At 39.3% G+C, this 288,358-nt stretch overlaps 13 protein-coding genes, 3 long non-coding RNA genes and 1 pseudogene across 19 annotated transcripts; 9 read left to right on the plus strand and 8 right to left on the minus strand.

Moving 5' to 3' along the window:
• Positions 1–4,366: 4,366 nt before the first annotated feature.
• Positions 4,367–96,590, minus strand: LOC124863160 (BAH and coiled-coil domain-containing protein 1-like). 2 transcript variants are annotated; one of them, XM_047357424.1, is made up of 29 exons: positions 96,332–96,590; positions 93,351–93,678; positions 54,768–54,950; positions 42,579–42,701; positions 40,203–42,479; positions 38,984–39,095; positions 38,683–38,882; positions 38,381–38,542; positions 35,906–36,159; positions 35,476–35,821; positions 32,849–33,787; positions 29,238–29,407; positions 28,751–28,887; positions 28,452–28,565; positions 25,139–25,253; positions 24,624–24,843; positions 24,320–24,511; positions 22,507–22,680; positions 21,454–21,734; positions 21,119–21,199; positions 20,796–20,925; positions 20,286–20,400; positions 19,808–19,883; positions 16,605–16,713; positions 16,413–16,526; positions 14,893–15,054; positions 6,463–7,706; positions 6,119–6,355; positions 4,367–6,009 (listed from the first exon to the last, which is right to left on the minus strand). In XM_047357424.1, exons 2-29 carry the CDS (start codon positions 93,520–93,522, stop codon positions 5,800–5,802), a joined length of 8,649 nt encoding a protein of 2,882 aa, XP_047213380.1. In that variant the 5' UTR covers positions 93,523–93,678; positions 96,332–96,590; the 3' UTR covers positions 4,367–5,799. The 2 variants fall into 2 exon arrangements, with proteins under 2 accessions (XP_047213380.1, XP_047213379.1); XM_047357423.1 differs by having other exon boundaries at positions 24,624–24,846.
• Positions 96,591–99,295: 2,705 nt separating this feature from the next.
• LOC124862552 lies at positions 99,296–126,180 on the plus strand. 2 transcript variants are annotated; one of them, XR_007036942.1, is made up of 4 exons: positions 99,296–99,628; positions 111,182–111,266; positions 116,767–116,910; positions 125,778–126,180. It is a non-coding gene; the product is annotated as an uncharacterized LOC124862552 (long non-coding RNA). The 2 variants fall into 2 exon arrangements; XR_007036943.1 differs by having other exon boundaries at positions 116,767–116,823.
• Positions 126,181–138,135: 11,955 nt separating this feature from the next.
• Positions 138,136–143,039, minus strand: LOC124862985 (protein FAM104A-like). Its single transcript, XM_047357209.1, has 3 exons — positions 142,497–143,039; positions 139,354–139,471; positions 138,136–139,227 (listed from the first exon to the last, which is right to left on the minus strand). Exons 1-3 carry the CDS (start codon positions 142,511–142,513, stop codon positions 139,012–139,014), a joined length of 351 nt encoding a protein of 116 aa, XP_047213165.1. The 5' UTR covers positions 142,514–143,039; the 3' UTR covers positions 138,136–139,011.
• A 1,613-nt stretch (positions 143,040–144,652) lies between these two features.
• On the plus strand, positions 144,653–162,519 carry LOC124862376 (protein HID1-like). Its single transcript, XM_047356250.1, has 19 exons — positions 144,653–144,823; positions 145,404–145,553; positions 146,043–146,213; positions 147,971–148,087; positions 148,724–148,830; positions 148,943–149,059; positions 154,676–154,883; positions 154,974–155,030; positions 155,109–155,249; positions 155,334–155,424; positions 157,276–157,427; positions 157,503–157,581; positions 157,718–157,882; positions 157,961–158,188; positions 159,446–159,597; positions 159,676–159,762; positions 159,859–159,950; positions 160,046–160,204; positions 161,844–162,519. The coding sequence occupies exons 1-19, from the start codon at positions 144,758–144,760 to the stop codon at positions 161,905–161,907; spliced, it is 2,403 nt and encodes an 800-aa protein (XP_047212206.1). The 5' UTR covers positions 144,653–144,757; the 3' UTR covers positions 161,908–162,519.
• Positions 162,520–166,595: 4,076 nt separating this feature from the next.
• Positions 166,596–171,059, minus strand: LOC124863383. Its single transcript, XR_007037122.1, has 3 exons — positions 170,974–171,059; positions 168,837–168,961; positions 166,596–168,757 (listed from the first exon to the last, which is right to left on the minus strand). It is a non-coding gene; the product is annotated as an uncharacterized LOC124863383 (long non-coding RNA).
• Positions 171,060–174,302: 3,243 nt separating this feature from the next.
• LOC124863244 (protein amnionless-like) lies at positions 174,303–175,904 on the plus strand. The gene has a single exon (XM_047357548.1). It carries the CDS (start codon positions 174,341–174,343, stop codon positions 175,745–175,747), a length of 1,407 nt encoding a protein of 468 aa, XP_047213504.1. The 5' UTR covers positions 174,303–174,340; the 3' UTR covers positions 175,748–175,904.
• Positions 175,905–176,037: 133 nt separating this feature from the next.
• LOC124863135 lies at positions 176,038–182,526 on the minus strand (annotated as a pseudogene).
• A 5,430-nt stretch (positions 182,527–187,956) lies between these two features.
• On the minus strand, positions 187,957–199,329 carry LOC124863323 (Usher syndrome type-1G protein homolog). Of its 2 annotated transcripts, XM_047357659.1 has the most exons (4): positions 199,069–199,329; positions 192,911–193,364; positions 192,017–192,804; positions 187,957–190,447 (listed from the first exon to the last, which is right to left on the minus strand). In XM_047357659.1, exons 1-4 carry the CDS (start codon positions 199,230–199,232, stop codon positions 190,444–190,446), a joined length of 1,410 nt encoding a protein of 469 aa, XP_047213615.1. In that variant the 5' UTR covers positions 199,233–199,329; the 3' UTR covers positions 187,957–190,443. The 2 variants fall into 2 exon arrangements, with proteins under 2 accessions (XP_047213615.1, XP_047213616.1); XM_047357660.1 differs by lacking the exon at positions 187,957–190,447 and having other exon boundaries at positions 192,013–192,804.
• A 2,187-nt stretch (positions 199,330–201,516) lies between these two features.
• On the plus strand, positions 201,517–204,862 carry LOC124863317 (proton channel OTOP2-like). Its single transcript, XM_047357651.1, has 6 exons — positions 201,517–202,003; positions 202,106–202,242; positions 202,321–202,379; positions 203,285–203,427; positions 203,513–204,354; positions 204,438–204,862. Exons 1-6 carry the CDS (start codon positions 201,568–201,570, stop codon positions 204,606–204,608), a joined length of 1,788 nt encoding a protein of 595 aa, XP_047213607.1. The 5' UTR covers positions 201,517–201,567; the 3' UTR covers positions 204,609–204,862.
• A 3,342-nt stretch (positions 204,863–208,204) lies between these two features.
• Positions 208,205–212,061, plus strand: LOC124863429 (proton channel OTOP2-like; the record flags this gene model as incomplete). The annotated part of the gene is made up of 6 exons (XM_047357796.1): positions 208,205–208,589; positions 208,671–208,807; positions 208,886–208,944; positions 210,458–210,600; positions 210,693–211,537; positions 211,621–212,061. Coding segments are annotated over 6 exons (1,740 nt in total), but the record flags the coding sequence as incomplete, so codon positions are not given.
• A 9,047-nt stretch (positions 212,062–221,108) lies between these two features.
• On the plus strand, positions 221,109–223,918 carry LOC124862148 (Golgi apparatus membrane protein TVP23 homolog B-like). The gene is made up of 7 exons (XM_047355969.1): positions 221,109–221,198; positions 221,375–221,442; positions 221,534–221,678; positions 221,846–221,935; positions 223,112–223,237; positions 223,346–223,474; positions 223,558–223,918. The coding sequence occupies exons 1-7, from the start codon at positions 221,187–221,189 to the stop codon at positions 223,582–223,584; spliced, it is 597 nt and encodes a 198-aa protein (XP_047211925.1). The 5' UTR covers positions 221,109–221,186; the 3' UTR covers positions 223,585–223,918.
• On the minus strand, positions 223,707–230,760 carry LOC124862149 (5-hydroxytryptamine receptor 3A-like). The gene is made up of 9 exons (XM_047355970.1): positions 230,679–230,760; positions 230,447–230,592; positions 230,278–230,322; positions 230,086–230,192; positions 229,822–229,988; positions 228,409–228,524; positions 227,334–227,544; positions 227,056–227,214; positions 223,707–226,972 (listed from the first exon to the last, which is right to left on the minus strand). The coding sequence occupies exons 1-9, from the start codon at positions 230,716–230,718 to the stop codon at positions 226,719–226,721; spliced, it is 1,245 nt and encodes a 414-aa protein (XP_047211926.1). The 5' UTR covers positions 230,719–230,760; the 3' UTR covers positions 223,707–226,718.
• On the plus strand, positions 227,538–229,842 carry LOC124862151. The gene is made up of 3 exons (XR_007036869.1): positions 227,538–229,039; positions 229,124–229,201; positions 229,303–229,842. It is a non-coding gene; the product is annotated as an uncharacterized LOC124862151 (long non-coding RNA).
• A 2,594-nt stretch (positions 230,761–233,354) lies between the features above and the next one.
• On the plus strand, positions 233,355–237,616 carry LOC124863417 (inward rectifier potassium channel 16-like). Its single transcript, XM_047357779.1, has 2 exons — positions 233,355–233,425; positions 236,289–237,616. The coding sequence occupies exon 2, from the start codon at positions 236,314–236,316 to the stop codon at positions 237,454–237,456; it is 1,143 nt and encodes a 380-aa protein (XP_047213735.1). The 5' UTR covers positions 233,355–233,425; positions 236,289–236,313; the 3' UTR covers positions 237,457–237,616.
• Positions 237,617–239,131: 1,515 nt separating this feature from the next.
• Positions 239,132–242,586, plus strand: LOC124863225 (inward rectifier potassium channel 2-like). Its single transcript, XM_047357522.1, has 2 exons — positions 239,132–239,267; positions 240,876–242,586. The coding sequence occupies exon 2, from the start codon at positions 241,110–241,112 to the stop codon at positions 242,418–242,420; it is 1,311 nt and encodes a 436-aa protein (XP_047213478.1). The 5' UTR covers positions 239,132–239,267; positions 240,876–241,109; the 3' UTR covers positions 242,421–242,586.
• Positions 242,587–266,949: 24,363 nt separating this feature from the next.
• Positions 266,950–285,778, minus strand: LOC124862863 (dual specificity mitogen-activated protein kinase kinase 6-like). The gene is made up of 13 exons (XM_047357043.1): positions 285,641–285,778; positions 281,805–282,222; positions 273,288–273,357; positions 272,065–272,113; positions 271,862–271,975; positions 271,585–271,704; positions 271,384–271,500; positions 271,235–271,286; positions 271,017–271,144; positions 270,766–270,843; positions 269,256–269,395; positions 268,979–269,024; positions 266,950–268,757 (listed from the first exon to the last, which is right to left on the minus strand). The coding sequence occupies exons 2-13, from the start codon at positions 281,821–281,823 to the stop codon at positions 268,680–268,682; spliced, it is 1,011 nt and encodes a 336-aa protein (XP_047212999.1). The 5' UTR covers positions 281,824–282,222; positions 285,641–285,778; the 3' UTR covers positions 266,950–268,679.
• Positions 282,743–286,788, minus strand: LOC124862862 (BTB/POZ domain-containing protein 17-like). Its single transcript, XM_047357042.1, has 3 exons — positions 286,506–286,788; positions 285,641–285,926; positions 282,743–284,488 (listed from the first exon to the last, which is right to left on the minus strand). The coding sequence occupies exons 1-3, from the start codon at positions 286,594–286,596 to the stop codon at positions 283,414–283,416; spliced, it is 1,452 nt and encodes a 483-aa protein (XP_047212998.1). The 5' UTR covers positions 286,597–286,788; the 3' UTR covers positions 282,743–283,413.
• Positions 286,789–288,358: the final 1,570 nt, after the last annotated feature.

Genomic DNA, 288,358 nt, shown 5'->3' on the forward strand with positions numbered 1-288,358 from the left:
CAGACTCTGGCACCTTGATTTCCGAATGACATGCAGAATTTGCTTTCATCCAAAAAAAGTACTTTGGACCACTGAGCAACAGTCCAGTGCTGCTTCTCTGTAGCCCAGGTCAGGCGCTTCTGCCGCTGTTTCTGGTTCAAAAGTGGCTTGACCTGGGGAATGCGGCACCTGTAGCCCATTTCCTGCACACGCCTGTGCACGGTGGCTCTGGATGTTTCTACTCCAGACTCAGTCCACTGCTTCCGCAGGTCCCCCAAGGTCTGGAATCGGCCCTTCTCCACAATCTTCCTCAGGGTCCGGTCACCTCTTCTCGTTGTGCAGCGTTTTCTGCCACACTTTTTCCTTCCCACAGACTTCCCACTGAGGTGCCTTGATACAGCACTCTGGGAACAGCCTATTCGTTCAGAAATTTCTTTCTGTGTCTTACCCTCTTGCTTGAGGGTGTCAATAGTGGCCTTCTGGACAGCAGTCAGGTCGGCAGTCTTACCCATGATTGGGGTTTTGAGTGATGAACCAGGCTGGGAGTTTTAAAGGCCTCAGGAATCTTTTGCAGGTGTTTAGAGTTAACTCGTTGATTCAGATGATTAGGTTCATAGCTCGTTTAGAGACCCTTTTAATGATATGCTAATTTTGTGAGATAGGAATTTTGGGTTTTCATGAGCTGTATGCCAAAATCATCCGTATTAAGACAATAAAAGACCTGAAATATTTCAGTTAGTGTGCAATGAATCTAAAATATATGAATGTTAAATTTTCATCATGACATTATGGAAAATAATGAACTTTATCACAATATGCTAATATTTTGAGAAGGACCTGTAGACACTAAAGTTGTTGGCCATTTTTCTTGGCAAAGTAGATCAAGCTTAGTCATCTGTCAGCAGCTGTTGCCACAGATTCTCAATTAAGATTTAGGTCTCGACTTTGACTGGACCATTTTAACTTCCTACTAATTTCCAATGTCCATATTCCTGTATGTTTAGGTTAATTCTCCTGCTGGAGGCCTTTGGTCTTTTGCATCTGCTTGCAGGTTTTCCTAAAGAACAGCCCTGTTTTTAGCCCTTGTTATCTTATTGCCAACTCTTAACTCTTTGCACAGTGCAGCTATATGTCTATGCATTGTAAGTAGATGCTATAGTGGTGCATCATTCATTTCCCCTTATAAATTGTACATTTGCTCATTTCAACTCTTATTGTCCCTTGCAACTAAAAGAGCATATCAAAGACACTTCCCACAATAAGACTGCACTTAACATCACACAAAAATACCTTGAAATACCTGCTTCATTTAAATATACATTATGAGTGGAGTGTTTCTACAGCAACACATATGCTTAAAATAAATAAGATCATGAGTGGCCTTTAAAAAGAGGCAGTGTGTCCCTTAGCAATCTGTTTGCTCTGCTTGCCTCTCCCAGCACCTTGTTAAGACCCAAGACCTCACCTCAACCCTTCTGCTTCTCACTCGCAGACTCACAGACCCAACTCTCTTACACACACACACACACACACACTGGGCTGTCAGTCCCCTCCTCAACCCACTCACATTTAGAGGCCAGAGAGGGTCAAGCAAAGGGTGAGACATTTATGAGGTGTAGCTATTTGTGCAGGAAAGCATTCCTCCTGTTGACACCGAGGAACAATCTGGAGGCTGAACAAGCTAAACCAGGTGGCCAGCAGACATCTCTGTCGAGTGATACATAATGGCCCTTGCATTAGATATTTTCTAAAAGTTCCTTCAAATGAGTAAAGTCTAAACGTAATCAATTGGTGACCTTCTCCTTCTTAATGTTTGTATTATGGGCCAGAATTAAATGAGTAGATTCCTGATGAATATTTTGCTTAACATGTAAAGGTTCATGAACTAGAACTATTTCAAAACACTTTAACCTCAACATACAGACACTTTAACCTTTTCCACAACTCAAACACTGTGGAGAGTGCCTCTTACTCTTATGCTGCTGATGCAGGAAGGGTCGCGACTCAGACACAGGGCAGCGGCCACAGTCAACACAAAAGGTTGTGGTGGTAAACAGAACTGTTTGTGTTCACTGTGCCGCTGCTGGAGATGACTGATGTGCCCATTAGCCCCTGCTTGGGCATGTGGGGGATGGGTGGTGATGGCGCTCTGGCTGCATGCAGGACAAAAAAAGACCCCTGGGTTTGGAGAGAAAGGTCAGTGACCCATATTGTCTCCTCGCCTCCAGGCATAGCCAGTGGTTATTTTACTGATTCAGGTTACGGACGTTGGCTTTGTCAAAGCTGATGAGCATGTATGCAAACGGACAGATGCTTTGGGTTATGGCCGGTGTGGGTGGATAGAGGAATATACCTGCAGCTCCAGGCTGTGAAAAGAGAAGGGCACATGTTGCTGAAGGCATTTTGTGCTCCAATAAAAAAAAACATTCAAGTAGGCAAAATATTTTTATTTTATTTCCGGTTATGCAGCATGCTTTATTTTCCACTAGAGAGCACCCTATTTTACCTTTAGCAATTTCCATTTACCAATAAATTCTCCATTTAAATTCTATTATCTGATTGAATGAAAATTTGGTTTAAAAAAAGATTTTGCTGTATTATTTATATCTTATCAGAAAAAAAAAACTGTTCTTATATTTCTTGCTATTGCTCTAAACATGCAGCACATATTTATAATTTAGACATTTGCAAGTCTAAAAACCTTTAAATTACTAATTGTAATCTCGTTCTTAATATGGCAAATTAACACTTGAATTTTTTCAGGCCTCCTGCATGGAATTCTTTCACCTCCACTAATATATCACTTAGAAAGAAATTACTTTATTTTAGAAAATAAGATCTATTTATTGTGAATCACTCATCCATCTTTGAATCAATCACTCTCATATTTATGAAGTGCAGCACGAAAGCCCGAGAGGCTTTATGCGATGCTGCAGCAAACCTGTCTCTATTTACAGCGGACTATAAAAACTTACATAGAGTGCCTTGTGAAAATGTTTATACTTCTTACACTTTTTCACAATTTTTCCTGTTATAAAGACAAACTTAAATGTATTTTTTTGGGATTTTATGTCAAAAATGTGCTATCAAAATGTTTTACAAATAATCTGAAAAGTGTGGCATGTGTTTGTGTTCCCTTCACACCAATAAACCTAAATAAATTCAGTTATAACTAGTTGCTTTTAGAAGCCACAGTAGTAATAAATTTAAATACATTTTTATGCAGCCATATCTGCAGAAAAATGCACTTTTATTGACTCGGAATATAAAAAATCTGCTACACTTTTTAGACATAATAAAATTTAAAATAAAATCAATTCTTCCACTTCAAAACTATTTACTACTTTGTGTGGGTCTAAATTAAATATTAAAGTTTGTGGTTGTGTCCAGGAGTATGAATACTTTTGTAAGGCCATGATAATATACTGATTGAGTTACACTTAAATAAAAGCATCAGAATCAACAAGTGAAACAATTTGGCGTAAAGTAAGCTTTGTGTAAAATAAAGTTTACCATTTGAATTACAGCCATTTATAATGGTCTTCTTAACTTGTATTAAATGAACCACTTACCTTTTATGTTCATGGTGTTTTAATCATGGTTTTTTTTTTTTTACCTTTTAATAAATAATCAATATTGTGAAGCTTTACTAAGATTATCTTTGGCATCCCAATAATATCCAAATCTGCATTAATCACAAATAACTTTTTCTGTTCAATTACCTTTATCACACACCAAACTCTGAAATAAATATTTTCTTTTTTTCAATTTATATTCTGTGTTAATTTGTCTTTAATCACTTAAGCAATGTTTTAAAAACAGCAAACGTTGCGGAACAAAATTGGATTTAACCACAATGTGGTGATATGAGGTGACAATAGCAAGATATGAGAATTCCTACAAGACAAAGCAAAATAAAGAGAAAGGAAAAAAAAAGCATCTGCAATTAGTACAGACCGTTTTGCGGATTAGAAGAATCCAGTGTTGCTTTATTTCTTTTCACTAGATGGCCTCTATAGGACCAGAATGGAAATGCGACAGCACACCACAAAATAAAAATAAAATAAAAAAAAACATTACATTTTCATAAAGCTCTCTTGGCATGAACAAACAGCAAAATTGACAATAAATAAAATGTTGGCAAACAAAATAAAACTTTCAACAAAAACAAGAAATACTCAAGCTTGCATATCAGACAAAACAAAAATAGAAAAAAGTACTTGGCACAAATTAAATAAACTTTTCAGATTGAGTGAACCTACTTTGTCCATTGCTTTGTGAACCTGATTGTCCTTCACAGTTAGCACTGAGATAGTGTATGGACTGTACAAAATAGACACAGATTGCAAATGAAAGTAAAATAATCAATTTCAAACAAACGTCCAACATGTACCATTGCCAGTATTTTGACCTTCATTGTCACATCCCTAGAGGTCGCATTTTTTGTGCATATTTTTGCACTAAACAAACCTGCAGGTACATTTGCAACAAACCATTGTCACGATGCAGAGCCAATATATATGCACACAGTGGAGGACAAGCATTCTTAAATGTTACCAGTGATTTCTGATCTGAATTTCAGTAACCCAGGTGTTTCAATAAGAATTTAAATAAAGGAAATAAAATTTCTAAAGACACTTTGGTATTTTGTAGGCCATAATGTGCTAAACTATGCTCTGATGAGTGCAACACCCAATAAACAGATATTCATTGAAAGACCTAGGTTTTATTTATTTATTTGTGTGGACATGATTATAGTGATGCCAGAACACTTATCGCACACAAATATTTTCTCATAATGGTACACTAATTTTTGACCCGTGACGGCAGTCCAGTGGGATCTGCATTGTGATGATGATGCATGAATTAAATAAGAAACAAAAGAAAGATTTTTATGAAAACATAGTAACACTTAAAAAGAAAACACTTTTTTTAACAGGACGATTACTTTCTTTGAGAAAGTGAGTCTTCTCCCGTTACAGATTAAATCCTTCTGTCTCCGTCTGTGCTCTCTCTTTCTCGGTCTGTCTCAGCAGGGCATATGCAGTGCAACACTAATCTCTCCAATCCCAACTTTCCAAAGCAAAGGGAAAGTAACAACACAATGCAATGTAGTCTACACCCATATAAAAATAAATCAATTGCAAACATGGAAAGATACATCTCATATATACAATAAACTCCTATATAAAATAGCTTTTATGTACATATAGACAAGAGACAATACAATAACTGAACTGTACAATGTACACCTGAACAGTTAAGACAGGTGAGAGGTACTGAAGTGTATGGCTTGATTGGGGAAGATTTCAAAATATGTACATTTTCAACTTCACGCTTTTTTACCTTTACATCTTTTCAGCTTCCCTGGAATGAAATGGCATGAAGACGCCGCACATGCCTTACGTTTTCCTTCCATTCACTCAGACAAGGCCAGCCTTTTGAAACACAGTCAACAGTGACAATTTGGGCCTTGTGTTAATTTGCACAATCCAGTGCGATCACAACTCTCTTTCTGTAACAATAGATAAGAGCCAAAAGTAGAAGTCTTAAAGTTTTCAGTTGAGAGAGAGAGAAAGAGAGAGATCTTTTTTTAAAAATAGATTCATTATGGAATTGAAACACCACTTTTTCAAGTTTGTGATCCCCAGGAAGACCCGGACTTTTGTAGATGCCAGCATACTCCAGTGTGTAATCGCAGACGATCCGGATTTGGCGACTGACATTCAGTTAGTGGACCCTTCAAACACACCCATGGAATCGTTTTCTATTCACAAGCCTTCTTTCTAAGATGTCCTTCAGTAGTGTCCCTATGGCGGTTCAGCACATGATAGAAACCCCTTCTACAGTGACTAGCTGACCCGTGGTGGGATCGTACGTCCCAGCCAGGTAGTAGAGGTCTGGATAAGTAGTGTTCGGCTTCTGATTGCGCGTCAGACACTCGTATTCCTCCCTGCTCACCACCCGGCACTTGTGAGAAATTGTCTGGACATCGTTCTCATCCTCATGACAGGACTGGTAAAGGGCATACTATGTAGAAAACACACAGACAGCATGGTAATATTAATCAATAATACAGAGAATATCATTCTATACATTTCTTTTTTATGAATTTTAAGCTTGTAGCATAGCAATATACCTTGCCATCGCGATGCCTCTTGCCTAGTTTGGTCTCCTCGGGGTGGTAAAACCATTTGACTTTGACAACCATTCTTGAGGTCCAGGATTCCCAGAAATTCTCAATTTGACCCACATATGGGAGGTTAGGACGTCCAGCTGAGAGGAAAACGGCACAATCACCAACTCTCACGATATCTCTTCCTCGCACAATGGCCTTGTAGAAAAGCTTTCGGGCCTTGCCCTTTAATCCTCGTCTCTGTGGAAAATCGGAAAAATGATTGATGGTATATGCTTTTTAACCTCACATATTTGCTATGAAACAAGCTTGGTGAATGCAGTAAAAATGTGGATAACTGTTATCACCTGTGTAGGATTTCCAGACCACCTCCACATCTGCCGGCCAGCGAGGAATGCAGATACCTTGGGCCTTGGAATAAATGAAGTGTCATCTGGAAGCATCCGGGGTTTCTTCATGCATTCCTTTGTTGGTTTAGAGACTGCAGTCATGCATTCTTTCCTCTTCAAGGACTTGCTGTTGGACAACTGTTCAGAGGGGCTACCTTTGGCACTGGAAACAGTGACCGCCTTGGCGACAAAGGAGTGCTGCCGTGGCCTTGTAGAAGTGGAGGGTTCAGATGATGATGGCAGCAGCCCCTGGTGAGACGACAGGCAAGTCTGCAGCATCAGGGTTGAACTATCCTCATCGTCTGAGCTGTAGGATGAATCGTTGTCAGATGAACACAAGCTGGAACTGGAGAGGGAGCCTGAAGAGGAAGAACTTGAAGAACCAGAAGAGGAGGAGGAGACAGAGAGACGAGAAAGAAAACGGCCAGGCATCCTGAGTCTTCCTGTGGCTACAGCCAGTGCAGCCCGCCTCCTCTGTTCCTCTTCCTCTTCGTCATCCAGGTCAGAGTAGGAAGGGTGACACTCTCTATGAGAACTAAACCCCAGATCGCCATATTTTTCCTGCCGCAGAGAAGGAGAGGGCTTTCTTTGTGGAACAGTTCCTTTTAGGAGGAGTTCCACTCTGGAGGCACCACCTTTCTTGTTGTCTTTAACCAACAGGACTGGGTGAGAGTACGCCTCAGTTTTAGGCATACCACTCACACTGGAATATTCGCTTCGCAACAGCAGTGCCTTGCTGTTCTTTGTCTTGGGAGATGTCACTCCTTCATGGTCCAATTTAATAAGAAACTCCTGTCCAGACTTTCTGCTCCTTGGTGGAACCATTTCATCTTGCCTACGCTTCTCATTGTACATTCCACTCCTGGGCACCAGAGATAAACCAGGGCCTGCCCCTGCAGACTGAGTACAGAAGGAGGAATAGCCATTTGCAATGCTTCTAAAAGAATCCACCTCGAAGGAACTGCTGCTGAAAAGGCCTTTGGTTGGTTGGGAGGCCAGGGGCTGCGTCTGAGGCGAAGAAAACAAGGCGTCCTCCTTTCCTCTTAAAACCTTCCTGGGTGCCCCATTGAACTGAAACAGACTGTCAACTGGTCTCTTCCGAGTGTTAGCCAGCGAACCCCAACCCAAGAAAGCTGGAGGATTTTTGTTGGCATTTTCTGCCTGCTGCTGCTTTTGTTTCTTCCCTGATCCCTTAGGTCGTCCTAGAATAAACAATGAAAGGTTACAATTATTACATTTAATAAATATTTTACAAATTATCACACTGCTGTATTCACGTCTTGTGGTGTCTAAAGAATAATAACTTAATTAGCTCAGCAGAAATCCTACACAGGCTGCAGTAGCATTGTAGCCTGCCATAGACAACAAAGCTAATTAAAATGTTGCTAGCAGTTAAATGCTGTTCAAGAAAACTGAAAAAAATAACCCTGTTGAAATTAGATTTGTACGTATTGTTTCTGCTAGCATCAGCTAGCAGCATTAGCACTGCAGCAGAGCTAGCTGTTACAGGAAGTTGGAAAAGTAGCAGTTCTATTTCATCCCTACTGACTGCCAGAGGGCGGTGCTAAAAGCACTGAATGCTCCCTTCGCGCATGCGCAGTTCGAGTAATTATACCAACAGAGTCACACCGGATGACCACAGAGGCTATATATGCCTACGTCATCCGAGGCTCTGTTCCTCATTTCTTCTCATGTGCTGTTCGTATGAGCTTTGCTTCCCCGTTGCCTGGACGCCCTGTCGCTTGCTGGCTGGAGTTGTGGTTTTTTCGCCCTCCTAGGGCTGCAACGGGTTGATCTTCGTGGGGGATTTCTGCAGGTAAGTTTGCCGTTTGTTGGTGGTGGCAGCGTTTGCGCCCCCTCTCCCAGCTCACGGCTTTTTGTTACTCTGTCTGTGGTGTTATTGCAGCTTCGCTGCTGTTAATTTGGCTCTATACCTGGTGACGGCAGCGGTGTTCGCCCCCTCTCCCAGTGTAATCGATCGTGTGGTCTGTTCAGCTTACGGTGTTAAGCTGTTTTTAGTTTTGTTAGTTTCTTTTTATACCTGGTGACGGCAGCGGTGTTCACCCCTCTCCTAGTGTGACCGACTGTGGCCTGTTCGGCTTACCATCTTAAGCTGCTTTTAGTTTTGTTCTTTATACCTGGTGACGGCAGCGATGTTCGCCCCCTCTCCCAGTGTAACCGACAGTGCGGTGTCGGCTTTTCTTAGTTGTGCCTGGCCTCTTTTCGTTTGCCTGCTCTGCTTTAATTGGTGATGGCAGCATTAGCGCCCCTCTCCCGATTTTAGCATATTTATTTTCCCATCTGAATTGGGGTGAGTCTTGTTTTCAATCTTGGACATGGATGGCTCCCACTGCTGCATGGATTGTGGGGCTGTGCTTCAGGCAGGCGATGGCCATGACCTGTGCCCTACCTGCCTTGGACGTGATCACCTGGTGGGGGCGCTGTCTGAGAACCCCTGCATGAATTGTAGTTTCATGCCCCGTGCGTCGAGGGTGGCTCGGTAAGCCCAGTTGTGCCCTGAGGATGACGCTGAACTCCCGCCCTCTGAGCAGGTCGCTCCCCTCAGGCGTTCAAAGCCCTGTGGTGAGACCACAGTATCTGTGCCCCCCTCTAGGAGGAAGCGAGCAAGGTCTGACCAGGGCCTGGCCACAAGGGTTGAGCAGTTGTCGTCCAAGTTGGCAGAGATGAAGTCGTTGTTGCAAACGCGTCATTCTGATGCCTCACTTCCAACCGCTGGGCTCTCTTCCCCACCCATGCCTGATTTGTCTGTGGAGGAGGATGTTTTGTCGCTGGCCACATCGGCCTCTCAATTCAGAGATGAGGAGGAGGCGTAGTCCTCCCAAGCCTCTGAGACTGGCTCATTTTCTTCACAAAGTGCAGTTGGTGAGCCTAGTGACGGCTCTATGCGGGAGGTCATGTGTATGGCCTTAAGGCAGCTGCAACTGGAACTCCCACTAGGAGAGGAGTCTGCTTCCGGAATTGCCTTTTTCAGGCATGGATGGGCTCCTACTCCCTTTTCTGTCCCTCCGTCAAAAGAGTGCCTGAGGGAGTTGCACGCCTGTTGGCGAGACCCAAGAGCATTGTCACATCTCTCCACAGATGGCCAAGTGATGGCTGCCATGCTTTAGTCAGTCAAGGCAGGCCTGGACCGTAGGCCAGCAGATGAGCCTGCTGTTGCTTCTCTGATCGTGTCACCATATGAAGCCCTGCGTCCTGATGTCCGATGCCCATGTACTCAATGTCGGGTTACGGATGATCTCCTGTGTAAAGCATACAATGCAGGAGCGCGTGCTGGCCGCCCTGGCAATTCCATGGCACATCTCATGTTTGCCCTCTCTGCATACCTTCAGGACACTGGTGCTGCAACTGCGGCAGTCGGATTTAGCGACGCAGCATTGCAGGCCTTTGCGCTGATGGGGTGTCCCAGTGGTGCCGGGGGAGTTGTTTGGATCAGCAGCTGTGGAGGCCCTGGAGCGAACTGTTCAGGCGCACCAGACTAGCCAGCAGTTTTCTGCTGTATGCCCCCTCCTCCTCCTCAGCACTCGAGCCGTCCTTCCGTTAGTCCGAGTGCTCGGCCGCCACCTCAGCATGGTGATAGATCTGGGGATTTCTATCCCCGAGAGGTGCGGCAGAGACCCGGCAGGGACTTTCGTCAGCCAGTCCGCCGCCCAGTTAGACAGACCCGGAATCCTGGTTTCCAACCCGGTGAAATCCCAAGCACTGGACCAGGAGCTTTCTGTCCTCCTGGCCAAGGGTGCAATCGAAGCTGTATACCTTCTGCGGCAAACCAGGGACTACTATTCGATGTACTTTGTCGTGCCAAAGAAAACAGGCGGTTTTCGCCCCATTTTAGATCTGAGGGACTCAATCAGTTCCCGAGGGTGCCTCCCTTCCACATGCTTACGATGTCAGAAGTTCTTCAGGCTGTTGTGAAGGGAGACTGGTTTACGTCAATAGATCTGACGGACACCTACTTACATGTGCCTATTGCGGCAGAACATCGCCGTTTTCTCAGGTTTATTGGGGTCGCCATTGGCAATTCTGGTGCTCCCTTTCGGCCTCTCCCTTTCCCCAAGGGTGTTTACTCGGTGCGTGAAAGCGGCCCTCTCTCCTCTGCAGGCCTCCGGTGTCAAGATTCTTCCATACCTGGACGACTAGCTCCTTTGCGCCTCCTCTCGGGCAGGTGCCTCCCAAGATAAATGCCGCTTTCTTGCTCATGTGTCCAGTTGGGCCTCAAGGTCAACTTGGCGAAGAGTTGCCTGGTTCCGGCCCAGGTGACCACTTTTCTTGGGATGCTTTTGGACTCGACTACTATGAGTGCTCGTCCATCTGTTCTCAGGTTGGCCGACATACTCCAGTTGGTCAGTCAATTCAGGCTGGGCAAGCAGTTTCCCTACATCACCTTCCTGCAGCTGCTAGGCAAACTGACTTCAGTCACTCGTGTTGTGCCCTGGGCTTTGCTCCTTCTGCGTCCTTTGCAGAGGTGGCTCAACAGCTTTCGCATGGACGCCAAGCTTCACAGGCGTCGCAGGCTCACGGTGATGTGGACTTACCTTTGTGCCCTAGCTCCATGGCGAGGCAAGACTTATTTGTCCAAGGGGTTAGTGGTGTGTCACAGGGAGGTGGTCACAACAGATGCCAGCCCCATGGGCTGGGTCGCTGTGTGGCAACAGAGAGCGGTCCAGGGTTTCTGGTATCATCGGGGGCGCTCCGAACACATAAACGTGCTGGAGCTGCGGGCTGTACACATGGCCCTCAGGCGCTTTCTGCCCCACCTAGAGGGACAGCATGTGCTAGTTCAAACAGACAACACCTCTGTCGTTTATCACATCAACCATCAGGGAGGCACCTGATCGGCACACCTTCTAGAGGTGTCCAGGGATCTTCTGGAGTGGGCCTCTCTTCATCTATCCACCCTACGGGCGATGTATTTACCTGGGGATCGCAATCAGGTCGCAGCTCTCTCTCTCGCCAGGCCCCTGCTCTGGGAGAGTGGTCCCTTCACTGCGATGTGGTGCGCATGATCTGGAGCCGCTTTGGTCAGGCGGAGGTTGATCTGTTTGCCACGGAGGAGTCACCTCATTGCCCCCTGTGGTATTCCCTAATAGGGGCATCAGGCACACTGGGCCAGGACGCGGTAGCTCATCCCTGGCCTCGGGTTCTCCTGTATGCTTTTCCCCCCCTCTCGCTGATTTGGCCTACTCTACGGAGGGTTTTCAGAGGGCCACAGGTTGTTGCTTGTGGGCTCTGTAATAGCCAGTGCGGTCGTGGTTCCCGCTGCTTCGGAGTCTGTGTCATGGCACCCTATGGTGTCTTCCAACCAGGAGGGATCTGCTGTCCCAGTTGGGGGGACAGATATGGCACCCCGACCCTCAACGTCTCCAGCTGTGGGCATGGCCACTGGGAGGCTGACTGGGTGTTCGGACCCTGTCAGGCGCACTATATTGAGTCCTAGGGCACCCTCTACTTTTCAGCAGTATGTCAACAGATGGCGTTTTTTTTCTCAGTGGTGTTCTGCCCGCAATGAAAATCCGGTTTCTTGTCCGGTGACCACTATTCTGGAGTTTCTCCAGTCTCTGCTTGATAAGGGCCACTCTCCTTCAACCCTCAAGGTATATGTCCCAGCAATTTCATGTCATCATGCATCTGTTGACGACCGAATGGTGGGAAGCCATGATATGGTCTCTCTTTTTGCGCGCAGTGCGCATAGGTTGCACCCGCTGCTGGTTCGGAGAGTGCCCAATTGGGATCTGCCATTGGTTCTCGAAGCTTTGTGCTGCTCCCCTTTCGAGCCTTTGGTGCAGGCGGACCTCAAGTGGCTCTCATATAAGACTGCCTTTTTGTTAGCTATTGTTTCAGCTAAGAGGGTTGGCGAGCTACATGCTCTTTCTGTCAGTCCCTCATGTCTCCGATGGGGTCCAGATGATTCTGGTGTTGCCTTGTGGCCTAACACTGCGTTTGTGCCTAAGGTGTTGTCCAGTTCGCACCGTAACCAGCAATTGAGATTAGCTCGGTTTCGGCCTCGGTCAGGTGCAACGGTGGATGGGTCTGAGTTATTGTGCCCAGTACGGGTGCTGGAGGCATACATGGCGGCCACTGAAGCTGTTAGACGCTCAGACCAGCTTTTCCTGTGCTATGGCGGTCCTAGGTTATGAGGGGGGTTCTGCTGGAGGCCATATGTGGTGTTGCATCATGGGCTTCCCCAAGCACGTTTGCCAGGTTCAACAATGTTAATGTGGCCGCCCCTCATCCCATGGGCCAGGTTCTTTTGCGAGGCTCTGCTGGGCCCTCTCAGAGAGGTATGTGCTCAGGATTCCTTGTGACATGGTTGGTATTAGTCATTCAGTGCTCTCAGCACCGCCCTCTGGCGGTCAGTAGGGATGAAATAGAACGAAAGTTACGTGTGTAACTACGGTTTTATGAATCCCGGATGACCGCCAGAGATTCTCTGTCACTCAGAATCCTTGCTTCTGCAACAAGATTCTGTAGGAACAGAGCCTCGGATGACGTAGGCATATGTAGCTTCTGTGGTCATCCAGTGTGTCACAGGTGTGACTCTGTTGGTATAATTACTCGAACTGCGCATGCGTGAAAGGAACATTCAGTACTTTCAGCACCGCCCTCTGGCGGTCATCCGGGATTCAAAGAACCGTAGTTACATACGTAACTTTCGTTTTAAAATAAGCCACTGCGTGAACAGTAAATTACTGCTGGGATTGTTTTTAAACCTTTTATTGGTTTTTACCAAGCATCCATCTAGGCAGATAATTGTGCTTATAAACATGTTCCATAGTTTTCCATTTTGTTATTGCTGACCACAATGCTTTAGTTCTGGTGATTAATAAGCCAAAATAGCAACAATTGCAATGTTAATGCTGACAGTATGTGTAAGGGCAAGTTTCTGATAAGCCAAAGCAATACCACAATGTTACCACTATGTGCATATAAGATATTTTCAGATAGTAGCTATTTATGGGGTAAGAACGCTGTCAAAAACAATGTGTATGTAAAGACGGAAATGTGTGCATATTAGTCAATAGTTGTGCATAAGTAAAATCCAAAAGAGGTATTGTATATTTTCTCTATAAGAATACAAAATAAAATGTTACAGCTTCAAGAAATTACAAACACAAAGTTCAAGTTTACACTTGTGGTTTATTCTTTATGAATACAATATGCTAAGAGAGTTTGTGAATGCGATTTACTTTCTTTGAGAATACGAATTTACATCAGTGATTTGGTGTCACGTGATCTCAGGCTCAGAATATAGTGGGTGGACTTATACAATGATGTACAGTAGGTGGCAGTATGCAGCTCTGAATTTGTTGCGAACCGCCAGCAGAAGAAGAGAAGAAGAAGCAGCAGCACTAGCGCCAAATAAACAGACCAAGAAACTACAGTACAAAGCCAGGTAATGTTAAAAAGTTTATATATGTCTTAATGTCGTTAATATATACTCTTGGTCCGTCACCTTGGCGCTAGTGCTGCTGCTTCTTCTTCTTCTTCTCTTCTTCTGCTGGCGGTTCGCAACAAATTCAGAGGTGCATACCGCCACCTACTCTACATCATTGTATAACTCCACCCACTATATTCTATGTTTTAGTTTTGTATTTCATAAAAATAAGAACAATGCTTTATTTATAATACTCTTGATTTCCTCCCTATCTCCCCTCTGTTCCTAATATTCCTTTTAGACTGAATTACCTCCCATTCGTTTACTGGCGCTGAGGAGTGTGACAGCGCATGCGCAATGCGAATCGACTAATTATGCTCCACTAACCAGCCTGAGATCACGTGACACCAAGTCGCTGATGTAAATTCGTATTCTCAAAGAAAAGAAATCGTTTTCACAAACTGTTATAGCATGTTGTATTCATAAAGAATAAACCACAACTGTAAACCTGAACTTTGTGTTTGTAATTTCTTGAAGCTGTAACATTTTATTTTGTATTCTTATAGAGAAAATATACAATACCTCTTTTGGATTTTACTTATGCACAACTATTGAATAATATGCACACATTTCCATCTTTACATACACATTGTTTTTGACAGCGTTCTTACTCCATAGCTATTTAATTATAATCACAGTTGTGCAGAATTTGCCAGCAGTCCTGGCAAGGAGACATTGTCTTCCTGCATGGCTGGTTTAATGTGACTCATTTTACTTACTACTGCTCAATTTTTGTTGATACTGTGTCACTTGTGGTTAATCATCTCTAAAGTACTTTTAAACCACAATTTACACATACTGCATGTTGCTAAAATGAGTCACTGAATAAAAGATAAATACAACATGATTTTTCTGTCCATCAATAATAAGAGGGATTTCAGCTTTACCTTACAGCAGTTGAATAATATAATTTTCTTTTTAGCATTAAATCTTACCAGGTCTTCTTTTAATAACAGTTAGGCTTTGGGTGTTCGGTATGGAATTGGTGGAGCTGAGTATGTCAGGTGGCCTGTCACTGATCGGGGCCTGCTCCAGACTGGAACTTCTCTTGGTTGACGTTCCGCTTGGTACCAGCAGGGCAGGAGATGACTCCCCACCTTAAAAGGGATTGTAAAGCATTATTAGCTTTTGTTCAAAAATAGAGATAATTATATGTACATATTACAGGTATAATATTGTAAAACAAAAATTCTTGTGTTTACATATTACATCTAAAAGCTGCAGGACAGTAGTCTCAAAGACTGAACGTACAGACCCCTGGTATATATAGTACATAGTTTTGGGGTGAGATTCATTAATTATTATTATTATTATTTTTTTTTTGTGGCAGCACTATTGGCCTTTATTTTTGTTTTCCTTTAATTAGGCAGACAGGAATTAGGTGAAGAGAGGGGGAAGACCTGCAGTACAGGTCGCTGTGGTCGGGACTTGAACCAGAAACAGCGGCGTCGAGAACTGAAGCCTCCATATATGGGTCTTGCGCTCTACCATTACGACATGCACGGCAATAATTTCCATTTTGGCATTATCTTCAACAGAAAATGACAAAGTGGAACCCATAGTGTGTGGTTTTCTACACTTGAGGTTTGAATTCTGTGGTCTCATATACAAAGGGTGCATATGCAAACCTTCAGATGTATAGATAGTAAAATAACCACAAAAGGTATTTAAAATAAAATATGAGCTGCACACACACTGCTAAAAATACCATCAAAGGATGAATTTGTTCATGTTAACAACATTATTTGTTATGCTGTTGAGGTGGACATGCATGATTATTTATTCTAATGAACAGTATGGTTGGAACAGATAATTTTATTACTGCAAATAAATATTATTGCTCCTGATGTACATCAAGCTTAAACATCATTGCTAGTTACAAGTTCTAGTGAGTGACCCACTGTTTTTTGCTAGTTAAAATACAGTTTCAGAGCGTTCTTCCTCTGTGTTTATCATAACTATGTCAATACAAGCATATGTAGTCTGGCATGCTTCAGCCTCGCCTTTTTGTTGGGACACACTGAGACTCAGATTTTGCATAAATATAAACTCTTGTCAAGTCTGTTTCTATGCACCTAACTCATTTAAGAGCATCTTAAACTTACATTCTATGAAGATCCTTTTCTTTCTGCAAGTGACAAATTTTAATCGCGGAGAGAAGAATCCCAAGTATATTTGTTTGTCAAGGCAGATGTCCATTCCCTTCTTCTTTTCCACGTTGATTTGGATTTTGCAGAGGAAATGTGCATGGACTTATATGCACTTTCTATTTTATACGTCTCAATTTATTTGTGTGTATTTCTCAATTTGAGCCATGTTTCAGTAGAAAATCCACACAAGTCTTTGTCAATCATTCCCCGATCATTTTCTTTGTTGAAATACTAGAATTGTCAAAGGGTGTATTTTCTTTTTATAATGATTATAGGAGATTTAATTACAAACGGCGGCCACCTACATTGAATCTGATACCCTGGAGGAAGAAGTCGGATGTTTGGGAGAGAAATCTTCCCTCGATCTCCATCATCAAACTCAACCATTACTCCTGGTTTCCCCTCACCAACTGAACCACCTGTAAAACACAAAAATGCTATATTACTGCTAAATAGTAACTATGTGAATGCAGTTAAATGTGTATTTGATGTTTTACCTCTGCGAACGTAGCCTGGGTACAGGCACCGTGAGCGTTCGCTCCAATAAGCACACACTCTGGTTCCGTCAGTGAGCACCGCCTCGGACTCTGGACGTATATCCAAGACCTGGAAACCAAACAAAAAGCATAATTAAGATTCATTACAGATTGCAGACAACATACTCTAACAAAGATGTGAATGCATACACACACACACACATACAAACAGTGTGAGAGCAATGGAGCATTGTGAATGGACAGCCACTGTGCCACGTTTCCAAGCAGTCCTTATCTCATGCCAACGTGCCAGTTAGAGCTGAAAGGAGCGGAAGCCATGATGCAGTAAATCCTGACTTGCTGAGTAATACTAAAGAGGGTCTGAATAGAAGGCTTGTGATTGCAGGTTGCCAGATCCTCCCTCCAACAATGCAGCCAGTCTCAGCATCCGCTGCTCACTGGGGGCCCTTTCAGGTTGCTTTCATTTACTGTTGCCATGGCGAGAGACCTTTTGACTGATGAGGTGTGGATGTTAGAGTGTGTATAGGGGGATGGGGTGGTGGTGGGAATCAGTGAAAATTGCGGTATTGGTGTCAGAGTCAAATAAATGGGTTTTGGACACATTTAAAGTGGAAGTATGGCGTAATTAGAAGCAGCTTCTGTGTGCTGAGTGTTTAGATAAGAGAACCATTGTCAGAAATGCTTGGTGCTAAAATGGCAGGAGAGTTAAAAGCGAAAGGAAAACAATACTTTGATCATGCAAGCAAGATGAGCTTGGTGAGGAAATTAAAGGTGAAACTAAAAGTGAATTATTGTCCAGTTGGGAGGCGATATTGTCTGTTAAATTTGAAAATTCTGATCTTGCAACCATAAAAAGAATTGCTAAAAAAGAAGAACATTTAAAGCCAAAAATTAAAAAATATTTAAAATGTAAATTATAACTAGAATGTTATAATTTATACATTTATTGACATAACAAAAAAAAAATACTATGAACAGAATAGATAAAAATAAAACTGAGCAGCAGTTTATTTTATTTTATTTTTTTATTAATTACAAGAACATGAGTATATGCTGTTTTAAGAAAAGCCCTTTTAAATGGGTACTGCTGTTGGCAGAGTCGCACTCTCGAGAGACTATGAGCAAATATTCCAAAAATCTAAATATCCCATCGTGGAATTAAAGATAATCCAAGGAATGATTTATCTTAGAGTCTCTGGGAAAATCTCTATCTACATAGGACAAGAGTAAAACTATTTCTAAATGACTGCTTTCAAAAAACACAGAAGTGCACTTCTAATTAAATCATCTGTGCATCCACAAACGCAAGAAAAATGTATATAATGCAAAGAAGATCAGTGATAAATGAATAACTTCCAAGAAACATTGCTGTGTTCTTTGTTCCTGATGCCATTTTAAGTCTAATTTGAAGTGGAACTTGTTCTCTGGTCTGAATATTTAAAATTGAAAGTATTTTTGAAAATAATGAGCGAAGAGGTAGAGAACCCATCTGGCTATCTTGGTTAAAACCAACATTAATGATGGTACATTAGTGCACATGGACCTTGGACAACCTAAACAGACTACCATCTGGCTATTAAAAAGTTCACGTGAAGTATTTGCTTATCTCAGCAGGCAGTTCAAAGAAAGTACACAATTAGCAAAGAAAAAAAAAAATCAACTTGAGTACTTTATATAAAAAAAAAAAGGTGCTTCGTTTAAGTTATGTAACCACATATTAAACACAGAAGTTGACACATGATTGACCCTCATAATAAACTACTGACAAATTGGTTTTAGTTATCCTTTTAACTTTTAAATGCATATTATATTAAAGATGAGAAGAAAAAACAATGTCCTTGACCAATTTATCTTATATATCTTAAAATATATTGAAGTGTTTTACAAACCTCTACTTTACAATACTGTGTATAAATTATTGGAAAACATCAAAGAATCTATCTTCAAACAAAAATCAAACTACAAACAAATTATGAATCAAGCACAGGGGAAAAACAGCACTGTAAAGAAATGTGAAGTTCATAAAGATGAAGTAAGAAGGAACAAAGGGGAAGATGCAATTGTCTTAATGATAGTGAATACACCAAAGATAGCCATAAAACTAGTAAGAAAAGAGTATTAAAGCTAATACCATAATGAAAAGGAGGATAAGAAATAAAGCAAATAAAAATTTTAAACATTCTGAATTTCATTCAATGGTTACAATGGTTCAGCAATCACAGCAAAATAATAAAATAAATAAGAATATAAAATGTATTATTATTATTATAATCATTATTAGTAATATTAATAATAATAATCACACACAAGGTTAACCAAAGATAAGGTTAAATTAGTGCTCTAATAAAATATGTAATATAAAATAATAAGAAAAATAATCTTGATCACTGAAGGTCAGCTGAAATCCTAATTTTAGTTTGCTTTAAAAACATTAAAAAACAGGGTGAGTTTTAACTTGAACATTAAAAAGATAACATGAATACATCAGATACAATGATAAACTCGAGGAAATATTTTTCTTTTTAATAATTTCTAGCAGTGAACTATCTGTGTCTGATTATTTCACTGGACGCACCTTTAAAAAACACTCATGATCACCCCTGCACAGCCAGAGTGACCTTTAGGCAGTTTCTTCTATTCAGATTACAGCAGCAACAAGTGACTAAAGTGATAGCAAGCAGTTTAAACTCTGCCCTACACTTCTAGGTTCATTCTTGTTTGGATACTCTATTGTAGACGAGCCTAATGCCCCTTGTCCCGTTTGGCAATGCTGAAAATGTATCCTCAGTAAGAGATGTGGGCATTGCTGTTGTTGACCAAGTGCAAAGAGTCCACCATTGTTTCAGTCAAGATAAGCTTCTGCTGCATTTTGAGAAAAACTGGTGAGAAAGGGAAGCTCTTGTATTTAAAGAAGTGCAATGTTTACACCATCTCTCATTTTAGCTTGAAAAAAAGGATATATCCAGGTGTTGTGGAGGATTATCCTACCCACAGCTTGGTTTAACGGACATTCACATTCACTCACACACATAAAACTACAAATCCTAGCCATCTGTCCATTTATATGTTTATACTGCTTCAGTGACTCACAGAGAGAGAAGCAGGATAAGCAAAGAGACTAGTAGTGCTGTAAAAAGGCTAGAATGTGTTAAGAGAATCAGGAGTTGCTTTTTTGTGGGTTTTGAGCAGTGAGGTAAACTTACAGCTTCCTTCAGCAGCTGCTCCAATGAATAGATTCTGGGTCGGTTTCCCCTTTCACCATGGATAACAATGCTAAAGCTACATGAAAAACAGCACAGCAGAGAGAGAAAAATAGGTATCGTTATTTTCAGAGGCTTGTATTATGTTTGCCTGGCTCCCATGTCATATGTAACTCCTACTCCGCTGTTGTTATAGCATCTCTTTGCTCCCTGAGCCAAAGGAGTGATATTGATATTTAGGGCTTGGTATGAAATAAATGTTTTTTGTAAGAAGGAAAAAGACACAGATGGGGATAAAAACTACTGCAAGTGCTCTGAAACAAAATTTCAGTTTTTTTGACTAGACTCAAGAAAGAGGATGCACTAGCCTAGTAAGTATAACTAGATTTTTGCTGAAACTTCTACGTAAACGTCTTCACAGTTATTAAAAAATCTGGTACATGATTGTGTTTTTGGAAGAAAACCCTGGCTTTCTACTTACATGTCTGGGATCTCCAGAGTGTGGACCCTGGCAGCGTATAGAAGCTCATCCTCCTTGGAGATCAGCACCTTTAGTCCATCACATAAGTGTTCTTTGGTCAGGAAGCAGTTAGGAACTGTACAGGTAAGAGCAAATTTTAAAATTCATTCTTAAACATCCCCAAAACAGTCAACTTCTAAAGGTCTGCCTTCAAGATACAACTGAAACCAGATATTTACTTGTGTGGTATGAAAAATCACATAACTTTAAAATTTCTGCTTCTATTTATACCTTGAATTAAACCAGATGAATATTTCCAAATTTGCTCCTATTTGGTAAATGCCAGAATAATAACCTCTACAAGTCTGGTCCATCCTGGGGTACAGTTTCATCCTAACTAAACTAAGACAGAAACCGTTTGTCCTGATTTAAGGTGAGTGAGGGAGAAAAAAAAAGCTATATGTCTTTTTCTACAGTGTATGCAAATATCTGGTTTCAACTGTATTCAGTTTTATCAATAAATCTTCTAACTTTTCAAATTTCTCTTGTTTGAAGGACTGCGGTCCTCCTCCTCCTCCTCTGAGAAGCTGCTGCCATCTATCTGAAAGCCCTCGTCAGCCACAAAGCTCTCCAGGAGGCGACTCACAGCTCGTCCCTTTGACTGGAAAAATAAAACAGAAAAATCCAATAATCATTAATGAAAATTAAGATGGAAGAAGTGGTAGAAGAATAGAATAAATGCTAAAAAGATAAAACTCCCTAAATGTTAAGACTTAGGACACACTATATAAAAACAGTTCAAATAAAGTTGGAATGCTGGTGCTTCTATTTAGTGGATTAAAAATGAATGTTACCTGTTGGTCCATGCTTTTCTGTCCTCTGCTTCTATCGTCGTTCTGCATAGATGATGCTCCGACTGACCAGCAGCTTCTCCTCTGATAAAATCAATAGAACAGACATAAACATGTTTTCCACGATGCCTGGCATCTTTTTCCTAAGCTGAAGACTATCTTGTTTGTTTTGTATAGTGGAGATAACTTAAGGGGCTTACTAAAACACTTTGGCAGGAAGTAGCTACTTCAGGGTGGTTAAACGTAAGTTGTGCAGAAGTTTGCCGTTTTCGATCTATGTTATTGCTATTGAATGGCAATAACATGGATGGAAAATAAAATAATAATAGCTTTAATACCTTACTGATTGTTCCCCTCAACATTGTGTTTTTGCGTGTTGCCCTCTTCAGCCTCTCACTGGTTGTTGGGAAGGTAGCCATTCCAAAGGTCTTCCTGTAGCGGTGGACTCTCGTCCCGAGGTTCCCCCACCTGGATTCCTTTGACCTGGGTCCACATGTTCGCCTACCTCCCTCAGGCCGCAGGTGTTGGTGGTTTTTCACAGCAGGGACAATCCCCAGTCTATTATTGGGTTTCTTCTTCACTTTGACTTCACTCTCTGCTACTGAGAGAATCTGGGAGCCTATGTGGTTCAATGAGAGACTCATATTCAGACCAAACTTAACAGAAATTTAAAAAAGCATTCAATAGACGCTCCAATGAAAATCTGGGGCAAATGTGTTGACTTAGTGCCTTGCAAAACTACTCATAACCCTTGAACTGTTTTATATTTTGTAAATTACATCCACCAACTTCAATGTATTTTACTGAATTTCATGTAATAGACTAGTATATTTATTGCCATTTGACAGATGGACAATCTCTGCCTTAGTCTCAAGTCTTTTCCAGGATTGCCTTGTATTTAGCTCCATCCATCTTCCCTGCTTCCCCTGCTAAAGAAAAAGGCTCCTCACATCATGGAGCGGTCACAACTGTGTTTCAGAATGGGGATGATGTGTTCAGATTGATACTCAGCAGTTTTGCTAGACATAGCACTTTGCATGCAAGTCAAAATGTTTAATTTTGCCTTATGTGACCAAAGTACCATCTTTCACATGCTTGTTGTATTCCTCTGTAACGCTTATGACAAATTGCAAGTCTGACTTGTCATTGCTTTCTTTAATTATGGCTTTTTTTAACCCCTCATCCACAAAGGCCAGAAATTTGGAGTTCGCAACTAATAGTTGTCCTTTTAACAAATTCTCCCAACTGAGGTATAGATTTCTGCAGTTCCTCCAGAGAAACCATGCATCTTTTTGCTACCACTCCAATTTGGTGGTTGACAAAAATGTGGGAAAGATCAACGGATGTGAAGACTTTTGTAAGGTGTTGTTATATTCACAAGAAAAACTCACCATACAGCTCCTGCCTCTGTTTTTTGTTTCTGGCCTTCTGGTTGGCCTCCAGTTTCACAATAGATGAAGGACTGGGGCCCATCATGGAGGAGCATGAAGTGATGTCTCGTGGAGGTTGGGTTCTGTAATCTTGACCTTCATCTGTCTCATAACTTCCCTCCTCCTCTTCGTTTTCTAATTATTAAAGCATAGATTGTGTAAGTTTTGTTTACACCTACAAGTTCATGAATTCATCATATGCATTTGTACCAACAAATACTGTCTACTGTACAGTCCGTCATTTCACAAACACTCCAATGGTAATTTCGTACAAAGCTTAACAGGTTTTAGAGATGATTTATGAAGTGTTTTGCTCCAGTGGTATTTCCTGGTGTGAATCAAAACATTTGGGTTTGTGTGTTTGTTTGTGTGTGTGTGTGTGCTTTTGTCAGGACAGCTCTTTGACCAAGTCTGCGAGTCTCCAGGGCTGTCAAAGTCTCTCACAGCCAAGTGTCCACAGCTGCAGCAGCACATCTAACCAAGAACAGCCAACAAGGCCAATCACAGAGGCGTTAGATATCCATGAACATTCCAGCCTGTTGCGACATTTATCAACACCTTTTCTTACACTTCCCCTGATTAGTTTTAAAGTGATTTACAAACAGAGGAAATAAGTTTGGGGTTTTGAGATCCATTGAACAGAGAGTACACTAAACACTCCCACTAGCAGACATAAGCTGTTGTTTTTCTTTGTTCTTTTGAAAGAAAAAATGTATAATGCTCTTCATGCACTGCAGCATTTAATCTTTAATGATCTGGCACATCATATCACAAAATTATCAACAACCAAAGAGTTCTTACTAGACGGCTGTTCTACCATAGAGGTTACACATTAGAGCTAGTTAATCTCTAACTTAAATTTGTAAAACTGTATATCCAGATACCAGTAGGAATATACAGAAATTTGTTAAATAAGTGATGTCAGGGCATTTTGTTTACATCCTTGATGGGAAAAGCTACAGTAAAAGTAAAAACATCGAAGTAAATGGTTAACCATAACAATAAAACTGTTGCCAGTTTCATTACCTGCCATTTTAGAAAGGTATCTGATAAAAGATATTATCCCAATTAAGGTATTTTTAAATAATCAGTATTAGCATCCCTGACAAAACTCAGCTCCCTATTGTTGGTCTACCACAGTTGTGTCACCGGTGATCCATTCAGCCACATTTTCCGTGACCAGTTTTTTTTTATCTTTGCCTATTTACATAAGTTTTGTAAAACTGTATCATAGTCCATAGACATCACTTTGTTGATTTAACAAATCTGGATTTTCCTACTACCATGAGTTATTTTCAGCCTTTTACTAATCATACATGATTACATGGAACCACACCAAAATATGTTACAAGCTGTATTATCAACAGGTTCAATCTAAACAGAGTGTAAACATGTTTAAGTTAGCAGAGCTCCTCTGCAAATTACATGCAAACATTGTTAACAGAAGATTTGGCATTTAGGGTTAAGGTTGTGCTACACAATCCTATTACTAGTGTAGACCGTTCAATACTACTGAAATGTAAAATTGTGTTTTAGGGCACGTTAAAGCTGCCAAACTTTCAAGCATGTTCATAGCATTATTTTTTTTATTTTTGGTGTCATTAGTGGCCTTTATTTTAAGTTGACCTACAGGAAACAGGGTAAAGAGAGAGAGCGAAAGACATGCAGCAAATGTCAACGGGCCTATTCTTAAATTTATCCGGGAGCTCAAATTCTGATTAGGACATGCCTCGATTTAATCATCTTGTCCAAATTATACCACACATTTTCTCACCTTGGTCAGAGGAGTCACTCTCTGCTGAGGAGCTGTCTTCCTCCTTTGCGGCTTCCTGTCTATGACCACGTGGAACCTTTGATCGAGTCTGGTTAAAGTAGGAGGAACCTTGTGCCTGCGTGGACCCTTTCTTACTTCCATGGCGCACCTGTCCTGACCAGCTTTCTTGCGTAGTACTGTCACCACTGGCTGCTGTGTAGTTTGCAAAACCCAACCCAAAAAGAATGTTGATATTGTAGGCAAAACAACAATGTGCCAGCTAGTAAAAGGGCCATACTTAGGTACAATAAATTGAAGAAAGTACCTGTATCACTTTGTCCTCCTGACTCTCGCCTGGATTCACCTTTGATTCTACCCTGACGTCTTTGTGCATGCTTGAGGTTTGAGCTGTCCTTGTCCCTGGAGCCTGTTGCTGAGAGATTCCTTTTAGCTGGGGCCTTCTGTTTGAGATGAGTCACATCACCAGCCAGCTTGGAGCTGAGCACGCTGTGAACACTGCTTTTTCTGTACCCCTGTGCTTTTATCTGCTACAACAGAGAGACAGAGAAAGCCAGTTACACTCCCGGTTACAGCACCCACAAAAGCTCTGAATGTCAGACCTTTCATTTGCAAATACACTGAGAAGAAAACAAAATAGCAAACGCCTCAATGAAATGGACATTAATATTGAGAGCATTGGATTTGACTCCTATGTGTAGTACCTAATTAGAAATACTGTGCAACAAAGGAATATATCACATGTAAAGTAACCAAGACAGTGGCCTTTTTGATTTCTGGCTGCACACAGGACAAAAGGCAACAGGACAAGAGGACCCTGACCTGTGCACTGCTGAGTCGCTCAAAGCCTTGACCAGACAGCCTCTTCTTCCTTCTCTGAGTCTCTCCAAACCCTCCTAGGTCCTCAGGTGGTGAGCTGAGCCCCACCCCCGCCGACCTGCCAGTCAAAACATGTGAGGGAGACATTTATCAGAGGAGAATGGTGTTGGTTTGAAAGAAAAAGAGGATGGTAGGAGATTACAGATAAAAACACAGTTTGAGTCACCATTCTGTGGGATCTAATAACAGTCCTTTCAGTGTCTGGTTTACAGAATAACAAAAAAGGACAAGGAGGGCTCAGTGTCTGAGACACACTTGAAAAACTAGGCTCTAATAAGGATTGTTGGAGGGCAGCATGGTATAGGACGCATTAATGCTTATCAAGAGAAAGCATGTTGGACTTTTAAACACAGCATCTCTCTGAAGGCTGCAGGGAATATTCTTTCAGTAATAAGTATTCAGCTGTACGGTTTTCTTTCCAACTAGACTTTTTATAGCACTGAGAGATAACAAGCAGCATCACAGGTAAACCTTTACAAACCACAAATGGGCTGGTTACCAGTATCGCGGTATTTTAGGTGTTTTTAAAAAGTAATCACTTTAAAACCGCAAAAATGTTTTCAAAACCACAAAAAATATTTGCCACATTTTTTCTAAAGTGCTTCAGATGAGATTCCAGACAAAGCACCAGTTTTCCCCTCCCATTATATTGCTACACACTTTTGGTCAACAACCCTGAAAGTTCTTAAAAGGAGTCAATTCTGCCATAGAGAATTAAGAATTAGAGCTAGCCAGGTTTTGACAATTCATTGAACAAGGCAACAGAGGAAGACACTGGTCAGTTTAATTTCCTGAAGTTTAAAGAAGCGATATTCCAAAACAATCCCAGAAATCGTCTTAAGAGGATGCCCTGACTAAACAACTTCTGATGCCTGTTGTTATACACTAAGCACATTGTTTTATTGATCTAACAAGTCCAAATTTTGCCTAACAATCCAAGTGTACCCCTTTACAATGAAGTTGACAGTTAAAGGGAGACTGTATTGACAATAGCAGCTCCTAGTCTATCTGTGTCATGTATCTATACTCTACCCTGCTCAGATATCCTTAGACAGCTGTTGCTGTGTGTGTGTGTGTTATTCAAGACATTCAAGCCACCTTTTATAAAGCTGGAGAGAAACATTTTCTGACCAGACACAATTTCCTGAAAGTGCATTGAGATCTTATGAGCTAAATTATCAATGAGTAATATCAAAACATAAAGGAAACATGCTAATATAAGCCTAGTATCTAAGCAAACTGCATGAAAACATCATCAACAGGCTGAAAGGAGGCTAATAATCTTTTCCATTGCTTACAAGACAGGGAAATATGCCTCTTTCCAAGTTTACAGTTACAATTTACAGTTGTCAAGCACACAAGAATCACAACTTTAACACTAAAAGAGGCCAACCTATAAATTTTATTAAGGTAACACTGGGGTACAACTACAACTGAGAGTGTTTGTCTGTTAAGCTGCTAACTATAAATATATATATATATATATATATATATATATATATATATATATTTATATATATATAAATATATATATATATATATATATATATATATATATATATATATATTTATATATATATAAATATATATATATATATATTTATAGTTAGCAGCTTATATAACTGTATATTGGTGAAATACAATATCAAATTCTATTTGCATATTGTTCCACATAAAATACACATTAAAATGTGCGGTTAAGCATTTTCTGCACAAATCGTGTGTGTGTGTGTGTGTGTGTGTGTGTTTTGCAGAAGTGGGTAGTCTGGCAGTTGGACTGTCTTCTCTTCCTTCTGACAAACTGAGTGACATTAGTACCAGTGATGTGCGAGCTGTCCCTGTGAGGCAGATCCCACTGCGCCTTGCTCGCTGCCGCTGACAAACACAACATGACACAATGACTCCCATCCATGGGGAGGCTTCAGGGGCTGAGCATGCAGTGGCTAATTAAACGAATTGATTAGTGGGGTTTGCCAGCAAGCGGTAACACAGCCCCCCCCAAAAAAAAATAATAAATAAAGCAAAAAATATCAAAGCTTAACTACAAAGCACCCCGTGCTCAAATGAATAGAGAATGCATGAATAAAAACAAACAATTCTTGTCTAAATCCCGACACAGCTGCATCTATGTATAGTTGCACAGATTTGTATTTAGCAGGAGAGATGCTTGAATATAGCACACAAAAGTGAACACATCCTTCCGGGTTGCATTGAAAAAAAACTACAGTTTTGTACATGTGAGGGACATTGAGAGATTTACTATACTCTGACCTGTACAAATAAGAGTCCTGTCTTCTGTACTTCCCTGCAGGGACTTGGCCCGTTACCTTTTCATCTTGGTGTCATTGTCACCCATCATCAGTGTCCCCTATCTGATTACTGCTTGCATGGTGAGGGGGCAAAGGTGCACAGGTGGATGCAAAATGGAAGTGACATTGTAGAGGGTCAGTTGGGAACACTGTGGACTGTTGCCCAGAAACCAAAGAAAAAAAGTAGGAGGTAGAAGATGGAGAAAAAGAAATGCCATAAGGTGGCATGTTGTGTCTTAATTCCATGCAAACCCTAATGACAAGGCTCATTAAGGCCTGTTTAAAAATCTTGAGTTCTTTCAGCATCATGGTTTATCAGTCCCCTGGTGATCGCTACCAAACACCTTTCTTATACAGTACAAAAAATTCTCAGAGAGTATTTCTATTTATTTTTCTGACATTCCCAAGTTTTTTTATTTAACCTTTTGTTGCCATGATGAAAATGCTGTGTCCCAGTCCATTTGGGGGCCTGGGACACAGTGCTGCTACCTTCAAGTTCATACTAATACAAGTTAAAAGAAGTTCACAAAATCCAGTAGGATGGTACTGACATGTGATGACCCATTTTTAGTTCTATTACAGATAGTCCTCCATACTGAACAATGTATATAGGGTGCTTCTACATATATATTTATCATTCGTCACACCAAAACCCCTGGAGTGTTTGTTAGTATCATTTGACCAAAGCACACAATTTTAATTAAAGTCCCAGGAGTGTTTAGCAAATTCCATGTTTATGTTTGTTATAAAGGACAGAAAGGGTTAAATATAACTGACATTGCATAAAACTGACTAGCTTATAGTGCCAGTGTTTATTAGATTAAAAGGAGTTCAAGTAAGGATTCCTAAAGTCTCCCTTATCCTGTTTATGCCAGTGAGGTTTGCTGGTGATTTCATTAAAGCTTTGATTACAGTCTGCCAGTAGAGATGGACTGATTTACACTTACTTGACTTTCCTTTGGCCCTCATTTGAGGACACAGGACCCGTGGTTAGGGAGGGTTTCCTCTTCCTTGGACGTCCAGGCCCTCGTCTTGCAGGGCTACGAGGTGTTTCCTCCTTCCTGAATACACAAGAAGATATAAACATACAAGAGACAGAATAACTTGAATGCATTTAAACCTTAAGATGTTAGCTTTGAAGCATTAAAGAGAATCCTCTGTAAAACTGGAAGGATGCTAGTTTAAGTTTGAGTAATTTTGGATGCTTTTGCTTGAAAAGCTGTGAAGCTTTAGGGAAAGAACTCACTGATGATCGTGCTTCCTCTGAAGTTTGGCCAGCTCCTTTTGTTTCTCTTTGTAGCGGCGCTGTATCCCAGCCAATTTTACACGCAATGCAAGCTCAGAGCCATCCATTGTTTCCATGCTAACCTTAGCTGGGCATACCTTAAGTACATACAGTGAAAAAGCAAATATTAATGGTAAAGCTTAGTATTGACTTCATAGCTGATTTATTAATGGATAGACATCAATGAAAACATTTAGGACATAGTCAGTTGTGACTCCATGCAATTTGTTGGGTTTCCTTAGACAGAAAACCTTTTATCCAATTAGAATAATGAACTGGACTTGGCTGCACTGCTTGATAATTAGGATCAAATTGTAATGCATTTAAATCTATCTGTATGATTGGATTACATTTTGTTTCTCTGGTAAGTGCCTTGAGATTACATGTATTTTGAACTGGTGCTATATAGATAACCTGAATTGTCTCCCTCCGTTGATTTAAGCCTTACCGGCTCATTGCGAGGCGCCAAGCTGAACTTTCTTCGTAAATTGAAGATCCTACGACCTGTAAAGTTTTGTTCTGGACCAGTTTTACTGCTTTCCTGGGATCCCACCTCCAATGCACGGGCAGTGGCCAGGGTGGCAAGGCTTTGGAGATCAAACATGAGCAGATCCTCCTCTGTCAGGAAACAAAAGAAAAATTATTCAGTGTATTAGATTAGCCGTCATACTTGTATGGACCCACCAGATAATGCTGTATCATAGTTGATCAAGTTTCCTGCATACCAAACATGCCTTTGATATTGCCAGTAATGTTGTAAGCTACAGTCTAAAAAGCAGACAAGTGGTCATTAGGTGAGAGGCAGAGTACACCCTGGACAGGTCGCCAGTCTACCACAATGCAACAAAGAGACACACTGGACAAACAACCAGGCACACACACACTCCCAAGGGTAATTTAGAGAGACCAATTAAACCAACAGTCATGTTTTTGGACCACGAGAGGAGGCCAGAATAGCACAAAGAGATAGGCATGCACTGGGAGAATATACAAACTCCATAAAGCCATTCCCCGAGGCCAGAATTCGAGCCCTGGACCTTCTTACAGTAAGGTTACAGTCCTAACAATGGTGCCACTTTGCAGCCTGCCTTAGATCCTTAAATTAATGAATACAAAACACAGATTGTTTTTGCTTTTCATACCTTTTTTGTGGTAAAGTCTATTTTTGTGTCTCTGAACTGACTTGAGCTGTCAACAGTGTTGCATCATGACGATGATGTTCCTTATCATCGAATCATATTATATCTTTTTACAGCCCTCATGAGGGAGCAGTTAAATGTGGATGCTGTGGTAAATACAAAATATTCTTTTGCATGAATAAAAAAAAACACATGGTGCTTTGAACACTTTTAAAGGAGCTTCAAACAATAGGCTCTAATTAGCGAGGCAATGCTCAGGGGCTTAAAAACATGTACTGCCTTTGTGATTGCAAACCGACTCTCGATAACATGTTGGATCTAGGAGGAATGGAAACAAACCGATGTGCCTCCTTTTTGATTTTGCTTTGTGTGCACGTGTGGATTAAACAGCTGCCGGTTGACGAGACAGTGAGATAGCTCTCTAGATTGGACATGAGAGAGAAGCAGCAAGAAAGCAGGTATACACCCTTTCCTGAGGGTTCGGCAGTGCACTACTTCTTCTCCTTCCTCTCTTGAGGCTTCTGCATCTTTAAAAGTAGCTTTTAGGAAATAAAAAGTGCCTTTAACATGCAACAGAGCAACACCAGGCAAGCATGAAAGGAGTCTCTCTGGGGACATGTTAAAGTCCACCAAATGCTCCTGAGACCAGAATGAAGAGATGATTATCTAGGAGGGAACTTGCAGGACAGGGAGTCTCTCTCAGTGGAAAGAGAAAAAGGAGGAAGGGTGAGGAGTATGTTGTTCTGTGTACATCAGTACCTGTTAATATAGTGCCTTGAACTTTTTCACATTCTCTCATGTTTCAACCACAAATCTCCATATATTCTGCTAGAGTTTAATGTGATAGATCAACAAACGGTAGCATATAATTGTGAAGTGGTAGGAAATGATAGACTACATGGTTTATAAATAAAGTTTTGGTAAGCATTTATGTTCAATTTCCCCCTGGGTCCATACTATGTACAACCAACTTTTATGTACAGGTCCTTCTCAAAATATTAGCATATTGTGATAAAGTTCATTATTTTCCATGATGTCATGATGAAAATTTAACATTCATATATTTTAGATTCATTGCACACTAACTGAAATATTTCAGGTCTTTTATTGTCTTAATATGGATGATTTTGGCATACAGCTCATGAAAACCCAAAATTCCTATCTCACAAAATTAGCATATCATTAAAAGGGTCTCTAAACGAGCTATGAACCTAATCATCTGAATCAACGAGTTAACTCTAAACACCTGCAAAAGATTCCTGAGGCCTTTAAAACTCCCAGCCTGGTTCATCACTCAAAACCCCAATCATGGGTAAGACTGCCGACCTGACTGCTGTCCAGAAGGCCACTATTGACACCCTCAAGCAAGAGGGTAAGACACAGAAAGAAATTTCTGAACGAATAGGCTGTTCCCAGAGTGCTGTATCAAGGCACCTCAGTGGGAAGTCTGTGGGAAGGAAAAAGTGTGGCAGAAAACGCTGCACAACGAGAAGAGGTGACCGGACCCTGAGGAAGATTGTGGAGAAGGGCCGATTCCAGACCTTGGGGGACCTGCGGAAGCAGTGGACTGAGTCTGGAGTAGAAACATCCAGAGCCACCGTGCACAGGCGTGTGCAGGAAATGGGCTACAGGTGCCGCATTCCCCAGACCTGGGCTACAGAGAAGCAGCACTGGACTGTTGCTCAGTGGTCCAAAGTACTTTTTTCGGTTGAAAGCAAATTCTGCATGTCATTCGGAAATCAAGGTGCCAGAGTCTGGAGGAAGACTGGGGAGAAGGAAATGCCAAAATGCCAGAGGTCCAGTATCAAGTACCCACAGTCAGTGATGGTCTGGGGTGCCGTGTCAGCTGCTGGTGTTGGTCCACTGTGTTTTATCAAGGGCAGGGTCAATGCAGCTAGCTATCAGGAGATTTTGGAGCACTTCATGCTTCCATCTGCTGAAAAGCTTTATGGAGATGAAGATTTCATTTTTCAGCACGACCTGGTACCTGCTCACAGTGCCAAAACCACTGGTAAATGGTTTACTGACCATGGTATCACTGTGCTCAATTGGCCTGCCAACTCTCCTGACCTGAACCCCATAGAGAATCTGTGGGATATTGTGAAGAGAACGTTGAGAGACTCAAGACCCAACACTCTGGATGAGCTAAAGGCCGCTATCGAAGCATCCTGGGCCTCCATAAGACCTCAGCAGTGCCACAGGCTGATTGCCTCCATGCCACGCCGCATTGAAGCAGTCATTTCTGCAAAAGGATTCCCGACCAAGTATTGAGTGCATAACTGTACATGATTATTTGAAGGTTGACGTTTTTTGTATTAAAAACACTTTTCTTTTATTGGTCGGATGAAATATGCTAATTTTGTGAGATAGGAATTTTGGGTTTTCATGAGCTGTATGCCACAATCATCCGTATTAAGACAATAAAAGACCTGAAATATTTCAGTTAGTGTGCAATTAATCTAAAATATATGAAAGTTAAATTTTCATCATGACATTATGGAAAATAATGAACTTTATCACAATATGCTAATATTTTGAGAAGGACCAGTATTTTTCAGTGTGTCTCTACCAGCATTGCGCATTAAAAGACAAATTGGCACAAACAGCTCTGGTTCACTCAGATTGGACTGAAAGCATCTTTGTACCTTAGTTTTAAGGTCTTGCCACAAATTTACAATTGGATTTCAGTCTGGGCTTTCACTGGACCATTCCAATACATGAATGCTTTGACCATTCCACTGTAGCTCTGGCTGTATGTTATATGTAAGAAAATCTGAAAACAATGCCTTTCACTGAAAATCCTAATCAAATACATTAAAGTTTGTGTTCTAGCATAATTAAAATAGAAGTCCTTCAAGAAGAATGAGTACTTTTGCAAGACAGTGTAGGTGTGAGTTAAGCAAGACCCACTGCCACTCACCTGGGGTTTTCCCACAGATGTGCTTCATCTGCTGCAGCTCCAGATCTGCCAGCTCACTTAGAAGCTCCATACCCTGGTTGGGGGTGCACTGTGATGGCACAGTTGATGGCGTGCTATGGGCAAACAAGGGAAATGGGGGTACATCTGTGCAAAAAGCAGCAGCAATCAGCAGCTCCAGACTCCAGTAGCAGGGCACGTAAGGTTTGTAGTGCACAGCAACTGTTTCTTCGCTAGGGCGGCAGGAAGAAGATGAGGCAGGTGAAGGACACAGAAATTCTACTGAGGCATCTTCTGGGGTCATCTTGTTCTCATGCTCACTCTCCCTTGCTACCTCTGGCTGCGGGCATGGCAACTCATAAGCAGCAGGGGAAGCAGGGTCAAGCTCTATGATGGCAGGCAGTTCTGGTTCCAGCTCTGCATGCAGGTTGACCTTTTGATCTCGTATCACCTGACTCTCCTCACCACCTGCCTTATCATCATCTTCTAAAGTAATGACAGCCTCCAGCCCACTAGTCTGCTCTGTCATGAGGGGAACTGGACAGGAAGCCGTCTCACACACTGAACTCACAGCAGGGGGGCAAGCCAGCACATCTGCCTCAGCTGAACCCTGTTCATCTGCCCCCTCCTCTTCAGACACATAGTTGGCTGCTATTACCGCCGTGACCTCCACCTCCTCCCTTAGTTCTAGAGCTCTCTCATTCACACTTTCCTCCTCTTCTGGCTCCACTTCCTTGAGTGGGAGTGGTTCTGCAAGGGGTATGACTGAGACTTGGCAGTCTAACTCCTCCCCTATACTAGTAAGAGACTGGGGAGCATGCTCAGTAGGTTCCGCTTGCACCGCTTCTAGGTCGGCCGGCTCAGCCAGGCGAACATTCTGCGGGGATGTTCCATTTCTGTAGCCCAGGGCAATAGCTGGGTACGTATATCCAGGTGGCAAATCTGCAAGTAGAAAGAATTATGAATAATAGGTGCTAAAGAAAATTATTGCAGGCCTTACTGTTTTGTACAGATATTTTAAGTGAAAAACAACTTAATAAAGATGCTCTTGGCTTTATCTGTCAGTAGCAGAAGGGGGGCAGAGGGCTCAAAGAAATCTATATGTGTTCCATTTGAAGATGGCCAGACCTTTGGTTTATCAGGTACACTAACAATTCCTCTGGTATCCAGGACACACGAGCCAGACATTATGATGATGAAAAGACATTAGCGGTCTAGTTAGGTGGGGGGACATAGCTGAGGTGTTTCTTGGTGGTCACGAAGGGAACGGTGCTCTAAAGTAGCTGGCACAGCTAGCAGCCATTTTCCTCAGCTTTGAGTTGTTTAGTCTTTTGGGGGCTTTCCAGAAGAGCCACCCACACATTTTAGCTAAACACCATCTGAAATACTCAAGAACATTGATTACCATTCAGTGTATTTTCAAAGCAGTGCAGTATCATTGAGATTTTTTCATTTGTTAGCAAATTGTTTGACTTATTTACTTAAGATGCATATATGCATCCAAATAAATTATATTGTCTAAAAATGATTTAATTCGGTAATTTAATTCAAAAAGACAAACTCATAAATAAGATGAGATGGATTTACTACACTGTGATATTTCAAATGTTTACTTGATGACAATGCCCATTAATGGCTTGTCAAAGTGGCATGGCATGGAGGCACACTGTTGAGGTCGATTTACTAGTCAGGTTATTTCTATGGTTGGGTCTAGACAATACCGCAAAAAATCAGACCGGATAGCTGGCCAGTCAAGAAAAGTGATACCATGGTCGTTAAAGTAGGTACTGGTACTTTTGGCAGTGTGGGCAGGTGCTAGACTAACACCAGTAGATGATGTGGCTCTTAAAATCATCACTAAGTGTGGAAACTTTACACTTGACCTCAAACAACTTGGATTCTGTGCCCCTGCTCTCTTACTCCAGATTCAGGGACACTGAATTTCACATACATTGCAAAATGTACTTGTTTCTGAAAATTGGACTCTGCACCAATGTGCAACAGTCCAGTCCTTTCTCTCCTCAGCTCAGGTAAGACTCTTTGGATATTGTCTCTGGTTTAGCAGTGGCTTAACATAAGCAAAGCGACAGTTGTAGCAAAGCGACAGTTGTTGATAAATATATGCGTGTGTGGTGGCTCTGGAAGCACTCACTCCAGCTTCAGTCCACACCATATGAATCTCCCCCAAACTCAATAGGCTTTGTCCACAATCTTGTGAAGTCTGTGTTTATTCCCTTTCTTGTACACATCTTTCTACCACATCTTTTTTTCCACTCAATATGCTTGGATTCGGCACTGCTTTAGCAAAGAACCTTTGTAGCACCTAACTTTCTTGTAGAGTCACATCATCAGTCTTCCCTGTGATTATTTAGACCATGAAAAATGTGTTTCTGACCAATACAAAATCTATATTGGTCTTTTTCAGTATTTGTATTTTCTAGTAAACTGAATTTTATGCTATTACTTGCCATAATCATCTGTATTAACAGAAGTGGATGACATATATCACTATGTGTAATGACCTGTGTAAAGTAATTTAAATTAATTTGTTGAAATAAACTAATGTTCTCATTTATTGAGATGCACCTGTATCCAAAAAGCATTATAATACTTAGTTTCTTATTGCTTACCAGGCTCCAGAGAATCTGGGTAATCTTGAGGGGCCTGTCCCTCGCTTCTCTTTTCTTGGGATTCAGGATCCTTGAGCATCTGAGGCGGTGCAGGACTGATTACAGGAGAGTGAGGGGTGGCCGCCATCGGGCTGGGAGCTGGGCAGGGTGTAGAAGGGGTGCTTCTGGGATGTTGGGGCAGTGAGGGGGACTGGTAACAAGGGGACAAGTGAGTGGCACAGGCCCCTGGGGGTGAAGTGCTTCTCTGTGGGGGGTTATAAGAGTAGCTCTTTGTAGGCTTAGACGATCGTGGCTCTGTAATCAGTTCTTCTAGTTCATCTGGTGGCTCGTCAGGTCTCTTGTTTATCTAACATATTGAAAGGTTTAGTTTATACACATATCATACATGTCTTATTTAAATAAGAGAAAGACACTTAGACTTAATACCCACCTGTTCATTGTGCGTGGCTTGATGCTGCATGTTGTGTGCAGCTCTGTGCTGCTGCTGAGGCTGAGACGGTAGCTGCAGCTGCTGCGACTGGTGACTCTGGTGCTGATGCTGGAGCTGCTGGTGCTGCTGGAAGGCATACAGCTCCTGTTGCCGTAGAAACTGAGATCGAGAGTACACAGCAGGATGTTGCATATGGGAGGGTGGTCCCCGCGCGCCATACACAGGGGGCCACAGCCCTTGCTGCTCGATCACATCTAATGAGAAAAAGGAAGAAGGAATGCGATGAGGGGAGTCTATGCTACAACAAAAGCCCATGCATGTACACCAATTCACATGTTTTTTTTGCATATCACTGTGTATAACACAAGTGCCGTGCAAGTGGCAAGTGCAATTTGTTTCTCCTTGTCTATCATTATGTACCTGTCAGACAACAATTGTAAAACAGCAATAATGAATAGATATAATTTTAAAAACATTGTATTCACATTTTTATAGCAACATCGATCCTTTAAGAAAAGGATTTTTTGACATCACTGAATAACATCTCCTCAGGCACCAAAAATCCCACACTTTCCCTCCTTTGTTCAAAACAGAAAGTACTTTCTTACATTCTGCTCTGAGAATTTTGGAATGTAGGAGGAATGTTTTGACAATGTTGAAATGAGACCAGAGAATTGTTGTTTTAGGTTGATTAGAGGTCAAACTCTAGGCTGAAAATAGAAAAATATCCCTTTGGAGCATGCAGAGATGTGCCACCTGTTCAGCGAAACCTCAATAAAAGGAGGATTTCAGAAATACAAGTTCCCATGTTTCAGGGTGTGCTTCCTCTCTCACAGCAGATGTTATGCCTAAGTAGCTCCACAACAAGCTCATTTTCCTTTTTCCTCTCTGTGTGACTTTATCATGTGTTCCTCATTAACAGGTTCATCTACTTTTTCCTAATCCCGTCTTTTGTCATATCCCAACAATTAGAGGCAAACCTGAATATGCCAATGTTTTCCCATAGGGTGGTTTCTAACTATTTCTTTCTCAGTAGCTAGTCCGGTTGAGTGAAGACTGAAATGAAGTTTCTAAGGCTACGCACGGGCAGATTAAAATGTACTGCCTGTTAACTAAATATGTACATACTGTACTTATGACAAGCATTCATTCTGTTCTGTTTGTTCTATGCAGTTAAAATTAAATGTAGTGCAAATACAGTGCAAAAGTATTCAAACTACTTGACATTTTGCCATGAAACAAGCTTTAACGTACCTTCTTAGGATTTTATGCAATAGACCAGCACTTAGAAGTGTATCATTGTGAAGTGGACAAAAAAAAGAGTAAAGACTTTCAATTAAACAAATAAAAAACTGAAAGTGGGGCAATGATTTGAATACAGCCCCCCTTGAGTAAATACTTTATTGAATGTCTTTTGGGGTTTGTTTACCAACTTTAGTTCCTTAAATTTTGTACCATTCCTATTTGCAAATTAGCTCTTAGAGCCTTGATGGGACCATTCTAACATACGAATATTCCTTGTTCTTAACAGTTTAGTTGTAGCTCTGACTGTATTTTCGGGATTGTTGTTCTGTTGGAAGGTAAATCTCAAACCTCAGTCTAAATTTTTTTGTTACCTCTAATAGGTTTCCTTATAGAATTGCTGAGTGTATAACTCTATCCATCATTTCTTCAACACTGAACAGTTTCCCTGTCCGTACGGAAGAAAAGCAGCCCCACAGCATGATACTGCCAGCACCATGTTTCATGATGGGGATGGTGTGTTTTGGGTGATGTGCAGTATTAGTTTTTCATCACACGCATTTTGGAGGTATACTTTACAGCTTAACTTGGTGTCATCTGAGCTAAACAGTTTCATCCACATTTTTGCTTCCCTACAAGGCTTTAGGAACAAGTGCAAATAACCTCTCTCATGACTTTCTGCTTGCTACTCTTAAAAAGCCCGTGCATGTACAACCTTGTGTTTGCTTATCACATAAAATCCCAGTAAAATACACTGAAGGTCTTAGTTTTAATTGGACAACATAATAAAATAATATTCAAGGGACATTTTGCAAGGCATTGAATAGAAGTGGTACTGGCAACCTGTTCAGTGTTTACCCTGCTTCTTGCCCAATGACAGCTGAAGATAGGCACGAATGCTACCCCTTACGGATAAGTGGGTATAGACAGGGTTATGATACACAGATGCATGTATAATAGCTTTGTATGAGTATGCTAATAGCTTAGGAGATACTGAATTGTAGGGGGTGGATCTGTGAGCAAACATATAAATGGAATATTCGTCTGCAACCTTAACCAAATCATTTTAATTACTTCTAATTCCTTTAATTTTCCATGATCAAACAAACATTGAAATACATTGAAGTTATCTTTAAAATGTCAGGTTGAATTGTGTTACCAGCAGGGTTGATATATTTATAACATCTTAATAAAACACTTATTTACATTAAACACAGTAAAGTTATCTCATACCCAGGTGATGAGGTGCCGGATGGGCAGGAGGCTCAGAGGGCAGGACCACTAACTGGCCCGAAGGGTCCTGTGGCAGAGGAAGGACTGGCTGCAGTGGGCCTGGCATGGCTGAAGAAAAACCTGGAGGCAGGTTCTGATGCAAGGGTGTATGACCTATACCTGCTGTACAGAAATTATTATAACTGATATTACAAACCCTTTATATAATACTTGTATGTAATTATCTATATCAAAGTAAACTTGAAGGAGAAAAAAATTGAAAATTCTTAATTAGAAACAAACTGTTAGAAACAGTTTTTTACCATAGGAGTGTCCTGTCATCCAGAGGGATGGACTTCCTGTTCTTGGAATCCAATGATGGTGAGCAGAATGTGCAGCAGGGTCTCCTAACTGGCTAGACTGGAGGGGAGTCCCGCCAGGGACCATGAGATGAGAGGTCAGGTCTCCATGGCAGCTGGAGGATGGGTGGATCCTTGCAAATTCCACACGTTCTTTATTATCCCTATCATTATAAAATAGAAGAGATTTACAACTGAGCAATGGAATACATACATTTATTACAAAGCAAATTTGAGTGTGGTTTTGAGATTTATATTTACATACCTGATGTATGCATCTCTCTCTCTATCCAGGCAAGTGAGACCCATTTGTTCTTCACTTATCCTTTTCCTTTCCTGCTCATTGTGATCCGAGGGATAGATGGAGCGGGGCAGTCCTGTGGGACAAACACCAAATAAAAAAGATATACTTCTAAATGTCTTCTTGTTATAAATCTATGCATTAAACATATCAATTGATGTTACTGCAAGTGAAATGTTTCTTCAAAGTTATACAATTTTGACATGGTTAAAGTTAAATAATCAGCTTTGAATCTAATGATATAATATACTGATGCAAGTCATTTTGAACAATGTTTTGTGTTTGATTTTAGAAATAATGCAATGTAACATTTGAGGACATAAAAAAACTTATTTCGTCTAAATGTAAAGTCATACTGTGGTCAAAATCAGATGCTGTTTGATACTTTTCAAAGTATATGTATCAATAAAGCCACAGACAAATGAGAATAGTGATCAATACAGTTGATTTTCAACAGGAAGGAAAAGTTCTAAAATTTGAGATTTTTGCATGACAGTGTTGATATCTGCATATTATCAGCCAGATTAAACTCAGGAGATATAGTGGTATCTCCACTTTAATGACACCATTTACTGACTTTCCAGTTATTCTTTCTCTTAACAGCTTTAGAAAATATTAATAAAAAATTAGATGTTACATTAGCATTGCTCCTTATGGCCAGCTCAAACAATCTTCACACCTAAAGTTTGCCTGTTATGAAAATTTAAAATATGCTTTGTGAAAGTTTTTTAAGAACTTCCAATGTTAAAAAAAGAAAAAAACAATACAATTAATATCTGTTGGGGATGCAAATAAAAAGCCTTTCTGTTTTTTTGTAAAACCAAAATTTTGACATTGGATAAAATGATAGTATAAAATGATAGTATTTCAGTGAATATTCACAATGTAATTCAACAGTTCTTTGTAATGTCCATCTAAATTTCGGTTCAATTTGTGTTTAAAAAGGATGCTGACTAAGTGGACCAATCATCGCTAAATAACAGAACTAAATAAAGTTTAGTTTTACAGATCACAACAAATTATATTTTTTAGGTATTTAAAATTCTGATGACTATATCATTTAAGACTAAATGCTCTTGCAATACATTAAGTTTAATTGGTGCAAAAAATATTAAGTAATGCAAATATTTGTTCGGACTGTTTGTTTCAACTAATTTTGTGCATTGTACTATCCTGTGCTCACCTTTCACAGAGTTATGTACTCGTCCCTGCCGGCTGTTGGGGTTACCATCTCCTGAACGGCATGGTGGCTCCCTTTGTCGGGCTACTGCCACTGCAATTCCCACCGGTGGCTGCCGCACCTCGTTTTCCCCATGAGCTGCCTCCCCCATTTCTCGGCTCCGTCCACTATAATCGGAGCGCTCGCCATCAGTCGGGCCCTTCCTGGAAGGGAGAGTCTGCTTGTTGCCCTGCAGGGCACAGCTGCCCCCCGATGGGCCCGATTTGAGACTTCCCAGCCCCCCAAATGGACTCTTCTGAGAGAGAAGCAATGGCTGTTGCTGGTTGCTGTACTTCAGCAGGCTCTTCATAGCACTGCTCTCAACCTGAGTTAGACCTTGGGGGTCTGGTTGCTGCTGCAGCTGTTGCTGACCAAGAGTGGGTGCAGTTGGGGGCTGGGACGTGGAGAGGCCTATTCCTTGCTGTTGTTGCTGTTGCTGTCGTTGTGGGTGTTGCCCAGTAGAGCCTCCTAACTCCATGTAGGACCTCCTCTGCTCCTCCTCAGGTTGTGAGATGTGATGGGAAGGCCTCATACCCCAGGGAGGTACTGGAGGTTGCTGGTGATGGTGTTGCCCACTGCTGTTGTTATAACCATAAGGAGACATGTCTATTTTTCTTTTAAGCTCCTGATTGTTATTCTGGTTAAGCTCAGCTGGAGAAGGAGTGTCTGGGCCAGGTCTGCTATGCTGCTGGTGACGAATCCTAGCTACCTTTTGGCCTTCTCTCTGTAAGGAGCAGCTACCTCCAGAAGCATTCGCTGCTCCAGCACTTGCATGTTGCGCCATGTTTTTGTTTCCAAGTGGGGAAGAATTAGGTGGAGGTCCCAGATGGGAACAGTCTCTGTAAGGAGAAGAGTTAACAGAATGAGGGACAGAATGCCCTGCCTTTGGTCCCTGGGAAAGTGAAGGTCTGAACACATCCATATCCACTGAACTGTTGATGCACTCTGCGCTCCTTGATCGTACAACTTGGTGCTGTTGTTGAGAATGGGGCGGTTTTTGTTGTTGTTGAGGTTGCGGAGGAAGCTGTGAGAGCTGAACATGTTGATGGTGGGACTGCATCCAGTCTAGAGACTTCTCTGTCTTTCTGTATGGATGTTGCTGTTGTTGTTTTCTCTGCCAGTTACTATGGTGCCCACTGCCACTCTTTTCTATTGCTTTGTCCTTGGAACTGCTACCTCCTCCATTTCCCACACCATGGCAATCAGGGTTACCAAGCTGGAAAGGTCCATTCGATTTGTCCCCTAGATCTACCACAGATGGTATAAATGTTGGCCCTGTAACTTTAGGCTCCCGTCCTACATTGATTGTTCCCCTTTCTTGTGAGGCAGGGTTGGCCAAAGGAGCGGGTGGGGGTGGACAGAAAAAATCTGGATGGTGGTGTGTATGGTGGGAATGATGCGGGTGGTGTGGATGGCTAGGGTGGAGCTGAAGGCAATGAAAGCCCCCTGGGTGAGGATGTGAATGGGGGTGAGCATGAGGATGGGGATGACTATGTGCGCCTCCGGCAGCAGAGCCCATGTGTAAGGGTGGGGGTACTGAGTAGGGCAGAGAGTGGTGAAGTGGTGCCTGACCCCTTTCCAGACAATCAGAAGGCTGTTCACTTATCCTCATCTCACCACTTACCCCTTCTTTGGTGCAGCGACCATTGTTATTGGACCCTATATGTCTGCCCTGGCTGCTACCCCCATCCCCCATAGATCGAAGGGCTGTACCTTCTCCACCACAGCTTGGCAAGGAGACTTTCGACCCTGTTGCAGTTCCTGGATCTCCATTTGGCATTTTGCCATTATGTAAGCATGCACTAAGGGGCTTGCTCATATTCTGATGGTGATCTTTAGTGTACTCCATCGTGAGTGAAGCTTTGTGTCTCTCCAGGGGTCGACTATTGACCTCTTCTAGAGGCAGGGGGTGATGTGGATAGTGAGGCTGATGTTGATGGGTGTGAGAATGGTGGTGGTGTGTGGTCTGGGATGTCTGGTGGTTCTGGTGCTGCTGTTGTTGACGCTGTTCTTTAGCATCTTGTTTGCCACTGGATCTTTCTTTGTCCTTGACAGGTACCACTCCTCTCTCCACAGTTCCATCCTTAAGACCTTTATGTATACTTGTCCCTATACCTTGATCTCTGTCCCTGTTGCAGGACCCCTGAGAGTGTCCTGGACCTGTCCTAGACATTGATGGGAGGCTGTGATTGGCTGAGATGAGCGACGGCTGGGATGGGAGACCCCGCAGATAAAAGTTTTCTAGAGGAGTATAAAAGCCATATCAGCAAAGAAAATTACATTTGAAGAATAAATGTGTTCTTAACCATCTTTGTATTCACATTCTGTTTTATGTCTTACCTTTTTGTGTGTCATAGAAACGGTGCTGTCCATACAGAACACCACTATTGGCATGGTGATCTAAGTGACTCATTGGAAGGAAAGTGTGGGCCAGACTCCCTGAAAATCGAGGATATCCTGGACCTAAGAGAGACAGGAAAAGAGATGGTTGATCACACAAGACAACAGCTACTGTGATGGAGTTATATGCAGTAATCCTTGAGGCCTGGTGCAGCTGCTGATGTTCATACGCAAATAAGTACTGGCTATGCTTCTAATGTTTGCTTTTCTTGCCTGAGTTTAGCATTTAGATAATGAAAGAAAAGCTCTGGGATTGGTGTAATATGACATTTTTCTTTAAAGGCATATGGCTTAGTCTTTATCGCACCGTGAGAACCAACAGCAGCACCTATACCCATTTGAGTCTAGTGATGAGGATGGATTTTAGGCTTGTGTGAACAGAGAATAGCTTCTCTATAACTCGTAGTAACCTAGTTTAGAAGTAAAAGGGTGTTTGGATTTTAGGCCTATAAGCCAGTACACCTGGACTCTTTAAATCAAGTCCATCTGGGGGACGTTTACAACAATACCACAGAAAAACATAATCATTTTGAAATAGGACACTGGAGAGCACAAAGAACTTTGAGGGTGGAGAAGAGAGAGAGAGAGAATGGACTGAGATGAAAGCCCCATCGCAATATTAAGACAGGCATCACTATGACAACACCACTGCGACTGGGTAACTATGGCCTCCAAACACATTAATGCAAATTAAATTACCCTATTTACATGACTGTATAAATAAGGATACAAAAATAGGTTTAGATATAAAATCTATGGACTGCTACAACAATTATGTGGAGTATGTATTTGTTTTTTTACATTTGAGGTTTGATTTGAATAATAAAAAACCCTACAATTAACAGAGCATAGCCACTTTTTTGAAAATCACTGTACAGTGCCAGTTAGTGAAACAAACATACATCATTGGCATGAATGTCAAAGAATTTGGAGGCCTTTAATGCTGCATTTAATCCATTCTTCTTCATGTTGCAAGCAACAAGCAACTTGAATCGAGTTTTCAAACAAGAACAGGTTTGTAAGTATATGGATTTTCGATAATCTCATAAGCTTAATGTTAGCTTGCTTTAACTATGCTTTAACTTTCCTTAACATTTGCACTAGGGCAAGAAACCACTGCCACTAGCACTCCAAACGTAGATGGTTAAAACTTGGATATAAATGGGTGTTCTAACAGGACAATGGTGCTAAACTTACATCAGAACTGGTTTTGGTATTGATAAAACAGAGTAACATTAAGTTTCCCGAATGGCCCCACTTTCTACCCTATGGAAATGCATGGACTGTGCACATTAAAACTGAATCCATGTTAGGAAACCAACCAATTTTAACAAACTTTACCAATTTTGATAAAAAGCATGGTCAAATATCTAGCCAGAGTATACCAGAAGCTTCTTAGGGGCTGCAAAAAGCAGCTGGTTGCAGTCCAACTTGTTGTAGGACATTTAGCCAAATATTAGTGTGTGCATACATTTGAGTCTGCAGGTATACTTTTAACTCTGCTTAGCATCCAATTATTGATTTATAGACTGACTGAATTTGCTAATATGACCACAATGAAAAAACAGTGTATATAAACATCTGAACAGTTTTTGTTTTCTATGAAAGATTCAGAGGTAATCTAGAGAACAGAAGAGGCCCACATAAGGCAAATCAATCATTCCAGTCTCACTTTCCAACTGACATAGTGAATGAGCAATAACAGAAGGGAACAGAATACAATCTTTGTAAGCTAAATCAAGGACAAACTTTTTTTTTTCTTGACAACCATGTGATCTCATTCAGGAAAGCAGTAATGCAGTCCACGTGGCCTTGTCGCTTTCTGGGCGGAACCTTATTTTCTTTTTAAATTCAGGCTTGGGTGTTGAATCTCTTCCTTTTGAAATAGGAACAATGCAGCTGGAGCTGAGAACTGGCTCAGGAGAGGGAGGAGTGTTGTGGTGGGCTTAATGACCTTGCCTCATTGCAGCCCCTGCTTCTTCCAATCTTAATTAATGAAATGCACAGAGAGGGCAAACAGCACAGCAATAACACAGGAGGTGCGGCTTTCCGTAAAGGATAACAGGGCGATAATTGCATACTTTTATTTTCTTTCATTTTTCCTCACTTTCATTGTTTTTTCTACCTCATATGCTCATTTCCCATCCCCCCTTGTCTTTTTTTGCTGTCATGATTAATAAACATCCACATTTATGCCAATTCATCAACTAGTGTGGGGGGAGAGAAATCCTTTGTTTAAGCAAGACATTTTCTCTGATTTTCAGAAGAAAAGCAAAGAGCTGTTTGCCAGTCTTTATCCAAGCTGGGAGAGCGCCTATTCCTCCAGCAGCATGTTGTTTGTGAGTGTGAGAATTGACAACGTAATCCCTTTTCACAGTGTGGTCTGGCTGTGCCCGATAATGCCAGCCTGCTCAGTTTCAACGTACTCTCCAATGGTACGGCAAGGGGGAGACTGCTGGGCACGGCAAAGCCCATTCAGCCATTAATCTCCTCAGGACAAGAGGAGCTGCCGCTGCTGCTGCAGGTGACTTGAAAAGGGTCTTAGTGCAGTCTGCTGACTGCACGGCAGCCGTGCTGTCTCCACGCACACATGCACGCACAGAAACATGTCTGCATCAGCAAGTAAATGACAGAGGGGAGTTAACAGTGCATGTCTTTTATTCTGTGGGAGGAGCAGTGGCAAGAGACAGATCAAACAGAGCTGAATTCCTTTTTCTGAATATCTAAAAGGTAATTCTTAAACCATGGTGGATTACAGCAGAAAGTTAAAAGACAAGATGGAAAACAAAAGAAAGAGTTAGTTCATCTCAGCCAAGTCAATTACTTGTGAAGTTTATCTAAAAATAAAAATAAGTGAAAAAGATATTAGAGGAAGTGTAGAGGTGTCAGTATACAATGTTTTACGGCAAAGTTGCAAGCGCAGTTTTCATATGTAAAAACAGCTTTATCAAGTACAATCGAAATGTAATACTTTGCAATTCTGGATCAATGGACATGTCTGTGTGTTTGCTTTTATTTTATTTTGCATAACATTAGTTGTGTTGATGCAAAGGGCATAACATTTGTCCAAATTGTATTTTTGGGGTGATTCTTCATTTCTCATTATCTTTTTTATTTTTTCAAGTACTTTCAACTGCCCTTTAAAGAAAACGGAGCAATCTTTGACCCCTCAACCTCATTTGGGCTCCCACTTGACTTAAAACAACAGACAAAAAAAGAGAGATGAGACAACTAAAGCCTACAATTTACTTAATGGATTTTTTTTCAAAGGGAAATTGGAAAAAAAAGTACATTAATATATATATATATATATATATATATATATAAAACACAAACAAAATGTTTACAATAAATGTTGATCTTGCTTCTGTCAAGCATCTTATTATGGGTAGGTGTTTGCAGTGGTACCTGGCTAATGTTAGCTTGCTTCCTCTGTTATGATGTGGCTTGTTGATTGGCTGGCTTTAAGTTTTCTAGCACCTGAAAGTTAATTGATTGTGGGTTTACTTACAGAAAGAATTGTTCTCCTGCTTCATTATTTTAGCGCTTTGCTTTGAGGCTACAATTCCACTGTGCTCAGGACAATGCGTGTGGAAGGGAGATTAGCCCTGGCTAAGCAACTCACATAAAAGACAGAGAAAGCTGCTGCAACCAATAAAGGGAAAATGCAAAAAGTACAAAACTGCCAGACTGTACGAGTTTTACATGTACTTGGATTCCACTTTCTTTGTAAAATTATTACTTTTTGACAATCTCTCAATCCTCAAAGATCTTCAACATATTTCAAACCATCACTATCTTATATCATGATATTGCCCACCAAAAAGCAAATTGCTGCAAAAATTCATAGTCAGTGAAATTGACGGACAGAGTGGGACAAATGAAGACCTAAAGAAAAGGATGAGCAGCCTGAGTTGCCTGTCAGGGCCGCTAAATGAGAAAAAAATGACAGAACCATCAAGACACAGAAAAGGAGGAGAGGAGGCGAGAGATACCTGGTGGAGGAGGGGCACATGATGTATCTCTTCAGGTTTGACTAATTGAAAGGAAGGCATGCAGGCTGGCAAAAGAGACAGAAAGAATGAAAGAAGCAGACGTGGAGTAAAGAGAGATGGGTGGTGGGTGTGTGTTGGGGTGGTCGGAAGGTGGATGGTCCGGCCTAAATCCTTCAAGAGAAAAACCAACAGGTAGTGCTCACAGAAGGAAAAGATTGACAACTGAAGATAGGCTTGGAAAGGCATGTCAAAAAGGAGTTGATTAAACAGGCAGTGTGCAGGCAATCGATGCATTTGTGTATGTGTATATGTGTAGACTGAGTTATGAGAGGGATTCTTTTTGGCACAAGGTAAGTCATTTGAACTACAGCCAGCTGGCTTTGGGCCTGCAGCAGGTTTTGGAAAAACGCTTTTTATTTTTTCCACTCAACTATTTTGAAGGCTGAGTGGAAAAAAGTGACACGCAAGAGTGACTTTTCACACATAGGCCTCTTTGACAAAAAAAAAATAAAGTACTTATTATAATAGTCTCTATAGGGTATATACATTGCACTGCCTCCCCGAGCATTATTACAAACACATGAACACAAACGCATTTTGAGTCAGTAAATGAATAACAAATTTGTGTCTTACATTCAGTGGTTTTAACTATTTGTAATCAGAGTGACAATCTAAGAGATCACAAATCATATGCCCACTACCCACACACAAAACATATCTTTTAAAGTTATGTGAAAACATTAAGACTGTTTTTATAACATATTTTTCTAACAAAAAAAAACAAAAAAAATCAAGTAACATAACTAACTTTCAACCTTTAATGCAGTTGTGAAAGGAGGATATCTTCATTCTCCCAAAAAACATGAAGGCCAGACTAAGGTTTGACATAGGAAAGTCAACAACAAGGACTACTGGAATAATGTTCTTTTGAATCTTAAATTCAAACTTTTCAATATCATATCTGGTTTAAACCAAAGTCAGCATTCCAGAAAATGAGTCACATTCCAATTTTGAAGGATGGAGGTAGAACTGTCATGATTTGCAGATCCTTTGCTGTAGCAAGACATGGCCAGCTCCCTATCATATTATCCAACATGGATTCTATCATGTATAGGAGGATGTTTGAGGAAAATGTGACTCAAGCTATAAAAAAAAGTAAAGCAGCAAAACTGGACCCTGCAAAGTGATAATGAGCCAAACTACACCAGTAAATCCACCAAAGACTTGCTCAGAATTACGAAATGGAAAGTCCCGGGCAGAGTCAACATCCAGATATTGATCCTTTTGAGATTCTTTGTGATGATTTGTATCTGAAAGAAACTCCACAAACATCTAACAGCTGAAAGCAAAGAGTGGGGCAAATGTCTAAAATAAGTTTCACACTGAAGTTCTTTCAAGCTAATGGTGTTTACATTCACTATTAAGAGGATAGGATGTCCTAACTCAGCTCATCTGTTAATTGTAATGAGCTTATATTTACATTAGCTTACATTTTAAAATCTCTAGATATCCAGAGATTATTAAAACCATTAGTATTCTTGCTGACACACCATAACAAAATGTAGTTCCCCATTCTGAAAAACAATTTCAAAAATGTTCATATTTGCCACCAGTAAAGGATCAGCAGAATATCTTAATTTTACAAAATACCCATGTTAGTTTGGACAGGGCTCTATATTTTTGATTGCTATAATCTGCACTGTCCTTACAGTATATAGAGCACTGGCATCAAGATGATGTCCTTTATTAGGTTCAAGACAGTTAAAGAGAAGCAGGTGCAGGTAAACAACAGTATGTATGGCATCCTCTGTGCAGTACTACATGCACATTTTTGAAAAGCATTTAAACTAAATTTGCTTTCATTGCTGATCCAAAGCAAACAGAGGGAGATGTTTAAATTAATACGGGACATGCAAAATGTTAACCTAGTGAAATAAAACATTGTTTTCACACCCAAAGCAGTCCTTCAAAAATAGGAATTCAATCCTGGTGTCAAATTTTATTAAATCAAAGAATTAATGCTAAAGAGCCCCATGTGTATTTCAGAGATAATATCAGCTTTGACATGGGAGTGGGTACATGTTTATCTTAGTGTATGTTTTGATTACTGTGGGTTTTGTATATCTAATTCGATTTTACATTTTTTTCTTTATCTATTAACAAAATAAAACTTGGAGTAATGTTTTGGCAGATGATGCATTGACAGATTCCATATTGCTTAATGATGAAGCTTTTTTATTTCACTTTCAAATACATCAGATGCCCATTAGAAAAGAAGAAAGACAGAGCAGGGCTTCAAACCAGCAACCCACCAGTTACAGGATGAACCCCTACCATCTGAGCCACCGTTGCATCATCATCTATTGAACTTTAGATTAAAACAGTTCTCAGGGGAATGTAGGAAAGCAAGAATGTAAGAAAGAACATTCTGCCCAATTACAGTTACAGTTAAATCCAGATGTTTACATACAGTGTATAAGAAATACAGATAACCCATTTCCCTCAGGTTCTGACATTAAATAAGGACTAATCATTTCCTATATTAGGTCAGATAGGATTATCACATATTTTTGTATTTGCAAAATGTCAAAATAAAGAGACTTTTCAGTGATGTATTTTTATGACCTTCAAATTCAGAAGTTTATATACACTCAGTTCATAACTCAATAAAGTATTTGGGAAAGCCAAAATGAATGGAGGCAACACCTAAAACATAGGACATCCATGTGTGAGATCATGGGCAAAAGGAATAGCATTCTGGATCTGCAAAAGTCTTTTTTATCCATTGGTTTAATTTCAGGATGCCTGAAGGTGCCATGTTCACCCCTTCAACAATGCATCTTATACCCAAGTAGCATGGGAATGTTCAGCCTTAGGTTGTTTATGAAGATGTGTTCTGTGTCCCAAAGATGAGCATGTTCTGGTACAAACTATGCATTTCAACACTAGAACAAAATCAAAAGACATTGTGCTGGCTGAAGATGGTAAGAGAGTGTCAGTATGCACAAACAAAAGAGTCCTGCACAGATATGAAAGGTCACTCAGGAAAGAGGAAGGATGAAGGCACATTTACTACAAAAATAACATAAAAAACTAGATAACAGTTTGCAAACACAATCAGGGACAAATACTTTAATTATTGGAAAAAATGTCTTATTTGGATGAAAAGGTGGGAACCTTGTAAGTTTTCGAACACCAAAATAACTGTGAAGTATGGGGGTATCTTGCTGCAGGAGGGAAGCAAAACCTCAACACATCAGCCAGGATGTTAAAGATTGGACACAAATGGGTCTTCCAAATGGACAATGACCCTAAGTATACTGCCAAATCAGTTACAAAATAGCTTAAAGACAGCAATGTCAATCTTTTGGAGTGGTCATCACAAAGCCTTGACCTCTGTCCTGTTAAAAATGTGTGAGCAAAGCTTAAAAGGTGTGTGTGAGCAAGGCAGCCTACAACTTACACATTTTATCAGGATGACAGGGTCAGTTTGTGGAAGGATACCTAAAATGTCTGATCCAAATCATAGAGTTTAATCAAATTCAGAATCAGAAAAAAACTTTATTGCCAAGTAATGTTTCACATGTTTGAGACAAACATACATCTGACATAAATAAATGTGGAAATATGTAGTTAAAAACAAAAACAAGTTGTGTAGGAATGTTAATAGAAAAATAGAGCACCGTGGCTAGTGGTTAGAGAGCAGGGCATTTGTGTCCTGGAGAGGTCACAAGTACCCTGGTTTGAATCCCACAGCCAGCCACTCTGGGTCCCTGAGCAAGACTCTTAGCCCCTAAATGCTCTCCGGGTTCTGCACAGTTGCAGCCCACTGCTCCATGCGGGTCAAATGCAGAGGACAATTTCTCCATTATGGGATCAATACAATTTTTTTATTTTATTTATTTGCAAGGGGAAAGTGTCCATGGGGTCCAGGGCCTTGTTAATGAGGCTAGCTGCAGACGGGAACAAAATTACATTGTAACTACCTGGTTTTAGATGTCTATGCCTAAAACACATTTTTTCTGGACTAGCCGCCAACTTTAAATTTTACCTGCAACATTTGAATTAGCATGTAAGCAACCTGTTTAAAAAGACACTCGGAGACAAGAAAAAAAATATCCCTGGCATATCTACGAGCATACAAGTGAAACACTAATGCGGCAATACATGCAGAAGTCAGAGCTTGCTCTGCTGCCGGCGGGGGGCTGCTGACACCCAGAGAGAGGAGACGAGAGTCTGGGTAATTGTGCCGCTCATTTTGATGACTTGGTTTTTATGCAAAACAGGAAAAAGACAATGTGCAATTATGTTGAGGAGAGAACAGCTGAATGTGGTTGATGAACAGTCTGGATTCAATCATGCTCTTAGTGCGTTATATGCAATTAAACTGCAATAGAGATAATGGCCTCCATTGCCAACTGAGTAATAATCCCAGTCATAATCACCTCCATTACTTTTATTAGCCTTGGCATTGCCATCATCATTCCTAATATTATTTTTCTTTTCCACAAAAGAAAGTGCTTGACGATGAAACCTTAAAAGCGTAAGGTAAGACAAACAGTGATGCTTAAAAAATGAGCCTGTAGGGAGAATGATTCTTAGTGAGCTGATGTTGAAGTTGATATCTCAGTTGAGATATTCTCTGTGAATTGTAGCAACTGTGAACTGACTCAACCAATGATGCCTTGGATGGAAGAAGCATAGACAGTTCAACAAACTCATAAAAGCTTAGGAACATGAACAGTGACGGTGGGTGTAAGATGCCTCAGTCTGAAGCTTTAAATGTAGCATAGCCTTTTGTAGTAATAATTTAAGAATTTTATTGATGGCCGTGCACCAGTTTAAAGAGTTCTTGTAGGATGTTGATCTACCTCTTTTTTAAATATTTTTAGTGTCTTTATTAAACAGCAATTTGACAGGAATGAGGATGGAGAGAGAAGAGGAAAACATGCAGCAAATGGACAGAGGTCAGGAACTGAATCCAGGACAACCGTGTGGCAACAGCGTAGCCTCTGCACATGGTGCACCTGCTCAACCAACTAAGCCACCCAGCGCCCCTGCTTTTGTTGATTTACTCCTAAAACACTTTTATATCTTTGAAGACTTTTTGCTTGAAACATCTGCTGATACAGCTCTTGTTTGTCAGGGGGATTACTCAGACGTTTTTTGCTTGTTTAAGCTGTAAGGCAAAAAGAACGTCCATCTCATCACCAGAAGTACATAGCCAGGCATACAGATATTCTCTTTAAAAAAATTATTAACCTGAATTTTACTCCTACCTTCAATCTGATTATAAATTTGCATATAACCATCCACTGTTTGAACAGCGGTTAAAAAGGGAAATGAAAAAAAGGGAAAATGTGGCAGTTACTAGGAGTTAAAGGAGAAAAAATGAAATCGGTTTTGCTTGGTGTACTCATTTCTGGGATCCTAAGCAGAACAAAAACTGTTCTGACTTATCTGTACTTGCAATCTGAGCACTTATATACCACCCTACTTATGAGATAGATAAAACATACCAATGTAAGTGAAGATAAGTAGCCTAGATAATTATTTTTTTACTATATCTCTAACCTTCATCTTAGATCTATCTTTTAAATATAGCTTTTTTTTTGTGTTCACTAGGAGTTTATCATTTTCTAATTATGTCTACTTTTTTCTTTATCTAATGATACAGTTCCTTGAAGACGTGTTCACAATTCTTAAACTTTGTCCATATATTGCCACTTAACCTCAAACGACTATGCATTTTATTGGATTTTATGTTATAGACCAACACAAAGAAACACATATTTGTAAAGTTAGAGGGAAATTACAAATAAAGGCATCTGAAAGGTTTAGAATCCATTCGTTTTCATCTCCTTTTATTGTGAAACCTTAAAAAAATTGAACTTTTTATATATGATTGGTGGAAAACTGGTGGCGGCATTATGCTGTGGGGATGCTTTTCTTAAGCAGGGAAGCTGATCAGAGTTGATAGGAAGATGGGTGGAGATAAATCCAGGGCAGTCCTGGAGAACAACCTGTTTACCTTTTAGCAGGAGAACAACCTAAACTATGCAACCCGAACTACACTGGAATGGTTTATATCAAATTCATATCAAAATTCATATGTTAAAATGGCACAATCAAAGTCCAGACCTAAATCAAATTAGGAATCTGTGGCATGATTTTAAAATTGGTGTTCACAGACACTTTCCCTATTATTGACATAATAGTCCTGAATACAAAGGCACTTCACACTTTTCAGATTTTTACTTGGATATGTCTTTGTTTTTATTTCCTCTGTCATCCTGGGTATTTACAGGGGTTGGACAATGAAACTGAAACACCTGTCATTTTAGTGTGGGAGGTTTCAAGGCTAAATTGGACCAGCCTGGTAACCAGTCTTCATTGATTGCACATTGCACCAGTAAGAGCAGAGTGTGAAGGTTCAATTAGCAGGGTAAGAGCACAGTTTTGCTCAAAATATTGAAATGCACACAACATTATGGGTGACATACCAGAGTTCAAAAGAGGACAAATTGTTGGAGCACGTCTTGCTGGCGCATCTGTGACCAAGACAGCAAGTCTTTGTGATGTATCAAGAGCCACGGTATCCAGGGTAATGTCAGCATACCACCAAGAAGGACGAACCACATCCAACAGGATTAACTGTGGACGCAAGAGGAAGCTGTCTGAAAGGGATGTTCAGGTGCTAACCCGGATTGTATCCAAAAAACATAAAACCACGGCTGCCCAAATCACGGCAGAATTAAATGTGCACCTCAACTCTCCTGTTTCCACCAGAACTGTCCGTCGGGAGCTCCACAGGGTCAATATACACAGCCGGGCTGCTATAGCCAAACCTTTGGTCACTCATGCCAATGCCAAACGTCGGTTTCAATGGTGCAAGGAGCGCAAATCTTGGGCTGTGGACAATATGAAACATGTATTGTTCTCTGATGAGTCCACCTTTACTGTTTTCCCCACATCCGGGAGAGTTACGGTGTAGAGAAGCCCCAAAGAAACGTACCACCCAGACTGTTGCATGCCCAGAGTGAAGCATGGGGGTGGATCAGTGATGGTTTTGGCTGCCATATCATGGCATTCCCTTGGCCCAATACTTGTGCTAGATGGGCGAGTCTCTGCCAAGGACTACCGAACCATTCTTGAAGATCATGTGCATCCAAAGGTTCAAACATTGTATCCTGAAGGCGGTGCTGTGTATCAGGATGATAATACACCAATACACACAGCAAGACTGGTGAAAGATTGGTTTGATGAACATGAAAGTGAAGTTGAACATCTCCCATGGCCTGCACAGTCACCAGATCTAAATATTATTGAGCCACTTTGGGGTGTTTTGGAGGAGCGAGTGAGGAAACGTTTTCCTCCACCAGTATCACGAAGTGACCTGGCCACTATCCTCCAAGAAGAATGGCTTAAAATCCCTCTGACCACTGTGCAGGACTTGTATATGTCATTCCCAAGACGAATTGATGCTGTATTGGCCGCAAAAGGAGGCCCTACATCATACTAATAAATTATTGTGGTCTAAAACCAGGTGTTTCAGTTTCATTGTCCAACCCCTGTATATTCAAAAGTAAAAAGATATCTCCATTTTATCCCTTTACTTCCTGATCAAACTAAGTTTGGGGGGCTAAACCTAGAGTGTGTGTTTATATGGGGTGTCTGAGCATGTGTTTGTGTAGTTAGGATGTTGTAAAGCTGAGTGTTGGGTGGGAACCCCCTTCTATTAAGCTGCAATAGAGGCACTGGCTGAAAGTTTTGCAATCACTGAAACTTTTTATTGGCCCACGTTTACATGTGCTGCTTCGCACAGTCTGGGGTAACATTCCTGCTGACATGAACTGAATACCGGAAGAGTCCTTGGCTGAATTATTGACTCTGTTTCCTTATTCAGCCAACTGAAACACAGCCCTCTGTCTCTTTTTCTATTTTTGGTGCAAAACTATTGCTTGATTATTACAAGATGTACTTTTAGCAGAAACAAAATCCCTCAAAATAAGCAATAACAATGTACCAGCCAAAGCTGTCTCCAGTACTGCCAAAATGTAAGTATCACTTTTTACTGACGATGTGATGAAGTGATGGGTTATGAGTGTGCATATGCTTGTGTTATGTGAGGTACCTTCATGGGAATGGGGAAACCAGATCTGCGAGGCGCTGGAGTGAGGTCCACCTCGGAAGGAGGGCGAAGAGGGGGAGGAAGGCGGTCGGGAGGGGTGAGGCGGGTGAGACGGCGGGGAACCCAAACTACTGGCCAGGAAGGTCCCCATGAAAGAGGCCGATGAGTTGCCCATCAATCCACTGCCTGCATCACCGAGTGGACAAAGGGGAAGAAAGAAAGCAAGGATTAGAATTAAAGGAGTTGTTGCCATGATTTTGACTAAACTTTTTAAGAAGAGGCATATCTAGATGTAAACTCGCCATTCACGTTGAATCATCAAGCCTTGGAGAGGATGAGTGAATGAGAGATCGTGTGTGTGAGAGAGTGTGAGACTCTCCTCCCCTTTGCTGTCAGCAGAGTCCTCTCCCCTCATCTCCCCTCACAGCACCTCTCCCCATGGGCAGACAGAGGTCTCATCTCACAGCTGAGTACACACTTTCTCAGGCTCTCTCCCTCTCGCTCTCACACATTTTTCTCCTGCTCCCCAGTGTCCCTTTCTCAATTTCTCTCCCTCTCCATTATCTTGCTCTCTCCATCTTTCACTTTTATGCCCTCAATCTCTTTTATTGCTTTGCTCCATTTCACATTCGCTCTCTCTTTTCTGTCTTTCACTCTTGCATTTCTCAGCATGACTAGAATAGTCTTATTTTTCCCTCTTTTTCTCTTTTTTGGTTCCATTTTTGGTTTTCCCTTCCTCTTCTTTGTCAAAACAGCCATTTCCGCTCCTCTCTTTCCTATTTTAATGAGCAGAAATACACTATGTCCGGGCCTCTTCAAATTCCTATTGTCTCTCCTTCCTTTTCCTCTATAAGTTTCTTTTTGACTTATAGTGTTGCTTCGCTTTGTTCTTCCCAATAGTAATGACACCAGCCAAGTATTTTGTCCCTGGCTGGCTGAACCTTGTGTTTAACAAGACTATGATGAGTAATTGACCATTTGTAGCAACGCCCATGTGACTGGGGGCTGATTGTCTATTATGCATTGCTGGGCAAGCTGGTGAAAACACACTGATTAACCACTGCTTAAATTGCATTCCCATTACACGCCCACCAGTGCACTTGAGTGGAGGCCCAGGTGCCCAGCTCTTTGCACATTCATTTTCCCCCAAGTGACACAACCATGAGGTCTCATACATATGTATAAGGTTGCCAATATAAACCTGTGAGGGGACTGAGTCAGTCCCTTCCCTTGTAAGAACAAACGTCTGAAAGTCTTAATCTGGTCAGCAGGGAAAGAGCACCTCTTTAAGGCTCCTAGAAGGCTTTAACCCACCAGTCTGCTTCATGCATCTACAGGAACAAGCTCATGGCTAAAAGGTCAAAACAAAAGGGCCAAAAGAGAAAGCCACACACATCTCCTGATGCACAATTTCATGAGCATGTCGTGAATTGCACCATAGCAGAAGACGTGGAAATGCCCCAGGACGTCCAAAAAACATTTCCATAAAATTGGGCCTTGATGTTACCAATTCAGTTAGGAGACACAGAAGGAAGCATTAAGCAAAGTATTCATACCCCTTTAACTTCTTTCAAACTTATTTTTGTCACGTTACAACCAAATACCACACAAATTCAATGTGGTTTTTAGGGGATTTTCTGTGAAAGATCAACACAAAGAAGTGTAGAATTTTGATGGGGAAAGAAACAGATTGACGGTTTTTAAAATTTTACAACTTTTGTATTCAGCCCCCTTTACTATGATATCACTAAATAAAACACCAAAACAACCGATTCAGAAGCCTCTTACAAAACAGAGCCCACTTGTGTGTGATTTGTTCTTAATACTGTGACCACCTCAGGTTTGTAAGAAAATTATTGAACAAATAGCATCAGGAAGACTAAGAAACAGAGCAAACAGGGCAGGGTAAAAGTAGTAGAAAAGTTCGAAGCAGAGTTAGGGTACTCGTACTCGTCGTCTTCCGCTTTATCCGGGACCGGGTTGCGGGGGCAGCAGTTAGATATTCAGCTTTGAATTTTGTTTTATACAGAGTTAGGGTATAAAACAAAATTCAAAGCTGAATATCTAATGGAAAACCGTTCTGTCCGTTATAATATAATGGTACAACTTCGAACCTACCAAGACGAAAACTGCCCACCTAAACTAAAAGGCTAGGAAGAAGAGCCAAGAGGCCAATGGAAACTCGAGGAGCTGCAGGAATTCACAGAAGAAAGCTAGTGTTAAAAAAACTATAAGAAGTCCTGTTTGAGGTAACAAGACACGTAGAGAACACAGCATGTAGAAGGAGATGCTCTGGTAAGACCAAAATTGAAAATCCTTTGTTTAAATCCAGGGCAACTTTGCAAGAAAAAAGAGGCTGTGAAATAAACTGAGGTAGATGTTAACCTTCCAGCAGGACAACATCACTGAACATACAGATCAAAGCATATTCATTTGTTAGAATACCCCAACCAAAGTCCTTACCTAAATCAAACAGAGAATCTATGCCAAGGCTTCAAAATATATGTTCACAACTGGGCACCATCCAATCTAACCGAGTTGAAGCCCAAAAGACAAAATAAAATAAAACACATTGAAGTTTTTGGTTGCACCATGACAAAATGTATAAAAATATTGTAGGGCAATGCATATATGACGCTGCTGTTATGCAGATAATTTAACTAAAACAAAAATAGCTACATTTAGCTGCTAGAAAGATCAACACACAAAACAATAGAAGATGCACCATTCCTGCAACTATTTAAAGAGTGTAGCATACACAACTGATAGAGGATTCTCCAATTGGAGGAGCATTGTGGCATTGTAAAATACCACAAAAGTCATTCTTTTTCTCCCTGCGTCCCTCTCTGCTGACACCTCTTATCACCCTGTCCCTGTGGAGCACTTCTGGCACAGCTCTTCGAACTACAGGGCAAAGAGGGTCGGGGGCAGCCAGGGGGGGCAGATTATGGCCAGCGTGCTCACCAGGCACACATCCAGCTTCCACCATCCAAGCAACTTGGGCTCCTGTGTGCCACCGCCTTTTACACTGCACACACTCGTCCCCTCTGCCTGTAGCCCCCAGGAACTCTAGCTTTCCCCATCGCCTCCAGCTCACATAAATCAGCTAATCCTCCTGCATTATTAACAGCCTTTCCTCAGAGAGAGAGAGAGAGAGAGAGAGAGAGAGAGAGAGATGCTGAGAGTAACAAAGAAGCCAAAGAAGCCTCTCTTCACAATATGAAAGTGGAGAGTTTCTGCCAGAGAGACAAGTAAATGAAAAAAGAGTTAACAATAAATAAGGATGTCTAGGTGTCAGGGAAAGAGATTTTCAAAGTTTAAGCTAGATTAAGGGTTGATTTCAAATTTTATAGGGGGGACTGGATATAAAATATGTAAAGCCCTTCCCAAAACAATTAGACCAGACCTTCTGTGGTCTATTTCAGATAAGCTAACGTCTCCAATATCTGCAGCAGAAGATAAAATGGCTTCATAATGTACTGACCTTACCGGCTTACTGGCTCACTAACTAAAAAGTAAATGATCCTATCCATTGTTTTCTAATTTATTTTCTTTTATTTAAAAAAAATGTCCTTGCATTTCATTTTTTGCCAATAAAGTTCTGATGAAATGGAAGTTCTGGTGACAAAGCAAGCATATGATTGCTCTAGGAGACTTAAATTTTGGATAAGTGGTCAAAGCAAACTTATTGCAAGCACTGAATTCATTCAGCTTATGGAAAATCTATCACTACTACTCACAATATAACTTATTTGATCTCTAAATACGTTTTAAATTTATTTTTCTGGTCTACCAGCGTTTTAGTTGTATAGTTTCAGCACCAATCTCTAACGGCGACAGAAATAGAGATGAATCCTATCATGGAATTATAGTAAGTGGGACACCAGAATTGGGGAATCATAACTTTCTTCCTTTATACATGAAACATCTCATTAACACCTGCAGAAACGATCAGCAGATACCACAACACCTCTTGAACTGGAGGTGCTAACTAGCTTTCATTGTAGGATGATGGAGGAACAAAACTACACAAGCGTGCACGTGAGGTAACGTGGGCCCATGCGGAGGCCCCTGAGGATGGAAGGGAGTGAGCAGCATGCTGGGAGGGGGAGCAAAAGAATGAAGGCCCAGTTGTCATGGGAACGAACAAGAAACGGCGCTCAAGGCTAGTAGGCTTTACAACAATTGGTGGGCAGACACACTCGGTCAACATGCTGCTCAGCAACAACAGCTATCACAGCCCACCTTGGAGCCTATGGAAAGCTGCACTTGTAACCACACACTCTCAGACACACCTTAGCAAGAAACTTTATCTGGTTTCAATTGTTTGGCTGCTAGGAGAGACACACCAGCTCTTTGTAGTCCTAATGGAACTAATCTGGTCCGTTAGCAACGCTGCTGATTAGTATAACTCAAGGGTGAGCTGTTGTTTGGTCTCCTAACAAAAAAGTATACAATAATAGGATGTGAACAGACTTACATGGGCCAAGAAGTGATCTGGGAGATGAAAATAATGGTGCAACCACTCCTAGCATGTTGTCCTTTTGAATGCTTGGAATCACACCAACATTTTCTCCTTAGGAAATGCACACTCATTCGCACTCTGCCCATTATTATTTCCCAGTGCATCACATTTCCTTCTCTGCTCTAGATAAATGAGCACAGGAAGTCTTTGGTGCTCCATCTTGTTTTCAGTCAGCTGCCTACAGGGACGGATGGACGTGTTGTCTAGACAAGGACACTCGACAGACAATGAGAGGTGAGAGTGACGGTGATGAGAGAGAAGGGAGACAAAGAGAAAATTGCAGGTGTGACTGCATCAACCTGCTCTCCACAGCTCAGTGATCAGGGAGCGCCGCAGAAAATGGGCCAGAGGAAGCACAATTGCAAGGGAATAGAAATGTGCCTCACGAGACCACGCAACTTTGAAACAGTCGAGACACACAAGTTGGTTGTGTTTGGGAAGTAGGAAGTCATGGTGTGAAAATTGAGTTCGTAATAATTACCTGTATGATCATACAGTCGCTCTCACAAGGATACTAACGCCTGCTAAAATGACAGTGTGTGGGGACGTAAAACAAAACAAAAAACAGCTCTATAAATTATTTCAGATCTTAGAACAAAAGAATAAATAAAAACTGTGAGCACCCCCAATAACCATTACTTTGTTAAAGCACCTTTCATACATATTCAGCATTCAGTCTTTGTGGTAGAAATCGATTAGCATTCCACATTTTGACTTGACAATATTTGCCCACTTTACCTTGCAAGCATTCTCCAAATCTCTCAGAATTTGAGGACATCTCTTGTTCACAGCCTCTCTCAGTTGACCATGTGGATTTTCTGGCAAATTTAGTTCTGGACTCTGCCAAAGCCATTTTAAATCTTTGATTTTTGTCCCATATATCCCATAAGTCATATGTATGTTGATGTTGATGTATTAAACTCTGTGGTGATAAAAAATGAAAACCTTCTACATCTTCAGTTTTCTACAGTCAAAACGGACTGGTACTTGGAATTTCAGAATTTTGGCTACCTTGATATAAAACCAAAACACAATGCTGTCACTATGGTTGTGCCAAGCATACCTTTTGGAATTATGGCCCACGCCTTTAAGTTTAGTTGCATTGGGCCATAACAAAGTCCTCTACTAGGTTTTGAGAAATTTTAGCCAGGCTTGGATATTTTTTGGCAGGAGAAATAAAGCTTCTCTCTTTCATCCTAACTCTTTAGATAGAGACATATGGAGAACACAGTAGATTGCTGTTACATGTAGGACACAATCCTGTTGCTTATTCCTGGGACTCACTGCTATCCTATATTTTCTTTAAATTCTGATTACAGTCTTCACTGTGTCATGGTTTATAAATAATACTGTGGAACTTTTTGCCCCCTTCTCCTGACTGATACTTTGTACAATAAGATCTTTTTGATTGTTTGTAACTTTTCTAGAAACTATGGCCTATGTACAAAATAATTACATCAACAAAATAATCATTGGTGAGTCAGTTAATTGTGGCATATAAACGTGGGACAACTATAATGCAACCCAACTCTGAAAGCAATTGAAATGAATACTGACTTACCAAGTGTAAACATACTGAGCAGGATGGCTGTTGGTACAAAAGTTTCACCTCCACTTCAGTTTTTTTCCCATCAGACTTTCCTACCAACCAAATTCCAAGTCCTGTCCAGGAATTTAGATGTCCATGAAACAACAAGACAGACTTTCCACCCCAGCGTTTACTCCTAAATACATGACTGGGTTTTTTAACATAGAAAAACTGGACCGGACAGAGAGACTGTACACACGAGCAGCTACAGACAGACTGCATATGCTATCCCAAAGGGCCGCTGACTAACCCATCGCCTACTTCCTCACAATAAAACACAGTAGGAATTTGAAATGGCTACTAAAGTGAGGGGTTGGGGGGGTGGGGGGTTCTTCAAACAGTCAAAGCCATATTGAAAGCATTTGTGAAACTGGTAGCCAAATTCCTTAAAAAACAATTGTTGCAAAAGTTGTTGTTATTTTCTTTTCTTTTCGTTTAAGCGGGGGTTGATGGTAACATCTATCTTGTGGGAGGCAGGGCTGATCAAGAAGTATACTGAAGCGAGAGTGAGAAAGAGAGAGGAATCAGGCAGTCCAGTACTGGAGCCTTGCCCAATGCAGGGGAGGGGGAAAGTGCCAGCAGAGCACGCCTCCGACACTCCACACTGCGTGCCTGTGGAATGAGCTTAGTGGATGTGGTCAATGCGGGGGTGGAAGAAGTGGAAAGCAAGAAGCAGTTGGAAGGATGGGTGGATGGATGGATTTATGTATGGAGGAAGAAAGTGAGAAGGACTCTTTTGATACAGGGCAACATCCAGTGGGGGGCTGGGGGGAAGAGTTGGAAGTTTAGAGCAGATAAGTGTGAGAGCAACTGTGAGAAAGTTTCAATGTGAAAGAGCATGTGGGAGCTGCTGAGCATATGCGAGCATCTGTGTGCGCGATTGTGAGGCCATATGGCAGCAGTCTTGTTGAAGTTGACAGCCTGTGTTTGGAAAGTGGGGCTGGTGGTCAGCCAGTCGTTCACTATCAGAATGATGACAGGGTAAAGACAATGAAGGCAGGCTGGAAATCCTACTGCAGATGTAGATTGCAAATACAAATTGCTCTGAGGGGTCAAACAATTAATCGAAAAATTCGACCAAGCATTTATTCAACATGCAAGTAGACATGACTGGGATTAGAGGTTCTTATCCTAAATAAATTAACTGGCTTGCTCTAATTTGGCAGGAACTCTGAAAAAGACAGTAAGTGAGCTAAGGCCCTAACGGAAACACACATTGCAACACAAAGAAATGCTTCTGAGACACATTTAGAGTTATTATAGAGGAGCATTTCTCCACATTTCGCACTGTCAAAAAATTTCTAACACTCTTTAATTGCACAGAAGTACAAAAACATAGCAGTCATCTTGAGACAACAAAGGAGTCATCCTATGTGTATGGCTGCTTAAAGTTATTTACAAAAGTATGGATACCCCTTGATCTTTTTCACAATTTGTCATGGTACAACTACAAACTTCAACGAATTTCTTTAGGATTTTATGTGATAGAGATACACCAACACAACGAAGCCCAAAATTGTGCAGTGGAAAGAAAATGATAAATAGGATTTAAAGAGTTTTACAAGTAAATATCTGAAGCATATGACCTGCATTTGTATTCACAATCTCTGAATTAATACTTCATAGAACACTATTGTGCTGCGAGGACAATCTAAAGCCTTTTGAAGCATTTTGTCTACCAGCAGTTTATGACAGAGTCTCAATTAAATTTTGATCTGGACTTTGGCTTTGACTGTGGTGTGTACAGAGTCCAGCTAGGCCAAATTGTTCAATATTGGTCTCATATGAACATAGCACCTTTTTCAAGTTTGATGCATAACCATGATTGTAGTAAACTGCAAACATGATTTCTTCCGGTTTTTCAACAACAATTATGTTCTTCCTTCAGAGAAAGGTCTGATTGGCAAATAATAGTTGTCCTGTCGTCGGATTCTCCCACCTGAGCCATTAGTCTCTCCAGCTCATCCAGAGGTATAATGGTTCTCTGATTGATGTTCTCGAACTATTTCAATTTGAGGATGATGGATTGAACAGTATCCCATGAAAATCTTCCGCCACTTTTGCCTCACGATGGGGAAGAAAGGCATCCCCACAGCATGATGCCACCACTACCTGTCATCGTGGGTTATGGTCTATTCAGGGTGATTAGTGATTAGTTTATTTCCCTTTGCAGAGGATGTATTGAACAGTGATCTGTCAGATGTTCACAGTTATATATATTGTTTCATTTGTGAAAAAAAGAAAAGGAAAAAACACTAAATAAGTTTACAATTATGGACCTTATGTTTGATCTTTTACAAAAAATTCCCAATAGAATACAATGAATTCTGTAACGTTACAAAATTATTAAAAAGGGGTTTGAATATATTGGTAATAAACTGTCACTACCTCAGTGTTACAACAAGTATAATTCATGAAGCAATTTTTTTCCCAGGGCTTTATTGCTGCTGAAAAGCTTCACCACCACCAATCTTGATGAGGAGTGGGCAGGGAGTGGCCATCGTGGAAGTGATAGCAATGTCTGGAAGAGTTCCAGCTGAAGAGAACTTTTATGGCACAGCAAATAAAGACGACATAGAGCCCATTTGCAGCCTACAAATATATGTAATGTAGCACTAGATCGCACATTAATAGTTGAATTTAGGCTTAGATTAAGGTTCGGGCTCACTTAGGTGGACTGAGAAAATGCAGATGTTTGCTAAGTCACTGGCGTAAATTTGAGAAGCGCAGTGAACTCCAGACCAGGACACCAAAGGTGGGAGCATAGATCTGAAACAGCGGCAATTTGAACCATTCCTGTTTTCTATTCCGACAACACAGATTTAATGGCACACACAATAAAAAAAAATTATGTCACAACACACAGTCGGGACACTGCGCCTTGTTCAGATGCCTCAAATGTTCAAGATGTAATAGGAGGGGCATTACAGGCGCTAGGATGTTGTTGCCATCAGCATTCTACTAAACCATTAGGTTTTTTGTTGTTTGGTTAAGCGTTTCTTGTCGACTGAGCACAAAAAGAGGTGTGATTTTGCTGAAAGCTTTCAGAGGTTTAACGGGTATGCTCGTTAACTGACCCTTTGTTACATGAGATTATTTTAGGGCCATGTGGTGCGTCCCAACTCTTTATTTTCAAGGCAATAAAGGAGATAAATTGCAAAGGCTTATCCACATGTGGATGTTATCATACCCATTTGATTTAGCTTTCTCTCACTCACATCTCATCTCTCGTTTTTCAATCCTTCTCTTTTACGGTGTGCACGGTTGAACTTATGAGCAAACACAGACGCGCGCACACAGTAAAATGCCCAAACACAGAAAGAGCCGCCCACAGCTGCGTCAGGCCATCGCTCTAACAATCCGATCTGTTTTCTTTCCCATGATGTTTCCCATTGGCACAGGGAGGAGAAAATCAGATTTACTCCCCCACAGGGCCCATGCAGTTGCACTGATATGGAAAATGATTTCAGTGCTGCTTGAGCCCATAAACATTATTTTGGTCTCTCCCTCCATTAATGACACATTTCTTCCCAGCATTGTGGAGCTCACAGAGGAAGGAGTGAATGTAAGAAGGGGAGGAGGAGAAGTAGAAGGAAGGGGAGATGAATCCTCCGGGGCCTCACATACAACAGGGGAGTCCTTCACCTCTCAGACTGCATCCTGACTGTTCCCACTCCCACCTCTTTCACACACATGAACACAGGCAAGAACACAAACAGCTAATCAACCACTTTGGAGTTTAAGAGCCGGTTGTTGGGAAATAAACTGAATCAAAGAGATACAGTTTTTCTCACCTCTCTATATGAAGTACCCTTTTCACATGTTGTCATGTTGCAACCACAAAGTGTTGCGTGCATATGTATTCAGCCCCCATGAGTAAATACTTTGCAAACCTAGTTTTTGCTGAACTCACAGCAGCTGGTCTTTTGAAATCTGCAGCTTTGCAAATATTGAGATGTAACCTCTTTTCAAAATAGCTTAAGCTCAATCGCCTTGGATTATGGAGCCTGTCAATGTTATATGTCTTGCCAGAAATTTTCCTTTGATCTATATCTGGACTTTGACTGGGCCATTCCAACACATGGATATGCTTTGATTTAAACCTTTCCATTGTAGCTCTGACTTTATATATAGTATATCTCCAATCATTTGCAGCTTCTTACAGGATTTCCTCTGTGGCTGCTGAAGAAAATCATCCCCACTGCATGACACTGCCACCGCCATGTGTCCGAGTGGTCATGGTGTGTTCGGGGTTTCCTATGTAGGTTAAAAGTTCAACTTTGATTTCATCTAGCCAGAGCATCTTCTTCACCTTTGTTTTGTATGTGGCTTATAACAAACTTTAAAATAGACTCCTTCTAGCTGTCATTCAACCATAGGTTTCTTTTTGTCACTCTTCTATAAAGACCCGATTTGTTGAGTCCATGATAGTCAGGGGTCAGCATTTTGTTTAAGAAACGAACCCTGTCTTACACTTGTCCAGAACTTTATCCCTGACCTGTCTGGTGTGTTCCTTGGTCTTCGTGATGAAGTTTGTTCACTAATGTTTTCTAACAAACCTCAGCTGTAGGTAATTAGGATGCTTTTTGATTGCACCAGATTCAGTTAAAGGGTATCAGAGAAATGGGGCTAAAGACAAATGCATGTCACTTATTTCTATATTTTTATATTAATGAAAACAAACAACACACAATTATGTGTTACTTTTGCTGCTCTATAACATAACATTTTCATAATATACATATAGCTATATATATAGTACATTATGGTTGCATCATAATAACGGTGTGTGCTATGTTAATATAGCAAATGATAGTTAACAATTACTACGTTCAAAACTAAGTGTTACAAATTCTAACTTTTCACATTGATATATTATTTAACCTATAGGATCAAGTATTCTTGCAGTAGATACTAATGCCCAATACAAATGACGTGGATTTATAAATATCCCCTTTGATTGATTTTGTAGTACTATGCAGTCAATTAAACTATTTATAAATGTTCAAATAGTATGAATACCTTTGAGAGGCTTTGTATCTGGATGTCACCCTAAATCTAAACACATTTGGCTCAAAGCAGCCCCACTATAATCCTGTCATCCAGCCTTCATATATTTTATCATTGAAAGCAAACAGTCTAGCAGCGCCAGTTCTCCTCTTTGCCACAAATATAAAATTTATAAGTTCCAAACACTTTCTGCTAGAGGCAAATTGTCAGAGATGGGAGCACGATCCAGCCTGGAGCTTTAAAAGCAAGTCATTGTTCTGAATATGCTGAGATAAAATGGGCCAATAATAAGGCTTTAAACCTCTCATTTGGCATCTAATAAAACCCATCTGCAGGGCTAAAAATGAGAAGGCAGAAAATAGCCACAGTGTGTGACAAAAATGGTCATTTTTTGATTATTTCCTTTCTGTTATTGCAAACACTGAAACTGGATTTTCATAGTCAGCTAGTTCCACTGAAAACAGCCAATGGAATGGCATAGATCTGGTTTCTTTTACAGGTGACGATTGATTCATCTAATACTGCAGGGTTTATGTTGAAGGCTCTGACGATAAATGGGTGACTAACAGTAGGTCGCATGCCAGCCAGGTCACGGACAGACTTGTCTGGTGGACGGAAAAAGGCACATGAAAACAAGTACTCAGCATTGTACTCTCTAATTATTCCCCTGTAACTTTTCAACTTAATTGCTTAATTGAGATGTGGTTAGACTGGGCAGGTTTCCCCTCCCTCGGGGTAACCATACGGCTCCAGTCTGTCAGCCCTGCACTGCCTGGCATAATAGGTGGCTGTTTCTCTCTCTCGTTCTGCGTCTTTGTCTTCTTGAGCATCCCACCACTCCAGCAACGAGGCCCTGCGGTGCGGTGCAGGAGGCAGTAAAACTGTGTTTTGTGAGTGTGTTTTGGCTGTGATTGTACCACATATGCTGGTGCCACATCAAAGTCGAGTTTTGACTACCCAGTGCTGGGTGGTCTAAACAGCTCTTCTTTCGACCAGCACCAGGTAGGTAGGCTTTGGAAAAGTGCCGTTTGGATGTGGGTGGATGTTGCTTCACCACAGGCGAGTGCTTTCTGGAGAACTCAGAAGTCAGTTTGCCTTGGAGGAGGAATTGAGTGCATGTAGAGCAGGAATGAAAGTGTGCCACAATACATACACAGATAAACACACGCGCACACACACAACCTCATAGGCATCACATTAGTTGAATCTCCACATCCACTCGTGCTGATGTATAATGGTTCGCAGAACAGCACATAAATCTGCAAGCAGCTCAAGTCATTGGAGCAGATTTTGCCTGCTGTCTTTCCCTTTTTCACTTTCATCCTCGCGTCTCCTTCTGCTCCTTTGAGGCCCATCACTCATTCCCCTTCTCAGTTTTCCCTTTTCGTCCTCACACCCTCTCCATCACACTGCCTCCTTCTCCTGGTGCTCAGCTCTATATTTCTGTCCTACCTCATCACCTTGCTCTCTTCCCTCTGTTGCCATCGTTCAAATACTTCAAAATGAAAACATTCATATTTTTTGGGGCCTTTAAAAATCCACACTCCCTTCCTTTCGCTTGTCTCACTTGTTTCCTTACTCTTGTTTGTCTGGGAGTGCAATGAATGTCTTATTTTATGGGTAGTCATAGGTTCATCCTTCCTCCATTAGATAAATCAACATCGCAGCATTCAACTGGCAAACCATGACTTGTCAGAATGTCCTGTTCCCTATTTGTCCTCCCATCCTCTGCCTCTCTTTAATCTGCGACCCGGCGCCTCCTTTAGGCCATACAGAGCAGTGGTGGACATCAAGGCCTTGCCTCACTGCTGTCCTCTGAGTTTTCTTGAATTGACTTATAATATGATACACTCTTGGAGTTGCGTGCTCAAGAAACAGAAGGCAGCTCCCTGCTCTGGCTTCTCTCCGTCTGATGTAGCCTGTCAGAGGCGCAGAGGCAGAACAGCGCAGATAACAAGTCGGGAGCCGCTATGCCAGCAGGCTTGTCCAAGTTCTTTCTGCGGCCATGAGTGTAATTTGCTTTAAGGTTCACAAGGGGAACAAAGAACAAATATTTAATTCTTGTAGCTGCAGCCGAGACGAATGCAAGGCATTTTTGCTCTGATAACCTGTGCAGATGAGGCACCTAGAAAGCCAAGGCCAAACATTACACAGCATTACCTTGTAAAGAACATAGAGTACTGTGCCTGTTCCAACCAAAAACGTCAATGTTTTTAATTGAGATGTTAATAGACCAACACAAAGTGGAGGCTAATTGGGAATTGGAAGGAATATGATGATGATTTATAATAATATTTACAGCAATAAATCTCAGAAGTATGGCCTTCAGGTCCCTTTGCTCTGACACCATTAAATAGAATCCAGTGCATCAATTGTCTTTTAATGTCAAATACAGTAAATACTGTACACCTGCTTGTCATATAATCTGAGTAAACACAGCTGTTCTGTGAAGGCCTCAGAGGTTTGTTAAAGAACATTGGTGAAGAAACATTATGACGAAGACCTAAAAACACAGAAGACAGGTCAGGGATAATTTTGTGCAGACGTTTAAAGCAGCTGCTCAAAGTTATAAAAGATTATCCCAAATGTTGACCCTCTTACCGAGAACTGTTCAGTCCACCTTCTGAAAAAGGAAAAAGAATGGCTCAACTGTAAATTAACAAGATATTCTGTAACTTTGTATCTGCATTGACAGGTTGAGAAATGAGAGCATTGATCAGAGAAGCAGACAATTCTGGAGGAGCTGAAGAGATCCACGGCTCGGGTGGGAGAATATGTTGACAGGGGAACTTTTAGTCATGCACTGCACAAATGTGGCCTTTACGAAAGAGCGGCATGGAGAAAACCATTTTTTAAAGAAAGCTATAAGACGTCTAATTTGCAGTTTTCCCACAAGCTCTGTAAGGGACACAGCAGGTACATGCAAAAATGTAGTCCAGTCTGATGAGACAAAAATATATATTTTGACCTATGTGCAAAATACTTTGTGCAGAAATTAACACTGTCCAGAACACACTATCCTCGCAGTGAGATATGTTGGTGACAGCATCATGCTGTGGTGATGCTTTATTTCACCAGGGACATGGAGGTTCATTAGTATTGATGGGCTTAATACAAGGTAATCCTGGAGGAAAGTTTTTAGAGGCGGTAAAAGACTTGAGATGGAGGTTCACCTTCCAGTGGGACAACAGATATACATCCAGAGCAACAATGGAATTGTTTAGACCACATGTGATTTGAGTATGGGCTCAGTGAGACTGAAGCAGGTCATTGTTTTGATTTTTATTTGTAAAAACATGGAAAGCGATGTCTCGTTTTCCTTCCATTTCACAACTATGCACTATTTGTGTTGTTCTATTACATAAAATTCCCAGTAGAACTTTGTGGTCATAACATGACAATATTTCAAAAAAACTCCAGAAGGCATTAATATTTTTGCAAAGAACAACATAAACATGTATGCATCTCTTTGGCTTTTTTGGTGCAAAGCCTCCAACTCAACCTGACTACTTCAAATGTGTACAAGTTGTCTGAGCACTGACACTGGTTGTCCATGGAATGCTGCCTTGATAACATCTGTACCCATACAGTTAGACAGGGACAAGCAAATGTGAGCATTTCCTGCAACTTTTACAGATGACAGTTGGTCCTCTTTACCAAAACATAAAACATTTCAAATAAAACAAAGAAGCATGGGTTATTTTGATGGTCTTTAACAGAATGAAGGACAGAGGGAGAAGGCGTATCATTATAAGCCGCTCATTAAACTTTGCTTGCTTGATAAGCTGCTCTAATAATACAGACTTGTAATAACTTTCTTAATGATAATATAAGGTCTCCTGAATATCCTCCCCCTCGTTTTAAACTTGGTATAAACAGAAGACTTAAGCCACAACCCTAAAAAATAATTATGCTGAGTAGTTATTAAATCCTGGTTTTGTTGTGACTGTACGGAACCCTCTGCAAGAGACAGTGTATCTTGGACAGTTTCAAGGAATAATACTGAGAAGCACACAGATGACACTGCATTTTGACATGTTCTGTTGCTTCTAAATGTACTTTTCAGTCACTGTACAAGTATTGCAAAAGTTATAGCACAGATAGATATATATATATATATATATAGGTATATATACAGTATATATATACCTTTACATATATATATATATATATAGCTCAATTTCAAATTGTTAAAATTTTTTTCTATATAATTAATGTGAGAGCAGAGGAAAATCAAGCTGATGTAAAAAGAGTTGGCAAATCCTACAACATGACATAATGAAGGAGATAGCCCTTTTAACCTTTGTGAAAAAAAAAAAAATTAGAACCATTACTTGTTGAGGATGATATTGCACATTATATGTGTCAGCCCCCTCCTCTAACTCCCCACTTGACAGTTGATCGTATAAGGACATGGAAGGAAGGGACAGCTTGCAGGGTTACATGAGGACTGCACCATCTGATCGAACTTAACAGATGTGCTGCAGCTGCTCATTTGATGTGTCTGAGTATCCTCAAAAGAAAGCACAGGCAGAGAATCTGAAAGGTCTCAAGAATGCCACACACATACACATATAGTAAAATTAAAACAATATATTTTCCTAATGGCAATGCTCAATAGCCCTACCAAGGATTTCAAATAAAAAACCCAAATCCCAGAGTAACTATTTAACTGTCTATAAGCTGAATACCTATAATTTTTCATGGATGTGAGCTTTCACTTTGCTGAAAGTGGTGGAGCTGTGCTTTATGTTGGGCAGAAACAGTATAGCAATATGATATGTTAAACGATTCAGAGACTCTTGGAAATGAAACAGCGAGTCAGATTTAAAGTGAGCGAGGCTATGGAGAGGCTGTGCAGATAAACCTCATTTGGGAGTCTGCATATTCACGGGAGAGCAGCAGCTTTCAACAGGTTATCACACGCCAGAGACAGAGCCGAGCTCAGTCTTAGAGCTAGCAGAGGCCGTAATGGAGAGAATAGAGGGGGAGGCAGAGGAAGGTGGGGACAGGCGGAGAGGAAGACTAAAGAAGAGTTATTAAGATGATGTGAGGCAATGAGGGGAAGAAGCTCCACTGAAATGTTTTGACACAGAAAAAAGCAAATGTGACACAGGTACTTAAACACGTGTTTAAAAGCAGGCCAATGACATCTCTCTCTCTCTGTCTTGTGTCTCTTTCTGCTTGTTTTGGCACACTCACATAAGTAGTAATTGATGCTCTAACCTAAACTGCTCATCCATTACAGCTTTGATGGAATACGTTGCCTTCAGACCGTAAGGCTGGCCTAACCATTTTTTTACTTGATTGTGTTGCTGCTGCATGGATCTACAACCATTATTTATGCACTGTCCTCAGCCACACTGCATTAGCAGCAGCTTTTACTCATGCCACCAGTGCAATGCATTCCCTATTACCCGCAGTGAACGAGAGTGTGGTTTTGTAACTCTTACTGTATTTGCTCTGGCACAGCACTCTATTGTGGCTCTTAGCTCAGATAAGAGAGCAGTTATGTCAACAGTGGGTGCTGTGAAGGAGCCGCCTGGTCGTGTTGACATTCTCCAACACTGCTTATTTACTTTGATCACAGAGTTTGGACATCATTGAGGCCTTAATGCACTGATGACCAGAAGACTCTGGGAGTGGAGCCTCCTACTGGATCAGCCCAGCACTGGCTCTCTTATTGTAGTGCGAGAAAAGAAAAGAAGTAAAATAGCATTAGTTTAAAGTTGACTTCTTTTTTTCACAGGGCACACATACGCACACACACAATTCCTTATTGAGTCAGGCAGCATGAGCCTGCATATTGACTTGTGCTGAGCAGTGCTATCAGTACAGTAAAAAGCCAGTGGAGCAATCTATTTATAATTAGGGGAGGGGAGGGGGCTAATTGACTTCTTTGAGTTAGATCTTGATTTCTGTCAGCCATTCCCATAATCATGGTATCCAGGGCACCTTTCCTTATTTCCAGTGCCTTGCAAAGGTATACAAATCCCTTTTTCACATTTTAACATGTTAAAACCACAAATATCGGTGTATTTTATTGTGATTGTTATTTTATTGTATTGTGAAAGGGGGCCAAATACAAAAGCACACAGACAGATCAGCACAAAGTTGTGCGTAATATGTATTCTGCCCCTTGTACTCTCATATACTTAAATAAAATCCAGTTATGTGATAGACCAACAAAAAGCACTGCATCATGTATATTCAACCCCTATTACTTTGACACCCTTAAATAAAATCACTTGCAACCTATTGATGATACCTAGCTGCAATTAGTTGCACAGGATTTTATTTAGGGGTAACCCAGAAAAGGGAATCGAATACAAAAGCATGCAAAACCAGGGATGCAAGTAAAGCTGGGGACAAACTACACAAGTTTGAAAGACTAGGTGTTCACACCAACAGACTCCTTTTAGTTTCACAACTGAAAGACTGGAAGTCGCGATAAACAACTCTGCCATCTGCTTAATCACAGACTACAAACTTTTTCAGACCAACTGAAGCCAACTGAGAGCAACTCCCGTGAAAACGTTTGTGACGGCAAGAGTTTAAAGGAGCAAACTTAGCAGTGGGAGGCGGTTATAGAAGATATTCTCAGACTTTGAATGATTTATATTTGTTAAACTCCCTCAAAAAATGAAAGAGATGCAATTTAAAATATGTTGCGTTTAATGGACGAGTGAATATGATTTGGATAGTGTTGACTGCATTCTTTGTTATACTTATGGTGAGAGCAACATTTATTTGTGTCTTTGAGGTTGTTTGAGGGTTTGGAATGACTTTACATGTTGGCTGTATTCTAACAATGTTGTTATTTCTATCTGAACAAACAATGTCATGTTTGGGTTGGATCATGCAAACAAACGTTTTATGTGGAAAATATTTTATTCAGAAATGTCAATTCATTAAATTAAGTCCCATTACCTTTGCATTCAACATGTGAATTGTATGGTTTATTTCAATAAGGCCCTTCATTATAAAATCTGTTGGGTTTTTTTCTGTTTGTTTCATATCATAACAGAATTGTAATTAGTTAGGTGATAGTTTGTGTTATGCCCATTGCTTTTGTGCATGGGGCTACACGGTGGAGCAGTTGGTAGCACTGTTGCCTTGCAGCAAGAAGGTCCTGGGTTCGATTCCCAGCCAGGGGTCTTTCTGCATGGAGTTTGCATGTTCTCCCCGTGCATGCGTGGGTTCTCACCAGGTACTCCAGCTTCCTCCCACAGTCCAAAGACATGTCTGTTAGGTTAACTGGTCGCTCTAAATTGCCCTGAGGTGTATGAATGAGTGTGTGCATGGTTGTTTGTGTGCTGCCCTACGACAGACTGGCGACCTGTCCAGGGTGTACCCCGCCTCTCGCCCATAGATTGCTGGAGATAGGCACCAGCTCCCCCGGGACCCACTATGGAATAAGCAGTAGAAAATGACAGCCTGACTGACTGGCTTTTGTGCGTTTATGTTCATAATGTAAGTAGAGTAATAAAAAAAAAAAGTCGGCTTGCAGCTGTTGCCTTATCCCTTGTCCCAGCACTTTCTCCATTTTTCATTGGCTGTCAGCAACACTCATGTGCAGTTGGGTCAGTGATTGGTTCACACTGCCCCACTGCATCCAGATCCACCTAAAAAAATACAAACATGTTTGTTTGACTGCAACTGAGGTCGGATTGGGTTGGTTCCCCTCAGACACTTGCAGGCTCCACTCTTCACCCCATCTCACAGTAAACGATTTTTGTTCTGACTCACTCTGCCAACTGACTGCAACTACTGCAGACTTTGGGGGTAAATCGGGCAGAAAATCGTATAGTGTGTCCCCAGCTTACAACCTTTCTAAGGTCTATAATTGAGTGCATACACTGATATAGAGACAATATTTTAAAACATATATTGTGCCGCCCTATCCAACATTTTTCAAAATTTACTTGAAACATTTTATTTATTTATCTTCCATTTTACAATGATGCATTACACGGGGTCCATCACATTAAAAAATTTAAAAACACTGAAATTTATAATTGCAGCACAACAGAATTTGTAAAGACTATAGGAATCAGGATACATCTGCAAGGCACTGTCTTTTCTTTTGTTCTTCTCTTTCTCTCCAACCCTTTCCTCTCCTTCTCATTCTGCTATCCTCCCCTACTTTAACCTACAGATGAAACTTCAACCTCCAGTTTTATCATCAGCCAACCAGAAAAAGGCAGATTTATAGCTTCCACCTGAGTGAGGAAGGTGTAACATGACACTTGCCCACAACAATTTCACAGCACACATGCAGACTTCAGACTGAATCTTACCTAAGTGTGACTTCAGTACTGAAATGTGATGGCTAGTAGGTACTTGCAGCAAACCAGGTTAAAACTTTTTGTTTTGACGAGAAATGTTCTCCTAACAAAATCAGGGCATTTTGAAATCTCACAATGTTAAACAATGCTACAATAATGTAGTTACAAGTGGTTTGAAATTCTTACAAATATTGCGTATAAGCCACCTAATGGCACACATTGTTAACTCAAAACACATGTAAAATATTGACTAAAACATAACAACTAAGACAAGTATTTTGTTAACCATGGATGGAAACATTTGCACAGAAAAAACCCTTTTCCTGTTGGCTTAGATAGATTTTTATTCCTTTCTATTTGGAATTATCTTTACATTAGGTGTAAGAGCGAAAAGCAGGAAGAAAAAAATTAAGGATAAGTTTGGGAAAATAAATGAAAAGTGACAAATGGGAGATTTCCTACACAAGCCCATAAATCAAGAGAAGCAAGCAGAGGCAGTCTAAGGCCCCACTTAAAAAGCCAAACTCCTTTTTTTCCTAACAGCCAACGCTAACCACCTTCCTCCTATTACATGCACACAAATACCAACACAGAAATGTGTGTTCTGCCTTTCCACAGCACAGTCCCCCAGATATTGTGTGTTGCAATGGAATCTCTAAGGCTCCCCACTCAGTCTGGCTGTTGCACAGCAGCCTGGCTTAGTAGCACAGAAGCTGGTCTCAAAAAATCACTAACAGTTGGGAGTGGTGCAGGCTTCTAAAGCAAGCATGGAACGAGCAGGCATGCACAAGTAAACCCTGCTCATTTGCCCACAGTGGGCAGAGAGCAGGGTGCTGCAGTTGCAACTACAGGTAAGTAGGACAGGCAGATCTGGGGAATGTGGTCCATAAAGATATGTCAATCATTAAAGGTTGTGAGAGAGCTGAAACCAAAGCACCAAATAACTTTTTTTTTTTTTGAGGTATTTCTTGAGTTTGAGACAACAGCGTGACCGACAGGAGAAACTGTCAACATATAACGTACTTAAATATTTGACAAAAAGACAGGACTCAACCTATGTGTTCTATGGAAGGTTAAGTACCTCTACTGTTGGGTTGTAGAGCTAAAGGCTCAGTTAGAGCTAGAGAAACATTAGCCGATGTGCACAACAGACCCAGAGACCATTGGACTGATGGAGATCCAAAAGGACTTAGGATCTGCTTTCATTCTGAATGTTCGCCATCTGCTTTAAGGGAAAGAGAGCCCACAGACTAGTAGAAAACTCTGTCAAGTGACAGATGAGACAGTGCACAAGTGTGTGTGTGTATGTGTGTGTGTGTGTGTGTGTGTGTGTGTGTGTGTGTGTGTGTGTGTGTGTGTGTGTGTTTGTGTGTGTGTGTGTGTGTTTTATGTGTGTACTGATGCATACAGTATTTCGGTATTGATCCTCAAAGCAGCTCCACTTTCTGAAAGAAGATCTGTCAAATGGGAATACAGACATTTTCTCATACACATTTAAAACTGAACACAAAAAAGTTAAAATACGGAAACAGCCAAAAGCAAAAGTATTTTCTTAATCTTCCAGGCGCCAGCAGCCCCAACCACTCATCCCTGCATAGTTTACCAATGTGAAAATTAGATTATCCATCCGGTTTCCATGATTACACTCTACCCATGCAATGTCCAGTAACCAAGGATGACTAATTCTCTCCTCATACCTCACTGCTTTGTCAAACATTAGCCCGAGTGGTTCAGATTTTCTACATCACCAAAGTAACTCAATGACATGTCATTTAGTTTCCTAACAACCATAATGAAACAAGGTGTTAGCAACCAATAGCAGCCAATTTTCACTTTAACTTTCAGTATCATCCTCACTTCTGCAAAGTCTAATTTAATCTAAAATAACACTCAATAATACAAATATGCAAATTCTATTTCCATTAACTTTAATGGACAGAATATTCAGAATTTTATATGCAACTGGAGGGTGGTGGTGTAGGTGACATTACGTACTGGCCCTTAACGAAGCTAGTTCTAGTAGCACTGGTAAATGGGGTTTGGTGATAGCATAGTATTAAAGTATTCCAGAAACAGCAATATTATTGCTTTCAATAGAGTTATTAAAAGCCAATGCTAATTTGATGATGGTCAAAATGAAACATGACTTTAGTTTAAATGTGTCCCATTACTGTGCTCCCTGTTAACTCATCTTCTGGTGCCATTGTTGTTGTGTAATAGCATTATTTTATCAACAGGGATGCCTTGCATTTAGGTTGGTAATTCCTCCGCCATGGGGACAATACAATACTTTTGCTCCATCTACCAATAGCAATTATGTTCCACATTAACCTGATATTTTCTGTCAAATAAAGGCTTTAAAGTGACTTTATGACAGACCTGAAAAATTACATAAGCCAAATCTATCAGAAAAAAGCAAATGTCTCTTTGTTTCAAGCTATTAAAAACTTCAGAGACTCTTTGAGTCTGTAAGGAAGCCTCTTAAAAGAAGGTTGGGGCAGAGGAAACTTGTAGTTATACTGACCACTCAGAAGGCTTTTGGACTGGAGCCACATTCAAACAGACCCACTCACTAATACCCACACATTTATACACCAATTCACAGATCAGTGATTAACTTGAGGTTAGGTGTCTTGACCAAAGGAACATTACAACTTGGTAGATAGAATTAAACGTACAACTTTCCAATTTTACAATAACCATATTTCCCATTGCGCCACAACTAAGCCTGAACCAACCATGGCTGGATATTGAGGAGAGCCTTCTGTGTACTCTTCACTCACATCTTGGGTGCAGGTCTGCTGCTGGAAAGGTTGCAGCCTTCTGAAGGGAACAAACATGCTGTGTCCGCTAAACTCTGGTAGCAACAAAGTTAAAGTGAGGCAGACTTTTATGAAATAAAATGGGTGGATGTGATGGTGGTTATTACAATAAAAAAATGGGTCAGCCTCATAATAGGAAGATTCTGTGAATCAGAAATAATGCAACTATCACATCACTTTCCCTGAAATACAAGCATATCTTTGGATCTTCAGCAGGACAATTAGAAGCCTTTTGCTTCCCTTGCTTAGACCTGATGAGACCAATGTGTTGGAAAAAAAAAGATTTCTAACAAAAACAATGTTTAGAGTAAAACTGTTGATTTTGTACTGTTACTGTAACATCAGGAACACTTTTGCGTGCTTATTTATTTATATATTGCATGGATCACTTTGATATTTCAGTGACAAAACATCAGTTAATTTAAGAAAACATTGGTAAAAATCTACTTTCAAATTTCAAAATGCCTTCAAGGTGCAAGCAAGAGTAAACATTGAAGAAGGCAATTGGAAGGCTGAGTAGAATACGTGCAAGTTGCTCTTTTTTCCTTTTGGGCTTTAAACCTGTGTTATAAAACATGCTGTATGTGGAAATGATGAAATCCTTTTTGAGATCTCTGACTTAAGGTATTAAGGTTGCATTCTCAAAGGAGTAAACAAAAAGGCTGCTAATTTAGTAATGCTATATATGCTAACTCCTAATATTCAATGGTAAAGGCAACTTAAAATGTTTAAATATATTAATGTTAATAATATATTAAAATGTTAAAATATTTTAACTTAAGATTTGTATCAGCAACTGCTCTGTCACAAACATGCCATGAAATCACCTCTACTCCTAATATAAATAATTAATGACTAATTACAGCATGAAGGGGAGAAACATATTTGGAATCATGTTTTTATACAGTATGTTCTAACAATAAAATTCTTAAAAGACAAAGCTAAGTGGTCTAAAATCAGTATTGGCAGACCAAAGCTTTATAAAAACTGGAGATTAGCAATTGGCTACCAAACTAATTGCTGTAAGTGTTTCTACTGAACAGTATTGGAAAAATGTAATTGTTCAAGCTTTTCTGTGCTGCTATAAGGCAAAAAAAAAACCTTTAGAAGACAAAAATGACTCAACATGGTTATACAACCAGATTGATAGTGAAAAGTATGGGGTAAGAACGCTGTCAAAAACAATGTGTTTGTAAAAACGGAAATGTGTGCATATTAGTCAATAGTTGTGCATAAGTAAAATCCAAAAGAGGTATTGTATATTTTCTCTATAAGAATACAAAATAAAATATTACAGCTTCAAGAAATTACAAACACAAAGTTCAAGTTTACAGTTGTGGTTTATTCTTTATGAATACAATATGCTATAACAGTTTGTGAAAACAATTTCTTTTCTTTGAGAATACGAATTTACATCAGCGACTTGGTGTCACGTGATCTCAGGCTGGTTAGTGGAGCATAATTAGTCGATTCGCGTTGCGCATGCGCTGTCACACTCCTCACCGCCAGTAAACGTAGTGCCAGAATGGGAGGTAATTCAGTCTAAAAGGAATATTAGGAACAGAGGGGAGATAGGGAGGAAATCAAGAGTATTATAATTAAAGCATTGTTCTTATTTTTATGAAATATAAAACTAAAACATAGAATATAGTGGGTGGAGTTATACAATGATGTACGGTAGGTGGCAGTATGCATCTCTGAATTTGTTGCGAACCGCCAGCAGAAGAAGAGAAGAAGAAGAAGAAGCAGCAGCAATAGCGCCAAGGTGACGGACCAAGAGCATATATTAACGACATTAAGGCATATATAAACTTTTTAACATTACCTGGCTTTGTACCGTAGTTTCTTGGTCCGTTTATTTGGCGCTAGTGCTGCTTCTTCTTCATGCATGCGCAACGCGAATCGACTAATTATGCTCCACTAACCAGCCTGAGATCACGTGACACCAAGTCGCTGATGTAAATTCGTATTCTCAAAGAAAATAAATCATATTCACAAACTGTTATAGCATATTGTATTCATAAAGAATAAACCACAACTGTAAACTTGAACTTTGTGTTTGTAATTTCTTGAAGTTGTAACATTTTATTTTGTATTCTTACAGAGAAAATATACAATACCTCTTTTGGATTTTACTTATGCACAACTATTGACTAATATGCACACATTTCCATCTTTACATACACATTGTTTTTGACAGCGTTCTTACCCCATAGAAAAGTCATCAGCAAAGCTATTTAGTTTTTTTATGTTTATATTAACAAGGACCGACAAAACAAATTAAGCATAGATTTAGTTGTTTGGTAAACTGAATCTGTTTTTTTTTTCCATTTATGCAGTTTCTATCTAACACTCTAAATGCATAGCTTCAACTATTGCTTAGAAACACTTTGAAATAAATATAGGAACCAAGAAACCTCAGGGTGTTGGCGAACCATGACTAACCCAGTAAGTAATCAGCTCAGATAAACAACAAAATTCCAGTAAATTCTTGTCAATCATTTATGTCACTTTCTGACCATGGTGAAAATACATGGATGTCTGTATTAAAACCCAAACAAAAACAGTAGACGCAATCGCATTGCATTCCACATTTTGGCATTTTGATTAGATATATACATAAAAAACTACTTTTACCTGAGTAATCTTGCAGGAAATATTCTCAATACCACTGAATAAATGATCCTCTGTGTTATTATTTTAATTACATTCAAAGACATAACAGCACTGTTGTAACTGAAGCAGGTGGATCTACGATACAAACAGGCCTGTACAGCACTGGAAACGAGATGGATGGATGGAAGGCAAAATGCCCGGGTATGAGGTAGAATTAGGCACCTGCATCGTCCGTCCCCCCACTACCCGCACCCATCCCCACATGCTGCCCTCTCAGCTGCCTGCCACTCTGTTTCCTCTCGCTCCTTTCATACAATCTCTCCACCACACAGCTCCTTTGATTGCCGTTTCCCGTGGGCATGAACACTCACACACACATACACACAAACAAATACAACACATGCCTGCATAAAATCTCAAACACAGCCCTTCCCCATTACTCAGAGACAGTTGCGCCAGCTGAGTTTTGATTTGGGAAGAAAAGTTGCCTCTACAACAAATAATGACAGCACTCGAGGAACAGACAGCATACCAATATCACATGAAAACACATACACACACAGAAAATGCAAAACTTTAAAAATAAAACATGCAAAAAAATAACTCTTTGAATCAAGTTTAATCACATATACACACAGGCAGCCACCCACACATAGCCAACGCGAGCGCACAAGTGTGTTCACACACCCTCCCATTATGCTGTATAACCAAGAGACATTCAGCCATTTCAGCATCATTCTGAGAGGCAGCCAAGTAAGAGGTCTGTCAGTGCATTAGCCAGCATGTAATCATAGCCCAACCTCACTGCAATTAGAACTGGTTCTAATTCTTCACTAGAAGCACTGCCTTGTCCCACTGCTAATAGTTTACTTTACTCCAACAGCTGACAGACCCAACACTGCCTCTCCTGGCATGGCTTTTTAAACTCTCATGACCACACGCACTGACACGCTTGCTCGCAAACACATCCACAGCTGTGGCTTGTCTGTCACCACGGGAGATCAAAATGGATCCCAGTAATAGTCCCCCAGCCGTGTCCCACTTGTGCCACATCAATGCTGTAAGTTTTTTAGCTGGACCACTTTTAACATGTTAAAAGTACGGTGCCATGTAAAAATATTCATACTGCTTGCATTTTTGTGAATTTTGACATGTTGCAATAAACTTCAATAGATTCAAGGTTTTGTGTAATTATGAATTGGCGGGAAAATAGTACATGGTTTTTAACTGTCTTTACATACCTCTGAAGCGTCAGCGTGTGTATGAATGGGTGAATAACTGATTGTAGTGTAATCGCTTTGGGGTCTCTGGGGACTTCATAAAGCGCTATACAAGTTCAGGCGATTTACTGTTTACCATATAAAATCTGTGTGGAGTGCATTTGTACACAGTTGGATTGGGTATCATGTGTAAATGTTTTTGTTTTGCTAATGATTTTATATTTGGAGCTATGATTGGACTTTGACTGGGCTGCTGAAACACATAAAATTGCTTTGATTTTCTTTATTTACCTCCATGCATCTTTCAAACCTTGACTCAGCATACCCCCACATTCTACCACGGCCTTCTTTTTCTGTAAAGATGATGTGTTCAGGATGTTTGTTTTCTGCTTCAAATAGCATTTTCAATATGGTCTAAAAAGTTTATTTTCGGTCTCTTCTGAACAGAACTCCATTTTGTGCAGGTTTGCTGCATCCCCTATATGAGCTGAGCCAACATGCAGATGGGACTTCATATTGCTTTCTTTAATGATGGCTTTATTTTTGCCACTCTGTCATAAATGGCACAACTAATAGGGTGGGCTCTGTTTACTAATTTGGTGATTTCTGAAGGCAGCTGCACACTGGGTTTATTTATGGGTATCAGGATATGAGCATAAAGATGCAACACCTTTCTGATTCGTTGCTGTAACAAAAATATTACAAACCATATATTATGGTAATTCTACTTCAGAATAGGCATAACTTTGAATTTCAATTGCATAAAATCCCAATAAAACACTATGAAGTTTGTAGAAGCAAAGTGACAAAATAGGAAAAATGTAAAACTGTGTGAGAACTTTTGCAACGCACAATAACAACTTCCTTGCAGGCTTTTAAATAAAATAAAAACCTCCAAAACATGACAAAGTGCAATGACACAAGATCATGAAACAATTACATAATAAGTAAAAGCCTGAAAGCTCCCAGAAGTTCTCAGCTGAAAGAAGCAGGTGTGCGGAGGCCAGGTGGAAAGACAGAGCTGCATTGGGAAATTGTCTAATGAAGACTGAAGAAGAGGGAACACTCCCTATACTGATGGTACTGCCTTTAGCCTGTGAGCAGGAGGACTTGGGTGTCACTTCAAAGCATTCCCCACTAATAATCAGATGCTATCCAGCCCTCCTGAATAGGCCCTGCTGGCTCTGCTGCTAAACACCCCTCTCAACATCAACACAATGGAGCTATCATCACGGCCGTTATGCTTCGCCATGGCCAGACTGCGCACCTTTATCTCAGCATTTATGTTACATCCTCACAGCCAATTAATTTACCTGCCACGTCTCAGACACGTGGAGTCGGCGTTGGAAGCAGAGTGCGCACAAGTACATTTCCATTGTGAGGTGGTTTGTGTGCTACAAAGGGGGTGGGGACCACCTGGCTCAGGTTGCACCCAGCAGGCTGCGGGTTTGGCCTTGGGGGATCTTTATGAAAGCACCTGCATGAAGCTGCAACCACAACACCACCCGTCCTGATCTGGCTCTCACCTGCCATACCCGAGCAGTGGCTTAGCGACCCCCACTCCCCCGTCTCCCTCCCATCCCTCCCCCTTACTGCTTACCCCTCCAGGCAGCCCTGGCAAACAACAGACACTCAGCGACTCAGCTGGATATCAGTAACCAAGATTGTGGATTAACTTCCATGTTGGCACTGTCTCTTTAGAGCTAGATGCATTAGATACAATGCTAATCCCTAACTTTTACTTTTTTGTCTTTTTGTTGTGGCTGTTGCGAGGGACAGTACTTTCTCTCGGAGCAAAGCAAGAGCCCACAGGGCAGAGGTTAAGTATTTATTTTCTTTTAATCAGGGTAGTTGTCTAATGGCTGGCTAATAAAGACAGTGTCATCTTGTAAATCTGCACATTCATGTTATACGGAGATGAGAGGGTTTACAACACAAGCTGCTCTCCCCCTTCCTGTATGTGTCTCCTTGTACTGTACTGAGGGACTGCAGACTTTAGCAGCGCTGAAGGGATGAGATAACCGCTCACTGTTGTGAGAAAGGACTGTCAAAGCTCTGTTTTTTTTCTCATGTTCCCTTTTTTCTTATTCTCTAAAGGATATAAAAAAGCTGGAGCGGCAGTTGCAGAAATAGTCCTGTTTCTATAATTAGATGTAAACAGATGAACCAGACTCGCAAGCTTTCTCTGTCCCACTGGCCCCACGGCCTCCTGGGAGGCGAGATGTGTGAGTCTGTGTGGCATGGTTGTGTGGAGTGCATGTGTGTGTGTGTGATTGTCTTTCTGTTTGAGATTCACAAGTAAGTGTATAACAGCATGTGACAGTGTGCATCTAGTCTTGATGTCGCTTTGCAGTGTCTGTTGGTCTGGTTGCATGTCTCAGTTTTTTTTCTCCTTCTTCACTGCACACAAGTCTGTCCCATCCCCCTCTCTCAGTCCTCCCATCCCCCCTAGGTCACTGGATGGGCACAGCGAGAAGAGCTAATATGAGCTAATATGCATGAACCAACAGCAGACAAACACACATCTGTTGCTGCAGAGCCAGTCGTTTGTCCCACATCTTGGTGAAGCATTCTGTATTGAGAGTATGCAGTGTAGCCTAGTGGTCATAACAGGCAAAATGGACCAGATAAAAGAGAAATGTAAATTGCTATCAAGTGTTGCTATCGAGGGAATTTTCTTACATACGGTTGTGGTAAAAAGAAAACATCTCATGTGTTAATTCTAGAGTTTTATTATTCAGTTGAGCAAATCTTTAACAGGTTTAAAGTCATTTGAATCAATTCTTTTAAAGCATGACTACATTTCAGACAACATGCAAAAGGGTAAAACTGAATGTGAAAAAGAGGAGGTTATAGATAAGGATCCTTAAAAAATGATCAGAATTAGCTTTAATGGCCAACATTGTGTGCACACACAAAAATTTTGACTTTGGTTACAAGTGATCTAAGCGTACAGGCATTAAGTATTAATATATAGACTTTAGAGGAACTTAAACATGGATAAAGAAATGTATGTACATGTATTTGTATGTACAGCTCTTTATTATTTAAAGAAAAGAAAAAAAGAAAGGCAAATATGCTTATTTTGTTCATTGCAGTTAAAGAAGTTTCCTTTGGATTTACAACCAGGCCTGTGGCGGGATGGTCTTAGGGGGTTTATTAAACTGTAATTCCCGATGCTTATCCTTACTCTCTGAAAAACGTACCCTTATTTGGTACTGCATGCTGTAAAAAGAAACGAGAAATCGGATAGTAAGCAGAATCGGCAGAGTTTTAGCTTGACCGACCTTGACTGGTGTGCAGCCAAGTTAAAATTGAAACATTCAACCTTGGCTGATGAGAACTGGCAATAAAACTAGTTGCTAAAATGAGGCACTAACACTCTTCAGTGTGGAAGTTTCTTATTGAGGGAAGAAGACTCAAAGTTATGTTTTCTGTATCAGTGAGGTGTTTTAAGTATGAAGATGGGAGAAGCAGGTTATTTAAAAGTAAACTGAATTTCTACAGAGGTATGTTGGCCCTTCATTCAGGCTCTTATAACTGTGAGCTACACTTGGGCAGGTGTCATTTTTCCTTCAACGCTTTGTACTTTTGCAACTTGGGTTGTTTTGTACCCAACTTGGGGATATTTTGTTGCACTGGCAATGGGGTGAATAGATTTAGCGCCATTCCAGCAGATACTTAGAAAGGCTGCATCACAACAAAGTTGTCTGTTTTGTCCTTCTGATCTTTTAACCTCGTCTGTGGTGGAGCATGCTGTCTGGTGAAATGGTGGAGGCCTTTTTGGATATCTTGGTTAGGATAAGTCTCTACATTCTCTAAGGAATACACACAGCACACAGTTAGTAATGCTTCCATGCTAACCCTGTTAATTGTTAATATAAAACACTAGAGACAGTTTAAAATGTCGACTCCGTCATCACTTTGTCTTTATTTTAAAATAATAAGTAAAACTCTGTAACTCTGTAAAACTCTGTTTATCAGCAACTGTAATATCACTTCTGCTCCTAACAGAAATAAATAATAACTGATCACAGCAAGAAGACTAGAAAGAAATATTTTGAATGTTGTTATTTATAGTTCTTAAAGAGAGATTAGGACTGGCTAAAATCTCCAAAACCAGATAAATCAGCCTCAAGAATATGTCAGTATTTTTATTCAAACAAAATTCCACACACAATGAGAAATGTTCGTGGTAAAGTACAAGTCTTAGCCTCTGCAGTACTGATGCACGGAAATGTTGCCAGAAAGTTGAAAAATTCGAGAACTTCTTTTGTTCAGAGAATATTTGCATCATCAGGGCAGCATTTCTCATTTCTATAAAAGCAGAATAAACTGGAACATCTAGACAAACTGCATTTATATCCTAAAGCATTTTTCAACTTCAGCTCTAGCAGGGACAAACAGTCATTGGAGGGTTAACAATGCACCTGTCCCCGCCTCACAGCCAACCACAGGGTGCCTCAGCTGTGGAAGAGGAGGCTGGACATCTGGAAAAAACATACACACACATCCATCCAATACCACCCACCCACCAACCCAAACACTGCCACACACATATTCACCCACTAACACGCATACAGTATTGTCACTGACCGCAAATCAAATTACAACAATGAAGCTATTTCCCGCTTTTTTTGTTTTGTTTTTCTTTTCATTGAACGTTCACATTAATAACACTGGAATTAAAAAAAGGTAATCTGGATTTTCTGCTTGAGCCGTTAATGATGTCTAACAGCTGTCGCATGCAATATGGCCACGCGCTGAGGTGGGCCTGGGGCGGCCCAATGAGAAACTGCCTGATGTTGGGAGATGGTCAGAGAAGGAGGGGTAAAGAAACACAGGAAAAAAGAGAAAAGGAAAACGCAAAACTGCTGTGCTAGATTTGGGGTAAATGAATCAGTTTTTAGACTATTTATGCTTTACCAAAACCAGAACCAAACATGGAGAAGCAGCTTTTAGTTCTTATGCTCCACTAATCTGGAATAAACTGCCAGAAAACTGTAAAAGCGCCGAAACCCTAAGTTGCTTTAAATCAAGATTAAAAACTTATTTGTTTAGAGTGGCCTTTGACTGTGCCATCTAGGCATGATTAGTTGCGTTCAGTCCAATTTTCCTTTCATTTTCTTGTCCATCATTTTATTCTCTTTATTTTATTTTACTTTTTTAAATTACCTCTGTTGTTTGATTTTATCATTTGATTTGTTTTTCTGTCTGTATCTGTGTTTATTTGCTTTGTGATTGTATTGTATGTACAGCACTTTGAGTGTCTCGTTGCTGAAAAGCGCTATATAAATAAACTTACCTTACCATACCTTACCTTTAGTCAAAGAAAGTGAACAAAAGCTACTGAATTCCTAATTCAACTTCTCACTTCCTTATGTTGAGTTTAAAATAGATGAAAGGGTTTTGAAATCCAGTGCTCTGAAATCCAATACAGGAAGGTATTTCCCTGCCAGTCACCCTCACCCGTGAGTCTCCTTTGTGTTGGGGCTGTGTGCACGCCCCACGCTCGAGGCGAGGGTTGTGTGGCACCCTGCCACATGGTGTAAGTTTGGGGACAAGTCTGTTTGAAGGGCAAGTATCTGTTGCAACATTGCCGCTAAAATTCTCCCTGAAAGAAAGATCCCAAACAGCTGGAAAAGGTTGGCAGATGAGCAGAGAAATTTCTGAAACAAAACTGGATTAAATCTTTAATCTGATTTTACAAATACCATTTAACTTACAAAATAAGCAAAAAACTGTACTAAAAAGAGCTGTGGCTTGTCTGTGTTTAAATTGTGTAGATGTTTGAATACGCTGAAAACATCTCACTCTCATAGGTAAAACTATTTGACCCTCTCGACGATGCCTGACCGCCCTTGCCAAACGTTTGAGGAGGGGAGTGTCACGGGGAAAGGGACAGATGGCTGTGGCAGCAGCAGGACCAGGCAAGGTGCTATTTCAGCCAGGTATAGGATGCCAAGCAACGCCTCCACTATTCAGGCGGACTTCAGTGAAGACATCCTTAGGGTGGTATAAGGCTAACATTTAGTCAGATGTGAGGCCACCATTTTAAACAACAGATGGCTGCAGACTCTTAACATTACTCTAAGCCCACAGTCCAAAATCCTTCAGGTTTATGCATGATATTGTGTCCAATTGGGGCATGCACCAACAAAAACCTAGACAACAATACTTTAGTTACTTATCAATTTAGTTAGCATTTTAGGTTAGAGTTACTAAAAGAGGTTAAGGTTTGGTTTCAAGGTTAATGTTAGGTTTAGGCATTAGCACGCAAGAGCAATGAACTCAGGAACCTGAAAAGGACTGGAAGTGGTGGAGCCTGAGAATAACAGAGCTTGCAAACCAGCCTTGCAGGTGGATGCTTCCTCCTGTTTTTGCTAACTAGCAACTTTAAACGACTAACTGTGACAATGGTCATATCCTTGAGATACAATGCTACATTAAATGCAATAAACGCCTGCACTTACCCAAGAGGCTTTTGTTAGGTTGGTGGCTGTTTTCACAGCAAAGCAATGTCCGTGTTACTACTCAGAGTTACCTTGGTTGAGGCTGTAGGGTTAGAATATGGAGAATCACATGAATGTAACATTTTCAAAGCTGTTGCACACAAGACAGCCTATTGTTAATGTTTCCTTGGACAAGACACAGAGCCCAAAGTTACCTAGCCATACTGTATATCTGTCTATGTATGTGTGAATGTTTGAGAGTGCACAAGGGTGAAAGCTACTTAGCTTTGAGTGCTTGGTATGACAAGAAAGCTCTATGTCAGCTCAGACCATTTACTGAAAAGTCACAAATGATGATGCCTCCACCAACTTAACTTTGTGTAGTAAAAAAAAAAATTATAGTTTGACAGAGAAATAAGCAACGAAACTAAAAATAGTCTCACGTGACAGTGAAGACATTTGATTTTTTTAACCAAAGAGTCCACTTTATTTAGGTAAAAAGTTCTTCTGAACTCTGATTGTGGACCAAACATGCAAACTCCTGAAAATGGAAGTCTCGGTTCACTTGCAAGTAAACCTTTACAATGGAAGCACAGCTGACAGTAAAGCAAAGAGATAGATTTAAAGTGAACTCAAAGGTGAAAGTGACATGAATTACGATCATATATGTGATCTGAAAACTTTTAATCTTTGTAATTCCTCACTCTGCATCTATGTAACCACACCAGTGTGTCATACTCTCTTCATCTTTGTCAGTTTTATCTGTACCGCTGCATTCTTTTCTTGTATACAGAAAAACAAGTCCGGATAAGTCGCTGCCTGGCCTGCTGCTCATTCTGGGCAGCTTCTTGTTGTAGTGGCCCAAATGAGTAGCTGTTGTAACTGCATGGCATTGTCCAGGCAGTTTGGTAAAAAGTAATGGAGTGAAAGTGAGTCAGACCAAATGAAGGTGTGAATATTTTCAGCATTTCTCTCCTGTTTGAACCAAGTCTTCACCAGACTGCTCTGGTGTCAAAGCACCTTTAAAATACACTAATATAGTGTTGTATCCCACTGATATGAAGCTTCTCAGTCCGAGTTGCTAAAATCAGCTTAAACTAAGGCCCCTGTTGGCCTAGCTGTTAGGCTTTAACCTCTTTGGGGATTTATTCCCTTTTCTTTAAACTCATGACATGACTATTACAGGTAGGGTATATATTACTGATACTTACTTTACAGAACCTCACTTCAAAAAATTGTAACTATCCCTTCAAACAAACTGCAGCCTGGGGTCCTCAAAGACATAAGTCGGGTATAGGTGAACAGTGCTATGGTGCAATCTTTTAAGTGCTCACAAAACATGAGTGCCAAGGCCTTGAAGCAAAACCCTCCCTCCCCTTAAATAACTGTAAACCACTTCTTGAGGTTTTATTCTTTTAAAGACCCTGGTTGTAACCGGCCCTTTGCTAACTCCACCAGAGACACCTATGTTTGTCTGCGTTTGTCTTTGAAGGGTCTTCTCAACAATCACAGACCCATGGGATAGTCCTGCAATGAAACATTCAATAAAACTCTCTGTAAAGTTATTTATCCCTCTTTTGGGGGGTGGGGGGTGATGGCAGACAGACAGGCTAACCTTTGAAGGAGGAGGCTCTTAGATATCCAGATAGAACATAAAAACCAAGGCAATGACAGGGACATCCTACCAGTAAACAATAAAGGGGGTGGAAGGGACTGTTTTTTATCTTTAACAGCAGCTGTAAAACACACACCAAGCAGGGGTCTGCAACAATGGCCTAGAGGCAGAGAAGGGTAGCTAAAACAGAAGTGGCAGGAAGACCACTGCTTCCCAGAGACAAGAGTCTTCCTGCTGTAAAGAAAGGAGACTGAAACATTGGAAGGGATGGGGAGGACAACTTATGGAAAGGGAGAAGGGCAGATGTAAAGGAAGGGGAGCCCGAGCGAGGAGGATGACACAAATATGACCTTTGATTATATGGGGTGTTTAGAGCAGAGCTCTGAACCCCCACGCTGCTTTCACACAGCCACACCTCAGCCAGAGTGGCCTGATCAGAACAATATGGCTGAAAGATGAACCCGCAGCCATAAATGCCAGCAGTGGAACACAGCCCCTCTATGTCTCTGTGCACTGACACTGCCCAACATCTGAATACAGGCTTCACAGCCAAAGACAAGTCTGTCTCCAACTTTGCACTGGAGCCTGCGGAAGATATAATTACTTTTTCAAAGTCTTTGTAAAGGAACTGGCCCAATTAAACTGTATTGGATGCATTTAAAGGTCTTACTGTTTCATGGAGTATACAAAGAGAGGACCTGCTCCAATGTCACATTCCCAGAACACAGTGCAAGTGTACACTATAAACCAACCACCTGGTGTGCATTACAAATGACCAACTTGTAGTAGGTGAAGATGGACAGAGGCAAATGGAAACTGACGGAATCTCTGTCGGCTCTAACCAACATGGTTCAGCAAGTAAGGTGGAACTGCATGCTTGCGCCTGGTGAAGCCTAATAAATGCCAAACTCACAAGCCTGTGCGATAGAAAAAAATAAAATATTTTGTCCCATAATATGTTAAAATTCTGCAACCCTGCTGGGAACTGTGCCAAGCGAGAGTGTTGCAATTGCCATCCCTCTTTTCAACAGCAAAAGGTGTCAGAAGCGCTCACGATAAATACCTCTGCAAAGTCAGACGAGGCCTTTCAACGAGCCACATCAGAAACCTGCCTCTCAGTGCATTTTTACATCAACCCTGAAATATTCATGCTCTTTGTAAAGTATTCATGTGAACTAGTGTGCAGGTTAGTCCCCAGCGGGGTAAAATGCAGAGAAACGGAACACACTCAGCAAACACTACGCATGGTTTGTGATGTTATGTTGCTTGCACAAAGGTCACTCAAAGGAAGGCTAATGACCTGGTCCATCAAGATGATCAGCCCTCAACCAGTTTAACATCCTAAAACTCCAGAGCTGCTCAAATTAATTAAGAATAAATTAGCAAAAAATGCCTTCAAACAGATGAGATCAAATAGGCAGATTTCAATAAAAGAGCAATCTCTATTTTGATCTAATATAATTACTAGAGATGCACTAATTGATCGGCCAGAGATTGAAATCTTTCAATATTCCCTTGATTGGTAATCGGTGGGTCAAAACCAAAAAATCAGTTCACAATCACCAACACTAAAAACTTCCATCATTTAAAAGATTCAGTGTTACTTTATTGATACCCGTAGGTAGATTTATTTTGGCGTGGTTCAAAACATGCACATCATTTAGACAAACATCTGAACACAACCAGAAGCATTCAAATAAATATAAAAGTTCTCCAAGTGCTCCAAGTTTCATAAATCAAAATAAAGTCAATAAACATGTGAAAGAACTGCATGTACTTAAACTTTTTTAAAGTAAGTAAAAACAAAATACGTTAAGGGATGTGTGCTTTGATGCAGACATTTACATAATTTGTTATTCTTTGACTTTCTGTTGGATTCTAAAGGCTCTAATCGTTGATCGGCTGGGAAAAGAAGTCCGATTTTATTTTGCTCTTCATTACATGCACACCAACGAAAAACTCACAATTCACATCAACCAAAAGAATGTATCGTAAATCCCTTGTTTTCTTTTGGATTCAAAACTACCAACACTATCAAAGAACCTGAAGAATTTTGTTGTTTTATTTTATGTTCTATGATGTGTTATATTCCTAAGAATAAAAACTCTGAATCAGTCAAAATTGGAACCGACAGAGTACTGCTGAAAGAAAATCGGAAATTGATATCAGCCAGGAAAAGCCTAATTGGCGTATCTCTAATTACTCTTACATATATAAATAAATAAATAAATAAATAGCTTTAGAAACAACAACAACAACAAAATAAATAAATATACTGCTTTTAGTTGAAAACACTTCAATTTAATAAAAAAATAAAACAGTGTCACATAAATACTTTTGTAGTCCACTAAAAATGTGAACTTACTAAAGAGAAATAGTCTACTTTAACAGCAGGCATCTATTGTTCCAGTGCATCACCACCTTAAAAATGAAAATCATGTATAATTAAGCTTCATCCCTCATCTGCCCATTTGCATTATGACATGCTTGACATTTTCAAATATTATTAAACTATAAATTAAATACTGCAGATCTGCTGAGCGCAATAGCAAAATAATTTTCATAGAACCTAGTACAGGTTTTGAAACCATTGGAAATGATGCCAGGCTGTTCTGTAAATTAATTTAATCAAAAGCAGAAAATGTAGAGAATTAAACCATGTTTTTCTACAGGACATTAAGGCTTTTTTTCAGTGCCTCACATACATTTCTGACGATTCATGGTGAACAATAAAGCACCTCTGCGGCTCATTGAATAGTGATGACATTTTGAGGATAAGTCAGCATGTTGACATTTTTCAATATTAGGCACACAACATCTGAACGGTGCAAGCACCTGCATCGCGCACCCAGCATTAGCGTTCATGTTCCCAACAAGACATCTGCATGGAGAAAAAAAAAAGATGCACAAATGCAGCAGGCTCTCTGTGCATACATGTATGAGTGATGCCAAAAGCAAACGTGTGGTGAGAGATGAATCGTGAACAGCACCTGTAAATTCTCCTGAATGGCTAATTATGCCTCATGTTTAGCTGGATTTATTTCTTTTTTTATTTTTTTCTAATTACCTCAGAACCTTTTCAAACACATTTAATTTGAAAAATATCTTTAGTTAGCCTGCCACAACACTGTTTATATTGGAGCAACATAAAAAGGGTGTCAAAAAAAGAAATAAATAAACTGATGCCTAAAATGTGGGGAAATATGAGACAAAATACATATAGGAGGTGCATGGATTTCTAACTCAGCTGAACCACCTACACAAATATTTAATTCTGCTACAGTTGCAGCAGATACAATTACCTTTAAGTGGCTAAATATGTATTTGTTTTTTTTTCAGAAATGAGGGCTCCTCAGATGCAGCATGAGTCCTTTTAGAAGCTTAATTTGCATACTATCACAGAACAATATTTTAGAAGCAGAACTGTTTGAAGCACTAAATGTCATTACTTTGACTTATTTAAATAACGTACCTGCTAAATAAAAGCAATTACATCTGTAAAATGTGTCTTTTTTATATATATTTTTGTATTTTTAGAACAGAAGTTTAAATATATCTCATTACTAAACAATATCAGATGTGGCTCTGAAGTAAAACATTAAGTGAAATTATTTGCTATTGTCTGTTTTGTTGGAGCTTTGCATATGGAGTTGTTTTTCTTTTGTTTTTCCACATAAATCAGTATGCATGCTTGGAGGTACATTGACTCTTCTTTGCATGTTCTCCTGTTTGTAACGTGTTCATTTGGGTTCAAATGATACCTAAGTCACTTGTTAAACCTGATGCATGCACTGTGAACACATTTGCACCCAGACACTTCAAAGCCCAATGCAGAATGGGATTTTTCCCCCAGCATTGCTTGTATTCCTTTAACACCCCCATTAGCTTGCATTGTAGGGCATGCAGACCTTTCCATCCAAGCTGTATACCTTTAATGTTTGACATATAGAGATTTAAGTTAAGTGATGGCGCTGCTGAGACACCTATGTGTTTTACGTGAAGTGACAGATTCTCCTTATGCTTGCATGCAAGACAGGGAAACAAGTGCAAATGTGCTGTGTCTAAAAACTAGACCAGGTCCTTAACGGATTTTTTTTTTTTAAATGTGTGACATTTACCTATTAATCAAATCACTTATTTGTTTAACAAAGCTACCTTCATTGCCTTTTGGAATAAGCGGCTTCAAGTATAGATTCAGATTAATCAAAAACGTCTTATCAGGGTTTTAATGCAAATGTAATTTTATTTTATTGTTAGTTTATGTTTGAGCAGTGAATTTCGGTCGAAAGTCACTCCTGAGCAATAAACGCTAATATGTTTTTCCGCTTTGTACGACACCACACATACCTATCATATACTCGGATGGGCGCATTAGAAACAACAGAACCCCCCCCCCCCCCCCATTAGGAGCCGAGAAACATGTCAAAACATTCGTGGACTTTCTACTAACCTGAGTGGGGAGCCATCGGTATGTGTGACGGGTAGTACTTCCCTGGTGGGAAGTGACCCGCGTGCTGCACGGAGCTGTGGCCCGAGGGAGCGATCCGAGAGGCGGCTCGGTGCACCAGGGCGCCCCGCTCCGAAAGGAGGTGCGCCGGAGCAGCAAAATCCCGTCCTTCCATTCCGCGGGAATGTTTAGTAATCCGAAATCCGGACGGGGAAGGTAATGGAAATCGGATGCAAACCCATAAAATAATCCTTTCCCTTCGCTGTCTATGTGTTGCATCCAGTCGATCGCAGGCTTCTCCAGCCAAAAGCGCAGCTCCCGATCATCTTTTCTGTCAGGGCAGAGAAATTCAAAGCGTCTGTCACGATCAGACAAAATAAAAAGCTCCTTCACGATGTAACACTCCTACATAGCAGTGCGCTTTTATATTTGAAAAATGCTTAACCTGTATGATGAAGTAATTAATTATTTAATTAAAACATTTCCCCGCGTTTTTGCATAAAATCTTTGGAGAAAAAAAAAAAAAACAGTTCGAGCGAAAACGGTTTGGCAATGTAGCCACAGTACACGCAGGCGGCCAGCGAGGCGTCACTGCAGGCTCAGCTTCAGCTCTATTGATCAACCTTGGATGCATAGGCCGATATGAAGTACACACACACACGCATGCACACCAGGCAGGGCGGCAAATCTTAAAAAGTTCCATATATACTGCACCACCCTTCCAGATAATCAATCCAAATGCCAAATATCAGTCGCCCTCTTCAAAATAATAACCATATTAACATACAATATGTCATTTTTTTGAACCATTGTTTGCAACAAATTATAATAGAGGATTGTGTTTTAAGAGGGGGGAAGTTATTGTTTATCTATTTTGGTTAAAATGATGTTTATCAGCCAACATTCCGAGGTAAACAACGCTGCCTTCCATCTCCTGCTCCTTTCATTGTCTCGGCTTGATGCAGGCGATTCTTGCTTCTGTTATCTCCAAACCCAAACTGTGTCCACATTTTACAGCAAATTGATTTTAATCGATGTAATCGGTAGAAAGTAGAATATTTTCAACTTAAATTAATAAAATACTTTGTAACAAATCTGGTGGAAATATAATTGTTATTTTTACAAATCGTCCTATTGGAAGGATATTGACAAAGAAATGAACATGATCATAGGTTATAAGACTCAAGAGCATGTCAAAAAAATAATAGGAGAAATATTTAGAATTAAAAATATCATATAGATTTGATAAGAGAGATGTAGGAACTCCTGAAAGCCCTGCTCTGCATGTGTGTGTCAGCGTGCATGCACATGCGCACACCCTGCATGAGTTTCTGCGTGTGCATGTGTGTGTGTGTGCGTGTATGTGCATGTGAATAACTGCACTCTCACTGTCTTTATCTAACTTGACCTATTTCAGGTCAGGTAATCAAATTAAGTAGTAAATGTATTACAGTGACATCCTCTGACACAAAACCCAAAAAAATAGGCATCATTGGGCATAAATTGGAAAACAGTCCTTCATAAAATGACTATAAAATATATTTTGCTGTTAAAGGTTGAAATCAGGCTTTCATTTCCTCAGAGAAGGCTGTCAATAATTAAAACATATAGCAGGCCAGCAGAAGGCAGATTGGAGTTATATTACAAAATTATTAGGAATTTAAACAAATAATGGGTTGTTTGTCATAAACTCAGCCTGAGGTCCCATAGGGTTACTTCTTCAGACAAAAATATCACGTAGCTATAAATTAAATTACTAGATAAATATGTGACATTTGTACCGTATAAGAATGGCCAAGCACATTGTTATCATATAGACCATTTCATTTCAGCTCTATTATCACCCCATGTCTCCAGTTACAGCCCAGAATTCAGAGCTACAGCAACAATAAAGCCGCTCCAAATGCAAGGGGAGAAATAATCCGCCTCAGCTGAGAGGTTCCTGTGTTAATTTCTGAGCATGCATGTGATTTCACAAGGTGATAACATTTTTTAAAAGCCTGGCTGTAGCATTTAGGTCGCCGGTTTGTGCACTGGAAGGGGGATCCAAGGTGAATGGCCGCTCGTCAGGGAGGACTGCCTTTGTCTTCACACTGAGAAAGCGCCTTGCTGTCGGCCATTTCCTCCCCCCTTTCGCCATGCTGTTCCTTCCAGTCTGGATTCCCCAGTAAGGAGCGATGAATAAAATAGGTGTCGCATTTACGGGAATTGTGAGCGGCTGCAGCTTTGTGAATGCTCGAATTTTTAATTTATAAGGGTTTTAGTTGCGGCTGTTTTTTAAACGAGACGATATGCGCGGCTTCGTTCACCCAGTAAAATTTTTGTTTTGTTTTTGTTTTTAATTTTAAAATTCAAAGGATTGAATTTAAGCGACTATCAGTTGCATTTACAGAGAGGAGGCTTGTATAAATCAAATGATAACGTACGGGTCTGGTCGTACGAAGGAAGGCCGACCTCCGCGGTTGAGTTGGCCGGCTGGGAGTGCACCTCAGCCCGAAGCGGTTGTACATGATTCCCGCTCTCTCCCGGCAATGCCCCTCTTCTCGGAATTTGCAACAAACTGCCGTAATCTACGATCGCCACATTTTAGCAAAATAAACAATTAGACTGTGGAAATTTAAATACCCTCTTACAAACGTATTTATTATTATCATTTCGAAAATATGTCGATGAACAAATTATAAACAAGTAGAAAAATCTCAAAAAATAAAATCTGGAAGGTAATTACAGAACTACAACATGCAATAATAATAATTATAATAAATAAATAAAATATAAATATAAATATTCCAGAGGATTGCCACATCCTGCCTTGTTATTTGGAAAATCGTACCAATGTGCTGTGTATAATGCACAGCTTGTCACATCTAGCATTTTGGACAAAACACTGTCTCAGTCATCTCGCAACGAAGAGCCGGGCCCTAAAATGTTTTATTAAATTAAATTAAAAATATATATATCAAGTATATAAAATTACTACTTACTGGTGTGTTAAATCCTTGCATAACAATAAATTCTAAAATCACAAAACTCTGGGACAGAAGGTGCAAGTGCGACGCCCATTTAAAATCAGAATCTGAGATTAGTGTGGCTAGAGTGGAATATCTCCATCTGAGGCTGTGCAGTAGTAGACTGCTTCAGTCTGTGAAAGCAGAGGCCAGTGGGACTGGGGCTTCCGGCCTGGCTGGATTGCGGCTCGGATCTCCGAGCAGCGGTTTCTCTCCCGATGCAACTGCGCACCTCGGCGTCTCTTGGGCAGGGTAAACACGCTCTCCTATTGGTCGGATAAGTGCATGTTAATGGATTCGTGCCGCCCGCCCGCAGATTTGGCAGCCTCTGATTGGCCCGCAGAGAAAGCCAATGGCATGCTGACTGACGGTGCTAAACGGAGTGACAAGCGCCAGATTTAAAGCACTTTAATGGCGAGATTGTTCACAATGAAGCTCCTTGCATCAGAGCACAACTTAAAATGCACCATGAGGTTAAACACAGGCGGGGAAGGAGAGAAGGGGGTGGTGGTGGTGGATGGATGGGGTAAAAATAAAATTAAATATGTTGTTTGGATGTATAAATAGGGTGTTTATTTTACTAATGACATTGTTAAACCATGACGAAAAATCATATCAAGCAGCTTTAAAACGGGACATGTCGGCAGAGAAAATGCTTAAAACATTTAAATGTAAATCTTGGGGAGGGGGGGCGGGGTATTGTATTGCATTGTATTGTAAACCTGGGTAAATGGTGGCACCAAAGGGGCACCCAGGGGTTGGGGTGGGGAGGTAGTTGAGCAGTGCCCTCCTTTACATGGTTAATATGTTTATTAATTGTAATTTAAGAGACAAAAACACAGAGTAGGGACATTTATTCATTGATCGATTGATTTGTCCTTCACAGCCCACCACTGTTAAGCATCTATCACACAGTGATGGCTTCTGCCATAACCCTCCCATCCCCCATCCCTCTACATAAAGCCTGCCCTAGGCATAGGCAAACTAAGCTACTGCTTACAGAAACCAGAACAGCTGCATATTTGTAGTTGCATTTATGAAGAAGGAGCCTTCTTTGAATTTGCTTACAAGAAAATGTAATTACAAATATTTTTTTTAGATTTAAAATTTGAAATTTACATTAGAATTTGAAAAAAAAAGGATTAAGAAGGACAGTGTTTGACAGTTGTTCATCAGCCCCCACACAATCTTGAGCCAGATCTGTCCCTACAACAAACCGGTATAACTAGACAAGTAACAGTTCTATTTCAAAACAAATAGCCTGATTTCAGTTTATACAAGTATTAAATATCAAGGCTGAAAAACAACAGAGAGACAGTATTTTCAAAAACACTAATTTGGATTAAGGTTTTTTAGTGATCTAAACTTCTTAGTTCAGCCATCAAAATTCTGTTATGGCCACTGGCAGTTCTTGCAGGAATGGTGCCCTGGTTATCTTCACCCCCTTTTTTGTTTTCACAAATAGAGTATAGGTATCACTGCTCACAAAGTTTGTGTTAGATAACCGTTTATTCAGTAGATAAAAATTCATTCGGGTTTGAGCAGTCCATATTTTGCAATTTTTCTCGCGGTAATCAATTTAAATGCTCTGACCAATGTAAATATGTCAAATTTTGAACCAGAGAGGTTAGATGCAAACTAAAGTCTAAAAAAAAAAAACATTGCAATAGCCCTTTAGTTTAGTATTACACAGGAATCACTAATTAGACATCAACCTCAGTGCCAGCGTTGTTAGTGAGCCCTGGTTTACAGCCAAATTTTAACACATGCAATAAACAAAACTTTTATTAATTTTTTCATTTCAAACAATTGTTCCACCCCCTGACACAGTGGCGCCCTGGGCAAAGAGCCATATCAAAAACAGCTTTTAGTTTTGGTGAGCCAGCTGTGTTTTGTTATCAGTCAAAAAAAGATGTCATGAAAATAGAGAGAAATGAGAAATTCTGAAAAAAAGTTACATGATTCCTGCTGAATTTATGCTCTAAATCACAACCTTTATCTTCTTTGGTACAACGTGGTCTTTTAGTAAATACCTTTAAAGTTGAGATAGACATTTTGTCTATCTTTTGGCTTCAGATTTTTGAACATATATAAAAACCATTTCATAAACATTCAGAACGTTTATAGTACATTTATTTTAGATAACTGGCTTTACAATACAATCTCATCTGCACAAACAGTACTTTGCGTAATCCCTTTGTCTTTACTCATTTCTCTTTTTTTTTTTCTTCCAAGCAGTCAGTCCTTCTTGTAATCTTTTAAAGTGGATTTTTAAGCATGCTACTGTTTAAAGGTCACAACTTTTTGCTGAAGTTTGATCTGGAATTTGTTGGGTCCACTAAAGATATATCCTGGGGCATATGCCCCAATAAAATAGGTCTGGCAACACTTATGGAACAATACCAAGATTTTAATGGCTTCTGTATGGCCACCCTGACTTGGATAAATCAACAGTTTACCTCTTTGCATTTGATTTATATATATTGTCCTATTTTAAATAACTACATTGTTTCAGTAGAAAAATATATTTTTTAGCTGTTCTTGCAAATTACGGGTAAGGAATGTTGCAATATGTTATTTTTTCATATGTTCAGCCACTGGGGGATTTTTGACAAATACTTTCTAAACTAATCTGTTTAAAATCTACAATGAATCATTCAGACAAGACAGCAAACCCAATATCTCTCGATATGTCATTACCATGGATTTTGGTTATTGCTCCTAATGTTTACAAATGAATCCCCCCTTTTGTATGTGATGATCTGATTGGCTGGCATGGCGCCAGAGCATTGTCAGTCATAGGTTGTAAACAAGACTGTGATTGGCTGTTAGCCAGTCCGCATTGGGCTGTCCGGGGAGGGGAAAAAAGCAATAACTGGCCCCACGGTTTCAAGGCGTCCCGGGTTAGATGTTGAAAGGGGATAAAATGAGACGGTTTCAAGGCACCCCATAGGCGGACCCACATTGGCCCTGAAGCCATTTGAGTCAAGCGTGAATCAAAGGGAATACTGCATAGGGGGCGAATTTTAGATTGGATATTTAAAATAATCCAGGCTATAGTTTAAGTTTAAGGGTGGACCAGCAACGCTTTTATCTCTGTTCATAAAAGAAAAAAGGATAAAAAAGAAGTGAAGCGAAACAATTTAGGGCAAAAGGAGACTTCACGTGAGAGCGATAGGAGAGAGAAAACAGCTCCGTCTGTGGATCACCCTGCTTTAATGGAGAAAATCTGCATGGAGTCTTTTCACCGTGTTAAAAATGGGACTGCATGAGGTTTGTCGTTGTTTGGTCGGTGCGGTGAAAATAAAACCCAGTGTAATTTGTTTAAAGTCAGCCTTCTTTTCTCATGCAGTTAATCGGATGATGGCGTTGCATGCTGTTTGTAATAATAGTCGCGGTTTGGCTGCTATCGGGGCGTACAGTAAATGCCGGAGGATGGCAATGCGTAAAAACACAGAATGTGTATGTATATATATATATATATTCTGCCTAACGTATTACTTGTCACTTAATTTTGTTATCTTATTTTGAAATGTAATCTTTTTATTCATTTTCACACTGTATGACTTGATTGTAACAATAACACCACAGAATAACGAATCGATGTACACTGTTCACTTATTTAACTTCTCTGCATAATTGTACAACAGAGAATAGATTTTTAATTGTTTTTTGTTTTTTTTAGCCATTAAGAGTGTTTGATCTCAACAAATACATCACAGAACAATAAAATTATAAGGGTTTTTTTTATGTGTGTGTCAAAAATAAATGCTACATTATTGCATTTTGTTTATCTTTCTGAAATACTACTGAATCACAAAATAAAGACAAAAAAATACAAATATAATTCATCGTTATATGGTTTCAGTATACGGGTGAAATCTGGGTTAGCCTTATTTGCTAAAAAAATCTGAAAAGATATAGTAAATGAATGCAATGCAGGATAGTCAAAGAGGTGGTTAGTTGCAGACTTAGGAACAGACTATGATGTGTGACAAAATAAATGCAGCATTACTATATTTAATATTTATCTATTTATAAAAGAGCAACAAAAATATAAAACACAAAAATAAACAATAAATAAATATGTAATTTTTGGTATATGGAGGAAATATGATCTTGCCTTTAAACAAAAGTTTTTTTTTTTATTCATACTAAAGCCCAAATATTGATTTGCTGTTCACTTTTTTCTGCTCAGTATGCTCAAGATCTGCTCTATATTCTCAGATGTTGGTTGTATTTCTTGTATTTAGAAGGTGCTGGAATTTCATCTGGTTATGAGCTCTTGTCAAGTGAGTGGATCTAGTATAGAATAGTCAAAGAGGTGGTTAGCTGCACATTTAGGAGCACACAATGATGCGTGCGCTTACATGCACACCCACATGCAGCAGACTTAGTGATAATTAATACAGAGTGAGTGATTTCTTAAGAAAAAGACCAGTTTTATGACAGGGATTGTCCCTGATCAATGAAGCGTTGATGACGGACAGTCTCTGCCTCCCACCCACATCTACCCATGGGTAAAGGGGACTGTTGGATATTTAGGCATAGGCAAATTCATTGTCCTTGATTTCCAAGCATTAAATAACATATAGGCCACTGGAGCATAATAAAAGCTGTTGATTATCTGTAACCTTTGATCACAGAGGGAGTCTTTCTTGAAAATATATCACTGATCATTTAAATCTAACACTTTTAACAGATTTTAGATAAATATGACAAATGAGGTAGCTATCTAAATGTAAAATAAAATAATTTCTACAGTTTATTATTCAACAGAATAAATCGGCTTTTATCAAGTTACATTCTCCAACCACATAAATTCTGAAAAAGAAAGCAGGTACCCTTCAACCCGTGTGATTGTGCTCGTGTGTGTGTTATAATGCATGAGTTAAAGTGGTGTAATTCATTATAGAGAGCTATATTTGGAGATTACATACAATTAAGGAGAAATGTATGTAAGATACACTTACTCTTGATTTGTTGCTGTATTTATTATGTATTGGCATAATCTAAATCTGCTCGATGGGAGGAAGTAAGTTCTTGGGTATGTGCAGAGGGAGAGAAGGAGGGGGGTCCTACACAATAACTGCTTGAATTGTAGTGGCATATGGTATAACCAGAAGCCTACTGAAGGCTGGCAATGTATTTAAAGCTGTGCCCTGCATGGATCTACCTTCCCTTTAAACAAATAACCTTTTTTTGAATTTTAAAAATATGCAGATTTGATTTTTAGATGATTGTTACCTAAATGCAACCTCTCACAAAAATGGCATCTGTAACACATTTCTGTGTAAGTACTGTGCCAGAAGACAATCTGTTTATTCATATCATATGTTCTGTGACTGGAAACAAAAGATCATTGGAAGCATTGTCACTGCAGCCAATGAACACAATGGAAAGACATATCACACCCTACACACACAGACACACACACACATGCACACACACATTCAACTAAACAGACATTTTTCTTTGTAACAGAATTTGTATTATTTTTTGCCCAGCTGCTGTAATATCTCATCTCCTGCATTTGAGGTTGCTCTTTATATTAACCAAGCATAGTTTATTTTAACTCCTTAAATTATCACAGTATTAATTAGATTTTACCTCTGTGGTCTTTGTATGGGAATTTCCATGCAAAAATCTATACTTGTAACATTGGAGGAAGCACTTTCATATGAAAACATTATTTTTCTGATCATTTAAAGTCTTATTAATATAAGAGATGAGTTCTACCAATTTACCAATGCTTACAGATCAGGTCAGCCTTCAGTCTTCAAGTCTGATCATCATTCCGGCAAGTTGTTACCATAAAGGCCCTTTTGCTTTAAGCAGACAATTGTTTTTTTGTGTGCAGTGATTGATTTCTTGCACAGCTGTAGGTCAGAGAAGCATTGCAAAGGCATTACATAGTTGAATTGAGAAGCAGCGATGAAGATCAGTTTGGGACTCACTGCAACAGGCCTGGTAAGAAGACCCAGGTGTGTCCATGGGATGCTAGATAAGTTGCTTGGATATCTTATTTTCCATTTTACAAGTTCCTAAATTCTTGCACAACAGCCTGAATGATTTTAAGGGGTGATTTATTAATGTATTGCAGACTTATCCAAAACTAAAACAATGCCACATGATTGTTTTGGCTTAAATGTGCAAATGAAGACCATGCTATATACCTGGAATCTCCCTAACATTATTGTTTTGCATGCAAATTGGTGTATTTGCAAAAGAAACCAGATTATCAGGAAATGTCATACATGTGTGGTAACCAAACAAGGTTTTTCACCTTGAAACTATAATGCACGTGTCCTCACAGTAGCAGAAAGAGGTCTTACAAATTAAATGCTACAAAAAAGTAACAGTGATACAAATCTCTGTTGAAAATATGATCAAAGGTTCGATTTGAAAAATAAAAAAATCTTAATTGCTGCTTTACTTGAGAAATAAAAAATTGGGTCTTGAAGAGGAGCTTGTTAAATGGCAGAAAATCAAATTAGAGCCAAGTAGTGACAACAGTGCAAAAATCCAACTTCACTGAAAACTTGCTGAATTGCAGCCTCCCGAAGAATGTTCAATTTGGATTCAGTTATTTACGCCTTCCTGCACGGCAAGCTGTTGCTCTGTTAACGTGTAGCTTGGTTGAGAAGTAATTAAAAGGCTAACCATGCACTGAAGTCAGGACAAGTTAACATGTCATTGACTTTGAAAACAAGCAGAATAATCTGAATAAAATGAAGCATTCATGCAGTGCCTTCCAATTTAGGGGGTTCATGGATAAAATACTAAAAATTAGCAACACATACTACATTATGTGTGTTCCTCCTTGTTACTTTGTTGCAAGCTGCTATAAATCTAAAGCTGTCATCAGTACAACAAATCCGTTTATGTGACATGTATATTATTTTGCGAATGACGCATCCAATTAAAATTGTCCTCTGTAAGACCTAAACCTGTTTTCTTGGTCGCCATTGTGCTCCCTCTTTAGCAGATGGCTCCTCTGTCATATTAATTTCACATCCCAATGGCCAATTGCGGCTCCAACATAAAAGTGATGAGACGTATTTCAGAGTACTGGCTGATACCCAGAAGTCCAACAGATATGGCGGCCTTTATTTAAATTTTTATTATGGATTTTCAACTATGCACTCATCATTCCCATTGCCTGCCTGTCATAGTTGCAATGTCTGCCACAGATAAAAGTTCACATCTTTACAGCAAACCCTACATGGTGGTAAAACAGAAACAACCGAATAGCAAATATTTTCAGTTCAACGAGAGAAATATGCTCCAATAACACCAGTAGCTCCTCAGACAGAAAAGACAAGAAAGGCCCAAAAGATAATGTCACATTCACATATAGTCTTTTAAAATCATTAAAATAAACAGACCTTTGATTCTGATCTAAACCAACTAAGCAATACAAAGCAAAACACAGAGAGTAATGAAGGTTACAGATGACTGAACTAAATTTTAAAGGACAAAAGTATATTACAGCTTTAAAACCTAGAAACAATAAGAGCATGAAGCATAAATAAATCATAATTGACCTTTCAGTTGTTTAATAAAAGCATATATTTTAATAGCACTTCTTGAAACAAAAAGCCATTGCAGCCATGCCTTTCTTAAAAGCAGGAAATGAGTATATATTTGATTATGTGTAATCTGGACCCACAGTGTCCAATGTACTATTGTTGTAGATAGGACATGGACTGTTTTCTTGCTTAAAAGACACATTTTTAAAGAAAATATGTTGACTTGATGTATGGCTGCATATTTTTAACAGAAAATTAATTTCGGGGGCGTTTTTGCTTAGTGTATTATCACCAGATGAACATGGATGGGCTAGAACAGATAGATGGAGCAGGGAATAAACAGCAAAACTACAGAGGCAACTGCAGCTGTTGTTTGTTAGCCTAAGGTTTATCAAGTAAGAAAATTGACTTTACATTGTTTTTCATTTACTTCTTATGTGTCCTTTGTCAGTACAAAACATCTGCTGATGCTCACAGATCGTGAAAAGAGCCATTTGTTCAACTTAGACAGCTTCTTCAACTGTACTATTTTTTGTGTCTGAGCTCAATGAAAGAGTGATGTTTTGATTGCGCACCAGTATGATTATATGTCAGTATTTTAAATCCACTTTCTTTTACTCCATGTGCAGCATTAGAGTAAACTGTCTTTTTAGAGAGAAAACATGTTGTGAAAAAACCTAACTGGAGATGGAGTCAGAAAGTTTGAGTGGCATGATGGATATCTTCCCTGGAATAATGTTTTAGGACCTACATTACTGTAGAGTAGTTGAACCCTCATGAGTAAAACACAAGCAGATTATGTGGAATAAGGCATGAGTTGTGCAACCCCTGCATGGCCAGTAATCTGGTGACATAGTTGTTGGGAGGAATTTATACTGGCGCATACCTGTGCATGTCAAAGTAACAATGCTGGTCAGAACAGGAGCAGAAATAACGTCTGAATCCTGCCAAACATTTTTTGTGTTTGAAAGTACTTTTTTTGTAAATTTGCATCTGTGTTGAATTATAGACAGGCTAAGCACTGATACTATAATTTGAGATTCCAATGAACGGTCTTCAGTAGCTTTCAGCTGCGTCCTCAGCTGAAAGTGAACTGAAAATGAAAAGTTGTAAAAATGAAGATATATGCTTTTCAATGATTCTCTTTTACTTGGGTGAACTGGAGATAAACATTGCAACTTCAAATTATCTACCTGCATACAAAAGGCTAATTTGTTCATAAATGGAAACATATTCTTTACATTTTGTTTGATGATTTACTACAAAAGATGTGCAAAAAAACTATTTTTCTAGGCTGAGGATGACAAGGGTGCTATACATTCTCTAGAGGACATTAAACATGGCCTAGACGAGAGAGGATTGGATAACGTGTAGTGGTGAGTGAATGGCTGCACATGCTCATTAGAATCATTAATCACCAGGGACAGAAATGCCTAATGATAGAGGGAGGATGGATTTTACCAAGGGAGGAGAGAAAACGTGTGACAGAGATGAAGGATTCTACCAGAATATTACATTTCAGAAAAATTATAGGTAGCTTTCACATCCGTTTACATTTACAGGATCTGTTCTGAGCACTCCTGGGTCTGGCAACTTCGCCCGGATTGCCTGAAACAAAAGGAAGAGTGTAATTAATAGCAGCCTTCACTGTCATTTTAAATTGTCATGTAATTCTAATTTAATGTGACATTCTCACTGGAAGTGTGAGAGGAAAGTGGGCTGAGCCAGTTATCTTATGTGGAAGGATAAAAAAACCCATCTCTGTTGGAGATCAAATGGGTGTGTGACATATTCTCACAAACAATTGATTGTAAGCTAAAGGATTTCTCTTATGGGGCCTGCTTTCACTGCATCGTCCCTTTGTCACCCACTGCTGATTGGAACAAACTGAGCCTCATGCCTGTGGAGACCTGGATGGAGCCCTGCAACACTGGATCCTGTTGGTTGAGAGCAAAAAGTTCTGAGCCTGGTCAGTCCTTCGCAGCAGCAGAGGCTCTGGTGATATTCATGTAGGATGAGGATAGGCTGTTTGATCAGCACATATTTTTAATTAGCTCCAGGCCCCCCTAGAGTTTCAGCTGTGCCATGGAGTAGATTTCTCCTGCACTTTTCTTAATTAAAATACTTACAAAATCTAGACGCATCATAAAGGATTAAATGTGAGTTTTGTGTGTGTGAACCTATAGTAACATCTGTTTTATCCACTGGTGTGTCCATATTATCTCCCTAATACCTTACATGTATAATTTAATACTTTCTGTCCTCGACAGTGGTGGTTCCTGTATGAAAGTGCCCTGAGCTCCTTCTGACCCTAGTTTCTATACTTCTCTCAATCTACGTTCAAAATGCCAAAAAAAAAAAAAAAACATTGAAAATGTTTTTTTGTGTTTTTACAAATACAAATAAGGTTGTCCAAATCTCAAATTGGGTTGTGAAGAATCTCTTTCGTATTTGATCAAGTTCAGTTAAACAGTTTAATTATTTTATATTCTGAGCAGAGATGATCGAATGCAGCATAGAGTCCTTAAAAGCACTAAAATAACCCTTTAGTTTTGCACAGAATTTAAAGCTGTGAATTAATAATTAATTTCATCTTAATTAACTAACCACAATGCACAGTCATTCTTTCTTCCATGGCTTACACTTTGTGAAAACACTCAATCTGCACTGAATAAACATGCAAATTAACATTATAAAAGATATCATCCACTACAGAATAGTGCCCTGAGCAGTGAGCCCTATTGGGCCCATGAAAGACTTCTACTGCTGCTCGGTAACAATGAATGGCTGTAATCCAGGTCCACCAAAAATTGCAGAAAGAGGATTTTTCCAATTATTAACTGACACAATAAGAAATTAAGACTTAAAATGTAAAAACTAATGAGTTAGATTTTGAGTAATTACATTGATGTTTGTGTCATTTTAAAATTCACATCTTCTTTGTTGCTCATAGGGGATCGAACATTGAACATTGCCGAAATCCTTTGTCAGTCTGAACTAGAGATATTGAAGATATTGTACTAAAGCTGGTGAACTGGAATTTTGGGTATGAAGAAAAAGCGGTTTCAGTGCTTTGACAAAGAAGGCCTAAATCTCTTAAATATGTACTTTGGCCCGAAGGGAGAAAAGAAACAAGGGAGGGATTCTTCGGTCTGACACTGCAAGCTTAAGTTCATAGGACTGACCATAGAGGGGTTTTATGAGCAGGCTCTGTTCGAGAAAACATGTGGCTGAGGCCTTTAACAAATGCCCCTGCCACAAACATTAAAAATCATATGACAGAAGAAGTTACAGCCATTTGTGAAGCTAATAGGCATATCTGATCAAAGTTTAGGAGGAATATTTTAGTCATGAGCAATTGTAGGAAACTCTTATCACATCTGGGGATTCTGCATGAGTGTAGGACAGATACCTCATAGCAGGGTGCTTTACACTGATTCTGGAACCCATACAGCATCTACATCACAGGCACCATTTTACTGTATTAAAATGTACTTTATTCGAGATGTATATTTTGTTTGCATGTTTTAATTGCAAGACTTAGTCAGAACAAATGAAAAATATTTCACAACTATACATTATACAATGTTTTGCTAAGGGTATTGAAAAGTCTCCAACCTAAAAAAATAGATTTTTTTCAGCTCACCATAAGTTCTCATATTTGGTTCATGCAAGGATGGTAGACAACAGAGGCACCGCAGGGTGGAAAAAAAACAGAAAATGCCAAATAGATGGGAAAGATGAGTGAGGGTGGAGTGACTCTTCAACCATCGCAGGCAGCTTCCTGTCCGGAAAATGTCTATTCATCATTTTCACGTCTTCGTGTCATGGCTTACTATGGCAATAGCCAGAAATGTGGCAATGATGACACCGAGGATTGATGAGGTGCAGGTGGGGTTGGCTAGCAGGGGTTTTGAGGTGGAGATGGTCAAACCAGATGTGGCATAAGTGGGGCTGGGGATGGACTGAGGGGAACCCAATGAAGGTCATGGTGTTACTCACTGCCCCCGTTCCTTTTGCACACATGCAGACACACACCCACACACACATGAATTTAGGCCATTTACAAAGACCAGATTGTATATTCATGCAGACACATAAACACTGCTTTCCACGTGCTGTTACCCATCACAGCGCAGCTTTACCCACAATGTAGACACTGGCCAGCAAAACTTCATTACACTACAACAGCATTACAAAGACAGAATACCACATTGAAATAATGGTAAAATTAAAATGAATAGGGTGCATGGTGCTGCCGGGAGAAAGATAAAAAATGAACATGAGTCAAACATCTATGTGGTATATATGAGGTTACGGCTGGCAGTCGACGCTAGTTTTGCTTTGGAGACTGGAAACTGCTTTCATTATAAATCCCAGTGGCTTTATAAGCTTTACAATGAAATTACAAACTAAAGAGAATGAAATGTTTCTGTCAAAATGACTAGTGGCTGCTTGCAGATTTTCTAAACGGACTCAAGTAAACGTCCACATGCCAGAACTAGTCGTGTCATGAAGTAATACATGAACTTGTTGACCAAATACCCATTTTTGACATCATTTCTGTGTAATATAGCTATAGCTAGAAAGAGGACTGGGTATTTAGACAGAAAACTGTTAGACAATAAACTGAAAGAAGTGATGCAAATGAACAATAATTTATGTTAAATATATATTTTCTGACTGTATTACATTTCGATGCGGAGCATCGGTTAAAGGTAATAGATCACGTTCATTAAACAAGTAGCTATTAATTCAATTCAATTCAAATATACTTTATTGCCTAAACAGGCAATTTACCAATGCCCTAATGGAACAGATAACATAAAAAAACAACAAAACTTTATATTTTAATGACACAAAAGGTAAAAAATACTGAAAGCAAGAAGATGAAGAATATTCTCACTTATTTTCTGACAGTTTGACTTAATCTTTTAGTATTTCCTCCTCCTTCTTGTATTATTGGGGTTCTGGGTGAGCCCCTTACTTTAGCACGCGCACATTTCACAATGGAAAATGTTTTTCTTTGTGCTTTTACGAGTCACCTGCAGCATATGACCATACTGTTTCAAAATGTCTCAAGGCCACTGTTCGTGTAAGTATTTTATTTTGTTCATGTCTATTAGGAGTAACAAAGAGTGTGTGGCTGAATATGTTTTGTGGGGCTTGTTTTACCGTGACAGTGATAGGAACTATATGCCACATAATCCCATTTTTCAATCAGTTTTTAAAGGGCACAGTGACAAATATGTGCCACACTTAGACTAAAACACCACAGGATTACAGTATCACTGCCCTCTCTAAGCTCTTTCTTTACCGCCCTTTTCAAGTGATCCTCTTTTAGGTAGTTAAACTGACTTTCATTCACATGGTGTATTCCTTTTGACATAGCATTCAGGCATCATGTGCAAATTAATTTGCATTTAAATTACATTCAGACCTAAACTAAGAGAAAAAAACTAACAGAAAAGAGTGATAAGTTAATTATGAGGAAAACATGAGTTTGTAATCTCTGTATGTCATTGGACCTGAAAGAAAGCTAAAACATTTTAACTCTCTAAAAGCCCCACTAAATAGTCATATTCAATAAATTAGAATATGTGTTCCAATGAGGCTTGTTTGTTACACTAAAGTACCTTTGAAAAAAATAACCTTCAAGCAGGTAAATATGCTTTTCATAGCAGAGACATTTCTGTATTAAAATGATTTTTATTGGTCTGATGTAATATTCTGATCTTACATTTCTTGTTTTCATTTGTTGTAGGAGGAAAGTCACCATAATAACAGAAATAAAGGCTGGAAAACATCTGTGTGTGTGTAATCAGTCTACATAATGTGTTTCACTTAGTGAACTGAATTACTAAAATAAATGAGCTTTTCAAAAATATAAAAATTTGTTGAATATGACCATGTTCATGTATATATTACCCTGAAATTGGTTTATTTAATTTTAACCATTTTTTTAAATATTTTTGTTTGAATTTTATAAAGTATCACATTATGATTTCTTTTTAACAGTGAGAAAATATGTTTTAAAATGGACTACAGAAAATAAGTCAGAAACAGAATCTCACCACGTACATTTTATGATTTACAGTCAGACCTTTAAGACTCAACATCTGATGAGAAGTATATGCTTCCAAATCTACCATTTATCTAATAGTATAAACTTTTATTACTGAAACTTCATTAAAGGACAAACGAGAAAACTTGATTATCACAATAATTTAAAAATGAATTAACATTTCCTTGTCAGAATGTAATGCAATAAACTTGTGTTTATTTTTTAATGACTTCAGAGATGTACTCCTGTATGTTTAGTTTAAAATGTACTGGTATGTATTTACTTGAACTGAGTTTTGAGTGGTATCATTCATCTCATGTTCAGCAAAACAGGAATCAAACATTATTTTAATTGTCTTGTTAATTCAATCAAATGGGATGTCAGAATAGTCATAAAATTATAGAATTGCAGAACTAGAATAAGGTACAGCTCCATAAATGTTAATGATTGAAAGACAACTGCTCTTTTTTGCTAAGTTGCTACTTTCTATGTATAAATATAAACATCTTCTTCATCTGTCCTTATATTGCTCTTATGAAATCACACTTTTAACATTCTAAATAAATTTTCCAGGATTGCCAGGAACAGCACTGAGACCAGTAGTAGTGGTTAAATTGGGGCTTAGGTTCACTTTAAATAACTGGTTCAGAATTTGGTTATTTGATACTTCCACTTCGTTGCTATTGAAAACTCCAATTTTAAGTTATACTGCACATAATCAGATCCATGATTTGGAGTCATGGCCTACCATTGACTATATTTGGGACATTATGTCAACTCTAACTTTAACAGACTCCCTTAAACAGCAGCAATCTAGATTTGTGCTTAGTGTGAACTCAGCTATTGGCAACTTCCCATAGATAGGAAGTTCAAAGATTTAAATTTAATTGTTTTTCATACAGAAGCAAATAGAAAAAAAAGAAGAAAAAAAAAGGACCACAAATTCAGACATGTCCCAAAGATAAATTTAAGACTTAAATCATGACTGGAATACAACAGAACGTGTAAATGCTCTCATTAAGTAGAGCAGAAACTAAGAAATGATAAACTCGAAGAGACCTGGCTTCATTCTAAATTACTCCCAGACTTCCCCTTGTGGTTAAACAGAGCAACTGTAACAGAGCACAGTCTTTTAACACAGAGACAAGCCACGCTTCGGAGGGGACAATGGAACTCGAATTAGAGGCAACTCTTATATCAAAACGTGTCCTTTCTTCCTTTTCTTTTCAGTCTGCACTGTGTAGCGTATCCCTGCTGGCACAAGGCGTACTTTGAAGAGTGTGCTTCTCCCAACTCGGTAGCTGATCAGAACCAGGTGAGTATGGCCTCCATATGCTTTCCATTTGTGCAGGATGTAAATGGATTCAATTAGGTCCAAATGCACAACCTGTCAGCCAGGAGGAAGTGGCAGACTTTCAAAGGCCATTAGATTATGGACAGGATTTGGAATAAAAACTCCACCTGCATAGTGCGCCACTATTCAGTTCAACTCAATTCAATTCACCAAGACTGTTGAAGATATTCAAGCTTTAATGCTGACCCTGGAATATCTGTGTGGATGCAAAGTGTATACATTTCTTTTAATTAACACTATCTATTGCTGTCATGCACCTGCAATTAGATATGCAAATGAAAACGCAAAGCTGCATCATATTCTTAGCCAGTGGAGCCATGAACACGCCTGCATTACAAACAGGGACTTTCACAGCTTTAAACTCACATGGCTCCATCAGTCATGGCTGTTAAAAAAAGGCGAGCCATAAACATTTAAGACTTTTAACAGACTGACCAACTGTAACACATTTCCTTTGTTTTGATAGGGGGGAATTCCTAAATTTAACATTCAGTTTCACACATTCATCTCTGTAATTGTATAAAATATGACTTAATGTAGTGCGGAGGTTAGAAAGGTGCTGCAGAGGAGTGAAGAAATAGTTATGCATTTTGACACTGTTCTAAAGAAAGCTTTAAACCCGGATAAAACGAGAAGAGATGTTTTGCCCACGAGAGAGGACATATCACAAGAGACAAGGTTCAGTGGAGGGCCTAAACTTTACTGGCCTGTTACAGAAGTGAATCAGTGGATTATTTCAAAGCCATTATAATCCATCACTATTGCTTAAGACATCCTAATGAGCTCATTAGATAAAATGAACATCAGATTGATCACAAAATGGAGCAAGTGAAAAGCAAGACATAGAGAAGCAGAAGGTGATGGAAGAGAAAGGAAATAGATCTCATGTATCTCATCAGAAGGAAGAAGTAGAGAGAGAGAGAGAGCTTAATTATTTGGGTTATTTTGAGTCTATTTTGGGAATGACACTGACCTGTCTTGGATCACATACTTGTATATAAACAGGTACATCTGAATATATTAGAATAACATTGAAAAGTTGAATTACAATTGCACAAAAATTGCATTTTAAAAAGTTCATTGCTGAAATGTCCATATAGGTACTGGGCAGTGTTTGCATGTATGAGTAAAGATTTATTTATGATCAAAGATATATTATTTACATAAACACAAATCATATCACAAACTGTGTTTTATTTGTACAATAATATTTAATGTGGCAAGCCATGCTGGCCAGAGTGAGACTATGACCATTAAACTTGATTTAGTACTTTTGACAGTGTGGATAGGTGCCAAGTCCTGCTGGAAAGTGAAATGTGCATCTCCGTAAAGCTTGTCAGCATTGGGAAGCATGAAGTGATCAAACATGTCCTGGTAGACAGCTGCAGTTACTTTGGATTTGACAAAGCAAAGCACCAGCACATGACACAACACCCAAATCATTACTGACTGTGAAAACATCTATCACAGTTTTTTTTCCTTCCACCTTACTTTCCATTAATATGCTTGGTATTTGTGAACCGTTAACTTCATTAGCATTTATCATTTGTGCTTTACCCTCCTTGTGAATGGTGTCAGCAACAACTGCTGTACAAATAAGACCTCTTCCTTGTATTTGTGTAGCTCACAAAATAACAATTGTGCATTTTGAATCATTTTTTAAGTGAATTTTGTATTATTCTATTTTATTAGGAAACTGAATTTAGGTAAAAAAAAAAAAAGCAACTCATAAAATATATAGCTCTGTGTAATAATTAAATAAAATAAGATAAAAGTAATTTTTTTTTTTAATTAGAAAAATTAAATAAATGAACTTATCCATGGTTTTCTAATTTATTGACATGGACCTGTACATGGTGCGATTCAGTATCCAAGCATATCAAAAGCATGCATGGTTGTAAAAAAATAAATGTAAAAGTATCAGAAAATACACAGCTGATAACAATAAAAGAGTTAAAAAAAAAGAAATGTATTAGAGTATATATTACAAGATTTCTGAAAATATTTCCTCCTTGAAAATTACATGATGGGCTGTTAAAACATCAGGAATGTAAAAATGCTGCTGTCCCAACATAGATTTAAGTGAAAATATGTACAAGAAGGTCAATATTATAGTAGCAACAACCCACTCTGTTTCCACCTACAATGGAACAGATGTGCTCTCAAATCCCAGCTGTTGCCAGATGTAGATACAAAACCATCTGCGTGAGCTGTTGCTCTATCTGTGTTTGTTAATGTGTGTGTGTGTGTGTGTGTGTGTGTGTGTGTGTGTGTGTGTGTGTTTGAAAGAAAAAAGGAAGAATGAAGCCAGAGCTGAAATCTGTGTCAAACTGAGTAACGTTCCTGTTGGTTTTTTTATGATTTGAGCCTCACACAGTGGAGTTATAGAAGATCCTGATAGCTCCACTGTTCACGCTGGCTGTTTTATAAGGGGAAAATCTGCTAAAGGTTTAATTAGTGGAACATAGCTTCAAGTGTGTACATAAACTTTCATGATCTTGTCACAGTTTAATCCAATTAAAATGCAAAACATAAACTGGAGCTGCATAGCACAACAGCTTCCATTCATCATTCACACAAGGTAAGTCTACAATACAAGAGCATACTTTTCTATTTGCATTTTTCTTTACAGATTATTGAAAGAATAAGGTTTACACCCTCCTGAAGGCTTTAACATTTCTGCAAATAAATAAAATTGTACACATAAACAATATAAACTAATAACAAACTACTTTCTATGTATTCACTAAGAAAAGAGATTAAAGTATTCTCACCCTATGGACATTTCCACTTAACTTGGTTTTTTGGAGGGGTGGGGGTTATGTTATAGACCAACCAAAAGTAGTGCATAATTGTAAATTGGACAAAAATTAATACATGGTTTTCTAGTTTTGTATTTGAATTTAGACCCCCCTGTTTTGCTCCAAGATTTTCCTGTGTTTAGTCCCATCCATTTTGCCATAACCTCTTACCAGTTTCCCTGTAGCTGATGAAAAGTATGGAAACTGCCAATGATACTGCCACCACCCTGTTTTCTCACCAATCTTACATAACGGGCAGAATTGTGGAGTGCATGGCTAATAGCTGATCTAACAGATTTTCCCTCTTCAGCTGTGAATCTCTGTAGCTCCTCCAGAGTTTCCATGAGCCTCTTGGCTGCTTCTCTGATTCATTTCCTCCTTGCCCCCTGAAGTCAGTTTAGTATAAAGGCCATTTGCTGGTAGGATGCGAGTTTTAACTTTTCCTCCACTTCTCTGTTTTGGTCAATCACCTAAAATCCCACACAAATACATAGAAGTGTGTAATGCGACAAAGTTTGGAAAACTGAAGAGGTAGGAACACTTTTGCTGATTGTTTAAATAATGGGATGAAGCTTAGGTGGAAAGGAGATTTCCCAGAAGAGAGAACAGTTGTTGATAATCAACAATCAAAAATTGAATGCTGTGTAAATATTTTTTATCTGGATTTATGGAGAATAATTCTGTGAGAAACTTGCTATAGTTTGTAATTTAATGGAAACTGTCTAAGATAACCAGAAAATGTAAAAAAGGAATAAACTAGATCCAATTAAATAAGCGCATAAAGGATCAGACATAAAAAAATATAATGGCATGAAAGCCCAGGAAATAACCGATTAAAACAGACAAGCACAATTTTGACCGATAAAGGTGGAGACAGTGATTGCTTTACTGCTGTGCTCCAGTCAAAGAGGATGGTCTCAATAGATTTCCCCAACCTCCATAAAGCCATGCCTAAACCCACTTCACAAAAGGGAAAAAAAAAAAACCAAAGCGATCAATTAATGCCCTGCTTCAATAACTAGCACAGATGGAGGGGGGGCCCGGTACATGTCTGCAACTTGCTGGGCTTCCAGCGTCCTGTGGCCCAGAGCAGCAGAGTCTAGGTCTGGTCTCTGCATGTCCACCGCTGCCTTTCTTTCTCTCTGTGTGTACATGCCTCTGTGTTCTAATGTGTCCGTGTTGAAAAGTTCAGTATTGAATGAGTACATTGAACAGTGCACGGTGCTCTTTAAAGGCCAATGAAAATAAAGGAAAGGGAAAATGTAGGCACTCTGAAGAAACGGGGAAAAAACCCAACAGAGCGAGGCAGAGAAAGCAAAACCTTACAGCGCCAGGAGGGACTTCTCGAGGTTTTAGCACTCAGATATATAGGGGCCATAAATCCACCACTTAATGTCCTTTTGGCCCCACGTATACGGTCAGTGACAATGACATTGACTGACTTGCGTTTAGAAAATGTTAGTCAACACAGCAAATTTCAACAAGGCTGCCTGGAGCAGCTCCATATTTTACTCTTTAAATTAATAAATTTCTAATCCATTAATAAAAGTCAAAATAATCACCCATTGCGGAACACAAGGCTTTTAAAGAGATGTATGATATGTTTCAAGAGGAATGCAGAATTCGTAAATCATGACAGGGAAAACAGTTCAAATGGCTCCTAAATGATGCAAAGACCACACTAGATGAATTAAATCTGTGTGACGATTCTTTTTGGCACCCTGTCCAGCTTTCATCCTATGTCTAAAAGTCACATTTGGTGTTAAGAATTATGTATGACCTTACAAAAGATTCTGAAGGTAGGTAAACGCGGTGAAATGTATTTTTCGGGGATCAAAACGAGCAGTCATCTTTGTGACGACCAAACCCATTCAGAGAGGTAAATCATTCATGCACAAAGCAGCAGGGAATATTTTAATACAGTTGCCGCAAACGTATTTGTGCACATTTGACTAAAGATGCTAAAACTGGCAAAAAGATGTTTAAAAAAATTATAGGATTTCACATTTGTGGAGGATATTTGTAAAAAAAAAAAAGTAAAAATAGAAATGCCAGTAAGACTTTGGCCACATTGTTTAGTTGCGCTTTTGTTCACAAAACTCACAAATCACGATCTTTTTGAAGTATTCTGCTGGGCTTGGTCTATCGTTTTTCAAAGTTCACTTTTTTTGTAAAATTTAATTAGCATTTGCAAATAATTTTACTGTTTTGCTTTATTCTATACACCATCTGAGAACAGAGATGACAGATGTCTTTGTAATTATCTATTTGTTGATTATTTGACTAAGCTCCTTATACTTGCCGTCCATGGGAACCCATGTGATTTCATTTCTGCTCATGTTTCACTTTCCACTTTGTAAGTGCTCCAGCACAGACAAGTATGCACCATCACTCACCATGGCTTCAAAGTGTTCAACAATTGTGTGCATGCTCCAGCAATATCCCATCCAAGGATTACCCTGTGATTTCTTTGGATATTGATTTGTTTTTTTTCTATTGTGTCCATATGTTAGTGAGTCCACGTCCAATCTATGTGATGTCAGCTTTTTCTCTGAATTTTGGTGATTGTTCACAGTATGTCTTGATGCTCATCAAGATGTCTTGGCCTTCCAACACTTAAGCCATTCCTTATATCAAAGTACTTTTTTTTTCCATTCCAGCTGAATCTGGTGTGAAACATTGAGTTGGTGTTGGAGGACTTCTGACTTCCTGCAGAGGTTGGTGTCTGTTTGGACTTGGCCTACCTTTTGGAAAAAGATTGGGAGGTCACACGGTTTAAACGTCTGGTTTGAACTCCATATACAGTAACTATACCCCTTGAACGTTTTCAAATTTTATCATGATGCATTCACATATCTGTATTTTATTGATATTTTATGTGATAGACCAATCAAAGTAGGGCATAATTATGAAGTAGCAGGAAAATGATGTGTGGCTTTCTACATTTTTACAAATTAAAAACCTGAAAATCATGGCTTGCATTTGTATTTAGCCACTACAGTTGATTTACCCCTAAATCAACTGTACTCGGATTACTAGGTATAGTCCCTCGTGTAATTTAACCTCAGCAGAGGTTTGCTGGAAAACAGTGGTGTGTCGGGTTTTGAGGTTTAGAGTGACCAAAGCACAGACAAGAGCTAGGCAGCAGCATGTTTAAAGGAGTCTTCTTACTTTATTTAAAGAATAATCCAAAGGCTCTCCAACGTAGCAAGAACGTAGCAAAATCACTGCAGATACAAGAAATCCAAAAACTTACAAACTTGATACAGCAGGAACATAGTAGGCAAAGTACATAGACGAAGGTAGGTGAACGGTGTTGGGACCCACAGCCATGGAAACAACAAGAAAGATGCAGTATAAACCTTTCTGGAACTTTCAAAATAAATTACATTTAACTGACTTCCAGCACAACTACAGCCAGGAAACGGGGTAATAGCCCGTGATGCCATTGGCCGTATAAAACCCCCACCTTTCCAATGGTCCGATCTCTACCACCCGGACTATGTGCGAGGCTGGCCGGGGAGACAGCGCGCTAACGTCTCTTTGCTGGCAAATTGACATAAACTCTTCAAACTGGATCCAAGGGTGTCATACGATTATCGATCATATGCACTAAGTTAAGTACAGATGAATTACTGTCTGTGTACCCGGTATTCATTCATAAAAAGGGGAAATTAAGGTATAAGCATTGCCATACCTTGTCTCTGAGGCCTGCAGATGCAAACTGTGCTCCAGAGAAGTCCCCAGTAGGAACGTTGTCTCTACGAAGCCGAGTGGAGCGGTTTTTCCCGGTCTGAAAGGACGACAACAGGAGCCGCATCACTGTGGTATCATGCAGTTTGGTCGGCCGACAGTGCGGCCCTCCAGTCACTGCTCCGGATGTTAGCTGAAGCTGACCCTTTCTTCACAGAGCTTTCTTCAAACGTCGTCGTCGCCTGGACAATTCCTCCTCAACACGTTTCAAACGAGGTTAGGGTTTGGGCAGAGATATTTAGGGTGAAATGATCTGAACGTTTTCATTTTCTGAAGTTTGGTTTTGTTTGTGTGAAACTCTGCTATCTTAGTGCTAGCAGGCTATCTGCAGCACACGTGCTCAGTTTTGTATTCTGTTTGTGTATTTTTAAAGTTAAGACAAACTTTATTTAAAGGGTGATGTTAAACACAGAAGATTGATCATAACGCGCCATCTGCGCTTATGCATTTTAACCCTTTTATTAACGGTATTTTAAAGGTGTGTGTTTGATTCTGGTGCTAAGCTATCTGCTTCTTTTGTTAGATTTAACTGCTAACAGCTAAGAACACGTGCTTGCATACTTAGGCCCATTTCTCCAGAAAGCTTTGGTTCTTTTCCAAAATACTTCCTTAAATATTTGACCATTTCCTTAATAATATTTATTTAAATATTTTAATAAATAAAGGCAGCTAATGAGACACCATTGAGAATTAGTCATCCAGAAGGTTGGTTTTATTCAGCAGATCATTCTTTAAAACATTATTTTATTAAAATATTTTATCTGATCTTGCATTGTGAATGGTTGTCTAAAGGTATGCTGAATATTGCCTAAGTTGGTTCCAAGACTAACTTAACTTCATTTCCAGATTTTTCAAGATAATCCTTGGTTCTCAAACATACATAACATTGCATGGCAATGTTGCATCACTCTTTTGGTCATGGTTTTCAATCATCTTTAATCAACTTGTTTATATTGTACATATCCCATTAGTCTTCGTTATCCTTTAATTCTGCTTAGTAGTTTAGTTGGATTGTTTTAGCATAGTAAAGAGTTTGTTGATTGAAATATGTTTGACTTTGAGTTGACTTATTTTTGTTAATACATTCTTGTATTTTAAGAAATTGTGTGAATTCATTCCATGTGTGTGCAGAGTTTGGCTGTTCAATAATGTCAGAGCTTGGCTCACACCTTTCTATTTTGTCCTGATACCACCGCCTTACTGGGCTGGTATTCACAGGATAACCCATAACAGACCGAAATATTATTTGATAAAATATTAATATTAAATATTAAATAATATTGTGCTGCATGGTGGCACAGTTGGTAGTACTGTTGCCTTGCAGGAAGAAGGTCCTGGGTTCGATTCCCAGCCGGGGGTCTTTCTGCATGGAGTTTGCATGTTCTCCCCATGCATGCGTGAGTTCTCACCGGGTACTCCGGCTTCCTCCCACAGTCCAAAGACATGCCTGTTAGGTTAATTGGTAACTCTAAATTGCCCTTAGGTGTATGAATGAGTGTGTGCATGGTTGTTTGTGTGTTGCCCTGTGATGGACTGGCGACCTGTCCAGTGTATACCCCGCCTCATGCCCATTGACTGCTGGAGATAGGCACCAGCTCCCCCACAACCCACTATAAATAATATTTTAAGATTCATAGTCACAACAACGGAGATATGAACAGGGATTCGAACGGAAGGAACCAGCGAGGAACAAACAAGAACAGAGGGCTTATGAACAGAGGGAAGTGGAGTATGGACCAATGAGAATGAGAGATAGGAAAACAGGGGAGATGGAATTCAGGTGTGGATCAGGTTGTAGAGAACTGAGGGAGTGTGAATAGTTGCTAAGGTGACAAGGCTAGAAACAAAATGAAACACGAGAGCTAAACCATAACATAAATCCAGAGGGGAAAACGTGAAGGAAGCTAGACAATAACATAACCAAAGGAACCTGACTACAAAAACAAAACTATAAATAACAAAGATCAAGGAAACAAAACTATGGACAAAGATAATAAAACAAAAGAGACATAAGAACCTAGAATAATCATTAACTAAAGTAAACCAAGAAACCAGAGGGACTAGAAGAAACATCAAAACATAATAATTAACAAAGAACCCATAAAAAACTCTAACCGAAAATAAACAAAACCTAAACCACAGAAAGGGAACCAGGATGAGAAGGAACAGAGAAAATAAACTAGTAAACAAAGAGCGCAGGTGAACAAATATTTAAACATAAATAAACACAGATATACTAAAAGGGAAACTAAACTAGAAACTACAAGAAAGACAAGGGAACTAGCATACAACGAATATACAGGGGTTGGACAATGAAACTGAAACACCTGGTTTTCAGAATCAGAATCAGCTTTATTGCCAAGTTCGTACATACAAACAAGGAATTTGACTCCAGTACACTTTGGTCTTTGGTTTTGTTTTTGTATTACAGAATATACATATTTACAATGTACAATATACACATATATAAATAAAAAGGTGCATTTGCAACATCTGTATGCTGTTGTTTTGTACTCTATTGAATGTTCAACAGAGAAACAGCCTGGGGAAAGAAACTGTCTTTGAGGCGGCTGGTTTTAGTAAACAGTGCTCTGTAACGGCGACCTGAAGGTAAAGCTCTGAACAGTTTATGTGCAGGGTGTGTGGGGTCTGCAGAGATTTTAGCAGCTCTTTTCCTGACTCTAGACCTGTATAAGTCCTGGATGGAGGGAAGGTCAGCCCTGATTATTCTCTCTGCAGTCCTGATTATTCATTGCACTCTGGACCTGTCCTGTTTTGTGGATGAGCCAAACCACACTGAGATGGATGAAGACAGGACAGATTGAATGATGGCAGTGTAGAAGATGACCAGCAGCTCCTGTGGAAGGTTGAACTTCTTGAGTTGCCTCAGGAAGTACAGTCTCTGCTGGGCCTTCTTTCGAACAGTGTCTATGTGTGAAGACCATCTCAGGTCCTCAGAGATGGTGGTTCCTAAGAACCTGAAGTGGTCCACGGCCGATACAGTGTTGTTGAGGATGGTGAGGGGGGTGTATGGGGGTGGAGTTCTCCGAAAGTCCACCACCATTTCCACGGTCTTGAGTGGATTGAGTTCAAGGTAGTTCTGACCGCACCAGTGTACCAGCCGATCCACCTGCTGTCTGTATGCAGACTCATCACCGTCCTGGATCAGTCCAATGACAGTGCAAACTTCAGGAGTTTCATGGACGGGTCCGCTGAGGTGCAGTCATTTGTGTACAGGGAGAAGAGGAGTGGAGATAGAACACATCCCTGGGGGGCACCAGTATTTATTGATCTGGATCGGGAGAAGATGCTCCCCAGTCTCACCTGCTGCTGTCGGTCCGTCAGGAAGCTGTTGATCCACTGACAGGTGGAGGCTGGGACGTTGAGCTGCGTGAGCTTCTGGTGGAGGATGTCAGGTATGATGGTGTTGAAGGCTGAGCTGAAGTCTACAAACAGGATCCTGGCGTACGTTCCTGGATGGTCGAGGTGTTGCAGGATGAAGTGTAGACCTAAGTTGACAGCATCATCTGCCGACCTGTTTGCTCGGTAAGCAAACTGCAGGGGGTCCAGCAGGGGGCCTGTGATGTCTTTCAGGTGCTTCAACACCAGCCGCTCAAAGGATTTCATGACCACAGACGTCAGTGCTACAGGCCTGAATGGGATGTGGAGGAGATGGTTTGAGGTGTGCATGGCTTCCTGTCATGTCTGCAGTAGAAGCCATTCAGACGGTTGGCCAGGAGACGACTCTGTTCAGGATGGGTGGGGGGGGCTCCTATAGGCAGTCAGGTTTCTCAGACCGGTCCATACAGCCGAAGTGTCACCAGTAGAAATGCTGTTCTTAAGCTTCTCACTATAGCTTCTCTTGGCTGCTTTGATCTCCTTTGTTAGTCTGTTCCTAGCCTGCCTGTACTGCGCCCAATCTCCACTGCTGTGAGCTTCTTCCTTTTCCCTGCGCAGATTCCTGAGGTGTGGAGTAAACCATGGCTTGTTATTCCCAAAGGTGCAGAAGGTCTTGGTCTGCACACACATGTCCTCACAGAAACTGATGTATGATGTCACCACATCAGTTAGTTGGTTTAGGTCAGTGGCTGAGGTTTCAAAACAGTCCAGTCTGTGTATTCAAAGCAGGCCTGTAGCATCTGCTTTGATTCCTCAGTCCACTTCTTAACAGTGTGAACCTTGGGTTTGGAAGCTCTTAGTCTTTGTCTGTAGGTTGGGATGAGGTGGATTAGATAATGATCCGAAAAACCCAGAGCAGCACTGGTAACAGCATGATATGATTCCTTTAAAGCTGTGTAACAATGGTCCAGTGTGTTTTTGTCTCTGGTGGGACACTTAATATGCTGTCTGTATTTGGGGTGTTCATGGGAGAGGTTTGCTTGTTTGTTTAAATCTCCCAGTATTATGATGAAGGAGTCCGTGTATTTTTTCTCTACGTCTGTAATCAGCTCAGCAAGATGTTTTTCCGTGGCAGAAGTGCAGCCATGCGGTGGAAAAATGAGCCGATTATTATAAACGAGGAAAACTGTCTCGGTGAATAAAACGGTTTACAGATTATGGAAAATGACTCCAGATCCGGACTACATGTTTTTCCCAGCACTTTTACGTCTCTGCACGAACCTTCATTTATATAAAAGCAGATTCCGCCTCCTCGCCTCTTCCCCGATAGCTCCGCGCTGCGATCCGCTCTGTACAGCTGGAAGTCCGGCAACAGCAGTGTGCGGTCCGGGATGTTTTCATTTAACCATGTCTCAGTGAAGCAGAGAACCACTGATCCGCGGAGGTCCGTGTTTTTACTGGTGAGAAGAAGCAGCTCGTCCATCTTGTTGCTTAGAGAGCGGACATTTGCCAGGTGGATTGAAGGCAGTGGTGTGCGAAGTTCTCGTTTGCGGAGCTTTACCAGCGCGCCAGCACGGTTTCCCCTCCGATGCTTTCGGCGCAGTATCCCGTATAGTGCCGCAGCTCCGCTTGCCAGGAGCTCAGTGAACCTCGGATCAATAAAAGATGGTGAAATAATCCCAAGAAAGGACTCTCTTATGTTGAGAAGTTTCTCTCTACTGAATGAGACCACAGTACTGTGACTCGAAAAACATAAAATCACACAAAATACAAAAGCAAAGAGAGAGCGAAGCTCCGAGGCTGCCATCGTTGGCGCCATCTTGGTTTTCGTCCAACCAAGATGGCGCCGACGATGGCACAATAATTAGACCACAATAATTTATTAGTATGGTGTAGGGCCTCCTTTTGCGGCCAATACAGCGTCAATTCATCTTGGGAACATATACAAGTCCTGCACAGTGGTCAGAGGGATTTTAAGCCATTCTTCTTGCAGGATAGTGGCCAGGTCACTACATGATACTGGTGGAGGAAAACGTTTCCTGACTTGCTCCTCCAAAACACCCCAAAGTGACTCAATAATGTTTAGATCTGGTGACTGTGCAGGCCATGGGAGATGTTCAACTTCACTTTCATGTTCATCAAACCAATCTTTCACCAGTCTTGCTGTATGTATTGATGCATTGTCATCCTGATACATGGCACCGCCTTCAGGATACAATGTTTGAACCATTGGATGCACATAGTCCTCAAGAATGGTTTGGTAGTCCTTGGCAGTGACGCGCCCATCTAGCACAAGTATTGGGCCAAGGGAATGCCATGATATGGCAGCCCAAACCATCACTGATCCACCCCCATGCTTCACTCTGGGGATGCAACAGTCTGGTTGGTACGCTTCTATGGGGCTTCTCCACACCGTAACTCTCTCGGATGTGGGGAAAACAGTAAAGGTGGACTCATCAGAGAACAATACATGTTTCACATTGTCCACAGCCCAAGATTTGCGCTCCTTGCACCATTGAAACCGACGTTTGGCATTGGCACGAGTGACCAAAGGTTTGGCTATAGCAGCCCGGCCGTGTATATTGACCCTGTGGAGCTCCCGACGGACAGTTCTGGTGGAAACAGGAGAGTTGAGGTGCACATTTAATTCTGCCGTGATTTGGGCAGCCGTGGTTTTATGTTTTTGGATACAATCCGGGTTAGCACCCGAACATCCCTTTCAGACAGCTTCCTCTTGCGTCCACAGTTAATCCTGTTGGATGTGGTTCGACCTTCTTGGTGGTATGCTGACATTACCCTGGATACCGTGGCTCTTGATACATCACAAAGACTGGCTGTCTTGGTCACAGATGCGCCAGCAAAACGTGCACCAACAATTTATCCTCTTTTGAGCTCACCCATAATGTTGTGTGCACTTCAATATTTTGAGCAAAACTGTGCTCTTACCCTACTAATTGAACCTTCACTCTCTGCTCTTACTGGTGCAACGTGCAATCAATGAAGACTGGCTACCAGGCTGGTCCAATTTAGCCATGAAACCTCCCACTCTAAGGTGTTTCAGTTTCATTGTCCAACCCCTGTAATAGTCATAAGAAAACCATAACAAATAATAGAAAATTAACTACTAAAAGAACTTAGAGAAATTCCAAACTAATAGAAAACACAAGACCACAACAAAACCAAAGATGTCGCTTCATGACATGGTGAACAAAGAGTTTCATAAAGCCCAAGAAAGAAACCACACAGGTCTATTGCAAAGTTATGGAGACGTTTGAAGCTCAGTTAGGTTATATCAAAAAACACTGTTCAACAATAATTCTGAAATGATTGCACATTTCTTAATAATTTGAGTGACCGTCATATTTCCAGGTCCTTAAAGAAAGCTAGGATAATTTTTGCTAATCCTAGTCACCCTCTGTGGGCAGAATTATCCTTTTTACCATCAGGACGGAGATACAAAATGCCATATTGTAAGACAAATAGACTGAAATAAATCCTTTATCCCCGCTGCTATCAGGCTGGTCAATTCCAGGTCCACATTGTAAGGACTAATATTTATTTACTTATTTTATTAAGTAGCTGTTTTTTTATTTGTACATATTGGAAAATATAGTTAATTTAAATTTGGAGGATTTGCAGAGATCCACAGCTCAGGTGGAAAAATCAATGGAAATGACAATTATTAATCATGCACTCCACAAATCTGGCATAAAGGAAAAGTGGCAAGGAAAAGATATTGCGGGACGAAAACCCTAAGAAGTCATGTTTACCACAAGCCATGAATGGAACTCAGCAAACAAGTGGAAGAAGTTGCTCTGGTAAAGCAACACCAAATTTAAACCCTTTAGTCCATGTGCGTGGAAAACTAATACACTACATCAACTCTGAACCCGCTATGCCCACCTTGAAACATGATGGTGGCAGCATCATGCTGTAGGAAATCCTTCAGCAGGGACAGGGGAGGTGATCAGATTTGATTGGAAGATGGTTGGAGCTAAATACAGAAAAATACTGGAAGAAATCCTGTTTTTCAGTGCAAAAAAGTAAGCACTGGATCAGAGGGTCACCTTTCAGAAAGACTTCTGCTTTAAACACACAATAGAATGGCTACAATAGAATGGCTTACATAAAAGCATATTCATGTGGTAGAATGACCCAGTTGAAATCTAGATCTGGGTTTCACTGGGAATCTGTTGGAAGACTCCAAAATTATCAACACTCTCCATACAATATGACTGATCTTGAGTGATTTTGCAAAAAAAGAAAATCAGAAATGTCAAGAAGATGTGAGAAGCTTCTCATATTTTATTTGTAAAAGAAAAAAGGAATATAATTTATAATTTTGTTTCTACTTTACAAATAGGCAATATTATCTGTTGGTGTGTCACATAAAATGCATTGAAGTTTGTGAGGTTGTAACCTGATGCTGAAATTAAGTGCTTGGTCACTGTGGCTTTGGTTCCACGTTCAGAGTAGTCATCACCATTGACAAAAAAAGAAGGTAGGGATGTTGAGTGAATGCCTGCTTGCTCAACAGATGTGATATATGCCTTTAATAACCTTTGGCTTCTTTTTTCAGCGTCCTGCGGGATGTGTTGTTATTAAGGCCCAGATCTCATTATGATGACCACATCTTCTATCGTCTTCCACATCTAGCAGGGCGTCAACATTAACACAAAGCCAACATCCGCCCCCCTGTACTAGTGCTGATGTGGCACTTGTTAATGGTGCCAGCATGTCTCAGTCCTGACTAAGGAAGATATGGTCTCACATTAACCAGCAATGGGGAAGAAAAACAAACATTCTGGTGGCTGATCATCTGTTGAATTGGTGGGAATCTGCAACTCAAAGCATTACGACCGCTGACCTAACAACAATGCATTAGAAGGAACTGCAGAAGCCTGTTTTGTTAAATGGTGTTTGATGGCTTTAATAAACATTTTCCATTACGCCCAGGAACCAAGAAGAAAGGAAAGAGCTCACTGGGAATACATGTAAGACTGTGGGAGCCATCAGTGCTGAAAACAAAATAAAACGATTTTATTGTGCCTCCATAACATTCGCAAACTCTCTTCCCTTTAAGTGTGTCTGAGTAGCTCCAAGCTGTATGCCAGACATAGGGCTGGTGAGGGCCCATGTTTTATTAATTTGCAGATGAGCTCAGCTTTTGATGGCGTTGGCCGCCCATGGGTTCAATTAGGATAATACTGGGAGAGGGGCAGATTATGGGCTACGATTTAAGTGAGGGTACTGTATATCTCTTCCTGACAGTTATAGTCCAAATGCAACAAATTGCACCTTAGTGGCTGTGAGCGGCTTCGTATCAGTCCACCGGTGATGAAACATGGCAGTGTGGCGGCTCAGCTGCTGTGGAGACAACACCTGGCAGCAAGAGCCATGTCCACTCTGAACTAACAACACACTCCTGCAGTTCAACCTTTTTCCATTCAGTAAAGGCCATTTAGAAAACATTGGTCTATACAATGGAGCTCTGAGTTTCTACTCGACCCAGTGAAGCCTAAACATTCCCAGTTAGCACAACTCTTTCTAAGCTATGCCCTTTTTCGGCTCGGAGGCAAAAACCTATGAGTGTTAACGGCTCAATAGAGCCAAACTGAACCACGTAAATCCTTCATCACAATTTTACCAAGATGTGTGTGCAAATATTTTCCATTAAAAAGGTTTGAACCTAAATGTAGCACAAAACTGCATATACAGGTCCTTCTCAAAATATTAGCATATTTTGATAAAGTTCATTATTTTCCATAATGTCATGATGAAAATTTAACATTCATATATTTTAGATTCATTGCACACTAACTGAAATATTTCAGGTCTTTTATTGTCTTAATACAGATGATTTTGGCATACAGCTCATGAAAACCCAAAATTCCTATCTCACAAAATTAGCATATTTCATCCGACCAATAAAAGAAAAGTGTTTTTAATACAAAAAACGTCAACCTTCAAATAATCATGTACAGTTATGCACTCAATACTTGGTCAGGAATCCTTTTGCAGAAATGACTGCTTCAATGCGGCGTGGCATGGAGGCAATCCGCCTGTGGCACTGCTGAGGTCTTATGGAGGCCCAGGATGCTTCGATAGCGGCCTTTAGCTCATCCAGAGTGTCGGGTCTTGAGTCTCTCAATGTTCTCTTCACAATATCCCACAGATTCTCTATGGGGTTCAGGTCAGGAGAGTTGGCAGGCCAATTGAGCACAGTGATACCATGGTCAGTAAACCATTTACCAGTGGTTTTGGCACTGTGAGTAGGTGCCAGGTCGTGCTGAAAAATGAAATCTTCATCTCCATAAAGCTTTTCAGCAGATGGAAGCATGAAGTGCTCCAAAATCTCCTGATAGCTAGCTGCATTGACCCTGCCCTTGATAAAACACAGTGGACAAACACCAGCAGCTGACACGGCACCCCAGACCATCACTGACTGTGGGTACTTGACACTGGACTTCTGGCATTTTGGCATTTCCTTCTCCCCAGTCTTCCTCCAGACTCTGGCACCTTGATTTCCGAATGACATGCAGAATTTGCTTTCATCTGAAAAAAGTACTTTGGACCACTGAGCAACAGTCCAGTGCTGCTTCTCTGTAGCCCAGGTCAGGCGCTTCTGCCGCTGTTTCTGGTTCAAAAGTGGCTTGACCTGGGGAATGCCGCACCTGTAGCCCATTTCCTGCACACGCCTGTGCACGGTGGCTCTGGATGTTTCTACTCCAGACTCAGTCCACTGCTTCCGCAGGTTAGGTTCATAGCTCGTTTACAGACCCTTTTAATGATATGCTAATTTTGTGAGATAGGAATTTTGGGTTTTCATGAGCTGTATGCCAAAATCATCCGTATTAAGACAATAAAAGACCTGAAATATTTCAGTTAGTGTGCAATGAATCTAAAATATATGAATGTTAAATTTTCATCATTACATTATGGAAAATAATGAACTTCATCACAATATGCTAATATTTTGAGAAGGACCTGTACAATCATGATAAAATTAGGACACCCCACTACATATTCTTTCAAAAGAAATGTTGACATAATGATGTCAAATCTTTGTGATTTAATTACTTTTCATCATTCTTAGTCATGTCTTGGTGGACTTACTGATACGTCCTGGGTTATTGTGATGTTGCAGGATCGAGTTCTGCTTTAGCTCTCTCTTTTTTTACAGATACTCTCACATTTTCCTCAACCACCACCTCTTACATGATAGAATTTATGTTGAATTCTGTGATGGTGACCTGGCCAGGTCGTGCTGCAGCAAAGCATCCCTGAACCATGACTGTTCCACCTCCATGCTTCACAGTTGTTATGAAGCTCTTCTCCTGGAATGCTGTATGTCCTCTTTCAGATAAGAGTTTTGCAGTAAATACTCAACCTCATCCTCCTTATCAGGGATCAGTTTGACATCATAGAAGTCAATATCTGGAGATCATGCGCCTTGTGTGCTTGCACATCATGCTCTGTGATTGCGGATCCAAAAGTGTGTGGTTTGAAACTTACAGGATTCAACAGAGAAATGCCTTGGGAACCACCAAAGGGCTGAATTTATGTCATTATCCTCATACAGGCTTTTCAAATCCATTCAGTGCTTTAAATACTAGTAAATGTGTTGTTGTGCACCATCCTCAACATTTTATTACCTGCATGAGATTCTGCCAAGGCAACATTTTAAGCAGATTAGAAAACTCTGGAAAATCATACAGTCCCTGCTGTCACTGCGCACCACAAAATTCAGTTACTTATGCAGCTGTCTTTGCTTGGTATCATAACGCTGTGTCACACTCAGTCGACAAACCCGTATTATGCCCACAGTTCATACTGGTTACAGGTTTATGACTGCCTCCCGAGTTAGATTGGGGCTTTAAATTGATAGAATGACCCATCAATATAATGGACATATGTCCAAAGAACATCAGTCCAGAAGTCCTGGTCTCTGTTCACGTTCTCTCTGGCAAACTTTAGTCTAGCCTTCTTGTTTTCATCAGAGAGCAAAGGCCTCCACTTTGCACTAATCTCATGACAGATACAATTGGAAAATATTTTTTTCTCATTGTAGAAACATGTAATTTCATATAATCTGTAACAATAACCTGCTGTAGGTCCCATGATCCCATTTTTAGGATGTTTTGGAAACATTTTTTTAACATAAAATAGTCTCCTTTCAGGTTAAAGCTGCTTGCAGCACCAAGTCTGAGCATGTTCGCAGTTGTTTCAAATGTACCCCACATGTAGATTATTTTCCATAAATTGAAATAGTTGCCTTTTTTTTTTTTTTTTTTAGTTTTTGAAGTCTTAAAACCCCTTACCAGACTCATAGACTGCTGGAATCTTCTTCACGAAGAAATCAGTCAGCTCTTCCAATCTTAGAATAATGTTATCTCTCAATGTTCAGTAGTACATCAAACTAAATATATGTATATTAAATAATATATACAAACAAACCTAATATAAAACGCTGAGTAATGATGTTTTCTAATCACATCCATCTGTTTGTATATACCTATGTGTAATTTCAGCCATTTTAAGAGTAAATAAAAGTGTCCTAATTTATTTCTCATCATAAACTGGATTTTTATGTACATTTTAGAGAAAACTGCAAAGAAAAATCCTGATTTTGTTTCACATATATGTAAGCCCTTTAATTCTGTTTTCTAGGGAAAATACCTATGAGGAAAACTTTAAAATTACTGCTCTGAAATGTTGGCACTTTAAGGTCAGCAGATATTTTATTCCAGTCATTTCCTGAACCATGAAAATCAACACACATTAGCCCTCAATTAATGCCAGGTTCTCTTCTTTTCTCATTTTGAAAAGAGGAAAAGAGAAATGGGCCTCTGTGTAATATTTTTGTTCAGATAAACATGAAGTCATGGATTATTAGTTAAATATTCCTATGCATCTTAAAAAAGTAAACAATAAATAAAAGTTGTTCAGCTGCATCTGTTTTATAGGAATTATGGAGAGTGCCAATAACTATGGCACTGGTAATTTCATTAAAAACAGTTATTTATTATACACTTGGTCAATTCAATTAAATATGGCTACATTTTAAGATGGACAGTATGAATAAAAAACATGCATAGACTTGCCAGCTTGTCTGTACATTTGCATATTTTATGGTCATGGTATTTCCCTTTAAAGAAAGACAGGAAACAGAGTATGTGCCTATATATATATATATATATATATAACATGAGACCTAGATGTAACTCAAAACTGCTTGTAAGCTTGTCTTTGTCCTTTTTTTGGGAGGTGGAACACTTATGATGACTGATTGGAGCCTTGACAGTAATTTTGCTCTGCAATAAAAACTGTAAATTGTTGCTGGAATGGATTGTGTGAAACTGAATAAGGAAGGCCATTAAATGGAACCGGAGACAGTGACCTATGTATGCAGGGCCTGCTGGCTGTTTGGCTGGTCTGTTCAGGCTGTTCAAAGCATTAAAACTGTAGACAGCTGTAAGGAGACTGGACTGTTGTTGTCCTGCATCGGAGCTAGGGTGATTAAATGAAATTTGTATAAATTGTGGAATTTTGCATAAACTTGTTTAAGGAATTAGCATCAGAGTAAAATAAATAAATAAAAACTTGCTCCCTGAGATGTGACAGATTTTATTATAACAGACCAGCTCTAGTCAGGTCAATGTAAAAAGGCTTATTTCCATTCCAGAGTGGCCATGGGGGGCAGCAGAGCAGGCAAGGTTTGTCGACTGATACCAGCCAGGGCAAAGCAGATGTTTGTGTTGGCCAGAATGGGAAAGTTGCTTACCTGATGCCAACTAAATCACCATTTCAAGCCAGGCAACAGCTGTTCAAATACATTTTTGCCAAAGTTTAACAAAAAATGGCAAGGTTGACCAGACTGTTTAACTTTTATTGCCACTGATTTTAATCCCAGATTTCTTCTAATGAAAGTTCTTAATTTATAAAACTATAAGCAAGTTTGTTTCCAGCTTTAATTTTATAGTTATGAGTCTTAAAGCTGAAAGAGGAAATATGCAATCTCCTAAACTGTTTTTGGCACCCAGTTCAAAAGATGTGAAGAAATATAAACTTTGGTGCTCATTCAGCTTTGTTTTCCACAGTTTGGTTGATTTAAACCTTTTTAATCACTGTGCTGAATGTTGATTAAAATGATTTTCTTGCAGCCATTTTCTGACTCATAATAACCCATATCTGACTTACTTGAACACATTCTCTTGTCTTCACCATTTTGAAGAAAGGCTAAGAAAAATTATTCTCTGTGTCGTCCTACATTTTTTTCCACACGGGAACATGAAGTTATGGATTATTAATAAAAAATGATCAACTTTAAAAGGAAAGAACAAGGTTCCAACAAATTATATATTCAATAATTCTATACTTTTCCAGAAAATATTAGCCCTTAATCGCTTGAAGAGTAATTTTGTCTTATTTTGTCTATGTTCCACAATCTGAAACAAAATAATGCTGAAATTGGCTTGAGTACGCTATAGAGCTATTACACAGCATTATTTTTACATCTGGACCAAAATAAATCTGCTCTGTTCAAAAATATATATTTTTTGCACTTGTAAGGACTTTTCAGTATGGACTAAAGTTTCCTACAATCAATTATTTTAAGGATAGTTTAGGTGTCATTGGCACCATTACTCCATCTGTCAAAAATTACAGGACAAAATGCAATTTTAATGCTTTGTTTGTTAGTTAAAACAGACCCAGCTTACATGGGACAACTTTAAATTCAGGTTGAACCTGAATATAAAGTTATCTTGAGTTCAAAAAAGCTATTCAACTTTAAATGAATGTGTTTTCTGTTATTAAATAAAAAAGACAACTAAAATACTGATAAAATGGGTAAATTGTTCAAACCAAAATGGTGGTAAATCAAAGATAAATCATGTCATTTAAATACAAATAGTTTTAAATTACATTTGTTAATCACCAGTAGATGTTTTTGTCCCCAGTGAAAATCAATTATCTCTTTAACTACTGTTTTATTGACACAGAGTAAATGTCAGTCAGTCATTTTCTACTGCTTATTCCATAGTGGGTCACGGGGGAGCTGGTGCCTATCTCCAGCAGTCTATGGGCAAGAGGCGGGGTACACCCTGGACAGGTCACCAGTCCATCGCAGGGCAACACACAAACAACCATACACACACTCATTCATACACCTAAGGGCAATTTAGAGAGACCAATTAACCTAACAGGCATGTCTTTGGGCTGTGGGAGGAAGCCAGAGTACCTGGTGAGAACCCACACATGCACAGGGAGAACATGCAAACTCCATGCAGAAAGACCCCTGGCTGGGAATTGAACCCAGGACCTTCTTGCTGCAAGGCAACAGTGCTACCAACTGCACCACTGTGCAGCCCAGAATAAATGTATTAAAATTAAATTTTGGATTCTTATAAAATTTTCGATGTGAGATTGTGCTACCACTGGTGGCAATAATCATGTGAAAATAAAACGTAGACCGTTTGCTCATACAGTATGCACAATTGCATGTTTCTGGTTTTTGCTGTCCATTCATCTTTAAAGGAAGATGGGGAAACAGCAGAGTAAACGAAGAAAACAAACCACAGGCCAAACCAGATCTGTTTCACTGGCCATGGTAAAAATAAACTAAATATGCGCATACAGAGACCCAAGAACAAGGACAGTCCATTTAACTCTCATGCCCCTGGACTCAGACAAAACGAGCCATTCATCATCACCCCGCCTCATATCATTTTGCTGCACAGAAAAGGACAAATGGGTGCGTTTCCGTGTGAGAAAACAGATTAAAGATAAATAATCTTTTTTGACGAAGCTCACATTTCTTGATCCCCCTTAGAGCCAAATCTCATGCTAAGGATTAGTGTGGAACCCAAAGGGTCTGCTGCCCTCTGTTGGTGTTTTTATGAAAAAGACAAACCAGACATTTGCTTAGACACATTTAAAACGTCCTCATATACTATACTCATATACCCAAATACTCCGTTTGATATCTCTTTAGTTATGTTTCCTCTTCATTTCTTTAAAATATAAATAAATGATATGTATATATATGCAATGCAATACGTTTTTTTTTTTTTTTTTTGTAAATCAATTCAGTAAGAAAAAGTCACATTGGTTTTGTACACGCAGAGTGAAGCATTTCATGGGTTTGTTTCTGTTAATTTTGACAATAAAGCCAAAAATGTTGTTTCTCAAGAAATTGGAAAACTACACAAAAGAAATAAAAATATACGAGAAATTATGGCCACCATCTTGGGGACAGCCCGTCATTGCTAAAGAAGTTGGCTGTTCTCAAACATATGCAAGCCTATTAATGGAAAGTTGAGTGGAAGGAAAAAGTGAGGTATCAAGCATTGCACATGCAACAGATATAATCAGAGCCTTGAGATCAATTTCTTAACTGTGCTAAAGAGAAAAAGTGAATTTGAATTATATTTGAAAATCAGGGTCATGTAATCAGCAACACTAATGGAAATAAACATATGAATGATATGGGTTTTACTTTTTAAATTAGGTTACTGAATCAAATTCACCTTCAAAATACACTGTAATGTGGGCACTCAAAGAGATTTCATCAGTTGCAATTTAAGCCCCGTAATTATATAGTGTGAGGTTCCAGTATTTATTTACCTGAGCAAACATGCCTGCAATTAGATATTTCTAAGGTTAAACCCTGGCGCGCAGTTTGCTTATTGACACTTTCTTTATTTCATGGTGATACCCAGAAGGTACTGATTAAAGAGTATTGTTGATGCTGTGTAGGGGGCCTCTCATGTATCATCCGCCCATGTGTCATCTCAAACTTAGCAGAAGTTGAGTGGGGGAATCGAAGCAGGCCAGTAATGAGAACGTGGTGCCTCCACCACGGTAACTGTGGTTACGAGCGGTGCATTAATGTATGTAATCTGTTACTGTGTCTGTGACAAGGACACGCACTGTGCTAATTAAAGAAACCTTTCTAAGGTCCTCCTTGAGACTTAGGTCATGTCTCATTAAAAATGATCTCAGTTCATGGGAAACCATTCATTACTGTGTGCATTTCAGATGGTGGGGCTTGCAGAGGGGCATGCACAAAGAATATAATACATGCCAATCTGGCAAGTATATGCTAATAGTGTGAGTAACCAACAGATAAAGCTATTCACAATACTCGCTAAGCGGTGGTGAGTAAAATGTCGAGGTAAGACAATGTGTTGCACAAAAAAGTAAAGCGCCTGAGACGATTTCACTTTAAAATCAAATTTTGTTTTCTTAAATGAGAGAATATCCACTGAAGCAGAAAAAAAACCCCATCTGTCATTTTACATTTTTAAATACAAAAAATATATAATCCCAAAAAAATAAATATGCACCACAGCTCCAAAATGCTTTCATTTTTGACACATTGGTTTCATATTTGTTGTCCAGTGATAACAAATTGGCAAATAAACTAATTCCACTTTAGGAGTGATGCCTTCCCTTACATCAGGATAATCCGCTGGCATACAGTGCAGAGACGCAGACAAGGAAACCATTGAATATGGCGGGGAAGGCTTGTAAAAATCAACTTTCACAATAAAATAAAAAACGTTTGCTTTTGGCAAAATCAGGCAAAAGACAAAATCTACAAAGAAAAATGTGTGTTTTAATTAGACTGGTCAGGATGAAAATCAGTCATGTAAATCACTGAAGCAATATCCAAAAAATGTGATTCAATACATTTTTCTAGGATATAAAAACCAAAGCTTTGGGAAAATGTAAGCAAAAAAAAAAGAAATGCATTACTTAAACTCAGATCAGTGACTGTTTTTATGCACGCCCCCATGTTGATATTTTGCAAGCAACGCATCATACCTGACCTGTATTGGATGAACTACGTAACTGGCCGGCCACTCTTGGTAATCTGGTTTAATGTGAGGATCATGTAAAAAAAAAAAAGCTTTCTGATTGCTTCTCTAGACCCTCTTTCATCAAACTTTAATCAAGCCCTAGAAATAAGATCTAGAGCTTTTTGTAGATGGGGGTGCCTGTTTATACCAGTATTAGCATTTCCATTCCACAATAAAAAAGCAACACAAAAACACAGAAAGACTTAAAATGTATTAAAGCATAGATACATATTGTCAAAGCATTGCTGTACATTCCCTTGTACGTTTGGTGAGATGGGAGGAGCACTGTCGAAAGAAACATCTTCCTACGTCAGCTCTTATGAAACTGAACACTTCTCTATATGGAGGAAACAAAAGTACATCAATTGTGCTTATAAGATTTTAAGTATAACCAGAAAAATAACCCCTAACCCTTATGGCAGGTGGAAATACCTTAAAAATTGCAAGCTTTGTTCCACCATAATCACTTCTGAGATCAATCAGTGTGCAACTTTTGATTCTTGGAAGATGCGTAAGAATCTACCAGATGACATCACTGATTATTAATTCCTTCGATACAAAACACTACCATTTTAAATGGGCTTGTCTTTTGGTTATAGTAGTGATCATTTCCAATTAACTAGTGCAAACCATAAAACACTGCATGAAGATGCTTCAATGTTTCATGGCTTTCCAAGCAAACAACCGACAGTGTGTCCACCTAAAACTAACAGGGTTTACAGTGCCTTGCAAAAAGTGTTCATACCCCTTGAACTTTACCAGATTTAGTTATGCTCCGTTTTTCTTTTTTTGGCAACCACAAACTTTACTGTATTTAATTGGGATTGTGTGTTATATATCTACACAAAGTAGCAGATATTTATGAAGTGGAAGGAAAAGAACATGTGATTTCTGTTTTTTTTTTTTTTTTTTACAAAAGGCATAAATCCAGCTGTCCTGTGAAGACCTCAGTTTTTTTTTACATTAATGAGCAAACGGCATCATGGAGACCAAGAAACACAGCAGACAGTTCAGGAAGAAAGTTGTGGAAAAGTTTAAAGATGGGTTAAGTTATAAAACTATTTGCTACGCTTTGATTGGGATAATTATTAACAATCCAGTTTCCAAGACATCATCTGTTTAGATTCAAACTAACAAATTAAACATAATACCTAGAGAAGCTCTCCCAGCTGAGTGTGCCCGACTCCACCTGCAGGTGGATCACTGGCTTCCTGTCTGACAGGAAGCAGCGCGTGAGGCTGGGGAAGCACGTCTCTGACTCCCTGACCACCAGCACCGGTTCCCCCCAAGGCTGTGTTCTCTCTCCTCTGCTCTTCTCCCTGTACACCAACAGCTGCACCTCCAGTCACCAGTCTGTCAAGCTTCTGAAGTTTGAGGACGACACCATCCTGATCGGACTCATCTCTGATGGTGACGAGTCTGCGTACAGATGGGAGGTGGACCATCTGTTGGACTGGTGTAGCCAGAACAACCTTGAGCTCAACGCTCTAAAGACAGTAGAGATGGTTGTGGACTTCAGGCAGAACCCAGCCCCACCTGCCCCCATCACCCTCTGTGACTCCACAATTGACACTGTGGAATCTTTCCGCTTCCTGGGAACCATCATCTCCCAGGATCTCAAGTGGGAGCCAAACATCAGCTCCCTCATCAAGAAAGCCCAGTAGAGGATGTTCTTCCTGCGGCAGCTGAAGAAATTCAACCTGCCAAAGACTATGATGGTGCACTTCTACACAGCCGTCATTGAGTCCATCCTCACCTCCTCCATCACCATCTGGTACGCCGCTGCTACAGCCAAGGATAAGGGCAGGCTGCAGCGTGTCATTCGGTCTGCTGAGAAGGTGATTGGCTGCAGTCTACTGTCGCTCCAGGAACTGTACACCTCCAGGACCCTGAAGCGGGCAGGGAAGATTCTGGCTGATCCCTCCCACCCCGGTCACAGACTCTTTGAGACTCTCCCCTCTGGCAGGAGGCTGCGGTCCATCTGGACCAAAACCTCACGCCACATTAACAGTTTTTTCCCATCTGCCACCAGCCTTGTTAACAAAGCCCGGAAACCACCCTGACACTCTCCCTTTCCCCCACACCCCCCCTTTTTTGCTGACAGGACACCTGTAAACTGTAACTCTATGCGTTACATTAACGCTCAGCTTGGACTCCTGCTTTACTTGCACAATGATCACCTGCACTGTTGTATTGCTCTTGCATCTTATACTGCTCTATATTTACTCTCACTCACTTAAAACTGTGCACATATATTTATATTATATTGTAGATATGTTTATACTGTTTAATTTGTACTGTATTGCACCAACTACACCAAAACAAATTCCTTGTATGTCCAAAAACGTACTTGGCAATAAAGCTTTTCTGATTCTGATTCTAATTTTATTTGATCTCAAAAATTGCCATAAACACAAATCCCTTAAGCATTGTGGGAAATGATGGATTATAGGTGAACGAGTAAAATAAATAAAACTTTCTCAACTGGCAATAGATGTAGAAAAGCCACATGTAGCATTGTGCAAACATGTTCGAGTACAATGCAGTGTTATTAAATGTTAAAGTCAGCTTTATCACGGTTAATGTCATTCTGTTCCTCGATAAAATATTGCTGTGTACACTAACTTTTCCAGTGTTGTTTCCAAATGAAACATCAATAGAAAAAAGAAAATATTTCAAATTTGGCATTGAAAGCAACTTATTTGTGTTGTTTAGTGGAAAGCATTATTTAACTTATCAGGCTTATAGTAGCCTATTTCATAATGGGTTATGCTGTGATAGATTTATAACCTAAAAGAATGTGATGACTCTTTGTTTTTTTTTTGTTATCGTTATAAATGCCAGAAAAGGACATGGTGCACCTTTAAATCCATAGCTTACAAACCCATCCTTAAACCACGCCACACTTTTCAGATGTTTTATCTGCTTAATTTCTGAAAATGCGTTTTTCATTCTCACATTTATGGAGGACTTTGTGTTGCTCGATCCCAAAAAAACTATAAAAAAAAAAAAACACTGAAATGTGTGGTTGTGATGTGACAAAATGTCAAAAAAGATTCAAACAGATATGAATATTTTTGCAAGGAACTTTAGATCAATGATCAGAAAATGTGGCTATTAAAAGGCCGCAAAGCGATTTTTACAACCAGCTCATCAAATTAGTCTTGTTCAGATGAGAAGAAAGCACAATCAAGAACAAAAATAAACCCTGGGGACGAACAAGGCTGAAAAAAAGGATCAAATAATCAAGTCTGTTTACAAGGTACAAAGTATGTGAAAAATATTAAAACCCAAGTAGGGTTAGCCTAAAATCTGATATGAGATCAACTTGAAGTATTCTGAAGTACTATAATAACAAACCCTATGTCCTATGGCCTGACTTGTCTTCAACTAAATTTAATTCTACAGGATAACAATAGTCTTACCCAAGTTAACACCCCCCCACCCCTCAAAATATGAAAGCAAGAGAGCAGTCTAAGACATATCCTCCCTGAGACTGGTCCATGTACTCACATCCATCAGATTCTGCAAGTACCCTACTGTAAGACTAAAAAATTCACACCGACTGGCCCAAAACGTGTGTTTGGTGCCACTTTATCATCTCTCCTGTGTTCATATACAATTTAAAAAAGGACACACAAGAACCCACAATCAGTCGTGCACACAGTAAGGCTCTCAGATCAGTTGGTAAACCCGATTGGTCAGAAAATAGGTGGAATATAGAATGTTTTGGGTAGATCACAGTTACCACAGTTGTTATTGCTCAACTGAAAATCACTTTATGTGATAGACGAACTGCTCCTAGACACTGCCCTCCACTCACAGATGCGTACAGCTGTGATATGTTGCAATGACTCAAGATGGGAGAGGAAGAGCTGAAAGAAACGATCAGCATATGATGCAGCAACACACTTTCAGTCCTTTGGCGTCTCGGTGGAGAGCGATATTTCATCTTGGGTCTCTGAGCTGACCTCGGCTTTGCAGGCTATGGAAGTGGGCCTCCCTGAGGATGCGGTTGATCTGCAGGTAAGACAGCTGATTTGAGGGGCCGCCCAGCTCTGACGAGAAGCCGGAGCTGAAGGGACTGCAGGAGCCCAAAGCACACCGACTCCCAGCTGCATGTTCGGGACTGCTGATGTTGCTGCTGCTCTCACTGTTGGATGTCTGTTTGATAAATGACAATAAAGCCTGTAGTTGATGCATTTTATAGTTAAACCTAAAGTTTACCTAAAAGAAGAAATCACAAAGCCTTCACATTCTTTTAGAGAGAGAGTCATAAAGAAAGAGTACCTCTGAGTCCCAAGCATCCCGACCTGGCTCAGGGGAGAGAGGATGAGCTCCGCTCTGCCTTTTGGCTTGAGGCACCCGGTGGCTACTCTCCTCATCACCACCGCTGTGCTGTCTTTTCCTGCATCAGTAAAGCAGGAATACACGTAAGATCACAGATGCAGAGGTGAAGGTATAGTAATGGACTTTTCCCTCTGTTATAACATGTGAAGTTCCCATCAGTACAAGGGAATCTAAGAATGTAAAAATTTGAAGAATTTAACAAGCAAATTATTTTTATGCATGTTAATTTGTCATTTTTAGAACCACCCATTTCAATGTACGTTTTGGAGATGTTATGTGACAGACCAACACAAAGTAGTGCAAAATTGTCAAGTGGAAAGAAATGGGTTTTACAAATACAAATAAAAGCCTTCTTTACCTGTCTACCCCTAAATAAAAATCCAGTGCAACCAACATCCTTTAGAAGTCACCTGACTAGTAAACAGCTGTCCAAATTTATGTCACTCTGACGGAGCTGCAGAGATCCACAGCTGATGTGGAAACATCTGTTGACAGGACTGCTATTAGTCATAACTAAACAGATCTAGTGTTTTCTTAAGGAGTGGAAAGAACAACTCCTTCGCTGAAAGAAAGTCAGAAGAATTCCCGACTGCAGTTTGCCACAAGCCATGGAGGGGACATAGCAAACATGTGGAGGAAGGTGGTCTGGTCAGATAAGAATACAACTGTGCTTCCTGGCCAGTGATTGGTAGAAAACAAGGACTGCACATCACCCTGTACACACCATCCCCATGGTGACACATAGTGGAGGCAGCATCATGTTGTGGGGACACAATTCTTCATCAGGAACAGGGGAGCTGGTCAGAGTTGATGGTGAAAATGGATGAAGCTCTTTACAGGAATATTCCTGAAGAAAACCTTTTGGAGGATGCAAATAAACTGAGACTGGGGCAAATGTTCACCTTTTTAGCTAGAGAGAAAGCCTAAAAATGCTTTGTTCGGTCCTGATTTAGATGGGCCTAAAAGTCACATTTTCAAATATAAATAAAGACAAAGCAGTGACCAGCCAAAAAACAGTCATGTCCATGAATGTCCAGAGCTTGGAGGGTAAAAATACAGCAAAAGCTGCAATGGAATGGTTTACATTAAAGCATATTCATGTGTTAGAACAGCCCAGACAAAGTTCTGAACTGAATTCAATTAAGAATCTGTGGAAGAGCTTCACCATTGCTGTTCATATAAACTCTCTATCCAGTCTGACAGAGCATGAGCTATTTTCCAAAGCAAAAGTTGGAAATTTCAGTCTCTACAGGTCCTTCTCAAAATATTAGCATATTGTGATAAAGTTCATTATTTTCCATAATGTCATGATGGAAATTTAACATTCATATATTTTAGATTCATTGCACACTAACTGAAATATTTCAGGTCTTTTATTGTCTTAATACGGATGATTTTGGCATACAGCTCATGAAAACCCAAAATTCCTATCTCACAAAATTAGCATATCATTAAAAGGGTCTCTAAACGAGCTATGAACCTAACCTGCGGAAGCAGTGGACTGAGTCTGAAGTAGAAACATCCAGAGCCACCGTGCACAGGCGTGTGCAGGAAATTGGCTACAGGTGTCGCATTCCCCAGGTCAAGCCACTTTTGAACCAGAAACAGCGGCAGAAGCGCCTGACCTGGGCCACAGAGAAGCAGCACTGGACTGTTGCTCAGTGGTCCAAAGTACTTTTTTCAGATGAAAGCAAATTCTGCATGTCATTCGGAAATCAAGGTGCCAGAGTCTGGAGGAAGACTGGGGAGAAGGAAATGCCAAAATGCCAGAAGTCCAGTGTCAAGTACCCACAGTCAGTGATGGTCTGGGGTGCCGTGTCAGCTGCTGGTGTTGGTCCACTGTGTTTTATCAAGGGCAGGGTCAATGCAGCTAGCTATCAGGAGATTTTGGAGCACTTCATGCTTCCATCTGCTGAAAAGCTTTATGGAGATGAAGATTTCATTTTTCAGCACAACCTGGCACCTGCTCACAGTGCCAAAACCACTGGTAAATGGTTCACTGACCATGGTATCACTGTGCTCAATTGGCCTGCCAACTCTCCTGACCTGAACCCCATAGAGAATCTGTGGGATATTGTGAAGAGAACGTTGAGAGACTCAAGACCCAACACTCTGGATGAGCTAAAGGCCGCTATCGAAGCATCCTGGGCCTCCATAAGACCTCAGCAGTGCCACAGGCTGATTGCCTCCATGCCACGCCGCAATGAAGCAGTCATTTCTGCCAAAGGATTCCTGACCAAGTATTGAGTGCATAACTGTACATGATTATTTGAAGGTTGACGTTTTTTGTGTTAAAAACACTTTTCTTTTATTGGTCGGATGAAATATGCTAATTTTGTGAGATAGGAATTTTGGGTTTTCATGAGCTGTATGCCAAAATCATCCGTATTAAGACAATAAAAGACCTGAAATATTTCAGTTAGTGTGCAATGAATCTAAAATATATGAATGTTAAATTTCCATCATGACATTATGGAAAATAATGAACTTTATCACAATATGCTAATATTTTGAGAAGGACCTGTACCTCAAAAGACTTCCAGCTATAATTGCAGCAAACACGGTATTTGCTCAGGGTAAGGTGTTAATAAAAATGCAACCCACAGTTTTTACATTTGTTTAAGTAAACTATTTTTGAAAACCATGTATCCTTTTGGTTACACAACAGAATTATGCACTACTTTGCGTCGGTCTTTCATATAATATCCATTGAAATTTGCGGGTGTAACAAAACAAAATGTGAAAACGTTTAGTGATTACGAAAGGATATTCATTAAAAAATAAGTGACTAAATGTCAAACAACCTGCTGCAAAAAGAGACAAGAGATCTAAGCTGTTACTGGTGTATCGAGACAAGCTAATGTGAGTAGTATTGTTTGAAATACTCTACCAGAAAATTACATAACAAAATTATTACCGTCAAACCAATAGTTATGTTTACTGTACCCAGCGCATAGACAACCGCTACTCTTTTTAGCGTAATCTACGTTTTTTAAAATGGCTACTGCGAGGTGTGAATGATCAATGCACAATGTTTGAAACTCTCCCATATTAATAAATGCTAAACAACAGGATAAACTCACCTGGTTTCTGTCAACATATGATCACACTTTTTCCACCTGGAGGATCTTCTGTCGTAGTTTGTTTAAATGCGAGAGAATTATTCGCCTTTCTCTTTATCGTCCCAAGATGTCTGTTGATGGCCTATTGCTTTGCTTAAGCTAACTTTCCCAAACTAATTAATTACGCTGAATAAAGGGGATATGCAATAGTCCATGTTGGCATCGCTGTCACAATAATAAACTATTATTTTAAGCCCCACAGTCAACTATAAGCAGCGTTAAATAGCAAATAAACACCTAAACGTTTTTGCTAGCTGGTTAAAAATTCCTCTCAGGCGCTTTGTCATTGGTTAGAAGCTAACGCTAACGTATTACCGAGCTAACGTTATTTTCTATTGGAAATATTTTCTCAACATAACATGACAACGTTATATAATGCAGAATTTCCTCACTGTACTTCTAACTCAAACGAAAATGTCGATGTACGGTCGGAACAGAAATAACGTCTTGGACGTTTGCTCAGACTAGCTCTCGAACATAGCCACCGCAACGGTTGTGTTTACAACTCACTGCGGCTGCGCGTAGACTACAGATGAGTTGACCGAGTCCGAATAGGTTCGATCTGCCAACTCGTTTACATGAACGAGAAGAGTCGGATCCCCTCCGAGAGCTGGTAATTTATGTTTTCATGTTTTAATATTATGCTTATTATTGTAATAAATAATAGGATATTTGCATAGCTGTCTTCAGTTTTCAACATTTGGATTTATGTGCGAACTCTAGAACAAAACCTACATTGTAAAAGCTTTTAGTAGTTGGCTACTATAACTAAAATGCACCTCAAGGCACCTTTTTATTTATATATGTGTATATTTATATATGTATATTTTTTAACGCAAAAAACAAAATCCAGAGAGCAAAGTGTACCGGAGTCAAATTCCTTGTTTGTATGTACGAACTTGGCAATAAAGCTGATTCTGATTCTAAAGAATCGTTTGGACAGCTCTTTAATGGGATGGGCAATAAATTTATTCCAGGAAAATGCACAAAATTGTCTTTGCTAGTAGGCCAAATCATGGTGCTTTTACTGTCTGAAGGTTTGCTTTCTAGTTTTTGAAAGATTTTCTTTCTATGTTGCGACCCAGTCAAATAATATTTTTTATATCACAGATGCCAAATGTAATAAGTTCAAAGTAGATAATTAATCTCTTAAAAGATCATACATATAGATATCTGATAATGACAGATGAACAAAGTTCACAGAAGAGCGTTTGAATATATATATTTTTTACTTTTATCTACAATATCATCCATATATTTCAACCCAATGCATTCAGTCTTCTAGAAATTATAACAAATTATGCTCTTTGACATTCTTATGAAACATAACATATAGGTTTTTTTTTACTCACAAGGAGGTAGAATTAATTTATTTTGTTTTGCTTTTTCTTTGTTCTAAGCTGTTTAAACGCTGTTTCCTGGAAATTACCATCTGTAGTGTGTTCTTGTTTATTCGTGTTTACTTAATTTACCATTGTGAGGCACATTTACCAAATGTGCCACAATTCCATAAAAAAAATATTAAAATTATTACTAAATTGTCTCAAAAAACTAAAATGAAAAACAACTAAATTGATAAGTTATGAGATATAAAGTCAATTTAATATTCATTTTATGTACGTAAAGCATTTCTAATTATGTAACCCTTTTATTTACTTGTTTGATGGTTATTGGTTGCAAGACATCTTTTTTTTTTATCAAGCATCTATCGATCAGAGTCAGCTAACACTGCTTCTAATCAGTATAATTGGTTTGAAGTTGATCTGTTGTGCTGAATAATTAATACAATGTTTGGGTATATTTGATAAACAGCAGTGACAGATAAAATTGTCTACCACAGCTAAGGCACTATAAAAGTATTACTACAATGTGGAAATTACTTACATATAGTTTAAACATGTAACAACTTTATATTTGAAAAATAAATCTACCTTTTTTATTTTAAATATTATTTAATTATTAAATAATTAAGATAATTAAAATATTTCATTATTTATTTCCAGTTTGATTTTACTCATGACACGTATGTAAATAATTTCACCGGTTAATTTATCTATCACAATGTGGCACTTTGGGAGCTCCATAGTTCCAGCCAGCCAATAGTTAAAACAACAAACAAACAAAAAAACGCCTCCGCCAATGACTCAAGCGTAGGAAGGAGGTGAGATTAACAGGGAATCTCAGCGGCAGCAGATTTGCGTGTCTGAAGGGAATCGACCGCAATGGGCAGCAGCGATTCAAAGCTGAATTTCAGGAAAGCGGTGATCCAGCTCACCACCAAAACGCAGGTACATGAGTTTCAGTGCTCGGAACAAATTGTTACCGTCAGAGCCTAAGAGCGCGCCGAGGAGCATCATCGCGGAGATTAGAGAAATAGCAGCAACAGCCAAATTATCCTCCGTCTTCATACAGACTTTTTAAACACAGCCTTTCATTCTGCAGAATGACGATGTTTATAATGTCACTGTATAGCTGTAGATCAAAGGCGCTATTCAAAATGTGTGGTTAAATATCACAATTTGGGTTGGGGAAACAAACGACCATAACCGTGTATCCTGGCATTAGCCTACATATTTAGTGCCAGATAATAATAACTAGTGGCGTTCAGCAAAATCATAGCTGATGACGTCATTCCGGGAATGAACACGTTTGCAGATGCGGCAGGTGGACGCTGAGGTTGGTGCGCAGGATAAAGCATCCACTATTGCTTGAACAAGCAGCAGTGTTGACATTGCCATTAAGATAATGGATCTTTGTGTGCGATGAAACTAAACAAGTATATCTATCAAACACAAAGGGGTTAGCAATATATTGTGTCTAAAATCTGGTCCATGTGGGGAATCCGTGTACTGACTGTGTTTTTCTTAGCCGGTAGAAGCCACAGAGGATGCCTTCTGGGACCAGTTCTGGGCAGACACCACCATCACAGTCCAGGATGTTTTTGCTCTGGTACCAGCTGCAGAGATAAGAGCTGTTCGAGAGGAGTCGCCGTCAAACCTGGCAACCCTCTGTTATAAGGTACACACTGAAAGATCATACATAACAGGTTTATGAGGGCATCCTTATATTAAAGTGAAATGATGGAATCATTGAGGCAGTGCAGGATATTTTGTTTAGGGAGCTCAAATGAAGGGAATAATGAGTCAGCTCCCCTTCCTGTCTCTCTTATTCCCAGCTTTTGTTTGAAGCTGCCTATCTGGAACAAAACAGACACACACAGGCGTGCAGCATAATTAAATAAAGGAGACAAGAGCCCTCCAAGCAAAGCTTGTTACCAGGGTTTATCAGTTTTAGACAAAGGCTCCAGCATATTGTTGATGAAATGTTGATTTTTTGTTTTTTCTTAGTAATGGTCTGCATAAATAAATAATGCTCCTTATATAAACAAAATGTTCTAGATTTATAGCATACTTTAAAAATGTAGCATCCAAAGTGCCTTAAAAGCAATAGTGAAACTAGATGGGAAACACAGTGTTAAAACTGTTATATTTCCTATATTTTTTCCAGGCGGTGGAGAAGCTGGTGCAAGGAGCAGAATCTGGCTGTTCCAGTGAGAGGGAGAAGCAGGTGGTCCTGAACTGCACTTGTATCTTGACCCGGATTCTTCCTTACATCTTCGAGGACCAAGACTGGAGAGGGTTCTTCTGGTCAACAGTGCCTGGTGCGGGGCACGCTGGGGTGAGTGACAAAAGCGCAAGGAGTGAAAACAATGTTCAAATACATACACATCTTTTGAGGCATTCTCTGTGGTTATTTTTATGTACCCATTGGGGTCATTTTGGGTTGGCTAACAATCATGTTGCATTTATTAGTGGATCTCATTGTAGCTCTGTTGTTAGTCTTTGTTGTTTTTCTGCATTTGTTTGTCATATAACTTTATCACTATTATAATTTTATGTTATTTGTTATCTCTTTATTGTTTTTTTGCATATCTTTCTGTCATTTTTATGTGTATTTGTGATCTTTGGGGTGCTGGTCATTTCACATACATTGTAGTTTTTGTGATTTCATATTTTTTTGTTCAGGTACAATTTAAAGCAATTTTGTATAATCTGCCTAAAGTCTGTTCTAAGGTAATGTGTTTTTGTGACTTCAGTAAATATCTGCAGCAGATGGACTCAGCTTCCCCAATCAAGGATTAGAATCAAAATGAATGGAAATGGAATAAAAATACAAACTTTTTAGAAAATAAAATACAGTTAAATTAAGGTATATGTGAGATTTGAGAATTTTTAAGCCATTCTGTCCTAATAATTTATGAAAATGCTTAAATACAAAGAAAAATAAATTGAAAGTTAAATTTTATATACGGGTACGAAATGGAAGAAGGAAGTGATCAAATGAAGACTTGTGAAATTAAGGAATTTGAATTTAAATTAGTGAAGGGCTGAATTTACTCAAAGCAATTTTTTTCTTTTTGCATCTTTTTGTTTTGTTTTCTCTTTTTAGTCAGTTTGCATTGTAGTTGCATCTCTTTGTCATAGATTATGTCTGTGTAGGGTTATGGTTAGACTCCTTGTGAGTCTTTTTATGGTAGCCATTTATGGCTAATAAAGTATTTCGTCTGAAATGTATGCAGCTTTTTATTGCTTTGTTGCACTTATTTTTGGTTTTGGTGTGTCTTGGTTCCTATTCTGTGCATATTCTTGATCATTCTTTATCTCATTGTTGCCATTTGTACCTCTCAGTGTGATCATTTACCTTTTTTATGGATATTTTTAAGTCAGTCAAAAGAAAACAACCAGTTATAAAACATCTTGGTAATCCACTGATTAATTTAATCCAGAAAGAAATCTCTTTTGTTCACATCACTTTATGAGCGAAGCAAATAATGCCATCAACCCTGCATATAATATAAAATATTCCAACTATAAGTTGATTTAGTCAGAGCAACATTCAGGCTTTTGCTTGAGGGGATTCATATCAGGTCAGTGTGTGTTCCTTAAGTGTGATTCGGAGTCTCAGACCCCCTCCTAAGGTAAAACCATTCTTAGACAGTTCAGAGTGCATTTCATACTTGTATTAAGTACTGTTCAAGTGTGATCAAATCACACAGCCAAGATACTAGTGCATCAACTGAATGGGACTATGGTGGTCTTTTTGTGTCTATTTTCTGGCCATGGTCTGCAAATGTCATGAGGCGGGTCAAGTGACTGTTGTGCCCTTTTTACGCTCTTGAAGCTTTCACAGCTGCTTCTTTCCCGTAATTCTGTACAATTATATTTAAAGAACACACTAAGGCTGTAATAAGTCAGTTTCCATTGTGTTAACCTTAGTTCAGATTATTATTTCCACATTTTTGTCTATTTCTCTGTGCACAACAGTATGATTTTAACACAGCAGAGTAGTTTTTGATTATATTAAATAATTGATTTTGATGAACATATAAGAGTACTGGCATGTAGATAAAGCTTTTTGCGGCCATCTTTTTTCAGACAGATGAGCTGGATGATGATGATGGAGCCCGACCACTGGCTGAGTCGCTGCTAATGGCGATCGCTGACCTGCTCTTCTGTCCTGACTTCACTGTACACAGTCACAGAAGAGGCCCTGTGAGTACCCAATGTCCTGATACAGTGCAATTTAATTTAACATGCCATTCAATTGTCATTTTCCCAGCAGTAAAATTAGCTGTGGTTGAGAAGGCTGTCTGGAATAGTTTCTGACTCTTCCCAGCCTCACAGTCATTTTGTCTCATGATTTAAAAGGTTAAACCTATTTTCTGTTAAACCACTGTTTCCTCCTTCCTGATCTGAAGTTGCCTCACTAACCTGTCACTCTAGTTTTTCTGAGGATAGAATGCAGAGATAGTGACAAATAATGTTGTTGTAAATAATCTGTTTGTCAAACCAGGAAATAATCAACTTTCCTCCTTCAGAATGTAAAGAATATTATCTAGTCAGGAAGCAACCCCAAACTCACAGTGCTCTTTTTCTTATTTTTCACATTTTGTCTCTAAACTGAATTATAGAACAATTTTCTTTTAACGGAGAAGGAAGTGAGGCTTTCCTTTTTCAATTAAGAACAAATAACACACAACCTGTTCTTTAGAGCAAACTGCTGTTTGTCTACTGATTAAAGTTAAAAATGCCCATCTTACTCATTTAGGCATTGGCAATGTTTAAAGTGGATTAATTTGGTTAAATTAGAAACCTTAAGTTTAAAGTGTTTATTGTGACCATTTATAGGATTCAGTGGAGAACATGCAGTCTTTAGACAGCTGTGAGTACATCTGGGAGGCTGGGGTGGGATTTGCACAGTCCCCGCCTCTAAACTACATCCACGATCTCAACAGGTCAGTTTACTTTAAACAACTGGACCTGACAATGTCTAAATCATAAAATTGCATTTTTTTCCCCCTTTTTTTGTCACATATTCTGTTTTTTTGTTTTGTTTTTTACCTTCAGGGCAGAGCTGCTGAGATTGTTACTAACCTGCTTCTCAGAGGCCATGTACCTGCCTCCTTCACCCGACAACAGCGTCCTCAACCCCTGGGTCACGTTCTTCTGCTCCACAGAGAATAGGTAACAGGCTTTTATATGGTCATCCATTTGGGAATAAACATGGCCACATACAGTTGGATCTTTTTAAATTAGAATGTCATTAAAGACTTCATGTATTTTAATTCAAAACTTGAAACTCATGATTTAGATTCAGCACACTCAGATTGATGTTTTTCCAAGTGCTGATTTCTAAATTTGCTGTTTATGGCTTACAGCTAATGAAAACCCAAATTCAGTTTCTCTAAAATTTACAACATTAAACTAGAGACCTGCAAGCAGCTTTGAAGGCCCTCGCACCCCTCAGCGCAACTCGGGCTGTGGAGCGACCGCAGGAGCCTGGCATCGCCTCCTACACGCCACATACAATGACACCGCGTCACTTAAACACGTCGCCAGTAGGTGGCACTTTGAGCAACATGTCATATTATCTTCGGTCATGCAGAGTTTCAGTCTGGCAAAAAGCATTCAAAAGTTCGAGTAAATCTGACCTTCCAGATGGAAGCTGCACTCACTTGTTTGTTTGTGGGTGGGGCTAAAACGACATCATCAATTGACTGTGTCAAAATGTCCATCATTAACTCATGATCATGTATACTACATTTCAAGTGGATCCGATGATGTATGAGGGAGATATAGCCCTTGAAGTGTCCTAGGGGGCGCTATTGATCCAAATTTAAATGTAATCCAATAGAGCTGTTTGGGGGCTGACAAAGATCAAGAATATTCAGTTTGGAGTGAATCGGATCATGCATGTGTAATTTAGAGGCAAACGTATGGCCGTGGCGTGACATCATAATACGGCACGCCATCATAGCCACACTCTCCAGCTAAAGCAGTCAGTACTGGTGACTGTCTAAGACCATCATGTTATCTGTTACTTGGGACAGTTTCACATTGATTAGGTGAAGAACATCAAACACTGATTCTGTAAAGGAAAACGGGACACTTTCTGTTGTCAAGGGGCGGTGCTTCGATGATGTCAGCATCTGATCAGTGAATATTGTTGAGGTCTAGAGGCAGATCAATCCCAGAAGGTTTCATTTGTCTGTGACTTTCCTTGTAGGAGCTATATCAATGTAGTGTTTAATGGCAAGAAGTCATATTTTGAGGCGTGGCCACGCCCACACGCTTTCATGTATAAAAAAGCTTTTGATAACTTTTGATCCCCAATCCCTTAAGAGTATACTGAGTGATTTTCAAGTCTCTAAGTCAAAAGCTGTAGGAGGAGTTCGCTCAGATATGCGGGTTAAAAACGGCCAAAACAGGGTCAAAATGGCAACTTCAATCCAAAATGGCCGACTTCCTGTGGGGTTTGGACCAATGCTCCAAGAGACTTTTTTGTAGGTCCTAAGAAGTGACATATGTGTACCGAATTTCACAATCCTCTGTCAAAGCATGTCTTGGGGCTGATTTTTTGAAATATTCTAGGGGGCGCTGTGGACGAATTAGGCCACGCCCACCGAATATGTCATCAGATCTTTGTGGGGGACTGGACTAGGATCAATCACATTGAATGTGATGGAGATCAGATGATCTAAGTGTAAATTAGAGGCAAACGTATGGCCATGGCATGACGTCTGAATTCGCGGCGCCGCCACGGCCACGTCCTTTTATGAAAAGACACTGTGCCTCAAACGAAGTTAGACCCACTAGTTATCTGTCTTCTGACACACTTTCAAGTTGATTGGGTCAAGAGGGTAAGAGAGGCAACTTTCCAAGTGAAAAAGTGACTTCCTGTTCTGAGGGGGCGTGGCTTTGATGATGTCAGCATATGACCCCATAGGATTGTCGGGAACCCGAAGGTCCTCCTTGCTGCCAACTTTGGTGTGATTTGGAATTTGTTTGGGAAAGTTATTGCAATTTTTCACTTTCGGCGCGAACGCCAAGTTCGTGCCCCGGCCACGCCCCTAAACATGGCCAAAATCTCACGATTTTGATAACTTTTAATCCCCCATCCCTTAACTGCATGTAGACCAAATATGAACCCGATAGCTCAAAATCCCTAGGAGGAGTTCGTTAAAGTTCGAGGTGAGTAAAAGTGAAAAACGGGCAAAAATCGGCCTTTGACCCAAAATGGCCGACCTCCTGTGCATTTTAGGGCATACCCCCAAGAGACTTTTTTTCTTGTTTTGAGGTGCTCTAGCATTGTGCCAAATTTCACATCTCTACGCCTTACAGTTCGGCCTATCTCACGTTTGGGGGCGTGGCTAAGTGGTTTGACCACGCCCACTGACGACGACATTAAAGAACGAAAATTTCACGCAGGGGACAATTTTGTGTAAAATTTGGTGAGTTTTGGGGCATGGCAAAGTCCCCATATTGCCTCGCCAAAAGTCCCCGGAAAAAAGAATAAGAATTCGAGCGATTACAATAGGCCCTTGCAGTTTTCCTGCTCGGGCCTAATAAAGTCAGTAAAAAGGCACTGTGATGGACTGGTGACCTGTCCAATTGCCAAATGACCACTGGAGATAGGCACCAGCCACCCCAATATCCCTCAATAATGGGTAGGGTCTTTTTTTGTATGAATTTATGAATCAGTGCAGCGCAGAATGCAGGTGATCATCCTGTGTCTCTGCCGATGTGTTAAGGAAGGCTTTGTTGTTTTAATAGTGGCCTGCAGCTTTTCTGAATTATTAGGTCCGGTGTCTCCAACCACCCTCTGGACAGTTTGGAACACTGAGCAACAGTCCAGTCCTTTTTCTGCAGATAAGGTGCGTTTAGTATTGGTTTGATACAAGAAATGTCACAGTTGTAGCCCACATCCTAGGTATATCTGTGTGTAGTGGTTCTTGGAACACTGTTTCCAGCCCCAGTCCATGCCTTGTGAATTTCCCCCAAAGCACTTAAAATGGCTCTGTTTCACAGTCCTGTCAAGGCTGCAGGCTCCTGTAGCTTCTGGTCATTTTTTTGTGCTGGAAACAGCACATTGAACTGGAAATCTGATCTAGAAATGAATTGTCTAAACGGGCCCATAGTGGTCTTTTTGTTGCCAATGGCAAGTGCCTGGTGTTCCCTTTTTAAGCTTTTGAAGCGTTCGCAGCTTTTTCTTTCCGGTGATTCTGTACAATTACATTGAAAGGACCAAGGTTGTAAGTCGGATCTGTTTCTTTAGTGTCAACCTTTGTTGAGTTTATTATTTCCACATTTCAGTTAGAAGTTGTATTTGTCACCTCCTATGTACAGAACAGAATGGTAATAACACAGCACAGTAGTCTTCTTTATTAAAATTCTTTTCTATTGTTGATTATTTTAAATTGTTTATTTTGATGAACAGACAAGAGTTATTATACACCCAAGACTTCTGACTTTTTCCTTCCATTCATCTTTCTGTTCATATTCTCTTTTATAACACTCTGAATAGACAACTTTATTTACAATGACCTTCCTTGTGCTGGGTTTCAATGACTGTCATCTGCACAACTGTTAAGTCAATGATCTTCCTTATGATTTTGTAGACCATAATACAACATTTCTTTAATAAAATCCTTTTTCATTGGTCCTATATCATTTTATAATTTTCAGAGAATTGAAATGTTGGGTTTTCATTACCTGTTAGCAATAATAATCAAAACTAGCAGAAGTAAATGCTTGAAATATATATCACTTTGTGTAGTAAATCAATATATTACAGTTTCACTTTTTAATTAAATTACCTAAATAGATAATCATTTCAATAATATTCTAATTTATTGAGATGCACATCTAGATTGCACCTTGCATTTCAAAAGGGTTCAAATAACCTTGATCACAGACAGCCTGTACATTTTCATTTTAAAAACGCATTTAATTGTCCTCTTTGATGCTCTGTCTGTTTTCACAAATAAGAGTACATTTTAACAGTCGTACTCGTACTCGTTGTCTTCCTCTTATCCGGGACCGGGTCGCGGGGGCAGCAGACTCAGCAGAGACACCCAGACGTCCGTCTCCCCAGACACCTCCTCCAGCTTCTCCGGTGGGAGCCCAAGGCGTTCCCAGGCCAAGAAGGCTGGGTACTCCGCACTACCGCTCGGCCCGTAGGCCGAAACGACAGTCGGAGACCTGTCCCCAACCCAAAGGCGCAGGGATGCGACCCTCTCATTCACTGGGGTAAACTCCAACACGAGACGGCTGAGCTGGGGGGGCAACAAGCAAACCCACCCCAGCCCGCCGCCTCTCCCCGTGGGCCACTCCAGAGTAGAAGAGAGTCCAGCCCCTCTCGAGAAGATGGGTTCCAGAGCCCACGCTGTGCGTGGAGGTGAGCCCAACTATTTCTAGTCGATATCTCTCGACCTCCCGCACAAGCTCAGGCACCTTCCCCCCCAGTGAGGTGATATTCCACGTCCCTAGAGCCAACCTAAACATCCGGGGATCGGGCCGCTGAGGTCTCCACCTTCGTTCGCCACCTTTGTTCGCCACCTTTGTTCGCCACCTTTGTTCGCCACCTTTGTTCGCCACCTTCGTTCGCCACCTTCGTTCGCCACCTTCGTTCGCCACCTTCGTTCGCCACCCAATCCTCCCATCCTGGGGGATGGCCTCGCTTCTCTCGTTCGGGCTTGGCCCTGCCGGGTCCCGCGAGGAGCAACCCGGCCACCAGGCGCTCTCCGGCGAGTCCCGACCCCAGGTCTGGCTCCAGGGTGGGACCCCGGCTCCGGCGTACAGGGCAACGTCACGTGCCTCGCTGTACTAGTCCTCATGAAGGATTCTTGAACCGCTCTTTGTCTGACCCGTCACCTAGAGCCTGTTTGCCATGGGAGACCCTACCAGGGGCATTTAAGCCCCAGACAACGTAGCCTCTAGGATCATTTGAGCACTCAAACCCCTCCACCACGTTAAGGTGGCGGTTCAAGGAGGGGCATTTTAACAGTCTAATATGGAAAATGTTTGTAAAACAGACTGAAGGTAACAGTGAATTACCTGCAGTGTGTAGCTCAAAGGAAAAGCTTGTGCGACCTAAGAAGAAAAAAAATGGCCATATTTCTGGTATAATGGCTATAATCAAGAGACCAAACGAGAAAGACCGAAAAATTAAACAGAATTGATTTGGCTAAATGGCAAAGCGTTTGACTCTGAGATCTAAAAAAGGGTAGATTTAGGGGCTAGGTGTAGATTTAGGGGCCGCTACAAAGCAGAATTGGCTAGCAGGGATCGAGATCCCTATGTTATAAATAAATAGCATACAACTCTTTAATTCTGCTTCTGAACACTATCTTGTAGTTAAAAAAACATAAAAAAAAACAGAGTGTTGTACTTTCTTTAAACCTGAGTACAAAATTTGCAGCAGGAGAATAAATAGTTAGCAGATTCACTAAGGTTCTATCAGCAATGAGAACTCCATAGCAAATTATTGATTATTGTTACCATCTTTTAATGTATCTTTGCAAATTCAAAGAACAAACAGAAGGCTCCTCTTAACATAAAAAAAAAACAAGTTTCAATTACATGCAGTTTGTAGCTCTTGAGCAAGTCTATCAGTTTTCAATCACAAATCATAATTTCTGATTTTTATTGGAGGCAGTTTGCTTCATTTTATGCTGAGGTTTCAATCAGGTGTCCAAAATAAAGTTAAATTAAGGTTTTACTTCAGACTACTTGTATGAATCAGGTAAATGTTCACTTTTTGGGTGATTCTCTAACAGTTTCCTCATGTTTTTCTCCTAGACATGCTCTGCCTCTCTTTACATCTCTGCTTAATGTGGTCTGTGCTTACGATCCGGTGGGCTACGGTATCCCCTACAACCACCTGCTGTTCGCAGACTACCGGGAGCAGCTGGTGGAGCAGGCTGTACAGATTCTTATTGTGACATTGGAGCACGATGGAGGGGTCCCCCGACCTGCTGCTTCTTCATCCAGCATAGAGGAACTAGAGGTATGACAAGAGAGCAAGACTGTCAACCTGTTGACAATGTTTCTTTAATTATTTTCTCAAAAACAAAAAAAACTCTTGATCTGTGTGCAGAATGTTGGCCCTGAGAATCTCTTTGTCAATTACTTGTCAAGGATTCACAGAGAGGAGGTTTGTTTATTAGAATCAACATTTTTGGTCACATCCTTTCTCGTATTGAAAGTTATCTTTATGGGTCTCCATTGGTAGGACTTTGACTTTGTGCTGAAGGGCCTTGCTCGTCTGCTGACCAATCCTCTGACTCAGACATACCTCCCCCACTCCACCAAGAAAATCCACTTCCACCAAGAGCTGCTGGTGTTTTTCTGGAAACTCTGCGACTTCAACAAGGTTAAACAGAAGTTAAAGCAAGGTATTAGAGGTGTCTGTACTTTCATTAAGTAACACATTTGTATTTTATGCTTCCCTCCACAGAAGTTCTTGTTTTTTGTCCTGAAGAGCAGTGATGTGCTGGATGTTCTTGTTCCGATACTTTATTACTTGAATGATGCCAGGGCTGATCAATGTAAGTCTTCTTTTTCGTTATATGGAACAGACTACTTTTGAACAATCGCACATAAACCTTTACTCCTAACTGTCTCATACCAAGTGGGTTTTATTGGCATCAAATCCACTTTAATCAGTCGGGACATGATCAAATGGAAATTATTTTAATATTACCAAAAATAACCTTGGCAGGCAAGAGGGAATTTACAATTTTTGAAAACTGCTATGAAAATGTATTCATAGCCCTTGAACCTTTTCCCATTTCCCTAAGATACAACCACAAAATTGTACATGTTTTATTGGGATTTTATGTAGTATGACAACACAATAATGCTTTATGATTTATTATGATACCTCTTTTTTCTCTGACACCCCTGAGTATGATGCAGTGCAATGTACTGCCTTTAGAAAGCAAGGACTCAGAGGTTTGTAAGAGAACATCAGTGAACAAACGGTACAATGAAGACCAAGGAAGACAGCAGACAGGTCAGGGATAAAGCTGTGAAGACATTTAAAGTAGAGTTAAGTTATAAAACAATTTACCGAGCTTTAAACATCTCACAGAGCTCTGTTCAGTTCATCATCTGAAAATGGAAAGCATAAGGGATGACTGGAAGCAAGACATGGCTGTCCACATAAACTAATGCCCACCAAGGAGAGCATAAATCAGAGAAGCATCCATAAGGCCCTGATTTATTTGGAAGAGATAAATTTAGATCAATCTGAAAATACCATCACTGCTGTAAAATAAAATGGTGGCAGGATCATCTGATGGGGATGTTTTTCTTCATCAGGAACAGAGAACCTGATCAGACTTAATGGGAAGATGGATGGACCACAAACTGTTTGAGGATGCAAAAGATTTGACACTTTGATGGAGGTTCACCTTCTTTCAGGACAAGCCTAAGCATACAGCCAGAGCTGCAATAGAATAGTTTAGATCAAAGCATATTTATGTGTCAGAAAATTCAAGTCCAGACCTAATTTGGAAAGAGAGTTTCAGATGTTTTTTTAAACTTATGGTGTTCTTCCAAGCTGACTGAGCTTAAGTTATTTTACAAAGACGAATGGAGGGAAACAAACCTTTCTGCAGCTGTGCATAGCTGGTCATGATACACCCTCAAAGACTTGCAGCTGTAACTTCAGCGGAAGGTGGTTCTGCAAAGTATCAACTCAGGGGCACTGAATACAAATGAAACTCCCAGATTTCTTTTACATTCCTGGAAACCATGTGTTATTTTCATCCACTTTACAATTTTACAGTGCTTTGTGTTGCTTTATTGCAAAAACACACATAAGTACATTGGAAAAGGAGTTTGCAATGTCAAAATCAGAAAAACTTTCTAAATTATTTTTGTGACAACCGCGCACAAAAGGACACGGAAGGCTTTATATAAAAATATAGATTATATTTAAATTAAACTTGCGGAAAAAAACATAAATCTGTAGGCCATACTGTCGACGTTTCTGTACAAGAGAAGTATTTATGAAACCAGTTAAATGCCGCAATCCAAACCAAAGAATAACATCTTCTACATGATGGAATTAAATGGTTTATAGTGTGGGTGGGCTGTGGAGGGGTGAGTTAGGAGCCAGGATTTTATATGGTGCTTGTGAAGAAGTCAATACTGATCAGTCTTTGACTAAAAGTTTATTTTTATCCAACACCTACACTGTAAAAGAAGTAAATCGAGTTGCTCTTAAAGTCTGATTAAAGAATGTTAGCAAATGTGAGAAAGTTCGAGGCATCTGAATACAGTTGCAAAGTCATAGAATGATAAGCTCTGTTAGCCATTTGGCCAATCAGTGGTCATACGGTTCAGGCTAATTAGAGTACACTGACTTTTAATGTGATGTGCTTTGGTTGCAGCTCGCGTTGGACTCATGCACATCGGCGTGTTTATTTTGCTCCTGCTGAGCGGTGAGAGGAACTTTGGTGTGCGCTTGAATAAGCCGTATTCTCTCCATGTTCCAATGGACATCCCGGTGTTCACAGGGACTCACGCAGATCTGCTTATAGTGGTGAGACAGGATACTTTTGCATGAAAACTACTGGAAATGTGAAGTCTCACTGTTGTTTCTCTGTTTGTGTTGTAGGTTTTTCATAAGATCATCACTACAGGACACCAGCGCCTCCAGCCTCTTTTTGACTGCCTGCTCACCATTATTGTAAATGGTGAATTGTCCTTTTTTATTTTTCTACAATCCCTTAACATTTAAATGTTTTATGCCACAAGTCATGAAGGAGTTCTTAAATATGTTTGAACAACATAAGAATATTCAAAGTATTGCATATTTTCTTCTTGTTGCAGTTTCCCCCTATTTGAAGAGTCTGTCCATGGTAGCTGCCAATAAACTACTCCACCTGCTGGAGGCTTTCTCCACAACCTGGTTTCTGTTCTCTGCTGCCCAGAATCATCACCTTGTCTTCTTTCTTCTTGAGGCTTTCAATAATATTATCCAGTACCAGTTTGATGGTAAGCTGGATCCATTCTGTGGCATTGTTTTAATTTTACCCCTGTTTATTTATGTAATTCTTTTTATCTCACTACCAGGAAACTGCAATCTTGTCTATGCTATCATCCGCAAGCGCAATGTGTTCCACCAGCTGGCCAACCTGCCCTCTGACCCCGCTACAATCCAAAAGGCTTTGCAGAGGAAGAAGAAGTCACCAGACGTTATTTCTCGCACAAGCTCTCAAGAGACTGTGTCCATGGAGGGCTCCCACCCTGCGGTGCCAGCAGAACCGGGTACACTTAAGACCAGCCTAGTCGCTATACCAGGTACTCTCATTTCAACTAAATACTTTTGTTTCAGTCATTACATAATTAATGTATAAGCTTCCGTAGATATATGAGAAACAAACAATCCTTTGGCAGCTAAAACAGTTAAATGTTTTACAAACCCCTTTTTGTAACAGCTGTTTTGAGGAAACAAGTTCCTGTTTTGAAAGCTGAATATTATCTCTGCTGTGCTAGAACAGCATCTGCTCAGGCATCATCCTTTGTATTGCATAAGGCACCAATTTGTTTAACCTGACGACATTGTTGGATTCCCATTTCCCTAATTTAGCCCCTGGATTTTTATGTTATCATTTGTTTAACTATAGTGGTGCTGAAAAAGATGCTAATGGTGTGGCTGTCCCTTCTTTTATAATCCAGTGTATTCTAGATTCATGGTGAATTATGTTTTTTTGGAAAGAAGGGTTAGGGTTAGGGTGATTTGATTCTATTCGGTCTACTTAAGTCTAAATTCTAAATGAAATGCTTTGTATTTATGATTATTTAATATAATACGTTTGTAAATAAAATTTGGTTTATAATACTAGTGGGTGAATGTTTTCTACCTAAGGAAATTAAGATTATCATTTACTTTGTAGCAACCCTTTCTCCTGAGCAGGCATGTGTCGACAGTGGAAACGATCGACAGTCTTTTAACAGGAAGAAACACAAAAACACAAACAAGTGCAGGGGAGTTCTTTCTATTTTTAAAAAACAGTAGACAGTATTCAATGGCAGCAGATGATCTTTTAGTGGTTTCGTGTATCAGAGAAGCACAGTTAAGCAAATAAACTCGTATTTCAGATATTTTCCAAAGATAATGCTTGTAAACGCAGTTCATGACAGACCCAATTCTTTAACAGTTTTTACATTTCTTTTACAGTTTTTACATTTAGATATTTTACCACAAACATAATTTATTTCATTTTCTTTTTTTATTGTTAAACTTTTTTTAATTTTCAGACTTTTGAGCCATGTCAAATTCAGTAGAAGCAAATATTGTAGATATGAAACACATCTATTGCCTCTAAAAAATAGTTTATACCATGTAGTAAAATCCTTTATGAAGTAAAACTTTATCTGTAGGATCTTGTTTTTTTGTATCTTGCATCTGCATACGTAGATGTCCTTGTAAGTGCCTAAAATAACAATCACATTCTTAAAGTTTGTTGTTTTTTTGAGGGCAATTTTTTTTTATTACTAGTTAGATGTCACTGCTCTCACCCCTCTGATTATTGTTCGATCCCTGACCTCTTTCAGGCATTGATAAACTGACTGAGAAGTCACAGGTATCTGAGGACGGGACCATGGTGTCTGTCCCAAAGTTAGACTCTCCACAGACGGTCCACTTGGACCAAAGTGCAGCTGCTGGGACCAGTGACACGGAGTCAAACTCAGGCAGAGACAATGAAGTAAGTGGGTTGTTACTGTCTCCATGTTTTTTATAAATGTTGTGGCAAATTTGTTAACTGTTTTTTTGGCATTATTAGGATGTTTTCTACTCTGAAGCAGAAATGGAAAGAAGACGTTTGTCAAGTGCCTCTTCGACTTCGATCTGGGCTCCCACACCAGAATGGGTGAGCAAACTGTAAAACTTTGTTGTAAGACATTTTTTTACATAGATTTTGGATCTTTAACAATGTTAATAAATAAATATTTCTTTTATGTTCCAGATCCTATCTTGGAAGTGCAAGTTGCCCCTGCAGACCATCATGCGTCTTCTACAAGTACTAGTTCCCCAGGTGGAGAAGATCTGCATTGACAAGTTAGTTTCATGTCCTGAAGTACAAATGTCTCATTGAACCACTCAATCAATTTTGTCAGAAATAATGCAGAAGTGTGCTTTATGTTTCATTCCAGAGGCCTGACAGATGAATCTGAGATCCTGAAGTTTCTTCAGCATGGCACGTTAGTGGGCCTGTTGCCAGTTCCTCACCCCATTCTCATCAGAAAGTATCAGGCCAACGCCGGCACAGCCATGTGGTTTCGCACTTACATGTGGGGTGTTGTTTACTTGCGGTAAGTCAGGAAAAAAATCTATGTAATATGGGAAAACACAGCACTGAATATGTTGTAAAATGAAGGAGCAAATTTAGGAAAATATGGAATATCCAGTCAACCCTAAATTGAAGGAAGGTGGAATTAAGTTTAATTTAAGAGTTATTAGAAACTTAATCCTGCACATCTACTTTTAAAAACAGGGAAGCAGGCACTTCATTTTGCTCCATTGTTTAGGCACCTATGCACATAGGTGTAAAACAAAGTGATGCTCAAAAGTTTTAAAATAGATGAACGGTCATAAAAAACACATTAGAAGTGATCAAATGTAGTAAACAATTAAACAGGAGGGTGAGGAACTAAGGAGATGTGTGTATATATATATATATATATATAGAGAGAGAGAGAGAGAGATATAGAAATGGTCAAACTCTGATGTAAAAATCTTTGGTTTTCCGCTGCCCTTTTGATTTTTACCTCTGGAAAGCACTTTGTGTTACACTTGGCTTTATGAAAATTGTTCGATTTATCAGTAAAATGTGTATTTTGAATAATATTTTGATACAAGGATTTCTGAGAGCTCTGCCTGTTTTTCTAAGTTACCACTTTCCTGAAAAACCTGCTGTTTCAAGTAATAATGTCCCAAATAAAATTTTACATATTCTTTAGTCAGTCATCATCAGTCAATCAGTCAGTTTCTACCGGTTCTTCCATAGTGGGTCGCAGGGAAGCTGGTGCCTATCTACAGCAGTCTACGGGCGGGAGGTGGGGTACACCCTGGACAGGTTGCCAGTCCATCGCAGGGCAACACAAACACACACAAGACAAACAACCATACACACACACTCATTCGTGCCTAAGGGCACTTTGGAGAAACCAATGAACCTAACAGTCATGTTTCTGGACTGTGGAAGGAAGCTGGAGTACCCAGAGAAAACCCATGCATGCACAGGGAGAACATGCAAACTCCATGTAGAAAGACCCCTGGCCGGGAGTCAAACCCAGGAACTTCTTGCTGCAAGGCAACAGTGCTACCAACTGCGCCACCGTGCGGCCCATTTAATAAAAATCGAAAATGCATGGAAAAATAATCTGCTTTTGTTTATGATAATTACATGACTGCTAATCAATTATGATACAAAGAAGATTGTAAAAACCAGGTAATGCTTAAAAATGTTTTGTTAAAACCATCCAAATAGCTGTTTTAATGTTCAAAAATCTGAATCTCTTGACAATAATTTCTTCTTTTAGACTTTAACGGGTTAATGTGGCTTGTAGCATTGCCTTTGAAATAAAATATGACGTAGACGTTTTTGACTCTGTTTAAAGAGTTTGATGGCAATGTTGGAAGTTGTGCTGTCTATTTCTTTCTCTGGGGGCCTGTGCCCAAAACCAAAACTGTATTTTAGGCAGAGAAATTCTTCCATGACCTAAAATCTAACTTACTGTTAACAGTAAGTTAGATTTTACCTTGCGTCATCAGGAGACTAATAGCTGTGAAAATTATTTCCTTTTCTCTAGATAACAGCACAAAATTTTTAGCATGTTTAAATAGAGATGTATTTAACCTTGTTGTACTCCATGGTTTTGGTTTCATCATGCAGATAATGAATTTTCTAATTTTATAAAGAATTCAGCAACTGTTCTTTTTTTTTTTTAGCAATGTGGATCCCCCCATCTGGTATGACACTGATGTGCGCCTTTTTGAGATCCAGAGGATGTAAACTGACCACATGATGACTGAAAAAATTGACTCTTCTTGTTCTAGAAGTATCCTCTGGTTTCCGGAAAATAAAACTCACTGTGTTAGACGTGTCTTCTAATCATTATGCTTGCACCAAACATCTTCTGACTTGGAAAGATAAAAGATATATGAAGTATCATCGATGTGCATAAACAACTGAATTAAAAAATTTCTTTAGAACCTTGAGACAGCAGAATGTCTGTTAAAGCACTGAGAAAAATGAAGCATTTGCAAAAAGCAAAGAAGTAGAAAAGAAATATTTAACTTTTGTCATATTTGTTATAGAGGATGTAGTGTATTTTCAACAAAGGCATGTAAGTTGTCTTGGATGACACCGTGTTAGTATTTCTAATTGTTATTTATTGTACTTCCCATGGTTTAAAGTGAACATGCACCTTTCTGACTTATCTGTTAAGGCTGTGGTTTAATGTGATGTTTCAGGTATGGAGGTGTTTTTATGTAAACAGCCAGGGCTTGTTTTTGACTTCTTTTGTTTGACTTCTTGCTTTGACTTGCGATCCTTACAGTGCTTGACTTTAAAACTGTATTTTCTTGAATTGTCTTGAAAATATATATTACTATGGATCTGTGACGTCTGTGTTGCCTGTATTACTATTGGTATGGTTATTTGAGAAGATTTGCAGAAAAGCTTTTTAGTGTGTCTTTAGAAATGGCAAGATTTACATGTGTGCTGTCCTAAGCTCAAGTTATTGTTTACCAAGTTAAGGTGGAATGTTAGCCACCAGAAGGCGCCATAATACCTTTTGACTCAAGTTTCCTATTCACTTTAATTCAATTCAACTCAACTCAGTTTATTTATATAGCGCCAATTCACAACACATGTTGTCTCAAGACACTTCACAACAGTCAGGTACATACATTCCAATTAATCCTAACCATTGAACAGTGCAGTCAGATTCAGTTATTTATTCAAATTGGATAAAAAGTTTTTCTATCTAAGGAAACCCAGCAGATTACATCCAGTCAGTGACTTGCAGCATTCCCTCCTCCTGGATGAGCATGTAGAGACAGTGGACAGTCACTGGCGTTGACTTTGCAGCAATCCCTCGTACTGAGCATGCATGTAGCGACAGTGGAGAGGAAAAACTCCCTTTTAACAGGAAGAAACCTCCAGCAGAACCAGGCTCAGTGTGAGCGGCCATCTGCCATGACAGACACGGGGTTTGAGAGAACAGAGCAGAGACACAAAGAGAACAAAGAAGCACTGATCCAGGGGTACTTTCTATGGGAAGGAAAAGTAAATGTTAGTGGATGTAGCTCCTTTATGCTGCGTTCACACCGAACGCAGATTCTGCGAATATTTTGCGCCATTTGTGTGCTTTTGCTCACTTGACATTCCGCGTGAACTCCGCGTTGCCAAATGGCAACAAGCGACAACGCTTCGCCGCGTCATCAAATAGGAGTAGCTTCCATCTGCTGCTTGCTGGTTTCAACTGAACATGGATTTCACGGACCTAATTACAGTGTTTTACCAGTGGAGAGCCAAAAAACGCCACTTACGTCAACGTCCCTGGGTTCATGAGATTCTGCAGGGACGGGAACAGTTCGGAGAGTACCAACACTTACTCCAGGAGCTGACGGTCGATTTCAGCGGTACTTCCGTCTATCCAGGACCCAGTTCGCAGATCTGCTGTCCCGCGCTGGGAGATGAATCGGCCTCCGGGACGCCAACTACCAGCGCTGTATCCCCGCTGCTGAACGCCTGTCCATCTGCCTTCGGTGAGTAAATAAATCTCAGATCAATAAAAAAACTGCTGATTTTTAATGTCCACATCTCCTAAATATAAGATATATATAGCAAGTGACGTGCTGATATAAATTAGCCAAAAGACAGTAGTACAATGGCGCTATTTTAAAGTTTTACCTGCTACTCCAGTCTCCTCAATGACTCTTCTCCAGGCCCGGTCCTTTCTGTACTTGTATCGGTAACAATAATTAGTTGAGTCATACAACTCTGTCTTGCCGCACACCGCCACTATGATCGGGTCCTCCATCATCACTGAAAACAACTTCTTCTCAGGTGCGGTCCATCACCCTACGTCGCAGCACATCCAGTCCCTGATTGGTTGACGCGACGCGAATTTAGAAAAAAGTTCAGATTTTTCAACTCGTCCACCGCTCTCGCTTCGCTCCCGCTTCACTCGGCGCGCCTTCCGCACCGCGTCCTTCGTCTTCTTCGCGCCGCTCCGCTCCTGAACGCGCCTCTACGGGATAACATGTAAATCGGCCGCTCCTACCGCATAATCCGCGTTCGGTGTGAAGGAATGCAGTATTGCTTGTATTTGCAGCCTGTGGATTTGTGTTCTCTAACATAATGAAAATGGTTGCACAAACGTTTTTGCTTAAATTTGACCACACTGTTTGAACAGCTGATTATTTTGACTACACAAGGCAATACAACAACAACGTGAGGGTGGTTTCATGGCTAAATTGGACCAGCCTGGTAGCCAGTCTTCATTGATTGCACATTGCACCAGTAAGAGCAGAGTGTGAAGGTTCAATTAGCAGGGTAAGAGCACAGTTTTGCTCCAAATGTTGAAATGCACACAACATTATGGGTGACATACCAGAGTTCAAAAGAGGACATATTGTTGGTGCACGTCTTGCTGGCGCATTTGTGACCAAGACAGCAAGTCTTTGTGATGTATCAAGAGCCACGGTATCCAGGGTAATGTCAGCATACCACCAAGAAGGACGAGCCACATCCAACAGGATTAACTGTGGACGCAAGAGGAAGCTGTCTGAAAGGGATGTTCGGGTGCTAACCCGGATTGTATCCAAAAAACATAAAACCACGGCTGCCCAAATCACGGCAGAATTAAATGTGCACCTCAACTCTCCTGTTTCCACCAGAACTGTCCGTCAGGAGCTCCACAGGGTCATATACACGGCCGGGCTGCTATAGCCAAACCTTTGGTCACTCATGTCAATGACAAACGTCGGTTTCAATGGTGCAAGGAGTGCAAATCTTGGGCTGTGGACAATGTAAAACATGTATTGTTCTCTGATGAGTCCACCTTTACTGTTTTCCCCACATCCAGGAGAGTTACGGTGTGGAGAATCCCAAAAGAAGCGTACCACCCAGACTGTTGCATGCCCAGAGTGAAGCATGGGGGTGGATCAGTGATGGTTTGGGCTGCCATATCATGGCATTCCCTTGGCCCAATACTGGTGCTAGATGGGGGCGTCACTGCCAAGGACTACCGAACCATTCTTGAGGACCATGTGCATCCAATGGTTCAAACATTGTATTCTAAAGGCGGTGCCGTGTATCAGGATGACAATGCACCAATACACACAGCAAGACTGGTGAAAGATTGGTTTGATGAACATGAAAGTGAAGTTGAACATCTCCCATGGCCTGCACAGTCACCAGATCTAAATATTATTGAGCCACTTTGGGGTGTTTTGGAGGAGCGAGTCAGGAAACGTTTTCCTCCACTAGTATCACCATCCTGCAAGAAGAATGGCTTAAAATCCCTCTGACCACTGTGCAGGACTTGTATATGTCATTCCCAAGACGAATTGATGCTGTATTGGCCGCAAAAGGAGGCCCTACACCATACTAATAAATTATTGTGGTCTAAAACCAGGTGTTTCACTTTCATTGTCCAACTCCTGTATTTCCGTAATTCAATAAAAAATAATAAAAAACTCATTCATTAAACACAATGTGATGGATTTTAAGAATTGACTTGTTCATTTTTGATGATTATAGCTTACAGCTAGTATCTAAAATTCTAAAATTATATGGACTTTCCTTTACAATCTTCAGGGCTGTGGGTGTCCTTGTTATTTATGAATCTTTTTCTACCACACTTTTTTCTCCCACGCAACGTTCCATTAATATGTGTGGATACAGCACTCCAACTAGCCAGCTTGTTTTGCAATGACCTGCCATGACTTTCCCCCAAGTTGGCCTGCAGTTTTCTCTAATTGTGTAACCCATAACATGTTATCTTTATTAGTTTTATGTAATATTCTGACTTCCAAAGAAACTGAATTTTGGATTTTCAGCAGTTGCAAATCAGAGTGAACAGATTTAACTGTTTGAAATGTAAAGTATGCACAATGATTCGACAGGTTTCACTTTTTGAATTGAATTGCTGAAATAAATTAGATTTTTCCTGACATTTCAATCTAGCAAGACACAAGTGTAGACACACCTGAGTGAATTTAGAAAGGTTCAGACAGAGATTTGTTTTTTTCACAAAGCTTTTTTTAAAATATAAATGTTTTCAGTTTCCCTGGCATTAGTCAAAATTCTTATTGCATAGGAGTGACAGAGCCAGAAAAGTTTCATTGGGGTGGCCAGACTGAGACCGCTGCTCACTGAGGGGGTGACGAAAAACTGATTTTAGGTTTCTTTTTGCAGCACTAGTGGACTTTATTTTTGTTATTTTTTAAAAGTAGGATAAAGAGAGTGGGAAGACATGCAGCACATGTCACCAGGATTGGGACTCAAACCAGGTACAGCTGCATCAAGGACTGAAGCCTCTGTATATGGGTAGCGCACTCTACCGCTACGCCACATGCCATACCCTTCTTTTTGTGGTTTAAGCAGTGGTGGTCGCTCTCTCTGTCGGACCCACATGACTAATTCTGCCCTCTCCCCCATAATTGGAAACAAAAATACGCAAAAACTAGTCCCAAGTCATCTTTCATGTTTATTTATCATCAATGTTGATAATTTACCTTCATTCATCTTATAATAATAAAACTGCATTTTTTCCTTCTAAACAGCATTGACACCATGAAACTGTTTATGGCTTTTATGGAAAATACCTTAAATTTAAAAAAAAGTAATAATGGAGCACAGCACTTGGGCACATCATTTATCTTTTAAAAGAAGACAAAGAAAAGAGGTCCCTTCCACTTATGCTATTTCAGAGGCTGTTTATGAGCTGACAAGCATACACACATAATACATTGCCCCTTCACAATTGAAGTTATTTGCGGTGTCCCATTTTTTTCTCTTTCACAGGAAACCAGCCATTTTTATTGTTATTTTAAAATAAGATAGGAAACTTTTCAAAGTGAATAAATGTTGTTGCCTTTAAAACTTAACTCAGTCTGGGGTGAGGAAAAAAAAACGCTTCTATTATAATTGTGTTAGTGGATGAGAGGACTGCTGTTGCCTCCATCTATTCTGGAGGTGTCCCCCCACCTCCAGAATAGATGGAGGCAGCCCCCAAGGCTCCACCCTTGTTGCAAAGTGCAATGCCGACAGATTTAAGGGGTTGCAGCTGTATTATTAGCAAAAACTGCAGCTCTGAATGCTTTGGAAACTCATGACCTTTTGTTCATATATTACCTAAAAGCACAAAGCCTGCTTGATTTTTATTTATTGTAAACTGAAAAAAGATTTTTGAATAATTGCTCTGATAAGTATATAGGGTTTTACAGGTAGGGCCTACTCATTTAAAATCATTATGGATCTATCTATAAAGGTTTTTAAACCCATAACTATGACAAATGAAATATATTGAAAGCTTTGAGCACATTTTAAGTGGATTTGTTTCTTCTATAGGTTTACATTTACTTCTTTCAACTGACAACTACTTTAGTTATAAGCAAAATGCTCACAATTAATCTTTGTATACACACACACACAGTACAACATTTCAGCCAAAAAACAAAGAAAAACACCACCAATGACAGTTAATGAGAAAAAATTCAAACATGTCACTTATTTGATTGTATAGAACTTACTATATTGTAAAATAGTCCAAAATAATTAATATAAAAGCTTTTTTCCCCCCACAGCTAAAAAAAAACATAGGAAATTTAGGATGTCAAGTAAACTTCAAGGAGGCTGGCAACAGAGTGCATCCTGTAGAAGTTTCCAAACAGAAATCCAATAGTCACTATGAGTCCACACAGTGTGACTGTAGAAGTTCAGCATTAGAGTAATCAAACGGAGGACGAGCCCTGAAAGCTGGCATGATCCAGAGCTGTGAAAGCAGACGAAAAGATAACACACAAATGTACTGCAAAAAACAAGGGAAAAGGCAGAAATATACCTTACAGTGATATTACTCAAATAAATAAACTTGACGACTCAACAGCAGAAAGGCACAGACCTCCTTTAAAGTTCTTCTCCTCCACTTGGTCTCATCAGAACCTAAAGTTCTAACACTTTTGGATTCATTTCTGTCCACAACAATCCGTATTTCTGCATGATCTTGGACAGTACAGGCATTTGTGTCCATAGCTGCCATCTGAATGAGGTGGAAGGGCTCCCGATTGAGGCCCTGGACGATAAAATAATTCTGCAGGCCAAGTCGGAGCACCAGCAGAACAGCCCATCTCAGGTAAAGAACCCCCAGGTGGCTTCTGGCTTGTGTCGCAACCATTGCCATGATAGTGAAATAACTGATGATCAACTGCCCTAAATAAGGATGCCACCAGCAATCTCACATCCAGGCTGCGAGAAGAGTTTTTCTCAGAAACGTGTTTTCTGTGTTCCAGTCTGTAGGGAATGCAGTCGATCGCAGTGGAAATTGACAGCAGGCTCACAACCACCACATTCATAACAAAGTGAATGAGCAAGGCCAGATTTCTCCTGTCTTCTCTACCCTGTCAAATGTACATCTCGTAAAATACAGTATAAACGTTACGTGTCCTCCGATCACCAGGAGAAGCCCCATCCTTAGTCCCAAACAATGATCCTTAAGGTGGAATTTAATTTTGGAGTTGCTTTGATTGTTCACAAGTCAGCCCACATGACGTAGGCCATAAATAAAAGGCTTCTTTGAAGATCCTACACGCCAAGTGGTAGCATTTACACTTTTGTTCACCATAGCCAGCTAAAATAGAAAGGCCTTTTAATATTTGACTGAAACAAACCAAAAAATATATTAATTGTAAAAACCTTGGTCTTGATACCTCCATTTAGCTTGTGTGAGACACTGATATTCCAATTTAGACAGGCAGTTTGGTGAATGGATTCCTCCGTCACTGCTGCCATCCACACCAGCAGATTAGTTCAAAGCGTAAGAGCAAGGCTGCACCTAAACATGTAAACACATGATTGCTAGTGATAAATTAAGATTTCCACTTTGTAAGCAATAGCAAAGCACTTGCCTTGTAAAATGTGTTGCTGTACACAGTCCTTTGCAGGAGTCCACAGAAAGTAGGTCTAAAACACGGAACTTAAAGTTTTGCAAACATAGCGGACACTGCTGTGCAGCATTACTTAAGACTGACCTCACACATTAGAACAAAATAATGTTCCTAGAAATTCTGGAACCTGGACAATCAAAAACACAGCTTGCACAGCAAGGAGGGCTACTTTAACGGCTGAGTCGCAGTTAAGGTAGCCAACATTATAGGCAATCTTGAAGATGTCCATGAGAAGACCAAACAGCACAAGTCCAACTAGAATAAAGAAAGAAAAAAAAAACTCTAAATAGGTAAGCTATAACAGTTACACTAATGACTGTAAAGAGTTCTCACCTTTTAGCCAAACTGAGTTTGAAATGCTATCTTTGAATAATGGTATTTTCGAGAGGTGAAGCCCATGTAAAAACACCATCCACATCATAGTGAGGAGAAGAAGGAAGATTAAGATTTGTCGGTGGATAACTGCAATCGCCACACTACTGAAAGAACTGGTGCTGACCATGGCACTGCCCAAAATTAGGATGTTGATGCAAATTATGCCAGACAGGAGGCACCCTCCACCGTGGTGGGCTCTATACATTACTGGCTCTATATTGGTGTTACAGGGAGGCGTGGGTAAATGATGCATGTTTTCAATTTGTGCTGCTGTCACAAGGTTGGAAGAACAGGCTTCAATTGCATCATTTGGTATTTTTCTACAAAACAAAGCAGTTATTTCAAATTAAAAGAACTCAAGTCACAAGCTTTTTGCCTGACCTTTGGATGGATGAGCATTGGATAGAAGTAACTGAGATATATTGGGTCATCTGATAATCTGGGACAGGTTAAATAAATGGCATTTCATCCTTTCTTTAAAAATTAGATGACAGCTAAAGCTGCAGATAATATACAACTTCCAGTCTTTAAGTATTTTATAAACAATGAGTTGTTTTAGCAGATCTTTGTTGGACAACTGAAATATTTTCTACCCAATTATGTCCAGATTTGACTTCAAAGACTGAGGTCCACAGACACAGCAACAGATGTTTACAGATTGTGACCACCAAGTCCTGACTTTGCCATGCTGGAAATCCTGCATAAAATCTTGCAGAGATACCTTTTTATGCATCTTCAGCATTGGGGTGCCACGCTAGTGGCTTGAAAGCATATCACAAAAAGAACAAATAAAATTAAAAATTAAATATATATCAGATGACATAACTGAAGGGATAGGGGTGTCAGATCAGCATGTAACAAAAGTGTTCTTAGTGTTATGGTATAATATGTAAATCTGATAGATAGTGATAGATTCATGCAGATGTAACCTCTGCTTGCACATCCTGTCTTTGTTTTAAATTATTATTTTTCATAAATATTTGAGGATTCCCAATGGAATGACATCCCCGATAGAAAAGGTCAGAGGATGGAAGATCAAGGACAGTGAAAATACAGGAAATAGAAGAAGTGGAGCGAAGACATGGTAAAGAGAAATACAAAATTATGAAATATTTTAAAATCTACCATTCCAAAAAAAAAAAAAAAAAAGAAATCACCATCATCTTAACAGTTAAAAGTAACAGTACACCAGTTGTCTACTTAAAGTTTGTTTTGTGTCATCCATAATAAAACTGTATTGATAAATATTACATACACCTGATTTTTTTTTGTTAGTTTGACACCTTAAGGAATTCAAAAATATTTACTTTTTTTTTAAAACATGGATATCTAATTACAAAATAACCCAACAGTTTTCACTTTACCATGATAAATAATCAAAATAATGTTTTAGGAAAAAAAGAAAAAAAAAAAACTCAACATAAAAGTCTTCTTAGCAGATAAGCTTACTGCCATGGATAAGGGAGGTTTCTTTTTTAAGTCGCAATAATCAAAGTCGACAGAAAGAGTATCATTTCATATTTACCGAGGGAAACGTGTGTTCCTGTTACTTAACATCTGAGAAACAGCTTTCCTGACGCAGCGTACCTTAACGCAGGTCAAATAAACCCGTCATGTGATCTTCTCTGCGCAAGTTACAAAACACAAGGTGTAACAAATGACAACAAACTGGGTCGATCAGTGTCAGCTGATTGGTGACAAGTCTCTCACCCATGATACCGGCGAACTTTCGTCACCTCCTCACGCAGTTTCTTCTCGTTTGTTATGTGTGGAGAGATATTTGTTCCAAAATTATTGCAAACAAAGATTATTTATTTTGCATAGGGGTTGCCTGAGTTCTGAACATACGCTATTACTTATAGGCCAAAATTGACACCATTCAACAAAGAAATGTGTTTTGAAATACATATATATTATTACACGTGTTCATTTAAAATAATTAAAGTTCTCATTGTATTTTTTTAAGCTAAATAAATAGGCCATATTTAGCCGTTTACAGATGGAAAAAATAGAAATAATACCGAAATAATTGTAATAAAAGACTTTATTATATTAAATGTTTTATACATGATCATCAGTTTTCTACTATTTTTATCTGCCAACCTTACCCATCTACCTCAGGTGGTGGCACTATCTCTGCTATAAAGGACTGAGTAATTGGTTGAGCTGCTCTGCAGGTTGACTCTGCCAGATGTTGGGGTCTGTTTGATGGACCACATTTAAAATTTAAATTATTTTATGATAGGTTGCAACAAAGGAAACATGAGATAATTGAAAAAAAAAAAAAAAAAAAAAAAAAAAAAAGATTTAACAAATTCGGGTTTAAAAGATGATTTGCACAACTGAATATTACACCGTTGACACATTTTTGATTATATGATTACATATGTGAAATGTATAAAATAATTTTTTTTTTATTCTGTTAATTGTGGCTTTTGTTCCTTGATAGTTTCCTGTCACTGTACAGTCATGTAATTTCCACACGTTTCCTGTACGTGCCTCCATCCTAAAAGGTTGCCCCTTTGAGCAACCACTCCATCGTGCAACCCCATACAAATGTTTAGAACCTTACACTTCCAAGAAGCTCATTAGGAAGGGTTGTTCAGAGAACTGTACCGTGGAGATGTTTATAAATTCAAGGTATTGTTTAAAGTATAAACATTTCCACGAATATGTTTCAAATTGTAATCTGTTGAGTCTTGTGTAGTATGTCATTCACTTACATACATGGGATTTAATGTTAACAAAAGGCTAATGTATCTGAGGGAAATACAAGTATTTTGGCTGGATGTGTTTTAAGAACACACAGAAACATATTCTTAGAAGTATCTTCAGAGTTCATGACCATAGGTGAGGGTAGGAACGTAGAACAACCAGCAAATTAAAAGCTGAGTTGAAAGGCATTACTGCGGCAGCAGCACCACTCCATTCTCGCCTCATTTGTGAACAAGACCCAAAAGATACTTAAACTCCTCCACTTGAGGCAGGAAGTCCCTTCTGCCCAATTTGCATTTTATAGCTCTTAATTTTGCTAAATATATATATTTTGCATCATTATCACACATCAAATATTTATTAAATGTAGATTAGGTGGACTCCATGGTTACAGGATCTACAGTGCTTTGGACAAGTATTCACTATTCACAGAGTACTTTTTCACATGTTGTTACATTACAACCAAAAACTTTAATGTGTTATATTGGAAAGACTTATGATAGTTAGTACAAGGTAGAGAATAATTGTTAAGTGAAATGTAAATGACACTTGATTTTACAAATATTTACAAATAAATCCAACCCCTTTTACTCTGACACCCCTAAAAACATCTAGGTTTGGCTATGAAACAATATTCTGCTTCACACATCTGACAGGGCACTGTTTAACACTTCATCTCCAAATAAGGTAAGACACAATGGCAAATCTATCATGACAAGATCTTACACCTCTTTGTGGAAGAGTAGCAAGAAGAAAGCCAATTTCTTGTTTGCCACCTTCCATACACAGACACAGCCAACATGTGAAGGAAGGTGATCTGGTCAGATGAGACCAAAGATGAACTTTCTGGAATGTTATGCAAAACAGTAAATGTGGTTGAAAATTAACAGTGCACCTGACCCTGCACACAAGTTTTAAAGGAATATTCCCTCATTACCCAGACACGTAATGTTCCAGAAGGGTTCTAAGGAATTACCTCCACCCCAGGAAGAAACGTTTGATTTTATAGTGATAAAAATATGGACCAAAAAGCACAGAGTGCATCAATGAATGGGTTAAAGATTTATATTTTTCTGCAGGAGGTTTGTTTAGTCTTATGATTTTATAAAGAAAGTTGAGGTAATTTCAATATGTAGTCCAACTTTTCTTTACTTTCCTTTACTTTCCTTTATCTTGCCTCTGCAATGCAGTATTTTTAAAATGTATTTTGTCATGTCAAGCAGTTTGAATTGTCTTGTTGCTGAAATTTTATCTATTGTATAAAACATGTATGAATCATTGGCCTTCTCTCCAAGATGTCATGTATGCTTTAACATATTTAGTCCTGAGCTCCATTAAATCCTGTATGCAGAGAGGTAGTTTTGTTGTGGTCTGTCTCAAGTCAAAAAATGTTCAGTTTCAAAATCTTCAGTGATAGAGAAGCTGGTCAAAGCTAATTGTACGATGGATGTAACTAAATAGAGGGAGATTCTAAAAGAAAACCCCAAAGATTTGAGTCAGGGAGATAATTTCACCCTTCAGCAGAGCTTGGCCCTAAATATATAACCACAGCTTCAAATGCATATCACACTTTTCAAATAAAATAAAACAATTATTAGTTTGAAAAGACTGCAACTGCAAGACTGCAATGTTTCTGTGTGATGATGTGCAGATCGGTAAAAATAGTTAAAGTAGTGACTCTGAGGTACTCTTAATTTCCATATTCCTCTAAACTCCAATTAAATCACTGACTTTGCAGTTTGTGTATCTATGGAAGGTCATGTTCTTTGCACAAACGCAAATGACCTCCAGCAACTGCTCATGATTTATTAAACATTTCAAACGGAACACCCTTAATTAAGAAATATTCTTTCATCTAACTAAAGCTGACTACTACTATTCTTCTCTTCATCAATAGCAAACACTAAGCAAAATGGTAAACCTAAAAACTTATTGTTTCAACTTGCTGAAAAGCTATTGTTTTAAGCATGGAAACCTAAGCATGACGATAGTTTGGACTTGTCTTTGTAATGCAGGAGTGTCAAAGGAGAATGTGTAAATATTTACAGGTCACCTGTACTCATGAACTAAAGTTCATGAGTTCATCCCTTTTTTTAAGCAGTGCTGCTCTCATGTTTGTCACGAGGTCTGAATCAAAGGTCAAAAAATTTTTACTTTCCCCAGCACAAACATTCAAGATGCTGAAAATGGCACAGGTGCTCCTCATCTTCTGTCTCGCTGGGGCAACACATGCCCTTTACAAGCAGTGGATTCCTGATACTAACTATGAAAATAAGACCAACTGGGATAAAGGAGATGTTCCATGCGGCAGCGACAGAGTTCAGTTTTCATCTCAGAGAAAAGTGTCTGTGTTTGTGGAAACCACTCATGCCGTGCAAGAGATGATGCTTCCGATGGATGGAGAGATAATTCTGAATTCGGGAGCTGGATTTTATGTGTTCAGCGGACAGGACCCTGATTGTGGAGCAGGAGTGAGGACCAAGTTCAAAGACTCTGAGTCTCTACATTGGTATAATCCAGCCCTGTGGCAGGCAGCTGCAACTCTGAAGGACCTGCAGGATGGACATTTCCTCTTCTCAGTGCATGAGGAGAGCGTCCCCTGTCAGCAGGATGATGTCATATTCAAAGCGCTCTCCTCCTTCCGTGTGGACACCAGCTCCAGCCAGACCACCATCCCTGTCAAATCAGTGTCTGTGCTGGGAAAGGTATTTGATAGCAGATTAGAGTTCTCCGAGTATCTCAGCTCAGGTTCAGGCCAGCTGCAGTTTCATGGGTCATCAGCTGTCACCGCTGGAAACCCAAGTTGTGGGGATCCTACTGGCTGTGACTGTGGGAACTCTGTCAACCATGAACGGATCTGCAGTGCAGTAACTTGCGGATCTTTAAGCTGCAAAAAGCCTCTGCTTGCCGTGGGACACTGCTGTGAGGTGTGCGGTGCCATTGTTACCATCCGTTATACTGACGGCTTTAACCTGCAAAATTACAGGGAACGAATCCGTCACCTGTTTCTTTCACTTCCACAATATAAATCCATTCAGTTAGGGATGTCTAAAGTCTTAAAGCCAGAACGGTTAATGGGAATAATCCCTTTAGGATCATCACCTGAGATTCAGGTAGTTATTCTGGATGGAGAGACAGGAAAACTATCTGAGACTCTGGCCCAGGACATGATCAAAGATGTTAAATCTCATGGCTCCATACTTGGGATAACAAGAGCTGACATTCAGACGGCTAGTGAGCCTGGAAACAGTGCAGGGACAGTAGTCGGAGCTGTGTTTGGAGTTTTAATCATGATTACGCTTATTGTGATTGTGGTTGTGCTAATCCGCAAGGGAGTTGTACAGATGCCTCCAATGCCTCCAATGCCTTCAATGCCTTCAATGCCATCCCTGAACCGCTTCAGGAGAAGCACCAACGTCGGTGACCTCAACGGGGAAATTGACCGTGGATTTGACAATCCTATATTTGACAAGCCCGATATGCTGAATAACATTCCTGGCACTGATTCCATCTTCATGACTCAGACTGGCGTCCACTTTGTAAATCCAGCTTATGATGAGAATGAAACCGATTTTACAATTTAAAATTGATTTTTCACACACAGTTTACTGATGTCAACATGTCAAACAGAATGATTATAACTTTACAACAACTGGGTATTATCAAAGTGATTATATGATGGTGTTGGATAATGATGAGTTTAGTGACCAAATAAACTTGGCAGACAATTAAAGAGAATAATTGACAGTGTGAGTTATTGTAGTTCACCCTCCCTCATTCACATTATATTCAGTGGCAGTAAAACAGCAATAAAGCTACAGAAGATTCTGATTCCTGTATTTACAATATGTTGCATGGCTACCACTAGATGGCAGTAAATTTCAAATTCAGTGCATGGGAAATACTGAATCTGCTATTTGCACGTTACATTTTTGCCTGTTATGAAACCTCCATAAACATTTATAACTCTGCAGAAAATCTGTTGGCAGCATTTTGCAGTAACCAGAGTCAAGACACTGTCTTTCTTTGACAACCAGGTGTTTACATATAAGGACCTCAATAAAGTCAGTGATGTACGTGTGGAGCAATGTCATAGGGTGTATTATGTTGTAGAAAGACACAGGGCTGTGCTGAAAGTCGAGAAATATGCCAACCCTGGTGACATTTGAAACCTTCAGAAGTGTCTCATCCCCAACATGCCAGGCAGAGAAACCTTTGCTGTTTCTTCCGACGCAACAAGAAAAATCATTTCTGGTGATATGATGCAGCTGCCATTTTCCTCTCCCTTACGATCTATGCTCTTTGTCTGTGACCCTAACGTGTGCGCCCTCCCCGCTCAGTTCTGCTTCAATGTAATGTCCACCGAGTATTCAAAGCGACTGGGGTGGTACAGGTAGCTGTGCTGCCAGGGGCTGGTGTTGGTTAACTTTCTGTTGTCCGTCATTAGATGTAGGAAAGGATGGGTGGTGTCAGGTATTAGATCAGCCACGTGTCTGAAACAGGAAATTTTGTTTTATTGGAAACTGTTTGGGTTTATAGCTGTGACAGAAAAGAGAAGATATAAAGTGTTTAAAAGTGTTTACATGTCAAAAAATCTTCACGGGTCTCAGGATCAGGCAGAGAAGGTGGCTGAGATTCTGGCATCAAGTGTTTAGCACTTATTTTATGATTTGGCAGAAAGGTTAATCATATATTATTAAATCTTGCTTCATTTACTGGCACCCTTAAAAGTATGCGTAAAAAGCACTAAAATAAATTAATCTTTCATTGCAGCAGTGCAATCTCACACAACTCCAACCACTCCAAACCAAACTTTTAATTCAATAATTTATTCACAGGAGAAAAAGTATTGTTTTGAACTAAATCACAGGTAGCACTACCTCTTGCAATTCCAAATAAATCAATGCAGTAAAGCCTTTGTTTGATTTATACTTAATGTTTTTGGTTGATTAGACTTTCCAGACACTTATGTTAAGTAGTGCATGGCTTTCTGGTTTTGTGGAGATTAAACATGCCATGACATAGGCCCATTGTTTTGGCTAAAGGCCAATAGGCTGGACAAGAACCCATGTTTGTCTTGTCATCAGTAATGTAAAAAATCTGTTCAAAGCTCTTGGAAAACTACGGCAGAAAGTGGCATCTTGAAGTCACCAAGTCTCTATAACAATCACTAGGTTGCATGCACATGTCAGCTGGTTGTTTGTGAGTGATGCTAGAAAAAGAGCCTATTTATGTCCTAGCATCATAAACATAAACATGTGGAGTTTGAAATACAGTACTGGGGCTTTCACCAGAACTGTGGGCTTTATTCAGATGAAACAGATATGGCTTTTCTGCATCACACATTCCAGGAGGGTTTGAAATAAAAAAAGAAAGAAAATGCAGAAAAGCACATCATGCCTTCTGTTAAGTGTGGTGGAGGAGGCGTCATGTTGTGTGCTTGTTTCTTCTCCAAAAGCCATGAGATCCTTGTGAGACTATTGGACACTGAGAACTCCTTGTAATGCCACAAGATTTTTAATAGAAATCTGAAAAAACCCAACCGAAAATTTGATAATAGACTCTCATAAAAATAGGCTCTTTCAGCAGAATAATGATCCAAAATGTTTGGCTAAATCAACACAGTAATGGTTCACCAGATACATTATCAAATAAAACTCAGTCCCCAGATTGAAATCCTATATAAAATCTGTGGAAAGAGCTAAAGGAAAGAGGCAATAAGACAGGACCCAGGACAATCTTTAGAAAGATTGTGGAGAGGGGACTGGTTTTAGATGTATGCACCAACCTTGTGAAATGTTACAGGAAGAAGTGCTGCTCCCTAATTGTTTTCCCTAATGAAAAAATTGACTCAAATTAAAAGAAGGGTTTTTCTATAAATTTAAAGTCTGAGATTATGGTACTCCAAGAAAAGATAGAGAGTTTTATATTGTTTTTCTTTTTACATGTCTGTACCTTTGACATGGTCTACACATGTTTAGGTTTGTAAAACAATGGATATGAAACAGCAGGGGTTAAAATCAGAATATCATACAGATTTTGCACAGAGATTGGGAACAAAACACCTTTAAATATAATGTGATTTAAGGAGAACTTCTGCAACATCAAAAGTTATCTTAAATCTTCTTAGTGGGGCATACGTATATGTCAGAATTTTGCTGCTGCATTTAAGGCTTATTCTGGGATTTATATACAGGTCCTTCTCAAAATATTAGCATATTGTGATAAAGTTCATTATTTTCCATAATGTCATGATGAAAATTTAACATTCATATATTTTAGATTCATTGCACACTAACTGAAATATTTCAGGTCTTTTATTGTCTTAATACGGATGATTTTGGCATAAAGCTCATGAAAACCCAAAATTCCTATCTCACAAAATTAGCATATTTCATCCGACCAATAAAAGAAAAGTGTTTTTAATACAAAAAACGTCAACCTTCAAATAATCATGTACAGTTATGCACTCAATACTTGGTCGGGAATCCTTTTGCAGAAATGACTGCTTCAATGCGGCGTGGCATGGAGGCCATCAGCCTGTGGCACTGCTGAGGTCTTATGGAGGCCCAGGATGCTTCGATAGCGGCCTTTAGCTCATCCAGAGTGTTGGGTCTTGAGTCTCTCAACATTCTCTTCACAATATCCCACAGATTCTCTAAGGGGTTCAGGTCAGGAGAGTTGGCAGGCCAATTGAGCACAGTGATACCATGGTCAGTAAACCATTTACCAGTGGTTTTGGCACTGTGAGCAGGTGCCAGGTCGTGCTGAAAAATGAAATCTTCATCTCCATAAAGCTTTTCAGCAGATGGAAGCCTGAAGTGCTCCAAAATCTCCTGATAGCTAGCTGCATTGACCCTGCCCTTGATAAAACACAGTGGAGCAACACCAGCAGCTGACACGGCACCCCAGACCATCACTGACTGTGGGTACTTGACACTGGACTTCTGGCATTTTGGCATTTCCTTCTCCCCAGTCTTCCTCCAGACTGGCACCTTGATTTCCGAATGACATGCAGAATTTGCTTTCATCTGAAAAAAGTACTTTGGACCACTGAGCAACAGTCCAGTGCTGCTTCTCTGTAGCCCAGGTCAGGCGCTTCTGCCGCTGTTTCTGGTTCAAAAGTGGCTTGACCTGGGGAATGCGGCACCTGTAGCCCATTTCCTGCACACGCCTGTGCACGGTGGCTCTGGATGTTTCTACTCCAGACTCAGTCCACTGCTTCCGCAGGTCCCCCAAGGTCTGGAATCTGCCCTTCTCCACAGTCTTCCTCAGGGTCCGGTCACCTCTTCTCGTTGTGGAGCGTTTTCTGCCACACTTTTTCCTTCCCACAGACTTCCCACTGAGGTGCCTTGATACAGCACTCTGGGAACAGCCTATTCGTTCAGAAATTTCTTTCTGTGTCTTACCCTCTTGCTTAAGGGTGTCAATAGTGGCCTTCTGGACAGCAGTCAGGTCGGCAGTCTTACCCATGATTGGGGTTTTGAGTGATGAACCAGGCTGGGAGTTTTAAAGGCCTCAGGAATCTTTTGCAGGTGTTTAGAATTAACTCGTTGATTCAGATGATTAGGTTCATAGCTCGTTTAGAGACCCTTTTAATGATATGCTAATTTTGTGAGATAGGAATTTTGGGTTTTCATGAGCTGTATGCCAAAATCATCCGTATTAAGACAATAAAAGATCTGAAATATTTCAGTTAGTGTGCAATGAATCTAAAATATATGAATGTTAAATTTTCATCATGACATTATGGAAAATAATGAACTTTATCACAATATGCTAATATTTTGAGAAGGACCTGTACATCTTTACAGTTATTGTTTTAGAAGATAAAGATGTTTGTTGGTGATCCATTTAGATCTTTAGAAATATCAGTCTGAATCAAAGCAATGGGATACTGCCTCTTGATCAACAGATTATTGATGGCTGGGTAGCAGATAACACCTGAAGAAAACAGGTCTGAGGCAGCTTTCTCTGATCCAGAAGATGTTATATTACTAAAACTAGCTCATCACTTTTGCAGATCATGGCCATTTTTTCACTGTAGGAGGCCAAAATCAGTTCACACAACACCTGAATAACATCAGTCACTGCTTGGCTGCATGACTGTAGATGGTCTAGATGACTGATGTGCACAGCGGGCACGCACGTCTCTCAATCCTTTGTCCCATTTTGCGTAACCCTAGAATGTTAACACAGCATACAAGTATAATAGATAAGGGCATGATGTCAAAAAGCATAAAAAACATAAAAAACATGCAATATCTTTTCTCTGAACTGGAACTCGTTTATTTTTCTCTGGCGTCACAAAAAACCTGTATGTATACTGTCAACAGGACTGTATTCAAAATAAACCCTTTCTTAGAAAATATATTGGTCTAATCCCACATTACATAAAACCTTTGACATCAAACAGACATTAAACTCTGTATTCTTCCTTCTTCAATTCAGCCCTTCAACCCACTCTGCATAACCAGTGAAGCTGAAACAGAGGGTAAAAAAAGATACTAAAGGTCAGTGGTAACATTAATTAATTAGTTTACCATCCTGCACAAGTTGCGCCTGTGTAAAAACAAAAGATATTAAATAATCAATTATTTGCGTCTAATTTATGATCTTGATAGCAACTCTCAACTACATTAAGGCCCATGAATCAAACAACCTCATTGGTTATCAACGTCAGATCAGTCGAAATGGACTGGTTGCATGTCCGGGGTGTTACCCGCCTCTTGCCTTCTGATTGTCCAACAACACGATCAGTGGGTTAAAAATCTTTGCAGGGATTTCACACAAAAATTCAACAAACAATAAGACAAATGTAAAACAAACATTTAAGGCTAACGAAGCTGCCAGAGCGGCCTACTCCTGTTGACTTTGTTGTGTCTGATTTCTTCCTAAGATGGTGACTGATGAAAAAAAGACATTTTCTTCTTCTTTATTGTTTTTAACTAAACAACTGTAATACACAGCAGATGGCAGTGTAGTAGCTTCACCATTTACACCCATTGTACAAATTTCTGCTTCATATTTCAACAGAGACTTCGTTCTGAGGTCCAGTCTTATAGTGGCGACCCTATGTGTCGTCATACAGCCAATGAGCTAAAGAGAGTCCAAATTTGGCAAATTAACAAGGTGGGGTTTTACAGATGTACGATTTTATCAAAAAATATATATATATTTTTCCCTTCTATTCATTGAAACTGTTTTCTTAGCATGTTCTTCTGCAAGTTCAAAGTATTTCACATGTGCAGTCATTTCACAAGCTAAAGCACTTTCGGTCAACCTTCATATATGTTTTTTTCATAATCTCGTATTTTTACATCACAAAGATGTGATATTTTAACATAGGTGAGTACACTTTTGAAAGACACTGTACCTTTAGAAAATCAAGATCAGATCTTGGACAATTTGTTCATCTTGGCCTCAGTTTTCCTAAGCTCCACCCTCCTCTGATCCAGATGTACCTGGATGCCCTCCGTTTGTCTCTGAGTTTGTTTCTGCTATTCTTCCAGCAGCGCCTCCACTCTTGTTCTGGCCTTCTCCACAGTTTTCTGCAGCCTGGTGAACTGCTGTTCAACATTAAAACAAACCTCCTCCACTGAAAACTGAGGACAGCAGACAAAATAATTGATAATAATACGGTTAGTTCCATATTTTTATATTAGAATATTATGTCTTAAAAATTTTTTTTAATTGTAAGATTACCTTAATGAAATCAATGTTGCTCTGCAATTTTCCAATTACTTTCTCTACATCTGAGACATTCTGACAGATCTTGTGTTTCTGCAGAAGTTCAATATACAAATGATTTAATAGAAAACAACACGTGCTGCATCGGTTCCACGGACAAAAGCAGATTAAAAATTAGTACAAAAGAAAATCTGTGTTTTTCTTATTTTAGAGTACCTCAATGTGTACTCAAGCCTCCTTCAAAAACGTTGTTTTGAGCCCCTTGAGCTCTTGACCCTCGCAGTCTCAACAGACAAAGCAACCGTCCAGAAAAGAAAAGCTCTTAAGGGTAAGTTGATGAACCTAATAAGTCTGATGGTCGCTGTCATAGAGGGCATCCACAAAAACGATAGTTTTGAAATTTGGCTTTTTTCAGATGGGGTCAGAGGTGGGCTTCACAGCAGGAAAATAGACATGCCAGGCAGGATTTGAGCACTCTGCTGGGGGTCGCCATGCACAAATAACACAACACATCTTGTAGCAGTAATGTTTTTGGTGGGTGATCCTCCACTATTTCGATCAGGTTTTCCTCGATATCAGCGGGGGGCACTTGAACATAGTGCCCCTCTTGTTACCTCAAACCCAAACCTGCTGGAGTATGTTTTAAGCAGGTACAAGATCTACTCTGTAACATCGATAAGGACAGAAAAGACAGTTGTAGACACAAAGACCCTGAGTGCATGAGGAAAGAATCATGAACCATGCCTGTGATATTCATCTCAGACCATCTCTGTTTTTACCCCTCCCGTGTTTCTCTTCCCGTTATGTTTAGAATACTTATAGGACAAGAAGAAATATGCTTCCAAGGACCGGTTATGAACATACAGAAATTTTGATTCTTCAATACAGTGAAACAATAAGTGCATTTTATGAAATGTTATTTAGCTTTTACATGTAAATATCACACGAAAACAGCTGCTTCCCCATTATAGACTTAGATCCTTTTTCAGCTAAGACTTAAATTTTTCCCTTTTACAGGAAACGTTGGTGCTGCTAAGAACAACTTGCATTTTTTCCTTTTGACAACAGAAATGCATCAACTTCCTGACAATACCACTTATCTACATAGCGGCTTTCTTCCTTTCATGTCATGCAACACAGAGGCCACACTGATGCTTGTCTTTTGTGTGTGAGCAGCGAGTGTGTTTTATTGCATATTTGGCTGAAGATGCGAGAACAATCGTGTTTTGCTCTCTGTTCTGTTTCTGTCTCTAGCTCAGAGACAGAAACAGGAACATTCTTCTAGAAGCATAAAATGTTATCAGAATCAGCTTTATTGCCAAGTTCGTACATACAAACAAGGAATTTGACTCTGGTACACTTTGCTCTCTGGTTTTTATTTTTTGCATTAAATAGTATACATATATACAATATACAAATATACACATTTATAAATAAAAAGGTGCATTTGCAACATCTGTATGAAGTTGTTTGGTAATCTATTAAATGTTCAACAGAGAAACAGCCTGGTGGAAGAAACTGTCTCTGTGGCGGCTGGTTTTAGTGAACAGTGCTCTGTAGCGGCGGCCTGAAGGTAAAACTCTGAAGAGTTTATGTGCAGGGTGTGTGGGGTCTGTAGAGATTTTTGCAGCTCTTTTTCTGACCCTAGACCTGTATAAGTCCTGGATGGAGGGAAGGTCAGCCCTGATTATTCTCTCTGCATTCCTGATTATTTGTTGCAGTCTGGACCTGTCCTGTTTTGTGGATGAACCAAACCACACTGAGATGGATGAAGACAGGACAGACTGAATGATGGCAGTGTAGAAGATGACCAGCAGCTCCTGTGGAAGGTTGAACTTCTTGAGTTGCCTCAGGAAGTACAGTCTTTGCTGGGCCTTCCTTCGAACAGTGTCTATGTGTGAAGACCATCTCAGGTCCTCAGAGATGGTGGTTCCTAGGAAAGTGAAGTGGTCCACAGCTGACACAGTGTTGTTGAGGATGGTGAGGGGGGTGTATGGGGGTGGTGTTCTCCGAAAGTCCACCATCATTTCCACAATCTTCAGTGGGTTGAGTTCAAGGTAGTTCTGACTGCACCAGTGGACCAGCCAATCCACCTGCTGTCTGTATGCAGACTTATCACCTTCCTGGATCAGACCAATGACAGTGGTATCATCTGCAAACTTCAGGAGTTTCACTGACGAGTCCGATGAGGAGCAGTCATTTGTGTACATGGAAAAGAGGAGTGGGGATAGAACACATCCCTGGGGGGCACCAGTACTTATTGATCTGGATCAGGAGAAGATGCTCCCCAGTCTCACCTGCTGCTGTCGGTCCGTCAGGAAGCTGTTGATCCACTGACAGGTGGAGGCTGGGACGTTGAACTGGGTGAGCTTCTGGTGGAGGATGTCTGGTATGATGGTGTTGAAGGCCGAGCTGAAGTCTACAAACAGGATTCTGACGTACATCCTTGGACGGTCGAGGTATTGCAGGATGAAGTGTAGACCTAAGTTGACAGCATCATCTGCCGACCTGTTTGCTCGGTAAGCAAATTGCAGGGGGTCCAGCAGGGGGCCTGTGATGTCTTTCAGGTGCTTCAACACCAGCCGCTCAAAGGATTTCAAGACCACAGACGTCAGGGCTACAGGCCTGTAGTCATTTAATCCTAGGATGGTGGGTTTCTTGGGCACTGGGATGATGGTGGATCATTTGTGGCAGGAGGGGACCTCACACGTCTCCAGTGACTTGTTGAAGATCCGGGTGAAGATCGGAGCGAGTTGATTATCACAGGCTTTCAGGCATGATGGGGAGATGTTATCAGGTCCTCCGGCTTTCTTTGTTTTCATGCGCTGAAAGAGCCTATTTACATTTTCCTCAGATCTTTAGTGCAGGCAGAGGATCTGAAGGAAGGGGGTTAGTTGTTTTCCAGGTCAAATTTGTTCCTGAATGGGATGTGGAGGACATGATTTGAGGCGTGAACGGCTTCCTGTCATGTCTGCAGTAGAAGCCATTCAGACGGTTGGCCAGGCAAGGATTCTGTTCAGGATGGGTGTGGGGGCTCCTGCTGGCAGTCAGGTTTCTCAGACCAGTTCATTCAGTGGCTGAGGTTTCAAAAACAGTACAGTCTGTGCAATCAAAGCAGGCCTGTAGCATCTGCTTTGATTCCTCAGTCCACTTCTTAACAGTGTGAACCGTAGGTTTGGAAGCTCTTAGTCTCTGTCTGTAGGTTGTGATTATGTCATTTTTGAGGCAGAACATCTAGTGAGAGTGCATAGGAGTTGCGCTCAATGTCTCAAGAAATCAATGTGTAGCTCTTACTGATGAAAGATTGTTATAAAACTAATAGATTTTTAAATACAAAGGCCTTGGTTCCCCAGTAGAACTTTAGCTTCCTACCAATGACTGTATTTTATGACACATTTACTTACACACTATGGCCACTTCTTTAGTTACACCTTGTTAGTATCAGGTTGGAACCCTTTTTACTTTAACAACTGTATAAATTTTTCATGACATGCAGTCAGTGAGGTGTCAGAAACATTCCTATGAGACAAGAAAGCATCCCACATTTGGTGCAGAGTCATTTGCTGCACATCCAGGATGTGAATCTCCTGTTTCACCACATCCAAAAAGCTCTCTATTGGATTAAGATGTGCTTACTGTGGAGGCAATTGAAGTAAAGTGAACTTAATGTCATGTTCAAGAACATGGTCGGCAACCATACTCAGGAAGGCTGCGTTGTTTACAACCAATTGGTACTTAGGGGTCAAAAATATCTCGCACACCATTACACTGCCCCCACCAGCCCAAACCATGGCAGGATGCTTTTCATGTTATTCACACCAAATTCTGACCCTTCTGTCTGAATGTTGCTACTGCAATCGAGACTCATCTGACCAGACAACATTTTTTGAATAGGTCATTGTCCAATTTTGGTGAACTGTAGCCACAGTTTTCTTTTCTTAGGTGACAGGTGTGGCACTTGGTGGGGTCTTCTGCTGTTGTAAACCATCTGCTTCATAGTTTGACCTCATATTAATTCATTCATTGTGTGATATTTGAAATACCTTGGCTGTTACAAATGGGTATTTCCCAGCCAACATGTGTATGTGAATCCTAAATGCATTCTGCTCAGACTGTACGCGTATTTAGTGGGTCTGGGCTCAAAATATATACAAACCAAATTAGCAAAACAAGTTAGATGAGTTTCAAATGGACATTTAAAAAAATCTGTTCAAATTCATCAATACTTTTAAGGCCAGTATAGCGTCCACGTTTTCCCTTCAGTTGTCGTATATTCATGGATGCTCTTTTGAAATTGTTTTATGAATTTTTTAAGAGATGCTTTCTTCATTTACTACTAGAAACAAACCTGTTGGTTAAATGAAAATAACCTTTAATCTGAATCTGTGAGGGATATGAAAACTTTTATGCTTAACTGTATATACATACTGTTTGTGTTTGCTGGATGTTCAGGTAAAGGCTAAAGCATTATCACCTTGCCTGCTTTAAGTGATAAAAATGAGGACTATTATGGAGGGGTTATTCTTTTGAAAGTATCTTATGTAACATTTTACGGGATTCCCATTGTGCCTTTCCACAGAACGTATATTAAATCTTGATAATGCAAAAAAGTAAGGTTGGATATTTACAAATAACACGCTTTGTGGCACAGATCAACAGACTTTATTGATGTCTAAATTAATCTCTTTATTCCAGCACCTCCAGTTTACATTAGCATTCTCTAGATTACAGTGCTAACAAAGAAGGCCTATAGTAATCATTCATTCATTCATCTTCTATACAGCTTATTCCATAGTGGGTCACGGGGGGGCTGGTGCATATCTCCAGCAGTCTACGGGCGAGAGGCAGGGTACACCCTGGACAGGTCCCCAATCCATCGCAGGTTAACACAAAGACATACAGGACAAACAACCAGGCACACACTTAGTCACACCTAAGGGCAATTTAGAGAGACCAATTAACCATCATGTTTTTGGGCTATTGGAGGAAGCCGGAGTACCCGGTGAGAACCCACGGATGCACAGGGAGAAATATTAATATAGTGGAATATATAGTTATCAGTCAGGCAATATCATTTTACGTATTTTTAATTTCCAGAGACTGTACACAGGTATACCCCAAAGACTTGGTTTAGAAACCTCAAAACCTTATTTAGAAGAACAGAATCGGTCTCACTCTAATTTGTCAGAACATGATTAATAATTACTACAGCAGTAAACATGTTTTATAATTAAATATTTATATTTCAAATGTGTATAAATGACATTTTCAAAGGATTTTTTTTAACCCTTTCAAATCACATATTTTTTGATGATTTAAAGTCTTTAAAGGAAATAGGGAAGCCTGACAGAATAATACAGTGCACACCAATGTGTAGATATAAAATGTTTCAATTCAATTCAGTTTATTTATATAGTGCCAATTCACAACACATATTGTCTCGAGGCACTTCACAACAGTCAGGTACATACATTCCAATTAATCCTAACCATTGAACAGTGCAGTCAAAGTTAGTTACTTATTCAAATTGGATAAAAAGTTTTTCTATCTAAGTAAACCCAGCAGATTGCATCCAGTCAGAGACTTGCAGCATTCACTCCTCCTGGATGAGCATGTAGAGACAGTGGACAGTCACTGGCATTGACTTCGCAGCAATCCCTCATACTGAGCATGCATGTAGCGACAGTGGAGAGGAAAAACTCCCTTTTAACAGGAAGAAACCTCCAGTAGAACCAGGCTCAGGGTGAGCGGCCATCTGCCACGACCGACTGGGGGTTAGAGAGAACAGAGCAGAGACACAAAGAGAACAAAGAAGCACTGATCCAGGAGTACTTTCTATGGGAAGGAAAAGTAAATGTTAATGGATGTAGCTCCTTTAGTCGTTTCACCTAGAAAGAAAGAACAGATAAACTTTGAGCCAGTTTTCAAGGTAAGAGTCTGAAAGAGAGCATATAGAGTTTGTTACAGTTAAGCTCAGTCAATCGCCATGTCTAGGAGAGAGAAAGGGTTAAACACTGAAAGACAGGGCCAAGTGGATCATCTGTAGAAGGTGAGCATTAAGTTGTTGCCAGCAGAAGCTCGGACGATTCCCCTCTCCAGAAAGGTGTCACAGGTAGACACAAAGCCAGGCCAGGTGTAGCTTCTAGAAAGAGAATAGAGAGAACAAGGTTAAAAGCTGAAATAACAGCAAATAATGCAAAACAAGTTTTTTAGGCACGTAAAAAGAGATAATGACTCTCACTGTAAAAGCCTTACAAAGGCAACGTATGTTTGTTGGTTACTAGTTTGCCCTGTAGTTCACCAAAAAAATGGCCTCCCCACTGAGTACTGCTCTCTTTAAACGTTACTTATGAGGAGTTTTGTTTTCATTGTTTAGAGGCATTTTCCTGGTTAACTTGCTTCTGTACCCTTTTTATGTGAAAACTTTAAAAGGCCTGCAATATTTACGACTCCGTGACATTATGTGGCTGGTCAGAGATTTAGACTAACCAGATTAGAAAATACCTTTGTTGTTTGGAAATTGTTTACCTGATGAAAATCTGGTTCAAACAGTTTGTGTGACCTATGTTCTTGTTCACACAAGCTATCAACAAAACAAACGGCAGTATTTTTAGTTGAACAGCTTAGATAGGAATGCACAGTTCACACCAATGATAAAAAACAGTTTTAATAGACATGTTGGTAATAAAAGATATTGATTTCCTCATTGCAGCTCTTTATCAGAAGGAAACTGACCAAAGCTCCTTTTTTTATGGGTTACTGCACTCTGTGCTTACAGTGGAAGCTTAGCATGTGCTAACAGTGCAAATGATATATTTCTCATCTGTGTGAGGATGGGAAGAATATTGGGTTTTGTAACATTCCAGATTTTTTTAATAAACAGATTGAACTACTTGATTGATCAGACATTCATAGCCGCATCTTAACCAAGATTGTTTGATTTTGTTTTAGCAAATTGACGATCTAATTAGCCCCCCTTCACACCAGATTAAGGTCGCCCTGTACATTAAATATCTACAACATTTCTGATGGACTTTGCTGGATTTTGAAAAGGCCTTCTGGGGTGCATTAAGGAAACAGTGCACTTCTCAACAGGTATGATGGAGTATTAGAGTTCCCCAACATTTTTGAGCGTATGTTAAATTTCCGTGGTGAGATCAGCGTTGCTCATTTTTGTGGTGGCTGTATATTTGGATCCTGGTGTGGCAGCGGTTCTCTATGTTCTCTATCCATACCATGCCCGCTTGTGCTTCAGTGCGGATTGGTCATCAATTCGTAGCAGGACTGGCCATGCACGCTTCATGCAAAGGTCACACCCTCATCGCATTCACACCAGACCCCTTTAAATCAAGATTGGTATTCTCTGGGTTTCCAGAGGAAAAGGACTACCAGCTGAGGTGGAGCTCATGCAAGTCCAAATAGTGCATAGAATTATTCCAGGGAGACCAAAGGAAGTTGTGAGTATTTTAGTTTGCAGTACAACTGAAAATGCATTTGTCACACCTTCAAAAAAAAACAACCTTGGAGTCACACGTAGAAATGTGGACATTCATTTTTGCATGTATTTAAGGTGCATAATTTTTCCTGAGTGCACTTGCTGAGATATGGACACAAAGCGTTGCATCAGATCAAGTCATTTTGAAGTATGTCATGCGTAGCTGTGCACACCCCTCTGTAAGAAACCTCTTACTTGCTTAGGCTCATTCTGCTGCAAAAATGTATGGTGATGGTCTAGAAAGCTCTTATGGTGACTTGAGGGATAAAAGAGAGAAAGGTACAAAAATACACCATGTTTTTAAGGTTGTACTGTGAAAAGACTAGTTTAATTTTATTCACCCTGAAAATGCTTTTTCTGTTTTTGTTGGAATAGTAAACATTAACCTATGTAAATGTTTAGATGAAAACCATAAAACATTTTGAGGAAGTTGGGAGACTTGTAAAACAGGTATACAATGTGTACCACAATAAGCAGTAAACTACAGTAAATTATAGCATTCATCTCAACAAACAATTGGCCTTAATTACCTTTGAAGCACATTTAGACTAACATGGCATTCTGTGTGTAAACATATAAAATGTTGAAAATAATTCCATGTTAATAAAAACATTGCCTGAAATAGTGGTTAGTGTATAGTTAATAATAATCTTACATTTAGGTTTGTGTATATGTATGTACATATTTTCATTGCCCTTTTTAAGTGAATGGGCAGGCACAAACATTGCAGGCACATAAAGTGGTTGGATTAACCCCACAGGGGAAGACATCTTATAGAACACATCTCTATCTATAAACAGCATGGTACACAATGACCTGGCAAAAAGCTGTCATATGAAAACGGCATATAGTTTGTAAAACTACTCGGTGAAGACAACTCCAACTTTCAATTTAACAAGAAATAATTTCTGTAATCATTCAAATCCAAGAATAAAGAATCATGTTAGGAATTTATCTCACCCATTTCCTTTCGCTTGATATATTCACCATGACAGTATGCAGTCTGTTTTTCCACCAGTATTAACTGTCCTTCCTACTTATTTCTGAAGACCATAATGTCCCACATTGCAACAGACAGATCATCCACAGCTTTTGTTACCTGTTGAACAAACCAAAAACACTATTATTTTAGGATTTAAGTTGGTTTTTTATGTAACTGTTGAATCTTAAAAGTAAAAAAATATATCTTCAAGGGTTAAATGAATTTCATCAGTAAAAAACAAAATGTCAAATGGAGTTCAGATGTTTTTTATTTTGTTTTTTGTTTTTTCAAATGAAAGCGTAGTAAGTGACAGCAATTCTATATCCTATTTCTGAATTCTGAGTATACTTTCAGATTTTAAAAAATTTAATATACTGTAACCATGAAAAACATTCTGAGAATCAAAATCTTTGTTGGTTGGGCTTTTAAAAGTATAAACAAGGCTTATAGTGTTTTTACATACTCAGGACACAGGGAACATGCCCAAAGCCTGACATAAATCACTCCTATAATTTAATTGTACTGTATGCACTGTAAAGAAACCCAAAACTGTGATACTCGTGTGTTTACATTGCATACAGCTTTGTCCAAATGCCCCTCAGAAACACAAAGAAACAAGTCCTTGGCATGAATTTTTTGTGCCTCTAATGCTTACAGTAGAACTCTGCCTGCAGCTATTTCCTTACTTCCAGTGTTATTAGTTCTTATCTGATTTTTTTCCATGAAGTCCTTGGTAAAAGTTGTTCAACATTTACTGCCCTGCCTCTACATAGGTATGTAAATTAGGTTTTGTCTTGTCACATTGATTTTGAGGTGCCATTAACAGAAGAACTGTCAGAAGAATGTTTGCTTGGAACAAGATCTTTGGGGCTTTAAACTCCCAGAGGTGTTGCATGACACATGTTACATCAGCTTAGGCTATGATGTAACCTGACACAAAGATATAATGTTCGCTGTCAAAATAACAAAAAGTTTAACAGAAACCTAAAATTACAATGTAAAACAATATTTTACTAAATATTTTCTTGAATGCATTAAATAAAATTATTATCTCATAACAGTCCTTAAATAATGCTTTTGATTAATATGCAGTGCCTAGCAAGTACATGTCACTCCAGACAATAAATTTGCACAAAATGGTAAAGGTGCATTTTGGACTTGTCTCAGCCATTGCACCCACTGGAGTTAGGTTAAAATTTGTTTGTTGTTACCTATAGCAGGGATGTGATACAAAGTTCTCTCATTACCTTTAGAGTAAGGAACAGTTTTGTGTTTTTAAACTTTAATAAAAAAAAATCTCAATGAATTTCTTCAAACATTCAACTTTGATTTCACTGAGGAGAGCAAAAACATTCATGTTAAAATTCACAGCATAATAACCCTGGATTGTAGTACATTCACAGATACCCAGCCATGTAGAAAAGTCAGGTTGCCATACAATGGGCGCCACCAGGCCCTCTGACCACCAACAGCAGGCAAGGTAGGTGAAGTGTCTTGCCCAAAGACACAATGACTGCCAAGGACGAAGCAGGGGTTCGAACCGGCAACCCACCAATTACAGGAAGAAGCCTAGCTGAAGAAGCTTTGAAAACGCCTGTTCTCCATTTTTACTTGGGTGTGAAGATTAAATACCAGGAAAAATTTTATTGCTTAGATCTTTGAAAGAGTAAAATCACCAATACTCACAATTCTGTGTCTTCAATAGAATCTGGGTCCTCAATGATCTCCAGTCGTCTTTGACAGGCATCCAAGATCTTTTTTCTTGGCCCTAAGGGGATATGAATACTTTTAAGGTCTTGATCCGAACAAAGCAGGAGAGCTCCTAAGTCGATCTTTTCTCTTTTGAAGATGAAGTAAAACTCATTCATGCTTAGTGTGGCAAGGAAGACCTCCAGAGGGCTTGTTTCAGGGTCATTGTCATCATCCAGCCCTAATTCAACTTCTTCCCAAGGCAACTCATCCAAGTTTCTTTCCAGCAGGCTGTGTGCACTTCCGATGCTGTCTTCATCTATACTTGGGTAGTGCTCCAACCTACTGCGTAAACGTACATTATTACCTGAGCTGGTTGTCTCTCGAGTACCAAGGTTGAACATTCCTCCACTTACGTAGTTCCTTCTAAAGACCATGGTGCCGAGACCTGGTCTATTAAACAAGGAATCATGGCCAGAGTCTGTGCTGATCTCAGAATAGTCCATATCTGGCCAATGGAGGTCTGGCTCACTGATGGCACGAGAAATGGCATCGTTGTTATCTCTAGGGAACATATCACGCACATTTCGGCGCCCTCTGTCTTTTGGGTTGATGTAAGTGCCCTGTTTGACAAACATGACATCATTACCTAACTGAACTCCAGAAAGGGAGCGCACACTCTTTCTTCCATCTTCATAAATTCTGAAAGTCCCATCTCCTTGCTTCCGCTTCTCCAGCTTCTTTTGAATCTTTGTCTTCCCTCGATTTGTGGCATGGAGAGTGGCCTAACAGGACAGAAACAATACAGCAATGAAGTGATTAAAGGATATGAAATAGTTTAAGTACACTCAATTAATGTATGAAAGCTTAAACCTCAAAGAGAGTCCAAACCTTAGAATATGGCACACTGACAGTAGCTGTACTGAAGTTGCGTAGCTTGTGGCTAACAGAGCTGCCAGTGTAACTGGAAAAGCTCATGACATCTGAAGCAGAAGCTTCAGATGCTTGTTTGTGAAACTTTCGCTCCATGTACTTGCGGTGCTTCTTCTGCATCTTCACGCACTCGTTGATGCGTCGCTCAGCCTCACGAAACGCTCGGTCCTTCAGTTTGCTGACCATTTTGGGATTAAGGCCTGTCTGCTTGGCAGCAATGGAATCCAGGTAGCGGACACAGTCCATGTGGTTCTTTGTGGCGGCCATGTCCAGGGGTGTGTGGTAGTCATTGTCCAGGCACCATATGTTGGCACCAAAAGACACCAGGAAGAAAAGACAGTCGAGGTGACCATTGGCAGCTGCCAAGTGGAGTGGTGTGTTCCCCCAGATGTCACACTTGTCTGGGTTGCCTCTGTAGGCCAAAGGAAAGATGACAGATCAGTTTTACTCAAGCCTTTTCTGAATAAGTACAGGGCTGTATTCAAACAGCTAATAGAATCCACTTAATTTGTTTATATGCCAATGATGTGTTGTTCTTTCTGGAAAATGCAAACCACCCTCTTACAGGAGACAATAACCCTAATAAATACGTTTTCAACCATTACAGAGTAATTTATCAATTGGAACAAATCAAAGACCCTTCCTTTCTCCTCTAATATTCATCTCTCCAACTATTAATTTACAGATTGGAATAGAAGATGACCTCACACAGTGCAGAACTGTATCTTTCTCACTCATGTGAAGAGTGTCTGCAACTACATTGATGGTCCTCCCTGAAAAAATGTAATCTCCTTGATCCTAGTTTAACCACACCAGACTTGGTTCAAAAGCTTAGATTCTAACATAAACGTTTTGTGAACATCTAAACCTCTACGCATAAGTTTAAAAACTTTGCAAAAGGTTAAAGGTTCAAGAGGATTGGAACCTTTAAAACTTTATTTCCTGGCAGTGGCACATAGATTACAAAATATTTTAAAACTAAATTGGAAAAAAATCATAATTCTATGGATAGAAATTGAACAAATGCTATGTAAGGAAATTGTTTTTATTTATTTATTTATGTATCAGCCATTTAATTAAGCAGCATATCTATTTTAAGAGCATCAATATCGGTACATCTCTGAAGGTCTGCTGGGAATTTTTTCACAATGAATAGGTTTTCAATTATCCCATGTAAACAATTACCCATTTGGAACAACCCAGACATCCTGAAAAATAAAGAGGCTCTTAACTTTTTAGCATGGAACAGTAAAGAAACAAATTATTTATAGGACATATGGAAAAGATTCCATACCCAGGAATGTTTTAGAAGATTTATATGGCATTGATAAAAACAAATTATATGAATATCACTAACTAAAATCTATCATCCAAATTTAAGATAAAAAAAATAAATATGTAACCTCCTCTAGTAAAAATCTAGCTTCCTTAAATTTGAACCCCCATAGCAACTCTCAAAAACTTACATAAAATATTCAGAAGTAGATTTAACAATCTCACTTCCTATCAGTAAGAAGGACACTGATTTATCTACTGGTACAGATTTTACCTTTTAGAATGACCCAAAATGCCAACCTTTAGCTTATACAATACAATACACTTCGTAGAACACACTACACATTACAAAGGGTGTTCCAAATGTGTTTCTCCCTTACTAACACAAGTCCAAACTGCATGGGAGATTTACCTGATGACTATCAACATACTGGCCCTATCCACCTGTCTATGGCTTTTGGCTAAAAGTATGTGAAGACCTAACCACAGGGACAGTCCCAGTCTTTCCCTCACTATTCCTTCTTGGTGACATTACAAAGGTAGATTTGGAATCTAATAGATGCCACACCCTATTTGCAGTTCTAATTGTCGCAAAAAAACAGCAAAAACAGAAACAGTTTAAATCTATTTTTTTTTTAAATGTGTCATTAGATTTTGTTTCATGGAGAGAATGTCTCCTTGTAAGAAAAACACAACTAAAGACATTTGCTTTGGTTTGGTCTCTAATGATCAAATATATCCATTGGGAGGGTGGTCAATAGATTTGGTTTAGGTGGTCAGTGGGTATTCAGAGGCTGGGTGCACTTGTGTGGTGTCTTGGGTCCTGGCTTGACCGGCGGGTCACTGCGTCCTGGACTGCTGGACGCAGAGACCCCCAAACAGACAAAAAAAAATACTTTATGCCCCAATCTATGATGCATTAACTTATGCAATAAAGGGTCACTGATCTCTGGTTTCTTTTACTATGCCTCACTCATGAGTAAGCGTTTTCTGCTGGCTTTTGATCTCTTTGTTTGTGAGTTATTATTTAATTCAAAATTGAAACACAACGTAAACATTTTGAAGAATTACAAAATGATTAGCAATTTTGAAAGTGGCTTTAGTTTTAATGACTGTTCACAATTAATTAATCCCACAGTGTGCAACACTTCAGTCCTCCCTTTCATGACCGCTATCGACCTGAAGGTTACCTCTATGTGCGTTTGCACTGTTGCTTCAGATCTGTAATATGACCGCCGCCTTGCCAGCATCACGGCTCTACTACCTGTATCCTGTTTCACAGGATCCCACATAAATTGCACCTGACACAGTTTGGCCTGACTGGGGATGTCCAACTGAATTCCTTAACTCAGATCCAGCAACTGAGCTTGCTGGATTATATGTTGGCCAAAGATGAGTTTCCAAACTTCCAACTGAATATCTTAGGTTAATCTTGGGACAATTAAGTTAACATGCAAATTGATCAAATTGTATTTATTTCCTTGTATATTTTGTAATTAAATGTTTTTTTCTCTTTTTTTTTTTTTACAAACAAATCTTAATTTTAAGGTACCACTATTTACTCATAAGTATTTATTTTGGTATCTAAAACTGCCTATCGTTAAATTAATAGCTAAAAGATATTTCATTTTTGTTGTTGTTAAAAACCCACAGTTTACCAAACTTTGTTTTGCCATGCCTTTGTCCTCCGTGGTAGCCGTACAGACTCCTTAATATTTGATAGAATGGACGTGAAACTACTGCAGATATATTATTGATGGGTGTCACTGTAAGGATTTCTGATCTAATATGTCATTCTTGGACAGCGATTTTCAAGGCGGCGTTCTGATTTCAGTGCAGTGCTCTTCATATTTCACCAGGACCAAAAAGAGGAGAACATTTTAGAAATAGAGTTGGTGTGAAAGCACAAAGTTATTTTCAGTGCTGATGACTGACAGTGAGTTGCAAACCCAGCAACCCAGAAGACAACAATAAAACAACCAAAAAGGAATTATAGCATGAACACAGCGCTGAAAAAAGATCAGGGAACATACCATAAATTTAAGAAACATAACAAACAGGAGTTACCTATATTCGGGTGAGATATTTATGACCTTCTGAGTTCAAGTTGTGCAAAATGGTAGTTATACAAAGTCGTCTAACATGATGGCTTTATGGGTCACAATTTATGTCTGTGGTAAAAAGCTTAGCACAGTATTGTCAGATCGCATCATATCTTATGATCTGTTTCTGTCATCACAGTTAGTGACAGTTTGATGCCACTACAGGTAACCCACTGCAATATATAAGACAAATATAGCAGATATGGCCTATTTCCCATGACACTTAGACTTCTCCTCCTTGTATATGGTCTCACAAGTTTGACATATGGTAACTATTAGTGTTGATTTTTGGTTTGTTGGACAACTAGTACTTTATGTCTCCTATCACTATGTGCTGCAGCTCTGTGTACACTCAATTTGTGGGAAATACTGAACTAAGGCCAAGGTTATCTTGAGTGTTTTAGGAACCATGGTCCCTCTGAACAAAATCATCTTCAAAATAAAGAGCAAAAAAAGCCCAATCAATATTTCAAACAGGATTTATTATAAAATTAGAGTTGAAACTCCTCTCTGATAAACTGCTAGTGTTATTTCAACAAACTGCCCCTCATGTTTTTTAAGTCCTAATAATTTGTCTCTGACAAATTAAGCACAGTTCAATGATAATCTGATGATCCCTATTTACTGAAGCAGAATCTCATTGGGCCCATTTGTTATGGCTGGCTTCGAAACCAGGTCAACCCGATGAGATTCGAAATGCAATACTCTAAAAAAACACCAATTTAAGTTTGACCATTTTGTCAAATAATTTTCCACATTAATAATCCTTCCTAAGTGTAGAATATGTTTTCTAGTTCCTATCATAAATTCTGGAAATTTGCAAACTTTAAAAAAGAAGAAAGCAAATGATTAAATGACCAAATCAAATGAAACCAAACATTCTAATCACTTAATTTTTGTTTTTGGGTGGATGAAGAGAATCTATAGTTCTCTTGATAGACCAAATGGGTTTGTTTAGGCTTAAAATGGTTAATTTGTGAACTGTGAGCATACAGTGCCTTGCTACAGTTTTTATATCTCTTGAATCTTGGTGTGTTTTATTTGTATTTTATGTGATAGATCAAAATATTGTATAGTTGTGAATTGGGAGGAAAAGTATTCAAAATGTAATGCAATCCTAAATTTGAAAAGTGTTGCATGCATTTGTATTCAGCCATCCTTTACTCTGGTGCTACCAGTTGCCTTCAGAAGTAACCTAATTTATAAACAGAGCCCATCTGTGTTTTTTATTTTCATTGTAAATACAGCTCTTCGGTGAAGGGCTCATGACACCCAAAGAACACACTAGACAGACCAGAGATAAAGTTGTGGTGATGTTCAAAAACATGTTTTAAGTATCTGACTGTTTAATCCATCATCTCAAGATGGAAAAACATGGCACACCAGCAAACCTATTAAGACATAACCCTCTACCTAAGGTGACAGGCTGGGCAAGGAGAGCTTTATGCAAAGAAACATCTAAGAGGCCCATGGTGACTCTGGAGTAGCTCCAGAGTTCTACAGCTCAGGTGGGAGAATCTCTTCTCATGACAACTATTACTCATGCACTCAAGTTCTGGCCTTTATGGAAGAGTGGCCAGATGATAGCCACTGTTGAAACAAAACCTCAAGAAGTCACATTTAAATATTGGCAAGGCTTGTGGACAAAACAGCAAACATGTTGAAGACAGTTTAAAACCACACCCTAAACAATTTAACTGCAAGATGAAACGTGGTGGTGGCAACATCATACTGTTGGTATGTACTTTTCTTTAGCAAAGTCAGAGAAACAGGTCAGAGTTGATGACAAGATGGACGAAGCTAAATAAAGGCCAATCCTGGAAGAAAACTTGTTGTAGGCAGCAAAGGACTTGAGATTGTAGTAGAGGTTTCCATTCCTGCAGGACAATAACTCTAAACACACAACCAGAGCTCCATTAGAATTCTTTAGATTGAAGTATTGTAATGACGACGGGATATAATGGCCCATTCAAAGTTCAGACTGAAATCTAATTGAGAATCTGTGGCCATACTTGAAATTTGATGTCCACAGAGACTCTCCATGCAATCCGACTGAGCTCAACCTATTTTGCAAGGAAGAATGGCCACAGATCTCAGACATATCCCCCAAATATATAACTGCAGTGAAAAGGGGTTTTGCAAGCACTGACTCACGGAAGGGGGGTAGCAAAACATGCCAGATTTTTGCTAGAAAAAAACCCAAAACAAACTTGCACGCACTACTTTGTGTTAGTCTGTCACATAAATTCCCTATTAAATAGAAAAAAGGTTCAAGGAGGCACAGTGTGGCACAGTGTAATCTCCAGGTTTCATTTGAAAATAAAATAATAAGTTTCAATTGGAATAAAATAAAAAATTACAATGAACAACCACAACCAATGTCACAAATACATTTATTTTCTTCATCCCTGTAAGAAGTGGTGTTTGGAGTCGCAATCTAGACATTTTAAAGTCACACAAAAAAAATCTGCCTCCACAATTACATTTTATTATAACGTTTTCCACTTAAACTGGCAGAGTAATTCAAATAAGCAAAATGCAGGAGCCACATTTATTACGTTTAAATAAAATATGCACCAAATGAGCGGCTCAATGTGTTAAAAAAAATTCAGATAACAGCAAGCAACAATCAAACTATAAATATCACCATAAATAATTTATGGACACGCTGATTGACCTTTATGTGACTTGTTAGGCCCTCTGATGACTTGTAAACACTTCCTCATAAATTATACCCACCCCCTAGCCACGATCAGCCGCAGAGCCTCCAGGTTGCCGTGGTAGGCCGCCCATAACGTCGGTGTCATGCCATCCTCATCCGGTGCGTTCAGATCCTTCCTCGTCGCCTCCTTTAGCAGGTCCAAATAGCCGTCCCGGGCCGCCTTGTGATACCTGTCATTCATGGTGATGACTCAGTCCATCGTGCGCAAACCCATTCCGTTTCACCAGAACCACCTCCATGGTCGTACTCATGGGGCGGCGGCAGAGGTGCCCTGGTTTGTCCCCTGGTTTGTCCCCTGGTTCACCCAGAGGGAGTCGTTTCTGATCTGTAAGAGGAAGAGCAAAGCGGTGCGCGTCGGTGGTATCCAGGGACGCGATGGTGCGCACAGCCTGGATCAACAGTGCTCCCGGTGGACGAGGTGGTCCAGAGATAAAGACACACCCCTAAAACCCCAATAAAGACAATAAACTCTGTACTTATAAATAATAATCTGTGTTCCTTTAAAGCATGCTTTTCTGATCAAGTAACGTCTTATGCCAACTTCAAGTTACCATCAACTACAGCAATGCTGACTTCCAGTTTTCCAGGTGCCTCTCAATAAAACTGAATCTTTTCCAAACGTTATTTTATTTATTTATTTTTTATAAAGTTAAATTCTTACATGTTATTTATCCATTACACACAGATTGATACATGCAAAGCGTTTGTTTCAGTTATTTTAAATGACATGATTTACAGATAATGACGACCCATAATTCAGTTTTCCAGAAAATTACAATAATACATTAGACCAATAAAAAAAGGTTTTAAAACAGAAATGGTACAGCTTATACAATTATACATAGAGTCTTCACAGTTGCCCAGCTCAGTCAATAACAAGCTCCAAATGGTGGGGAAGCCAAACAAGATAATTGCTCAAAAGGCTATTTCCAAGCATATCGTTGGAAAGTTGTGTGGAAAGAAGGTAGAAAAAGGTGCAAGCAAGAGATAACTCCAGCTATGGGAGGATTTTGAAGCAAAGTCCATTCAAAACCTTCAGATAGATTGACAATGTGTAGTCTAAAATGTCAGTGATATTCTAATTAATTTAGATGCACCTGTATGTTGTCCATGCTTGTTCTTTTATTTGAATTTTATATTTTAGAGTTGGAGCCAAGTTTGATGTGGCATTCAGAAGGAACCTTGGAAGAAAATGATAACACACACTGACAGTGGTAGGCTATATGGGTAGACTGACAGATGTGTGAAATAGAAAGCCCTCTTATATAACATTAATAGAGAGACAATTATTTATCATGTTTGAAATTATCTTCTCTTGGTAATGGAGCTGTCCTCAGGGCATGAAAGAGTCTGCTTTTACTGCTGATGTTTTCATGTGAAGCTCTAAGTCTGCAACGCTTTCAGACAATTAATAGAAAAAAAAAGATTATTAGGTTGTGTAAAGGTTACAGTACAAATATATCTGTAAGCAATTGGTCACTATGACTGGTTAACTGGGAGGAAGAACCAGTCTCACTTTTCCACAATCTTTTAGATTGACAGTTTAAATGTTTCCATTCTGAACTGTGAATGCAAATAGGGCAGGTTTAAAATTTGCTTTTTTTAATGAGCATGCTTTGACCAAAGGCAACTACTAAATCCTGCATCACAAAAGACACTGACAGTTCACCAGACCTTTTCATGTAACAAGTAATTATTGTGCCACTGCTGGCATTGAATTTGAGCACTGACTAAAAAAAGAAAGAGATGTGCTTTTTAAAAGTAATTTGCATGCTATTTTGTCTGGTAAAGGTGAATAAAACGGGGTCTGCTACAGCAGAAAACAATTTTAAGTTAAAAAAAAGGAAGAAAAAAAAGATTTACAACACAGATTTTTCATTTCTAAATGCAAGGTTTTGAAGCCAATTCAGCAAACTTTCATAAAAAAATTGTGAAATGTTTTCTGTAATATAAAAAAATGTTGTTAATTCAGAATGGACCCTTTTTTTTCAAAAATATTAAAATTAATGAGAAAAGGGTATTCTTGGAATCTCGTGAACTTTATGGTCATGTTTTGTGCTAAACCTGCTTTGTTTGTTGATACCATGCAGATGTTCAAAACACGTTGTCAGTTTATGACTCTTTGCACTTAAAACAACTTTGGTTTTGAAACTATATAAAAACCACAACAGCATAGGCTGTCTCTCAGGGCATCAGTTCAGCAGGTAAGCTCACAGACATGCTGAAGGTTTTAAACGCTGTTAAATGAACATACTGTTAAAATCTTGTACTATGTCCTCAATGCTATTTTAGGCATTTCAAAATATACTGTAGAATACTGTTCCCAAAACAACTGAAAGGAAGTACAAGATGACAAGTACTGATTCTGTAATCTTTGGAAAAGTTTTATTTTGTGTGGGATGTGCCTCTTTTAGGGAGTCAGTGATATAGTCTAGCTGTTGAAGCTGACATGTCTCATGTCTGGCTTGCAGATGCAGCAAACAGCTCACTTGTAATAAATCTCTGAAGGAACAGCCATGTGCCTGAACCCTGGCTACACGTGCGAATGTTTGACCACCGGTGATTTATGTGAGCCCTGTAACATGGCAGCTAAGGACAGGGAGCCGGAGGAAGCACACCTCTCCAACAACATAAAAGGAGCAGACGCAGCCACAAGCGAGAGCAAGCCAGAGATGGACACCTCTTCAACTGAAGTTGCGCGGGACCGGGGCAGAAACTGGGGGTGGATGCTGTCTGCGTTCATCTGCCTGAACATCCTCATCCTGGGTTGCGCCTTTGTCAGCGGGGGCACTTCGAGCAATGTCAAAATCAGTACCCCGGTTCTGCAGATTTTCATCATCTTCCTATTCCTGCTCACCTCCATTTGGATGGTCTATTACATCATTTACAATTCCAGGACAGAAAATGCTGTTGTCTTCAAAGATAGGCATGCAGGAACCATTTGGCTCAGAGGTAAAGTACAATTAAAGTTTAACAATTAAACAATTAATGTAAGAAGTATTTATTGGACAGTTAAAGACTTTTCTGCTACTCCACATGTTGATTTTCCTTCAGGGGGACTTCTGCTGTTTGGAATCCTCAGTATACTCATGGACATCTTTAAAATAGTTAGCTACGTGGGATACCTTCACTGTGATTCAGCCGTTAAAGTTGCATTCCCTGTGATGCAAATTATCTTTGTTCTTGTGCAGGTAACAATTAAGCATTCTTCATGTTCTCCAGTGCAGCTGGTTGAAAAGTTTTAAGATTTCTGTATTTTGCACTTGCAGACATACTTTTTGTGGATCCATTTAAAGGACTGTGTGCAGGTCCAAAAGAACCTTACACGGTATGTTTTTATGTATTAGCTAATTTTCTGTCCCCACATAGATGTGCTACCCTCCCTGAGTAACAGAGAAACAAAAGTTGTGCTATTGCTTTCCCAATCGTAATTTACATAGGAAAGGGCCTGAAAAAGTAGCCCCAGGTTACAAAGTGGACCCATGTTAATTTGTTGTAAATGTGGGAAACAAGAGAACTCTGGACAAAAGGTGAGTATGGCTTAAATAGGTAAAACCTATATGGCCTAAGAAATTTATAGGTTTCCCATCTGGTTTTGCAAATGTTGGTGTACATTCTATATCCAAATTGGCCCATGCAAGAAGCCAAAGAAAAACCCATATGGGGCCCACATACAGATGTAGTATAGATTGTAGCATTTATCTTAACCCACACATCTACAAAAGATAGATTTGCAAATGTATTTGTGTGTTGTGAACCACATAGATGCTGCAACTCTCTTTGACTTTATACAGGCTCTCCATTTTCGTTGAGAAAATATGAGATAATAAAAGTTAAATAATAAAACAAATTAAAGTCCGATTTAAAAAAATATATTTTAATGTTTCTTTCTGTCAATTGACTAGTTGCCTTTCATTTATCATCTGTTTTTACAAGCTTTACTTAGACAGAAATATTGTTTTTTATTTGTAATGATAAAAAAGTTGCACTGGGTCTAGTGCAACCAAACAGAAAATAAAAGGATTACAATAAAATCCTCCTTTATGCATAAAAGCAAGTCTTAAAACTTAATAGAATTCTTAGTTCAATTATGCTTGCTGTCAGTCGGAGTTTTGATACATTTGTTGACTAGGAATTAATTCCATTTTTAAGTATTTAATCTACGGATTACTGATCAAACATTTGTGCCTCCAGGTAATCTTACTTAATTTTCTCTCTTTTTTCGTATTTTAGCTGTGGGCTGATGCTCACCCTCTCTGCAAATCTTGTAGTATGGATGACCGAAGTCACTGAAGAGTCCCTTCACCAAACAATTTTTCCTGAGATCTCGACCAATGTCACTAAACTCTCAAGAAGAGAGATGTACATCAACAGAGGTAACCCAAGCAGATGATTTTGTGGTCATTATGCATAAACAATGTTACACTTTTATGTCTGATTGTTTGCTTTGTGGTCTTACAGCCAGTTATGGTGATGACCAGTGTAAATGCAGCCACACTTCCTGTGACATCTTTAAGGATGCCTATTACTACTTGTACCCCTTCAACATCGAGTACAGCCTCTTTGCCTCCGCCATGGCTTTCGTCATGTGGAAGAACGTGGGCCGAGTACTGTCCGAAGACAGCCACCACCATGTCAAATTCAGCCTCAAGGATGTGTTGATTGGTCCCGTTTTGGGGGTCCTTCTTGTGGTCGCAGGCATCGCAATGTTCATTTTGTATGAGCTCAAAATGAAATCCAAGTATGTTAAAGAAAGCCATGAAGCAGCAGTGATGATGCACTTCGTCATGAATATAGTCATTGTGATCATGATGTCTGTTTGCACAATCGTCGGATGTGCTATCTTCAAGCTGGAACACAGGAAGCATGTCTCAGAGAAGAACCCCACCCGCAGCCTAGATGTAGGGCTGCTGGTGGGAGCCTCGCTGGGGCAATTCATCATCAGCTATTTCTCCATCATAGCCATGGTTGCAACTGGGGCCAAGGGCCACCTGAACAGGCTCAACTTGGCCTGGGGCATACTGATGGTGATCCAGGTCTGCCTACAGAACTTTTTTATAATTGAGGGCCTGCACCGGGAACCCTTCCATGAGGTGGAGACTGACACAGTGATTGCAAATCCGTATGTGCTAAAGTCCAGAAAAGATGGGAGTAAACTTGAAAAAGTAGACTTAGACAATAAATCCAACCCTGACGTAGAAACCTGTGGCCACAGTGGGACAGCGGAGCACCAACACAAACTGCGGTGGAAGAGGCGAGTGTTGAGAGAGGTCTGTGCATTCCTACTGCTGGGTAACATCATTGTAAGTATCTTTAATCTCTTTTCTCTAACATTTATTGTGGCCAATTCACTGAAAGCAATGCCTCTTCTTTCTGTCTTTTACAGCTGTGGATCATGCCAGCCTTTGGTGCTCGTCCCCAGTTTGATCATGACACTGAAGCACAGTTCTACCACTCCAGCATGTGGGTTGTTATTGTGAACGTGGGTCTTCCTTTTGGCATCTTTTACCGAATGCACTCAGTCGCCGGTTTATTTGAAGTCTACCTCAACTCATAAATCAGCATCTTGCAAAGAGTGTACGGAAAGTGGAATCTTGGCATTATGAAACTGTTTTGTAGACTGTTTTTGATGAATGCTTTTTAATATTTGTCAAGAAGATACTGAATAATGACTATATTTTCTTACGGAGTGGCATCATTATGCAACAGTGTAAATGTATAAAAAAATGTATTTTTAGAATTCAAATGAATAATGTATTGTAAAGCTAATGTTGTAAAACCTGAAATAATAAAAAAGTGTTAAAATTCCAACCACTCTTATTATTATTATTTATTATTTGCAGTTAACTTTGCTGCCCTTAGTCCAATGTAAAGCAATACGCTTGTCAGAGGTAATGTTTTTTAGGATGCTACAGGAATAACAACTCAGGTTTTTATTAAGTCTAAGTTGTACAAAAATACATAAATGTTGTATAATATACCCAGATTTGATAACTTTAGCTTTAGTTATTGAAAGCATTATTCAAAATCGCATTCATACTGTAACTAAACATTTTAATAAAAATAAAGTCGTTGATAATAGTCCATTCATTGTAAATCCAATGGTATTCCAAAGAATGAACAGGTATGTGCTTAACGGCGCCCCTGGTGGTACAAAACTGTTACCGGAGTACCCCAACAGCAAACTTAATTGAGGAACTGGGCACTCCAAACTAAGTTCTTAATCTATAAAAACAAAGGAAAGCAATAGCAATGTCAGGTTTAAGAATTTAAGTATAACTAAAGAACAGACTAAGCAATTGCATCATGACAATTTTTGTTGTAGTTGTATAGATTTTGATCACATCTATTATAACAATTGTGGCACAACTGTTCCATACAATCATTTTAACTTTAACATGATTTCTGGGGATCATGCCAAGACTTCCTAGTGGTGTTTTAGATCAAAATTCGATCTCATGTTTGTAGCTTAGTTCTAAAAGCAATTCTTATGGCAAAAGCGGTTATACACATTACAATTTAACTTTAACTCTGGTTGAAACTATTTGTAAAAAATAAACATTATTTGGTCGTTTATACAGCCAGTCTGGTTTTTAATAAGATAGGCTGAAGTGTGATTTTGAGTTGAGCAGATTGCCAGTGAAGCTTTCAGATTTTCAAAAATAGCTCTTTTTTTTTTTTGCTGAAAATTTATTTTTATATATAACTTTAAACCACATAATACTCAAGTGTTGAAAAATAGAAGTAATTTGATTAATAGAAACTATTTTTATTGAGGAGCGGTTTTCCAAAGGAGTGTGAGCTGTCATCCATTTTATGAATGACAAAGGAAATAAAATATTCTACAACATCAAGATATCTGTGAAAATTTTTAAATTAGTACACTACAAAAATATGATCAAATTATAAAAGCTTTTCCATTATTTCTTCCTGCTACAGTTAGAAAAGACATACTCTGACGGAGACAATTCTGTATTGATAGTGTTACTTTTTCAATTGATGTAACAATACGTTTTTGAGACAACATTACCATTCTCCTAACCCAATTAGCAGGGAATATATTCTCAAGGACTTCAAAAAAGGAGAGATGAAAAAGATCAGAATCAAATATATGGCATTCCCAGCCCATCCTAAAGCAAAAGAAATTTACTTTAAAATTATAAATAGGATTTATCCTACAAATTGATTTCTAAGAATATGATTTAAAATAGATACTGGAAACAGTTTTTTTTCTGTGAGACACAGAGTGAGGACCTGGAACATCTCGTTTTTGATTGCATGGTAGTTCAGAAGTTTTGGCTTGATTTACAGATGTGGCTCCAATCTGGAGGGATTCAACTACCTCCTCTCACAGCCAAAGAAATCAAATTAGGGATATTTGATGAGATTGGGAGTGAGGAATATGTTATCGAAAATTTGATCATATAAACATTATTTACATAAATGTTGTTTCGCCAAACGTAGCCTCATATGACCCACTGGAGGAATGAGTTAAAGTTTTTTGCACAGTCTTTAAATTTTGTATCAGAAAAAAGGTGCTGGTAAATGTCTGTCTTTTCTGGTTAAGTTCAACTTTCTTTAATAATAAAACCATCAACTTTTGACTAAAACTTTCGGACTGGACAATTTGAGATTAACTGTTACGTAAATGGGACAGAATGGGAAATCAGGATGGCGATCACACTGAGCCCGGTTCTACTGGAGGTTTCTTCCTGTTAAAAGGGAGTTTGCATACAGGGTATGAGAGATTGCCTTGTGATTAAAATATAAAAGAAGCTCTCTTATGTATCATTAATAGAATACAATTATTAATATGTTAAAAGTGTTATCTTACTTACAGAGCTGTCTTCAGAGCATGAAAGAGTCTGCTTTTACTGCTGATGGTTTCATGTGCTGCTCCAAGTCTACAACGACTTCAGACAACAAACATTAAATGTAAAGAAATATTAAGTTGTGTGAAGGTTAGTACAAATATATCCAAAGGCGATGTGTCACTGTGACTGCTCAGCTGGGAGGAAGAACCAGTGTCACTTCACTGTGGTTTTTCTGTCATGATTTGAAGGTGTTAGAGTTATGTTTTGGGTTTTTCCTCTCTTTATGATTATGTTTTCCAGGTGATATTTTAGTTCCTTTAGGTCTTACTTCATCTGTGACTTTTGTCAGGATATCCTTTGTTTAGATAGTGTTCTTGGATTTCTGTTTAGTTCTAGTCATGCTTTGTTTTCACTCTCTGCCTCTGCAATAGTAATCAGCTTCATCCGGTCCACCTGCTTATGCCTGTCAGTCTCACAGTTTTTCACCTGTGCTATGCTCATTATATACTCTGCTGTTTTATTTACACCTTGCGGATACATACTGTTTGCCATGCCAATCCATGTCTTTGACTGCTGCCAAGCCTTTCAATGTTTATGCTTGCTGTGAGACTTTTTTATTTTCCTATTTTGGTTATTTTCTTATTAAAACCTTTTTGATTCACCTTGCTCTTGCCTGCCTGTCTGCATTCTTGGGTCCAACTATAAGAACCACACCTGACATTTCCACACTCTTTGAGATTGACCATCTCGAAGTTTCCATTCTGATCTGTAAATGCAAACAGGACAAGTTTAAAATTCGCTTTAGTGAGCATGCTTTGACCAAAGGCAACTGCTAAAACCTGCATCATATAATACAATGCCAATTCACCAGATCTTTTCATGTATCAAATAGTGTAGTTTCTTATTGTGCCACCAGTTCCATTAATAAGTCACAGCAGTCCCTTTGAGCACTGACAAAAAAAATGATTAGGATGTGTTTTTTTAAGGTAATTTGAATGATGTTTTGTCTGCTGAAGGTAAATAAAATGAGGTCTGACACAGCAGAAAATAATAATAATAATAAAATAAAATAAAAACTGATTTAAACAGATTTTTTTATTTCTAAATGCAAGGTTTTGAAGCTACTTTATCCATCATTCATAAAAAATAGTAAAACGTTTTGTGTAATATCAAAAAAATGCTGTTAATTCAGAATGGATCCTTTATTTTCAAAAACTTAAACAAATAATGAGAAAAGGGTATTCTTGGAAAGGCTTTATAAACTTTATGATAATGTTTTGTGCTAAACCTACTATGTTTGTTGATACCATGCTGTTGTTCAATTGCCGCTGATAATTTACATGAGCCATGCAAGATGACAGCTAAGGACAGGGAGTCGGAGGAAGCACACCTCTCCAACAACATAAAAGGAGCAGACGCAGCCACAAGCGAGAGCAAGCCAGAGATGGACACCTCTTCAACTGAAGTTGCGCGGGACCGGGGCAGAAACTGGGGGTGGATGCTGTCTGCGTTCATCTGCCTGAACATCCTGATCCTGGGTTGCGCCTTTGTCAGCGGGGGCACTTCGAGCAATGTCAAAATCAGTACCCCGGTTCTGCAGATTTTCATCATCTTCCTATTCCTGCTCACCTCCATTTGGATGGTCTATTACATCATTTACAATTACAGGGGAGAAAATGGTGTTGTCTTCAAGGATAGGCATGCAGGTCCCATTTGGCTCAGAGGTAAAGTACAAGTTTAGCAATTAAACAATTAATGTAAGGAGCATTTCTTGGACAGTTAATTTTCCACTACTCCCCCTTCAGGGGGACTTCTACTGTTTGGAATCCTCAGTCTCATCATGGACATCTTTAAGATAGCTACCTATGTGGGATACCTTCACTGTGATTCAGCCGTTAAAGTTGCATTCCCTGTGATGCAACTTTTCTTTGTTCTTCTGCAGGTAAAAATTAAGCATACTTCATGTTCTCCAGTGCAGCTGGTTGAAAAGTGTTAAGATTTTTGTATTTTGCACTTGCAGACATACTTTTTGTGGATGCATTCAAAAGACTGTGTGCAGGTCCAAAAGAACCTTACACGGTACGTTTTTATCTATTAGCTAATTTTCTGTCCCCACACAGATGTGCTACCCTCCCTGAGTAACAGAGAAAGTTGTGCTATTGTTTTCCCAATCATAATTTACATATGAAAGGGCCTGAAAAATAGGCCACAGGTTACATTGTGACCCAATGTCAATTTAATTTGTTGTGTATGTGGGAAACAAGGGAACTCTGTCTTAGCCCATATGGGTAAAAACCCATATGGGCTAAGACAGGGGTTTCCAAACATTTCAGCCAGTGACCCCCAAAATAACAGTGCCAGAGACTGGCGACCACCTATTGGTGACCCGGAGACCCTCTAAATATACATAAAAATATTTCACTGTATATTTATTAGTTTATTTAATAAATAAATATATAGCAAAATAATTATATGCATTTTTAAAAGATTTTTTTTTTACATTTACTTACTTCATTTAATAATTTCAAAGGTATATTTAATCATTTAATGGACGTTCGGTTGTGCATTTCATAATTCATTTTGCATTTAATTATTTTATGTCTTAGATAAATAAATCATACATTTAAATATTTAATGGGACATTTATTTACTTTATGGTACAATTGTTTATTTAATGGGATATTCACATTTATTTACTTCATAATATATTGAATTATGTCCCTTTTGGCCCTCCATACATCTCAGGGGTCATATCCGAATGATTCTCAAAATCATCTCGAGAACCCCCAGTTCGTGTCCCGCGACCCCTGGGGGGTTCGTGACCCCCACTTTGGCAACCCCTGGCCTAAGAAATACACATTGAAGGCCTATGGAGGGCGCCCATATGGTTTTGCTAATGTTGGTTGGAATTATGTTCCCAAATGGGCCTATACAAGAACCCTAAGGAAAATCCATTTGGGGCCCACATCCAGATGTAGTGTAGGTTTCAGGAATTATCTCAAACAAAAGATAGAATTACAAATGTATTTCTGTGTTGTGCACTACATAAATGCTGTAACTGTCCTTGACTTTTGAAAGGCTCTTTAAATACCTTTTTTTTTTTTTGTTAAGAAAATGTGAGAAAATAAAAACCTATTTATTTTTAATTATTAAAAATTCTAATTCCAATTTGTTTGGATAAAAAAAATAATAATTTAAACATTTCTTTGTGTCAATTGATTAGTTCCCTTTCGCAATCTTTACTAAACCAGGTTTTTATTTGTAATGAGAAAAAATGCACTGTTCCTGACCAACAGGGCTGACCTAGTGATTCTGAGTTTGATTGACTGTGATGTTTTGTTTTCTGTGTTATAGTCCTCAGACTATAACACAGATGTTGTAGCCAAAGAAGTGCTGTAGGTATCTTGATATATGCAGTGGTTATGAGTCAAACAGAAAATGAAAGGATTTATGCATGAAAGCAACATCATAGAATTTTTAGTAAATGCAAAAGACAATGGATTCAAACTCAGTCCAGTGATCAAGAGAAAATTAGGCAACTGAGTAGCCTTTGAGTAATCCTTGATAATTTTTATATTTTTCCATATTTTAGCTGTGGGCTGATGCTCACCCTCTCCACAAATCTTGTAGTATGGATGACTGAAGTCACTGAAGAGTCCCTTCACCAAACAATTTTTCCTGAGTTCCCGAACAATGTCACTAAACTCTCAAGAAGAGAGCTGTACATCCGAACAGGTAACCTAAGCAGATAAAAGCTGATTTTGCAGTCATTATGCATAAACAGTGTTACACTTTTATAACTGATTGTTGGCTTATTGGTCTCACAGCCAGTTATGATGATGGCCACTGCAAGTGCATCCACAATTCCTGTGACAATTCTAAGGATGCCTATTACTACTTGTACCCCTTCAACATCGAGTACAGCCTCTTTGCCACCGTCATGGCTTTCGTCATGTGGAACAACGTGGGCCGAGTAGTGTTCGGAAGCAGCCACCACGACGTCAGATTCAGCCTCAAGGATGTGTTGATTGGTCCCGTTTTGGGGGTCCTTCTTGTGGTCGCAGGCATCGCAACATTCAGTGTGTATGAGATCGAAATGAAAACAAATGTCCAAGATGAAGAAAGCTATGAGTCAGCAGTGATGATGCACTTCGTCATGAATATAGTCATTGTGATCATGATGTCTGTTTGCATAATCATCGGATGTGCTATCTTCAAGCTGGAACACAGGAAGCATGTCTCAGAGAAGAACCCCGCCCGCAGCCTAGATGTAGGGCTGCTGGTGGGAGCCTCGCTGGGGCAATTCATCATCAGCTATTTCTCCATCATAGCCATGGTTGCAACTGGGGCCAAGGGCCACCTGAACAGGCTCAACTTGGCCTGGGGCATACTGATGGTGATCCAGCTCTGCCTACAGAACTTTTTTATAATTGAGGGCCTGCACCGGGAACCCTTCCATGAGGTGGAGACTGACACAGTGATTGCAAATCCGTATGTGCTAAAGTCCAGAAAAGAAGGGAGCAAACATGAGCAAGCAGACTTAGACAATAAATCCAACCCTGACGTAAAAACCCGTGGCCACAGTGGGACAGCGGAGCACCAACACAAACTGCGGTGGAAGAGGCGAGTGTTGAGAGAGGTCTGTGCATTCCTACTGCTGGGTAACATCATTGTAAGTATTTTTAATCTCTTTTCTCTAACATTCATTGTGGCCAATTCACTGAAAGCAATGCCTCTTCTTTCTGTCTTTTACAGCTGTGGATCATGCCAGCCTTTGGTGCTCGTCCCCAGTTTGATCATGACACTGAAGCACAGTTCTACCACTCCAGCATGTGGGCTGTTATTGTGAACGTGGGTCTTCCTTTTGGCATCTTTTACCGAATGCACTCAGTCGCCGGTTTATTTGAAGTCTACCTCAACTCATAAATCAGCATCTTGCAAAGAGTGTACGGAAAGCGGAATCTTGGCATCATGAAACTGTTTTGTAGACTGTTTTTGATGAATGTTTTTTAATATTTGTCAAGAAGATACTGAATAATGACTATATTTTCTTACGGAGTGGCATAACTATGCAACAGTGTAAATGTATAAAACATTTTATTTTTAGGATTGAAATTAATAATGTATTGTAAAGCTAGAATGGCAAAACCAGATTTTTACTCTGTTTGCGAACAATAAAAAGTTGTAAAATTCAAACCACCCTTATTATTATTATTTGCACTTGACTTTGCTGCCTTCTTTTTACGACGCTACAGGAATAACAACTCAGGTTTTTATTATGTCTAAGAAGTACAAAAATACATAAATGATGCATAATATACCCAGACTTAATAATAACTGTGGCCTTAGTTATTAAAAGTATTATCCAAAAGTCCTCTTCCTACTGTAACTAAACATTTTAACAAAAATAAAGCCGTTAATAATATTCCATTGAGTGTAAATCCTATTGTATTCCAAAGAATGAACAGGTATCTGCTTAACAGAGTCCCCTGGTGGTACAAAACTGTCACTGGAGTACCCCAACAGCAAACTTAATTGAAGAACTGGGCACTCCAAATTATTAAATTTATGACCAACAAATGAAAACAATTGAAAGCTATAGCAATGACAGGTTTAAGAATACAAGTATAACTAAAGAACAAACTAAACAACTGCATCGTGACATTTATTTTTCTGTAGTTGTATAGATTTTGATCACATCTATTATAACAATTGTGGCACAGCTGTTCCATACAATCATTTTTAACTTTACCAGGATTTCTTGGGATCATGCCAAGACGTCTCCTAGTGGTGTTTTAGATCAAAATCTGATCTTATGTTTTAAGCTTAGTTCTAAAAGCAATTCTTATGGCTGAAACGATTGTACACATTACGATTTACCTTTAACCCTGGTTGAAACTATTTTTAAATAGCTAACTTTCAGTTTGATTGTATATATACATAGTCTGTTTTTGTTTATTAAGATAGGGGGACTCCATCTCCTCTTACAGTGTGATTTGATTTGAGCAGCCTGTCAGTGAGACTTTCAGATTTTCACCAACATTTTTTTTTTGACTGGAAACTAATTGGGTGTTTCACTGGGCCAGCTGGTCTACTGTTTTTGTTGGAGTGGGGCCGTGCTCCTGGTTGCCACTGCACACTTCCCCTTGATTGGGGCTCGGTGGCTTCTTTGGTCGGCAGGCTGGTCGGAGGCTGGAGTGTGGGTCCCAATTCTGGTTGGTCCTCTGGGCTCGGGGGTGCTTTTGCCATTAGCCCTGGGGTGGATGTGCCAGTGCCCCCCTCCCTTGGTGGATCTGGGTGAACGGGTGTGCCTATAGGAGTCAGCTGGGGAGCTGGATAGGAACATGGGAGAACATACAGGGGTTGGACAATGAAACTGAAACACCTGTCATTTTAGTGTGGGAGGTTTCATGGCTAAATTGGACCAACCTTTTAGCCAGTCTTCATTGATTGCACATTGCACCAGTAAGAGCAGAGTGTGAAGGTTCAATTAGCAGGGTAAGAGCACAGTTTTTCTCAAAATATTGAAATGCACACAACATTATGGGTGACATACCAGAGTTCAAAAGAGGACAAATTGTTGGTGCACGTCTTGCTGGCGCATCTGTGACCAAGACAGCAAGTCTTTGTGATGTATCAAGAGCCACGGTATCCAGGGTAATGTCAGCATACCACAAAGAAGGACAAACCACATCCAACAGGATTAACTGTGGACGCAAGAGGAAGCTGTCTGAAAGGGATGTTCGGGTGCTAACCCGGATTGTATCCAAAAGACATAAAACCACGGCTGCCCAAATCACAGCAGAATTAAATGTGCACCTCAACTCTCCTGTTTCCACCAGAACTGTCCGTCGGGAGCTCCACAGGGTTAATATACACGGCAGGTCTGCTATAGCCAGACTTTTGGTCACTCATGCCAATGCCAAACGTCGGTTTCAATGGTGCAAGGAGCGCAAATCTTGGGCTGTGGACAATATGAAACATGTATTGTTCTCTGATGAGTCCACCTTTACTGTTTTCCCCACATCCGGGAGAGTTACGGTGTGGAGAAGCCCCGGAGAAGCATACCACCCAGACTGTTGCATGCCCAGAGTGAAGCCTGGGGGTGGATCAGTGATGGTTTGGGCTGCCATATCATGGCATTCCCTTGGCCCAATACTTGTGCTAGATGGGCGCGTCACTGCCAAGGAATACCGAACCATTCTTGAGGACCATGTGCCTCCAATGGTTCAAACATTGTATCCTGAAGGCGGTGCCGTGTATCAGGATGACAATGCACCAATACACACAGCAAGACTGGTGAAAGATTGGTTTGATGAACATGAAAGTGAAGTTGAACATCTCCCATGGCCTGCACAGTCACCAGATCTAAATATTATTGAGCCACTTTGGGGTGTTTTGGAGGAGCGAGTCAGGAAACGTTTTCCTCCACCAGTATCACGTAGTGACCTGGCCACTAACCTGCAAGAAGAATGGCTTAAAATCCCTCTGACCACTGTGCAGGACTTGTATATGTCATTCCCAAGACGAATTGATGCTGTATTGGCTGCAAATGGAGGCCCTACACCATACTAATAAATTATTGTGGTCTAAAATCAGGTGTTTCAGTTTCATTGTCCAACCCCTGTATTTTCCCCTAGCCCTTCCCTTCACCTCCCTCTGCCCCCTCCATCACACTACCACTCATGTAGTGCTTTAGGGTGTGGGTGGGTCATTCAGATGCAGGGAGGCGTTTCCATCTCTGTGCTCCTATGGAGGCCTTGGCCCCAATCTTATTGTACAACATGGACACTCACTTGTAGGGCACGCACATTTAGGACACTGGGGGTAGGCTCACTTAATGGAATCTTGAGAGGGATCTATTTAATTGGCTTCATCTTGGTGCATAAGCCCATCTCTAAATGTTAGGTTGTATGTAAACATTGAGGGTTCTGGGTGGGCAGTGTGGGGGGGTTGTCCTGCAGGGGGTGGCTGTGCCTGGGGTTGGTCAGCTGGGCGGTGTGCAGCGGTGATTGGGGCTATGTTTATTTATTTATTTGCATCATGTCCTGGGTATGGGGTGTCTGTTCAAAGGATTGGGGGTTGCCGTGGAGGGGTTGCAGGGTGTGTGGTGGGGAGGTTGCATCCCTTTTCGGATGTGGGGTTGCCAGCATTTGGACTGGCCAGGTGGAGATGACGGAGCTCAGGTGGTTGGTGGTTCTCCTTGGGCTAGCATTGCAGTGATGGTGATGTGTGTTTGTGAGGTTTGTAAGTTGAGGTGATGCTGGCCCTAGTCTGGAGTGAGTGTACGTCGTCCATTCTTCTGTTTTTACTTGGGATGTGTCGGTGTGAGTGTTTGTACAGTATATGTACACATGAGGTTGGATTAAATTTTCTTTAACAATGACCCTCTTTCAAATAAAATGCCTTACATGACGTTGGCCCTATATTTTCTCTACTTATTTCCTTTTGCTGTATGCTACTTTTCTGCACTTCTTTACTGCAATGAATCTGCACCTGTTAGGTTAATTGGTCTCTCTGAATTGCCCTTAGGTGCGTGAATGAGTGTGTGGACTGGCGACCTGTCCAGGGTGTAACCCACTTCCTGCCCATAGACTGCTGAAGATAGGCACAAGCCTTCCCATGACCCACTATGGAAGAAGCGGTATAGAAAATGACTGACTGATTTATATACAGGACTGTGCAAACATTTTAGGGAAGTGTGAAAAAATGCTGTAAACAAAGTATACTTTCAAAACTGGAAGTGTCAATCATTTATTTTCATCAATCAACGAAATGCAGTGAATGAACAAAAGAAATATCTAAATCAATATTTGGTGTGACCACCCGTTACCTTAAAAACAGCATCAATTCTTCTAGGTACACTTGCACACAGTTTTTGAAGGAACTCCGCTGGTAGGTCTTTCAAACATCTTAGAGAAGTAACCATAGATGAGGATGGGGGTCGTTGGGGACTGGGCAGGGGTCCGGGCAGGGGTCCCTTGGGTTCAGGCACGAGCCCGGGCTAGCTCGGACCAGGTTCAGGTGCTGGGGTGGTCTGCCAGTCTCCACCCTCGGAGGGAAGAGGAATACCTCCTGGGTCCAGGGGCTGGTTGTCCCTATTGGGTATCGGCACCTGGACCTGGGAGTATAGAGTATGTATGGGGAGTGTGAGTGAGTGTATGACGTCCATTGTTGTTTGTCTTCACGTTGGGTGTGTGAGTGTGAGCGTTTTTATGTGTACGCATGAGGCTGGGAATGTGTTATTGTGACTGTGTGTGCCGGTTTTTTGTGTCAGGTTGGGTCTTGGGCCGCTCCCTCTCCTGGATCAGTTTAGGCCCCCATCAAATGGGGGCTTATTTCCTCCCCGCCACACTACCTGCCGGTGGTTGGTGTCTCTGCCAGCCGGTGTACTTGTGGTTCTTGGCATCCTGGGCTAGGTGCTTTGGTGTGTACTGGCTCACTCCCAGTGGCTGCTTGCTGGGGCCTGGACCCTTGGGCTCTGTTGGGCCTCTACTTGGGGAGTGATATGTCCTGGGGTCTCTGGGTCCAAGGCTGGATCTGCTCGGGTGTAGACGGCTGCCGGCGGGGCCTGGAGGCTCGTTGCTGCAGCTCCCTGGAGCTTCTGCACTGTGGCTGCTGGGTGGTTCCCCTGGGACTCTCTCCTGCTCTTCTCGGGGTGGGTTGCAGCAGTCCCGGCGGTGGCTCTCCTGAGGTTCCTGTGCTCTGGGGGGCCTTTGGATGTCTGTGGCTCGGATCTCCTCCATATCTGTCCCGGGTCCAGGCAGGCAGGTCTGTGGCTCCTCACACTCGCTATTGCATATTTTTATGGAGAAACCTTGTATACACAAGCGTGCTCACACTCAGACCCACAGGTGTTTAGATTCAGGTGTTAACAGCTACACAAATGTTCTGTTTTGAGCTGCATTTACCACTAAATACATCTTGCATTGATGAGTACCATGCACTTTTTGGTAAAAAAAAGCTGGTAATATGAAAGTTTCTGCAGGTGTAGAAGCAAGCAGGGTGTTGTCTTGTATTCTCTTCATCCTTCTTTCTTTCCTCCATTCTTTTCTCCTTTTCTCCCCTTTTTCTTTTTGCCCCACCTTTCTTCTTTTAGTGCTTCTTATTTTTTTCCTATTCATTTCTGTCTCCGTGTCCATAACAATTGAAATAATTCGAAAGCAGTTTCTAATAAAGTTTCTTTTTATAAGTATCAAGCAGAACTTTAAAGCATTAGCTGTAATGCTCCACTTGTGAAAGTAAATCTAATGGGCTTTTTCTTGGCACTCAGACATCAATTCTGAGCGCTACTCAGCCGGACAGGACACGGTTATAAAAAAAACAAAAAGGGAAGTAACCACAGATCTTCTGTGGATGTAGGCTTTCTCACTTCTGTCTCTTGATGTAATCCCAGACACACTCGATGATGTTGAGATCAGGGCTCTGTGGGGGCCATACCATCGCTTCCAGAAAGTCTTGTTCTTTACGCTGAAGATAGTTCTTAATGACTTTGGCTGGATGTTTGGGTTCACTTAGCATTTTGCAAATTGATAAAAATAAACAATCATCATTTATATTTCTGAAATCATTCTTTGTTTACAGTGCTGAAAAGGTTTTGGGACTTAAAGAGGTATCCTGGGAAAACCTTAACACAAGGCTGGAAACAAATGGAAGACCAGGAACCTCAGGTGATTAAACCACATGTTAATAATACAATGGAGTACTAGAAGTTTAACTGGCAAATGGACAGACATTTAAGGGATAAATTGATAGATTGGAAGAGAACCCAGAGAAAGTATGTATAGAGGAAACATGGTAAAACCAACACTAGACTATGTTATTATAGGGCATGATAGCATATGAAGGGATACATAGGAGGGAAGTGGAGGAAGGTGTGGAATATTTATGAAACAAGGAATATAATATCAAATTCTAAGAAAAGGAATACATTTGGAATTCATAGCAGTTGAAATATTGAATAAGGATAGAGAGTATAAGATGATTAATTATTATATATTTATTATATATGTATGTGTATATAATACATATTATATAATACGTAAGTATTATATACATATGTAAAATAATATCAGTTGAGTTAATGGAAGAAATAATGGAGTGTCTGGAAGGAAACATAATACGATGTGGGGACTTTAATGTTAATAGCACATTATGGAAAAAAGTAATTATAAAAATGACCAAGACATTGAGAAATGATGGATATAAAATTATTGTGTCTTAATGGTGGCAGAGGAACCAGAATCAATGTTAGAAAGAAACAGAATCAGCAGCTGATCTCACACTTGTAACAAATTCACTGGCAGGTGTATGTGAATGGGATATTGATAAAAACACAACAAATGGTAGTGATTACCCTATTTAAATTTAATTATTATTAAAATAATATTAGAATAAAACTGGAGTTGAACAAAGTAGAAGGAAGTAAACAATTTAATTTTAATAAAGCAGATTGGAATACATTTGGGAAAAATCAGTAATCAAGTATTAGAGGACATTGATATAATAGCACATGCAAATAATATAAATATGTATGCTGGTAAGATAATTCTGGAGGCTGTAGAGCAGTCAATAAAGAAATGAGGAGCATGGAAGGAAAGGAAAATGGTACCCTGGTGGACAAGTGAACAATAAATTAACCAAGTCAAAAAATTTAACTTTTAAAATACTTAAAAAGAATACTATTCATCAGAATTTTATTAAGTATAAAACAAAGCAAGGAGTGATAAGAAAAACAATTAAGGGTGTGATTAGAGAATATTGGAGAAGCTTCTATGACACAATGGAAAGAGATGAAACTAGGCAAAATATCAAAAGTGATAAAAAGAATGAATGACATCAAAAAGAATATGGATCCCCAATATTAAAATACAGTTAATAGAATAAATTTAAAAGATAACGCTAAATTATTAGTAAAAACACTAGAGAGGTTCATGACATAAGAAACATTAGTGGGGAGGAAAGGAAAAGGAGGCAACAAAGATGGAATATAAGGATTTACTGAAGAATAGTGAAGAAACTGATAACTTAATAAATGCACTGTTTAAACAAGCTGAATTGAACCAAGTACTTAGAAAGACTTAGACCCAAGCACCAGGAAACGATCAGACCTGGTATACAATTACAGATTAGAGCTGTTTAATAATGTCTGGGAAGAGGGGGAGCTGCCAAAGACCTGGAAGGAGTCAGTCATTGTATCAATCAAACCAGGAGAAGACAATACAAGACCAGAAAATTATAGATGCACTGCTTTAACATCAAATATATGTAGATTAATGGAAATAAAATATTAAAGCTAGGTTAACATATTATTAGAATAATAAAGGATATATATCTAAATATCAAAATGGTTTTTGAAAGGGAAGAAATACAAATAAGCATGAAATCAGAAAAGCACAGATTAAGAAGCAAATTGTATATTATAGTCCTTTATTGTTTTCTATGATGATAAATTCTTTTTTGTAAAGAGAAAAAGGGGTGCATTGTTAACTTTTTGCAGATGACAGAGCCATCTCAAAGAGGGGTTAAAAACGAAGAGTTCACAGTACAGAAAATACAAGATGCTATTAATAAAATAGAGAAATGGGCATTTGAATAGGGATTTAATTTTTCAGTTGGAAAAACAAATATCATGGTATTTACACTGAAAAGAATTACAGAAGTAAACCCATTGAAATTATATAATCAATAATTACAAAGAGTCAACTGCATAACATTTTAGGAATATGGTTTGATGAAAAATTAATATGGAATATACATATACAGAAAATTATTGATAAATGTAAGAGTTTTAAATTTCATTAAATGTTTGGTGTGAAATGACTGAGGGAGCAAACAGAAGTGCATTAAAGAGAATTTGCACAGGACTGATCTGGTCAAAATTAAATTATGGCAGTATAGTATATGGATCAGCAGCAAAAACTCATCTGGATAAATTGGACAATATACCACATCAAGCACTAAGGATATGTACAGGAGCATTCTAAACTACCCCAATATTTGTACTCACAGTAGAGATGGGAGACATGTCATTAGAATTATGAAGAACAATAAATGATTGGATCAACTTGCAAGCAACTAACCCAGATCCTCAAACACTAGAAACTTTAAAGCCATGCTGGGAAAAGGAGAAGAAAGAAACAAAACGTTTGGAGAGGGTGATTGGTAAGCAGGCAGAAGAAGTTAAAGTTAGCAACCTAACAATCAGTCCAATAACACCATTGTCAGCAATACACCCATGGATTCTTCCCGATGCAAACTTAGATTTAACACTCTTGGATAGCAAAAAGTATAAGGGATTTATTTTTCAATTCATATACAGTACAGAAATATATAAACAACTACTATAATTAGGTTCAGATCTACACAGATGCCTATAAAATTCAGCTGGGAAAATAGGAATAGCACTCATTATACCAGAATTTCACAAGGAAAATTAATCACAAATGGGTTGTCAGTATACAAAGGAGAAATATTAGCATTATTATTAGCAGAACAGTAAATAGAAGAGACAAGACCATTAAGAACAATAACTTGTTCAAATTCAAGTTCAGCACTTACAAGTTTGCAGCACACACATCATTCAGAAAGCAGACTGCTTTATTTCAGTAGAAATAAAACAATCATTATTTAGGATACAAATGATGGGATTAGCCAGTGTATTTTTATGGGTACCAGCACACATGGGGGTTGAATGAAACGAAACAGCAGCTAGGGTGGTAAAAACGGCAACTTTACAATAACCACAAGCAAATCAAAAGTAGTATCATTAAACAAAAACTGAAGGAAAAGTGGCAGAAAGAATGGAAAGAAGAAAACAAAAGATGACATAAGATTCAAAGGAGAGTGGGAGAGATAGCAACAGGAAGGAGAAACAGAAAAGAAGAGAAATTATTTTTTTTTTTTAAAGTAAGGTGTGGACACACTGGACGTACATTATTCAGAAAACACCAACTTGATACAAGAAATTATCATTATTGTGGTGAAAGTGAAACAGTAACACATGCGATTATAGTATGTCAGACCTATAAGAGAGAGAGAAGTTGTTTGATGGAAGAATTTAGAAAGATTAAAGAAAGATTTAATGTAATACATATACTACAAAAGGAATCAGTTAGTAAAATTATTCAAATTCTTGTTAAGTTTTTCAGAAAAACGTAATGCACAAAATACAGAACTTTGTCCCACACTCCATACCAGTAGGTGGCGGCAATGCATAACCGCCAAAACAAAACGACAAGAAGAACTCAGGCCACCATTTTTTATTAGCGCAAAGGGTTTGTTTACATCCACGTCACCAGGAAGCTCATCTTGCGTCAGAAATGCATCGACAGGTGATTTATCTATTGGCATTCGTCTTTTGTCACATTTAGGAAGTTATTACTATATTGAATAGTCCGCGTTACATGTTTATTAATTCTTAAAATAGACAAAAATATACAATTAGCAGCAAGGTTCTTGCTAACATTTCAGGTGGATGTGTTGTGCGTTTATGTTTTAACGTATCCAGGACTCTCAAGACTCTCCTCTTTTTGGTGAGGAGGACGACAACGTCCGGCTAAAAAAGTCTAACATTAGGTACGAGGATTTTTTTTTTGTGAATTCACAACCTGTTATTAAATCCTGACCAAAGCTGATCTTTGAAACAACATTCAAACGTGTGTTTCAGACATCCTTTGGCATCCTTCTTCCACCTGTTTTTCCGGACAAGTGCCATCTTGGTTTATGTACTGTGTGATGTCCTCAGTGGTCGCTTTATTGCCTGCATGGTCACCATCATCCTCCTTCTTTCGTGTGACTTCTGGACTGTAAAGGTTAGCGTGTCTGGATATAAAAAAAATAAATAAATAAATACAAATCTAGATGCATGGATAGTATCTGGAACACTTCGATTGGTGTCATTATTTAGATCGTTTCTTGTGTTTTAAGTGTTTAAATCATTGTTATAATTTGGAATTAGAAGATAGACTTTTGTTTTTAGAATGTGTCTGGCAGATTGCTGGTGGGCCTTCGGTGGTGGAATCAAGTGGATGAAGATGGGAGAAGCCGCTGGGTGTTTGAATCCAGGAAGGTAAGCACTCATAAAGAAGGAATCAATCCATTGTCCCTGTTAGAAGTTTACAAACGTTCATCATCATTGGCATGCATGTCATATTCATTTCAGACTTTAGGTGATTTAAGTAGACCATTCTGTCATTCCAGGGTGGACAGATAATACAACCTAGAACCTCATGTGTTATAAAAGTAAGAATTGGCTGCACATGTTAACATTTTTAGTGGATGTTTTCTAATCCACACGTGGTACATCCCACAAACATTTGGCTAAATGTTCTTTATTGAGTTGCAATGAAACCACGGCCGTTTTATTGCCACAGATGACTTTCCACCATGTTTCTGCCTGTATATTTCATCAGTCTTTTTTTTTATCAGAAAAAGGTCCGAAAAGTTCAATTAAATGAAATAGCTTTAAAATAGCTGACAATACTTCCTCCATTTAAAAAGCAGCTTAAAGCAGTTTTATTTATTACATTTACTATTACATTTATTGCATTTTTGTTTGATTCATTGTTTTTTACCCTCTGTCAGTTATATTAATTCATTTAATTGGTGTTTTTAAGAATTTTATATTCTCTTGTTTTGCTGTGAATCTATGAAATGTGCTATATAAATAGCTATTCCAACTTACTTTTGAGCATAACTAAAAAACGCTAAATCAATTAGATGTCGGGGCAATTCCAGAACATTAGCCTGCTTTATGGAATTACAAAAAAAATAATTTTCATATGTGTTTGGGATTGCTAACCTTGTTAAGACACATAACGGTGTGCAGGTTTTAATTGTCCAGTTTACGATTTTTTGGTGAAGATGAGGAATTTAGAGGTACTCCACTTAGCGCAATGCACCAGTACCACTGGCAGCAAGATAGACCCACAGCATGAGGCTGCCCCTACTATGCTTGACAGTTGGTACAGTTGTCTTTGGTTTGAACTAAATGACAGTTAACCAAATGTTAGAGAAAGTATTTGTACATCTTTTAGCATGACTATAATTTTGATTCAGTGTGGATGAGTGGAAATCCAGATTAAATTCAGACATACGTTCCCAATTCTTGTTTTTGAAATCATGATTGTTTGTAAACCTCTGACCAGTTCTGTACCATGACTACTAATTATACAATGTAATGCAATTGATTCTTAGATTTGTATTTATTAGGACTAAATCAAATTTAGTCTACCTCTCTGAACAGTCAGATGGTGTCAACAAAACCTCCTCTGCAGAGTCACAGGTGTTCTGGCTTGGACTGACTGTGTGCCCCATCTTCTGGGTCATCTTTTTCTTCAGCACAGTCTTCTCTTTTAACATCAAATGGCTGGTCAGTTCAGTGTTTTGTACATGTGTCAGATTCCTGCCAGACTACGTTACCATTATGCTGGTGGTAATTCTCTTTCGGATTTTCTTTTTTTTTTTTTTCGTATCTCAGGCTGTGGTGATAATGGGATTAGTTTTGCAATGGGCCAACTTGTACGGTTATGTCAGATGCAAAGTGGGTGGAAAGTCCAGCCTGAGAAAAATGGCAAAGACCTACATCAGTGGGCAGATTTTCAAACAGGTATGTGAAATGTCATTCTTACCTTTCCTTTTCTTATATTGTTAGAACAAATTGTGACACTCATCTTTTTTCTCTCTCAAAAGGCAATGAAGGAAACAGAGAAAACTTGAAACTGAATTGGAGACATTCAGACAAAAATAGGTGTTGGGGCTCGGGACTCAATGGGTCTATTATATTGACTGGGGATGGTCGTTTTTCTGTTTGCTCACATGAGGTAATTTTGAGGAAATTCGGTGTCAGATAATAATGAAGGTATAAAGGAAAGCTTAAAAGAGCTTCTTTAAAAACAACTTTTGTAGCCTTGATTCTGGAAACTATAAAGAAGTTCTGATATTTTTGTAACTTTTCCAAACTGTATTTTTCTGTCAGAAGGTTTATTATAGTTTGTTATAATTTGTATGGTATGTTTTATAATTGTTAAATAAAATGGTCATTTACAAATAACATCTTTGAGAAGCTGTTGGGTATTAAAAATAAATCATGAAAACTCCAAAATATAATCCAAATATGCACTACCACCCTTATGATTTAGAATATTCCATGTAAGTACTGTTCTAGTTATAACAAGGGATCAATCTAATTTAGAACGAGTGGACACTGCTTTGACTCCATGTCAATGTTTGACCACAAGGTGGCAACAAACATCATGGTTTTAGGAAATTATGTGCCAAACAATGTAATTAGCTTTAAATATGCTTTAATATGTTTGAGCTCTTTATAGAGGATGGGCAATATTCCTTTTAAGATTGTTTTGGCACTAGTGGCATTTATTGAACAGTAATTTCACAAGAAAGAGGATTAAGAGAGAAGAGAATATCAAGCAAATGGCCTGGGATTGGGTATCGAATCAAGGACAACAGGATAGATTCTGTGCGTGGTGCTCCTGCTCTACCAACTGAGCTACCCATATATATTCTGGTATAACTAAGTAAAACAAAACAGTTTTTCTACATGTTCAAGCACCTATTAAACATCATTCTGTATATATGTTTTGTCTTTCCTTTTTAGGAATAGAACATAATTTTAAGTAAAGAAAAGTTGTTATTTTTCTGTTAAAGTTTTCACAAATTTGTAATCAATGCATCAACTCTGCAGATGCTGCATCTTTTAATTGTGGTTGTGATAGTTTAGCTATCTATTGTAATGGTTTGGGAAAGCTTTTACAGAACATAGCACATTAACTATCAATGAAACCATTCATAGATACCTGATTTTTAATCATCTCAATTCCATAAGAAAAGGATGGCTTTTAGATTAAAGCACGGGTCTTACAGCTTTAGGACACTGATATAATAATTCAATACTTAGTCACCTGCAATATGAGTACAATATATGCTTGTTTAAAGCTGAATGACTAGTTTAAAAAGAAAAGCCAAATTGACCCACTGCAATTACGAAAATGTATTTATTACTTGATTTGTTTTTACAATATGTTTATTGAAAACAGACTAAGTACGAATCTAACTGTCAAAATATATCTTTGTTGTGTTTCACTGACAAGAAAAAGCATGTAATACATGTAATATTTAGTTATACCTATAGTTACTTGATTACGTCTCCTGTGCCTCCACAATCATTAATGCATCTATTCATTCATCTATTGTCTGTACACACATATCCTTGCAAGGTTGAAGGAGGTCTGGTTCCGATCTCCAGCGTTTGTTGGCAAGAGACGGTATACATGCTGGATAAGTCGCCTGTCCATTACAAAGCAACACAGAGGACAAACACTCATACCTAAAGGCATTTTAGAGTAACCAATCAACCTAACAGTTATATTTTTGGATTGTGGGAGGAGGTTCCAGTATCTGGAGAGAACCCAAACATGCACTGTGAGGCCATCCAAACATCATGCAGAAAGACTCTAGGCCAGGATTAGAACCCAGGACCGTCTTGCTGCAAGGCAACAATACTAACAACTTCTCTGTCATGCAGCTCAGTAATTTATGTAGATTGCTGTAAACATTGCAGATAGTGAGTTATTCTTTTCACTCAGGTTATTTTCTTCAAGCTCTGAAAACCGCAGTGATCAATCCTCTTTCACCAAAGCCTAATCTGCATGCCTCAACAGTAAGTAAAGTAATTACAGGCAAATATTTCACCGGACGTTTTGGCAAAGATCAATGAAGACAGATTATCCCCGTCTTTGAATAAAAACAATCTATACAATGCTTTCTATTGAGATTTTCCACAAAATCTCAGCACTGACCCCATATTGGTAAAGGTCTGAAATAAGAACCCATAACAGAGACGCATTTAAAAAGATCTTTGTTGGTTTTCTGGATCTCAATGCTGTGTTTGACACAGTTAAACATAACAAATGGATAGATTGATAGATCTTGAGAGTTGGTTGGGATTGTCTGGTATTGTGAAGATTTTATTTGTTTGAGCACCACTTGGTGTCATTTGTGCATCACAAATCTGACTGAATAAAGATTACATGGGGTTGCCCATAGCTTAATTTTTGGTCCATTTTCCCTTAATCTAGTATGTGTTTTCCTGTAGTATTGACCTATGGGGTATTACACCTCCTACTACATATATGCTAATGACACACAACTCTATATTTCTGTGTTAAGACATGGCCATAGTAAATCACACTACATAGCCTATGTGTCCTTAATATCCATGAGTGGATGAGTGAGCATTTTCTCCTACTTAATGCAGGGAAGCCAAAAGTCAAAATTTAAGGTTAGAGATCAGTGCTCAACTAGACTCAACAAGGCTAAAAACTACGGAGTATTCAATGAGACTGGCAGTAGGCATGATGAGTGCATCTCTTCATGCACCTCTCGTCTTATCCTGACGCACCATCACTCTGAAACAGAGTAAATCTTGTCTCATCAGACCACATGACATTCTTCCATTGCTCCAGAAACCAAGCTACACTCTTGCAAATGCAAGCTTTTTCAATGAGCCACAAAGATCAGTGGTTTTCTTAGGATTCCCCAGCAGTGATTTTTGTTTTGTTTTGGACAGGCTGTGTATTTGTTTTGAATTTGTATTTTAGCATTTGTATTTAGTTATTATTCTTTTACTGTTTCTTGTTTTTGGTAAGGAGTGGGGCTATGCAAACACACCTTCCTTGCCTTGATGAAACAGAAGAAAATGTTTAACTAATGACTAGTTACATAGTTTAAGACAATATTAGTTGGAGCTAAGAATCCCATCATAGGGATATAATTCTACCTTATTATATGATTATTAAGTGGTCAGAGCAATTGGGGATTTTCTGCCTGTTGCATTATTTCCAAAACGTAAAATGATCAACTACACATTTATACTGTACTATAACATAAGTCATTGCACATAGGTATCCAGAGCTAACAAAAAAATACAACCAGAAAAAGATCCTATCCAGTTTATCTGCAAGGTTCTGATGACGTTCACTTTTTTTCTGGTCAGTGTCAACAGCCTCAAGGAATCTGACGATCTTCTTGAGCATTTGAGAGTCTTCGGAGACATCATACTGAATGACGCTGATATCACCTTTGGCGTCTGCAGAGGTCAAGTTACAGACAGAGTCACTCCGCAAGACAAGGCGCTTGAGTCTCAATATGTATAAACAAAGCCTCACTCACCCGCATCCTCTTTTTCATCGTTGTCTCCTGAATTTGGAGAAACAAACCTCGTGAAGAAATATGTGAAAAAGACCAACCCATCTTGAGCTACCCTTGTCAACACCACAGACACCAGCATGCTTATCACCATCAGGACTTGGCAAATACAGAAATGGACTCCTGTGCCAAATAAAAATGGTTATAATTATTTTTTACTGATTTTTATTTTCAGTTTTTTTTTTGTGTATTTTATCTGTTTGTACTGTACAAATTGGTTTGTGTTTATGTGCCCGACTCACGGATAACTGGGCTGCACTTGCTGTCTCCAGGGAGCAGGTTGGTGAGGATGCTCAGGAACATGGTAAAGCTGAGCACCAAAGTAACCTTAAACGAGTTGCGTTCACCACCTTGCATTGGCAGAGCACAACTTACTATATCAGCCACCATGATCAGAAAAGTGGGCAGGAGTAATGTGATGAAGGGGTTGGTATATTTGATCTTTAGATGCACCTGATGTGTACAAAAAGACACAGTTTCACAGGAACAAACAAGGGTTAAAAACTACAGAATCTGCGTTGTATTGTAGTATTCAAGTATGGATTTAACAGTCAAAGATTATGGCGAAGGGATTCGCTTATTGTTTCTTATCATTCCTGAATAAATTGAGTTTGATCCCTTTTAGTAATTCTGATTAACACAACACAACTTAAACTTATCAGAATTTCATCAAAATAAATACAAACTACAGCGAGGGAGCTGTATTACTACAGCTGCTAGCTAGCAGGCAAACGTATAAGCTTGTTTTTACTTAAAAAATGCAGTCAGCTACTTCTTGGTGACTAGTTCAACCTAGAGTTTAGAAAAACTTCAATGCTGTTTTTCCATAAAATGACTGTTTGCCAAACTCCATATTTCAATTGAAACATGTTTTGATCTAGCAGCTTTTTATTCAGATCAGTTCCATTCAGCTTATTGATATAGTTCCAATTCACAGGTAAAGTTGTATATATATCAGATAAATTAAAATTCATACCATTTCTATCATATAAAATGGTTAGAATGAATGACATATGTTAATATGGTGAAGTGTTTGACCCTAACAGATTTATCTGTTTTTGCTTTTTTGTCACACATTTCAGATTATCAAATAATTGTAATATAAAACAAGAATAATCTGGTTAAATATTAAATGGACTATGCGTTATCAGTAATTAATGCAGTGAGTTGTTGACTTTGCAACATTCCCTCAGCCCTCATCTCTAACTCTGACCATGCTTTACAGTTACACAGGCGGCCAGTTCTTGTTGGGCAGCCTACCACTGTTGCTTGTTCTCCTGTTGTGCGTTTGGTTGTGATTTCCTTCTATGTACTTACATTGATATAACTGCGGTCTTCTCGTTTTTTCCCAAGCTCCACTTGTTGTGTTTCCCAGTCTCCGTGGGACGTCTCTGCCAACTCCACTCCATCAACTTGTATGCTTATCCCACATTCTGCAAAATAAAACTGCTTTCTTAATTTCCATTCACTTACGGTGTTGTAAGAAAGAACAGGTCATGTACAGCAAAATGGTGCCTAAAGATGGTTGTCGTGAAGAGGTTTAATAATACTGCAGCAGTCATTAAATGTGGTATTTTGTGTTTAATTAAGAGAAACGATTTGTAATATTGTTCAGCTAATTACATTTTTCTTGTTTGGACAATTTGCCAATAAATCTGATTTGCAGCCAGGGTAAAATAGGATTTGCAACTGTAGTGCAAATCTTTTGACAAAGAGTCAAAAAATGAATAAAAACAAATAACACAGGATGTTGGTTAGTGACAATGGAGAAGTGAGTGAGTAATGAGTCTGAACAATAACACCCACAGCTCGTGTAGGGAGGAAGTCACACAAGTGTAATAAGAACTGGTGGCTACAGTGTGAAATTGTATGTCAGAAGGATAACATGTCTGTCGATGATACTAAATTACTGTTTGAAGGGTTTCTGCAGAAAAGAAAGGACACTTTGGTGAGTTAGAGATGTTTCTGGGAATATTAGTAATGTTTCTGAGTTGTGGTTTAACTGGTTGCTCTCTGCTTATGTTGGATATAGAAAATAAGATGGGTGACCTACTGGTTCAGGCTTCAAAACACTACTTTGTTCTTTTATACTAAGAAAAATGGCAGCGCTGTAAGTACCACACTGTTATATTAGGCCATGAATATGTCAAAGAGATTATTTATTTTGTTGTTTTTTTTTCATCTACTTTGATTATTTTTTCTTATTCGCAGTCACATCTAAGAGGCTATTACTACATTTACACAGTAAGGCATTAATTTTCTTTCAGCTTTAACTCATGTTGATTTGCAGTTGTGAAATATAAAAGCATATTTATGGTCCAGCTTCTTTTTCTGAAACAGAATCCAAAAATATTCAAAAATGTTGCTCTGTATCTAAATGAAATAATTTAATAATTGTGATGGGGAACACATAGTTTTCAAAAAACATGTGGGAGAAAACTAACACTGCATATTTCCACCCCCGCACCGGTTGCATTTTAAGAAATATCCATCGTTTTAATAATAAATCAATTGCATTAAATTACCAAACATTAAAGTTCAATACTAGGGTGATATTATCATTATTATTATTCAAATTGGATGTGATATTCTGTAGATAGATAACTACATTCCAAAGCAGTCACTTTTTACTGTAATTTGGGATTTGATAAAAAAAAATGGTTGGCACTAGCTCATGGTTTCTGTGAAAATGCAATGCATTATTTTGGCTTATTTTGGTAAATGGCTTACCGTGTGGTGGGGTGGATTTGAGTCCTACGGGGCATGTGTCGTAAGCATAAGGATAGTTAAACAGGTTGATTCCACAGTTCACCTCTGCATTTATGACCACCTTGTGCCACACTGTACCATTACTGAACACCACCAGATCATGAGAAACGTGCTCCATGTAGCTTTGTCTGCACACATTCCCAACAGAAACAGCAGTACATCAGTTAAGCTTCAACAGGTTAATGAGCTGAGTTTGACTAAAAACTAGGGTGTTTTGTCACTCACCCGTTTTCTATGCTGACATCTGGGGTCCACACTTTATCTACAGGCAAAATGACTCTGTTAAACGGATTTATTGATGTGTTCCACGCCAAACCTGGATCCACCCATTTCTGTTTATTAAAATGGAAATCAGTGTCACTCAAATACGTTTTTGTTTTTCCGTGTGTTACTTAAAAATCTAATGTTTAAACCTACAATTTGAGCCTCCAGACGACTCAGTAGATGGAGTTCCTTCATGTTCTGTTAAAATGAAAAACATTATGACATGTTTACAGGGGTTTAAATAAACTTTAAACAAAGTACAGAAGAGTCTTAGTCTTTCCTTTGTTATCTCCTCTATGAAGTGTGTGAAAAAAATACTTACAACTGACAGCGTTTCATACTTAATTAAGGGTACTTCAACGAGTAGGGTGCAGTTCTCAGACTGAGGTGGAGATAAATATTCTTTATTAATTAACATTTGAGCCAGACATCTGCGATCTGTGCACTTGAGTTCATCTTGGGCACAGCCTAAAATGAGACGTGTGTTCCAGTAATTTAAGAAAGGCTTCTCTTTATCTTTTAATCTGAAAGAGAGGTTTACAAAATGTACTTACCAATAGTTAGTAAACTCAGTAGAAAGAATGCACTCTTCATCCTTTTAGTTTTCAGACTCTATGGTCTTTACATAGAGCTATTGACTGCACCTTTAATCCTTCAGTTGTCAGCCTGATGGGACTTAAATATGTCCCTAAAAAACTGTGAGCAAAACCTCACAGGCACAGATGACATGAATGATCTACAAAGGCTTTCATGAAATCATTATACAACTAATTACTGCCGTGTTTTTCAGTAAGACTGTGCAAACAGTGAAAGCAAAGGTGCAGTATTGCGCATTGTCTGCTGCTTTCATGACAGCACATACAGCTCATATTTGTCATTACCGCACATTGTGCTTGTTATTTACTACAACCAGAACGTGTCTGCAATAGAGGGGAGCAAGCTGAATGAGTCTGTAATTGAGACACGAGTTTGCACAAAAACGATCATAAAAGGCAGAACAAAGATTTAAGAACACAGTGGTTAAACAAAGGAGTGGCTTTTAAATACTCTGTTTTAACAGCTGGATGATAAATTGTAGTGTTGCAAAGAACTATTAAGGCTGTTTGAATTCATTAATTTCAGCAATAAGCATTTTATGTTGTGTAATTTTGATTCTAAATTAGCCACCCATTTATTCTATGGATGTGAAACGGTGTGGTTTGTGGGTTAGTCTGTATGTGTTGCACAAATAGAGTAAATTGGCATGGCAGAAAATATAAGCATAAATTCCCAGCATCATGCAAAATTAATTTGAACCAGATACAGAGGTTGGGAAGGGGATGGTTTGGTGTTTGGTACTGTCATGACTGCTTTTGGGGTCTGTGGGCCAATATTTGCACCTGGACCACCTATTTCATCAATGTTATTGATGAATGAAGGTTGCAGTTTACAGGTGGGTAAAGTTCCCTTGGTTTTGCAGTGGTCTTTCGGTCCCACTGGTTCTTGTTCTTGGGTCTGTTCAGTGTTTTTGGCCTGTGCCCTTCTTTCGCTGTTGTGATGTACAATTTTTTTTATTTTGCCTATTTATCGTTGTTTTTGTAACTAGTGCTGTTACTCCTATGCTTTTGCCTTTCTTTTCCTCTCCCATGTCATCTTTGTAATTCCCACACCAATGCACAGATTTGTAGGCATCTTGAGGTTAGGCGCCTTGCCCACCTCAATATGTGGTAGGGGGAAGCTGGAATAGAATCCACAACTTTCAGATTGCAAGACGACTATTTTTCCCAGTAAGATGGCCTTTTTTGTCTCTTTATATCTGCCACAATCTGTCTACTTTGTTGCCAGAAGCTTATGCAAATTATTGTCCCTTCAGTTCAATAAAGTTAATATTGCAACTGGGGCAGTATGCTCTCCCCTTTTGTAGAGCTTTTTTTTTTTATTGCACACTATTAGTACTTCTTTTCCCTAACGTTTTAACTGCATACAAGACTCCCTCCTTACTTGGTTGGGCATAGCAGCACTCTGTAAAGGGTTTAAAATTAAATGCAAGATTTGTTTGGCTTACATTTCGTAAATAATCTTAGAGTTGCAGCATTCTGTACTTGTCCTGTTTGACTGAGATTTTTTCAAAGTCCTTGGAAGTGTACAAAAAGCCTATTCATGAACAAAGTTACTTGGCAGTTATGCAAAATGTTTTTGTCTACACTGTGATCGGATTTGACACATCAGATCTCTTGTATCTTTTTGCATACACACTCCTCTGAAATTCAGAGGAGTGTGTATGCCAATTCTGTTCTTCCTAAATAAAGATTTGTCAAACCGTAGAGGCTGCAGCAACAGAGTTTTTTTCACAGCAGAGGCCTTTTTAGGAAGTCCTGAAGTTGTACAAACATGCACAAACACAAAAAACAGCACACTTTTTTTCATATTATTTTCCTGCTTTTTGGATGTTGGTTATTTTAATTTCATTTTTCCTAAATGTGAACAAATTGTTTTGCTTTGTGTATTATATTTGAAGTTTAAAAATATTATTTTGTCTGTCTATTTTTGTCTATTCATAATAAAACCATTATCTGTAAATGATAAACTGTTCAGCAGCAGTTATCTCCCAATAGGATGTCTCTGATCAATGTTTTCACTCACCAAAATCAGTAATGAATCAGATAGCTTAACCTCCATGAATGGATCACTGCATCACACCCTATTCTTAAACACACAACGATGCTGTTTTGGTTTTGTTGACCTATTTTGCAACAACCTTAGATGCACTCTGCAGCTGCTATAAAGGTGAATTTAAAAGTTAACTCCCATCCCAGTAGTTCAGGTGTGATGTTGTCTTAGAACTAAATTGTGGACCATTTGGACAAAAAAATCCTTCTTCCAGTGAAAGCATTTCAACCTGACTGATCAAATTTTAACTTCCTGTCTAATGAATTGTGAAAATTTGCAGGAAATCCTTAAAACAACATCCTGAAAATATCAATATTATTGCTTGCTTTTCTTATCTTGTGGAACACTAGGCTGATTGTAAAAATTCCTCTTTCACCATCCGAGGACAAGAACATTAGGGTTTTTTGTCTTGAGGAACCTCTAAAATATTACATAGGGCACCAATCCCAACAGGGTGTCTATTGCACTTTGAGACGGAAATAATTGCTGTGATATCAGATAAAAAAATGGGACTTTGCCTCAGGATCAGGCCAGCCCCCAACAATGTCAAGTTCTTCTACCATTTGAAGGTTACTGAAGCACACAGTGTTTAGAGCTCAGAGGAGCTTATGGTCTTCACGACACCAGACCCTGTCTGATTTCTACTCTGCAAGTAAGTTTATAATTCAAACCTTTCATTTTTTTTTAGTGCCCAGACTGATGCATTGAAAAGTACCTAATTTGAAAAAAGGTATGGTAATATGCAGCCCAACACTTTTTACATCATACATCAACAACTATGAAAATGTGTAAAATGCAGCTTTAGTGAAATATTCTTTTAGCTTTTTGAGATAAAAGCTGAAATGAGATAACTGATTAAATTTTTTGAATAATATTTAGAGTGAAAGAGCTTTTTTGTGGGATCATTATTAAGACCTAAGCTTACCTTGTATTAACGTTGCTTGTTATCGTTCTCAATCTTTGCCCATCATGATAATTAAAAAAAATACAAAATAAGTGTTAAATAACAGAAGTTAATTTTGCATTTGAAAACAATCACGAGATTAAGCAAAAACTCAGCACATTTAAATTCTTCATGGTGGTCAAAACGTCCTTGCTCACTTTTTTCTTAGACATTAATATCCTTGTCCACTCTCATGCAGAGATAATTAACTGTTTACTGACTGCTTACAAAATGTGTAACTGTAAAATATATGACCATTAAAAAACCAGATATAAACTTTGTTGGATTTTGTTGCTGAAGTTCTTTTCTATTACGGTAGAAATATTCATGTTTTTTCATAGATGTTCTTTAGTCTCTTTTACTTAACTAAACACTTTGCCTACTCACCAACAGTAGCCTTTCCTGGCCTACGATAATATCTGACTAACTGAAATACTGTTTTAATCACACTTGGCACTACTGCACAGTATAACTAACAGAGTCTGAAATCTTTACGTCTTTGGTTCTACAATTAAACCTTACAAGGAGTTAAAATTAGAACACATGATAAACCGTTCATCATAAACAGCAATAAACATTAGCCACACATTCTCATCAAACTCAGTAAGGCAATAAAAGCTCAGGCTGACTGACAAGAAGGACATTCTTTATTATTGATTAGTGAGAAATAAACCAGATAGTGAACTTGGTATCAGTGGCACATCAAACAGCTGTCAGTGAAAGGAAATGATAGAAATTTGCCGGCTTTTGTTCTACATGTTTCTGGAAAATGGGGACGTGCAGTTAAAGTTTGACATTTCAGGTAACCTTTGGAGGTGAAAGCTATTAGAAGTGGTGACAGGTCAATAATTTACCCCTAAAGAACCAAAACCTATTAATAAGAACAGCAAACTGAGGTCGATTCTACGTAATTGCCCAGGCTTGATGGTGGAGAAAAATATCTATTTAACTTTCTTTAACCTTTTTCGTACACTTTTAAGGAAAGGTCAAAAAGACACTTTTTGCTGTTTACTTGATCCTGTTTGGAAGATTACCGAACAAAATATAATACAAAAAAAGGTAAACCCGACAGATTAAAAGGAGGTTTTCTTTTAGTAGGAATAGATTTCAGTAACCCAAAATGTAATTAATCCTATCAGTGGGTCAGGGTCAAATACTACAATAATAGGAAAATGAACATCTCCATGCCTAACAGTAATGTCAAAACAGTGACTCTAGTTCAATGGGAAGAGTAGTCATTTTACTGTAAATTTGTGGGTGCAATAGTTCATTCCGCTGGTCACGCGTGGATGTGTCAATCGGAAAGCACTTAACCTTAAGTTACCAAGCAATCTGCGTATCAGTACATGAATGCGAGTGCAGCTGGGTGAATGTGGCTCCCTGGTGTAAACTTGCGAGAGGTGGGTATGGATATATGTATACGCCTAATCCTGTTTTAATAAAAAAAACTAAACTAAATTGGATTCAGTACCTTCTAGAGCCATGTTTGTAGTAATACCTTGAAAACATTGTTTTGTGTATGACTTTATCAGCCTCTCACATCCTTCTGAAGAAACTTTGTCCCACTTGTCTTTCAAATGTTGTTTCATTTCAAAACTGGTTGCAGGCATTTGTTTCTGCATAGCTCACTTAGATTACAGCCTTTTATTCAAGTTGAAGTCTAGACTTTGACTGTGCAATTGCAACATACTGTTAATCTGTTCAGCTATTTTCTTGTACATGTGTTGCTTTATTTGTTATCTGTCTTTTTATGATTATGCAATTTTGTCCAGGTTTAGCCAACTCAATGAAAGCAAGGTGACCGCAAGTGGCTGCAAAACAAAACTTAAATTATTAACCCTCCACTACCGTGCCTGATAGTTGTCATGATTAGTTAGGGTCATTGTTTCTGTCTTGCCTACTAAGACTACTACTGCATTAACTCACCCCAGAATACTTCATACTGTATACTTCATGAAATCTGCCAAAGGTCCTGCATCTGTAGAGGTAATAACACTTGATGATGAACATTAGACCACGTGTGTTTAATTACTTTTTCTCATGAGGGTGCATGCAATGCCATCACAGAAATCTACAATAATACATTGCAGTCTATAACTATTAGAACAAAGGTTTTCTGGAATATATTATCAATATCTTATTAAGGACAAAAAATAGGGAAGATACTTAAATTGATGAGATGGAAAAATAACCATAAAACACATCTGAAAAGAATAGGGTAAAGTGGTTGTTGAGCTGATAAGTCGAAAGGGCATTTATATGACACACTTCTGTGGCTCTAAATTAGTAGTAGGCCTCTGTTAAACAACTATTTAATAAAACTGTGCAAAGCAGTAAGAGAAACAACAAATATAGATTAACATGCAACAAATCTTTTCAGAATGTATAATGGTGATTTAATAGAATGTTTTATTATACTGTATTTGATAATATACATAAGCAGAAACAACGGTCATGTTCGACAAAGGTAATTAGGATATTGTCTTTCATATGCACACGCCATAATTATACTGTGGTGTAAAATACTAAGATCCTAATCTGTATTTCCATCTCATCTTTTTATTTCCACAAGAAACTGAAAGGCACCCATTACCAACATGAGCACCAAAAGAGAAGAGCAGATCATTGACACCTACTACACCTCAATTCATACTCTGCACAGGAGAAATGCAAATGAAGGAAGGTGGCTTCGCTACATGCAGAAAGATGGCCGTTTCCTGGTGTCATTCCGGAAGTGCCCTGGAGATTGGAGCCCATATTTACAGGACATCTTCACCACCCTCATAGAGATTCGCTGGAGGATAATGTTCCTTGTCTTTTCCCTTTCTTACATTCTTTCTTGGATCTTCTTCGGTCTTCTTTATTGGCTCATTGCCTATATAAATGGAGACACCCAGAGTGTAGATAACAATCCTTGCATGGATAACGTGCGTGGCTTCACTGAAGCATTTCTGTTTTCAATGGAGACCCAGGCAACTATTGGTTATGGCCACAGGGGGATAACTGAAAACTGCATTGGGGCTATTATTGTGTTTACTATCCATGATGTTTTTAGCTGCCTTCTTGACACCATTGTCATTGGCATCGTTGTGGCTAAAATGGCATCTGCTCGAAAAAGGGCTCAAACGGTGGGTTTCAGCAGTTGTGCTGTGGTCAACCTTCGAAATGGGGATCTGTGTCTGTCATGGCGCCTCGGAGACTTCAGGGGTAATCACATCCTTGAGGGATTTATCAGGGCCCATCTTGTCCGCTATGTGAAGCAGAGAGAGGGTTCTGTTGTGATGTTGTACCAGGAATTGGACCTCGAGAACCCTCATGTTGTCCTTGCAGTGCCTACAACAATTATTCACAAACTAAAACCAGGGAGTCCCCTTTATAGGATGACTCCAGATGACTTGCAGGAGGAGCACTTTGAACTGGTTGTCTGCTTTACCTACACTGGGGACTCCACAGGGTTGCTTCACCAGACACGCGTGTCCTACACTCCTGCAGACATTCACTGGGGGCAACTTTTCCAGGATATGCTGAAAGTGGGCAAGAGACACTACAAGGTGGACTATGCTCTGTTTAATGAGACCACCTGGGTTTCAGTACCCATGCTCTGTGCAGAGGCTTATGAAAGAGAGAGGAGACATCCTAATGAGGACGATTCCCTCATACCACCAGTCACAGAGAATGGAAACATCTACTGGGCCACCATTGACTGCCCTGAGGAGGTGGTTGTGCGAACATCTTTGTAAAGAAAGAAAGAAATATGCATTGTGTAAATTAATTTGAATGTCTTTGTATATAAAATTACATCACATTTTTTAATATATTGGTTTATGCTTTGTAATCAATACGTTGTGTATTTGACAACCAAATGTAAATTCAATAAAGCATTTACTGTTGGTCACTTAACATGGTATATCTTTACTTAATGTCAAAGCAAGCATATCAATTTTTTTAATGCCAAAGACTTAAGAATAGACAGAAATAGCATTGCCACACTGTGAAGGGAAAGTTACAGTTTTGTTAAGCTTATCAGCAGTTTATTATAATTTAGGTGTTTAATATATGAATGCTATAAACATATTTTACATCTGACACAGCTTACAGTGACTTTTTCCTCATTTTGTCATATTAACACCACAAACTTCATTATATTTTTGATTGAATTTTATGTGATAAACCAACATATCACAGAGCAAAATTAAATTGGAACTCTTTTAAGTTTTGTACAAAATTAGCCCAATCATAGTCAGACAGAATGGATTGCATCTAAGAGGATAATTTTTCAAGTCTTGCCTTAAAATTTTCATTTGCAGTTTAGTTTGGACTTTGACTGGGCCATTTTACCTCATGAATATGGTCTGATCTAAACCATTCCACTGTAACTCTAGCAGTTTTTATAGGAAAAAATAAAACAAATTACTGTCATTTTAAAAATAAGCATTGAAATAAAGAGGATATATTTCAATGTATAGGTCACAGGATATTGATGACTGCAAATCCCTTGACATTGCCAAATAGTTTGTTTCTATCACTTATTTAGCATACATATGTAATATAGCTATTATTACTAAACAGAAATATTACAACATACTCTTATTTTAGTGAGTATGTTACATATTAGATGTAATAAAATATCAATCCGTTCCAGTGCAACTTTATTTATAAACCACTTAAAAACTATTACAGACGCCAAAGTGCTGTACAGATAAAAGCAAAATATAAACCAAAAAATTCTAAATGAATAAAATTAGAAAATAAACCGACATAAAAAAATCATAAGATCAGCATACAACTAACACCCCACAATTGTCTGAAAATGTCATCGAAATACGTTCAGAACTTTTAATTTAATTAATTTTATTTATTTATTTTGTTTTTCTTGCAAATGAAATGCGAATGACACATCTCCATGGCGGAGGTGATAATAAGGAAGAGGAAATATTGATGTAAGCTTGTATATACCGTGCGAAATTGGTTGTTATCTCTGCCTGTTTATTGCAACCTCCTTATTTTCTGATAAATTTAAGAGGTGAACGGCTTAGTTTCCGTGTGTATTCATATTAGAATTTTCACGTTTGGCCTCACAATATGGAACAAGCGCAACATGTTTACAGCTTAACAGCGCCACCCTGTGTTCAGCTATTGTATATGCTGCCTGTGGGTGCTAAATTTGCCTTTCTACACTTGGTTTATTTTCCATTCCAACTGATGTTTTTTTCACAGGCAGGACGAATAAGCCAAATTTCCCTAAATACGAAACAAGACTAAATAAAACGGTCAAATCCACAAACCGGCGCTTATGCTTCCTATTGGCTGTTTTCGCATCGGGGGCGGGGTTTTGTAGACACGTGTTTCACAAAGTCTTGTCTTGGGAACCTCAACTATCTGCTTCAGTATCGCTGCAGAGGGTTATGGCTGGAATCAAAGCTGCTCACGGGAAACGAGGAGAAGATAAAAAACGGGACAAAATATTAAGAGAGGGGAGGAGTACAAATCTGGCGCAGATCCGAGTTATAACAGCGAGAGAAGATCCAGTTTGCGCTCCAAGATCCAACAGGTAGGTGAAATCTCTGTTATTGAAAATATAACAATCAAATTTCTTGAATGCAAACATTTATGATATGTGATGACTTATTTCACCTGAAACAAAAGTTCAGTTTCAATGTTCTACGATGACTTAAACATATATTTTATGTTTGTAGACATAATTTATTCCCATCCTTTACATAGATTGATGGACTGAGTGCGCTGTGAAAAAGTCTTTTAAATGCTTTTCTGATCCTGTTACGAAAAAATGAAAAATGTAAAAAAATACCGAACCTAAAATTTTATTAATCATTTCACATAGGAAAAAAAACACTAAAATAATGAATTTAAACATATCTTTAGCACATAGTTATTGATTTGCTAAATACAAAACAGAGCAGCTTTATATAACCACTTTCCATCTGCTACAATAGTTTGCTCCATCCGATAGCAAATGCAAAACAAACAATCAGACTGTGCAGACTCCGCCAAGTCTTCATGTCTTCTGTCACCATGCAACAAACAACCGTGTTTGGTGACATGATGTAGAGCGGACAAGAAGCAAACAATGTTTCTTGTAAGGAGCTGATGATTGAGGCAGTGTAAATCTCTAAAGCCAGAGATGGGATTTTTTGCAAAGATTAACCTGTGAACTGTTATGTTTGCACTTACTTTAGGGCCACAGTACACCAGAATGCTAACGAATTGCTAACTTATTGAAGCTTGTACCAAATCTAGTTTTGTCACTCAAATTAGCTCATTTTTGAGTTTTATTTTCATTTTATTTTTTCAGAAAATATACATTTAACTTTTAAAATAACTAATTTATGCAATTTAGGATATTTATATAGTGTAATTTAAATCCCATATAAATTATTCATAATTTAATAGGGATTTAACAAAATAAATCCTATATTTTCAGCTCCTTCCTGTCGATCCTGCTGTGAAATCATTAGTTGAAAAAAAAATGCTGGTTATGGGAGACCTGTGGGACTTATTAATGTACTTGCACACAATACTGAAAAAAAGAAGCATACATCTGCCTATGTTTTACTTAAAAAACAGTTAAGCACGAGAATTTATTGAAATATCATTTTAGCCTTTTAACACTTGGAGAAAAGAATTACCATCAGATAAAAAGCGGAACCAGTGTTATGTTAGAACTAGTAGAGCACATCAGGCTGCATGTCCATTGCATTTTGTAGCCTCTGGTGTTGTATTTAATGGGGCTGTCATACCACTTGCACCATGTCAATACCTTTTCTGTTTTGCTGTCCTTGATGCTTTGTTACACAAAGTGCAAGGTTACTGGTTTAATAATAATGCTTCTTTTAAATTTGTAATCAAAATAGCTAATAGAATAAATACAATATTTCAGTGAACAGGCTTTAAGCTTATCTGATGTGTACAGATTAACAGCTGTAAAGTCTGAATGACATATAACTACTGAGCAGCAACTTGCACTGTGACGTTTTTGCAGAAATTTGCTGAAATCGGATTAATTTTAAATATACATTCATTTAATATACACTGTAACATGTTTGCATTCACAAGAATAATACTGTTAATTTGGAGCATGCAATGGATTATTCAGACAGTATGTGCTTACTTGCTTCTTTTTTGTCTTTATATTTCATAGCCCCTTTTACTGATGAGGTTCGAAGCAAGTGTCAGAGAGGATTGAACTGCCCTCATCAACGGTGCACAGCACTGCCAGAGAAGCACGGCCTCCCCACAGGCCCAAGTCCTGTTGATCACATTTTCTGCCCTAGTTTGTCATCCAGAGAAAACAAAACTGTTTCTCCAACGCTTCTATCAAAAACTGAGACTGTTTTCTAAAGCAGAAGCGGCCCAGTCCCCGCAGTTGGAAGTGATGGGGAGCCTGCGTAGCCATCGTTACAGTATTGTGTCCTCGGAGGAAGATGGCATGAAGCTAGCGTCCATCGTTGTTCCAAATGGTTACGGGAATGGCAACGTAAACAAGGGGCACACGGAGCGTCAAAGCCGCTTTGTAAGCAAGGATGGCCACTGCAATGTGCAGTTTATCAATATGAGCGAAAAAGGCCAGCGTTACCTGGCAGATATCTTCACCACTTGTGTGGACATTCGCTGGCGCTGGATGTTTGTCTTATTCTGCCTGTCTTTCCTTTTGTCATGGTTGTTTTTTGGACTTGTCTTCTGGGCAGTGGCACTGGTGTATGGGGATTTGGAGAATGAGACTCAATTATGCGTTTCCAATGTGGACAGCTTCACAGCAGCCTTTTTGTTTTCAGTCGAGACCCAAACCACAATTGGGTACGGTTACCGCTATGTGACAGAGGAATGTCCAATTGCTGTTTTTACGGTGGTGTTTCAAAGCATTGTGGGCTGCATTATTGATGCTTTCATTATTGGTGCCGTCATGGCCAAGATGGCAAAGCCCAAGAAGAGGAATGAGACTCTGGTGTTCAGTCACTATGCCACAGTAGCAATGAGGGACGGTAAACTTTGCCTGATGTGGCGGGTGGGAAATCTGAGGAAGAGTCACCTGGTAGAGGCTCACGTCAGGGCCCAGCTCCTCAAGTCCCGCACCACAGCGGAGGGAGAGTTCATCCCTCTGGATCAGGTAGACGTAGACGTTGGCTTTGACAGTGGGATTGACAGAATCTTCCTTGTGTCTCCAATCACCATTGTGCATGAGATTGATGAGGACAGCCCATTCTACGAGATGAATAAGCAGGAGCTGGAAACCTCAGAGTTCGAGATTGTTGTGATTCTTGAGGGCATGGTGGAAGCCACCGCTATGACAACTCAGTGTCGAAGCTCCTATGTGGCCAACGAGATCCTCTGGGGCCATCGCTTTGACCCAGTGCTCTTTGAAGAGAAGAACTACTACAAAGTAGACTACTCTCGATTTGACAACACTTACGAGGTGCCCAGCACTCCCACCTGTAGCGCCAGGGAGCTGGCTGAGAAGAGGTCCAATGCTTCCAGCATGAGGAACTCCTTTTGTTACGAGAATGAAGTGGCTCTTGAGAAAGTTGAGCTGGAGGAGGGGTTTGAGGAGGACAACGGCAGATTGATGAGGGACGTTGAGGTTTGTGCTCTTGAGGACACAAGCACAGATTTGGTTTCAAGTCCCGAATGCACCCTGGACTCTTTGCCTTTTGATGCAAGACCTTTGACGGCAGAATCAGAGATTTGACTGCAAGGGGTACTAAATGGGCTTTATTTTTAACCTGGTTGATATTTTTAATAATTGCATGAAGTTTGGGAGCCACCAGGGTTTAAAAGTCTCTGTGCAGAACACCAAATATTAACTTGTTATATAATTTACATTGACACTGCTTGCATAGATTTTGTTATAAAATGGGTTACATGTCATCAAGCACACAGAGTGCAGTATGTTTCTCCTAAAATAATTCAATTTTAAATATTTAAGTAACAAGCTAAGTTCCATTTTATTAATTACATATTCCTTGTTTGCACATTTTGCATTAAGCATCTTGAACTTCATATTTTTTGTTGTTTTATAGTTGTTGCACAGGGTTGTGTAGTTCAAAAATAAAATAAATGCTTTGAAAGTAGTTTTCAAACTTGTTTTAAAGGCTATTAAGTCAAATTACCAACACAAAATTGGGCTTTGACTGTTAATGAGCTGGTCTCTTAACGAAAAAAACCTCCAGTCTTCTAAAATGTGCTTGTTTCATGGTCAAATAAAAATCAAGTAGGATTTGCACAAATTCTGAGTACACTATGCTCATCCTCAACCTATCATCTTGTCCATGTGGAGTCTTTTGCAACGTGTGCCTTAACAAAAGTTCTTGCTCCCCATAGACGAACTCAGCTAGTTTGGCTTTGATTGAGCACACACTGCATTAGATCTCATAGTGCGAAGACGCATGAAGATATGATTCATTGTTGCAGATTTCTGCCAGGTTTTTGTGTTTTAATGTGCAATACTGTCAGCTGTTAGGAAGAGACATGAGTCCCGATCGCAAGCCAAGGCAATGAATGTTAAAGATAAGTGCTGCTAAGTTACATATTGTATAGACAGAAATCTCAGAGCCAAACTGTATTATTGTTATTGTTTTCAGATTGCAGATTGCACATTAGTGTTTTATCTAGCTGTAGACAAGCATAATTATGTGAAGTGTGTTTTCTAAAGCTTCAGTGCACTTTTTTTTCCTCAGCAGAAACTTCTTCCGTATAGAAAGGCAGATACGGTTTTACAACCAAAAGTTAGGTGTGTACGTATATGTTATACGTTAAATATAAAACTTAATTTCTTTCCTCATCTAGCAATGGTTGATTGACAGACTGAAGGTTTATTTGAACTTATTTTACCATAGTTTACTCTATTTAAACATTCATGTTTTTGACATGTGTGATGTGCAGAATCTGGAGACATCCTAGTTAAACTGCCTTCCAAATTATTCATACCTCATGAACTTTGTTTCTTTACTGTTTTGTCCCAAACTTCAAAGTATTTTACAGGATTTTAATGTTATAGACCAACACAAGTAGTGGATGAATGTGAAGTAAAATTATGGTTTCTTTTTAAGAAATCAAAATCAAGAACCCTATGGAGATTAAAAGGTTTGCACATTCTCCATTGCCAAATAACTCAGCATGAGACTGGATGGAAAGCATCTGTAAACACTGATTTTCAAGCCTGCCACAGCTTTTCAATTGGATTTAGGTCTGGACTTTGACTGGGCCAATCTAACAGATGAATATTCTTCTATTCAAACAATTTCATTGTATGTTTAAAGCATGATTGATGTGGAAGATGACCCTCCACCCTAGTCTCAAGGCTTTTGCCACCTATAACTGGTTTGCTTCTCCACAGCATGATGTTACTGGGATGTTCAGGGTGATATGCAACATTGTTTTCCACCATGCAAAGCATTGTGCAGGTAAAAAGTTACAGTTTGGTCCTATCCGACCAGAGCACCTTCACCCACATTTGTCCCCATCATTGGGACTCAGCAAATCCGCCTGAAAGAGGAGCTGCAAAGAATTCCAGTTCAAATGGGTCTCTGATTTACTATGGGCCTCTTGGCTGCTTCTCTGATTAATGCTGACCTTGATCCACCTGTCAGTTTAGGGATATCAGAGTAAGGAAAGCTGATGTCCTTTTTCATAATTATACAATACTTTGTGTTGGTCTGTACCTTGTACTCGTACTCGTCGTCTTCCGCTTATCCGGGACCGGGTCGCGGGGGCAGCAGACTCAGCAGAGACCCAGGCGTCATTCTCCCCAAACACCTCCTCCAGCTCCTCCTGGGGGAGCCCAAGGCGTTCCCAGGCCAGCCGAGAGACATAGTCCCTCCAGCGTGTCCTTGGCCGTCCCCTGGGCCTCCTCCCGGTGGGACTTGCCTGGAACACCTCCCGAGGAAGGCCTCCAGGAGGCATCCGGTATAGATGCCCGAGCCACCTCAACTGGCTCCTCTCGATGTGGAGGAGCAGCGGCTCTACTCCGAGCCCCTCCCGGATGGCCGAGCTCCTCACCCTATCTCTAAGGGAGTGCCCGGCCACCCTACGGAGGAAGCTAATTTCAGCCGCTTGTATCCGGGATCTCGTTCTTTCGGTCATGACCCAAAGTTCATGGCCATAGGTGAGGGTAGGAACGTAGACCGACCGGTAAATTGAGAGCTTTGCTTTTCGGCTCAGCTCTCTCTTCACCACAACACACCGTCACAGTGCCCCCATTACTGCGGCAACCGCACCGATCCATCTGTCGATCTCCCGCTCCATTCTTCCCTCATTCATGAACAAGACCCTGAGATACTTGAACTCCTCCACTCTGTAATATAAGGCCAAATAAAACACACAAGTTTGTGGTTGCAAGCTGACAAAATGTGGAAACATTTTAACGATGTTATTGCTTTTGCAATGTACTGTAAATCTTCTTAGTTCTGTAAGGTTATTACAGAAAAGATGCTTGCTTTGGGTGGTTAACGGTCATGAATAATAACTGTTATTGTAGTCACACTAATAAAAAAAAAAATCCTGCAGGGATGAAATGCACTCATTTCAGTCTTACAGAAGGTTTAATTTTAGTCGTCATTGTGAGAGTCAACCTTGTGGATGCCACAACACTAGTGTTTCTGTTTTAGGTTTTAATTTTTCTACTGTCTTGCCACTTTCCTGCAGAACTCAGATTGTACAGCTTTTTTATCTTTTGTAAATTATATTGGACTGTATAGTGATTATGCAGTTATTTAAAGCTATTTATGTCCTTGTTTTTTTCAATAAAACACTACATCAAATTCATTACGATGTTGATGCATTAATTAGAAATGACTGTTATAAAGGTACTATGTGTGAAGCTTTGATTCTAAATTGTTTTTACAGTTTTTTTATCTTGTATTGTAGATTGTTTTTTCGTTTCAAATGGATTTTGACTGCAATTTTTGACATATGTAGCTGATTAAGGGAAGTCTTTTATTACATAGATGCTGATACTCTAATGTGGAACTGTGGTCCATATTCCAGTCTATCTGTCAGAGCGCCCACCATCATTTACTATAATTTAGCAAAACTGACTCAGTCCGGTTCTGCAAAAGCCTGCTGTACTACTTCAGCTCGCTGTGCTGGAAGTCATTTTCAATGACAGCAATGGAAGGAACTCCTCGTCTGCTTTTCCTAGCCTCTTTCAGTAAACAATGGAAAATCGATGTATTCCGCAAGTGTCTTGATGAAAGGTGTGTAGGATTATTTGGAACGTAATTCAGGACTGATCTAGTAATTTAAACCCATTATATTTAATACCGAACTTAAAATTGTTCCGGAGATTGTTATCAGAAATTATAGATTTCAGATGGTAATGAGTCTACAGTAGCAGAGGAGCACATTGCATAACAAACCAATGCTCCATTGAGGAGACGCATTCAACTGCTAGCTCTCCTATATAAGCTTTACTATGCGTAAAACGGTGTTAATCCATGCATTTGATCAATACGGTTGTATTAGAGATGCAGCCATGTTTGATATATGACACAACTGTCTGTGAATTTACTCATTTTCCATTCACTGCTGCACTCTGCCTGCACAGACTGACATAATGCAGCAACTGATTGATCAGACACATCCGCAGGGAGGCAGCGTGCCCATTGAATTTGTTTCTACACAGGAAGTGAACGATGCCTGTGGGTCCTTTCCACATTAGCCAATGAAAATGCCACAAAGCAGCAGTTTGGTTTAAAAAATTTCAAATTTCCATTTGAGACTTTTCAAATAATTCAGACTAAGAATTGGATTTGTCTTCGTGGGGAAAAGAAAAATATAAAGAAAACTAGTGAAGTTCTTAGTTTTCTGGCAAGTATGCATTTAAATTTGTATTCTCTTAAAAAGTTGTTTAACACTACCTCACCAAAATTGAAGTGATAGCATTAAACTGAACGGCATAGTGGATTCTCAATCTGTTCAGGGTGCTCCGAAAGAATCGACAGCCATGAGTTGGCCAGCGAGCTCCTGTCGATGAGGCTGATGACGTCTTCCCCTGAACTGGCTCATTAACAACAGGCTGATCTGCTTGACCTTCAGATTAATGAGGCAAACATAAACATGAACAAGTCAGATGCTCCAAAAAGTGACGCACGGCACAATTACCATCATGAAAATAATGAAAGAAGAAAACATAAAAATGAAAAGAAAATCTGTCAAATTCCATACTACTGGCCTCAGTATAAACAATTAGGACATAAATTTGGACCTGTGGAAGTGTAGCTTTCCTGCTGCTGCCTGTCATAGCAGAGAGAGAGCACTGGTTTGTCTCCATGAATGTCATTCAAACATTTTTTATACCTATAATTTTATAGTGTGTTAAAATCGTTGGCATATTTATTTCTCAGGAGGAAGCATTTCTGGATTGCTGTGGAATATAAAAAGATATATCACAGTTATTATCACGGTTCTACGTGGAGAGCATCCGCAGCTCTTTACCCTATAAATAGCTCTACTCTGTGTGCAATGGTTCTTCAATGAACTGCAGAGGTCACCACACAGCATCATTATGAATGGTGTCATTCACACTTTTATAGAAAGGTAACAGCAAATTCTTTTTGTTTATTTGTTCGTTTTTGTAAATGTAAACAGAAAACAATAATATACTAAGATCTTGTTGTTTAATTGCAGTTTTATTGCACTGTTTCAAACATGCTTTAAACTGTTCCCCAACAAGTACCTGTTCAGAAAGATTTCAATATTCCTCAATTACAGTATGGCAGGATTATTAATGTTGAAACAACTTTCTGTATCTCTATGTGAAGATTACCTGACCTGCCTACTAGGAAGGCTCTGGAAGACATATTTGCAAAGACTATAATGCTAAAAGTTTAATGTTGCAAGCTGCAAACTGGACTTCTTATAGCTTTTGATTAATGGCTTTCTTCTTGCCTCTCTTCCATAAAACCCAGATTTTCTGAATGCAAAACTAATAGTTGTCTTGTGGAGAGATTCTCCCACCTGACTTTTTGAGCGCAGCACCTTCTTCAGATCATGAGCTTATCAAGGGCTTCTCAGCTGCTTCGCCGATTAATTCCCTACTTCACCAGCCAGTTAGTTTAGGTGGTCATCTCTTGGAAGGTTTGCAGTTGTATCATACTATTTCAATTTTCAAATGATGGATTGAACATTGCTTTGTCAGGTATTCAAACCTAGAGAACTCTGCTCTTACTCCACCACTTTATCAATGACCTGTTAGGCGTGTTCCTTAATCTTCATGATGATGTTTTTTCACTAATGTTAGTTGCAAAAGGTTTCTGTTTAGGGGCATCAGACAAAATGGGTGCTTAGTAAATATGAAAGGCACACTTCCTCCTCTTGTGTCTTAATCAGCTATAACCAGCTTCCCTGTCCCTAAAAAAGCATTCCCACAGCGTTATCTACCACCACTATGTTTTACCTCAGGGTTAGTGTGTTCAAGATGATCTATAGTGTTAGTTTTTCTGTCACACACAGTGTTTTGCTTGAGGAGCCCCCTCCTCAAAATGCTTGCTGCATTTTATGTGTTAAAAAGAAATAATAATTGGAAAACATGATTTTTTTCTTCAATAACTTTTCCTAGTTTGGTGTATCTTGTGTTGCTCTATCACATACATTTAAGAGAAAACATTGCGATTGAAACATAACATAATACCAAAACAGCAAAACCTACTGCATACTGTGATTTTGTACATCTTTATTTTTATCTACAAAGGTCATCCTTAGCATGTGAAAATGAACAATAACTTCAGAAACAAACATCATTATGGGTGTAAAAGGTCTGAGCTATTTAATTATATAACAAGGACGACATGACTATTCCATAATGCCAGCAGTGATGCTTAGCCAATAGGTTTATTATGTCAGCATAGTGACTAATAAAGGCTTGTGACACAGCAAGAGGGGGACAAAGTAAAATTCATATATTCTCAATTGTCTTATTTAAACTGCAGTGCTTATGCTGATCATACATCCATTCTTCTTCAGTCATGCCACCACTGCAGGAATTCTAGAAATGTGTCTCAGGTGTATGCCAGCATGCTTTTTCGCTAAAGAGATGCATCAGGTATGCAGTAGATAATATGCTTCACAAATATAGAAATGTCTCAAATCTATGCAGCATTCTGATTTTCTTGTATTACTTGCACCTTAAAGTACTTCAAACCCCAACGAGATGAACGTTGTAGATTGAGCAGCCTAATTTGTAGCGTTTGAATATCCCCATGATTTAGATCAAGCACGCATACATGCACAGCTTTAAAACAGTTTGAAAATGCTGCCAAACATATTCCACTCAAGAACAAGTGGCCGAGTCATAAGGGGGGCATGTTTTTGTTCAAAGATATGTGAGGGGATGTCCTCACTGTTAACAGAGAACCCCCCACCCCTGGAGTCATTTGTATTAGATTCAGAATTTAAACCATAATAACCTTCACAAGCGCAAATAGACACACCAGCTGACGCTCTTTTTAGCCACGTTACTGACAGCTGGGTGCCTCATGACCCTCAGCGGAGATGAAGGAAAGTCCAACAGGTACAATATGTTGGATGGGAATCAGATTTTTTCCATTCGACCATCCCGCTGAAAGACAATCTGTGTATTTATTCACTCACTGTGTGTGCTGTTGCAGTGGCAGAGCCACAAACGGCCCTCAGCATGGCAGCTTACTCACAGTCCTTTGTGTTGTTTGCTGTTAGTGTATTGATTTACTTTATTGTTCACAGTTTGCTCTCTCTTTTACATACAAATGTATCTCCATTAGCCCGAGACTGTTTGCACACATTGTCATTCGAGCATAGTACATCTACAAACCTGGAATCATGCTGCTATTTCTATGTTAGTAATCACACGTCTATTCATGCCGCTGACCTTTATGCTTTTGGCTCCTTGCATATAGACAAACACAGCCATAGCCAGGAAGTGATGCCTAGGCTACTTGATGCTCACTGTACAGCCTTGATCACCTTGGACTGAGGGGACTTATCTTTGTGTGGTGCCATCCTTTGTTGCCTATCTGCAAATTAGCCACAATAGATTACAAAGAGCTTTCCAAGGCACCATTTATATAGCCTGCATCCATGTAGTTTCAATCTCAGAGCAGTTATAAGTAATTGTACTTGCTGAGGCCTCTAATGCTTTGTACTTACTGTGACTGTCCTGGTGCATCCGTGCCAAGACATAATGCTAGCACTGAGTAAAATAACATATACTGTATATACTGAATAACGAATGCATGAAAAATTGAGAATTTATAGAACAGGGGATACTTGAGCAGCACTCATGAGGTCAGCTGAGGAGAGATGGATACTGTTGAACTCAGTCCAGACCTTCAGTGATAAAGGTTACCAAAATCCAGCCTGCCACTATGTTGAAACACTTTGCAACAACAGCAACAGCTGCTGCAATGCCAGACAGCACACCATATTTATGTGTGCTGATGTCACCCAACTGTGTCAGAAAGCCAATGATTGCAACCTATAGTTTAGATTTCTTTCAGATTTGCATTTCTCTTTTTTCACTAATAGGTTCCCACCTTATGCACAGAGTTCATCTGGTCACATGTTCAACGAGACATGCCACAACCTCGATGCAGCAAACATGTATTTGTGAATGGAGCTCATGTTTTGTGTATGAACAGGGCGCAAGTTTCAACTGAACATGTGGTACACCAGCCCCCCAAGGTCAAGGTGGTTTCCAGAGCCAAAAAGTGTCTGTAGCCATGGTTACTGTAACTATAACGAGGCAATCAGCAATGGCAGCTTCAATGGAAACATATTCCAATGGAACATGGACAGCTTTCATAATAAACTGATGTTCCACAATATGTTAAAGGCAAACATAAACACAAGTACATCGGTGTACTATTTACTTATTTCCTGATTTCCTATCTTATTGCAATATTAGTATAGTTAGACTTTAATTTTATATATTTATTGGGGGAGGTTTTGACTGATTCTGTTAGTCGACATAATTGAACTAAACAAAAGACAATGAAATTATAACCATTGAAGGCCACCTTGAGATAAATTTAGGGCTCAAAATATTCCTTTATAAGCAAACAATTGGCTATTCTTTGCTTTGCTTACCTTAATTCAGAAGGTTACTGAAACAACTATTTTAATCTAGACTTTATGATACAAATATACTCAGTCATAACATCATAACCCAATACTTATTTTTGTTTGCATTTAAAAAAATGCTTCTGAAAGAGGAGAAGCTAAAATAATTTTTACAAATAAGTTTTAATGAATAACTTTTTCAATATGAAACCTGGTGGGCATGAGAAAGAAAACGGATCCCTGAAATAACTTCTTTTATGGCCATTATATTATATTTAAATATGGCTTCCAAATATGGACATTTTTATTTAAAACTGCTGATGTTCATATAATAGTACATTAGAGTTTGTCTATATGCTTGTTTTAGGTGTATAAAATCAGATGACCACTATCTTGACTTTCCAGATGGCGCAATTCTCTATTCTAATCTTACATATCATCTACAATATAAAAAAAAAAAAAAACTGTAAAGCCATTGTACAAGTATTGCTTTGTCTTGGAAATACATTTGAAGTCCTTTAATCACTTTGAATTTTCTAATACTGATAGATATAAGGGCTGTACCAGAATTCATATTGTTTCAGTTTGGCCAAACTGAAAACACTAATTTGAAATTATAGAGGTTTAGGTCAGTTTAGTGCATCATACTTTTAATAGCAGGCTGAATGGTGGTGCAGTTGGTGTTCCCCACCTCTCGCCCATAGAAAGCTGGAGATAGGCACAGGCTCCCACAAGACCTTGTACAAAAGAAGTGGGTATTGAAAATGGATAGATAGATGGACATTTGATAGCTTTCTAACAATAAAATAAACTCGACAATGCTACATTAGGATATTAGTTATCCAGGGGTTTAAAAGTATAAAAAGGGGAACCTAAATATCTTTTTATTTTATTTTATGATGGTAGTAACTGGTTAAAAAAACGCAGTGTGTTACTTACTTTACTGAAGGATACCGTTTTTTGTTTTTTTTCAAAGTTCAAACGTTTCTAATCTTTTTTGTGTGTCTAAATATGAAAGAGAATTTTCTTCTAATTAAATGTCACAAATGTTTCCAATTCAAAGAGTTCAAACTTACAAATCTTGGTGTGCCTGATGATGATCAGAGGGGGATATCAATGAACTGGAATGACTGGTTCAACAAAACCCCTTCACCTTCCCTCAGTTTTCTTCTCACACTTTGCCATTTTATTCAGTCTTTGCATTTTTTACCAATGTAGATAATCTCTAAATTTCAGTTTATTTTCTTAGGTAGTTAAGTATTTTTACAATTCATGGAAATACATAATCATCAGTACACTCAAGTCTTACAATTGTTAGTGATATATTTTCTAAAACATTTATGTTAAACTCTTTTCCTATCGTTTATGTTTCTGATGCATATTTGAGTCAGTCAGCTTTTATGAAATATGAGAGAATATGACCCCTGAACAATTTTGAGTTACCTACTGTTGTTAGAAATGATTTACTTACTCACATAACCACATTTCTATGTAGCGGGCTATAAATAGATTATGAAAAATATATTTCAAATCATGGGTTTTCAAAATGGGACGCAAGGTATCTAAGGTGAGTAAAAATGAACACTAGATGCAAAAATATGAAATGAAGAAAAGACCAGCAGCCAATTAGAATCTGAGTCATCCATCAGAAAGATTTCACTAAAGCTCTGTCTTAACCATGGAAAGTAAAAGGAAGATACTGATTACTGAATAAATAGTTTGAATACTCAGGCAGTGCTCTATCTAAGAAGCATACACTATATTTACAATTTATAAATAAAAATAGCAACAGTAACTCTTAAAAAAAGAATATCTGGGGTTCCTCTAAAAAATGAAAGGGATGAGGAAAAGGTGACCATTGATAATCATGGGGTGCTTAGCACCCCAAGATGTCTAGGTGGAAAACAGTTAAAATTCTCATCCATCTTCTACACCACTTACTCTGTAAGCTGGTGCCCATCTCCAGCAGTCTATGGGCAAGAGCCAGGGTACACCCCAGACACTTCACCAATCCATCCCAGGGCAACACAGAGACATACTGGACAAACAACAATGCACACCTAAGGGCAATTTTAGAGAGACTAATTTACCTAACAGTCATGTTTTTGGACAGTGGGAGGAAGCCAGAGTACCCAGAGAGAACATGCAAAGTCAATGCAGAATGACCCCTGGCCAGGGGTCAAACCCAGGACCTTCATGCTGCAAGGCAACAGTGCTACCAACTGCGCCACCGTGCAGCCACAGTTAATCTTTCTTTCAAAAATTCAATGAATGAAGGAATGACTAACAACTGAACTTGCATGTGTCAGTCAGTCATTTTCTACCGCTTATTCCATAGTGGGTCGCGGGGAAGCTGGTGCCTATCTCCAGCAGTCTATGGGCGAGAGGCGGGGTACACCCTGGACAGGTCGCCAGTCCATCGCAGCTTGCATGTGTCAATAAGAGAATAATCTGTGGCAGAGAGGATCAAGCAGGTTTTTCATGGATGCAACCCAAAGAAGAAAACTGCTGACTGTTCCTAGTTGCCAGAGTCATTAGCCACATTCCTTTCAGCCTGCCTTTCAGCAAACTTTCTTTAAATCAAAATAAGTCAGTAAACGTCTGGCAGAAATTGTCCCAAAGATGATCGTATAGTAGCCGTTAACCCTAAGAAACGGAAAACAGAAGCAGCTATAAAATACCTTCACTCACATACAAAGCAGTGGACAGGAACAGAGCATATAGGGCAAAGTGAATGCAATCATCCTCCTCCTCATTTCACATTTAATTCACGCAGAACAAGATTAAAGAATCCAATCAGCAGTGACATTGAGCCAGGCACCCCGTAGAAAGCCTAATCATTCTGCTCTGCCACAGTGAGTCGATCAAATCCCCTGTAGATGAAGCAGATGGTTGATATCATCTTCTTTTCTTTTTCAGGTGAGATTATATCCCTGGCTTCAAACCACACGAGTTAATATTTACATCCGGATGGCCCCCTACTATGCAGATGTGGGACACTCATGCTGAGTTTCTACTGTAACCCAAAAGGAACAGAATTGGGCTGTGTTATACAAGTGCACATGAAATATAACATCCTCCAGTAAAATTGATCAAATATCACTAATGGAAAGGTGACAGAAGGACATGTTTCCAGTTTTATTGATCCACTGATAAAAAGTACATAAAGTTGTACAAAAAAAAAATATTTTATTGCTAATAAGGAAAAGAGTGTCTTTATTCTGCTCAGAACATAATTTCTTCCCACAAGGAGATTACTCCTTGCGTCACAACACAATTTTCTCCCCTGTCCTGCTTGTCCTGAGATTACAGAAGTGGCTTATGCTTGGTTTAAGCATGTCTTGTTTTAAGCAGGTCTGCCATAAGGAAACAACAAAGCCACGGAGACTCTGACATGAGACTTATGATTCAAAGTGAAAAATATTAAGAAGGAAAAGCATACCCTTACAGGATTCTTCTGTCCATTAAGGTATCCTTGGGTCATAATTTTCTACTTAAAGTCAGCAAAATGTGTCTGTTAAAAACTAAACCTAGCTAATTATAAAAATAAACCTGATTAGATACATTAAATTGCCAAAAGTATTTGTGTACTTTTACATATACATGAACTTTAATGACATCCTATTCTTAATCTATAAGGTCCAATTTGTTGATGGACCCACCATTGCCAACAATAGCACATTTAAGTATTCTGTAAACATGTTCTGTAAGGTTTAGGAGTGCGTTCATAGTTAAATGCTCTAATTTATCCCAAAGGTGTTCAAGAAGGTTAAGGCCAGGACTCTTTGCAGACCAGTCGAGTTCTCCACACCAAACTTTATACACCTGCAGTCATGAAAGTGATTAGATCACCAGAAGGCATTGATTTGGTGGTGTGACCCAATTCTATTGGCAATATAGTGTTGCCAAAACTGGAACAGGGAATGCGCAACATATTTATGTCAGCAAATTGCTAAAGAAAGGGAAGAATATCCAGAGGGGTCAAATCAATACAATATTTAAGAGCCAGTTGTGTAATGGAAGCTGTTGCTGCTGTAGCGGAGCATTGAAACCAGGGCAAGTTTTCAATTTCTCCCAGGAGTAAAGGAGAATAACATTGTGCCTCTTAAGGACATCCTTGAGGTAAAGAGAAGGTTTGGTGTTACACCTGAAGGCTCATCTAATTCTAATGGTGCTCTTATCTGGTGACTTTCCTTGTCACTTCCAACATTTTGGAAGCATAACAGTGACCCTGTCATGAAAAGTCAACATGCTCATATAAAGATAAAAATAATTAAACAAGGAGCAAGGATATAGAGAAAAGAAAAGTTCTCCAGAATTGTTGTTAGTGAATTTGCTAAACTATTCATAGCACTTGAACCTTTTTAATTTTTTGTCATGTTACACCTAAACATTTCAAAATGTTTTATTGGAATTTTATGTGACAGAACAACACGAAGTAATGCATAACTGTAAAGTGGACAGAAAATAATTCATGTTTTTCTAACAAAACTCAGAAATGTACAGCGAGCATAATCATTAAACTCCATTTAATCTGAATCCTCTAAATAAAATCCACTGCAACCAACATTCAGATGTCATCAAATTGTAAATAGACCCCCAATATTGTAAGGTGCTTTCTGGTCTTACTAAAGCAAGCAAGCCCATATCAAACCAATTTCACATCCAATTCTCTTGCTTGCCTGCCATTTGTATGTGATTTTATGGCGCTTTTAGTGGTATATAAAACTCTAATTGTCCTACTCCACCTTATTTTTCAAACTGTCTTTTATCTTATAGCTCCTCTAGACCCATCAGGTTTTTTTCAAACTTGTCTTCTGTTGATACCCAAATTAAGAACTAAAGGTGACGTTTTTTTATTGTGCAACACCCATCCGAAAGACCTGAGGTCAGCTGAGAGTTTCAGTGTTTTATTGATTGATTGCTTGATTGAGTGAGTAAGTGATAAATTGATAAATTGAGTGTGGAGTATAATGCAGGGTTCTCAAGCTCTAAAGATCTCACTGTAGCAACATGCTGTGCAAAAGCTTTTCTTCAGCAGCGTCATGGAAGGTGGTAAGAGTCGATAGGAAGTTGGCTAGAGGTAATGATGAGCAGTACTGAAAGAAAACCTGTTAGAGGCTGCAAAACACGAGACTGAGGTTCACCTAGACCTGATTCTAAACATCCTGCCAAAATTACAATAGAATGGTTTAGATCATACCAACAATAATGTGTTAGAGTGACCTAGTAAAATTCCTGACCAGTTGAGAATGTGTGGCAAGGTTTTATGTTCACAGACTGAGCTTGAGCTGACTTGCAAAGAACAATGGCCAAACATTGCACAGATGTTGCTAGATGGGAAAGATACACAACAAAAGGCCTGTGGCTGTATCTGCAGCAAAAGGTGGCTCTGCAAGTGTTGACTTCTTGGGCTGAATATCAATGCCTGGCACACTTTTCAGATTAAAATTTATAAAAAATAACTTTTTAAAACACGTATAATATAGAATCCAATAGAACATTTTTTACTACTTTTTTACTACTACTTTTTACTACTTTGTGTTTTGTCACTCAAAATTCCAACATAATACACTGAAGTTTGTGGTAATAATGCAACACACCTCAAGAGCTATGAAAGCCTTTGCGAGGTTTTAGATATTCCGGTGGCAGTTCACCATGAATATGCATGTAAGCCACAGTTCAGTCAGCTTGAGAGATTACTTTGAAAAGGAGGAGCTCATATGACATTGTCATTTTCCCAGAAGCCCGGATTATTTCGTGTCATTTAAACATTGGCAGACTTGGAGGTAATCTGGGCAAAGGTCAATTTGAGGCACAATACCTCATTCCATTCATGAGATGATTATTTTGCTTCTCTAGTTTAAAAAAAAAGAAAAGGGAATTGGGCATGGTCATAATCACACCCTGGGGGATCTAGAAAGGCCTACACAGCAAGACCAGGAGACTGGCTTTGTGCCTGTGAGTAAATCATATGAGTGCAAAGAAAGTCCTTCATCTTTTTCACCATAAATATGAATCCTAAGAGGTTTATAAACCTTCCAGTGTTTAAAATATTCCACAGTCCACCTTAGACATGTTTGCTTATCTTTATTGTATTATTTCTGTAAATTTTTCCAGAAAATCCTAATAGCCTAAACTTTAATTTTATCAATAATTTGAATGTAAACTAGTTTGATTTCTAAACTGATATGGCATTGTCATTATCTGCTAAGAAATAATTCAACTGTATAGTTACAGTGGCTACATTTAAAAATCATCAGAAATATAAATTATTACAGGACCCAATTATTTTCAGAAGACAGGAGGAGGTTTAAAAATAAAGCGACGTCTCAGCAGTCTGGATCTTTTTACATTCGCCCTGGTTGCTCTACATTAACAGGCAGAGACTTGCATGAAAGCACCCTTGATGCACTCAACGTCACTGGGGACAGCTGGCTTTCCATTAGATCAGCTGGTATCTGAACACAATGTCTTTCCTCTTGGATTCAAGAGACACCATGTTTTTCTTCTTTGGAACATGTGTCGTATTAACTGTGACAGGAACGGGAGGTTAAGGAAACTGGTAAATGCTAGGAAGAGGCATGGCACCTGTACTGACATCTGTGTTGACATGTTTTTGTCCTCTTTTTTCAAATTTCTCTGAAACAGTGTATTTCTGAAGGTTTAACATTCCAGATTAAACTACATGAAAAATAAGAGGTGGTCAATTTTGATCCTGTTAGTCCTGGTTTCTCTCTTATGTTTTTTTGTCTTGAGCTAATGGTCCGCAATGGTCCTTTAGGATTTACGATTAGGACTAAGATGGCTATGCAAGAAGGTTGATTTTGTGCTTAGCGAACCAATTTTTGTCTGGATTTAAAACATACATTTGGAATCATGTTCCGCTGCCACCTGACTTTAAATTAAAATCAGTTGGCAGCTGAATATTATTTTTGCCACTATGCAACTGTTTTCAATATTTCTGTACTATTGGCCTATGAATACGATTTTGACACTAGTTAAACAGTTACTGCACTGGTCCTGAAAAACATTATCAAAAATACTAGGATACTATAATACCGGAAAGTTTGCCTGAGGTCACTGACACGAGAGAAACGTAGGGTCAGCTCAGCTATAAACACGGCAGAATAATGGCTTTCTGCAATAAAGATAGCAAGGAGACGTACAGCCAGAATACTGCAAGTTCTTTTTCTGAAACAGACCTGGAGCGATTAGGAGAGTGTTAATACTGTTGTCAGGATATATGAGAGGTTGCGGTGGAACATTTTAATGAGCCAACACAACATTTAGACTGAGCTAACTGAGCAGCTGATTGAGTAGATGAAGGCTGGATAACCCAGATTGGTATATTTTGTTATTTATTGTAATATTGGTTATTTATCTAAATAAAGCATTTGTAAACAATTTTACTGGGTAACAGCTGTTAGCCAGGGCATTTAGAAGTACGGAACCAAAGCCCTGCTTTTCTCTGCTAACGTTGCTCTATGTCAACTCTTTGATGCTTCCCGTTTAGTGTTTTTAGGATAACAGGATGCAGATTGGAACACAAAGAACATAACTGGGGGGCTGCATCACCAGGAAATGTGACAGATACTGATTGGTTAGTGTATATGAAAACTAGCCTTTAATTGTTTTTTTGGTACCATGACATTTTGGCATACTTCCAACAAAGCAAATGAAAAACCTTTATTTCACATAACCTTGTGCTAGAAAAGCAGAAAATGTGTTGTAGGAATGAACGTTTTTCTTTTTTTTACCACCAGGCTCCAAACTCATCAGAGTTTTAGATGTATACATTTCATTTGTATAGATTCGTTTATATATGTTGACTTAAAAATCGTCTTCCTGTTTCAAAAATCTCATGACACTATGAACACCAGCAGGGTTCCCAACGCTTTTGAAAGAGAAACATTCCCACAGCATCATACGTCCTGTACCTTACCTAAAAGTGGCCATGAGGCACTATTTCAAATATTTATTGCATGGAACTCATCTGGAGTGCTTGCTGGCAAAAAGCTCAATTTGAGTAAACCACAAAGTTTCTGTTAAAGTCCAATTGAAGTTTAGTAAACTCTAAATGCTTATGTTTGAGATGACAACACAAAACCTCATCAATGCCAGGTAACCAGTTGGCATGTAACATTTGATGGCTGCTGTAGAGACTTGATAATCCCATTCATCAGTTCCTAATACCTCTGATCAACAATAAAATGCCTCAGTTGCATTTGTTTTAAAGGGATACCAATAGACAATAATGGTACTCACAGTAATGGAGGAAATATTTCTTTTTGTGGGTTGAATGAATTTACATGCATACATTTACTGAAGTTAAAGATTGTTGTTTTTTATTTCCAGTTTGGGATTATGCTACTACAAAAAAAAAGAAAATCAGATGGATTTTTAACACATCTTTATTAAGACAGATTATAAATGTTGCGGGAGTTTTATTCAGTTTGATTCTATTTTAGTTTATATGTATCTCCCATTACAGGACATATTCAGTAACTAAAGAGGGAAGGTGTGGTTCTTAAGAGCTACAGAGCTAATTGTGAACAAAAAACCAACATATCCATTAAGGACATTGTTATATTTTCACATGATGATTTCGCAGGAACTCATGAGGTGCCAAAATCTTAGTTAAGTTATAATCTAAGTTATAATATACATGAAAAGGATAACAGTTGTTACAAACCATGCTCTGTAGTATAAATTGGAAGCAAGTAAAAAGCAGACAGATACCATAGCAAGACTAGGTTTCAGTGTGGGTTTGTGTGATTTGTAGGTGTGTGTTGCTGCAGGCTGAGAACCTTGCACACATTCCCTTGTGCTGTTCAGGAATATTCCAGCAGCTTAAGTGGTGTGAGCATGATCACATATGCAGCTGCCCACCACATCCCAACTTGTGAATCAATAACAGCTTGTCATCCTGGAGGCCATCAATTGAAACATGGAAACACGTTTATATAATCAGCCACACAGAAGATGAGAGGTCAGGGGGAAAAAAAATCATTTCTGTTTTTTTTATGACTGGTTGAAACATTTCCTGTGTTTAAAGAACAAATTAGATGAACTGCACTAAAAAAAAGATCAATCAGTAAAGTGTAGCTTGATTTGAATGGTGAATGCTCAGCCTGCAGTGAGAGGAATTGAAAGTATAGAGCGGCTCGACTTGCTGCAGCTGTTCCACTTGTTGACATCAGCTCGCAGCACTTCTGCTCCAGAATGTGAAGATATTAACTTTCAACTTCTTTGGCTCTCCCTGTGTTTTAAAATAGTGCAAATGATCTGAATCATGCAGTAAACAACACAGACCATCATTGTATGCTATGCGGTGTGATCCTTCAAGTAGGATTTGTATTGTTATACTCTATTAATGCTTCATACCGTATATGGTAGCTCAAGTCTCCCAGCAATTCCCATGAGGAATCATCACTTAAATAAACAGAACCCTGTTCTGCCTCCTTAATTTTACATGAATGTAACAAATGGTAAGGTCGTGGACTCGTGCACAAAGTAGACCTGACACACAATTTAGAACAAAAGAAACTAAATGATGCCTGTGTCTGCAGTTTTATCTGAATAAGCCATCATTTGCTTTTAATAATTAAATGTGATCCAAAATAATTCCTTTCACATTGTGTAGCTTTTGTCAAAGGAAAAAGAGAACAGATGAAAGCAACTCTTCACTTATTGTTCCTGTTTACAGTATGTGCATAATAACATATTCACTGAAGCACAGCTTGCTGTCACTGGAAGTTAGAAAGGTAGAGGTTCAAAGCTCCAGAGTGCTATTTTTTGTAAACTCATAGGATTGTTCATGAACCCTTTCTTTTTAATTTATGCCATTTGTATTTATTTTTGCACTTAACTACCGTAGTGAGTGTAGTTTTTTGATATTGCAGAGGTGAAGAACATTTATTCAAGATTTTACAATAGCCACTGTAATAAAAACATCCTACAGCAGTGAATCACATATTCCTGCAGTGATATTAAGACAGCGAAAAGCAGAAGCAAACCATTTGTGCTGTTGGAATATACATTGCAAGTATTTACTGACAGAAGTGGTTGTTCCATAGGGGTTTAATGAAACAGTCCAATAGACGTAATCATACAAATACATCATTCATATGATCCCTATTCTTTATTCAGACACGGCACGTTCAAGTAGTTTGAAGATCCACCTGCTTGATGTACATACCAAGCATACCATCAAAGTACATACCAAACCATAATTTATATGTATGGTTACACCCCAGATATAAATGAATATTGTTTTGATACTCATTTTGGTATGACATGGAAATATATTTCATTCGCACTGGTTTATGAAACTATGTTTATAGAGCTCTAGTATTTTGTAATATTTTAAGTTCATACGTATCCTACAAAAAAACGTTTCAATTCTCAAACACTGCTTCTTTGACAACATATTGGTGGAGAGATCAAATGTATATGTGTAACACCATACATGTATTTAATGCCTTGTGTATATATAATTATACCCGGTTTAAATGTTAATCCGTGCAGAGCCAAATCATACATCTAATTCTTCCTGCCAGTGAGTTTGAGAAGCTCAAAACTAAAACCTGCCTTGTGTTTATCTCTTTTTAGTCCCATAGATGTAATCAAAATGCAATTATATAATGTACATATCCTGTATAATTTCCACTAAAATGCCTTAATTTATGTCGAGGACATATTTATAGACTAGCTTTGTCCCTCAGACCATTGAATTCACAGAGCACAGACAACGCTTTAGGGCTTTTAAAAGAAGAGAAGAACTTTACATTCCACATTATATAAGTGCACAGAAACATATTATTAAAACATGCACATCATGTTCCAGCACTCTTTGCTTTGTCCAGCCAAGGGTGAAATAATACATCCTCCTTTAAGTTCCTATTTGTTTTTCAACTAATATTTAGCTTTACACTGCTGTCAGATGAACAAATTACAGGAAGTTTTGTGTAATCAGCAAATAAACCTGTAATTTTTGTCAGACACATATTTTGTACCTGTCAGGTTGAAATTAATGAATGTGTTTCAGCTGTAATGAAACTACAGAGAATAGTGAGCCTGTTTTGTCTTTTTTATGTCATGTCATGTCATCCCTCATCATGCCATCCCTTTCAGACTGGAACTCATGGTGCATAAGGTCATGTCACCCTGGGGCTAAAGAATATTCTGTCCTGAAAGAGTTATTTTACTTTGCTCAGTTAAACGGACCCATGCTAAATGTTCCCGCCAGGTTAGCCCTGTGTCGTGCATCTGGGAAACTGAAATAAACCATGTTTTCTGCTTCTTGTATGTTCTGGGACCTGAGGCAAAGGGATGGATGCATCCTTGACAAGTAATAGGAAAACTGGTGGATTTAGTTTCAGGCAAGGTTGTCCTTATTTTCCCTCTCATCACCAATTTTATTCATTTTACTGGGCTTAAGGATGGTTGGTGAAATACTTAAAACTGAATTTCCATACCTATAAAAGTCAGAAGGTTGTGAGATCTGGCAAGAGATTCAGGAAGTATTTCCTTAGTGGAGAGCACATTCATACTGTATCTTGCTCACACTCTTCTGTTAAACTCTAGGTCCTTTGTACCAACAGCAAAAGTTACCAAAATTCATTTTAGTAAACAGAAAAAAGGCCCAAGGTCAGTCTTCTGTCCTTGTTTGTTTGCATAGCCAGTCAATTTAAGAAAATAAAAGAGTTAATCAAATCTGACTCCTGTTCTTGTTTCTTTATATGCCGATTAACAATTTAGGAACTGTAAATTACTTCTGTATCACTGTCCACATTCAACTGAGTTGCTACTACTACAGCTAGTAGTGCTTTTCCCTTGACACGACAATCTTTTTGAGGAAATATTATGTAAGCTCTGAAACATAAAAGATCTTTATTAAAAAGAATGCCTTTGGTTTGGGTGACAACAGCAGAGCTCTAAAAGTATTATGCTGCCATTGAGTTTTCTCATTCATGCATAAAGTCATAGGACTTTGACAAACACGTAGAGCATCGTCTGTTGAAATTGAGCTTTTGTTAGCCTGCACTGTTAACTTTTACAGATAAAAGAAGAATAATAGTGAGACTGAAATAGCCATCCGAGTGAGATTCATGCATTCATCGTTCGCCCTGAGGAGCGACAGGCCGCCAAGAAGTGTGCATTGACTTCTGCAGACTTACATAAGCATGTTTATATAAACAGCAACAATAACCAGTGTGGATTGACAGCATTTGGACAGTTACCACAACTTCAACTAACTCTTAAAAACATAAAACACACAGTTTTCATAGTAGGAAGAAAATAGGAACTTGGCAATTTAAAACTTGCACCTTTTTAATCCCCAAATACATCTTGACTCCAGCTTGGGACTATGGGTTTCTACAACTCTTGTCATATGCTAACTTAATAACATCACGTATGTCACGTGTCACATGACATTTCATGTCTCTATAAAATAGAACAGTTCATAACAGTCAAAATAAGCAACACTCTACTGCTTTGGTCTATTTTTATGGGTTTATTGTATGGGTACTGTTCGATTCCTGCAATTATGATGCAACTGTACATATAAGTCAAAGACTGATTCTTAAAGGTCCTACAACTGAAAAATGCATGGGAATCTTTCTTTTCTGAGATCATCAGCAAAAACATTAACAATGCCCGTGCATTATTTGCCATGGTCGACAGGTTAACAAACCCTCCTGTAACTCTGGCATCTGAACTTCACTCTACCAGAGCCTACAATTAATTTGCTAACTTCTTCACTGAAAAAACCCAAAAGATCAGAGGGGCAGTCAGCACATCCACATCAACTCCAGTACCAAAGTTGTCTCCAACTAGAACTGATTTTGACAAAATTTCCCAATTTCACCAAATAAACTACAAAACCTTAGGAGAAATTGTACACCAACTAAGCTCTTCTTCCTGCTGTCTTGATCTTTTACCCACAGCTTTCCTTAAGAAAGCTTTGCCTGTAATAACATCTGATTTAACACAAATAATAAACACGTCCCTTTTGTCAGGTGTTTTCACCCAGGCCCTGAAAACAGCAATTATCAAACCTCTATTGAAAAAGAGCAACTTGAACAAGCTGCTACCACAGAACTGCAGGCCTATATCAAACCTCCCCTTCATCAGTAAGATTATTGAAAAAGTTGTGTTTCAACAGTTGAACAACTTCCTGACAACGACCATTCGCTTCGATGTCTTCCAGTCAGGCTTCCTGCTCACCACAGTACAGAGACTGCTCTTGTCAAGGTGTTCAATGACATCCGTATAAATGCAGACTGTGGAAGAACCACAGTGCTGGTATTATTGGACCTTAGTGCAGCATTCGACACTGTTGATCACTCCATTTTATTAGAGCACCTGGAAAACTGGGTTGGCCTTTCTGGTACAGCACTTGACTGGTTTAAATCCTACTTGAAGGACAGGGACTTTTTTGTGTCAGTATTGTAACTTTACATCAGAGACCACACAAATCACGTGGCGTTCCCCAAGGGTCCATCTTAGGGCCCCTCCTATTCAATATCTACATGCTCCCCCAACTCAGATTTTAATAAACAACAACGTAAATTATCATAACTATGCAGACGACACACAGCTATATGTTACAATGTCACCAGGTGACCATGAACCCATTCAAGCGCTGGGTAAATGCTTAGAAGAAATCAATGCATGGATGGGCCAAACTTTTTTTCTGCTGAATCAAAAAAACATTGAAGTAATAATCTTTGGACCAAAGGAAGAGCGTTTAAAAGTTAGCACACAGCTTCAGTTAATACAGCTAGAAACCACCAGTCAGGCTCGAAACCTGGGTGTAGTGATGGACTCAGACCTGAACCTTCAGAGACACATAAAGATAGTAACAAGGTCGGCCTTCTATCACTTAAAGAACATCTCCAGGATTAAAGGACTAATGTCTCAGCAGGACCTTGAAAAACTACTTCATGTGTTCATCTTTAGTAGAATTGATTACTGCAACGGTGTCTTCACAGGTCTGCCTAAAAAGTCGATCAGACAGCTGCAGTTGATCCAGAACGCTGCTGCCCGCGTCCTCACTAGAACTTAGAAAGTGGAGCACATCACCCCGGGTCTAAAGTCCCTACACTGGCTCCCTGTGGCTCAGAGAATAGAGTTTAAAATACTTCTGTTAGTCTATAAATCACTGAATGGCTTAGCACCAAAATACATTACAGACTTGTTGTCAGTCTATCAACCACCCAGACCTCTCAGGTCTTCTCGCTCAAATCTACTCTGCAGAACCAGAACCAGAACCAAACATGGAGAAGCAGCTTTTAGTTCTTATGCTCCACTAATCTGGAATAAACTGCCAGAAAACTGTAAAAGCGCCGAAACCCTAAATTGCTTTAAATCAAGATAAAAAACTTATTTGTTTAGAGTGGCCTTTGAATGTGTTATCTAAACATTATTAGTTATGTTTTCAGTCCAATTTTCCTTTCATTTTCATATCCATCATTCCATTCTCTTTATTTTTTTAAATTACCTCTGTTTGATTTTCTGTATCATTGTAATGTTTTTCCTTATGTACCGTGCCTTGAATGCCTTGTTGCTGAAAAGCGCTATATAAATAAACTTGACTTGACTTAAACAATGTATTTTAACATTAGACATCATTTCGTATTTAACACTTTGAATTTTGGAATGGACTGTATTATAATCAAGTTGGCAGCAATTGCATGCAAAGTGCAAGAGCTACAATTTTGTTGTGAAACTGTAAAACATTGAACATTTATAGTTGAACCACAAGACGTTTGGGATACAGAGGTTGCAAGACCTTAATCATACAGAAAAGACATCATTATGAGATATTATCTCGTAATTACGAGATAGGATCTCTAAATGAGAAAAGATCTCGTTGCAGCTTCCGATTCGGGAAACAGTTAAAGGGCAATTCCACCTAATTTGTCATTACCTTGAGCATCTTTAATCTGTTCAAACTCATAAACTACAGCACTTAGACACTTCAAACCTGGACTAGATTGTTCTCCACTGGCATAATTTCATAAACACATTTGGGATTTGTTAAAGCTTTATTTGATTTGTGAAAGTTTAAAAAAAAAGGGTCATGTTGGTGCTCTTTTTGAATCTGAACCACAGTAGATCTGATCCAGCTCAATAACTACAGTACTTAGACTCTTCACACCGTGACTAGATTATGCTGCACTAATAGCAGAATGTTTAAAATCCTACAATGTCGTAATTACGAGATCCGGAGCTCGTAATTATGAAAAAAGATATATATTTTCTTTGCTTTGTATGCTTCTGTAGTGTCCTCCACAATCATGTACACCCTTAGTAAAGATCTAAACCTTAGAACAAATGTATCTTAATGGAAAAGCATAATTTTGCAATACAAAATTTTGAAAAATCTCACCTTCGGGTTAGTTACTAAACTGGGGGGGGGTGGGGGTCCCCTATTTAAAAGTAATTTGCACCCCTAGTAAATAGAGCTGAAGCATTTTTAAATTTATTGCTTAGGTATTTAGGATGTTTTAATAAAAACAGGTGAATTCAAGTACAGCAGATGTGTTTTTATCTTAGAAATCAGAAAATAGCTAATCATCTAAACTTGCCCTTATCTACAGACAGAGCATTAATTGACATGTTTAAAACAGCTGAAACTGCGACAAACATCTTGGAGCCACAAAGTCTCCAAAAAATGCATTTATTTCCTGAGATGCCAACAAATGTGTAGAGTTCAATAAAATATCAAATAACGGCTTCGAATCTGTGAAATATTATGGTTTTAGTTACACTAGGCTTGTATTTGCTTGCTTGGCCAACAGTAAATTATCCTTTCCTTGCATAATGTACACTTTTATTACTCTGCATGTTAGTTACAGTATCAGGTGTGATGAATACAATGAGTTCATGCTTACAGTTGAGCAAAAAAAACCCCAAAACAAACTGATAGAAACCCTGTGAACTTTTGTTTATCAACTGGGTAACAGGGGAGCTCTGAGTCAAATTTAGATTATTAAAAACCTAAAATGAATTCTACGGAACCCTTGCAACTTGAAAGTGTAATGTTCATTTTTGAATCGGCAAACATAACACATTGTAAATGTCCCTTTTACCTGTTGTAAAAAGATAACAAGGCAAACTATAATGGTTTACCTGAAATTCCTGTGAGAGAAGCAGAAATGATTACTGCCAGCTTTACTGAACAATAAAGCCTTTATTTTTTTTTGTCTTTCCATAGTTCAAGTTTTTCAGTGCCACCCAGTGAAAAGGTGGCAAACAGAGTGAAAGAGTAAGAGGTAGAGCAAGTGTTCCATTCTTACTGTGATCAGTGTAAAAAACAAAAATAAAAAAATACTTTTATACTTAAAGGGACTGGCCATCTAAAGGCCAACTGATGGGGCAGAAAGTTAAAGAACAGCAGCTTTTGAGGTGTTGCTAGATTTCCCTTAAAAAAAATAATTAAAAAATCACAAAAACACCTCTCTGGTTTTCAATTTTCAAAAAAGTAGCAAACCAGGGAGACGATGCACAGACATCCATCGTACTTTAATCATTGGTTTCTGAACATTCAGAGTAAGAAAACTGCCTCTGCATAGTATGTATGGTCTGACTAATGCCTGCTAAACAAGGTCATCTCTGCATACTGAATGGGAGAGCACAGAAAACCTGAGCAGTGGAGTTTGACAGCACATCAGTCCTATAAAATGTATGATATTCAGCTGGCCATAAACCTACGGTCTGTGTTTATCCATCACGTTGCATTCAAAGTAACCAACACAAACAACTACCGTTCAGCTACACTGTGACAGGTTTGAACAGTGTCATGTTACAATAAAAAATAGGAAATAATATTTACATCTTCAGCATATAAATTATTTCCCTAACACATCCTCTCTGTAATGCATAACATGCTCTCTGAAACAATCAAACACAAAAAAACACAAGTGCCGCTTCCAAAAAGACTACACTGACTGTAGATTTCAAAAGATGGGCACAGGCAGAGAAAACATTGAAATATTGATTAAATAAAATCCAAACCGGAAGAAAAACTCAAAAAAACCCAAATAACAATTAATGTAGTTTTTTATGAGAACAACTTGCAAAGTGACACGTAGAAAGAGATAAAGCTTTAAGCCTGATTATGCAAACCCTGAATACTTCCAGGTAGTAACAATCACAACACTGGAGCTGACTCTTTGATACCCGAGAAAGACGAAGAATACAGAGCGGTCACTGCCTCTGATCGAAGTCGATATGGGATGCTTTACATTCACACCACCGAGTGCTCCAGGAATGACTCCTCCTACCTGGAAGGTGACCCTCTGACATTTTTATTCAGTTTTCTCTCAGCCCGAGCCCCCCACAGGCTACAGAAGCAGGTAGACAAGGAAGGCTCGAGTCTCGTAAAATTCACACTTGTCAATCATAAACAGTCTAAAAAAATTCTGTATTATGAGGAAGAATAAAAACAAACAAATATGCAAATATAGCTCTCAGAACACAGCAACAAACAAGTTAACAGTTGTTTTTTTGCATATGGAATTCATCAACATTTCATAAACATATATTGGGCTGGCTCTGTCATTCTGAAAAGAAAGATGGGATGAGGGGGTGTTGATTAAAAGAGCTAATTTGATTTAGTTCATATTTTGTCAGGTGGTGGAGATGCTCGCACAGGAAGCTTAGAGGAGTGAATGGAACCTTTCCAGCTGACTGTAAAACTTCACGTTACCACCAATCTCCTTGTCCAGAGCTGCTGTCAGTCTTTGAGTTACTCTCCCATCGTGTGGATGAATGCGAGTCCATCATTCCAGTGAGTTTTTTTTCTGCTTATTTAAAAAGAAACATAGAGGGAGTGGGACCATTGGTTCTTCTGATGACAGGTCCCGCCCACACTGACTAGGTGGAGCCTGGGATAAGCTCATCAATCATCCAGGATGACCTTGACGAAGTTGGCCACATCTGTCTCTTTTGAGTCATGGAGGGTGAAAAATGGGTGTTTCTGCAGGAAAAGAAGAATAAAGGCTTGAGAAACCAGTCCTTCAACACCAAAGGAAGACCTACATTTAAATTTTATTGACACCATCAAATACCCACAGTCTTGGTAGGTTAATGGCATAAGTCTGACCTCTTGTGGGCAAAAACAAGGGAGATAATGAAGACCAGATAGTAAATATGCTGTATATATAGAAAGCAATGTTAGAGAAAACAAAAAATACTAACCAACAATTCTTTGTAGGCTGGTCTTTCATCTGGCTTCTTTCTTAAGCTGTAAGAAAAAGGAACAAATTGTGTCAAAATAATAAAAATATATACATTAATTTTTTTATGATTTAATACAAAACAAGCCAGAAATAAACACTTATAATGCTGAAACTGTAAATCCTTCAACTTAACACAGAGCAAACACTGACCCCTGCTGGGCATCAGAGCATTTACATTCTCTTTTAAACTACAAAGCAGAAATGAGTGAGGGGACGACTGCTAACGTGACGCTCACCACTGTGAGATGAAGTCTACAAACTCAGGGGAGAAGCGATCTGCAGGCAGCTGTGGAGACGGCTCATCCACCACCTGCTTGAGCTGCTGGAACGGGGTTCCCCACGAGTCATAGGGAAATTTCAAAATGGCCAGCTCGATCTGGGAAGTGGAGAAGAAAAGAAATCTGCTTTAACAAGAACTGTTCAAGGTCCTGCTCATAAGTAATATTTGATGTTTGTTTTCAGGCGAACCATCAAAGATGTCAGTGCAAAATGAATACGCTGAAATAATATCAAACTGTACCCCATGTTATATACTGTATTAAGGACATTAGAAGCTGCAAATAACCTGAAATACATGTCACACAGAAAATATCCAAAGGTCAACATGACTTAGCATTATTCAAGTGTTAGCAAAGCTTTAAATATAAAAGAACATCATGCAATAATTTAGTGCCTTGCTAAACTGTTCATATTCTGAACTTTTTTTTAATTTTGTCACATTTCAAACTTAAAACTCAATGTATTTTATTGGGATTTTATTACATAGGACAGCACAAAGTAGCATGCATTTGTGAAAGAAAGTGAAAGGACAGAGTTTTAACAAATAAGGATCTGAGAAGTGTGGAGTACATTTGTATTCAGCCCCATTTACTTTGATACCTCTACATAAAATCCAGTGCAACCAGCCTTCAGAAGTCACCTAAATAGAGTCCAGCTATGTGTAATTTAATTTCAATTTACATCCAGCTGTTCCGTAAAGGTGTTGTTAGAGGACATTAGAGAACAAACAGCATCATGAAGACATGGCTGTCAACCTAACAGGCTGGGTATGGAAAGCACAAAACTCAGAAGCTGCCAAGAGGCCCATAGTAACTCTGAAGGAGCTACAGAGATCTAGAAGAGGGCCCATTTACATTTTGCCACAAGTCATGTAGGAGACTTTGCAAAGACAAAAAAAACAAAAAACTCAGATGAGACAAAACTTAAGTCTTTTGGCCAACATTGAAAACGTTATGTGTAGAAGAAAAACATTGCCACACATAGCTGAACACTGCATATCACACACCCTAAAAACATAATCACTATGGTGACCCATGGTGGTGGCAGCATCATGCTGCATGGATACTTTTCTTTAGCAAAGAACCGGGAAGCTGGTCCAAATTTATGTACAGATGGAAGGAGTTAAAAAAAACAGCGCAATCCTCGAAGAAAACCTGTTGCAGGCTGCTAAAGACCTGAGACTATGAACAACCCCAAAGACACAGCCAAAGGGTTAGATTAAAGCATATCCATGTGTTAGGATGACCCAGTCAAAGTCCAGACCTAAATCTAATTGAGAATCTGTCGCCACACTTTTACATTTGATGTTCCATCCAATCTGACTGAGCTTGAACTAGCTAAAACAAATGAGGATAGAATTCAACGTCTAGATGTGAAAAGCTGGTGTAGACACGCCCGAAAAGACTGGCAGCTGTAACTGCTGTGAAAGGCAGGCCTACAGCGTACATTCACAGCTGGAAAACTCACCATAGTGATGCCAAGACTCCAGATGTCTGATTTGACACTGTAGCCCTGCTGGTTGAGGTCAGGGTTGATCCTCTCAGGCTGAAAGGTACATGTTTTGCAACATCAGGTCTACATCTACAGCAAAAATGTATTTTTTCTATTTCAGTGCTGGTTATAAATTTGAACAATTCAGCATTTAAAAAGCATTGCTAAACTGGACCTAGAGCAGATGTCAAATTCATTCCTCTTCCTCCCCAGCCCTCACCCCTTACCGCCATGTAAGGCTTGCAGCCTGCGTCCATTGTTTTGGCCACAGAATCCACCAGGTGGCCGCTGATGCCAAAGTCGCACATTTTCACTTGGCCCTGAGCATTGATCAGGACATTGGAGGGCTTCACATCTGGAGACAAAATGCAAGAGAATTAACAAGCATAGAGTCCTTGGAGCAGTAAACTGGCATCACTGATAATTAGATTTTCATTTTCCTTACCTCTGTGTATCACTGAGAGGTTATGGTGCAGATGCTCCAATGCCTTGACAATCTGTGGAGTTATTAGTAGGAAAGGAAATGCTGAGATGTATGGAAACCGTGAAGCATATTTATTCAGCTGGGGAGGGAGTGTGAAATAAAGGACGTACTGCTACTGTGATCTTGCCCAAGATGTCCTCAGGAATTGTTTGGCCTTTCTGAATAACCTTTTTATAGAACTTGTCCAAAGACGTGTCCATCAGTTCCATGCAGATCCAAACATCTCCCTGAAAAATAATAAAGGTAATCAATTTACAGAAAAAAAAAATTTAAATCACTGAAATTTCACAATATTTGTAAACAGGTGTTACCTCTCTAAAAAGGGCACCGTAGAAAGTCACAGTATAGAAGCAGTCCACTGTTCTCATGGAAATGTCCAGGTCCATCAGAAGCCTCTTCTGCTCTAGAGTATTAACAGTGGCACGAATCCTCTGAGGACACAAGCAGCACAGAATTACTATTAGATTTCAAAATGTATTGTTTCACATTAGCACCACCAAGTGTTTACAATCTGAAACCAGATTTATGGCGCTTTAAAAAAAAAAAAATAAAGGAACAGAAAACAAAACTAGCAGTTTCTTAGTCTACCTTGACAGCCATGATCACGCCACTGGGTACATGTTTCATCTTGTCCACCACTCCATAGGCGCCCCTCCCCAGCTCTTCAATCTGCTCCAAGTCATCAGCTTCCACCACAAAGTTCTGAAGGGAGGAGTCAGCAAAATGTTACAAGGGCCACATTTTCAGCACAGAAAAAACAAAAGAGTGTGCAGTAGGAAAATACAGCATACCCGATCTCCGATCGTAACACAAGCTTTAGAGTCAAGGTCTCGAGGGGGCCTGCGGACAGAAAACAGCTAAGTTATATAAAAGACAGTGACAATGTGGGGGAGGTTCAACCACACGACTACACCGTAGCTCCAACTGAATGTTCAGGGTCCCGGTCTCGCTAGAAAATGAAACTCTGTCCCTGTCAGTTTTATTGGACGCATCTTGGTAAATCTGCAGTAACCTTTTCCCTTTTCAGATGATGGATTGAGTGGAGCTGAAAGACATTTAATCAAACCCTGCTTTAAAATACTTTACAACTTTATCCTTGACCTGTCTGGTGTGTTACTTGGTGTTTATGATGCTGTTGGTTCATTAAGGTGATCTAACAAACCTCTGATGACTTCATAGAATATATGAATAAATGCTGTGATTAAACACAACCCATTTACTAAATATTAAACTATAGTTTCTGGTTGGAACATGACAAAATGTCACAAAAGTTTAAGGGATATGAATTATGCAGGTAATAATATTTTGGAGGCCAAATGAGCTAAGCTGCAGCTACGGGCCTCCAGGGGGCCTCATAGAGTGTTTGAATTCTCACACATACAGACCTGAAGATTTCACCGATTTGCTCCAATTGGCAAACTTATTTTTTGTAACTATATTTATACTCTATAATTCAAGATTTTAAAAAAAAAACTGAATATACTATTTGTTATCTACAAATACTGTTGTCTTAGAAGTCTGAGTTTCTGCCTCTTGATTTATTTCAAAGTGATGGTGAAGCAAAGCCTATTCTGTTTAAAAAAATAGATGTTTGCAGTAACAGGACTTAACTGGAAATGGCCCCCAAATCACATTCTGTTTAACACAGCGTGCTAAAATTATAGGTTTTAGGCCAGTTATTAAAAAAACTAAAGAAGATTTATTTTTTTTAATTAGGGATTATCAAACTTTAGGTGAGCCACAAACTTGCCAGCTCCAACACACGCAGGCCTTTTGTACACCTGACTCTCGTGTTGCTGAGAAAGCAATCTTTTTAATTAAAAAGAAAAAGCTACTAATTTAATATCTCAAGACCTTTGTGAATTTTATCTGTTAAAAAAAAACATTATAAATGAATAATCAGTTCTTCTATAATTGCTATAGTACAGTATCCTTATAATATTACTGTAGGCTAATCTGTAAACTCCTTTTAATGGTTTTGGTGGTATTACTGGCATAAAGAAAAGGGCCTTACGCTGCAGCCTGTGGTGGCAGAGGTGAAAACGCATCTTTGGGCAGCTTTGGCCCCAGGTTCTTCTTCCTACCTTAAAAGACACAAAAAATGTAATAGCAATGTTACAATCCCAGCATTAAGACAAATTAATATTAATCAACTAAGCCAAACTTTACATTCCCATAAGCAGGTTAATTATAAAACCTGGTTAATTAACAAAATACAGCTCCTCAAACGTCTGGTTTAACACTTCTTGAAAACAATGTCACTCCTATTTGATTTTTTTCTCCACAAAAATTAGTCCCACATCTAAATCTTTGTAATATTCTGGTTATAAGTCTCAAATAGGAAGGGGCCATTTACAGGTATCAAGAGACACTGAGATTTTCAAACATTACAGCTTAAATGCAGACAATGTCTGTCATACCATTTCTGCAATGTACAGTCATTAAGAGGAGAAGTTGGAGAAAGTAAAGGAGAGACTGGAGATTTTCTCCAGCTGGATGGATCGTATTGAAAAGTGGCACTGCCCACACCGTGTCAGTCAGCTGGCTGATACACTTTTTCCTTACTATGAAGAGACAAATTAGCTGTCTGGAAATATTACCAGTGGTGGAAAATACAGACACTAAGGGAAGGCAACCCATTACTTTTATAAAAGGTAAAACAATTTTATTACTAGAGTTGTTAGGCTATGAGCAGCATATCTAAGCAACCGTCTACAGGAAAGCTACCTGAGTAGATTTTATAATCCAATACCAGCTAGTTATATTTATCTTTATCTATCTGACCAACCGAACATTCTGTGTTAGTCTTGAGGGGTCAGTGTCCTCCTCTTCTCCTCTTTTTTGTGGAGTCCCTCAAGGCTCAATTTTAGGCCCGCTTCTGTTTTCCCTCTACAGGTCCTTCTCAAAATATTAGCATATTGTGATAAAGTTCATTATTTTCCATAATGTCATGATGAAAATTTAACATTCATATATTTTAGATTCATTGCACACTAACTGAAACATTTCAGGTCTTTTATTGTCTTAATACAGATGATTTTGGCATACAGCTCATGAAAACCCAAAATTCCTATCTCACAAAATTAGCATATTTCATACGACCAATAAAAGAAAAGTGTTTTTAATACAGGGGCTGCACAGTGGCGCAGTTGGTAGCACTGTTGCCTTGCAGCAAGAAGGTCCTGGGTTCGATTCCTGGCCGGGGGTCGTTCTGCATGGAGTTTGCATGTTCTCCCTGTGCATGCGTGGGTTTTCACCAGGTACTTGATTTCCGAATGACATGCAGAATTTGCTTTCATCCGAAAAAAGTACTTTGGACCACTGAGCAACAGTCCAGTGCTGCTTCTCTGTAGCCCAGGTCAGGCGCTTCTGCCGCTGTTTCTGGTTCAAAAGTGGCTTGACCTGGGGAATGTGGCACCTGTAGCCCATTTCCTGCACACGCCTGTGCACGGTGGCTCTGGATGTTTCTACTCCAGACTCAGTCCACTGCTTCTGCAGGTCCCCCAAGGTCTGGAATCGGCCCTTCTCCACAATCTTCCTCAGGGTCCGGTCACCTCTTCTCGTTGTGCAGCGTTTTCTGCCACACTTTTCCTTCCCACAGACTTCCCACTGAGGTGCCTTGATACAGCACTCTGGGAACAGCCTATTCGTTCAGAAATTTCTTTCTGTGTCTTACCCTCTTGCTTGAGGGTGTCAATAGTGGCCTTCTGGACAGCAGTCAGGTCGGCAGTCTTACCCATGACTGGGGTTTTGAGTGATGAACCAGGCTGGGAGTTTTAAAGGCCTCAGGAATCTTTTGCAGGTGTTTAGAGTTAACTCGTTGATTCAGATGATTAGGTTCATCGAGATCGATCTTTTGCTGCAGCAGCTCCTAAACTTTGGAACGAGCTCCCCCTCCAACTCAGACAGTCCTCTTCACTGTCTGTTTTTAAAACACGTCTTAAAACCTACTTGTTTTCTTTGGCTTTTGACACTGTAAGGTGTTGTGTTTTGTTTGAATTAGTTGTGTTTTTTGTTTGTATTATGAGCTGTGTTGAATCTAGTTTCTGTACAGCACTTTGGTCTGCTGTGGTGCAAAAGTGCTTTATAAATAAAGTTAGATTGGATTGGATCTTACTTTACAAAAAGCAGAACAGGAAAATGTAATCAAAAACCAAATCTAAATCTAGCAGGTGTTTTTGTTTTGATAAACATTGCTATGAATATATTACAATATTTTATTCATTTTACTTTTAGAAAAGAAAATTTATTTTTTAATCAAGGTTATACTTTGAGAACCTAATGCTAGGCCATGCCTAGATCTCAACTACAATAACTAATTCACACAGGCTTATACAAACAGAAGGTTTTTATATTCTCTAAAGTCACACTTAGTATCAGACATTATTTTGAATGAAATGTTCCCTGGAACTGACTCACCTAGAGAAAAGTAATAGTAATAATGCAGAAACGTCATTCTGCTTTATCTGCCTTTAAACACCCCACATTTCATTTTCCTCTTTTTACATTTTTTACAATAAAAAACTTTTTATTGTGACTTAAGCACTGTAAGTTAATGTGAGCAGCTTCAGGACATTTCTGTGCTGAATGAGCTACAGCAATTCATTCATAAACACCGTTTACCAGAAGCCTCTGGGACTTCCCAAAAGCCATTGCAAATCGCTGCCAGGATGACACAGCTGCTCAGCCTGCAGGCAGGTCCTCAGGAAGAATGCCTCAACTTTCCTTGACACTAATGATCCATTTAGTGTGCATGTTACAAGGCCAAGAGAGGAATCTGAATAGTTAAACAAATTGCTAAACTCACCTTAAAAAAAAACCAAAAAACAGTAACTTAGAGCCGGCTGTTGCAAACATACCTGATCAGAGTGTGCATTTTCCTTAATGCGCAGGCATACAGCCTTACATTTAGAAAGTGCCTTCTAAAATCAATGCAATGCTTGACTGTAGTGGTCATCATTATTGTAGGACTGCATTTCCCATTGACATAGTAACACACCACTGCTTTGGAGGAAGTATAACTGGGTAAACCCCTCCATGTTACAATGAGCTGGAAGGGAAGTGCTTTTTTTTTTCAAAGATTCTAGATATCACAGACCACCAATGAAACCTAGACACATCTGTTTTGTGTTGCAAGCCTAAAATAAGCACACGGTGTGCAGACAGACTATGGAAAGGTTCATGTGGTAAGAAGAGATTGAATGTTATTTACTCACACACGCGAACACAAAAATAGATTTTACATTTCCTCTGTGTGGGATAATGTAAGAGCATTCAAAGACTCCAGTTGACCTGAACAACAAGCAAGGTTTTGCACAAGCAATTAAATTAGGACAGTACGCAGACACAGCAAGGTATTTAACAATGCTTTACTGTTTGGAACTACATTTTTGCCATCAAATTAATCAATGCAGTTATAGTAAATGCATTTACTATAATTTACTATGTCTAAGTACCTGCATGCCTACTGTAAAGTATTAATTGGCTTGAAATAGTATCTCCTATAAAGGCAGCAACCTCAGCACCTGGTGTGTCCAGCAAACAGTCAGCCAGGGCTGCGGATAGAGACATGACTAAGAGCGGATTTGAATGGATACATCCGCTCAAAACACAACTGTCAGAACCCTTTGGGGAAAATGATGTCACTTCACTTGGCTTACAAGCAGTCCTATTGGGGTAAACAGAGGACAAGCTCACTGCAGCTTTCTGCTGGACAAACTCTGCTCTCTAAAACTGAGCCTAACAGTTAGAGATACTGCATTCAGGAATTTTGGATTCAGATCCGATCCCAATACCAAGATTAAAACATTGAGCCCATATCCTCAGTTTTATTTTTATTTACAAGACTGGTAAGTGTATATGGTGCCTCAAAGTGATCCTTTTAGATTGCTTACTGGCAGCAGGCCTGCTGCAACAAACTCGGTAAATTGTCATTGACAGATGGACAATTATTGCATCATTTATTGTTACTGTGTTGAAAAAACCCCTGTGATAAGAATATGCTGCATTATCTTCAGTCCAAAATATTCTTCCACATGTAGTTCGATAAGCATCAATCAATGACGCATTTATGTTTTGAAATACGACTGAATGCAATTATTGGATCCTGTTCAGCAACACAGTTGCAGTACTGAATGAAACTGTTATAGTGAGATACCTTTGCTAATATTGGAAATGTTTTGTTTTTAGAGTAGAATTTATTATTATTATTATGGGTCTCTAAGTAGATGCAGTAATAAATTAATAGCCACAATGACAGGGATGATCATTAATATTTATTATTTAATAACTGATGCCTGACTCCAACGGCAGTTGAACAGGTCACCAGTCCATCACAGGGCAACACACAGACAGACAGAACAAACAACCATACACACACCTACTCAAACCTAAGGGCAACTTGATGTGACCACATAACCCAAATTGCATATAGGAGGAAGCATAATACGTAGAGAACCCATGCATGCATGGGGAGAACATGTAAACTCCATGCAAAAAGGCCCTGACTGAGATTGAAACCCTGGATCTTCTTTATGCAAGGGAATGATGCTGACCACTTCACCATCCAGCCCAAATAAATAGTAATACTTTAACAGTTTCCTTTCATCACCTTTACATTAGCTCTCTGTGAGCTTTAGCTTTTCAGCACAGCTTTGGGTAGATATTGCGATGACGATTCTGGTTCGACATATTCGGCAGCTCTAAACTGAGTACCAAAACAATTTTAAAGCATAAAACTGATATAACTAAATTTACAACTTTAGTCTGTATCATGATCGGTAGATTGAACGGTGGTCTGAACCTGGGCAATATGACAATAGTGGATCATGAAGAATTAGAAATTAGAATGTACTAATCGTCTGTAAGGAACAGTAGTAGCGGTATAGTTCGATGCTCCTGATCAGATGCATCAGGTTCGATCAGATTTCCTCCTTTTACCTGCAGCTTCATAAATTAGTTTGTGTACACGTGCATCTCAAAAATTATTGGGAAAAAGTTCAATATTTTTTGTCACTCATTTCATACAGTGGAACTTGTTATATTGATTCATTAGACAGAGTGAAATTTCAAGCCTTTATATTTGTAATTTTATTACAGATAAATGAAAATCCATGAAAAAGTTACATATTGGAAACTCGTGGTGTCAGACCTAATCAGCTAATCAACTCAAAACACCTGCAAAGGCTTCCTGGGCCTATAAATGGTTTCTCATTCTGGTTCCGTCAGCTACACAATCATGGGGAAGACTACTGACTGGACAGATGTCCAGAAGACAGTCACTGACAGGGATAACTGCAGCCTTTAGAGGATGGTTAAGCAAAATCCATTCAACAATTTGGGAGAGCTTCACAAGGAGTGGACTGAGGCTGGAGTCGGTGCATCAAGAGCCACCAGACACAGATGAATTCTAGAAATGGGCTATAAATGTTGCACTCCTCCCGCCAAGTCACGCCTGAACCAGAGACAACATCAGAAGCATCTTACCTAGGCTAAGAAGAAAAGAACTGGACTGTTGCTCAGTGGACCAAAGTCCTATTTGCAGATTAAAGTAAAGATTGCATTTTATTTGGAAATCAAGGTTCCAGAGTGCAAAGGAAGAATCCACTTTGCTTGAAGTCCAGTGTGAAGTTTCCACAGTCAGTGATTATTTGGGGTGCAATGTCATCTGCTGGCCTTGGTCCACTATGTTTTCTGAATTTCACAGTCAACCTGTGAATCTATCTATCAGAAATCTACAGAGCATTATTAAGAGAAAGATGAGAGACACCAGACCCAACAATGCAGATGACCTGAAGGCTGCTGTCAAAGCAACATCGGTTTCTACAACACCTCAGCATTGCCACAGATTGATCGCTTCCATGCCAGGCTGCATTGATGCAGTAATTCATGCAAAAGGAGCCCCAACCAAGTACTGAGTGAATAGAAATGAACATACTTTTCAGAAGCCTGACATTTCTGTTAAAAAATATAAATTTTACTGAGTAATATTCTAATTTTCTGAAACACAAATTTTGGGGGATTTTATTATCTGTGAGCCATAATCATCAAAATAAGTAATAAAGGCTTCAAATATTTCACTTTATGTGTTATGAATCTATATTATACATGAGTTTCACTTTCAGAAATGAGTGACAAATATTGAACTTTTTTACAATATCCCAATTTGTTTAAATGTACCTATGAAAAGGGAAGAAATGGTTGCTAGTTCTAATGAATACTGTGGCAGTACTAGTGTAATTAGTCCGTAAGACTCACTGTGGTTGTTTATTAAACACATCACTGCAGATGCAAGCAGAAGGTAGTGATAGCACAGTGGGAAGATTTCACATTATAGTACTGCAACTGTTTACTGCAGCTCTACTTTGGACATTAAAATCATTAAAAACAGTCCTTTTAGAGAGCAGCAACAAGCAACCCAGCAGCTCATGCTAATGCAAAGTAAGTAAACATTTAGCTAGACATCTCAGAATGGTCTGGTTTGTCTGCTAAACTTGTTACCAGTCTATCAGATGTATTAGACAGGCCTCGCATCGGTTTATTTTTGGAAGAGCCGCAAAAAAATAACAGCAGTTTACAACACTGTTTTCAAGCATCAACTAGGCAAACGCCAGTAAGAGACGTAACTATGTATAAAGCGCTTCGAACTTCAAATAACATTCTTTGAATGCAAATAAAACAACTTACAGTCTCCCCTCTGTGCATAAAAACAGACTGAATGCAACATGCATTGTGTGTTCAGGCTGTAGACTGACAGTATGCAATGCAAAACATTAAGTGTGTTGGTGAGACAGATAAACTGACAAAAGAAATAAACTACTGTACTACTACCAATAATAACATTTATGCTCAAGTTTAACTTAGAACTTTTACAATTTGCAAACAATAATAAAAGAACATTTTCATATTGCTATATACTTCCAAGAGTGGATATTACCTGTGTGGTGGCCTTGCTAATGTTTCTGAATTTAAAATAAGTTAGCCAAAAGAGTATAAGACATCCCTTCAAGACTTAAGTATACCAATATAATGTCAATTTAACTCGAGTAAAAAATCATGCAGAATTATTGCAATCCGTTTTGAAATGCTCTTCAGCCTTTGTTTGTAAAGGCAATTAAGATAAAATATCTCTATTCACCAGATACAATGGTGCCTTGATATCAGAACCAGCTGTGGTCATCAAATTCATCAAGCAGCACAACACATGACAGCAAATAATAATTTTCTCAAAATAAGGGATCTGAATAACAGGATCTTTAAGGGATGGTGTAATGCATTAGAAAAAGAAATAAAGAAAAGTGCTGACTTAGAACTTTTGCAACTCTCAGTAAAAATATGGAGTTGTAACGAAAAATGAATGCGTTCTTCTGAGCTAGCTAAATTCTCAGTGGAACAGTGGAAAATACCCGGAATACATACGTAATATGAACAAGAATTTCTGGATTGTGCATGGGATCAAAGTGTCAATAGCTGTGAGGCGAGTCACCATCAGGAAGCACCAGCCTTAGAGCAGGTCCTTATACAGACAGTGATGACTCATGCGCAGATAATCTTCCACACCACCCTATCAGGACAGTTGGGGAGTACCCAATATCCAAACATGCCTCAGCACTACAAGATCTCAAGACTCTCTCCAAGAGTCGAATTGAAATGACACTCTTAACAAAAACGCAGAAAATTCTTCATGAAAGCAGCAGCAGAACCTTTGTAGCAACCAGAGTACTTGCTTGCAGCCAGTCAACTGTCAACAAATGGGGAAACAGCGTTTGGTATTGGTGCTGCAAGTCTAAACCTGTCACAGTAGGCCGGGGTGCTGTGACTCCCTGAGCGGTGCTCAGCGCGTGCAGCCCACCATGGTAACGCTGCTATGATTGTGTAACAGCACGAGCGCTGAACTTGAAATGTAAATTGACATCATTACAATCACGCTATGTGTGACGCAGAGGAAGAACCTTGATTCTTTTTCCAAGGAGTGGTTTCTTTTTTTGTTTGTTTGCTTGCTCCTCGCTCCCCTCTGATTCCAGCTCACTGTTAAAATAATATCTTAAAAATGAAAATCAATTCCCAGCGTGTAAAAAAGTTGCTCTTTCGTAAACCCGGGGCTGAAAATACTTATTCACCGAACACAGTGCCAAAAAAACAAAAGAAAAAAGCACACCAACACCTGTGGTGCTATCAAACGTAATAGATAGAGCGCAGTGATTTCCAGCTACAGTTGCTTAACATTTAAAGCTCAGCAAAAACACGTATTGTTATGAACCTGAGGTTAGCTAACAGAGCAACTTTAGTCAAAACCAATAACAAAAACTTTAAATCTACACGCCAGGGAGGAGACAAATAGGTAGCATTCAATATCAGGATATCTGAAAACTGTGTGTTGTGATAAAAAGCAGGAAAGACGAGTTGGCTAGCTAGGCTTCCACCGGGCAAGGTTACATTACATAAAGCTAGCTAAAGTTCTTCCCGCTCCAGCACAGCGGTGGCGAAAAATATGCGCAGCCGCTTGCAAATTAACACAAAAAAAGACACCTACCTGCTTTAGATAAAGACATTTCTTCTTTGCTTTGATGAGGGGGAAGGGAAGCACAAAGACTTTTGCCTTTTTTTCTCCCTCCCTCCCTGCATCTACTCTTATACCCGCTCAGGAAAGCTGCTTCGCGGGTGCAAAGATCTAGCGGCGATAAAAAAAACAAAAAAGTAGGCAATGTGCCTTATTGCAAGCCTGCTGGGCAAATAACCAGCTCAAAGAACGACTAGTAACAGCGTGCACAACTTTAAACTTTTAATAAAGACGAGCAGTTCGAGTTAATTTGCTAACAAAACCTTCGCCGGGGTGGCCAAAGTCTGACAGCTGAGGGTTCCAGCGACGTGATGATGTCTTTCCTGTCAGGTGCTACGCCTCATGGGAGGTGCAGTTTCCGTGCTGTAAAAGAGCCAACCTCTAACTGAAGCTGGAGGAGAGAATATAGAACTTTAAGCCTAAAAATTTTACAAATTCAGCCAGTAATACATTTTTTTTTCCATTTTAACAAAATCAGGCCGAGGCTGCATGGAGCCATTAACCTATCATTAACAAAACATTTTACCCCAAAAATAATTACATTTTTAAATTAAGGATGAGAAGTTTTGTTTTGTACAAAAATCACTTGTACCTTGGGATGCCTTTCCTGAAAGGTAAATCGAACTTTTATAACACTCAGTCACAATTTGTTTTGTCTGTTTTTCTGTTTTACATTTAAAAAAAAAAATGTAAAACAGCTTTCTCTTAATCACAATCAAATATTTTGTAGCAATAATACACAGATATGTAATAGGTATATATTAATGTGGATTTACACCAATAAATTACCACATAACTAACCTGTACATAACCTATTGTGAACAAGCAAAAAGTAAATAAAAAATGAAGGGCTTGCCCACTGCAGCATGTGCAAAAACTGCCCTGCCACCATTTCTATCAACAAACAAAACTTTTTATTTGTTTAGTTTATTTATCGACAGAGAAAAACAAAAATAATGTCAATCCATCAAACATTTATTTGACCTTACCAGAGCTTACTTTCAAAGATAGATCAACATGCAATACATGTTAAAAGGAAATAAATGTCTGGGCAACTGTCAGGACAACTAAATTACAACAAAAACCTGAAAAAACATCTAAAATTTTAAGTGGTGCATACAATAATGTACAAAATATGCAATGAACTACAAATTTATATTTGACTGCAGAGAAAAGAACAATTCCTAAATGTAATAGTGTGGTTTTTCTTCAAAGCCAACCCCAAATATGATCTATTCAAATACCTTTAACAATGACATACCATAGATTCATAAATTCAAGGGGAAACTATTACACAATAAAATACCTCAGGAAATACAATAATTTATATTTAGTGTTGCTCTTATAACACGTGAAATACAGAAAAAGCCCACTATCATTACCATGATAATTACAGTTGTCTGTCAGTCTTTATGTTTAACCTTTGCTATAAAACTGGAAGACAAAAGAATGAACAAAAATTAAAATGTGAATGTTATGGATCTGACACATACACAAACTGCGATATGAGTGTACTTTGGAAAATGTGCATGTGATTGTGTGGGCAGATAACAGACTATGAGATCACAGAAAATTCCTGTTTTCACTTCCTGGCAACAAGCAAGCTATGGTAGAGAGGTTTGATCACAATGTGGAGATAGAGGGAGCTGTCGATGAGGTACTCTGATGCACGGCGCTGTAGGTCAGCATCCACCAAGAAATCCCCAGCCTCCTCTGTACTCTGGTGGAAATTGTACACATGGCGGACAATCACTTTTCCTTGCTGTTTTGCCATAACAATGACCGTTTTCTGGAAACTTACTCCGGCAAAGTTGGGGCTAGAGGTAGCCGGCGTTACGATGATGCGGGGTCGACCCCCCTCAGTGCGAGTGGGCTGCATGGCCCCCAGCTCAGTGTAGGTAGACCTGGCAATGAGTGGGAGCCAGCGAGGAGAGAATAGGGCATTCCAAGTCACTTTCTTGCTGGAGTCATGGCCGCTGGGCCCAAGCTGGGTCTGAAAGCTGAAACTACGGTCATCACGGGTGGGATTGTTGATGATCCAAGGAGAACCCCATGACAAGGACAGGTAGTTACGGGGGGTGAAGATACTGCAGTTGACATCAAAGTACTTGGCCATTTGAATCGGTGAGGCAGAGTGAAATTGGAAAGCAAGATAAAGGAGATCCCGGATAGTTTCATAATACTTCACCATGAGGGGTGAATGCCTCTGAAGACGGAAAAGATGGTGAGGGGGGATCATGCCATACCGAACTGCTCTCAGTGCAGTCTCCACTGTTGTGCTGACTGGCTGGTTCTGGTTAATCCAGGCCTCCAGAGCCTCATAGAGCTCCAGCTCACTCTGCAGAATGAGGTCGGATCGCTGGAGCAAGGATAGGAGCAGGTCTTTACTGATAGAGCCCCATTCTCTACTCTGCAGAACAGAGGACAGATTCCAGGACAAGTACTGCAGACAGCTGTCCCGCAGGGTTGTTTCCCCAATTTGTAGTGCATAGTTGTACCAGCTAACCATGTGGCCTGTGGGCGAATCACTGGAAAGATGTTGAGTCATGTATTGGGTCAGGCCTTGCTGCAAGCCCCACACATGGTACTTGCTTGCCAGCCTATGCAGGGATATGGCCTGATCAAGCCTCAACGAGATGTCACCACAGTACAAATATCTGAAAAATACATATTTTTAAAAGCAGAACAGAAACATTATTTCCATGAGGCACGCTGTATTTTTGGAAAACTTTTCTCTCACAGCTGAGTCATAAAATAAAACCCACACTCTGCAAACACCAAAGTTTAATTTTAGAATACTCAATAAAATAAAACCTTCTGCCTCTCCAATAAATATGACAGGTTGGCTAAAACAGTGAGTGAAAAGCTGCATTCTCTTATATGTGCTGAAAATAAATCTTCATCTCCAAGCAACTCAACAGTTTTTGAAACTCATAACTACAGATGAACAACAAAGTGGATGGAGACTGGAATCGTTCAGTTTCAAAGTTTAAAATGGAGTCAGAGGAAACACAAAGTTTTCTTCAGAGGCATATCCGCTGTTCATTCCAACTGGTAGAACAGCAGATAACATGAAACTAAACAATGTTTCAATCCTTTCAAAGAGTCCAATTATATCTGTTTTGCAACATGCTGGATTTTGGAAATCTAACTGTCAGATCTGCGAAGAAAATACACACAGGTTGATCTTTACATAACTGTGCTAATCACCCTCTTCAATAATATAAAATGCTGAATCCAGTTTAACATGAACTATAAAATCATCTTTGTTGTGAAATAATAATGAAATCCAGTTTAACTGCAGTGCTTTCTGTGTCCTAATATAAATGATTAATGACTGATCACAAAAAGTCTTCTTACAGTTCCTGTAGAGGTACAATGCAGCAATGATCTATCAATCTAACAAGCAAACAGTATCTTTTGTTTTCAAATATTCATTTTGACACAGCCGTTTTGCATGTTGAAAGGATCTTGTAGAAAAAAAAATATTTTTTTGATAAGGTGCACCTTCCATTTTTATTTGTGCAAAAAATGTTGGTGGGCTATAATATATCTTGCAAAGGAGTAAATTCTATTTGTGCAATTCGTTTTAGTTGGGTTCTATTTATAGATACAACTGTCCCATAACAGGATTTTCAGTAAAGCACAGAGCAACAGCCCTATAACTTTGGAATATTTTTTAAGAAATCGTTGTTTTATTTACTATACCACTTCTACAGTTTACCGCTAAAATAAAAACAGGCCACAAAATCTAATCTGATTGGTGGGTCTCACTTGTCAACAGGAACGAGTACTACAGCGATCCTTACCTGACAAACTTGTCAAAGACAGCAGCACACTCTGGTGTTTCCGTCAAAACCAGAGCGCTGTTGTTGCGGCTGAGCAACAGCTCCTCAAACACGTCGCTCTGCAGGGTGAGGACCAGACTGTGGGCTTTGATCACCTTCACCTCATCTGTGTTAATGGTTTGTACCCGCAGGCTAACATCACTACTGTTTCCCAAGGTCAGCAGGTTCTCCATGTGATGCACCAAATACATTGAGTGATTCAACACTGTTGCACCACTATCCAGTGCTGCCTCCTGCTTCAGGGGTGCTTGGCAAGGAAATAAGAAGAGGGGGGGTGTTAGTAAGTTCACATCCAGACTTTTGCACTGCTTTAGGAGGTTTTTCTTGTACTGATAGTATCTGCCATGGAAAGATGCACATCCTTTTTTTTTTCTCACACTCCTAATTAATTGGCTGACTCAGAAAACATCAGATGCCAGGTGCACAGCAAAAAAGAACTCTGAGTTTGCAGCCCCTTTTGCAGATGGCTGGTTGTATACACAACATAAAGCTGTACATGCTGGAGAATCCCACATGGTCTTCTACTGGGGGGATTAATGAGATATTTGACTCCCTTCAGAGCTGGTAGAGAAAGTCTTTTAATGTTTTAATGCCAGGTGACAAATGACCTTAGCTTTTTCTTTACAGGCATACACAGGAGAACAGAATAAGCTGCATAAATTATTGTCCATCAAGCCACATAATCATGCTGCGCCACACTACCCAGTAACAGCATGAGGGAAGCGGGACTGAAATAGAACAATTCACCTTTCTTTACAATGCAAGATATTTCTAAAATGTTTTTGTTAAAGTGAGAGCAAACCACTAAACACATTTGTGATCTTACCTCCGCTGACTTCAACTGGGAAGTGGAAAAAGAAGAGCAGAGTGCTCACATAAACCCAGCAAGGAATCTCGTGTTCAAATGAGCGCTTCATCTCTTCCAAATTATTCACTGCCTCTCCTTCTTTGTACTTTCCCCTTTCCTCTCTTTCTCAGCGACACTCTCCTCCTGGTCGTATGTGTGCAGAAAGGTATAATGCCTGGTGTGTTACCCAGCTCCCTATCCTGGACTCTTTATGTAGGACGCTGGCCTTTCCCCTGCATCTCTCACAAGCCCACAGTGTCCATTGATTGGTGGACCTGGACAGGGGTGTTGCTATAGCAACAGCTTTGATTTGGAATCTCTTCCTTTTTGTGGGTAACATGGCATTGATCAGTGGCATTGGGCCAGCCAAGGACTCAGCTTAATGTTTTTTTTTGTTTGTATAAGTGCACCAGGGTTTAATGCAATTATGAATCAATATTAAAACAGTTTACTATTTTAATAACACTGACATGCTGCAAATCTCTGGGCTGCAGAAATTTGAAGTTAAGCACCTTCAGTGCCTTAATTAGTCAGTTAATTTTCATAGAGACCACTGAGACAATCAGCCAAAACTAATTGAGTCTGTAATATGTGTGTCCAATGGCAGTCAGTGAAATTTCGCAATCTATTTCCAGCAGATCTTTCAGCCATCATTTCCTGGACAGCTCATTAATCTTACTAATGTGTGGATAATTAATTTTATCCATGCTCTGATCATTAATTTGAGGGAAGCTTTGTCTATCACGCAGGTGCCAACCAGGATTGTTTCTCCTGAAAAGTTAACTGATGTTGAAAGACATTTGTTTATTCACAGAAAATGAGAGCAATGCAGAGATGTAAAAGGTGCATGTTTTTGCAAAGTGCCATTGTGTTAAATAAATCTGTGTAATACAAATTGTAGCTGTGTATAGACTTAACAATCTGGAACAATATTTACCCCCACAATAGTAAACAATAAACTGATGATGATTCAAAGCGAGTTAGGTTTTTCAAGGGAACTGCACATTCCAGAAAACATGCAGCATTACATCTGTAATATGTAATGTTAGGGTGACATAACATCTTACCATTTTATTTCTAAACAATTCAAAAGCAAAAGGTAGTTGTAAACTGCATAGTGCATTTCAAAACAAAAAATAATCACAGGTTAGCCTTGTATTGCATATATTTTAAATTAATAAAACATAAAAGAGTTACCCTAAAATCAACAAGATGGCGCCGCAGATGGTCGCCTCGGCGTGTTGGTGCGCATTGTTTTGTTTTGTTTTTTGCTTTAAAACGGTCTTCTGTGATGGTACCCGGAGCTCTCTCACCAGAGAAGAACTCATGAACATCAGGGCTACTACACCAGAGGAGTTATTTCCAACTTTTCTGCCTACTGCTCTGGAATTTTTGGACATTCTGGTCAAAGGTGCGTTCACCTTTGTTCACGCGGTGAAACGCCGGAAGAGAGGGAAACGGGCTGGGGTGCTGGTACGTCTTCGCCAGCGTGGACTACACAGTTACCTGGAATATTTCTCTCTAACGTGCGCTCACTTCCCAACAAAATTGAGGAACTACAACTGCTGTTGGGGAAAAACAGGGACTTTTATTCATCGGCAGTTTTGTGCTTCACGGAGACGTGGCTGTGTGGATTAATACCGGACTCTGCGCTGCAGCTGGCAGGATTCCAGCTCTACAGAGCGGACAGAGACACGGAACTCTCCGGCAAAGCGAAAGGTGGAGGAATCTGTTTTTACCTCAACAGTGGTTGGTGCAACGACGTTACAGCGATTCAGCAGCACTGTTCTCCAGACCTGGAATCCTTCATCATAAACTGTAAGCCTTTCTAT

The sequence above is a fragment of the Girardinichthys multiradiatus genome, chromosome X (assembly GCF_021462225.1).
Source record: "Girardinichthys multiradiatus isolate DD_20200921_A chromosome X, DD_fGirMul_XY1, whole genome shotgun sequence".
Classification (NCBI taxonomy): Eukaryota; Metazoa; Chordata; class Actinopteri; order Cyprinodontiformes; family Goodeidae; genus Girardinichthys; species Girardinichthys multiradiatus.

What these genes read in the sequence shown, in the direction of transcription:
- LOC124863317 (XM_047357651.1), top strand. Translation starts at nt 201,568, where the DNA reads ATGTGCCTGAACCCTGGCTACACGTGCGAATGTTTGACCACCGGTGAT. An exon ending in TTATCTTTGTTCTTGTGCAG is followed by an intron (nt 202,243 to 202,320) that starts GTAACAATTAAG and finishes TTGCACTTGCAG; the next exon opens with ACATACTTTTTGTGGATCCA. An exon ending in GTCCAAAAGAACCTTACACG is followed by an intron (nt 202,380 to 203,284) that starts GTATGTTTTTAT and finishes TTCGTATTTTAG; the next exon opens with CTGTGGGCTGATGCTCACCC.
- LOC124863244 (XM_047357548.1), top strand. Translation starts at nt 174,341, where the DNA reads ATGCTGAAAATGGCACAGGTGCTCCTCATCTTCTGTCTCGCTGGGGCA.
- LOC124862985 (XM_047357209.1), bottom strand. An exon ending in GGGATGCTTGGGACTCAGAG is followed by an intron (nt 139,228 to 139,353) that starts GTACTCTTTCTT and finishes TTTATCAAACAG; the next exon opens with ACATCCAACAGTGAGAGCAG.
- LOC124862376 (XM_047356250.1), top strand. Translation starts at nt 144,758, where the DNA reads ATGGGCAGCAGCGATTCAAAGCTGAATTTCAGGAAAGCGGTGATCCAG. An exon ending in AACTCTGCGACTTCAACAAG is followed by an intron (nt 155,250 to 155,333) that starts GTTAAACAGAAG and finishes TTCCCTCCACAG; the next exon opens with AAGTTCTTGTTTTTTGTCCT. An exon ending in GCTCACCATTATTGTAAATG is followed by an intron (nt 157,582 to 157,717) that starts GTGAATTGTCCT and finishes TTCTTGTTGCAG; the next exon opens with TTTCCCCCTATTTGAAGAGT.
- LOC124863323 (XM_047357659.1), bottom strand. Translation starts at nt 199,232, where the DNA reads ATGAATGACAGGTATCACAAGGCGGCCCGGGACGGCTATTTGGACCTG. An exon ending in CGGCTGATCGTGGCTAGGGG is followed by an intron (nt 193,365 to 199,068) that starts GTGGGTATAATT and finishes TTTGGCCTACAG; the next exon opens with AGGCAACCCAGACAAGTGTG. An exon ending in TCAGTGTGCCATATTCTAAG is followed by an intron (nt 192,805 to 192,910) that starts GTTTGGACTCTC and finishes CTGTCCTGTTAG; the next exon opens with GCCACTCTCCATGCCACAAA.
- LOC124862149 (XM_047355970.1), bottom strand. Translation starts at nt 230,718, where the DNA reads ATGAAGAGTGCATTCTTTCTACTGAGTTTACTAACTATTG. An exon ending in AGTATGAAACGCTGTCAGTT is followed by an intron (nt 230,323 to 230,446) that starts GTAAGTATTTTT and finishes TCATTTTAACAG; the next exon opens with AACATGAAGGAACTCCATCT. An exon ending in GTCGTCTGGAGGCTCAAATT is followed by an intron (nt 230,193 to 230,277) that starts GTAGGTTTAAAC and finishes TTTAATAAACAG; the next exon opens with AAATGGGTGGATCCAGGTTT.
- LOC124863160 (XM_047357423.1), bottom strand. Translation starts at nt 93,522, where the DNA reads ATGGAAGGACGGGATTTTGCTGCTCCGGCGCACCTCCTTTCGGAGCGG. An exon ending in GAGGGCCAAAGGAAAGTCAA is followed by an intron (nt 25,254 to 28,451) that starts GTAAGTGTAAAT and finishes TTTGACTGGCAG; the next exon opens with GTCGGCGGGGGTGGGGCTCA. An exon ending in AGCAGCTGCTGAAGGAAGCT is followed by an intron (nt 16,714 to 19,807) that starts GTAAGTTTACCT and finishes TTTGGTTTCCAG; the next exon opens with GTCTTGGATATACGTCCAGA.
- LOC124862862 (XM_047357042.1), bottom strand. Translation starts at nt 286,596, where the DNA reads ATGAAGCGCTCATTTGAACACGAGATTCCTTGCTGGGTTTATGTGAGC. An exon ending in CCCAGTTGAAGTCAGCGGAG is followed by an intron (nt 285,927 to 286,505) that starts GTAAGATCACAA and finishes TTCCTTGCCAAG; the next exon opens with CACCCCTGAAGCAGGAGGCA. An exon ending in GTCTTTGACAAGTTTGTCAG is followed by an intron (nt 284,489 to 285,640) that starts GTAAGGATCGCT and finishes TGTATTTTTCAG; the next exon opens with ATATTTGTACTGTGGTGACA.
- LOC124863225 (XM_047357522.1), top strand. Translation starts at nt 241,110, where the DNA reads ATGGGGAGCCTGCGTAGCCATCGTTACAGTATTGTGTCCTCGGAGGAA.
- LOC124863417 (XM_047357779.1), top strand. Translation starts at nt 236,314, where the DNA reads ATGAGCACCAAAAGAGAAGAGCAGATCATTGACACCTACTACACCTCA.
- LOC124862148 (XM_047355969.1), top strand. An exon ending in CTAAAAAAGTCTAACATTAG is followed by an intron (nt 221,443 to 221,533) that starts GTACGAGGATTT and finishes CGTGTGTTTCAG; the next exon opens with ACATCCTTTGGCATCCTTCT. An exon ending in CTTTTAACATCAAATGGCTG is followed by an intron (nt 223,238 to 223,345) that starts GTCAGTTCAGTG and finishes TTCGTATCTCAG; the next exon opens with GCTGTGGTGATAATGGGATT.
- LOC124862863 (XM_047357043.1), bottom strand. An exon ending in GCGTGATCATGGCTGTCAAG is followed by an intron (nt 271,705 to 271,861) that starts GTAGACTAAGAA and finishes TTGTGTCCTCAG; the next exon opens with AGGATTCGTGCCACTGTTAA. An exon ending in GCTGCAAGCCTTACATGGCG is followed by an intron (nt 270,844 to 271,016) that starts GTAAGGGGTGAG and finishes TGTACCTTTCAG; the next exon opens with CCTGAGAGGATCAACCCTGA.